The 229,731-nt window shown below is 50.9% G+C and overlaps 5 protein-coding genes and 3 long non-coding RNA genes across 19 annotated transcripts; 3 read left to right on the top strand and 5 right to left on the bottom strand.

The window, feature by feature from the left end:
- Positions 1 to 4,780: 4,780 nt before the first annotated feature.
- LOC105496763 (membrane bound transcription factor peptidase, site 1) lies at positions 4,781 to 69,967 on the top strand. Its single transcript, XM_011767349.2, has 23 exons — positions 4,781 to 4,988; positions 20,077 to 20,563; positions 22,825 to 23,082; positions 26,363 to 26,566; positions 28,272 to 28,382; positions 28,828 to 28,937; positions 30,601 to 30,717; positions 31,520 to 31,587; positions 35,308 to 35,410; positions 37,917 to 38,068; positions 41,136 to 41,297; positions 48,077 to 48,221; positions 51,756 to 51,944; positions 52,493 to 52,665; positions 54,113 to 54,228; positions 54,744 to 54,900; positions 55,980 to 56,104; positions 56,824 to 56,901; positions 59,882 to 60,022; positions 62,568 to 62,699; positions 63,967 to 64,093; positions 67,555 to 67,685; positions 69,083 to 69,967. The coding sequence occupies exons 2-23, from the start codon at positions 20,395 to 20,397 to the stop codon at positions 69,277 to 69,279; spliced, it is 3,165 nt and encodes a 1,054-aa protein (XP_011765651.1). The 5' UTR covers positions 4,781 to 4,988; positions 20,077 to 20,394; the 3' UTR covers positions 69,280 to 69,967.
- On the bottom strand, positions 25,186 to 66,031 carry LOC139359931 (uncharacterized). The gene is made up of 4 exons (XR_011616627.1): positions 65,486 to 66,031; positions 62,979 to 63,112; positions 25,393 to 25,456; positions 25,186 to 25,319 (listed from the first exon to the last, which is right to left on the bottom strand). It is a non-coding gene; the product is annotated as an uncharacterized lncRNA (long non-coding RNA).
- A 1,327-nt stretch (positions 69,968 to 71,294) lies between the features above and the next one.
- On the bottom strand, positions 71,295 to 78,181 carry LOC105496765 (uncharacterized). 2 transcript variants are annotated; one of them, XR_011616625.1, is made up of 4 exons: positions 78,075 to 78,181; positions 77,661 to 77,740; positions 77,389 to 77,517; positions 71,295 to 71,580 (listed from the first exon to the last, which is right to left on the bottom strand). It is a non-coding gene; the product is annotated as an uncharacterized lncRNA (long non-coding RNA). The 2 variants fall into 2 exon arrangements; XR_011616626.1 differs by having other exon boundaries at positions 71,295 to 71,574.
- A 271-nt stretch (positions 78,182 to 78,452) lies between these two features.
- On the top strand, positions 78,453 to 114,233 carry LOC105496766 (solute carrier family 38 member 8). Of its 3 annotated transcripts, none has more exons than XM_011767351.3 (12): positions 78,453 to 78,823; positions 79,560 to 79,633; positions 80,043 to 80,233; positions 85,907 to 86,105; positions 89,367 to 89,508; positions 91,004 to 91,105; positions 93,463 to 93,520; positions 100,867 to 100,981; positions 106,271 to 106,418; positions 106,828 to 107,036; positions 110,504 to 110,555; positions 114,025 to 114,233. In XM_011767351.3, exons 3-12 carry the CDS (start codon positions 80,045 to 80,047, stop codon positions 114,116 to 114,118), a joined length of 1,308 nt encoding a protein of 435 aa, XP_011765653.1. In that variant the 5' UTR covers positions 78,453 to 78,823; positions 79,560 to 79,633; positions 80,043 to 80,044; the 3' UTR covers positions 114,119 to 114,233. The 3 variants fall into 3 exon arrangements, with proteins under 3 accessions (XP_011765653.1, XP_011765654.1, XP_011765655.1); XM_011767352.3 differs by lacking the exon at positions 78,453 to 78,823 and adding an exon at positions 78,830 to 79,085; XM_011767353.3 differs by lacking the exon at positions 78,453 to 78,823 and adding an exon at positions 79,146 to 79,384.
- Positions 114,234 to 121,460: 7,227 nt separating this feature from the next.
- Positions 121,461 to 158,149, bottom strand: LOC105496762 (N-terminal EF-hand calcium binding protein 2). Of its 3 annotated transcripts, none has more exons than XM_071085021.1 (14): positions 157,545 to 157,760; positions 154,231 to 154,255; positions 145,806 to 145,914; positions 143,508 to 143,533; positions 143,246 to 143,343; positions 133,750 to 133,886; positions 129,669 to 129,787; positions 129,399 to 129,478; positions 126,791 to 126,844; positions 125,789 to 125,901; positions 125,361 to 125,438; positions 123,313 to 123,390; positions 122,337 to 122,428; positions 121,461 to 121,915 (listed from the first exon to the last, which is right to left on the bottom strand). In XM_071085021.1, the coding sequence occupies exons 1-14, from the start codon at positions 157,743 to 157,745 to the stop codon at positions 121,887 to 121,889; spliced, it is 1,239 nt and encodes a 412-aa protein (XP_070941122.1). In that variant the 5' UTR covers positions 157,746 to 157,760; the 3' UTR covers positions 121,461 to 121,886. The 3 variants fall into 3 exon arrangements, with proteins under 3 accessions (XP_070941122.1, XP_070941124.1, XP_011765647.1); XM_071085023.1 differs by having other exon boundaries at positions 129,687 to 129,787; XM_011767345.3 differs by lacking the exon at positions 125,361 to 125,438 and having other exon boundaries at positions 157,545 to 158,149.
- Positions 158,150 to 160,056: 1,907 nt separating this feature from the next.
- On the bottom strand, positions 160,057 to 194,445 carry LOC105496761 (oxidative stress induced growth inhibitor 1). Of its 4 annotated transcripts, XM_071085020.1 has the most exons (10): positions 194,347 to 194,435; positions 191,703 to 191,766; positions 190,731 to 190,818; positions 176,002 to 176,105; positions 174,969 to 175,115; positions 168,540 to 168,638; positions 166,901 to 167,037; positions 165,241 to 165,432; positions 164,928 to 165,019; positions 160,057 to 161,322 (listed from the first exon to the last, which is right to left on the bottom strand). In XM_071085020.1, exons 2-10 carry the CDS (start codon positions 191,764 to 191,766, stop codon positions 160,377 to 160,379), a joined length of 1,869 nt encoding a protein of 622 aa, XP_070941121.1. In that variant the 5' UTR covers positions 194,347 to 194,435; the 3' UTR covers positions 160,057 to 160,376. The 4 variants fall into 4 exon arrangements, with proteins under 4 accessions (XP_070941121.1, XP_011765643.1, XP_024653361.1 ...); XM_011767341.3 differs by lacking the exons at positions 174,969 to 175,115; positions 176,002 to 176,105; positions 190,731 to 190,818; positions 191,703 to 191,766 and having other exon boundaries at positions 194,347 to 194,445; XM_024797593.2 differs by lacking the exons at positions 174,969 to 175,115; positions 190,731 to 190,818; positions 191,703 to 191,766; positions 194,347 to 194,435.
- Positions 194,446 to 207,472: 13,027 nt separating this feature from the next.
- LOC105496760 (malonyl-CoA decarboxylase) lies at positions 207,473 to 224,204 on the bottom strand. The gene is made up of 5 exons (XM_011767338.3): positions 223,649 to 224,204; positions 216,277 to 216,389; positions 215,087 to 215,243; positions 211,271 to 211,420; positions 207,473 to 208,710 (listed from the first exon to the last, which is right to left on the bottom strand). The coding sequence occupies exons 1-5, from the start codon at positions 224,174 to 224,176 to the stop codon at positions 208,177 to 208,179; spliced, it is 1,482 nt and encodes a 493-aa protein (XP_011765640.2). The 5' UTR covers positions 224,177 to 224,204; the 3' UTR covers positions 207,473 to 208,176.
- On the top strand, positions 208,606 to 223,598 carry LOC139359930 (uncharacterized). Of its 4 annotated transcripts, none has more exons than XR_011616624.1 (4): positions 208,606 to 208,695; positions 217,420 to 217,649; positions 217,745 to 219,657; positions 221,448 to 223,598. It is a non-coding gene; the product is annotated as an uncharacterized lncRNA (long non-coding RNA). The 4 variants fall into 4 exon arrangements; XR_011616622.1 differs by adding an exon at positions 211,197 to 217,092 and having other exon boundaries at positions 217,745 to 223,598; XR_011616623.1 differs by adding an exon at positions 211,166 to 217,092 and having other exon boundaries at positions 208,618 to 208,695; positions 217,745 to 223,598.
- Positions 224,205 to 229,731: the final 5,527 nt, after the last annotated feature.

Genomic DNA, 229,731 nt, shown 5'->3' with positions numbered 1-229,731 from the left:
GTCTCAGTCTCAGTATTGGCTTATGTGTTATTTTTCTTTTTAAAGATTCATATATGTTTAATGAGTATAAAACCAAGCACAGGACAGTCGTGAATTCAGTAGAAATATTCTGTGTAATTCCTGGCCGGGCGCGGTGGCGCACGCCTGTAATCCCAGCACTTTGTGAAGCTGAGGTGGGCGGATCATGAGGTCAGGAGTTTGAGATCAGCCTGACCAACATGGTGAAACCCCATCTCTACTAAAAATACTAAAATTAGCTGGGCGTGGTGGCACGCCCCTGTAATTCTAGCTGCTCAGGAGGCTGAGGCAGGAAAATCACTTGAACCTGGGAAGCGGAGGTTGCAGTGAACTGAGATCTCCTCGCTACACTCCAGCCTGGGAGACAGAGCAAACCTTTGTCTCAAAAGATAAAAAAAAAAAGACTCTATGTAATTCCTATGGTGAGACTGAAAGGGAAGGGGAGGAGGCTGTAGAACCCACTCTGGAACATGCACAAATAGAACTTCCACAGCAAGCCCCCTGCGAGGGCGATGTGCTCTGTGCAGCCCTGCACAGTGCCACTGTTGAGGGCGGGATAATGGTGCCGCAGGTATGAAGCCAGGTGCTCCCCGGAGGGGTTGGGGGTGGACAGGCTCATGGCCTTCCCGTGGCGTGACATTGACACCCTTCTCCAGTAAGTATTTGCTCGGGTGGTTGTGGAAATACTTAGGGGGGTGACCTCCATCAGTGAGTTGGATGGGAACTCACAATGGGGCAGGACTTGTGTCACCATGCTCTGTGGACAGTAGTTTCCCCTTATCCACAGTTTTGTTTTCTGAGGTTTCAAAACCTGTGGTCAATCAAGGTCCAAAAACATTCAATGGAAAATTCCATAAACAAACAGTTTGTAAGTTTTAAATTGCACACAGTTCTGAGTAGCGTGATGAAATCTCGCAGCATCCCACTCCCTCCTGCCTGGGATGAGAATTCTCCCCATGTCCACAGCTTGCGTTCAGGTAACCCTTATTTTACTTCACAATGTCCCCAAAGCCCAAGAGTAGTGATGCTGGCACTACGGATATGCCGAGAAACTGGAAAGTGCTCTTTTAAGTGAAAAGGTAAAACTTCTCCACTTAATAAGGAAAGAAAAACATTGTATGCTGAAGTTGCTGAGCTCTACAGTAAAACAAGTCTTCTCTCCATGAAATTGGGGAGAAGGAAAAATTCATGGAAGTTTTGCTGTCGCACCTCAAACTGCTGAAGTTCCAGCCATGGTGAGTCCAAGACCATCCACCGGAGGTCTCGGAACATGTCCCCTGGGATAAGGGAGCTCTACCGCACTGCAGGCTGTCACGGTGTTGTCGAAGATAAGGCATGTGTAACACTGTTGTCACACAGCTGATGCCCTAGGCTGTGCTTGTTGGAACAGTTTACCCGCTCACTGACCCAGAAGCTGGGGATGCGGGTGGCATCCTCAGCCTCCTCTTACCTCACCAGCCCGTGCTGTGTAGCTGCTTGCAGCATGTCACCACGGCGGCATTGACCGCCTGTCCCATTCCCTAAGCCACCGGTTCCTCTTTTTCCTGGGGCTGCTCAGGCAGGGGTTCTCCATGCCTTGAGGATCACGAGAAGCTTGCAGTTGCGAGGGTCCAAGCTGCTGGGAGGGATTGAGAACCTCAGTGCGATGGGAGGCAGATGATGGGGAGATGGGCGGGGATGGAGCCAGACGTGAAAAACCCGTTATTCAGAAGCTTCTCAGTGGGGGGCTGTCGGGTTTGTCTGAAGTATCTTCTGGATGAGGGAGGCGGCCGCGGGGTGGCTGTGCTTGGGAACGCTGTATGTATTCTTGACCAGAGGTAGGTCTCTTAGACAAGAGGTTTCAAACGGTGGTTTGCCCACTAACAAGGTGTGTGTGATGTACCCAAGGGACCACACATCCACTTTGAAACGGTGCCCTTTCTTTCCCCGCACCCTGGGAGTTATGGAATCAGGAGTCCCACCCAGGGTCTTCCTCTGCCTCCCGTCATGTTGGACTTTGGTTGCCAGTCCAAATCTTCCCGTTTTCACCTCCAGGTCATCATTCAGGAAGAGGGGGTACAGCTTGAGGTCCTGGTGAATAATCCAGTTTCAGGCAGATGCCGGCAGCCAAGGATAATCTACTGTGGGCAGTAGCACCCTCTCTTTGCGTGCGGGTCCACGAGAGGTCTCAGGTGGCAGAGCTCCAGCACCAGGAGCATGAAGTTGTCCTTGAAAAAGCCACGGACACCTGAGATGTGCTGGTGGACGAGGCCGTAGTGAGTATAGTGAGAGGCTGGAGACGTCTGCAGGGATGTCTCCTCCAGGTGCACATCGAGCAGCAGTGACTCAGGTGCGATCTTGCCTGAAAACACCTCCTCGGTGTTTGCCTCCGAGGTTTTGATGCTCTCGGCAAAGCCATCCTTGCCGAAAGAAAGCAGCCTGCCTGTAGTGCTGCCGGCAGGTTTACTAGGACCTCCAAGATCTCTGCAGAGTGGCTGCGGGGACCCCGGGAGCCAGAACTCCAGGGAGGTTTTCCCAGGGTTGGCTCGTGCCTGTGCCACCAGCTATTATTCTTTAAAATAACATTGCATTTGAATAAAGATTTGCAGATGCTTTATTCTGTGTGTGAAGCACAAGTTGAGGAAGTTATTTTAGAACCAGAGTGGTGGGAATCCACCAGTGGTAGACCAGGATCCTATAGCTCAGGCTGTCTTGGTACTCTCCAAGTAACTTTTCTCTCCCACACCCCAGTCCCCTCAGTGTACAGGCATTCTCCGGAACCGGTGGTGGTGGTATTCTCTCCCCTGCTGTGGGGCCTCACTGTCACATGATTGATATCTGCAATCACTATTCTACCCCAGTTTCCAACAGTAGGGCCATGTATTCAATGGCATAGTGACTGAAGGGCTGTTCAGAGAACCCTGACCAAGATTAATTTACCCAAAGTTGGAACAGAAGGACATAGTCAAGTGTAAGATCAAATGCTTTCTGTGGTGGCAGAAGGGAGTGCCTTTGATAGTTTGCAAATGCAAAGAGAGGCAAGGGTGCTCCAAAAGTTCAGAAAATCGTATGAGATCTGAGTCAGGAAAGGATTCAAGTATCCACCAAGTATTGAGTCATATAGGAGCCGAGTACTTTATGCGTATGCTTTTTGTTTGTTTTTGAGACAAGGTCTTGCTCTGTTGCCCAGGCTGGAGTGCAGTGGTACAATCATGGCTCACTGCAGCCTCGACCTCCTGGGCTCAGGCAATCCTCCCACCTCAGCCTCGCTAGTAGCTGGGACTACAGGTGCACATCACCACTCCTGGCAAAAACAAAACCAAACACAACTGTAGAGACATGTCTCTGTTGCCCAAACTAGTCTCAAACTCCTGGGCTCAAGTGATCCTCCCGCCACAGCCTCCCAAAGTGTTGAGATTACAGGCATAAGCCACTGCGCTAGGCCTTATACCTGTGCTTAATTTAACCCTCATCCTTTAAGGCAGATATTAGTACCCCTATTTTTTAAAAATTTTTTTATTTACTTATTTTTAAGGCAGAGTCTCATTCTGTCGCTCGGGCTGGAGTGCAGTGGTACAATCTCAGCTCACTGCAACCTCCCAGGTTCAAGCAATTCTTCTGCCTCAGCCTCCTGAGTAGCTGGGATTACAGTCGCAAGCTACCACACTCAGCTAAGTTTTTATATTTTTGGTAGAGACGGGGTTTCACCATGTTGACCAGGCTGGTCTCAAACTTCTGACCTCAAGTGATCCGCCTGCCTCGGCCTCCCCAAGTCCTGGGATTACAGGCGTGAGCCACCCCACCTGGCTGGTACCCCATTTTTGGGATGAAGCAGCTGAGGTACAAAGAGGTTAAATAACTTGCTCAAAATTACCAAGTAGAAGCCTGAGGTGGGGTATGGTAATTTGTAATTCTACATGTATCCACTATATTAAGTCAACTGTGTTAAATCACGTTTAAGGAAAATGATGCGCTGTGATCTGTAATACTGGTGCAGTTCAGCATTACTGTGGTGCCGTGTCAAGTTCAAAAAGACAAAAAATCATCTGATCGACCTATGGCGCATCACCGCCCACCAGCAGTACCTGAAGACGCTTTCAGTCCTCTGCTAGTGCCCTTACGGGGCCATTTATATTGAAAACAACCTGTGATCCTAACATCTAAGTCACCCAGACCTCTTTCAGGCGGCAAGCTTTTCAGAGAGTTTAACACATTTATTATTGTTTTTTCAAAAAGGGCAAACACGTGGCGTTACAAAGGTCCTTCCGTTTCGCACGCACCGGTGTCCCGGCAGCGCGCTGCGCGTCGCGAGGCCCAGTCTGTCGTCCTGCGGCGCCGGGGGTCAGGAGGTCGGGCAGGCGGAATTTGGGGTTTCGCGTGTTCCGGACTGCACACTTCGCCATCTTAACCAGCTACCGCCCGGGTTAAGGGGCACCCAGGGCAGGTGCCCAGTCGGGGTTGGGGAGTCCGAACCACCGATGCCTGGACGTGGACCCCTGCAGGGAGGGTCCGCGCCGGAAGCGAGCTCTCCACGGTTCCATGACAGCAGGCCCGGGGGGCAGGGAGCCTGCACCAGGCAGTCTTTCTATATCCGGGCTCCTTTTCCGAGTCTGGGATCCTAGAGCGACTCGCAGCGCAGACAAGGCGTTCCCCAAGCGCGTTGTCGCCGCCTGGCCCCGCGCTGGCCACGCCCCTCCGCTTCCACCCTGCCACAGGTCCCCGGCCGCAAATGTCGCGAGACCATCGTCCATCCTCCCGGCGTGGTCCCGCGGCCCACGGCGTCCAGAGCGCGCACGCAGGCCCGGGAGCGCGGGACACACAGGGCACGCCGGGTGTGTGAGGCTGACGCTGCCAGCTGTGGGCCTCCCTGGCCCGGTCGCCCAGTCTCGCGAGAGTTGGGAGTAAACAGCCCCGAATGGAGTGCCCAGGCGTGTTCGCTGCGGAGGCGCCGTTATCCCGGGCCCGCCGGCCCTGAGCTCCAGGCGGCGCAGGTACGTCAGCCGCTCTCGCGCGCGGCCTCCCCGGACAGCTCCCCTGCCCGCCTGTCTAGCAGCGGCGGCCCACTCGGTCAGCTGTGCCGGCTGCGTCCGAGGCCCCAAGGCGAGGGCTGCGGGGGCCGGGCCGGGGGAGAGGGGCGCGGGGCCTCCGGCGCTTGTTTGGACACAGCGTGCTTGTCCCGCGGCCCTGCGGGGGTGTGCGCGCTCCGGCGGCTTGTTCCGTTGCATGGTTTTCTTTACGTGAAGTGAGCATTCACCGAGTGAAACAATACGCCGTGCTCTGGCCCCGAGCCTGCAAACAGATTGAATTCTAGGTGCGCTTCCGGGGCAGTGCTGGCTTCAGGTTTAAAAGACCTCGAGTCTTTGCCTTATCTCGGTCTGTGCATATTCCGCTGCTGGTTTTTGGAAATGCAGGGATCCTGTTCGGCAAACTCTCAGAACCTGGTTGCCTTTTAAACCTGTAGCATCTTAAAAATCTTGCCTCGCCTTGGCATGGTTGCGCTACCTATGATCGTTGTGGATCGTCAATATTTTTATTAAGATGTTTACCTTTCGTATTGGGTTGTCTGTCTACACAAATTATTAGATTCTAGTCGACACTTCCAAATGACATGGAGTTATTAGATTGTGATTGACACTTCTAAATGACATGGAGTGGAATACGACCTGAGTTGAATTCTGGAGACTCGTCCTTAAGTCTTAACTATGTAGGTAAGCCCTCCTAACTTCAGGGTCTGCGATTGTATATGTAAGAAAAGGAGGGCTTGCAGAAGAGAAGTAATTCCTCTCATTTTTTGTTTTTCAATCTGGAGAATCCGCTATTATTATTTATACTTAGGGGCTTCATTGAAGTAGAATTTACATACCATAAAATCCACCTGTTTTAAGTGTACTATTCAGTGGTTTTTAGTAAATTTACAGCTGCACAGTCACCACCAAATCCACTTTTAGAACATTTCCGTTACCCCAAGACCTCTGATGCCCATTCGTGGTCGATACCCATTTCCAAGCTCCGCCACAGGCAACCTTTCATCTACTTTGACTTTCTAGATTTGCCTTTAATGACTATTTCATATATTCAGATGGAAAGATATGATATGTGGCCTTTTGTGTCAGGCTTCTTTCACTTAGCATGTTTTCACAGTTCATCCATGTTGTAGCATGAATCAGGATTTATTCCTTTTATGACCAAATAATATTCAGTTGTGTGGCTCTACTGCATTTTGTTTAAGCATTTATGCAGAATACTTTTGGCAAATAAAATTTTATTTTATGCTCCAGTGTGTGATGCAGATGACAGCAAAATTGTTGATTGGGGATGGGAGCTGGGACCTGACCCAGACACGTGTCAAACTACTGCACTCCCCAGGCACCCTGTGTAATCAAGAATTGGTCCTTTCTATATAAAAAGGGGAAATTCCAATGCAGAGCTTGCGGAACTTTTGAAGCACCTAGGGATGAAGTGGGAGCTCTTCTAGTCAGGAGGTTAACAAGAACTAGGAAGACTGGGCCGGGTGCAGTGGCTCACACCTGTAATCCCGAACTTTGGGAGGCCGAAGCGGGCGGATCACGAGGTCAGGTGTTCAAGACTGGCCTGGCCAATATGGTGAAACCCCGTCCTTACTGAAAATACAAGAATTAGCTGGGCGCAATGGCAGGCGCCTGTAATCCCAGCTGCTTGGGAGGCTGAGGCAGGAGAATCGCTTGAACCCAGGCGGCAGACGTTGTAGTGAGCCAGGATCACACCACTGCACTCCAGCCTGGGCGACAGAGTGAAACTATGTCTCAAAAAAAAAAGAACTGGGAAGACTGAAGGCTAAGGTGAACTGTGCATTGCTCCCATCAGTACTGCAGAAATCTGCTTGAGGAAACGCCTTATTTATTTATTTATTGAGATAGGGTCTCGTTCTGTCGCCAAGCTGGAGTGCAGTGGCAGATCTCAGCTCATTGCAACTTCTGCCTCCTGGGTTCAAGCGATTCTCCTGCCTCAGCCTCCCAAGTAGCCGGGACTACAGGCGCCTGCCACCACGCCCGGCTCATTTTTGTATTTGTAGTAGAGACGGGGTTTTACCATGTTGGTCAGGCTGGTTTCAGACTCCTTGACCTTGTGATCCGCCAGCGTCGGCCTCCCAAAGTACTGGGATTACAGGCGTGAGCTACCGTGCCCAGTTGAGGAAACGCATTTTAAAGTAAAATAAGGAAGGTAAGAAGTTTGGAGGTGCCTTGTATGTGACCAACTAATACTGAATGACTAAAGTGTGAGACTAAAAGACAAGAGTGACGTGTATGAAATAGTAGGCAGTGAAGACACCACAGACCAAGGTTTCTCACTCTTGACTGTAGTGATACATTGGGATGAAGTTTTTTTGTTTTTAATACAAGACCACCTGATGGATGGAGTGTGCCAGAAGAAATGGTTGCATTGGATGTAAGAATACACCAGAATAAGTAAGAGACGTGATGATGAAAGCAACAGGTTGGCTGGCCACAGTGGCTCATGCCTGTAATCCCAGCGCTTTGGGAGGCCGAGGCAGGTGGATCGTGAGGTCAGGAGATCGAGACCATCCTGGCTAACATGGTGAAATCCCATCTCTACTAAAAATACAAAAAATTACCCGGGCATGGTGGCACACGCCTGTGATTCCAGCTACTTGGGAGGCTGAGGCAGGATAATCGTGTGAACCCGGGAGGCAGAGGTTTCAGTGAGCCAAGATCTCGTCATTGCACTCCACCCTGGTGACATAGCGAGACTCCGTCTCAAAAAAAAGAAGACACCTTTGTTTTACTATAGTTTGGTCTGGCATGACTTAATTGTTAGCCTGTTAAACAGTGGTAATACAGCCAAGTATGTAATTGGTTCTGATGGTGGGAGTTTTTCAGCCGACTTTTAGTTGGACTGGATAGTAACCTTTCGTGGTCTAAACACAGTTCAGTCTCCTTTGGAGCTATTTTAGTAAACTAGTTTATTACAAAGCAAGGCATAGCTGCATAATTAGATGATTATCGGTTGATAAAAGTCATTTTCTCTCACCTGCATTATGTTCTAATTATTTTTAAAGAGATAATTTCAGATATATTTTAGTTATGCCCAGAATTATAATCTGTGTGATATTCCTTTCTTGTGAAAATTGTAAGTGGGAGACTCCAAGAGCTGCACAGAATGCTAGCCACCAGCTGGGCCAGCTGCTTGCCCGGTAATCCATTTCTTCTGCCGAGTCTCCTACACAAATCCTGTTAAGTTGCACAGAATGCTAGCCACCAGCTGAGCCAGTTGCTTGCCCGGTAATACATTTCTTCTGCCGAATCTCCCTTCTACACGAATCCCATTAAGTCCTGTTTTCTGTGTCTATAATTTGAACTGTGTCTTTTTAAGTTAGTGTTTGATGTCAGAAATTTTAAATTTTTCCTGTATTAGAGATGTAATCATTCTCATGAAAAATCGATAGGTATAGAAATACCATCTTTTAAGGTTATGCCTTTGTATGGAAAGATAACCAGGTCTTCTGCATAAAGAATTTATACAAAGTAAATCCAGTTAACATTTAGTGGATCCAGTAACAGCCCTAAGTAGGCTGTCTTAAGTTAAGTGATATTACAAATGATAATAAGCCTTTCAGAATGAACTAGCCAACAAGCTTAGTACTTTCAAAGGCTGTCTTTTCCTTAGGCTGGAAAATAACTTTAGACAGATCTTTGAGAACAATTTGTAGGAGATAGACCCCTTTTAAGCTTTAGTATATGTACAAATAAAATTAAATCTAGCATATATATTTGAATTTTTGTGCCACTGTCTTACCAGAAAGTATGATTTATTCTTTTTTTTTTTTTTTTTTTTTGAGATGGCATGTCACTCTGTCACCCGGGGTGGAGTGCAGTTGCTTGATCTTGGCTCACTGCAACTTCTGCCTCCCAGGTTCAAGCGATTCTCCCAGCCTCAGCCTCCTGAGTAGCTGGGATTACAGGCACACGCCACCACACCCAGCGAATTTTTGTATTTTTAGTAGAGATGGGGTTTCACCATGTTGGCAGGCTGATCTTGAACTCCTGATCTCAGGTGATCCGCCCCCACCGCACACCCCCAGCCTCAGTGTCCTGCAGTGCTGGGGTTACAGCCATGAGCCACCAAGCCTGGCCTGTTCTTTAAAATTTATTTGAAAAGGTTTATTAAAATACTTAAATGATATGTTTTATCTAAGTATAAAAGTAATGTGCTCCCTATAAACATAAATAAAATAAAGCAGAAATTAACTATCTGTAATCATACAGTTGAAAGGTAGAACCACCGTAACCATTTTGGTATGTGGCTTTCAGTGGGTTTTTTTGTTGTCGTCGTTTCCTTTTGAGACAGAGTCTCAGTTGCCCAGGCTGGAATGCAGTGGCTTTATCTCTGCCCACTGCAACCTCCACCTCCTTGGTTCAAGCGATTCTCATGCCTCAGCCTCCCGAGTAGCTGGGATTACAGGCATGTGTCAACATGCTCAGCTAATTTTTTTGTATTTTTAGTAGAGACAGGGTTTGCTATGTTGGCCAAACTGGTCTTGAACTCCCGGCCTCAAGTGATCCGCCTGCCTTGGCCTCCCAAAGTGCTGGGATTACAGGCATGAGCCACCACACCCAGCTGCATTTTTTTTTCTTGCTCATAGACACATTTTAAAATTAAAATGTAAAATAAAATTTGGATTATATGGTACATGAACTGTTTTACTTAACATTTCATTAGCATTTCCCCATATTTCTATTGTAACAAATGACCACAAACAGTGGCCTAGAACAACATGAAATTACTGTCTCACAGTTCTGGATATGAGAAGTCCAGAATCGGTCTCACTGAGCTCAAGTCAAAGTTTCAGCAGGGCTGTCTCCTTCTGAAGGCTCTGTGGAGAGAATCAGTTTCCTTTTGTTTTGGTTTCTATAGGCCACCTGTGTTCCTTGGCTCCTGACTTCTTCCTCAGATTATCTCATCCTCTTGATTGCTTTCTTTCTTTTTTTTCTTTTTTCTTTTTTTTTTTTTTGAGATGGAGTCTCTCTCTGTCGCCCAGGCTGGAATGCAGTGGCACAGTCTTGGCTCACTGCAACCTCTGCCTCCCAGGTTCAAGTGATTCTCCTGCCTCAGCCTCCCAAGTACCTAGGATGACAAGCGCCCACCACCATGCCTAGCTAATTTTTGTATTTTTAATAGAGATGAGGTTTCCCCATGTTGGCCAGGCTGGTCCTGAACGCCTGACCTCAGGTGATCTGCCCACGTCGGCCTCCCACAGTGCTGGGATTACAGGCATGAGCTACTGTGGCCAGCCAACCTGTTGCTTTCATCATCACGTCTCTTACTACCTGTTCTCATCTCCTGCCTCTCTCTTATAGAGACTCTTGTAATGACACCTGGCCCACCTGGATCATCGAGGATACTGTCTCAATGCCTTCATTTAGTCACAGCTGCAAAGTCCCTTTGGCCTATATGCTTTTGTGTATAAAGGAACATTCCCAGGTTCTAGGAATTAGGATGTGGGCATGTTTGTGGGGACCATTGTTGAGCCTACCGCAGGAGGAGCATTTGAAATTGCTGCATGGCATTCTGTGGTGTGCACGAACCATAATTACTTAGTCTCCTTGTTTATGCACATTTAGATGGTCTCCAGCTTTTCCCACTCATACTCTTGCAGTGTATATCCCTGGACATAAAGCCTTATGTGCTTCCAGATTCACACTTCTTGGATTAAATCCCTAGGGGAGATTTTAGAAAAGCAGGCGATCTGCGTCTGACGAGTGCAGCCTCTGGAGCGAGGCTGACCACCTGAGTCCCCAGCCCAGCTGTCCTGCTTGCTGGTGTTGTGGCCCCAGGCAAGTTGCTTTGCTACTCTGGGCTTCAGTTCTTACCTGAAAATGGGGGTAGTAATGGGTTGTTGGGAGGACTAAATGAGTTAATACTTGCAGACTACTTAGAATGTCACCTGCTACATAGTCAATGCTCAGTGAGTGTTAGTTTTTGTTATTTTGGATTTGTTGGACCAAAAGTTTTTAGTGTTCGTTTTTAAGCGTTTAATACATATTTGAAAATTGCCATTCTAAAAGGTTGAGGTTTTTTTTTTTAATATTCACCAGCAACGTATGAGGGTACTTATTTTATTGGATTTGTTGACTTAATAAACATGATTTTTATTCTACAGGGGGTGCCTCATTTTTTCTGTCAAAATATCACTTGATTTGTTGAATGTAAATCATAGAAACACAGGTTAATGTTAGCAGAAATTTACCATGAATCTTATCAGGAATTCTGTCAGTTTCCTAGAATGAGATATACTTTTAATTTCCCTTTAACTAGCTCAGTCCCATCTTTGGATGTCCTTCTACATAACAATTGATGAGTGTAAATCTATCTGACATGGTATGTGGTTTGGTTTTGTAGCAGTGAACAGCACTGACTGAATCCAATATAAGAGGCTTAGGATGCCCCTGTCGCCGCATTTAAAATACCCCCAGGCTCGTGCATCCCTGGCAGGTGAGGCTAAATAAAGAACTTATTTTTTCTGCCTGCTTTGGAAACAGGCTGAACCTAACAGGAAGGCTGCACGAACAGTATGAAACCTTTTTTCTCTGAAGCATTTGCGAGTAAATTGCAGACCTGATACTCCATTATCCCCCGGTATTTTAGTGGGCGTATCTTCCAAGCAAGGACCTTCTTACATAATCACAGCACAGTTGTTAAAATCAGGAAATTAGTTTTGATACATCACTACCATCTGATCCACAGGCAGGCTTATTTGGGTTTTGCCAGTTGTCCCTGAGTGCCGGTTACAGCAGATGGATCCAGTTTGGATTCATGAGTTGCATTGTCTCTGGAGTCTCCTTCAATCTGGGGCAGTAGCTCAGTCATTCTTGCCTTTCATTACCTTGGTGCTTAGGAAAATTCTAGGCCAGTTGATTTTGTAGAATGTCTCTCAATTTGGGTTGGTCTGATGTTTCTCATGATTTGATTTCAGGTTGTGCATCTTTGTCAGGAACCTCCCAGAAGTGATGCAGGCTCTTCTCAGTGCATCTGCTCTTGTAGACCTGGCTCCATTTGTCCCATTGCTGCTTCCTTTGGACAACTTGCTGGAGCCTCTCTGCTGTAAAATGACTTTTCCCCTTTGAAAAGAGAGATTTTGTTGGCAGTAAGGCATTTTGAGATGATGTAAATATCTCATTCTTCTTCAAACTTTATGTCATTGTGGACTCCTGTTTTCCTGTTTTATTCCATGAATTGGGATCTGTTATATTCATTATTTATTGCGATGCTCAGATTGCCCCGGATTTGGTTAGTGGGGGCCCCTCCAGACTGGCTTCCGTGTTCCTTGGACACTTCCCCATCATTCTGTGAGCCTTTCCTCACCGAGTGACACTGTTCCAAACCCGTCTTATTCTTACCCTACCCAACCTGGAACTAGCTCTCTGTCCAAAGAGCCTGGATTCTTTTAGTGGAGAGTGATATTTAGAACCAGTTGCGGGCACTAGGTGGGCTCCTTGCTATTGGGATTTCACTGCTGCCACACGCTTTTGGAGATAGCTAGGAAATGTATGTAGCATGTACACATGCACTTAGATTTCTTTCTTTCTACATCTGTTAGTCTATGTATTGAAAACCTTAAATGCAGACCAGCATTTATCATTTTGTTCTGATACTGAATGGTTCATTTATATTTTTCTCTTTCATGTTTCTAACTTCCTTCTCTGACAGTAAGAAAGCTCCATCCCATCATATGTAAAATATTTATTTGATCAGACAGTTTCACCTTCACTGCTATCACCCCATTGCCTGCGTGGTGCCTTCTTCACTTGCCAGGCTCTGACCCCCTCACCTGGTGCCTCTCCCTTCACATACCTTCCTCACTCTGCTCAGACTCGAAGACCCCGTGGTGGGCTTCTGCCATTCTCCCATGAATTCCTACCTTCTTGTCTTCAGCAGAATTCTTCAGAAAGGGAAGAAGAAAAGGCAGAGTTAGCACTCTTTTTAGAAAGTGCTTTTCTTGGGCTGAGTGCAGTGGCTCAAGCCTATAATCCCAGCACTTCGGGAGGCCGAGGGGGTGGTGGATCACCTGAGGTCAGGTGGGCAACATGGCAAAACCCCGTCTCTACTAAAAGTACAAAAATTAGCTGGGCGTGGTGGCGGGCGCCTGTAATCCCAGCTACTGGGGAGGCTGAGGCAGGAGAATCGCTTGAACCGGGAGACAGAGGTTGCAGTGAGCGGAGATGGCGCCATTGCACTCCAGCCTGGGCAACAAGAGCAAAACTCTGTCTCAAAACAAAACAAAACAAAAAAGCAAGCAGTGAAACTCCATCTAAAAAGAAGAAAAAAGTGCTTTTCCTTAGGTGTGTGTGTCTGTATCTGCCTGTGCATGCTCTGTCTGCCTGTCCTGCTGCTGCTTGCCTGCTTACCTCTCAGTGGTGAGCCTGTCTTGGGAAGTGTGCCCATCGGGTTTGCATTATGTAGTGAGAACCAGGAGGGACCAGTCATCACAGCTGAATAGATGTATTAGACCCTGGAAAGTGCAGTCTGTGCTTGCAAAGCCTCACGGACTTGTCTAGTGAGTCAGTGGGAACAAGATCTCCTTAGGCCCAGGCCAGACATGGTGGCTCACGCCTATAATCCCAACATTCTGAGAGGCTGAGGCAGGAGGATCTCTTGAGCCTGGGAGTTTGAAACCAGCCTGGGCAACATGGTGAGACCCCATTTCTACCAAAAAAAAAAAAAAAAAAGAATTAGCTGGGCATAGTGGTGCTATTGTAGTCCCAGCAACTACTGGGCTGAGGTGAAAGGATCACTTGAGCCTCAAGAGGGTGAGGCTGCAGTGAACCGTGATTGTGCCACTGCCTTCCAGCCTGGGGGACCAAGCGGGACCCTGTCTCAAAAAAAAAAAAAAAGGCCCAGGAGTTCGGGGTTGGTAACAAGCACAGCCTTGGGGACCCCAGTCCCTCTGCCATCATTTACTGGTCTCTTGCCCCCATTTCGGCATTTTTGTTTTCCTTAAAGGAAATTTACATTTTGAAACCACCTTATTCTAGGATTGGGAAACTATAGAAACTTCAGGATCTGTTGCCATATTTTTTGAGCCATAAATCCTTTGAAATAGTGTCTTGTTAGAGCCTGGATTTTAGCTCACCTTTTAGGAACACAAGCAGGTCCACGAGATCCAAACACAGCAAGGGGTGTGTCCTTGTCCCTGTCATTTCCAGCCTCATCATTCATCCCCATGGGATTTTTACACTTGAAGGCACCTTCCTTCTAGCCGCTGGTGATTTGGTAGACTGGAGCAGGTGGGCTGGAGTTGATAGGCTTGGTAAAATGCAGTCTCGCGGCCAGGCTCACCCACTCACTAGTGTGGGCCTTTTCCAGAAGGGACCAGTTACTAAACCAGCGGTCTCTGTCTCTTCAGCTTGCCCACCTTCCTTTTGTAAATTATTTCCCACAGATTTTGGTTTCCTTCTGACTTTCCTGTGTCCTCTGTCTTTTGCCATGTCTGAAAGAAAAGGTACTGGATTGCCTGGGATTCTGCCCTAAGCCATGCCCTAGACCCTGAGGCTCATCCTAAATTGAACATGCTCAGAGCTCAGCTCCTGCTGGTGTCTCCCAAGCCAGCTTCCCTGCTGTCTTCCCCGTCTCAGTTAGGGGCAAGCTCCACTGGTCCAGTCGGGCAACCAGCCTTGGTGTTGCCATGAATCCTCACTTGTGTGCCCCCCACATCTGGTGGACAGCACATCTGTCACTTCTACCTTCATATCTGTAATGTCATTGCCTCTTATCACCTCCCCTGCCCGCCCTGGTCCAAGCCAGCATCTGCTCTCCCTTGGCTTGTTCTCTACAGAAGTCTTCCAGATGCTCCCTGCCTCAGCCTGTGCCCCCTTCCACACCGCAGCCAGAGTGACTGGGCTAAAACGCAAGCCACACGTGCTCAGGACTGCCTCACGCTTTCTCTTCCCATTCAGAATCAGAGCTGAAGTCCTTTCTGGGACCCGCAGGCCCTCCCTGGGCCATCTCCCCCGTTTCCTCAGGTTTCATCTTCGGCTTTCCCTTGCTTCATGCTGGCTTATTTGCCTTTCTTTCCTCACACACACCAGGAATGGTCCTTGCCCCAGGGCCTTTTCACTTGCTTTCCCACTGTCTGGATTCTCTTTCCCCAGACCCTTGGCCTGTTTCCTGCATCCGAAAAGGCCCCTTCTCAGCAGCTGCTGTAGGTAGCACTGTAGCAGAAAGCCAGCTCTCTCCTGACTTGTTGTATTCCTTTTCTTTGTTTTTTCCTACTTATATTATTATTATTATTATTAAGATGAAGTTTTGCTCTTGTTGCCCAGGCTGGAGTGTAGTGGTGTGATCTTGACTCACTGCAATGTCTGCCTCCTGGGTTCAAGTGATTCTCCTGCCTGAGCCTCATGAGTAGCTGGGACTACAGGCGCCTGCCACTACGCACGACTAATTTTTTTGTTTTTGGTACAGATGGGGTTTCACCATGTTGGCCAGGGTGGTCTCGGACTCCTGGCCTCAGGTGATCCACCCGCCTTGGCCTCCCAAAGTGCTAGAATTACAGATGTGACCCACCGTGCCCAGCTGTTTTTTCTCCTTCCCAAATGTAGTTTTTATCACCATCTAAATACCATATGTTTTACTTGTCTTAGTTACGATCTGTCTCCCTGCACTGGAAGGTAAGCTCCATGAGGTCAGAGATTTCTATGGTGTTTTGTTTATTACTCTATCCCTACTCCTAGAACAGTGCCTGGCTTTTAGTAGTTTCTCACTAAGTGAGTTGGATGGGTGAACACAGGAGCTCAGCAATCTCATCCTTTGGCTGTGTTTTATCTCTGTGCTGTTCACTGTCATTGGATGGAAGAGGTCCGCATTTCCAGTTGTTGGCTGGGGTGTACCTGCTTGAGGTCCTCTCCGCCCCCCTCATCTTTCAGCCTCTCCAGACTGACCCCTCTTTGCCTCCCTCCTCAGGCTGGGCGGTGCTGATCCTTGCATGTCTTCCTGTGTTTACAGCGTTGCCATCCTTGGGATGCTCTGCTCCTCCCTCCCTCGCGCCCATCTTTCAGTCCTGCTGAGCTCAGATTCTTCCAGAGCTGCTGCAGTGCCCTCTCCCCAGCAGAAGCCGCCTCTTCACAGTGTGTCAGTTCAGCATCTATGACCCTGGATGCCTGCCTCTCCTTTGGCATTTTCATTTCCTGCATTTTGTTTAGTTGTGTTTGGCTTCCTTAAATTTAACTAGATCACACTTTGAAGGTTGTGCCCCGACGTGCTAATAATCCGTGTTTGTTCTGTAGTACCTGATAGTATCTTAAGTTGGTAAGTACTCTAAAATTGCCTGATCTAATGAATAAGTTAAGGTAAAGTGTCTTATGATAATAATTGCCTTCTCCGTTTTCCAAAAACCCCAAGTTTATTATTATTTTTAATTTGGGGAAGAACTGATTACCTTAGAGGTTTTTTTTCATTTATTATTATTTTTTTTTTTTGAGACAGTCTTGCCGTCACCCAGGCGGGACTGCTGCAGTGGCACAATCTCAGCTCACTGCCGCCTCTGCCTCCTGGGTTCAAACGATTATCCTGCCTCAGCCTCCCCAGTAGTTGGGATTACAGGCATGCACCACAATGCCCAACTAATTTTTTTTTCAGTAGATACAGGGTTTCACCATGTTGGCCAGGCTGGTGTCCAACTCCTGGCCTCAAGTGATCCGCCCGCCTCAGCCTCCCAAAGTGGAATCACACTGGGATTACAGGTGTGAGCCAGCACACCTGGCCTTTTTTTCATTAAAAAACCCCCAAACCCGGCTGGGTGCGGTGGCTCATGCCTGTAATCCCAGCACTTTGAAAGGCCGAGGCAGGTGGATCACGAGGTCAGCAGATCAAGACCATCCTGCCTAACATGGTGAAACCCCGTCTTTACTAAAAATACAAAAAAAAATTAGCCGGGCATGGTGGTGGGCGCCTGTAGTCCCAGCTACTTGGGAGGCTGAGGCAGGAGAATGACGTGAACCCGGGAGGCGGAGCTTGCAGTGAGCCGAGATCGTGCCACTGCACTCCAGCCTGGGTGACTGAGCAAGACTCCATCTCAGAAACAAACAAACAAACAAAAAACCCCTTTCTTTCCATTTCTTTTCTTTTCTTTCTTTCTTTATTATTTTTTTTTTTTTGAGACAGAGTTTCGCTCTTTTTGCCCAGGCTGGAGTGCAATGGCGCGATCTCGGCTCACCGCAACCTCCGCCTCCCGGGTTCAAGCGATTCTCCTGCCTCAGCCTCCCGAGTAGCTGGGATTACAGGCATGTGCCACCACCCCGGCTAATTTTGTATTTTTAGTAGAGACGGGGTTTCTCCATGTTGGTCAGGCTGGTCTTGAACTCCCGACGTCAGGTGATGCACCTGCCTCGGCCTCCCAAAGTGCTGGAATTACAAGCGTGAGCCACCGCGCCTGGCTCCATTTCTTTTAAAGGCAAGTATCTGCCTAAGTTGTAAGAGAACATCAGCCATCTCTTCTGCATGGGCTGTGTTACAAGTTCTTACCTAAGAGTCTTTACCTTTGAGTGAATTATTTTAGAACAGGTTGAATTAAAGTTGATTTAACCCAGTTGGATCTAAGATTTTTCTCACTACTATTACTTACTTATATTTGTGTTATATGGAGCCCACGTGTGTCACAGATTCTTTAGCTTGAGGCAGAAAAGTTTTAAGAGGCTTTTTTGTTTGTTTTTTAAGTGGAGACAGAGTCTCACTGTGTCACCCAGGCTGGAATGTAGTGGTGCACTCTTGGCCCACTGCAACCCTCCAGGCTCAAACGATCTTCCTGAGAAGCTGGGACTATAGATGCGCCACTATGCCTGGCTAATTTTTAATTTTTTTTTTGTAGAGATGGGGTTTCTCCATGTTGCCCAGGCTGGTCTCAAACCCCTGGGCTCAAATGATTATTCCTTCCTTTTTAACAGCAACATCAAAAAACCTGCCTTGAGTGAGGAACCCATTTAATAAATATCTTTTAAATATATATTCATTTACTGTGCTATGAGAACTGTTATTACTGGCTTTTATCTTCTTTGGCCAGTAGTCTTTAATTAAGCTAGATACATGCTTCATGTCATTATTTTCTTTGTACTCCACTGCTGGATGTATCAAGCATAAAGAAACTGAGAAATAGGGGCTTACTCCTGAGTAAACTTCTGTGAAACCTGTTAGGGTGGCTTTCGGTGCCCTCTGCTTTTCTGGTCTTTCTGTTTGGCTCTTTGTTTTTGCTCGTGCAGTTGGCATTCTCGTTGTTCTTGTCAAGGTGGATGTAACTGCTTTAAACTTTCACTCGTCTCAGATAAGTTCCATGTCTCTTAGTTGCCAGTGCCAGTGCCAGAGATAGACTTGTTTTTCAGGATCAGTTGTTAGTACAGTAGTGAGAGTCCCTACTTAGTAAATGTAAAAACATCATTTGGATATTTTAACCCCTCACAGTACTTTTATCAATGTTTTTCTACTTGCAGAAGCACGTGTTGATAGTTCCAGAAGCCAAAAACTCGGAAGCACCAGTTTCTGCCAGAAGAATGAGTTTTACAGCTTGAAGTACCTTTCCTAATAGATGACTAACTCCTTGTCCTTAATGTTTTCTCTTTAAATACAAGTAGTGAGCAGACATGGTGGCTCATGACTGTAATCTCAACACTTTGGGAGGCCAAGGTGGCTGGATCACCTGAGTTTGAGACCAGCCTGGACAAAATGCCGAGACCCCTTCTCTATATTAAAATCCAAAAATTAGCTGGGTGTGGTGATGCATACCTGTAGTCCCAGCTACTCGGGGGGCTGAGGCCGGAGGATTGCTTGAGCCCAGGAAGTTGAGGCTGCAGTAAACTGTGCAGAGATTGCGCCACCCACTCCAGCCTGGGTGTCAGAGTGAGACCCTTCCTCAAAATAAATAAATAAATAAATAAATAAATAAATAAATAAATAAATAAATAAATAGATAAGAATAATAAAATCCTAAGTAACACTGGAAGGCCTGTCTTGCTTCATTTACGCATCCCCCACCCTGCTGGATTATTTATGCCCCAGGTATGGTCTATGCAACTGATTTTTGTGGGTATGTTACAGCCAGCATTGTTCTTTACTATTGCTCTGTTTTCATTGTGAAGAATGGCAGTTTTTCTTACAATTATATGTTTTGGAAGATGTCAGTGCCCATGTGTAATTTAATATTCAAATGACATTTTTCTTTAGCAATAACTTCCCTCACAAACTGTCCTCTCATGTCACTCCAGTAAAGAGATAATCTGGTTTTATAACACATTTAGCGAGTTATATTTTTTTAAGTGTGAGGTTTCACACTTAAAATAGATTTCAAGACAGTAAACTCTTTTATGCTCTTTTCATAGAATTGGTAGAAAATATTTCAAAATCTGTAATGTTAAAGCATAGTGTTTCTTAAAGAAGGTGTTAAATATCACTTATATGGAAATTCCTTTGCTGTTAGGTATTAATGTTACAGCAGAAAGGATGTATACCAAGCTTTTGCCTGAAAACTTCATGAAATTTGTGGGAAGTAAAAGTGCCAACTGGGGAAATGCTCTGGGGATTGAGTTGCAAATGATAGGAAATATAGAATCTGAAACAGAACGAAGGATCATCCTGATTCCTTCTTCTCTTTGACTGCTCGAATGCTCAGGTCCAGTGTGCTTAATATTTTTGGTGTTGTTTTGTTATCCTTAGTTTTTTCCATTTTTCTCATTTATTTTATTGTTTTATTTTTGAAGATGCCTAAAAAAATTTTCCCATGAAAGCAGTGAGTAATAAGTAAATAAACATGAAATAATACGTTTCATGGTTGTATGGCACATTAATTTGTATTAAAACTGGGATATCTCTTTTACTGTCTTATTATTTTAGACATAGGGTCTCACTTTGTTGCTCAGGCTGGACTCAAACTCCTGGGCTCAAATGATCTTCCTACCTCAGCCTCCCAAGTAGCTGATCTACAGGCACCTACCACCTTGCCTGACTGACCCACCTGTTTAAATTATAAATACAACTAAATCATACCTGGCTATGTCAGTTTGCTGCTAATGTCTGTGTGCACTGTTTTTTGTTTCATAGATTGGCTCACAGTGGTTGACTGATCAACCCCATTGGACGTTGGTTCTGTGGTACAAATGGAGTATAGGACTCAGTCATCACGGCCTGAGTGAGAGAAGCCGTATTTCCAAGATGGAGAAGAAGCGGAGAAAGAAATGAAAGCCTCGCTTCAGGCTGAACCACAAAAGGCCATGGGATTTAACTTTTATTTACGTTGGACAAGACTGTAAGATGGCTGATCAGTAATGTTACAGCTTTTAGCCGAAACAAAAATTTACTTCTAATCAAGAAGAAAAAAGTGTGATTTGAACGTATGCAATTTTATGATCATATTCGCTTATGACCATGAAGCTTGTCAACATCTGGCTGCTTCTGCTAGTGGTTTTGCTCTGTGGGAAGAAACATCTGGGCGACAGACTGGAAAAGAAATCTTTTGAAAAGGCCCCATGCCCTGGCTGTTCCCACCTGACTTTGAAGGTGGAATTCTCATCAACAGTTGTGGAATATGGTAATGATGTTGTCTTAAATATTAGGACCTCCCATCCTATTTTTTTCAAGTTTACTTAATATAAAATTAGCTATTGCTGAAGAACATGTTCGTCTTTTCTACAGTCTATTTCTTTTTTTTTTTGGAGACAGAGTTTCACTCTGTCACCCAGGCTGGAGGCAGTGGCATGATCTCTGCTCACTGTGACCTCTGCCTCCTGGGTTGAAGCAATTCTCATGCCTGAGCCTCCCAAGTAGCTGGGATTATAGGTACCTGCCACCGTGCCTGGCTAATATTTTGTTTTGTTTTGTTTTTGAGATGGAGTCTCACTCTGTTGCCCAGGCCGGAGTGCAATGCTGCGATCTCGGTTCATTGCAGCTTCTACCTTCCGGGTTCAAGCAATTCTGCCTCAGCCTCCTGAGCAGCTGGGACTACAGGCACCCACCACAACTCCCAGCTAATTTTTCTATTTTTAGTAGAGATGGGGTTTCACCATCTTGGCCAGGCTGGTCTCGAACTCCTGACCTCATGATCTGCCCACCTTGGCCTACCAGAGTGTTGGGACTACAGGCATGGTGGCTCATGGCATTTTTTTTTTTTTTTTTTTTTTTGTATTTTTAGTAGAGATGGGGTTTCAGCATGTTGGCCAGGCTGGTCTTGAACTCCTGACCTCAAGTGATCACCCTCCTTGGCCTCCCAAAGTGCTGGGATTACAGGCATGAGCCACGATACGTGGTCTTCTGTAGTGAATTTCCAATGGGTTGACTGCACAGCTCATGAATATTAACTTTGCATAAGTTTGTTTTCCCAGTAGAGTAAGCTTATATGATACAAGGAAATTGACATGAATTATTTACCTACACCTTTTTTTTTTTTCCTTTTGGAGACAGAGTTTTGCTCTTGTCACCCAGGCTGGAGTGCAGTGGTGCCATCTCAGCTCATTGCAGCCTTGACCTCCCACGCACAAGTGGTCTCCCACTTCAGCCTCCCAAGTAGCTGGGACTATAGGCACCTGCCACCATGCCCAGCTAATTTTTTTCTTTTTCTTTCTTTCTTTTTTTTTTTTTTTTTGAGATGGAGATTCACTCTTGTTGCCCAGGCTGGAGTGCAGTGGCGCCATCTCAGCTCACCACAACCTCTGCCTCCCGGGTTCAAGCCATTCTCCTGCCTCAGCCTCCTGAGTAGCTGGGATTACAAGCATGCGCCACCACGCCGGGCTAATTTTGTATTTTTAGTAGAGACTGCATTTTTCCATGTTGGTCAGGCGGTCTTGCACTCCTGACCTCAGGTGATCCTCTCGCCTTGGCCTCCCAAAGTGTTGAGATTATAGGCATGAGCCACTGTGCCCGGCCTGCCCAGCTAATTTTTTGTTTCACCATGTTGCCCAGCCTGGTCTTAAACTCCTGAGCTCAAGCAATCCACCCACATTGACCTCCCAGAGTGCTGGGATTACAGGCATGAGCCACTGTGCCCAGCCTACACCTTGATTCTTTGGAACAGGTGCCATTGTAGTTGGTAAGGATGGGGAGCTGGGAGGTGCTGAATGTTTATGTTCTAAAGTTTATGTGAAGAACTAAGCAAACAGTGTCACTTAATCCACTCTGGAATTTTGCTATTGTTTTCATTTTAAGAAACACTAAGTGAGCATTCAGTTCTCTGAATTTTTTTCCTGTTTGAAAAAAAATTATATGCATTTCTTTGTTGTGTATTCAGACTTCTGTAGGTATATGCTTTTTTAAAAATATCACAGGTATCTGGTTTTGAATGATGTATTCTGTGTGGTTAGGTGATTCATACAGATATTTATTTATTGATTGATTTGGGACAGAGTCTTGCTCTGTCACCAGGTAGGGGTGCAGTGGCGTGATCTCAGCTCACTGCAGCCTCTGCCTCCCGGGTTCAAGTGATTCTCCTGTCTTAGCCTCCCAGGATTATGGGCGCCCACCACCACACCCAGCTAATTTTTTGTATTTTTAGTAGAGATGGGGTTTCACTATGTTGGCCAGGCTGGTATCAAACTCCTCACCTCATAATCTGCCCACGTCGGCCTCGCAAAGTACTGGGATTACAGGTGTGAGCCACCGCGCCCAGCCCCACGTAGATGATTTTTACTCAAAGCTCTGCAGACAGCTGTCTAGGCATTTAAACTAGTCTTTGTGTTTTCCTTTCATCTGCTGTGGGCTTTAAGATAATTTTTGTTTTGCCAGATTTAGATACAATGTAGTATATGTTATAATGTATGTGCATAAATTCTTATTTTTGTTTGTGGTGATTGGTTTCAGAATATATTGTGGCTTTCAATGGATACTTTACAGCCAAAGCTAGAAATTCATTTATTTCAAGTGCCCTGAAGAGCAGTGAAGTAGACAATTGGAGAATTATACCTCGAAACAATCCATCCAGTGACTACCCTAGTGATTTTGAGGTGATTCAGATAAAAGAAAAACAGAAAGCAGGGCTGCTGACACTTGAAGATCATCCAAACATCAAACGGGTCACGCCCCAACGGAAAGTCTTCCGTTCCCTCAAGTATGCAGAATGTGAGTATCGTGATTGTAGGCAAATTTCTGTCTCTGCCATTTACTTTGAAAAATCTCAAAGTGCAGAGTACTTGAAAAATAGTACAGTGAGTATCTGTGTCCTTCCATCTAGTTTGCTAATTGTGAACATTTTCCTGGTAGGAATTTTTTAGTTTAGTTTTTTTTTTAGTGCACAGGGTTGGTGGTAGGGGGGTGGAATTATTTTTTAAAAAGAGACCTCGTGCTGTTCTGGTAAAAGAAAATCTGAGGGTTTGCAGTAGTAGATGGTAGTGATCTTTGTTTCTGTTGGAAGTGATTTTCGCCAGCTTCGTCTCAGAGCTTTCAGACTTCAAGGCTGCGGCTGCCTTCTCGTGCTGAAAGACGCATCCTTACGTCTGCTTCTTCCTTGCATTTTGCTTCTTTCAGTGTGTGTGTGTGTGTGTGTGTGTGTGTGTTTTTCTTTTTATTTGTTTATTTTTTCAGGACGGAGTTTCACTCTTGTTGCCCAGGCTGAAGTGCAGTGGCGTGATCTTGGCTCACCGTAGTCTCCACCTCCCGGGTTCAAGCGATTCTCCTGCCTCAGCCTCCCAAGTAGCTGGGATTACAGGCATGGGCCACCACACCCAGCTAATGTATTTTTAGTAGAGATGGGGCTTCTCCATGTTGGTCAGGCTGGTCTTGAACTCCTGACCTCAAGTGATCTGCCATCCTCAGCCTCCCAAAGTGCTGGGATTACAGGCGTGAGCCACTGTGCCCGGCCCCATTTTTTAAGGCACTCTTGCAAAACATGTTTTCCTTGGGTTTCATTTTGTTTTTCTCAAAGCCTCCTGACCAGCAATGGTCATGCATCAGCTGGGTTTATTTAAGTCATGAGCTGTGCACGTGTGAGGATGGAAGGAATTTGGCTTTTCCTTTTCTTCTCCAGGGCTTAGTCCTTCCTACTTCATTACAATTGGGCTTGTCAAGATAGAGTTTAGCCTCAAATAATAAATTGCATATTTATTAAATGATATTTTCCAAAGATATATATTACCAAAGGAAAAGGATTTTTTTTTCCTGTTTATCTTAAATCAGGTTAACAAATTGCTAGTTCTGTTATTGTTTACTATCATTTCTTTCATCAGAAGGAAGAAGAAATTAAAATGTTACTCTTCTTTATCTGTCATATTTTAGGCCTAAGAGCCTCTGAGGTTTTGCTGCATTACACACACACACACACACACACACACACACACACACGAAGAGAAGTTTAATTTTCATAGTAAAACCAGGTGTAAACTTCAGGCATCTGACTTTTTCAGAGCGTTTGCTGCTACTCCAGATGTTATGTATTATTCTCCTTAAAAAGCAGTGACACCTCAGAATAATCCAGGAAGATAAAAGCCAGTCAAACCTGATACAATTAGTCAAATGTATACATTGTGGTATTTTACTTGACTTTATTTAAAGAGCTCTAGAATGCTTTAGGAGACACGGAGTTGCCTAATTTTAGCACAAGAATCCTAGACTCTCTGGAGGTGGGATTCCCTTGGACACCATCTCCACTGCATGTGTCCTGGGTGCCTGACACCCCTGTGAGGGGAAACTTGCCCACGTTGCACGCCCATGCCCCTTGAAGTTAGCTGTGACATTCAGCAGTAGGCGCCTTTTCCATCTTGAAGCTTCAGTTTTTCTCATTCATAAAATGGAGATGATACTCCCTACCTCACGGGGCTCTCATGAAGATAACACGAAGTAATGCATATGAGGAAAGCAGTAGAGTGTTCAGGATGTTGTAAGTAACCAAATGTTAACGATTTCTATGGCTCTTGTTCATAGAAGGTTTTGCTTTATGCTTTATTTTGGGCTGACACCATTCTCACTCTGGATCCTACCCATTTGATTCTATCCCATGGGCCGTAAGACAAAGCCTACCTGTTTTCTACAAGACAATAGTTAAAGATATGATGAAGATAGCTGTCTTTTTGATATTTGAAGATACCCATGGTGTGTCTCTTCTGGCAATTTTTTCTCTCCAAGCTAATCCCCAGTTCCTTCCATAGTTACTCAGATGACATGATTTCAAGTCTGCTCATCATTTTAAGTGTTTTCCTTTGAATGTACTAATTTTTCTCAATTGTTCTAAAGCTGTGAAGCCCTGAACTGAGTATAATACTGGAGGTGTAGTCTGGCCTGTGCAGGGTCGAGCGGAGCAGACCCCTTCCTGGTCTCGGTGTTGCTCTTCAGTCAGCACCTCCAGCACTGTCCTGTGCTGTTGACTGAAAGATCAGACTCAGCATAGGAATTTCAATTAAGAACCATTTCAGCTGGACTGTGCAAATATTTACTTACCAGAATTGACGTGACTGTATATGCTTCCAGGTCCCTGTACTTACATGGGTGTCGCTTGGTAAGGCTGGAATAAAAATGACAATGATTTGCTTTAGAAACAGAACTGTATTAGTATTATAGATTTTCTCTTCTTAAAACTGATTTGAAATATGACTTGTTCATTGTAACATGGTCTTTGAAAGGTAAAGGGAAAACTCTTAGGCCATTTCTGTGGTATTTCCTTTTTCCTCCGGTTTTTAAAAATAAAGAGACTTACAGGTGGTAAAATTCGTCCTTTTTATTTTTATTTACTTATTTTTTTCGTCCTTTTTAGAGTACAGTTTGGCAAGTTTTGGCAAAAGTATACCATCAAATATTCACCAACAAAATCAAGATATGGAATAATTCCATCACCCTTAGAAATTCCCCGTCTCTCACTCCTTTGTAGTTCTTTTGTTTTTTGAAAGGTGAAATTCTAGCAGATAAGAATATTGAGAATATTGAGCAATATATGGTTTTTTAAAGTCCTGTTGATATTTGATGCTCAATGGGATAACATGGCTTTTGCCTACCCCAGAAATCTAGTGAAACGTCTAGTGAAAATAAAACTCCATGAATGCTTAGGGTCATTTTCTTTAACTTCTCCCCTTTCCGGTTCAGTGAGAACAAGTTGCTGATGAAAAATCAGGTTTGTCTTTAGTGTTAGTATCACAGTTAGCTTCTTAAAAGTATTATTATTTAATGTAATCAGTCTTTCTCTGCCTTACATTGGTTAGAAGATTTCAAGTAGAGAACTATTTAGGAATAATATGACAGCTAAATAACATTCTATAATTATAATTGCATTGAGACTGTCCTAGAAAAAGAAGATAATCCCACTTTCCCTCAAACAGAATGGCAAATGGTAATCCTCGCTGTGTTTGGGATAGTTTTGCCTGGTGGGTGTCGTGTTTTGCTCTTCTGTTCTGACCTTCCTCTCCCTTGCCTCTAGCTGACCCCACAGTACCCTGCAATGAAACCCGATGGAGCCAGAAGTGGCAGTCATCACGTCCCTTGCGAAGAGCCAGTCTCTCCCTGGGCTCTGGCTTCTGGCATGCTACGGGAAGGCATTCGAGCAGACGGCTGCTGAGAGCCATCCCGCGCCAGGTTGCCCAGACACTGCAGGCAGACGTGCTCTGGCAGATGGGATATACAGGTGTGTGCTATTACCCAGGGAAGGTGCGGAAAGTCCAGACATCTAAGAATTCCGTGTTCGGGACTGCCTAGTGCGAAAGCCCTGCAGCCTTCCACTTCTAACCTTACTATTTGTTGAGCTGGAAGGTAGCCAAGTACTCCTCGTCTTTGACTCCTGTTATGCCAGGCATCTGTTTCTGTGGCTTTTCTAATTGCCACCATTTGTGTCTTATTTTTGTTACCATTTCTGAGGTTAGAAGAGGCAGACTGTGGAGCACTTCTCTCCTGTTGACACATACACAAACGAGCACAGCACTGCCGGCTGCTGGCACTTCTTGGGGAAAGATGGTCCCTGATCTGGGCAATTCCATGGAAATTAGTTTATCACTTGAATTTGGTGCCCTGAATGCAGAGTGACTAAGTAATTGACTATCAACCTGCTAATGATTTGTTTGGGAACAGAAAGCGGTGTTAATGATCATGTCCTGTGAGATAAAACTCAGAACAATAAGGGTTTTTCCTTTGCTGATTCATCATGACAAAACATTCCTGTTTTATCTAATATGAAGATTTTTACCTTCTAAATGTAAACCAGTTTCACCTGCTCCCAGGAAATCTCGGTTTGCCTAGGTGTCTTTCTGGTATCTCCTTGACTTAGGGACCCTTACCTCTTCTTTGATCTCCTTGGCACCCTGCCCTCCAAAATGTCTGAGATACTTCAACTTTTAATACCTGGTGGACTGGCATTTCATTAAAATGTGTGTCTCCCCATGGTTTTACCTTTTTAGAGTGAGAACTCCTTCACAAAACAAGTTTTCTAATCGTCAGAAATAGTTTTTTATTCCCCCCAAACCAAATGGTTTCTGATTTTGTGTGTGCATTTTTTAAAAGTAGCATTGATTTTTATATTTATCTCAGTTTAATAGATTGTTCAACATAGTACTGATATGTACACAGCCCTTTTGCCAGAAAGACATTACCCTCTTTACACTGGTTAGCTGTTAAGTCATACAGGTATTCTATACTTTTTCTAGATACTTTCTAGAATTTTTGGTCGGACAGGCCAGTTGTATTTCACATTGGTGTTGATGGCTTTGGCCAGTATCTGGAATAGACTTACTATTCTAGAAAAGTGCACGCTGCAGTGATTCTTCTTAGGTGTGATGAGCGCCATGTGGTGTTAGCTGTTCCTCGTGGCAGTGTTTGCTGTTTTATCAATGAGCTGCATGGAGTAAACTGCTGTCCTTGTCAGGAATAAGAATGGTTCCCTCTTTTCCCCTTTTCTGTGTCCTGCTCCTTGGCTGTGTGGTTTGTGAGTGTTTTGCAGGGCCTCTGAGAAGCGGGGGTGGAGACCTGTGATAAACTGCCAGAAGGAGAGTGTTGGTAGGTGCCATCCTGGAGCCTTGAGAAGCCCGCTAGGAGTGGAAGGGGTGGTTCCATCCTGAGTGCTGGTGGCAATTGAGGAGGGTCTAGAAGGATTTTCTGCTTATCCTTAAATCTTATTTGGCGACAGATGATGGCATTGTTCCTGCTGTCCTCTTTGCTTGGCCTTGGCTTAGCCGGCTGACCCTGGGAGCAGCTGGCCTAACTTGTTTGCTCTGAGCAGGCTTTGGCCTTCCACAGGATGTCATTTTCTGTGGGTCCCAGGAAAGAATGTATTTTACAGGCAAAATCCAAAAAGATGATTTCTTCAGACATGATTGTGTTTGCTTTCTTTTCCGAATAAGGTGCTAACGTAAGAGTTGCTGTTTTTGACACTGGGCTGAGCGAGAAGCATCCCCACTTCAAAAATGTGAAGGAGAGAACCAACTGGACCAACGAGCGAACGCTGGACGATGGTGGGTCTCAGTGGCAGTGAGAACGTGGTCATGTGTGGACGTAGGACGTCACTCCCGTCCTCTCTGATTGATTGAGAGTGTGTTTAGTGCATGATTCCACAGTCTGTCCAGCAATTATTCAGACAAGCCCAAGTTGTTACTGTGCCTTTTGTTGCGGCAGAAACTGCTCTGAATACCTCAGAGGATGTCGGGAAGTAGCGCTTCAGGAGAGAGTGGGGATGCCTGTTGCGGGGGCAGCTCCCTGTCCGGAAGAGCCGGGAGGTGGCTAGACCTGGAAGGGGTGCTTGTGCCAGTGATGTCCAAGGGGATCATAGAGTGGCAGCAGAGGCCCTTCTCTCTCCAGCACTTGGAAATGGAAGGCTGTGAAACTCATGGCCTGGAATGTTGCATCCTGGCACTTGCTATCCAGTGTCTTTAATGGGATTGTTTTCTTTATGGACTACAGGGTTGGGCCATGGTACATTCGTGGCAGGTGTGATAGCCAGCATGAGGGAGTGCCAAGGATTTGCCCCAGATGCAGAGCTTCACATTTTCAGGGTCTTTACCAATAATCAGGTAGGTGTTTTGAGGACCCCTGAAACTTGAGGAATTCATACTGAAATGTAAAAAGCAGAATCACTGGACTTTACACACTTGTGTAAAAGGAGTGCACGTCAGTGACGCTGAGCCATTCATACCGCAGCACACGTGCCCAGTTTACTGTTCCTCTGCCTCCTGGGTAGCTCCACCCTTCTCCCACCAACCACTGTGTCAACCTAACTTGAACACTGAAGACCCTACTGAGGCTACTACTTACAACGATTCTTTGATTTCCCTTGTTTCTTCTCTACCTCCAGGCTTCCCCAGACCTCTGTGCCCTGGGTCGGGTGTCTGCATGATAGAATAGAACAGTTGCACATAGAATAAGTGTGTTTGCCTCCCTGATTGGGTTCCTACCACCTTCAGCTGTTTTATTTACCTCTGTGTCCCCACACCTGGCATTGTGTTGGGTAATGTGAGTTTACAAGCCTTATTCCTTCACTCTTCATTTGGAAACTATAGAAAAGGGAGAGGGTCCTAGTATTTGTTTCTTTTTTCATCATTTATTTTTTAAGGTTAATTTTTGAATATTAATGCATAGCTCAGAAATGTCAAAAGGTAACACAGTGAGGCCCCCACCCCTGTCCCTGTCCAGCAGGTTCTTTCCTCACTGGCCCGTGTCTCTTGTGTGATGATGTTCCTTTCTTTTTTTTTTTTTTTTTTTTTTTTGAGACGGAGTCTCGCTGTGTCGCCCAGGCTGGAGTGCAGTGGCCGGATCTCAGCTCACTGCAAGCTCCGCCTCCCGGGTTTACGCCATTCTCCTGCCTCAGCCTCCCGAGTAGCCGGGACTACAGGCGCCCGCCACCTCGCCCGGCTAGTTTTTTGTATTTTTTAGTAGAGACGGGGTTTCACCGTGTTAGCCAGGATGGTCTCGAACTCCTGACCTCGTGATCCGCCCGTCTCGGCCTCCCAAAGTGCTGGGATTACAGGCTTGAGCCACCGCGCCCGGCCTGATGTTCCTTTCTTATACCTCCTTCTAGAATTTCTTTGGTGTATGTAACAAAATATAAATACGTGGTCTTTTAAAAGTCTTTTAAAAACATAATCTTAATCATTGCATTGCTTCTCTTCGTACTGTAACCTTAATTTTATATTTTTAAAAAAGCAACAGCTGAAGGTGATCCACAAAGTAATGGACCTTTTGTAAGGAACGCAGGAGCATTTGAACATCAGAGGACTAATACTATGAAATAACTGTTACCGCTGCCGTTTGTCCTTCAGTCTGTTTAGGAATGAAGAAGGTTAGATAGATAAGTTGAACTATTCCAAAATGCTTAACTTCATAGAAGTGCCTTGGGATGAGTCCTTTTACAGGAGAGGAGAGGGGCAGTTGGAAGCGTGGGTGTTTTCTAGGAAGGCATTCTTTGTGTGGAGAGCTGTGCATTTAACCTGGAGAGACAGGCCACCTGCGGAACACAGCTGTCTCTTCCTGAGGTTCAGCTCCAAGGACTTCGAACTTCTAGGTGTTGTATTTTACTCTCCAGAGCATTATGCATACTCAGGATTTATTTCTGGTTTTAAGTTAAAAAAAAAATTGAGGGAAATACTTTATGATTTTAAGAGCCTTAGAAATAAAAACTGTCCTAGCTCTTTAAGACTTAATTGAAACACTAAGCAGACTGTTTTAATATTTAACTAGGTATCTTACACATCTTGGTTTTTGGACGCCTTCAACTATGCCATCTTAAAGAAGATTGACGTGTTGAACCTCAGCATCGGCGGCCCGGACTTCATGGATCATCCCTTTGTTGACAAGGTTTGTGGAGTCACTGCGCACAGGGTTTGGGTGACAGCTCCTGCTCTTTCGCAGCCCAACTTTGCATCATATCTAGCGTGTTGGTAGCTTTTCATCCAGGTGGTGACAGCTTTGTGAGAACAGATGGCTAATGACGTGCGCTTCAGTGATGTGCATGTCATAAATTGAGTGGGTTAGAGGCCTTAGAGTAGGTGTTTATAAGGAGCACATGGTGCCTTGCTGGTTCTTTTTTTTGTATTTTTTTTTTCTTTGAGATGGAGTTTGATTTTTGTTGGCCAGGCTGGAGTGCAGTAGCGTGGTCTTGGCTCACTGCAACCCGCCTCCCAGGCTCAAGCGGTTCTCCTGTCTCAGCCTCCCAAGTAGCTGGGACTACAGGCGCCTGCCACCATGCCCGGCTAATTTTTGTATTTTTAGTAGAGACGGGGTTTCACCATGTTGGCCAGGCTGGTCTCCAACTCCTGACCTCAGGTGATCCACCCACCTCAGCCTTTCAAAGTGCTGGGATTATAGGCGTGCGCTACCATGCCCTGCCGATTCTTTCTTACCTAAACATGCAATTTGTGTTTTCCTGAAAGTGACTAGAAAGTCAGCATCTGCTCTGTGCGCTGCGTGCTTCTCCGTCCCGGGTGGTATTCTCTAAGCCTGCAAGTTACCAGCACATCCACCTTTATAATGGTTCAGTGCTGCTTTTTTAGAACTGTTTTTTGATGTTGTGTATGGTTGTTTTTGTTTTTGTTTTTGTTTTTGGACAATTATACATTAAGAATGGTATACTTTCATTAAATAAATGCTCATTTTGTAGGTGTGGGAATTAACAGCTAACAACGTAATCATGGTTTCTGCTATTGGCAATGACGGACCTCTTTATGGGTAAGTAGCCCCAGCAGGGATGACCTTGGGGATTTTTTCCCCCTTAAATAACTGAAAAAGTGTTATCTGTTTGTGTATCCACCTATGGTTACCTGTTTATATCTGTCTAAAACTGTGTCTTAAGGATGTTTTCCTCATGTAAAAAAATACTGTAGGATGTATGATGAACACCCAGGTACTCACCACCCACCTCAGCAGTTGTCACCTCAAGGCCAGTCTTCCTTCTATTTATATGTCTTTAAAATTTTGTTACAAATAGTAATTTAGAAGCCTAAAGTTTTTATTCTACTATTTTTTTCCCCAAAAAATCAATCAGAAAAGTGAATCTATTAGAAAGGGATTCTGTAGTGTTGATGAGATCTGTGTGCGAAGCACTGGGGTAAAGAGGCAAACGGAAGAGGTTTCTGCCTATCTCTGAAAGAGCAGGTGCAAGCACAGTGACACTCGTTCGCGGACGAAGTGCTGGCGGGCCTGATGGCAACATGGACAGTGCTTTGGGAATTGATGAGAGGGATCATGTAGGAGGGAGGCAGGGAGGACGGTGTCACAGGGGGGCCTTCGTGCTGAACTTAAGCAGCACGAGATGTGAAACATTTGCCACTGAATCCCAGCCAGTACACTCCAGTCTGGTTCGAGGTCTCAGTTTTCTTTCCACCAGCAGCTTCGTTTTATTCTCTAGATAATATTTATAAGTCATTTCTTGTGCTCAGTTTCTGTAGGATGCTTTATGCAAATCCAGGGTGTAATAGGAGGTGAAGCTATGTGAAGTTCATGTTTGTATATCTCAGAAAACGTGGATATTGGCATTCATAGGATTCTAGCCTGGTAGTTGAGTAAATGATCCTAACCCTCATTAGAGGTCCAGCGTTCTGGATTTTGCTGTGGCATCAGTGATACGTATCAGGAGCCATAGATGCAAGTGGCACGAACATACCCTTGCTGTAGCTCTGCCGTGACAAACTCCAGTTATTAAGTCATCTCGTCAGGTGTTCTTGTCTCCTTTTTAAATATTCGTCCCATTTTTGATGTCCCCACTCATGGCTGGCACTCACCAGTTCAGAGTCACCGGGTGTCAGTGTTTCCTAGCCTGTTTTCCTATCTGAGTCTTTTCCCACCCCAGCTCTTCCAGCATGGACAGGGATGAAAGTAGGTGTGGAAGCAGACAAGTCCGACCTGCCGCTTACAGCTGAGGCACCGTCACTTCTCTGAGCCCCAGCTCCCTCACCTGTCATGGGAGCAGAGAGCAGCCCGCATGGTGCCTGTGAGGCTGAAATCAGACAGTGCGGGGAGGAGAGCACCATGAATGCTGACGATGCTCTGTGAATGACAGCTGCTCTCTTTCTGTTTTGTGTGTATTTCTACCGTTCAAACATATTCTAGCAGTTTTCTAATCAAGAATCTGCAGCGGATTATTATTGCCTAATAGATGAAATCCACATTTTTCTTTTGGTTTTCAAGGTCTTCAGTATTCTGGACTGAATTGCAAACTTTTTCTATAAAGGGTCAGATAATGAATAGTTTAGGCTTTATGGTGTGAAAGCAGCTGTGGGTGATCTATATGTAAATGAACATGACTGTGTTCCAGGAACGCTGTATTTGCAAAAACAGGTGTGGGCTGGTTTGGCCCATGGGCCGTAGTTGGCCAACTCCAGCCAGAATCTCGGTTCACCTTGATCTTCCACTTCCCCACACACACCTTCCTGGAATAAGTGTCCGCCTTCTGTTTCTTTCAGGTCTTCCGCACCCCGTCCCTCTGCCCATCTTCCTGGCCACGCCTGTCTGGATTGTCAGCTCTTTCACATACTATTCTGACTGCTTTCTCACATGCTGGCTGCCGTTCTGAAACCCTGTGGCTTTTGTGGGTGGTTGCACTCGATAGCTTCTTATCAGAGTTGTGAGTTTATAGTGGGTTGGAGGAGCAGAGCCTTGCAAGGAAGGCCCCGTCTCCACCTTGTTTGTACGCTCATGCTGCCTCACACAGACCTGGGCACCTGCTGGCTGTTGCAGTGATGGGACATGGCATATGATCACAGCAGCCCAGCTTGTGGCGGGTGTGGTTTTTTCTGCTCGGGCATCTGGTGGGACTCCTCCCAGGGCTGGTCTGAGGACAGTAACGTGCATACGTCAGCTCCTCTGGGAGCGAGGCACACATTCTCCGGTCCGCTTTGCTGTGGTCTCTTTCTCTGGGTCCTGCGCTCTGTGGTGCTAGCGAGCCTGCAGCCTCAGCTCCCTCTTTTTCAGTACCAGCAATGATTTCTTAATGCCTTCTCTTATTTTTTAAGAGTTTAGGCCGGGCGCGGTGTCTCAAGCCTGTAATCCCAGCACTTTGGGAGGCCGAGACGGGCGGATCACGAGGTCAGGAGATCGAGACCATCCTGGCTGACACAGTGAAACCCCATCTCTACTAAAAAATATAAAAAACTAGCCGGGCGAGGTGGCGGGCGCCTGTAGTCCCAGCTACTCGGGAGGCTGAGGCAGGAGAATGGCGTGAACCTGGGAGGCGGAGCTTGCAGTGAGCCAAGATCACGCCACTGCACTCCAGCCTGGGCGGCAGAGCGAGACTCTGTCTCAAAAAAAAAAAAAAAAAAAAAAAAAAAAGAGTTTAAAGTACACTAAGCATTATAGGGATTGACAGGTAGAGGAGAGTGGAAAGGTGGTATTTTTTTGGTCACCTTCGGTGGGAGTTTCTATCAGTGACTTCTGTACCAACCTCTGCTCCTTGTGTTCCTGGGAATGTGTAAACATCTAGCATCAGTCATCAGAAAATCATTATTGGTTCTTCTGAATGCTGGTAGGATATTGGTGGCCAGTGGGCTGAGAAGGCAGTACCACTTTGTCTCGGTGTGTTGGGAATTGTCAGTTAAAAACACTCTAGAAGGAGAACTTCATGCTGCTATTATCTTGTAAGCCACTTGGAATCAGTTGTAGTTCTTGAGTTGTCAAAGAGTTCATTTTTTTGGTAGTATAGCCATAATAGATAAAGCTTAGCAATGCAGTTTTATAACTGAGTGTCTCATATTTTCAAATAGTTCACCTTTATCTTGACTTTGTGGTTTACACATTTTTGCCATTATTTATTTCACTATAATTTCTTTGCAGATCTAGTGCACTTAAGGTATTGGAGAGATCTAAGGAGCTCAAGATTACAGAGTAATGATAGTCCTTCCACAGTTGCCTAGGAGGAGGGTAGAACACCACCACAGAAGGTCAATTGAAAACTTACCACTTCCTGACCTTGGCAGATGCAAATGTGTGGTTACGGTTTCTTCCCAGAGAAGTGTGTGATTTAGTTGGGGAGTTAAGATGAATGTACTGGGAACAGTTTGAAAGTGATGTGAGAATGTGTCATTAGATGATGAACTGTGATCATGTTAAGTGTTGTGAAGTTCAAGGCAAGTACAGATCCTTAAGGCTTGGATTGCTGGAGGGAAAAAGTGAGCCTTGAGTCTCACTTTTTAGCTCCAGTGTGCCAAGTTGACAGGGAGGAGAAGAAAGGAGGGGCGTTCCAGGTGAGAGGGTGTAATTGGAGCACAATATGAACGTGGCAGGGTCATGCGTTTCACAGGACAGCCGTGAGGAGCTGCACACATTTTCCCGCAGAAGAAGCTCATACAGTCTTAGATTGTTCTGGGAGTATTTGCCCTGGTTTGAATCATCCATTTTAAATTATTTCTCTTGTTTTTCTTCTTTTCTTTTGTCTTTTTTTTTGTCTCAATATAGCACTCTGAATAACCCTGCTGATCAAATGGATGTGATTGGAGTAGGCGGCATTGACTTTGAAGATAACATCGCCCGCTTTTCTTCAAGGGGAATGACTACCTGGGTACACTTTTCTTTGCTAAATAACTGTATTTAGCTGGACAGACTACTGTGGTTAGTGGCACCGGTTGTTCATGAGCCGTGGGGTGTATTTGTAAGTGCACAGACACCCTCACATTCCCGGGTGAATAGCTGGGGCTGTGAGTGCCTGCCCAGCCATGAGGACGAGAGATCTGGCCCCTTCAGCATCTGCCCCTTCACTCTGGCAAGTGCACAGCTGCTGTGATCATTCTAAGTGTGTCTCCCAGTTTCAGTTATTAACTGATTTCTGAGGAACTCATCTTTTTTTTTTTTTTTTTTTTGAGACAGAGTCTCACTCTGTCGCCCAGGCTGGAGTGCAGTGGCCGGATCTCAGCTCACTGCAAGCTCCGCCTGCCAGGTTTACACCATTCTCCTGCCTCAGCCTCCCAAGTAGCTGGGACCACAGGCGCCCGCCACCTCGCCCGGCTAGTTTTTTTGTATTTTTTTAGTAGAGACAAGGTTTCACTGGGTTAGCCAGGATGGTCTCAATCTCCTGACCTCGTGATCCGCCCGTCTCGGCCTCCCAAAGTGCTGGGATTACAGGCTTGAGCCACCGCGCCCGGCCTGAACTCATCTTTAGGTGAATTGGGTTCCTGCCCATTTACCCTATCTAGTAGTGGTAACCGTTTACCCTATCTAGTAGTGGTAACTGTTTACCCTATCTAGTAGTGGTAAGCAGTCCTCCTCAGTGGTAGGTGAGGTGATTTTTTTTTTTTTTTGCTGGGGGCCTTAAGAAGTTGGAGAAGCCATTGAGAACAGCTTAATATCAACTCTGCTAACCCAGAAACAATTGCATTTAGCTGGACAAATTCAAAATAACTGCTACAGTTAATAATTCAGCTGTTCGGGGTTTAATTATGCAGCAAATTCACCCACCTTTACCTGTCAAAGTTTGATGAAAAATTAGATGCTCATGCAGAACAGCAGTTGTGTACCTTTGCCCTCACGGTGGCTGAGGGGAGCACCCGCCCTTCGCTTTCTTCAGGGTCAGAGCATCTCTCGTTGCTTTAACTTCACGTGTCACACTCGGAGGCCTCAGATAAGTCCCTGCAAAGATTCAAGTCCCTGCAAAGATTCCCAACTGCCTGGGAACACTGTGGGCCTCGTCCACACTGCAGCACTTTACGGGATAGCCTTTGTACTGTGCCTTCGAACTGAGCCTTTGTACTGTGACAGTGTCAGCCCCTAGCGTCCCCGCCACTCAGCCTCACCAGGGGTCCCCGCCTCCCACACTCACATGCCTCTTCCTGGAGCTGACGCATTGGCTGGGGACCACTCTCTCATGTGATAGTCTGTCCAGGGCAGGCTGCATGTCCTCCCATCCATGCTCCCTCAGCATGTTCCTTGTGCTGCCAGATACTAGGAAACTGCATCCGCCACTTTGTCCCCAGCTCCCCGTGTAAACGCTCTCACCGAACCATGACGAGATGTCACGTCCATGGCCTTCATCACCAACCAGCTTTTTAATGGCATTTGAGAAGTGTCCCTCCATCATCACAGCTGCAGTGGAGGGTGCCTTCACTCGGTGTCCCAGTGTGTGTGTCCACGGTCCTTGGCCTTCCCTTCAAATTGGTCTCATGTTTTCTGACGGAATATTTCTTGTTTTGCCCCAATTCTTAAGAAGCTTAAGCGAGTACTTATTAAAACCTTATCCCAAGTTAGTCGGGTGGTTATCTTGTTCCTTCTCAATGGTTTCTTATTTCCTCTTCTACAACCATTTGAAACATCCACTCATACCTTGTACTTTTTTCCTTGTAAAGAAACATGTTTGGGTTTTTTTACATTTTAATTTTCTAATTTTTCTAACATATTTCTAAGTTTAACTTATCTAGAGATAAAGCATTTTCCGGTTTCTGGTCTTGGTGATAAGCCAGTGTATGCGCTTTCTAGTCTGGCATGTCAGCAAAATTGAAATACTTATCTTTTAATTGCTTTATGCCTTTGCCGTTGTTCTGGTTGTTATAAAATATATTTTTAAAATGTTACTTTCTACGTTATCATTTAAGCTTATTTTCTGTATTGTAGTGAATTTCTTTGTTTTTTTTTTCTCTTTTGTTGGAGGCGGGGGCTGAGAGGAACAGGATCTCACTCTATTGCCCAGGCTGGAGTGCAGTGGCTCAATCACGGCTCACTGCATCCTTGACCTCCTGGGCTCAGGTGATCCTCCTGAGTAGCCAGGACTACAGGCTTGTGTCACTAGATCTAGCTAATTTTTGGGTTTTTTTGTGGAGATGGGGGTCTTGCTGTGTAGCCCAGGCTGGTCTGGAACTCCTGGGCTCAAGCAGTCCACCTGCCTCGGCCTCCCAAAGTGTTGGGATTACAGGTGTGAGCCCTGCGCCCGGCCTGGAGTGAATTTCAGACTAAAACCAGTGCCTTCCTAAGGTTATGCTGTGTAACCCATATCTCTGTTCTGATTTGATTCACTCATAACTGCATGTGGCTGTACAGCAAAGTATGAGACATAGAAACCAAGCTGCTTTTATTCATAGGAGCTACCAGGAGGCTACGGTCGCGTGAAACCTGACATTGTCACCTATGGTGCTGGTGTGCGGGGTTCCGGCGTGAAAGGGGGGTGCCGGGCCCTCTCAGGAACCAGTGTTGCTTCTCCAGTGGTTGCAGGCGCTGTCACCTTATTAGTGAGGTGAGTGCTGCCCCCCAGAGAACAGTAGCTCCCACGTCAGGACAGGAGCACTCAGTGCCAGCAGAGCAGGAGTTGTGTCTTACTTCTGCCCTGACTTGGGTTTGAGAGCTTAGGCCCTTCACAGCCTTGCTCTGTCTCTCCTCCTTCATCTCTGCAAAGAGTAGGAGTCGCTTCTTTGATAGTTAGATGACTTGAATGTGAACACACTTTATAAGCTCAAGTAAACATAGGCAAAATACCTGTTTCTCTGTTTGTGTTCTGTTTTCTAATATCCCATTTATGTGCTAGAAGTGTGCTTTTTATAGCCAAGCAAGCGTATGTATCAGGCAGGGAACAAAAAGTAAGATATGTCCCTGCCATATATCCTCCATTTCCTTGGGGATTCACTTAAAAAAAAAAAATTGCATATATGTAAGATATTCAACATGATGTTATGGGATACATATAGATAGTAAAAAGGTTACTCTAGTGAAACGAATTCACACATCCATCTTCTCAGTGTTACCCATTTGTTGTTTTTGTGACAGGGACTCACCTTTTAATGTTCTCTGTAGCTAAGGATGTCAAACCCGCCAGGGACTGACAGTCACCACTCCGCTTTGTCTCACTGAATCTCCTGCAGTTGGAGTGGAGCTTAGTGACTGGAACTTAATCTTGCAGATAATGAAACTGGAAGAAAGTTCTCAAAGAGGCTGGGTGCGGTGGCTCACACCTGTAATCCCAGCACTTTGGGAGGCTGAGGGAGCAGGTCACCTGAGGTCAGGAGTTCAAGACCAAACTGATCAATGTCGTGCAACCCCGTCTCTACTAAAAATTACAAAAATTAGCCAGGTGTGGTGGTGGGCGGCTGTAATCCCAGCTACTAGGAGATTGAGGCAGGAAAATTGCTTGAACCCGGGAAGAGGAGGCTGCAGTGAACTGAGATCGCGCCACTGCACTCCAGCCTGTTTGACAGAGCAAGACTCTGTCTCAATCAGCCAATCAATAAATAAAGTTCTCCAAGCGAGTAGACCAGAGTTGATGTTCACATGCTGTCACTTTCTTCGGAGGCCCGTGTTTCCTTACTCTCAGTTATAAAAAGAAGTCTTTGGGGCTGGCATTTATCTTGTCACTGTATCTTCCCCCAAAATAAATTGTACTTCTTCTATTTAGATGAAGTTTTAGTTGAGTGTTGTGATAACACACAAAAACTCTGCATATTTGGAAGTTATTCTATGCTAATTTAAAAATTAATTAATATAGGCTAATAGTATTAAATGTCTTTATATTTTAAATTCTCTTTAAGTAAATTGAATATTGATTTTAGCTTCTAATGCCAGATATTATTTTGTTAGTAATCCTTAATAAAGCTAGATATTGGGCTGGTTGTGGTAGCTCACACCTGTAATACCAGCACTTTGGGAGGCCAAGGCAAGAGGATTGTTTGAGGCTAGTAGTTTGAGACCAGCTGGGGCAATATAGTGAGACCCCATCTCTACCAAAAAAGGGGGTAGATATCTATCTCTTTCCCCTTTTCTCTGTTCTTCCCTTACAGTTTGGAGCCAAATTCTTGAGAATGTTGACGTTGGCCAGACTGGCCTCTGGAGAATAACCGTGTGCTTGCTGGAAACACTGTCTTCTCTTCCAGTTGTTTTCCTCTCTCCAGTGTTACATCAAGTGAGGAACAGAGTGGAGGGAAGGTGGATAGTGGGCTACCTGGCCTGCTTGCACCCTGGTATTTGCCAGGTGGAGAGGACTCAGTTAGGGCTCCTGTTTCTAATTTTGTTGATTCTAGAAACAGAAAATACTGGTTCATTTCTCCTACACGCCATGATTGTTAGCGGGAAGTGAGGGCTCTGCCTTCACCGTTGAGCCCATTAGCTCTCTGCTGTTCAGTAAGCGGGCAGCCGAGGGGTTGTTCCTTTTCCCGGCAGCTTCTTTAAGTACAGATATTTTCAGCAACAAGGAAGCCTTTCAATCTCATCATCCCACTGCAGCAGATAAAAATGCCATTGTGATCATTCAGAAACACCTCTGTATGTGACAGTCGCTCATAATAGAAGCCGAGCAGCAGTGGCGGGCCTCCTGAGCTCCAGCCTGATGATGCTGTGAAAGGCAGTGGAACGCAACCCTTGAATTCACTTTATAGGCAGGAAGAGGAGGAAGATTGTTGACCTGTAGCTTTGAGCAGTTCTTTTATTCTGTCATTAAAAACTAATTCTGCTTCATCTCGTCTTCTTATGTCAGATTTCCCATTTAGAAAACCTGCCTAGACTCCAAGACCAACCACTATCACATACAAATATTTAGGAACTTAGGAGAGTAAGTTTTCCTTTTTTGCATACTGATATTCCCCCCTCAATTTTAGGAATTAAAATTGACTTGTATTTATAGTACATAGATACATAAAAATAGATGTTTTAATGTTAGTATCACCAGGCTGAGTTCCTAGCCAGGTCACACTGTGTGTTAAAGCTTGTTCAGATGCATTCTTATGGTGAAACTGAAGGTGGCCTTAGGTCTGCGTCGTTCTGAAAGGCATCGTCCATCAGGGTGGCTCGTCCCAGACAAGCCTCCCAATTTGGAAACAAAAAGGTGAGGATTGGCTTTGGAGGCAGCGGTCCTCACTCAGACCTGTGCCTCCTGCCAGTCCTGTGTTGTGGCCCCTCCCCAGGATCTGAGTGTGCTCCTCTTCCTCCCAACCAGGCGGTGTCCCATGGCATCTTCTTCCTGTGGCCAGCAGGTTTCCCCTCCCCTGAGGAGTCAGGACGTCCTACACATTTATGCCTTCTGCAACCTATATGGTTGTTCAGTTGAATTATCAGAAACATACGTGCTACTGGTGCATTTAGCATAAATGGCCCTAGCCCATGGGTCCCGTAGAAGGTTGTGGAGCGGTCAGTCCTGGAGCAGGTACAGAAATGAGTGCACTCTCATGCTTTCACACAGGCTGCGCCAGACAAGCACCCGTTAGATATGAAACAAGACTGCAGGCCTCTCGTGTGCACGTTTGTAGGTTAGGTTTCAGTGGTCTGATTTTCATCCGTTTACTGAGAGAAAATGAACAAATGCTTGATTTTTCCTCCAGCACAGTCCAGAAGCGTGAGCTGGTGAATCCTGCCAGTATGAAGCAGGCCCTGATTGCGTCAGCCCGGAGACTCCCCGGGGTCAACATGTTTGAGCAAGGCCACGGCAAGCTCGATCTGCTCAGAGCCTATCAGATCCTCAACAGCTACAAGCCACAGGCAAGGTCAGTGCGCCATCCTGCCAATGGGACTTTCTCTCCTTCACTGGGCTCTGGGCAAATTTTCCCTCTGCACTGATACAAGCCTCGAAACAAAAAATGATGACTAAGCACAGAATTCTCGGGGTGCTCAGAGAGGTTTTTCTGCTGCTTCTACCAGGGTACTGCTGGCAGAACTGGTAGCTACTTTCGACTTACCGATGTTATCTATAATATAAATGGTTAAAAGTAATGATTTCTGAGTGGTTTGGGTTTTTTTTTTTTTTTTTGCTTTTGTTTACTTTTTTAGACTTGAAATAATCTTAGGTTTACAGAAATTTTGCAGAAATAGGAGAGAGTTGTCATAACAAGATTGCCCAGTTTCCCCTGATGCCACTGTTTCAGATCACTGGAGTACAGCTGTTAAAACTAACCTACGAACACTGGCCCTGTGCTGTCATTCACCCGCAGACCACATGCATCTCTCCAGCTCCCATGGTGCTCCCGTCCAGCCTGTGCCCTGCTTTGTTTTCACCCTTTATTTTGAAATGATTTTAGATTTATAGCAAAGTTTCACAAATAGTTCATGAGAACCCCTAAGTCCTTCCCAGCTTTCCCTAACCTTAGTATCTTCCGAAACCTCAGTATGAGCACCAGAGCCTGGATATGAATCTTAGTAGCACTGCTGACCACAGCATGAGCCTCAGAATCTGGAAATGAACCTTGGTGTAGCTCTGCTGACTGACCTGCAGGCTTCATTCAGATTCTACCCATCATCCCACAGGTTCCTTCTCTGGGATCCAGTCCAGAATCCCACGTTAGATTTCATTTTCCTGTCTTCTTAGTTTCCTCTAATCACAGATGGTTCCTCCGTTTTCCTTCATCTTATTACTGGTGGTGTTCATTTTCATCATTTGATTAATGTGGTCTGTCAGTCTGGGTCCTCCAAGAAGCAGACGCCAAGCTAGGATTAGATGTTCAAAAGATTTGTGGGGAGTGAGGGCCTCTGAAGGATAAAGGCAAGGGTGTGAGAATAGGCAAGAACTGCAGTGCTGATCTGACACCGAAAAGTTAGGAGAACTGGGGAGGAGGAGGCTCGCACAGGCCTGAAAAAGTTTTAGCTCATGGGAAATCCTTGAACCAGATTGCCTGTTGGAGGAGTCCTGTGTCCCCCAGGAATGGGCCTGCCCTAGTGCCTGCTCTGTGCTTAGTCATTGGCTGGGAGCAGCCCCAGGGGGGAAGCATGGGCTTGGCACAGACGTGTGAGGACCCGAGGGCAGCAGCTGCAGGTGTCCTCCTGTAGAGGAGACCTGAGCTGCTGGCCCTGTGGGGCCAGAGGTGGCACCTGCCAGATGTCTCCACTGTGCAGCCCCTGTTTCCTTTGTGACTTCTCAGTGTCTTGTGGAGGCGTGTTTTGAGATGGTCTTGTTTCTTCACATACTTCCACTCACTCATGTTAGCATGCCTTGATGGTTCTTGCTTTTGGTGATTACTCCTGAGGACTTTGACACATGATGATTTTCTTTTTCCTTCGTTCCATTTGTATTTATTAATTGGAACTCTGCTGGAAGGAAGAACTGTCCTTTCTCTCCCATTTATTTATTCAGTTCTTTATATCAGTATGGAAGCATAGATATTTATTTTACTCTGTGGATTGTAATAATATCATCATTTAGTTGGTCGTTCAAATTGTCCCAGAGTTGGCTGTTGGGAGCTCTGTCTAGTTGGCTTGTGTGTGTTTTCAGCATGTGTCCAGTCTTTTCTGAGCACTTTCTGTCTTCTTGGCAGCGCAGGATGTCCTGTCATGCACTTCTGTGCTCTAGCCTTGGTATCAGTTCTTTCTCCAAGCAAGTCTTTCCTGATGGCCTGTTCTAATGGTATTGAGACACCAAGACCTGGGCACTCGGGGTGCTCACAGCTGCTGTGCTCACAGTGGTTACTGCACTCTTCAGACAGAGCTGGGCAGTGTATGGACATGTGCACAGACACACACGCCTGCTTCTGTATCTGCCTATCGGTGTATGTACTGGAAACATGAGGAATGCCACCTCCAGGTTCCACCCAGTATCTCAGTGTTCATTCCAGCCTTTCCCTCTCCTTGTTTCTGTTTATTTATTTATTTCTTGTTTACAGAGATGGTCATGTTAAACCTCTGTTTCAGCTCCATTCTCCAACAGTGAGAAGCCTGGCTCTCATTATCCACAATATATTGACTTATTTGCTTAGTCCTAGTATATACATACTGAGCAGCTTTGGAATTGCTAACCCGTGTCTTTGTGAATTTTTTAAATATAGTATTTATGATAGTGCATCATTATCTTTGACCCTACAGAATATAGTTATAATGTTTTCTTCAGTTACTTAGGTTAATTCTTTCCTTGGTGTCTATTTTTAATACAGTTGGACTCATTTATTCATATTTGTATTCCTTTTTAGATTTCCCCCACATCCTGATTGATTAGAACTTATTGGGTGTGTGAAACATTACTGTGGTTCTAAGGATGTGTTAGTTTGTTCTTACATTGCTATAAAAAAAAATACCTGAGACTGTGTAATTTATAAAGAAAAGAGGTTCAACTGGCTCTTGGTTCTGCAGGCTGTACCGGAAGCATAGCGCCAGCACCTGCTTCTGGGGAGGCTTCAGGAAGCTTCCAATCATGGCAGAAGGTGAAGGGGAGCCGGCACATCACATGGCAAGAGAGTGGGGAGGTACCAGACTTTTAAACACCCAGATTTTGCCTGAACTGAGCGAGAACTCAGTTATCACCAAAGGGATGGTGCTAAACCAGCCATGAGGGATCTGCCCCCATGGTCCCGTCACCTCCCACCAGGCCCACCTCCAACATTGGGGATTACAAGTCAGCATGAACCTTGGAGGGGACAAGCATCCAAACCATGTCAGTTCCCATTCGCTCATTATTTCTACCAGGCTTCCACACACGCCTTAGGTAACGATCACATCAGGTTTGGGTTTATCCTTCCCCCCACCCCTGCCACCCCACAAATGAGCACATACATAGAAGGATAGCATCGTTGTGGATATTCTTTTGGATTCTCCTTTTTTCACTTAACGTCTTGGAAATCTCTCCACGTCAGTGCATAGAGATTCTCCTTCTTTTTCACAGTCATATCCTGTGAATGTACAATTGTTTAAGCCATTACTTGTCTACATGTGGGCTTTTAAATTGTTTCCAGTATTTTGTAATTATAAACTTGCAATGAATAACCTCAGGCCTGTGTGTCTTAGTTTTGTTGGAGGTGTTCCTTCGGGGTAAATTCCTAAAAATTTACGCTGCTCAGCATTGAGAGTGTCCAGTAGCTCTCTTAGGTAAGGTGGCACTGCTGGTCCAGGTTGAGAGCGTCTGGTAGCTCTGTTAGGTAAAGTGGCATTGCTGGTCAGCGTTGAGAGCATTGGGTAATTCTGTTAGGCATTGCTTTGTTTCTCTGCGGAAGGGTTGTGCCTGTTTGTATTGTGTGAGCAGTGTGCGTGAGTGCCGGTTTCCCCAGAGCCTCACCGACAGAATGTTCTGTCATACTTGTTACCTTTTACAAATCTGATTGGTAAGGAATAGTATTTCTGTGTTGTTTAATTCGCGTTTCTCTATTTATGAATGAGTTTGAACACCTAAGTCTGTGTTTAAGAGCTATTTTTTTTTTTTTTACCTTTCTTGTGAATTGTCTGTTCATTTCTTTTTCAATGGGGTTTTTGGCCCCTCTTTAGAGTTCTCAATATATTAGGGTTAGTAACCCTCTGTCAGGGATGCATGTTGCAGATTTTTCTGCCACTTTGTCATTGTCTTTTGACTTTAATGTAAGGTGTTTTTGCCATGCAGTTGTTGTTTTTTAATAGTCACATTTGTTACTCTTCTGCTGATGCCTCTAGATTTTGAGTCCTTAGAAAGTCTTTTTCTGCACTGAGGTAGATAAAAGAGAAATGCACCCATGTTTTCTTCTAATACTTGTTTGCTTTCTTTTATTTACTTGAGATTCCTTGATCCATTTGGAGTTTTATTTTTGTGTATTGTTTGGAAGTATGGATCTAATTTTTTCTTTTGCCAAATGGCCACCCATTTGTTAAAGCTCTTGTGATTAAAAAGTTCATCTTTGCCTCAGTGATTTGAGATACTGTCTTTATTACGTATTAAGTTTTCATGTGTATTAGGTCTATCCCTGAGGTTTCCATTCTGTTCCACTGGTCTGTCTGTCCATGTACTGGTACCACACTGTTTTGATTATAAATACTTTGTAGCATGTTTTTAATGTCTGTTAGTGCTAGTTCCTCTTGTATTTTTTTTTTCAGTGTTTTCTTGAGTATTCTTTTTTCTTTCTTTTTTTTTTTGTGGCAGGGTCTTACTCTGTGGCTCAGGCTGGAGTGTAGTTACATGATCTTGCTTCTCTGTAACCTCTGCCCTCTGAGCTCAGGTGATTCTCCCATCTCAGCCTTCCAAGTAGGCGGACTGCAGGTACACACCCCTATGCCTGGCTCATTTTTCTATTTTTAGTAGAGACAGGGTTTCGCCATGTTGCCCAGGCTAGTCTTGAACTCCTAGGCTCAAGCCATCCTCCCGCCTCGGCCTCTCAAAGTGCCCCCAAAGAGATGACACGTGTAAGTCACTGCACCCGGCCCTTCTTGGCTATGCTTACATGTTTGTTTTCTTCATATGAATTTTCATATCAACTTACTTAATTCTATGAGAGAAGCTTGTTGGAGTTTTTGTTGCATCAAATTTTAAATGAACTTAGAAGTAGTATTTTTACAGTGCTGTTATTTTGTCTAAGAGCAAAGGATGTGTTTCCATTTGCTCAAGTCTTGTGTGTCTTCCAGGAGGTTTTACAGTTGTCTTCATATAGGTTTTACACATTTCTTGGTAAGTTTAAGTATTTAATCTTTTTGTTGCTGTTGTAGATGGGGTTTTCTCTTCTTTTATGTTCTCTAACTGGTTGATTTATTTCTATATGTTAATTTTATATCCTGCTACCTAATTGAATTATTGTTTGAGTTAGTTTTATTATTGCGTCTCTCGGGTTTTCCAGGTATACTAACCTGTCATATGGAAATAAAGATAGTTTTACGTCTTCCTTATCGATTCTTAAGGCTTCGTTGATTATTTTCTGTCTAGTTACATGGGCTGGTATCTCTAGCACAGTGTTGAACAACAGTGGAGATAGTGGCTATCCTTTTGTTGTTCCTAATCTTAATGGAAATGCCTCTTGTGTTTCTCCGTTAAGTAAGATGCTGGATTTATCCCTAAGGTGGGGGGGGGGGTGTGTGTGTGTGTATTTTTTTGGGTAGATTATCTGTCTAGTGCTGTTTTTTTTAGTGTTTTCATCAGGACTGTGGATTGAATTTTGTAGGCTTTTTCAGCATCTAGAAAGGTAATCATATGAATACTTTAGACCTATTAGTATATATGGTTTATGATGTTAATGAGTTTCCCATATTACATTTCTGAAATAAATCCCACTGGTTTTGCGGTAATGTTTTCTTAATATGATGTTGAATTCTGTTTGCTAATAATGATTTCTTAGTTAAATCATGTTGAATTAGTAGTTGAATTAAACTGATTACAGAGCACAGTTACCAGCAAAGTTTACAAACACATTTCAGGTAGGACAGATACCTTTGCTGATGCATACAATTGTGGTCACATGGCCAATCCATTCAGATTTTTAAAACTAGGTGGTACCTATTTCCTTTTCTTTTTTTGTGAACCTTAGATTTGTGAAGCTGGTATCTATTTAGATGACTTTGATATTTGTTGATTATAACTGCCTGTGAAAGTCACAGTGTCCCTAAAGATACTCCATTTGGTTTCTTATGTAGCAATTCAGTTGGCTCAGATACATCTTTGTTATTACAAACTAATAAAAAATACTCCTTATACTGTAGTTGCTGTTTGAGAAAGGCTGGCATCTCCTGTAATGAGGTGAAGCAGTTGAGCAGAGCCTCATGCCCACTGCACGTGGGTACAGCTTAAGAAGCAGGATCCACATATGCCTGGTGTTCTCAGGGAGGCCGTCTTGGGTCACGTCTTGCCTGAAACATTTGTCTCTTGCCTGTCTTTTCACCTGTTCGGGCGTAGCTGACACCGCTGCTGCACTAGGAGTGATGTGAACCCAACGCAAACTCAGTTCAGATAAGGGGAAACCATGAAACCAACATAATTGCCAGAGCACTTGTGTCAGCACTTCTGACACAAATTACGTCAGGTTCCCCAGCACCTCTCCCACGCTCGGCGCTTTAGGACTCATGGGACTCAGCCTGTGGTCACACTCCCAGCTAAGATTCATTGTAGTGGCACAGCAAGGACGCACAGCGGCTCTGTAAGGGAAAAAGACACCTCACACGGAGAGAGCCTGGAGAAATCCAGGCACAGCTTCCTAAGCTCTCCCCTCTCTCCTGCCAGGTGGAGTCTCACAGAGCTGGCCCCTTTCCCAGCAGCAGACTGCATTGACATGTGTACATGTTTGTGCCCAGGGAAGCCCTCTAGAGACTCAAGTCCAAGTTTCCATTAGGGCTGGTCACATACTCATTCTCTGCCAGTCACAACTCCCACAGCTCCAGACTTGCAAAAGCAGAGGTGTCCCTGCACATCGCACTATCTGTATAGACAGCACGTTGGCACAGAGGCCTTATCTGTGCAGGAGCATTCCAGAGCCAAGTCCCCAGATGCCAGCCTAGGGCAGCCCTGTAAGCAAGCCCTTCTCAAGCTCCGTCTGCTTTGTTAACTCTTTCTGGTACAGTTGTGTTGCTTCATTGAAGTTTTCTCATATGATCTACTCTAACACTGTATTCTTTATTTCAGTTTGAGCCCCAGCTACATAGATCTGACTGAGTGTCCCTACATGTGGCCCTACTGCTCCCAGCCCATCTACTATGGAGGAATGCCGACAGTTGTTAATGTCACCATCCTCAACGGCATGGGAGTCACAGGAAGAATTGTAGATAAGGTGAAACTTCTCTCTGACTTGGTCTCTGACTTGATGGTGAACTTAGACACAGCCCAGACCTTTAGGCCACAGTTATTTCTGCTGAGAAATAACTCAAAAAAAGGAAAAGTTCTAGGCCGAGGAGAGAGGATCACTTGAGCCCAGGACTTCAAGACCAGCCTGAGCAACAAAGTGAGACCTGTCTCTACAAATAATAAAGAAATTAGCCAGGGATGGTGGCATGTGCCTGTGGTCCCAGATACACAGGAGGCTGAGGTGGGAGGATCACTTGAGTCTAGGAGGTTGAGGCTGCAGTGAGCCAAGATCATGCCATTGCACTCCAGCCTGGGTGACAGAGCAAGACCCTGTCTGGGAAAAAAAAAAAAAAAAAAAGGAACTAGCCCTGTCTAGGGTGCCAGAGCTGTTGGAAGTAGTGATTTGTTATCTCCTAAGTCTGTTACAGAGTAAGTCAGGGCATAAATGAATTAAACCAATTTTGCTTTTTTGCTTTGGCATCTTGACTTTGGCTCCTAAGTCAGCTAATTACATTTGATTTTTCATCTATACAATTTTGCGCCTATAATTAAAGGCCCAGTTGTAGTATTTCATTCTTTTTTTTTGTTGTTTTTTTTTTTTTTGGAGACAGAGTTTCGCTCTTGTTGCCCAGGCTGGAGTGCAATGGCACGATCTCGGCTCACTGCAACCTCCACCTCCCAGGTTCAAGCGATTCTACTGACTCAGCCTCCCAGGTGTCTGGGATTACAGGTGCCTGCCATCACATCTGGCTAATTTTTTGTATTTTTAGTAGAGACGGGGCTTCACCATGTTGGCCAGGCTGGTCTTGAATTCCTGACCTCAGATGATCCACCTACCTCAGCCTCCCAGAGTCTTGGGATTACAGGTGTGAGCCACCGCGCCTGCCAGTATTTTATCCTTTAATGTGTTTGAAAGATAGTCTTTTTTTTAAAATATTTGTAAATTTTTAAAAATCTTAACTGCATAGACATTATCACAATAATTAAAAATAGAGAAAAAGAATAGAAAACTCGCTTCCAGCCTTAGAATACTAACTTGGCCACTGTTTTTTAAATATTCTTTTCCAGCCCTTTTCTGCAATACTTACTTTTTTGTTATCATTGTGCAACTGTCAAAAATTTACAATTTTTTTGGTGGTTCTCATTATATCATAAACATTGAAAAATTCAACTGCCGTGCATGTTGGCTCAAGCCTGTAATCCCAGCACTTTGGGAGGCCGAGGTGGGAGGATCACAAGGTCAAGAGATCGAGACCATCGTGGCAAACATGGTGAAACCCTGTCTCTACTAAAAATACAAAGTTAGCTGGGCATGGTAACACACACCTGTAGTTCCAGCTACTCAGGAGACTGAAGCAGGAGAATCGCTTGAACCCAGTAGGCGGAGGTTGCAGTGAGCCGAGATCATGCCACTGCACTCCAGCCTGGTAACAGAGCAAGAGTCTGTCTCTAAAAAAGAAAAGAAAAGAAAAATTCAACTATGCATGGCACCAGTATACTTCTTAATGGTTGTTTATGTAGAAATAGTAAATTATAATTTGTTTACTATTTTCCTTTGTTTGAACTGTTAAGTAGTTTTCAACTATAAACATTTCACTGAATATTTTTGCATATATGGTTTTCTTTTCTTTTGAATTATGTCTTTAACATAAACTCCCTGGATTTGCTCCCTGAATCAGAGGGTGTGAACAGTCAAGGATGGCTCTTGGCACATCCTACCCAATTCTGTCCAGTAGAGTTATGTCAGCTTAGACTGCTGCCAGTGGGGTTCAGGAGAAGGTGGCTCCACCAGACCTTCACTGGGGGATTTGCCTTTTAAAGTGTTTTTATTCCAGTAGTGTTTTTAAAAATTGAGATAAAATCCACGTACCATGAAATTCACCCTTTTAGGTCATACAGTTCGGTGGGTTTTAGTGTATTCACAAGGTTGTGCCAATATCTCCTTCAGGAACATTTCCTAAAAGAAACCTTAATACCCATTGTCAGCCACTCCTTCCTTCCTCCAGCCCTTGGCAACCAGCCTGCTTTCTGTCTCTGTGGGCTTGCCTGTTCTGGACTTCTCATATCAATGGAATACTAGAGCATCTGTTCTTTTGTGCCCGGCTTCCTTCCCTCAGCTTCAGGTTTTCACGGTGTGTCCACGCCATGGCGCTGTCGGTGCCGTGCTGCTTTCCACGCGGAGTAGTGCTCCACTGGGCGGGTCGGCCACGTGGTGTTTCTCCGTTGCTGGACATGTGGCTGTTCTAGATGGTACATCTTTCAGCTTTCAACTTAGAGGGTGCCTTGTGTAATGGGTGCCTTGTGTAATGTGCACTTCAGTTCTTTGTGGGGTGGATATCTTTGGTGTGTTTACAAATTGTGTTTCCTCTTGTATGAGTTACACGTTCATTTCATTAACCCATTTTTCTCCTGGAATTGGGATTATCTCTATCAACCTAACAAGATCGTCCTGTCGTAGAGAAATTAACCGTTGCTGTGTTTTAAGCAAAATGTTCCTCCAGGTGATGTTCTTTTCCCTTTAATATTACTTATTGTGGTGGGGATTTTTTTTGCTTCTGTAAAAGTTTTACATTTCATGTAGTTGAATTTTTATGTTTTATGATTTCTATTGTTTTACAGATGAGAAACATCCTTCCAGAGATAGAATAAAATTTCAATTTTTTCTAATTTTTATGTATATGATTGTTAAATATTCTTTCATATGTGTTAATTTGGTATGTGTTACAAGAGATGAGCGAAAGTTTTTCACTTGCAAACCAGTGGCCCCAAGAGCATTCTTTAAAAATCCCTTTTCTTCCTCATTATTTGGGACACCGTATCCTACAGATATTTTTCTTTTTCTTACTTTTTTGTTAACACACTGGCTTACTTGGGAAGTAAGTTCTGGCTGTGTGGATCGTGAGGGAAATGAGTAATTTAGATTCATCTGAAATACTGGTTAGTTGCAAGCTCTCATTGGCGTCTCTTCCAGATGGCCTCTGCTCATGCTTCCCTTTCTGCTTTTCTCCCACCTGGAGAGTAGAAGGGTGGTCATCTCGCAGCTGAGCCAGCCCTTCCTCCGGCCACCTGTTTCTAGCTTCAGAATGTGACTCTGGACAGCTGGTATCCCTGTCATGTTACTACTTTCAATTAATGGGATTTTTTAAGCATACAACTAATTGGGAAATAACCTTAAATCTGAGAGTTTTCATCTGTGTAAGTTCTCGCAGCCAGATAAAGTTCTTCATCAAAGAACTTTTGACAAGAGTTCCTCTGTTTTATAGTGGAAAAAAAAAAGTCTCCATAAAATTGGAGGCTGTCAGAAATAGCGGTTTCTAGACTTTTCTAGTGGTATGTTCCAGGCAGTCCATAGGTTACTTTGGTTGTAGTTACTTAGTATCTGTGTATAAATTTTATTTTCCCCTATTTAAAGAAATGTTTTTCAGAACCAGTTTTGGTAAGAATTGAGTTTTTCTGGTTTCCACGTGTTTTCTCTTGGAGGTTTTCACTTCAGCCTTTGCCTCATTTCTTTTTCCTGCAGCCTGACTGGCAGCCCTATTTGCCACAGAACGGAGACAACATTGAAGTCGCCTTCTCCTACTCCTCGGTCTTATGGCCTTGGTCGGGCTACCTGGCCATCTCCATTTCTGTGACCAAGAAAGCGGCTTCCTGGGAAGGCATTGCTCAGGGCCATGTCATGATCACTGTGGCTTCCCCAGCAGAGACAGAGGCAAGGACATGCGGGAAAGTGGCTTGTTTTCTTAGCTGTTGGACATCACCTTTCAGGGAGGGACAGGCCAAATGCCTGGGGTCTCCGTTGGAAGTACAGTTGACAGATAGGCTTAGCCTCGATGGCCACAATTGGTGGTTCCAGGGCCTCCGGAGCTGCTGGAGTTTGAAGAACTAGCTCAATCAGCGAGTGCTAGTGCTTGCCATTCTGTGGCCACACAACAGCAGAGAAGACTGTTTTGTACCAGATTTCAAGCTCCAAAGAAGTGCACCAAAAATATACCTTCTCTAAAAGGAAATGTAGGGTTAATCCTATGCGGCTCTAGTAGTTTTTATTAATAGAATATGCCTTAAATTTTAACTCTTAAACTCTTTAGGTGTTTGAATAGACTTAGTTGTGATACATGAATCTTTTATCAGACATTTGTTATTGGAAATTCTTGTGTTCAAATTTTTTAGGTTAAATTGATAAATATAAATGATGTTTTTAAAGCTGAAAGTTTCGTTCTGGGCAGTGAGGGCATTTCAAGTTTCTTTTTTTTTTTTTAGTCAAAAAATGGTGCAGAACAGACTTCAACAGTAAAGCTCCCCATTAAAGTGAAGATAATTCCCACTCCCCCACGAAGCAAGAGAGTTCTCTGGGATCAGTACCACAACCTCCGCTATCCGCCTGGCTATTTCCCCAGGGATAATTTAAGGATGAAGAATGACCCTTTAGACTGGTAAGCACCCCACAGGATGCACTTTACCTCCCCAGCCTCCGTGGTGGGAGGAGGCACCACTGTTCCCGCAGCTCTTGGAAAGGAGATGTTGCTCAGCTTCTCGTGGAGCCTGGACTCTGGTGATGCTGCGATGTTCAGGCCTTTGCCGTGCTCTTAGGGCAGCCTGACTTCTCTTTTGAAACTTTCACAAGTATGATTGTGTAGTAAAAGCTTGAAGTTCCCTTTAACTGTTCTCTTTTCCTTCCTTCTCCCATTGAGCCAGTCAGCAAATCCGTCAGTCTTACCCTCAGACTACATCCTGGATCATTCCATCCTGGCCTTCTCCCCTCTCCCACCCTAGTCCAGGCCATTGTCATCTCTTGCCTGGACGGCATCAGTAGCTCCTGAATGCCACTGTGTTGCTATTGTTGCCCTAAATTCCACTCCTCTTGTAGCAACCTTGGTAGTCTTTTTAAAACATAGATGCTAACAGTTTGCCTCAAGCTCTCCAGTGACTGCCTATTCTGACTTCCTCACCTAGCCAAGCCCCCTGGTGTGACCCATGCAGCCCTTCAGAATCTGGCACTGCTTCCCCCGCAGTCCTTGTACCTCCTCTCCCTGTGCCTGTTCCCTGCAGGGCAGCTGGGCTGACTTTCTCTTGGCCCATTAGCCAAGCTCATTTCTGCTTTCATGTTTGGACTCAGTTTGAACTCCATGCTGAATGTAGGGGAAGGGGAAGCACTGAAGATGTGACCAGGATAGTTATAGAGTCAGATTTGCCTTTTAAAATAAGAAGTCTCTGGCAGCCAGATTGGAGGAGCTCAGACCAGAGACGGGTAGACAGGAAGTGGTGGGAAGTTCATAGACCAAGGTGAGCCTGTGGGCCTGGAGAAGAGCACCTGGAGTCTGTGCTGCTGAGGAGTAGGTGCTGGGGGGCTGGGAAGTGAGAATGGGGTGACCCCTAGAGGGTGTATACAGTGTCCCATAGGAAAGTGAGCACATTTGGGAGGGATGGGGATGGAAGGTTGACCAGTGGCAGTGATATCAGTTAGCTCTGCCGCTGTCTTAGCACCGTGACCCTGCGTGGCTTGTTCCAACGTCCCTGCTCTCCTGCGGCCATTTGCTCAGCTCTTCTGTCAGACGCAGATGGTTGCCAGCAATTGACATGAATGCCACCGCTACAGCGATGGTCTAGTACACTTTAAACATGTCTTTGGCCATTTCTTCTGTCATTTTGTCTCTTTCATGCACCTGCCAGGCACATAGTTCCTTCTTATCAGCCGTTTCCATGTGTCCAGGTCAGAGCACACAGGTCTCCTAAGCTGAAGCCTATGCCAGTGGGCCAGCCATCCAGGCCTTCTCTGTGGGCCACGGCATGGTGCTCCTGCAGAGGAGGCCCTGTGAACGGATATGCCTTCATTGCCAGTAAAGATTGATCATTTTAATGCTGTGGCCTATTGTTTTTCAGGAATGGTGATCACATCCACACCAATTTCAGGGATATGTACCAGCATCTGAGAAGCATGGGCTACTTTGTGGAGGTCCTCGGGGCCCCCTTCACATGTTTTGATGCCAGTCAGTATGGTAAGTGGCGATGCTGTGCTAGCCAGATGGTCTTTCCGCCCACTGTGGATGTCTGTTAAATGTTTGAGGAGTGAATCCCAGTTTTCAGTGATAGCTACGAAGGGAGTATGCACCGTGGGTTCCACAGCTGGGTGAGCCTGGGGTGAGGCTCTGAAACAGGTGTTGGTGGGTGTGACATTCAGCTGAAATACAAGACAGACTGATTGGAGACAGGGGCATTCGTACTCTTTTTTCTTTTAAGTTAAAAGCAGCTCTGCCTTACATTTTGCTCCTTTTCAAGTGAGTGAAAAATCGTTATCCTGAGCACCACAAATGAAATCAGATCACAGTTAGTCCCTGTGTATTGCTGGACCCTGGTCCTCTACTTTTTATAGCCCCTTTTAAAGTGGGCTATAACCAGACTGTTAGGTGTCAGTAACCTGAGACATGGACCCGGTGACACACTGTGTTTCTGCAGCGGTGGTGTCCTGTCATTCAGAGGTGACAGTTCCCAGCCTTGGTTCTTTGTTCACCAGGCACTTTGCTGATGGTGGACAGTGAGGAGGAGTACTTTCCCGAAGAGATCGCCAAGCTCCGGAGGGACGTGGACAATGGCCTCTCGCTAGTCATCTTCAGTGACTGGTACAACACTTCCGTTATGAGAAAAGTGAAGTTTTATGATGAAAACACAAGGTACTGATGATATGCATTGGTGTTTGTATAAGAAATGTGACTTTTGGTGAATTAAATTCTACCCAGCAAATACTTACGTGATGATTTGACCTGTTGGTGGTCTTTCAGTTAGTACAGACATATTCAGAGAGCTTGATTAGAAAAAAAACCCTTTCAACTGAGTGCAGTGGCTCATGCCTGTAATCCCAGACACTTTGGAAGGCTGAGTTGGGCAGAGCGCTTGAACCTGGGAGGCCAAGGCTGCAGTGAGCTGAGATCAAGCCACTGCACTCCAGCCTGGGTGTCAGAGAGACCCGATCTTAAAGAGGAAAAATAAAACACACAAAAAAGAAAATAGTCCTTTATACGGTAGAGATGTTCTTGAAAGTTGCTCATGTTCTTGAAAGTTGCTCATAAAGTAAGACATTTACTGACCGTGGGTACTATTAATAATATAGAGGGTTGTCTTTCCTTGTTGATCTTATATATGAGATACTTCTACTTTAAATTTCTGTTTAATTCTTCTCCACTCTCACTCTGTTACTGAGTATATATAAACTTAAATGCACCAAAGGAACTGTTACTTAAAGAATATTTCGAGTAAATTAATTATTTTATATTTAATTATTGTATATTTACAATAACTAATTTACTTATATTTATAGTAATTAATTTACTCAAGGGGAAAATGTCCTCCCGTTAATTGGGATCAAGGATTCCCAATGTATTATAAACATAATCACCTTTATGTTTTGAATTGGTTTCTTTAGAATCTGTGACTGAATCTTTCTGTGCTTCTTTCTCCTCTTCCTTCACTGAGCTTTGCTGGGTCTAGGCTAAGCAGTTATCTCTGGTGTGTTTCAGTGAAGTACTGATTTTCATTTCATAAAATAAATTTCGCTTTAATTAATTCTGCACATCAGCAGAAGCATTTACATTTGCAGTTTTACCCAAACCCAGACAGTTGGTTTCCGTTGAAACCTTAGTGTGGAAGGACTGGATTATGGCAGGAGAAATTGAGTTTTGTCATAGAGACTAAATAACTGTGTATGGGGTGTCTTCGTTCCCTGTTCCCTGTGTGTCTGTTACCACTTTCCCAGGCAGTGGTGGATGCCGGATACTGGAGGAGCTAACATCCCAGCTCTGAATGAGCTGCTGTCTGTGTGGAACATGGGGTTCAGCGATGGCCTGTATGAAGGAGAGTTCACGCTGGCCAACCATGACAGTAAGGCTCTGTGTGTTTCCCGAGGGCGTGGTCTTAGATGTGAGAGCAGAAGTTGTACACCTCTGAGGTCTAGGTTTCTTGAGAAAGAAAATGATGATCCCTCAGTGAGTGGAGTCTGTGGAAAGAACTCATCAGTATTTTCAGAAGTACATCTGTGAGACTCTAGTTTTATCCAGATTTTTTTTAATGAAAATATTTTATGTGGCCATTCCTAATTTTAGTGCTACCTGTTAGAGTCTTTATGTAATAGTCCTAAATAGGAGCTACCTCCTAGCTTCCTAATTATTTACAAAGTTCTATTCATGAAGTAACTTTGTGTTTCTCATGTAGGAAGTTTCCCCACAGATAAGGTTTTGGTAGCTGGTTTTGAGAAGAACATCCTGAGCATTCTTATACCCATTCTGCAGGTCTGGGCAGCTTGTTTTGAGCCTTTGACTGCTCTGAATTTTAACATTTATTCAGAAACCTAATATTAATATTTTTCCTTGAATTATAAAATATATTCAGAAACCTGATGTTAGTAGTGTTTTTCACTTGAATTTTGAGGTGATTACTTGTACTTTGTGTGACAAGGCAATAGCAGCTCCTCCCTCAAGATTAAAAACAATTAAAAAAAATACATAGCATCTGAAGAATGTATTTTGGGTAAACGAGTAGCTATTATTTATTAAAGCGTTCGGCGTTCCTGCGTTCCCTTGACTTTGAACGCTCTTTCCTAGTGTATTATGCGTCGGGGTGCAGCATCGCGAAGTTTCCAGAAGATGGCGTCGTGATAACACAGACTTTCAAGGACCAAGGTAAAGGGTGCCATTCATGGGCCTTTTGCTGCTGCTTTCTCTCTCTCCCTTTTCCCCCCCACTTCTCTCTCTGTCTCTCGTCTCTGTCTCTGTTTAATAAAAGCTTTATTGCATATAGTGTACATACCGTAACAGTTGCCCTTTTAAAGTGTACAATTCAGTGGTTTTTAGTGTATTTACAAAATTGTGGAAGCATCACCACTGTCTACTTCCAGAACAATTTTATCACCCGAATAAGAACTCCCATGCCCATTTGATGTTTTGGTTTCTTTTAAAATTTATTGCACTATTACTTGAATGGTACTGACCGCTTTGGGAGGCTGAGGCAGGCGGATCACGAGGTCAGGAGATCAAGACCATCCTGGCTTACACAGTGAAACCCCGTCTCTACTAAAAATACAAAAATTTAGCCGGGTGTGGTGGCACGCACCTGTAGTCCCAGCTACTCAGGAGGCTGAGGCAGGAGAATCACTTGAACCCAGGAGGCAGAGGTTGCAGTGAGCCAAGATCATGCCATTGCACTCTAGCCTGGGCAACAAAGCAAGACTCCGTCTCAAAAAAAAAAAACAAAAAAAAAAAAACAACAAAAAAAAAACCACCTTCAAGGTTACTTGATGAATTTTTTTTTTATCCTTTATGAATTGTTCTGCTTCTGTGATTGCCAGATTACCAAGATTTTAGAAAAATTTTGACCATGTTTTGGAGTTCTGAACTATTTAAAGATAAGAAACATTCATTGTACAGCAGCCTCTCAGAATTCTCTGAAGAGCAGTGTTTGCATGCAGTTTTGCTTCAGCTGTGTACAGGCATCACCCAGGAAGCTCTCCTAGAACTGGTATTCGTGATGCACCCTGTGCTCACCCTGTGCTTAGTGCACCGTGCCCACCTGGTGAGCTGGAGAGCAGTGGGAGTAGCTGCCTCTGCCTTCTGGAAAGCCAGGTGCAGGAGGGTATGGGCAGGTGAGCAGAAGCCACAGTACAGCCTTCCTGTGAGCTATCAGCCCAGAGCTGTCATTTTGAACCACGTGTGTCTGCTCTCACACGTGGGTGCTGGAGCTTTGAGACTGTTAACGTGCCCCAAACAATAGGCTTGTGAAAATGTACAAGATTCATTTTTGTCATGCAAGTTGATACTGTGTATTTCAGAATGAGAGGCCCCCTCCATTTAAAGGTTGCCATTTTCTGTACGTGGAGGTTAAGGATAGTTTTATTAGTTGAAAACGATGAAAAGAGAGGATTTCTCACCTTACTACTTGCAACTGGAATACAGAATTTATTTTTATATTACCTGGAAGGGATTTTTTCCTTTTATCAAAAGCAAGGTTGATCAGTAACTAGATCTGTGTTTCAGAGGGTTATATTTCAACTTTAGGCACATAATGATTGTTTTCACAGTCACTTGGCCACGGGTTAGTGATTCTTTCTAAAAGCATTTCTCGTAGACAGTATCACTTCAGGTCCTAGCTATAAGCAAGGGTTCAAAGCGGTGGTCTCATTGGCTTGTACCCTCCGGAAGATCCTTGTTTTTGGTTGGTGGGTGGGAGAATCAGAAGTAGATTTAAGGATACATGCTTGCTTTTGGTGTTCTACTACAGTGCGAAAATGAAATTTTTTTAAGGGGCATTTTATTCCCGTAAAGACTTTAAATTGAATAATCTTTTGGGTACAAAATAAGAATTTGAAAATAGGAATTTGGGTTATGCCTCATCAGAAAAGACCCTGATGGCAGAAATAAAACTCCCATCAAATACCATAAGGCAAATGGCGGTGAATGTGTTCCAGTTTCTCCTGACTTCTTCCCTCTTCGAAAGAAAAGCATATTTTTTCTTCTACTCAGCTCCTGCTAGGATTCCTGCACAGAGAGCAGGGAATGTCACGTTTCTAGAGCTACAGACATTTCAGAGGTTATCAACACGGAGAATTCTAGATTCTGATGAAGACATACATCATGTTCTAGTGCTGAGGAAAGCAATTGAATTAGGGGCAGAGACTCCTAGATTATCTGGCGGTGCCACTGATGATGCTGCCTGTGGCATTTATACATTTTTGACTTCTTGATTCATTACAAATTTTAAATTATGTCATCTGGGCAAAGATAGGAGGCTGTGCTGTTGGAATATGTGTCTTTGTGAAATTAATGTAACCAATGTCTTAAACCTAAATTAAAAATATGTGGAAATGCTGGGCGCGGTGGCTCAAGCCTGTAATCCCAGCACTTTGGGAGGCCGAGACGGGTGGATCACGAGGTCCGGAGATTGAGACTATCCTGGCTAACACGGTGAAACCCCGTCTCTACTAAAAATACAAAAAAGTAAGCCGGGCGAGGTGGCGGGCGCCTGTAGTCCCAGCTGCTCGGGAGGCTGAGGCAGGAGAATTGCGCGAACCCGGGAGGCGGAGCTTGCAGTGAGCGGAGATCTGGCCACTGCACTCCAGCCTGGGCGACAGAGCGAGACTCTGTCTCAAAAAAAAAAAAAAAAAAAATGTGGAAATACTTTAAAAATTAGTTACATTTGTCCTAGTTTTTCATAATAAAACATGAAATCTGGGTATTAGTATATATTACTGTATTCATAGAGAAACCTGTGTGTTTAGCAAGAGCTGCTGGCTGCCCTTTGTGTAACTGTCTGAAAACATAGGCCTTTCAGGATAATAAGAGGAGACAAAATTTAGTTTTTTTTTTTTTAAGATAGAGGCAGTACCTTTACAATTGTGAATATTATGTACCGCCATGGCAAGTGAAAATGAAAGTGGATAGATATGGAAATACAAAGTGAATTTTGCTAAAACAAATTAATGGCACTTAAGACATTTCTATTCTAAAAGGCTTATTCTTAAGGCTTTTCTGTTCTAAAAATTTGCAATGTCTTAATTGAATATTAGATTTTGTAAATGTGGTTTATTTGTCATGTGGATGAAATCTCAGGCAATAACACTGCTCAGTGGAAACTCTCATGTCTGTTGTTTTTGTTGTGTTGTTTCAGGATTGGAGGTTTTAAAGCAGGAAACAGCAGTTGTTGAAAACGTCCCCATTTTGGGACTTTATCAGATTCCAGCTGAGGGTGGTGGCCGGATTGTACTGTATGGGGACTCCAATTGCTTGGATGACAGTCACCGACAGAAGGGTATGAAAACCGCAAATGGGCTTAGTGACTTCAGCACTCAGATCCTTTCTTCCCTTTGTCTCTGGAAAGGCGCCGTGAGATGCTGGCAGATCAGCCGACATCTGTTCACTTGAGCCAGGCTCAGCTGGAGACGTTGCAGTCACTTTGATTGCTTGGAATATTTTGATAGGTGTCTGAGTCTGCACACATTTAGTAAGCAAAACAAAACTACTTTTTCGGGCCATATTGCCTCTTCTCCATCTTCTCCTTCCTGAGGTCAGTGGAGGAGGGATCCCCGCATTCTGGTGGAGAGCCCCTTTCATTTCCTGACTTCCTTGGGGCCTGCCCCTCCCAGGCTTCCTGCCCCGTGCTGCCTGTACTTTGTGGGCACTGCCATGTGGGGGCGCCCTTCTCTGGTCTGACACATTCTTTTCCTGGAGGGCTGGTTCTTGGCTGTCCTTCCAGACCTGGAATTTGGGCTTCTCTGAGCTTTTATCAGTGAAGAGCTTTTGTTATCTTGAGGCGTGAAGGGAAGGCAAATGGGCACACCAGTCCTCTTCCCTCCGCTCTTTTTCAGTATCTCGATGCATCGTTTAGATCAGGGGGCTTAAGGTTGGGCACAGACTATTTTTCTCATTTTGTAAAGGGGAAAAAGAATGGTAAAAGTGCTCCATAGTAAGCACTTTGGTAAGATGAGGACACCACCAGGACTGAAGGGCAGCCTTCTAACGCACTGGGACCACTGGGGAACTTGGGGCAGAGGGCAGGTGGTGAGTGACAGGAACGAGGCCCTGAGAGCATGCACTGAGAGGTGTGTGTGTGCCCCTCCGTTTCAGGCTGAAGTTGACTACATTCCTGGCATTTATGTAAATCCCTAGACTGGGATGGGTCTTTTTAAAAATCAAAAACGGGCTGGGTGCGGTGGCTCACGGCCATGATCCCAGCACTTTGGTAGGCCGAGGTGAGTGGATCATGAGGTCAGGAGTTTGTGACCAGCCTGGCCAACATGGTGAAACCCCGTCTCTACTAAAAATACAAAAATTAGCCAGGCTAATTTTTTTTTTGTCATCCAAAAAAAAGAAAAACCCCGTCTCTACTAAAAATACAAAAATTGGTGGCATGTGCTTGTAATCCCAGCTACTTAGGAGGCTGAGGCAGGAGAGTTGCTTGAACCCAGGAGATGGAGGTTGCAGTGAGCCAAGATCGCACCACTGCACTCCAGCCTGGGTGACAGAGAAAGACACGGTTTAAATAAAATAAAATAAAAATAAAAAGTGAGGGTTAAAGTCACAGTTAAAGGAGATTAATGTTTTATCTCCACAGAGATTTTAAGACCTGAGATCGCCTGGTAAGAATCTGTATTAAATTTTAAATGCCTGCAAAGATGGTCCTAGGCCTTAAATTTAAAATGGTAGCTTTTTTAATCTTTCAGGGCCATTAAATACTTGACCGGAAGCGCCCTTTAATGAGAGAAGAGGACTTAATGGCATTTTTCTTGCATGGATCTTGTCTAGTCCAGGTTGATGTTAATGGGACTTAAAGGGGCAGACACAGGAGAAACAAGATGGAAACAGAAGCTCCAGGTTTCAATACCGGGTGGCGCTTTCGCGCTCAGAAAGGATCCTTTGTGAACAGAAGCTGTTGCTAGCCCAGTGCCTCGACTCTGAGGTGTCCCCGAAAACAAACTGCCCTTTCTCTGTTGTCGCACTTTCAGTGGTCAGGGCCCTGCCGACTCGAAGCCCAGCTCAAGTGAACAGATGCTCCATGGGTGTTGGGCCTTGCCTCCACGCCCTGGGGTGTCAGTACAGTTCCTTCTCCCCAGGAGAGCCTCTGGGACGCAGCAGGAGCCATGGCTCCCCATTCTCTTCTCCCTGTTGCCCCTGAGCCCCCGCTCTCAGGCCCTTCTTTTCTCAGTGGGTGTCACATGGTCTCACTGTCTCTGAATGAACTCTGTTCTACCCCCATCCATGAGAAGCTGAGTGTGGCACTCAGGCAGTTGGTACAGCCTGGTGGACAGTGGTGCTAACCACTTGGAGCCACGAGGCACTGGGGAGCGGAGCCCTGGTCAGGTCAGGCCTGTGTGTGCCGATCTGGCTGGGCTGGGCCACTGAGAATGCATGTCTTACGAGAATAGGGGAATCTGGAACGTATTGGATTTACTTTGGCCTAAACTCGTGACTTCTGAACTCCCATTTCCCCCTCTTTTGGGGACTACCTTAAAAAAAAAATTCCTTTAGAGATTTCTTTTTAAAAGCTAAATTCCGGGCCATGTGTGGTGGCTCATACCTATAATCCCAGCACTTTGGGAGACTGAGGCAGGAAGATCACTTGAGCCTAGGAGTTTGAGACCAGCCAGACCCATTTCTGCAAAAAATAAAAAATTAGCCAGGCATGGGGTCATGTGCTTGCAGTCTCAGCTACTCGGGAGGCTGAGGCAGGAGGATCACTTGAGCCTAGGAGCTCAAGGCTACAGTGAGCTATGATTGCGCCACTGCACCGGGTGACAGGAGCGTGACTCTGTCTGAGAAAAAAAAAGAATTCCTGAACAGGCTTGTTGACTTCGCAGACTGCTTTTGGCTTCTGGATGCCCTCCTCCAGTACACATCGTATGGGGTGACACCTCCTAGCCTCAGTCACTCTGGGAACCGCCAGCGCCCTCCCAGTGGAGCAGGCTCAGTCACTCCAGAGAGGATGGAAGGTGAGTGGATGGGCAAGATGCCTTGGGGAGGGAATCGGATCCAGCTGAACATGATGCTCCTTCAGCCAGTGGCTGTGCCTGCCAGCAAGTGGGGCCAGTTTGTGTGCACAGCTGAGCAGTTTTCATAATGGCTGCAGGTAGACCAGCACCCAGCAGCTCTAACCCGCCGAGAGGCCATCCTTAGTCCCCAGAGGGACATGATCGAGGGCCCAGTGTGCAGCTGCTTTTCCGCATGCACCCCGCCCCTCACGCCCCTCACGCCCCTCCAAGTGTGTTTACCTCCTTTCACAGGTGAGGACACTGGCTCCTACAGGCCTTCAGGAAGAATCACCGACGTCTAGAGCACTTGCCAGGTCCCAGGCCGCAGGCTGGGATGCTCCCATGGATTACCTCACTGTCCCCTCTCAGTAATCCTGTGAAAATAGATACTATCATTCCCAGTTTCCAGATAAGGAAACGAGAGTTGAGAGAAATTAGATAACTGCCTGAGATCCCCCGGGCGGTATGTGGTGGTGGAGCCTCAACCCGCCTCTGGGGCCTGTGCCGGTGCCATGGGCCCCCTAGCTGCTTGGCACTTAGCGGGGTGGGTATCAGTGCCTGTAAGTCCCTGGTGTGCTGGTCCTTACAGCACTGCCCGTAGAAGGGTCATGTGAACCACAGGTGTCGTTTAATATTTTCCAGGAGCTGCGTTTAAAAAGTAGAAAGAAACACAGATGAAACTATTTTAATAATATACTTGAGCTGAAGACAAGAAGAATATTAGAATTTAAACACGTGATACCTTATTTCAGTTGCTCGATAGCTACATGTGGTTGGCAGCTACAGTGTTCAATGGTGCAGATTGAAGAAATAGAAAGAATTTTGAAAATGCTGAGTTTTTTTTTATTTGGCCAGAGAATTAAATATTTTAGAAGAGAAGGATTTTTTCTGTGAAACTGGTCTGTAGCTTAGATTCTGCAAGTGTAGCCTTGTGTGTGTCAGTGGTGGTCAGCAAAGGTTGACCAGCCAGTGCCGTGCACGCATCTGCCCATCTTCAAGGAAACAGTTCTATTTTCTCACCCACCTTCAGCAATGGAAACACACATTGTCCGGGAGGAACCAATCAGGCGTGGCTCCTGCAGCACGTGGAGGACAGCGTAACAGAGCACAGGGACTCTGTGCTCTGTTGTGGGAAAGCAGACAAACTCATGATAAAGTCCTCTTTTTTCCTTTGCATTTTAATAATAGAGATGATTTTCTTTTTTGTTGATGTTGTTGCTAACCACAGGAAACCATCTTCATCGGTACTCCAAGGTTCTGGAGGCCCATTTGGGGGACCCAAAACCTCGGCCTCTGCCAGCCTGTCCACATTTGTCTTGGGCCAAGCCACAGCCTTTAAACGAGACGGCGCCCAGGTTAGTGTCCGCCTGTGCCCTTCCACTCTTTCTGTGGGGCTTGTGAGTCATTGCTTTTCTTATAGGAGAGAATGGAGTTTTACTGACGTCACTATTGAATTGTCAGATCTTCAAGTTTGTCATTTGTGGTAGTTATTTAGTGAACCCCGTATTGGCCTTTGGAAATAGGCTCTTTGGTGGTATCGTGCATAAAATGTGCTTTGGATAATTAGCATTTTGTTACATTTGGTTAATTCTTTTTTAAAAAGCTGTGATCCAACAGAGTGATTTCTTTTTTTTTTTTTTTTTTTTTGAGACGGAGTCTCGCTCTGTCGCCCAGGCTGGAGTGCAGTGGCCGGATCTCAGCTCACTGCAAGCTCCGCCTCCTGGGTTTATGCCATTCTCCTGCCTCAGCCTCCCGAATAGCTGGGACTACAGGCGCCCGCCACCTCGCCCGGCTAGTTTTTTGTATTTTTTTAGTAGAGACAGGGTTTCACCGTGTTCGCCAGGATGGTCTTGATCTCCTGACCTCGTGATCCGCCCGTCTTGGCCTCCGAAAGTGCTGGGATTACAGGCTTGAGCCACCGTGCCCGGCCCCAGAGTGATTTCATGTGAGCTGGAGCTCTGAGTCCTGCGGCTGGGGAGTTGAGAGCTGCCGGCTGCAGTGTGTTCCCTGTTTGAGACATTGATGATAAGATACAGAGAGTTCCCTTCTTCTGTCATTCCCGGGGGCCGCGGTTGCAGCCTTTCCAAGAAGAGCATGCTTCTGTGTCATTATGTCCTGTGCTGACTGTGACTGGGGGTGAAAGCACCTGCCTCCGATGACAGGCTGTAAACTCTACTGCTGTCACTGCACTCCTGGGTGCAGTGCCGCCCGGTCCCTTCTCCAGCTCACTAACTCGGCTTCTTCATTTGCATTGTTTCCTTTCCGTACCCAGTGTTCGAGGTGGCTCTGCTGTTTCCCCCTACAGCTAAGGCGAGCCAGCTCGGTGTGACTGGTCCTTGTTTTCTCAGATCCCACCCTCTCACTTCTTCTGTGACGTCCCTGGCCTGAGCAGGACAGTATCAGAAGAAAGGGGGAGCTTCTCCTGAGCAAGGGGATGAAGCCAGGGACAGCTGTCAGAGCTGTACCCCTGGCCTGGCAGGCACACCTCCCACCCCATCAAGCGGGAGTCTTGCCCTCCGAGCCTCCCTGGCCACCTGGTACCCGGCCCCTCTCCCCAAGCCCCTCAGGCAGGAGGCTCCCTTCCAGACAGGCCCCCTTTTCCTCCAGTGATGGTATGGGGCCAGGGACAGAGGCCACCCTCCATCCTGTAAGGTGAAGAGGAGGATGCCCATGGGAAGGTGGTGAGGCCGCCTTCCGCCTTTACTGCTCATCATAAACCAAAAGTGCTAAACACACCACGCACTGACCATATGTCTTCATTTCGAATATGCTTAATAGAACACAGGAAAATGGTAGAATCATCACGTTGTTTCATCAGCAGCTTTCTTTCTCAACCTTAATTACTGGGTACTTTTCCATTCCAGTTCACATCTCATCATTTAAAAATTTCTGATAAGTTTCCATTTTTGCATCCTATTTATTTATAACCTTCTATTAGCCTAGCATTCAAACCAGAGTTTATATTCCAGCCATGGTCAGCAATTCATACTCAGTGAACAGTGTTAGCTGAAGTTCCAGAAACCCAGTTATTCTCCACAGTGTTGTTCAGGACTTGAAGCAGATAACAATGTCCTTTCTATCCTTGGCTATCTACCTGTTCACATCAAATAATCCATCACATTCTGGACTGGCTCATCCAGCATGTTGACAATGGACAGCTCCTGGAATTTGATTTTTACAGTCAGTCAGTAATTCCTCCTTCTCAGTACGCCGCTGGGTTTTACATTTATCTTGCTTTTCACATCTTGTTGAAAATTATTTTCAGTCCCCAGAGACCTAGATCGACGCATATTCTGAGATCTGAGACTCTAAAAGAGATCTGAGACCAGGAGACAGCTCCAGATGCCTGTCAGCCCAGTGCCGGGGGCAGGTTCCCGTCTGTGGAGTGGAGAGGCGCTTTGCGTTTCTTTGTCGGGCATCAGGTGCCCATACCTAGGGCAGCTGTGGAAGTGTCAGCGTCCTCCCTGAGAGGAACCCCTGCGCCGGTGGCTCCGCAGTCCTTCCATCAGTATGCTGTAAAGCAGCCACATGGTAATGGGTGTGGACTGTTACCATGACTACTCCACTAGAAAGTGCCATCACCAAAGCATTAGATTCTGGAACAGGATGTCACTGTTAGAATGGAAATATAGCCCGTATATATTCAGCTACAAAGTCGTAAAGCCTAAATGTCATTGATTCCATAACTTAACACTGTCAGTTTAATTTTCAGACTGATTAAACCTGAAGTGTAACATTAAATCCTATGAAATAGGAGGGTTATAATGAGTGCTCACTGGTATTCAGGCAGTTGCCGAGCTGGGAGTATCGAGTGGGAGTCTCCCTCTTTCCTGCCTAAGAAGCCTCTGCTCAGACCAGCCCTTGCCTGCCAGTTTGGCGTTGACTTTCAGCCTAGGTGCTGACAGGACTGGACATCTTTGCTTTCACTTGCCCAGAGTGAGAGAGACAGGCCGACAGTTTCCAAATGACTCAACAACAGAAAAACAGAGAATTTTTCATTGGCAAACTTACTGTATTCTCCCCTCACTGAAGCCAGAGTAGTGTTTTTCCCATCACGCTCTTCGCTCTAGCTCCGGTGTCCTCCCAGGCTCTGTGCCGCTGTTGCCAGCGTATCAACCTCTCTGTGTTCTTTGGGTCTAAGTTGTATTGGCCTGAAGTTTTTCAGATCCCAAAGTTAATAATGATACTGTGCACCAGAGTGCAGAAAGCGCACTCGTTCACTTGATCATCCCCCCACTGCGGGCGCGGCAGATGGGGACCCCGCGTTTCGCTGCTCAGACTCTCCCCACAGTTGCTTCCTTGTATGTTTCCTATTCTCCCTCTAGACAGCGGTTTCTTCAGAGACAAAGATGCTGTCTGGTTCCCGGCACCGGTTTGCCCGCTTCCTTATATGCAGTGGTTGTGGAGTCACCATCGCCTCCGACTGCTCCAGGCCTTAGGGAGAGAACCACGATGGCCCCAGGCTCATGTCCACCCGGCAGGCTTCAGCTTCTCCCACCCACAGGCTCCTTCCAGGGCCTCACCATGAGTGTCCTTCCGAGTTGCTTGGTCATGTTGCCAGCTTTATGCAAAAACAGGCTCATGCTGGTCATATTATAAACTCAGTAGAATCTCATGAACAGGGACTTGATTTTGATCTTTCTCAGGACCTGGAAACGGCCACCACAGTTGCTGTTCAGTGGCATTTAGGTAGACGTGGATGCAAATAGCATTTCACATCTCCCTGTAGATCACTTTCTCTTTCTTGGGTTTTAGTTGAGCTTCCTAGACTAGTACAATGGCTTATTTTTATTTTGTTTTAATCTATTTTCTGAAGTAACCTTTGGAAACATCAGAAGCTACTCTCCATCGACCTGGACAAGGTGGTGTTACCCAACTTTCGATCAAATCGCCCTCAAGTGAGGCCCTTGTCCCCTGGAGAGAGCGGTGCCTGGGACATTCCTGGAGGTGCGTTCTCGGGTGCTTTGTTACTGTGCTCAGTCATCCTGTATTTTGTTCAAGGGAGTCTCTCTCCCTCCCTCCCCCAGGAGGCGGGCCAGACTCTTCCTGTCTCTGCCTTCGTGGGAGCTGTGGTGGCCTTGGCTCTTGGCTTCTTTTGCGGCACAAACCAGCACGACCAAGGGCAGACCTGAGAGATTGAGATTGTTGTTTCCCTTAGAAAATGCTACCTAGATTTTCACATTGGAATTTCTTTTACAACGACCGGGTGATCTACTTAAAGATGTTCAAAGTAACTTGCACGCTCTTTATGAAAGTTCTGCCAGCCACCTATTACGTCCCTCACAGGACGCCTGTCTGCTGGTTTGGGTCCCAGCCAGTGGCAGCAGCCGCCCTGGCTCCCAGCTCTCAGCCCAGAAGGCCCTTCCAGTTCTCTGCCCTGCTCCCCCTGGGAGGGACTTGACTGAGCTGGGGTGGTCTCATCCTGTCTGTCTCTGCGAGGATCCGATAGACTCTGAGGGCAACTCGATAGACTGCCTGGGGCAGGTTCTTCTCCACTACCCAGGGCAGTTGGTACCAGGCCTTTCCAGCAGAACCTGGGCAGGTCTTTTGCTCTAGAGTCCCCTGTACTTTTCCAAAGAGTTTACAGCTACCAAGGGGAGTTTCTCTGGGTTCCAGGAATTGTCCAGAAATGGGATCAGGAAGGGGCACCCTTGTCCGTGCAGTCCAGGCCTGGACACTGCATGGTGGTGGTGGTACCAGGGTCCTGAGGGCCTTGTGCGTAGGTCAGGGGGTGCGCTGAGGGTAAATTCCAGAGCCCTTAGCATTGCCCAGTCAATCGTATTGACATTCTGAACCAGGGGTCTTCTGATGGCCTCTCCTGGTTTTCAGCCACACGTCTCCTCCATGGAGGGCTTTCCCCAAAGGCAGGGCACTGCCAGAGGTGCTGCTTCCGCCACGCCTCCTTTCTTCTCCTCCCACTCAGCTGGAACCACAGGCCCCTCCTTCTCCCCTGGATAGAGACGTGCTCATCTTCCCTTGTTTTTAGGGAAACACAGAGCGCCTCTGGGCCTCCCTTCGGTAGGTTGTGATGGAAGCAGAGCTGGGCCTGATCATCCACCTGTGGGGAGCCCAGGGAGGAGGAGCAGCAGAGAGCCCACTGAGCCCTCTACCCCGTGGGAAGTGGCTTCTCCACGGACTGGGAACATGACTGCCCTTTGCTCTCATCCACTGTTTACTGATGGCCTGGGTTACTTTAGCTAAGGCTTAAAAATGATGCATGCCCTGCAAGCCCAGCTAGTGAAATTAGCTCGCATTTAGTTTCTGATGAATCCAGCTGTCATGGAAAAAGGCTGTCACGGTAGCTCTGTGGCGTTCCTGCCTGTTCACCGTCTGTCCTCTTGCAGGGATCATGCCTGGCCGCTACAACCAGGAGGTGGGCCAGACCATTCCTGTCTTCGCCTTCCTGGGAGCCATGGTGGTCCTGGCCTTCTTTGTGGTACAAATCAACAAGGCCAAGAGCAGGCCGAAGCGGAGGAAGCCCAGGGTGAAGCGCCCGCAGCTCATGCAGCAGGTGCACCCGCCAAAGACCCCTTCGGTGTGACCGGCAGCCTGGCTGACCGTGAGGGCCAGAGAGAGCCTTCACGGACGGCGCTGGTGGGTGAGCTGAGCTGTGGTGGCGGTTTAAAAGGGATCTAGTTTCCAGCTGCAGGTTTGTTAGAGTCTGTTCTACATGGGCCTGCCCCCTGTGATGGGCAGAGCCTCCTGGTACATCGAGAAGAATCCTGTGGGTCCCGTCCCGTCAGGAGGGACTCAGAGGCTCTGCTGCCAGTGAGACTTCCCCCCGGGCAGCTGTGCGCACCAAAGACTCGGGAGAACCTGGAAAGGCTGTCTGGGGTCTTCTGACTGGAGGGGAAGGATGTACTTTCCAAACAAATGATACAACCCTGACCAAGCTAAAATACGCTTGTTAAAGGCTATTTTCTATATTTATTGTTGGGAAAAGTCACTTTAAAGACTTGTGCTATTTGGAAGCAAAACTATTTTTTTTGTCAGTGGAATGCGGTTTTTTTACTATTCCATCATGAGGAACAACATAGATTCCATGATCTTTTTAATGATAGGACAGACTGAGATTTGAAGGAAACGTACACCAATCTGTGAAACATAGACCTTCGCTTTATTTTTGTAAGTATCACCTGCCACCATGTTTTGTAATTTGAGGTCTTGATTTCACCATTGTCGGTGAAGAAAATTTTCAATAAATATGTATTACCCGTCGGAAGCTTAAAGATACTGTGTAACGGACTCTTTCCACTTGTCCCGTTTCTCTTTGATGACAGTCTGGAATGGGTTCTGAATCAACCTGCTAATTTTGTTTTTATTGAGACATAATTCACATAACATTCTCCACTTTGTAGTGTAGAGCTCAGTGGTTTTTGGTGTACTCACAAGGCTGTGCAGTTTCCAGAACATTTCCATCACCCCAGAGAAAACCCCACTCCCATCCCAAGTCACCCCCATTCATCCCCTGCCCCCAGGTCACCGGCAGCCAGGCTGCTCTGTCTGTGGATTGGCCGGTTCTGTACATGTCCTTTCAATGGGATCACACAGTACGGAGTCCTTGGCATCTGACTCTCTTCACTCCGTGTCATGTTTTCAGGGTTCATTGACCAGTGCTGTAGCAGGTATTCAGACTCATTCCTCCTTGTGGCTGAGCAGTGTCCTGTGGGGTGGCTAGACCAGTTGTGTTTCTCTCTTCCTCAGCTGGTGGACATTTGTGTGTTCCCACTTTTTTGGCCGCTGTGAACAGCGCTGCTCTGAGTATTTGTGTATGGGGGTTTGTGCGAACGTAGTTTTTTGTTTTTTTTTTTTTCTGTTGGGAGTGTACCTGGGTATGAAATCCTTTGTGTTTAAGTTTTTGAGGAGCTCCCAAAGCCGCTGCACCATCTTGCATTCCTGCCAGCAGCGTGCGAGAGCTCCACTTTCTCCACATCCTCGTCAGTACCTGCAGTTCCCCGTCTTGTAAAAATGCTGGCCGTCCTCGTGGGTGTGCAGCGCTGTCTCACTGCAGCTTTCACTTGCACTGCCCTCAAGACTAACAGTGTTGAGTGTCTTCTCATGTGTTTATTGCCCATTTGTCTGTCTTCCTTGGAGAAATGTCTGTTCAGAGCCTTTGTCCATATTTTAATTGGGTTGTCTTTTTATTGAATTGTAGGAGTTCTTAGGTGAGTCCCTTATCAGCGATGTAACTTGCAGATACTGTCTCTTGTTCTTTGGCCTTTCACTCTCTTGATGCCATCCTTTGAAATAGAAAAGGTTTTCATCTTGAAGTCCATTTTTTCTGTTTTTTCTTTGGTTGCTTGTGCATTAGGGGTCATATCCGAGAAAGCATTGCCTGATCCCAGACAGCCTGTTAATCTTTGATCCCCACCTGAACAGGGTGTTGTATGCTGACTGGCCGAGCACCAGTCCACACAGCAAAGGCAAGGGTGACTGGGAAGGAGGGCAGAGGCCGTGCAGGGTGCTGCTGAGGTCATGGGCAGAGAACATCCTGGCCCACGCAGGGGAGGAGCCGCCGGGCCGTCTGTCCATTGTGATTCTTTTCGTCCCTGGCAGGTCACGTGCTCACCTTGCGGCTGTCACTGCACTCTGCTGTTGGTGCTTCGGAATCCGAATGTGTTGCTGAGGTCCCGTGAGGCATTCGTTCCTGGCCGAAGGGTGTAGGACCTCACAAGCAGTCCGAGGGCTGCAAGCATCTGGCACTCAGGAGCCCTGCCGTCCTTAGTAGGTGGCTGTGGCTCTGAGCCACTCTCCTTATCCACACAGGGGTCTTCCATGCTGTTGGCTCTGGAGCCTCTCGTCTCACAGGTCTCCACAGGTGCAGGCTGCTCACTGTCTGGTGCTCAGGACCATAAAGGACAGGGTTATGTTAAAGGTTTTGCCTCGAACCAGGAAGTGAGGGCCCTTTCTGTCCAGTTGCCGGAATGATGTCATGAGGAGCTGTGTGCCAGGCATGCTATGCTAGTTATAACACATGTTTTTGTTTCATTCCCCACACACTGTAAGGTGGGCATCACTGGGCCCATCACACAGGTGAAACGGAAGCCTGGAGATCACTCATCACCTTGTCCAGTCATATAACTAGTAGCCAAGGCAGAATTTGAACTGAGGTTGCCCTCAGTTCCAAAACCTGTGTACTTAACCCGTGTTCTCTCCTGCTGGTGTCTGTGTGATGCCCCATGTCTGTCTCTCTCTAAAGGGACAGTGACACACCAACAGGATACCTAGATGCTGGGGGGCCTTGGGACAGAGTCTGAGAGGATTGAGTAAAGGAGCAGGTGAGGGTGAGCCTGGAGAGAATGCCCCCTGGTGGAGAGTTTAGGTAGAAGGGGGATTAGGTCTCCGGGAGGAACCAGATCTATGTGGTCTGCTGAGGTGACTGGGTCTGGCATTCACATGTGCCACCCAACAGAACAGGCCCTGGAGGGACGCCCCCTTGCTGGGGGGCAGCCGTGGGATTCCGGGGTCTGCCTTGGAGGTCCTGGAGAGGATGTCATGGCCCTGGCCCTAGATTCAAGCTGCCTGGGTCCAGTTCAGCCCGGCCACTCCTGCTGTGGGCCCTAGCCAGGGGCCTCCACACCACCGAGTGCTGTGTGTTGGGTGTGTGGTGTTACCCAGGCTGTGTGCTTAGCCGTGTGCCTGACAGCCAGTGCTGATGTCAGCCATTACAGGGACACACGTGCCTGGAGGTTGAGGCCACGTTCTGTCACCTGGGCCCACTCATGTGGTCCTCGGCTGGGCCAACCCCCACTTCGAAAGGATTCCTTTTTGCCCCTGGCGTAGACTCTCATTGTCCGAGTGAACAGCTACATCTTTTTAACAAGCCAGAAAAGGCCAGCTGGCAGTGACTCTGCCTGTAATCCCAACACTGGGTGGCCGAAGCAGGAGGATCACTTGAGGCTAGCCCAGCCAACGTAAGCAAGACTCTGTCTCTACCAAAAAAAAAAACAAAGAACAAAAAAGACCAACCAGCCACAGCCACAGATAGACCTGGGGTTCACAGGGGGCCTGGGGACCCTGAGCGGCGTCAGGTGTCATCCTTCGCCCTGGCTCTCTCTGGAGACTCACGCAGTGGCCCCGACTACAGGAATCTTTAAGATGAGATGCAAATAGTGACTCCCCCTTTGGCCCCCTCCCCTGTACAGGACACTCAAGTCTAGATCTTCCTTTGCACACACACTTGTCCTTTCCGTGCAGAGCATGTCCCACATACGATGGCTCCGAGGAGACCTCCAGGGAATGCCACGCACAGTAGGTGAGCCTGGCCCACAGTGACGGCCCTGGGACCTGCTGAGCCCTCCTCTCTGTGCCTCAGGCCAATGGTTTGTGGACATGATCCCACCCAGGGCTCTCAGATCCATTTTTCAGGAGAAACCCCAGGGCTGGCCTAGGCCTGAGCTCTGAAGCCCTCACTGCCAGGCTGCCTCCCTCCCTGGCGGGGGAGGGTGCTGCCTACTGGAAATAACGCGAGGGTTAACTTAGACTTTGATTTCACAGGACACAAAATACAGAGTCAAGGATATGCAAAAGGTTTGTCTCTCTTTTTATATACAGATCAGATAGACATTTCTAGAGAAATATTGAAATTCTTAATTAAAAACATGGCTGGTGCCACCCCCTTAATTGGATATTAACTCATGGAATATTGGTTTCATTTGCTGGTAACAAGGAGGCATTGCAGGTAAGTGTGCTAGAAATACAGATCCCCGGCCTCACCCCAGCTTGACTAGATCATCTGTTCCTTGGGAAGGGACTAGGAATCTCTTTTAAAAGCTCCCCAGAGCAAACAGCGACTGGAGCTGTGCCCCAACAATCCCTAAGCCTCTGCTCAAGAGAACTGAAACCAAGCTGTTCAAAGACCTCTGTGCGGAAGTTCCCACCTGCACTACTCGAAGTAGCCAGAAGGCGGGGCCAGCACACACGCCCAGCAGTGATGGCCACATGGACAAAGGTGGCCTCTCCATGCCATTGAACACGGCCATAAAAAGAAACGAAGTTGTCACACATGCTCCCAAGTGAGGGAACCCCAAGAACATGCTGAGTAAAAGAAGCCAGACACAGAAGGCCACATCATGTATGATGAAATATCCACAGTAAACAGATTGCACAAAAACAGGAAGTCGATCAGTGGTTGCCAGGAGCTGGGGGAAGGGATGTGCCTTTGGGGCTGTTGAAAATGTTCTGGAATGAAATAGTGGTGATACTGGCACAACATTGTGAGTACTTAAAGCCACTGGACTGCACACTCTAAAATGGTAAGCCCCAGATGGAGTTAAAGTAAATTTTATGTCATGTTAACTCTTAACACACACGCTCCCTCCGCAGGAGATTCTTGTCGACAGGCGGCCCCCTTGGGAGTCCTGGCTTAGAACCTGGAAGAGGTTCTTGTGCCCTTCTGACCCCCAGTGTCAGTGTGGACCCAAGGGGTCAGAACCCCATGGATGAAGACCCTGTGGGCTCAGCCCTGGCACCATGCCCTCCTCCCTGCCCTCTGCCCCCGGCCCGTGTTGGCTGCTGACCGACCCCCGCTGCACCCCCTGTGTTTTCTCCATTGGACACAGTGGCAGGAGGAGAGTGAGCCTGAAGGATTCTTGCTTTCACTCCCACAGTTCACCCCCTGACTGCAGCTCTGGAGACAGGCCCCAGGCGGGGACTGCAGGATGTGACAAGGCCTGTGCCCTGTGACTGTGTCTCCTGAGGGACCTAGCTTCTGCTGCTGAGCCCAGAGGGAGCCCATAGGCCTGTCCTCAGAGCTGCCCAAGGGTCGGAATTCAGGATGCAGAGCCCACCAGCTTGTCCTCTCAGAGCTGCTCAAGGATCGGAATTCAGGATGCGGGTGTGTGTGGGTCCTACGGCCACCTGGACAAACTACCACAAATTCAGTGGCTTAAAACATATTTATGCTCCTACGGTTCCAGAGGTTGGAAGTGCAAATTCAGGCTCACTGGCCTAAAATCAAGGTGTTGGCAGGGCTGCTTCCTTCCTGAAGCCCGGGGTGACAACCCATTTCCCTGCCTTTGCCAGCATCCAGTGGCCCCTCCTCCCTCCTCCAAGCACACCCATGTAGCCTCTGCTGCTGTCTCCACGCCACTCTCTCCTCTCTGACCTCTGGCCCCTCCTGCATCCGTGTTAGAAGGACACTGATTACATACAGAGCCCACCTGGGTAGCCCAGGGTCCCTCCCCACAAGGTCCCCGATCTCATCTGTGATGCCCCTTTTTGCCATGTGGGGTAACATACAGGGCCTGGAGGTTGGGATGAGGACACCTTTGAGGCCATCATTTCACCAACCACAAACGGTTTCTCTATCCCTGTGACATCTTGTCTCCCATCCCAGGACTTTGGGCCTGTGACATCTGTCTCCCATCCCAGGACTTTGGGCCTGTGACATCTGTCTCCCATCCCAGGACTTTGGGTCCCTGGCAATTGCTGCAGGTGGGGTCCCTCTGCCATCTGAGAAGGTAGACGCCAGCTCTGCTCCAACATACTGGGCTTGCTGAGCTGCTTACTAAGCAGCCTTGGCGGGCCAGGCCCGGGGCTGAGAGCTTCGGAGAAAGGAGGGGCTTCAGTTTCGGGGACAGCAGGGTCAGCGGGAGGCCCTAAAAACGGTTTTCTACCCTCACAGCACGGTAGACCCTCCTGAGGGAGGTTCGTAGAAATTCTGACTGCCCATAATCCCAGCACTTTGGGAGGCCGAAGCGGGCAGATCACCTGAAGTCCGGAGTTCGAGACCAGCCTGGCCAACATGGTGAAATCACATCTTTACCAAAAATACAAAAATTAGCTGGGCATGGTGGTGCACATCTGCAATCCCAGCTACTTGGGAGGCTGAGGCAGGGGAATGGCTTGAACCCGGGAGGCAGAGGCTGCAGTGAGTCGAGATCGTGCCACTGCACTCCAGCCCGGGCAACAGAGTGAGACTCTTGTCTCAAAAAAAAAAAAAAAAAAAAAAAAAATTCTGACGCCTAGTGCCACCCCGGGCCAGTTTAATGTGCAGCTCTGCGGGTGTGCCTGGCATCTGGAGTGTGAAAAGTCCCAAGGCAGTTCTTGCATAGCTAAGGTTCAGGATTCTGTTCTAGAAGCTCCGAATTGGGCCTAAGTGAAAACGGAAATTTGGATAATGGAGTATGGCACACACTTCCTTTCCAAGCTCAGCAGCTGCCACGTGCCACTCCCGGGCTGTGCGCACCTTCCACGGGCCCTCCTGACGGCCCCAGAGAGCAGGTGCCTGTGTCCTCCCATTTCGCAGGTGACCCGAGGGAGGCTCAGGCCTGAGACCCCAGAGCCAGGGTGACGATACCATGTGCTGCAGCCGGCTAGCTCCTGAGGCCTGCCCTTATCTGTTCTCTGGAATTTTCTGGGTTTGTTTTTGTTTTGTTTTTTGTTTTTGAGATGGAGTTTCACTCTTGTCGCCCTGCCTAGAGTGCAATGGTACGATCTCGGCTTACTGCAACCTCCACCTCCCAGGTTCAGGTGATTCTCCTGCCTCAGCCTTCTGAGTAGCTGGGATTACAGGTGCCCGCCACCACGCCCAGCTAATATTTGTCGTTTTAGTAGACACAGGAGTTTCGCCATGTTGGCCAGGTTGGCCTTGAACTCCTGATCTCAGGTGATCCGCCTGCCTCTGTGTGAGCCAGAATTTTCTATCAGACATGAGCAGAAAGGTCTGGGAAACTATCAGAGTCCACTTTGTTGTGAAAGTTCCTAAGCCTGTCACCTGACACAGACTCTGAGGGAGGAAGGGAGGGGTCCTCAGGAGCTCCCTTGGTGGGGTGGGTCCCCACACCACAGGGGAGAGAGGCCACCCCGTGCTGGGCTTTCCTGTGCAGGGTGCAGTGTGGGCCACGGCCGGCAGCATCCACACGGGCACCTCTGTGTGGCCTTCTTGTGCTCCTGCTGCACTGGAGCCAGTGTCAGGTCTGGGTGGGCTGGGCCGACTAAGCAGAGGGTGGCCGCCCGCCCGCCGGCCCACCGGCTGCAGATGGGGCCCAGCAGGGAAAGGTCACGCAGCCCTGTGAGGCCGGCAGAGAGTGGATATCAAAGCTCCTCCGAATTAAGAGGTTTTCCCCATTGCCTGGAATTTCACAGCCCAGTGGCCAATTTCTAAGTCATGCACGTTAATGGACCGCTAATGAGGGACCCACCGGCAGGGACAGGGAAGTGTCCCCCCAGCCCCAAGTGGAGATTAAGGACTACAAAGCCCCCAGCCGCCGATGAAGGGCCCTTTATCTCCTTTCTCAGGAGGCTGGATGTGGGGGGAGTGGGACTGACTTGGCCTCTGTGGCAGGCCGGGGAGAGCTGTGTGAATACTCCGTGTGGCCCCCGCCCTCTTGCAGCCTGGGCAGTGCACAGGCCCTGCCTGCAGTGTCACCCGCAGCCCCCGCCTTCCCTGCTGTGTCCAGTGCCATCTCCACACGGTTTAGTGACCCTCCAGCAAGTGAGACACAGAGTTTAAGCCTTTTCCCAGCTCAGCGCTGACGTAGGTCTCTCTCCTAGGGAACCCCAGTCCCCTAGGGCCCTTCCCGGGAGCACTGGCTCATGCACCTGCCACTGGAGTCTCCACTTCCCAGAACATCCTCCCAGCCCTTCACCAATGGTGCACAGACATTCCCTCAGCCCACACACCTCCAGGAAGCTCCTCCAGATTCACCTTCATTCTCGGGTATCATAGTCCAGTCCTTCTCCCATTGGGCTGGGGTGGCTTGTCTCATCGTGAGCTCCCCACGGGACCGTCCTCTTCTCTGGAGGAGCCTTCTCTTTCACCTTTGAGCTCCAGTGCCTGCATACAGTAGGTGCTCAGTCAATCAGTGTTTGTTGAATGACTGATGAGAACTCAGATCTCAGATGTGAGGGGTGTAATGGGCTGGATGGTGGCCCCCAGTAGACATATTTATGCCATGTCCTGGAGCCTGTGACTGTTACCTTATTTGGAAAAAGGGTCTTTGCAGATATAATTAAGGATCTTGACATGGGATCATCTTGGATTATCCGGGTGGGCCTTCCTGAAAAGAGAAGACAGAGGAGAAAGCGTGGGAAGATGATGCTGGCAGAGACGGCAGCGATGCAGTCACAAGCCAGGGAGTGCCTGAGCCCCCAGGAGCTGGAAGAGGCAGGAAGGATCCTCCCTCCATGGCGTCCAGAGGGAGCATGTCCCCATTTATACCTCGACCAGCTTCTGGCCTCCAAGACCGTAACAGAATAACTTTCTGTTGTTCTAAGCCCGAGTCTGTGTTGGCAGCCTCAGGAGCCTAATACAGGGGAACAATCAAATGACGCTCCCTTTCCTTTCTTTTCTGGCGTCTGTGTTTTCATTCATTCATTCTCTCACACACTCACTCATTCAGGCACTGTCAGAATCCTTGTGGGGCCGGCGGCCCTGGGACATTGCAGCCTCTGAAAGGAGCCTGACTCAGGGTGAATCCCAGCCTTGTTGCTTGTCAGCTGTGATGCTGTGAGCCACGTGCTCCACCTGCCTGAGCCCAGTTCCTGCTTGGTGCGGGGTGGGAGTTGGGGGGGAACAGTGGGGACACGTGCTTGGGAATCCACGTGACCTTATCCAGGCCGGGTTCTCAGCAGCACACTTAAGCAGCAGTGGCGTCAGTGCCATCCGGGTCACTGTCCAGCCTCGAACTCCGGGACTGCAATCCCGGCTCCCTTTACTTGTCCCTGCTGAGAAGCCAGCCACCGACTCTGATGGTTGGGCATTCATGGAGCAGCCGTTGTGTGAGCCACAGAGGTTGGAACCTGCCAGCTCATCAGAAGGTGACAGGAGTCAGGGGGTTGAGACCGTTAGAAACCACATGAAAAAGAAGCCTTTGGGGATGATCTGGTGTGGGACAGATAAGGACTGATTAGATGCAGCGGGGGACTCTGGGCATTGAAAATGTTTAACTGAAAGCAGTGCTTCTCAACAAGGGTCCGAACCAGCAGCATTGGAGTCACCTGGGAACCCGTTAGAAAGGCAGGTGCCCCGGCCCCGCCCCCGACCCGGAGCTGCTCAGTCAGAAACACGGGTTGGGGCCTGGTGGTCTGTTTGAACAAGCCCTCCGACGGATTCTGATGCAAACTGGCGTTTAAGAATGCGGGTGAGAAGGAGCCTGGGTTCCGGGAATAAACAGTCAAATTCCAGATCTGACCTGCATGTGCCAGCATTTTCCGGAACGGGGCCGTCTCGGATATTCCGGCCCCTTAGCTAACCACGTATCAGTTTGGAGAGATGTCTCACTACTCAAGCGTGGCCTAGGGACCAGCAGCCGCCGCCGCCTCCAAGCTTTCAACAAGCCCCGTGGGTGACTCGTGTGCATGGGATTAGCTCTCAGGCACACCTGCTGGAGTTGGGCGGAGGAGGTAAAGGAAGCCACGTTGGAGGCAGCACCTGCAGACGGTGGAGCCTGTTCTGCAGCTGAGGAGGCTGGGCTCAGTGCGCTTTTCACACCCCTTCCCTTGGGCTGGGGGCCTCGGAGAGGCAGCTGAGGTTGGAGGTGCTGCAGAAGCTGCCATGAGATCATGGTGCCTGCTCCCCGGCCCCATGTTGCTACTAGCTGAGCTCCCTGTCACCCTCCAGGGCAGCTGAGAAAGCTCCACCCCCGGGGCCGGGCCTGCAGGGGGCTGGAGAAAGGCGGGAGTCTTAAGCCTTCCTTGCTCAGGTCAGAAGTCTCAAAAGCTGCAAATTCTTGGGACCCATGGCCCTGACCACTTGTTGCTGTCCTCCTAGGTGTGGAGGGGCCTGACTCTGACACACACTAGCTGGGGCTCCTTTAATGAATGACTCACCCACCCCTCCAAACTAGAATCTTCCTTCTCCCACCCCTCTGGCCCCAGGAAATGCAGCTGAGCCACCTGGAGTGAGCCTGAGTCCCATCCCCAACAGCCAAGGACTGTCTGGCACCTTAAAGGTTGGATTTGGTGGTCAGGACCAGGGACTGGGGCTCTGTCTGTACAGAAGTTTGGCTGGAAGCAAAGGAGGTGGATGGGAATGTGGGGAGAGAGGATTGATGGGGATGAGGAAGGTTGGGGGTTTGGGAGAAGAGAGAGGGGGGAAGGGGTGAGGTGGTTTTGGGGTCTAGTGGGAGGGCAGGAGTGAGAATAATGTAGGTAGGGAATGGGGGAGAGGAAGGGGGACCAGAAGTCACAGGCAGATGCATGCAGCACCCTTTGGAAAACGGGAGCCGCTGCCAAGGAAGCGGGCGAGAGCGGCTCAGGGAGCTCTCACTGAGTTGGGGAGAGAAATAAGGATACCTAGAACTTAGGGAGGGAAGAAAGCGTGAAGGTCATGCTTTCTCTCCACCGTTCTGCTGCCTCTAGCCATGGAGGGACAGACCCCAGGAAGCAGAGACCTTCCAGAAAAGTCTCACCCTGCCGCGGCCGCTGCCACTCTGTCCTCAATGGGTGCCGTCTTCATCCTCATGAAGTCCGCGCTGGGAGCTGGCCTGCTCAACTTCCCCTGGGCCTTCTCCAAAGCGGGCGGCGTGGTCCCTGCCTTCCTGGTGGAGCTGGTAAGTCCCCGGGAAGTGAGTCCAGGGGACGGGTACGAGGTGGCTTTGGCTTTTCTGGGTGGGGTTCTCTGCATTGCTTCTGCGGAGTTGCGTGTCCTGTAAGCTATAGCTTCGGGGTTTTAACTGCTATCCTGCTCAGCTAATGAGGGGAGAAGATAATCCCACTGTAGCCCTGGGGCGAGAATATCCCCTATGGGCCCCGGTGATGTCTGATACACAGCTCCTGGGATGGAGCTAGAGGCGTCGCAGCTCCGTCTGTGAAGTGGACATTTCACCCGGGAAGGAGGCTCTCTGGGCACCCTGCCTGGTCAGCTGCTCTTTCTTGCCTGCTGGTCTCAGCTCAAAAACTAAAGCTGAGCCAGGCATGGTGGCCCACGCCTGTAATCACAGCCCTTTGGGAGGCCAAGGTGGACGGATCAGCTAAGCTCAGGAGTTCAAGGCTAGGCTGGCCAACATGGTGAAACCCTGTCTCTACTGAAAATAAAAAAATTAGCCGGGTGTGGTGGTGGGCACCTATGATCCAAGCTACTCAGGAGGCCGAGTCAGGAGAATCGCTTGAACTTGGGACGCAGAGGTTGCAGTGAGCTGAGATTGTGCCACTGCACTCCAGCCTGGGCGACAAAGTGAGACTCCATCTCAAACAAAAACAAAGCTGGACTGCTGTGTGCAGATTGAGCCGTTAACTGGTGTGACACCCCCATACTCCCCACGCAGAGCCGGGCCAGCCTTGTTTGGTGTCGGATGTTCGGCTCTTCTGCCTGCCAGGTGCAGAGCCGGGATTCCCTTCTGGGGAAGCGCGGACGCCGCGCTCTTTTTGCTGTGGGAGAGCCACTCATGAGCACAGCTTTATTTTCTAAGATGCTTTTCCCCGTGGCTGATGGAATGAATTGCTACATTTTGTGGTGAGCTCTTTGGCGGGTTTTATCTCACATGTTTTATAGCAGCTGGTGGATAATGGCTGAGTTCCAACTGTGTGCCCTGAGGCTCTTCGTGTCTGGAAACTGCAGTGTCGGGTGTAACCCATGCCACCCCTGGCATTGGCGAGCGCCTGCCCCGTGCCTGGCCTAGGATGGACGAGGCAGTGCGGTCCCTGTCCTCATGGAACTTTGTTCTAACGGGAGGTCAGACAAGATGCATGTCATCAGCTTCAGATGGTGGATCATGCTGGGAGGGTCATGTGTCTCTGGGGATGGGGGGATGATACAACACAGTGTGGTCGGAAGCCTCTCGGAGGAGGTGACCTTTGCACTGAGCCCCATTGGAAATGGTAAGAGCTTCCTGAGGTGCACGTGAGGGGGCGGCACGCCTGTGTTGGGACTAGTGCGTCAGGAAGGCTGCCCTTACGGCAACGAGGGAGAAACCGGATCTCAAGCCACAGAAGGCCCAGGGTGAGGCAGTCGGGGCTTGGGGGTAGGGCCGTGGCCAATCCCTGGGTAGCAGGAATGGCCATGAGCCAGAGAAGGGGGATCCCTGCTCCGTGAGCACCATGCAGGCATCTCCTGCAGATCTTGCTGAAATCAGATGCTGGCCCTGCAGGGCTGGATAGGCCTGAGACCGCGTTTGTGACTTGGCTCTGGGCAAACGGCTGTTTCGTTTTGCTTAGGATGAGCTCGAGATCCCTTCGCTCAGCAGACTTGAGAAGGAAACCCGGACATGAATAAGTGGAAACTCATGGCAGAGTAGAGGAGCCAGGCTGGCTGTTGACAAGCTCCCGCCACTCCAAGTTGTTCCTTCAGCCTCCAGGGCTGCCGGGGAGATGGAGGTGGGCTGGGGTGATGTCACTGAACGACGGAAGATTTGGGGGAGGCTGCTTCCCTCCACTTAGCTTGTGAGGCTTCTGCATGGGGAGCATTTAAACGTGAAGTCAGTGGGCAGAGGTTGGAAGCCTGACTCATTAGGGTTGGAGGTTTAGTGACATTTGATGAAAACAGTCTAGGGCCATACCACCCTGAATGCACCCGATCTCATCTGATCTCACTAAGCAGGGTCAGGCCTGATTCGTACTTAGATGGGAGACATTTGATGAAAATGGACAAACCCCCTCTTGGGACCTATGGAGGGGCTGGGTCTGGCACGGTGGCCGGGGCTCCTTGCAGTTCTGCTGCCCGGAGGCTCAGTCCCTCTTGTGGTGACCGTATCCTCCAGGGATGGCTCACCGTGAGTCTCCCTGCACCCACACCTTCCCCTGCCTCTTTTTTTTTTTTTCTTTTTTTTTTTTTCTTTTTTTTCCTTTCTTTCTTTTTTGATAGTCTCACTCTTGCCCAGGCTGGAGTGCAATGGCGTGATCTCGGCTCCCTGCAACCTCTGCCTCCCAGGTTCAAGCGATTCTCCTGCCTCAGCCTCCCTCCCGGGTAGCTGGGACTATAGGCACATGCTACTACACCCGGCTAGTTTTTTGTGTTTTTAGTAGAGATAGGGTTTCACTGTGTTGGCCAGGATGGTCTCGATCTCCTGACCTCATGTGATCCACCGCCTCGGACTCCCAAAGTGCTGGGATTACAGGCATGAACCACAGCACCCGGCGCCCCTGCCTTTCAACCACAGATGTTTTCTGAGTGTCTGCGTTTGTCAGGTCCTTCTCTGGGGCAAAATAGAAAAAAGGACACTGCCCAGTCTTCACGGAGCTTAGAACCTGGGTGAGAGGGCATTGGAGAAATCCCTCAATATTTTAGAATTGGATGTGTCCGTTTCCTGGGGCTGCTATAACATTACCACAAAAAGGAGGGCTTAGAACACTGGAAATGTATTTTCTCACAGTTCTGGAGGTCAGGAGTCTGACATGAAGGTGTCAGCAGGGCCTCGCTCCCTCCAAAGGCTCTTCCAGCTCCTGGTGGCTCCAGGTGCTCCTTGGCTTTGTGGCCGCATGACTCCAATCTCTGCCTCCTCCTCCTCTGTCTCTACAAGGACACACCTCATTGGGTTGAGGACCCACCAGATCCAAGATGACCTCACCTCAAGATCCTTAATGACATAGGCAGAACGGTTTTTCACTTAGGTTTTCCTTGTGGACATCTGCAAAAACTGTTTCCAATAAGCCACATTCACAGACTCGAGGGATTAGATGTGGAATGCTCGATCACCATGCTTGGCTAATTGTGATCTATTCAGACAATGGCCTGTTAGCAAAAAACAGAAGCAAGCTGCTTGCGCGCACGATACGGATCAATCACACACGCGTGGTGGAGTGGGAGGAGCTGGGAATTACGTAAAGGTGGAAAATACTAGACCGGTGGGGATGGGAAGGAGACAGAAAGGGGACTCGTGGGACCGTCCAGGGTGTGGTGATGTTCTGCCTGTGGGTAGAGGTTTGGCTGGCACATGTGCATTGTACATCTTCCAGCAATACTCTTAAGATTTTGTGCATTTTTGGCCGGGCGCGGTGGCTCAAGCCTGTAATCCCAGCACTTTGGGAGGCCGAGGCGGGCGGATCACAAGGTCAGGAGATCGAGACCACAGTGAAACCCCGTCTCTACTAAAAATACAAAAAAAATAGCCGGGCGCGGTGGCGGGCGCCTGTAGTCCCAGCTACTCAGGAGGCTGAGGCAGGAGAATGGCGGGAACCCGGGAGGCGGAGCTTGCAGTGAGCCGAGATCGCGCCACTGCACTCCAGCCTGGGCGACACAGCGAGACTCCGTCTCAAAAAAAAAAAAAAAAAAAAAAAAAAAAAAGATTTTGTGCATTTTTATATGTAAATTTTCACCCCACAAGAGAAAAGGCCTGTGAACGAACAAACATCAAGCTCTAAGGCTTGGTAGTGACGCCAGAGTATTCCACGGTACGTACACCGGGATCTGCAACTTGCTTCAAAATGCTAATCCATTAAGATGGATGGCCACACAGAGGCATGGGTGGAAGGGGTAGAGAAGTCAAAGCAAGTAGAGCAAGCTGTCATGGGGAAGTCGGGCGGTTGCCCACAGGGGGTGTTCACTGTAACATTCTTGCAACTTTCCTGTACATCTGAATTTTTTTTTTTTTTGAGACAGAGTCTCGCTCTGTCCCCACTCGCAGCTCGGCGCGATCTTGGCTCACTGCAACCTCCGCCTCTCAGCTTCAAGTGATTCTCCTGCCTCAGCCTCCCAAGTAGCTGGAATTACAGGCACGTGCCACCATGCCTGGCTAAGTTTTGTATTTTTAGTAGAGGCGGGGTTTCACCATGTTGGCCAGGCTGGTCTCAAACTCCCAACCTCAGGTGATCCGCCCGCCTTGGCCTCCTGAAGTGCTAAGATCACAGGCATGAGCCATAGCACCTGGCCTGAAAATTTTTTATAATTTTGGAAAAAGATTTTAAAAATACAAAAGGCCGGGCGTGGTGGCTCACACCTGTAATCCCAGCACTTTGGGATGCCAAGGCGGGCGGATCATGAGGTCAGGAGATCGAGACCATCCTGGTTAACACTGTGAAACCCCGTCTCTACTAAAAAATACAAAAAATTAGCCAGGTGTGGTGGTGGGTGCCTGTAGTCCCAGCTACTCAGGAGGCTGAGGCAGGAGAATGGCTTGAACCCAGGAGGCGGAGCTTGCAGTGAGCCGAGATTGTGCCACTGCACTCCAGCCTGGGCGACCGAGTGAGACTCCGTCTCAAAAAATAATAATTAAAAATACAAAAAAAAATTAGCTGGGTATGATGGCATGTCCCAGCTACTCGGGAGACTGAGGCAGAATTGCTTGAACTTGGCAGGCAGAGGTTATAGTGAGCTGAGGTCATGCCATGGCACTCCAGCCTGGGTGACAGCTAGACTCCTCCAAAATAAATAAATAAATTTAAGCTGAGATAGAGGGAACACCATTTCTTTTCTTTTCTTTTCTTTTTTCTTTTTGGTTTTTTAGAGGCAGAGTCTTTCTCTATCCCCCAGGCTGGAGTACAGTGGCACAATTTTGGCTCACTGCAACCTCTGCCTCCCAGATTCAAGCGATTCTGCTGCTTCAGCCTCATGAGTAGCTGGGACTGCAGGCACCACCTGCCACCATGCTCGGCTAATTTTTGTATTTTTAGTAGACAGGATTTCTCCATGTTGGCCAGGCTGGTCTCGAACTCCTGACCTCAGGTGATCCACCCACCTCAGCCTCTGAAAGTGCTGGGATTACAGGCATGAGCCGCTGTGCCCAGCCGGAACACCATTTCTGGAGCACTCATGTGCTGAGCCGAGTGTGTCACAGGCCTTGTTCGTCCTGATGTGTCACAGCAGCCCTGCAAGGGGGCAGTGCTACCCCCCTTTCACAAATGGAAAAGCAGAGGTTGCCAGCCTGCCTCATGCCACACAGCAGGTGAGCGGTGGTTAGAACCTGAGCCCAGCTGTGCCCGCTCCACCTCGTGTTCCAAGCCACCGTGCCTACTGCCTCTCTACCCACAGGCCAGGCAATTTCAGGAGAGTAATTTAAACTCTGGGTTTCTGATGTATCACTTGTCCGACTGGGGCAGGATGGTCTCAGATTCCCAGGTTCACAGCCTAGAGCCAGTGAGGCTGCCAGAATCAGCCTGCTCTGCAGCTCTGATTTCAGGATGGATGGGGGGGGGGGTGGGGGGGCAGTGACACAGCTGGTAGAACGCCTCCCATGCTGGCAGCAGCCCTGGCGTCTGTGGACAAGAAGCCATGTGGAGAGTGTGCCTGAGGGGTGGTTGACTGGGGGTGGGTGGGCTGTGGGCACACCCCAGTTCCAGGTCCTGCTCCGCAGGTCTCCTTGGTCTTCCTGGTCAGCGGGCTGGTCATCCTGGGCTATGCTGCTGCTGTCAGTGGCCAGGCCACCTACCAGGGCGTGGTCAGGGGGCTCTGTGGCCCCGCCATCGGGAAGCTGTGTGAGGCCTGCTTCCTTGTCAACCTGCTTATGATCTCCGTGGCCTTCCTCAGGGTGATCGGGGACCAGCTGGAGAAGCGTAAGTACTTCTGTGGGACTTGGGGTGGCCCAGGGTACTGGACCTCTAATGACCTCTTGGGGTTTCCAGTTGATGAGCAGGACATGGGGCACTGGCCTGGGCCCTGAGGGACAGCAGAGGCTGAAACCACACTCTTGTTCCTAACATGGTGGGGAAGGGAGGCTCAGCATGGATAGTCACCAGTGGGGTGAGAGTCATGGGCACACAAGTGCATGAGAGAGGTTGTGGCTGCAGTTAGGATGTCCAGTGGAGATAAGTCGTTTCACAGATGAGGAAATGGAGCCACCAGTAAGCAGCTCCTTCTGAGAGAGAACCAGTAACACCTTTGACTTTGGGATGACTGTGGCTCTCAGCCCTCAGGCAGACCCGGCCTCTAGTTCCCAACTAAGATTTTCCCTCTAAGCACTGCTTTAGCTGCATCTTACCAACTTTGAGATGTCCTATTTTCATTTTCATTTGACTCATTTCTCACGAATGGAAAATGTAAAATATTTGCTAATTTTCACTGTGGTTTCTTTGACTCATGAGATGTTTAGAGCTGTGGTGTTTAATTGCCACCTGGGGAGTTTTTTCGATTCCTTCATGGTTCCTACCTTAATTCACATCATGGTCAGGGAATCTATCATTTCTGTCTTTTGAGATCCACTGAGACTTGCTCTGTAGTCCAGCACATGGTCTGGCTGTCTTGGAGAACATTTTGTGTGCTCTTCAAAGAATGTGTACTCTGCAGTTGCTGGGCGCAGTGTGCTGGCAATGTCCATTAGGTTAAGGCAGTCAACAGCTGTGTTCAGATCTCCCATAGCAACCATATTAATCTTTAGTTCTGTTCCTAAGAAAAGGATGTTAAAGGATGTTAAAATTGCCAGCTGTAATTGCAGATTAGCCTGTTCTGTCAAACTTCATGCTTCATGGTCTTTGAAACTCTATCCTTTTATTGTTATGAAGTATTCTTTATCTCTGGTATTAAATCTGTCTTCTCTACTATTAACGTAGCCACTCTAGCATCCTTAAGACTAGTGTTTGTATAGAAGTTAGTTCTCTTCTCATTCTTTTACTTAGAATCTAACTGTGACTTGGATTTTTTTTTTGTTTTTTGTTTGTTTGTTTGTTTGTTTTTTAACGTGTTTATAATTCCTTTTTGCAACACCAGCCTGAGAATGGCTTGGGATTTTAAAATACATTTCTTGTAGGCAGCATATGGTAGGGTCTTGCCTTTTTATCCAGCTTGACAGTCTCAGTCTTCTGATTGGAATGTTCAGACTTTTAATTGGAGTGTGATTGTTGATAGGGTGACATTTAGTCTACCATTTTGCCATGTGTGTGTTCTGTGTGTGTTTTGATCCTTGAAGCAAAAGGCCCCTGACTGGGGAGGGGGGTTATTGAGATTGAAGGCTGCTGTGTCTTGGTAAACACTATCTTATACCAAAAAGAAGTGAGATTGGCGTATCTGAACCTCTTAATGGGTAAGTGGGCACAAAAACATTCTGCTCACCAGTGGCAAGTAGAGTTTGTCTGCAGTTTCAACTCCAGTGAACTGGTAGTGTTGCTGTGTTAAGAGGGATTCTGAGCCTCACTGGGAACAGAGGCCCCTGACTAGTCAGAGGGCAGATGAGGATATGGGCCACCCCAGGTCCGGGTGGATTGACTGTGGTGGAGAGAGCATTCTTGTGTATATCTGGTTAGATATTTGAGGATGCGTCTCTGTAGGGAAGGCCAAGCTTCTGAGTGGGAGTGCTAGATAGAGGTTGGAGTGCTTGGGGGAGTCATGGCATGAGGTACAAATGGCCGTGTCTTTGGTGCCAGAGATCTCAAGCATCCAAGAACGCTAGGTTTAGGAAGGAGCTGGTGTAGTCCTGCTGTTGGCCCTGAGGATCCTGGCTATGGGAGGTCCAGATGCAGACAAAAGGGCCTGCCGCATCCCACGCTGCCTAGGTCTAAAACCCGCCCAGGATCTCGGTGCAGTCCTGGGGCGTGTGCATTCCCTTGGCATCTTTGGCTGTCCCACGTGGATGCTGCTGTGACCATCTGCTTGTGGAACCTTCCCCTTCATCATTTTGTACACATGAGCTGTTCTCACATGCATTCATTTTTCACACGGCTCCCCTTGTTGAGTGAGATCAAAGAAGCATATATGACACCTCAGTGCCAATGACCTCCGAAATGAATGAAGACATCTCAAGCTGCTCAGCCTCCCACCTCCAGTGGTTGCAGGGGCCACCTCACCCGCCCAGGTGGTTCCCAGTGGCTCCCACCTCCAGCCACCCTCCCACTCTCCTGTGCTTTCCCCTCCCCCGTCTGTCTTGTCTCCTAGAGGGGTTCCAAATCATTCATCCCACTGTGGCAGAATAAAAATGGCCCCCGATTCTTTGGTATTCTTTCCATGGAGAGGTTAGTGGAGCTTGTGTCCCTTGCCTTTGAATTAGGTGTGCCTGTATGGCTTTGTCCAACAGTGTGTGGTAAATGGGACGCTGCGCCAGTGCTGGGCCTGGCCTTTAAGAGGACAGGCAGCTTCTGCCTCTGTCTCTGGGATCCCTCAGCTGCCAAGGAAGAAGTTGGAGGCACCTGCTAGAAGGCCCATGTGGAGAGACTCCCAGACTTCAGGGAAGGCCCGGTTGTACCCACCAGGCACCAGGTGTTGGGGGGAGCCATCAAGGGCCCTCCAGACCAGCCCCACTGCCAGCCAGAGACCCCCAAACAACCCTAGCCAATCCTATATGGAGAAGGATTGGCCAGCCCGGCCCTGAACTTAATTCTCTACCTACAAGCTATGACTTGTTGTAATAAAGTGGTTCTAAGCCACTGTGTTTGGGGTCATGTGTTTTGCTGCAACCATGGGAACCTGCTATTCTGATGGACAGCAGCCTGGTGCTGCCTGCACAGTGACCAAAACTCTACTTCAGGCCCCCATTTGACCCCAGATACCGTTGAGTTCCTGAGCAAAACAAAAAGAGGCTTTCACTAGAATGTAAGAGGCATGAGGGTAGATGGCTTGTCGGGCCATCGCCGCATCTCGGGCCTTAGAGCAGTGCTGGCTGTGGGAAAGAAGCTCAGTGAATATTTGTTGAATTAATTCATGTGTCAGGTTTTGTTCCTGTGTGGGGCACGTGACCTGTCTCCATCTCACTTGTCATCTGATCCCTGGGCTCCTAGGGCTGACTGAGGGTGGATGTCCAACCCCACTCAGGGTTGAAGGGCCAGGCAGGAGCCAAGAACCCACGGCGTTTGTGCTCTGTGGCTCAGCTCTCCCCGTGTCTCTGGCAGTGTGTGACTCCCTCCTGTCTGGCACCCCGCCCGCCCCGCAGCCGTGGTACACAGACCAGCGCTTCACCCTGCCCCTGCTCTCCGCGCTGGTCATCCTGCCCCTATCCGCCCCACGGGAGATCGCCTTCCAGAAATATACAAGGTAAGGGCTGGGGATGCTGCCCGGTGGGGGCCCCCACCTTGCTGAGTGTTTGTGTCAGGGTTTCTGTCCATCTGGAGTCAGAGGAGCTGGGGGATTGGCCTTCCCATTTGGAGAAGGGGAAAACAATATGAAATTATGCAAGTAAAATGTTTTCCCGATGGAAAATATAGACGAGCCAAAAAAAGAAAATGACCTGTAACAACATCAGTGCTACTCACGGTTTCATTGTTGGACTTTTTGCACATGGGCTCAGAGAGACACCTCCCCACAACACACCCACCCGCACCTACCCGCGCGCCCCCCACCCCGCGCGCGCAACCCCCCCCCCGTGCGCGCACATCCCCTCGCCCGCCCCCCCCGTGCGCACGCCCCCCGCCCCCTCCGCGTGCGCACGCCCCCCGCCCCCTCCGCGTGCGCACGCCCCCCGCCCCCTCCGCGTGCGCACGCCCCCCGGCCCCGCCGCGCGCACGCCCCCCGGCCCCGCCGCGCGCACACGCCCCCCGCCCCCGCCGCGCGCACACGCCCCCCTGCCCCCCTGCCCCCCTGCCCCCACCCGGGCGCACACACCCCCTTGCCCCCCGCCCCCCCCCCGCGTGCACACACCCCCTCGTTTCCACACACACACACACACACACACACACACACACACACGGTTTTCTTTTTGTGGCTAAGGCTCTGTATACTTTTGAAGAAACAAAGCTTGGCAACAGTATCCGTTCCCCTCTGCCGCCTTCCTTTCCCCTGTTGTGTATGAACAATAGACATTGTGTAGAAACAGCAGGCAGCAAACTGGAGCCTCTCCCAGGCCTCTACCCTGCAAGGCTCCCGTCCCACTTGGACCAAGACAGGGGGGCTTGTCCCTTCTGAAGTGTGACCAAGCCTGCTGGCGTCCTGCCTTAGGCGTCAGGCTGAGTGGCTGATTAGCTTTTGTTGGTGGGAAGGAAACAATATTACAGCTGCCATCCCCAAGGGCGCTGGGTGCCATTGAAAATTCTACACATTTGGGCCCGGTGTCACGCCTGTAATTCCAACACTTTGGGAGGCTGAGGTGGGCAGATCACCTGAGCTCAGCAGTTTGAAACTAGCCTGACCAACATGATGAAACTCCATCTCTACTGAAAATACAAAAATTGGCCCGGTGTCATGGTGCGTGCCTGTAGTCCCAGTTATTTGGGAGGCTGAGGCAGGAGAATTGCTTGAACCTGGGAGGCAGAGGTTGCACTGAGCCGAGATTGTGCCACTGCACTCCAGCCTGGGCGACAGGGTGAGACTCTGTCTCAAAACAACAAAAACCTCTATTTGACCCCTGGACCCCAGACCAGCCCTGCCGCACGCACACCCTGTACAGATGAGGACAGGGAGGCAGAGATGGAGAGCTTGGCCAGCACCTCATTGTCAAGGGTGGAGCTGGGATTCAGATCCCGCCGTCTGTTCCCGTGCATTAACCGCACATGTCACCCACTGCGCAGTCCCTCACATGGTCACTGTGTGTTAGCATCCTAGGCACCCTGGCTGCCTGTTACCTGGCCCTGGTCATCACCGTGCAGTACTACCTCTGGCCCCAGGGCCTCGTGCGCGAGTCCCGTCCTTCACTGAGGTAAGTCTGGGGGAACAGCTTCCGGCAGCCTCTGTGGGGAGGCATGGCAGGGGAGTCTTCCAGGGGAGTCTCGGAGGAGGAGCCTCTCGTGGCTCACTGCAGAGCCTGGGCTCCTTGCATGCAGTTCTTTTTGTCTCTGATGCGGTGAAGGCAAGGGAGGGCCACTTTCCTTCTGCTGCAGGGACCTGGCTGTGGCTAGTGATGACCGGGACGGGCCAAGGGATGCAAAACCGCCAAAGGCTGCGGCAGCCAAGGGGTCATAGGCTGTTGCAGACTTGTCCCCACAGCGTGGAGGTACATAACCTGGCAGCCAGCCAGCCGCAAGTGCCGGCGCAGGGGAACAGCGAGGGGGTCGGTGTGGCCAAGCCAGCCAGAGCAAGGGCAGAGAGCGTGGGCGGGGATGTCGTATAGGGATTCAGAGCCACAGGAAGGAGTTTGGTTTTGCTCTGGATGAGTTGGGAGACTTGGCAGCGTTTTGAGTACAGCAGGGATGTGACAGGACCTGTTTTTAAAAATGGTCATTCTGGGCAGGGTGTGGTGGCTCATACTTGTAATCCCAGCACTTTGCGAGGCTGAGGCAGGTGGATCACTTGAGGTCAGGCGTTCAAAATCAACCTTGCCAACATGGTGAAACCTTGTCTCTACTTAAAAATACAAAATTTAGCCGGGTGTGGTGGTGCACACCTGTAATCTCAGCTGCTCAGGAGGCTGAGGCAGGAGAATTGCTTGAACCAGGAGGCAGAGTTTGCAGCGAGCCAAGATCATACCACTGCACTCCAGCCTGGGCAACAGAGCAAGACTCTGTCTCAAAAAAGAAAAAAAAAAAAAAAAAAAAAAAGGGCTGGCTGTTCTATCGTCTTTGGGAACCAGGGGCAGCAGCAGAGACCAAGTAGGAGGCCCCTGCCTAGATCCCAGGTCCCAGACCTGGTGGCTTCAGAGGAGGCCGTGAGGAAGAGTCAGACTCTGGATATGCTTGAGACCAGATTTCCCAGTGGCAGGGCTGGCTCGTGGGTGTGGGACCCCTGCAGTCACCCAGTCCCCATGCTCAGTGTAACCCTCTGCTGTTGCCGTCTTAAAATTCTTAATCATTGTCCAACAAAGGTCCCCACACGTTCCTTTTGCACCTGGCCCTGTGAATTCTGTAGCCAGTGCTGCGGGTGGGTTGGACGGTGAGCAAGAGAGAGAAGAAAAAGTAACTTGGAGCTCTCAGCTTGAACAAGGGGAAGGAGGGAGATGCCGTTTCCTGGATTAGAGAGGACTGAGAAGGGCGGGTCCCTGGGAGCAGCTCAGGCTGGAACGGTCAAGGTGGAGCCGACCTTGAGACATCTAAGAGGGAAGTCAAGCAGCTGGGCAGGTCTGTGTGTCTGAAGTTCGGGGAGAGAGGTCCGGGCTGGCAGGAGAAACGTGGCTGACATTGGCCCAGAGACGGCGTTCAAGACTGTGAGTGCTGAGATCCGTACACTGAGCTGGTGGTACTTTAGCACAGGCAGGTTGGGGGGATGAGGAGGCCCTGGTAAAAACAGGAGGTGGTGAGTTAGGATATGTGAGTGTCCAAGGGCTGCTGTGACAAGTGACCACATACTCGGTGGCTTAAAATAACAGAAATTTCCTTCACTTCTGGTGCCTAGAAATTCAGAATCAAAGTGTGGCCATGCTCCCTCTGAAGGCTCCAGGGGCAGATCTTTCCTGCCTCTTCCCAGTTCTGGGGGCAGTGATCTGTGTTCGTTGGCTGATAGACACATCACTGGGTCTCAGCCTTCATCCTCACACCGTGTTCTGTGTATTTGTTTTCCCTTCCAATCGCGGCGGCAGGCATTGGATTCAGGCCCACCCTAATCCAGCATGACCTCATCTTACTTTCAATAATTACACCTAGAAAACCTGTCAAAGGAAGCTGGTAACCAGGCGGGGATCCCAAGAGGCTGGACCTGGAGGTTCTCCCCATGCAGACCTCTGTCCTCTTAGGTGGCTTGGACGGAGCTCAAACCATCCTTGTGCTATTTGGGATCATTGCGTGGATGCTGTGGGTGCCCCCCCATTACCAAACCGCACTGGGAGCCAGCAGCCTTCAAGAAGGAAGTTGGGAGTTCCTATTGCTGTTTCCCTGCCCGAATTCTGCCCACATGGAAAATGTCATGTTACCAAATGTCAGCAAAGACGTATTTAGAAAGTGCAGCATTTAGCCAGCATCCTTTTCCATTCCCAAAAGCCTGGTCACGGACACAGTCATTAAAAATACAACTTGCAGCCATGCTCTGTTACATTTTCCCAGCATCCTTTAAAATTCACCCTTGTAGCCGCAGGTTGTTCTGGGTGTGACCCTTCTTTAATAAACTCCTGTTCTTGTCTGTTTACAGCCCTGCCTCCTGGACCTCTGTGTTCAGTGTCTTCCCCACCATCTGCTTCGGGTTTCAGGTAATTTGAGCATCTGTGTTGAAGACTGTGGCATTTGCAGAGGCTGTGGGTGAGTCTCTGCTCCCTCAGGAAACCTTGGTTTTCTCTGTTAGGGAGGCGTTTGAGGACTTCTAGGATACACTGGGCTCTCTGCTGCCGACCTGTGGTCTCCAGGCTGTCTTTCGAGACCACGAGAGTGGGTTGGTGTCTGGGTTCAGGGAGGTGGGAATTGCCTTGAACTTGTGAATCCAGCCCCCACTGATGGCCAAAAGCAGCACCATGTTTATTGGGTCTCGGGTAGAGTGTGGGGACCTGAGACCTGTCGCTTCCTCTGCAGAACCCCCACAGGGCTGTAATCAGACCTGAGGCCTGGAGGCCTAGAGCTTTCTACTTAACTCTGGCAGGACAGCTTTACCCAGGTGGACTCTGCCCAGGGCCTTGGGCAGGAAAGATCCTGCCTCCTGAGGGGTACAGGGTAGAGGAGCTGGAAGGTGTATAGGTAGCTGATTAGAGAGGGGGAGGGGACAGGAATACAGAATTTTTAATAGAATATCATGGGAGGGAGGACGAGGCTGTATATGTAGAATCCTGGCAGAGGGGTAGAGTCAGAGGTGTCTGCTCAAGGTGGTAGGGTCTGAAGGGGATCTTGAAGGATATATGGGCAGCAGCCAGGTGACTGGGAGTGCACCCCAGGTAGAGAGGACAGCACAGGTGGGCGCTGAGGTGAGCAGACCCCAGGCACAGCTGGAGAGAGACGTGCAGAGGGCTCTGTGGCACGGTGCTGGGGGAAAGGTGGCCAGGGATGGGGGGACAGCAGGGAGGCGGCGGGCCTGGGCTCAGTCCCCTGCTTCTGGGCTGTCATGGGTACCCCTAGCCCTCCTAGTAGGTGGCAGCAGACACTGTTCTTCCATTGTTTTTTGTTTGTTTTTCTTTTTTGAGTTGTAGTCTCACTCTTGTTGCCCAGGCTGGAGTGCAGTGGATCTCAGCTCACTGCAACCTGTGCCTCCCAGATTCAAGCAATTCTTCTGCCTCAGCCTCCCAAGTAGCTGGAACTACAGGTGTGCGCCACCATGCCCAGCTAATTCTTTTTGGTATTTTTAGTACAGGGGGTTTTCACTATGTTGGTCAGGCTGGTCTCGAACTCCTGACCTCAAGCAATCTGCCCACCTCGGCCTCCCAGAGCGCTAAGATTATAGGCGTGAGCCACCGTGCCTGGCCATGTTGCTTATTTTAGGGAAGATTTACCTCTATCTCCTAAAAACAACCACCTATCCACTGCCTACTACCAGCACCAACAAAACCATTCCAAAGTAAAATCAAGTCCATAGGGAGATGCGTTCAGGGTTTACCACTGGATCTCAGCTTAGTAGCCATTGAGCTCTTCTCTTCCCTTGATCATCAGTGAGCTCTGCTTCTGTTCTTCATCTTGCCTTTTCTTTGAGAACCCTTTTCAGGAAAGAAAAAAATTCTGAAAGATTTCCATTTCTCTTCCGCATAATAAGTCAGCCTGGGGCTTCAGGGCCTCAGCAAGCCACTTCCGTGGATTTCTCACATTGCTTCTTGCATGCCCAATATTTTGAAAGATCTAAAGAACTGATTTTGCTGTCAACTGTTTGTCTGGACTGGGTTTAACAACGCCTCTCTGTGCCCAAGCGCCATATGGTGCAGCAGACCCACACTGGGGCCGCCTCCCCGATGCTGGCAAGTGGTGCCCCTCACCTTTGCCTCCAGCCCTCATCCGATTCTCCTAGCAACCAGGCCTGGGCTGCGTCTCCAGGGACACGAGATGCTGAGATGAAGAGCGGGGAAGGATGAGAATTGAAGGAGTGGGAGTAGGGGCTCAGGGTAGAGGTGGGGGCTGCCAGGATCTGAAGCGGGGGAGAATAAATGTAGGTGAAGGTGCTGGGAAAGGGGGTGAGGCTGAAGAGGGCTGCAGGGAAGGGACGGTCACATACTATCATCAGGAACTCTGACCTGACTCAAACACAGCATCCCCGCCCAAACACATTTGGCAATGGGGCACCCCCGCCCCAGGCCTGTCCAGTCTGTGAGAGGGACTCAGGAGCAGAGGGGTCGTGTCCACCCCCAGCCAGTGCGGCTATGCCAGGATTTCTGGTGGTTTTTTTTTTTTTCTTTTGTGACAGACTCTCGCTCTGTTGCCCAGGCTGGAGTGCAGTGGCACGATCTTGACTCACTGCAACCTCTGCCTCCTGGGTTAAAGCAATTCTCCTGCCTCAGCCTCTTGAGTAGCTGGAACTACAGGCACCTGCCACCATGCCCAGCTAATTTTTGTATTTTTAGTAGAGGTGGGGTTTCACCACATTGGCCAGGCTGGTCTCGATCTCTTGACCTTGTGATCCACCCACCTCAGCCTCCTAAAGTGCTGGGATTACAGGCGTGAACCACTGTGCCCAGCTGGTTTTTGTGGTCTTAAAAAACATTTTTGTTAAGATAGAATGCACATACCATGCCATTCACCTTTCTGAAGTGTACAACGTAATGGATTTTAGTATATTCAGAGCTGTGCCACCATCACAGTCAGTTGAGAACCTTTCTGTTGTTCCCAGAGGAAACCCATCGCCGTCAGTCGCTCTCCATTCTCCACCCCTGCCCGCAGCTTTTGTGCTTCCTGTCTCTCTGGATTTGCCTACGATGGCCCTCTCCTAGGAATGGAATCCCACTGTGGCCTTTAATGACAGGCTTCTCTCCCCACCGTGTTGGTGAGATTCATCCATGTTGTAGCCACCCTATGTGTGGTCAGATAACGTTCCATTGTGTGGATAAGCTGCGCTTTATCCCTGTGTCCTTTGATGGACATCTGGGTGGGGTCCACTTTTTGGCCACTGTGTCGTCTTCCCATCTCCCCATCTCTTTCCATCACCGAGCAATGAGTGTCTGTACATTGCCACCACCTCCTGGGTGCCACCCGCCCTCAGCAGGCCTGCTCTGCTTCCCCTTATAAAACAAGTAGAGGCCAGGCACAGTGGCTCATACCTGTAATCCCAGGACTTTAAGAGGCTGAGGCTGGTGGATCACCTGAGGCCAGGAGTTCAAGACCAGCCTGGCCAACATGGTGAAACCCCATCTGAACAAAAAATACAAAAATTAGCTGGGCATGCTGGCGCGGGCCTGTACTCCCAGCTACTTGGGAGGCTGAATCAGAATCCTTTGAACCCAGGAGACGGAGGTTGCAGTGAGCCAAGATCATGCCACTGCACTCCAGCCTGGGCTACAGAGCAAGACTCTGTCTCAAATAAAAAACAACAAAAAACACCAGTAGAAACCCAACTGGGGAGTCAATGGGGAGAAAAGGAGGCACCCTCCTGCCCGCCAGCCTGTCGGGCACTACTGACTGTCTTCTCCCTTATACTGAACTCAGCTGTGCCCCTATATGCAGAGCTGCCGTTCTGGGACCCCCTACCTTGGGGCACCTGTAGTGCCCTGAAGGCAGAGCCTGCGATGGGGCTGAGGTGCTGGTGCCCCTTTAGGAACAGGAAAGCGGCATCACGGAGGTCCCCATTGTCGGCACTGGGGCTCCAGGCCCACAGGGCTGACCTGAGTGTGTGGGGTGAACCCCACAAGTGCCGTGGAGGTGCAGGAGGCAGAGGGTTGATCCGCAGAGTCCCAGAGGTGTCGAGTCCCCACTGCTGGTGGAGCCCTCCCATAGGTCAGGGAAACCTGGGGGCAGAAAGCAGGGGTGCACGGCACGTGAGGTCAGTGGAAGGGGTGTGCTCAGTAGGGGCTGGAAGCCAGAGGGAGGAGGCCACTGTGCCCTCCTACATCTACAGAATGTGTCCTGGGAGTGGGAGGATGGCTGTGCTGGGCTTGTTTCCTTGGCTTTGCTCACTTGCACCGAGTAGGACTCATGAGTGACAGACAGCGGGGCTGGGTGAAGGGAGGCCTGGTGGCTACTGGGTGGGTTCACGGGATGGGTAGGTGGGTAACCCCTGGAGTGTTCATTCAGCTGGGTGCAGGCTCCGATCCGGGCCCAAGTTCAGAGCCCTGAGCAAGGCATACGTGGTCATTGTTGTTGTGTGGTTGAGAGATGCTGAGCAAACAAAATGAAAAGCCTGCTTATGTGGAAGACACGGGCCGTGTGAGAGAGGAAACCAGCCCACTCGGGAGGACTCCCCGGGAGGGTGCGGAGGAGCTGGCTGGACCAGGAGAAAATCCTGCCAGAGGGACCAGCACAGGCAAAGGCCCTGAGGCAGGGAGGGGAGACCCAGCCAATCTGAGCTCCTTGTATAGGATCCTTGCAGGGTGGGCAGGAGCGAGACCTCGGCATGTTTGGTTTTAACCAGGAGTGAGTGAGTGAGTGGGTGTGATGGTGGGAACCAGCCCTGGGAGCCTGGGAAGAACGCCGAACCCACCAGTGTGTCTGGACGGAGCAGCCTCCCTGCCCGGTGTGTCTGGACGGAGCAACACCTCCCTACCCCTCGTGTCTGGACGGAGCAGCCTCCCTGCCTGGTGTGTCTGGACGGAGCAGCACCTCCCTACCCCTCGTGTCTGGACAGAGCAGAGCCTCCCCGCGCAGCCCTGGCTGTACATCAGTGTTCCCTTGGCTGTTCATGAATCACCAGGGTCCACAACCCACCCAAAGAAATGAATCCACGTGACTCATGGGCTCTTGGCATTGACTGTGTATGTTGTGCCATTAAAAAAAATTATTGCACTGGGCTTGGTGGCTCACGCCTGTAATCCCAGCACTTTGAGAGGCTGAGGTGGGAGGATCACTTGAGGTCAGGAGTATGAGACCAGCCTGGACAACATGGTGAAACCCTGTCTCTACCAAAAATATAAAAACTTAGCTGGGCGTGCCTGTAATCCCAGCTACTCCGGAGGCTGAGGCAGGAGAGTCCTTTGAGGACTCAGGAGGCGGAGGTTGCGGTGAGCCAAGATGGCGCCACTTCATTCCATTCTGGGTGACAGAGTGAGACTCTGCCTCCCAGGCTCCAGCTACTCTCCTGCCTTAGCCTCCCAAATAGCTGGGATTATAGGCGTGTGCCACCACACCTAATTTTTATACTTTTAGTAGAGATGGGATTTCACCTTGTTGGACAGGCTGGTCTCCAACTCCAGACCTCAGGTGATCCACCCGCCTCGGCATCCCAAAGTGCTGAGATTACAGGCATGAGCCACCACTCCCTCCTGCATTTAAAATTCTTATCCCTGTTGGGCATGGTGGCTCACACCTGAAATCTCAGCACTTAGGGAGGCCAAGGCAGGAGAGTTTCTTGAGCTCAGGAGTTTGAGACCAGCCTGGGCAATGCAGTAAGAACCCATCTCTACCAAAAAAAATTATAACCCCAATATGGCATGTCACATATACAGTATGTAGATTCTAAGTAGGTGTGCACCCACGTGACATGGTCAAGCCCCCAGGACCCCCTTCATGACCTTTTCTAGTCAGTAGCACCCACCCTACCCAAACCACCATCCTGCCTTCTAGCACAGGTTCATGTGGGTTGGTTATACCCCCAGGGAACATTTGGCCATGTCTGGAGACATTTTGGGTTGTCACAGCTTGGGGGAGGGGGGCTGCTACTGGCATCTAGTAGGTCCCGGCCAGGGACACTGCACAACATCCCCCTGCCCCAATCATCACACAGGGCGGCTGCTGGAGTTATCCCACACTGGACACCAATCGTGCCAAGGCTGAGAAACCCTGGTGTAGAATCGTTCATCTTGTAACTTGAACTTTGCATCCATTAACGGAAACGTTCTCTGCTGTCTAGCTGCTTTTTCTTGTGAGACAGAGTCTCTGTCTTTCAGGCTGGAGTGCAGTGGCACGATCTTGGCTCACTGCAACCTCTGCCTCCCAGATTCCAGCAATTCACCTGCCTCAGCCTCCCGAGTAGCTGGGATTACAGGTGCTCACCACCATGCCCAGCTTAATTTTTGTACTTTTAGAGATGGAGTTTTGCCATGTTGGCCAGGCTGGTCTCGAACTCCTGACCGCAATTGATCTGCCCCCTTTGGCCTCCCAAAGTGCTGGGATGACAGGTGTGAGCCACCGCGCCCGGCCCCTATCTGGCTTCTTTTGTTCAACGTTCTGTCTGCGAGATTCTTCTGTGTTGAGGTGCACGGTTCTTTGTCAGAGCCATGTCATGCTCTGTGTGTTAGCATCCTGCCACTGATTTCTGCTCTTGGTGGGCATGTGGGTTGTGTCTGTTGGGAATGACGCTCAAAATCTTTTTTTTTTTTTTTTTTTTTTTTTTGAGACAGAGTCTGGCTCTGTCGCCCAGGCTGGAGTGCAGTGGCCGGATCTCAGCTCACTGCAAGCTCCGCCTCCCGGGTTTACGCCATTCTCCTGCCTCAGCCTCCAGAGTAGCTGGGACCACAGGCGCCCGCCACCTCGCCCGGCTAGTTTTTTGTATTTTTTAGTAGACGGGGTTTCACCGTGTTAGCCAGGATGGTCTCGATCTCCTGACCTTGTGATCCGCCCGTCTCAGCCTCCCAAAGTGCTGGGATTACAGACTTGAGCCACCGCGCCCGGCAGACGCTCAAAATCTTAACAAAATTGAACACTCAAAGGATTCTTAGCAAAGTGATTTTACTTCTGTGCAGAGGGGTGCTTTTTCTTGGCCAGTTGCCATGAGAGCACACCTGAACGAAGGGGTACGAGGGCCTTTCTTCCTGACGCAAGTCCTGCCCCTGTACGCTTTTCCCACTGGCTGGGGTTGAGCCGCACAATCTAAACCAGTCTCGGTTGGTTAGACATTGGAACTTTTTTGAGATAAGGTGGGCAGGTAAGGAGGAGAGGGGAAAGGGGAAGGGGTGTTTGTAATGAGCTAGAGAGCTAGTTTTTTTTTTTTAAAGAAAAAGGAATGTGGCCGGGCGCGGTGGCTCACGCCTGTAATCCCAGCACTTTGGGAGGCCGAGGCAGGCGAATCACAAGGTCAGGAGATCGAGACCACGGTGAAACCCTGTCTCTACTAAAAATACAAAAAATGAGCCGGGCGAGCTGGCGGGCGCCTGTAGTCCCAGCTACTCGGGAGGCTGGGGCAGGAGAATGGCATGAACCCGGGAGGCGGAGCTTGCAGTGAGCCAGGATCGCGCCACTGCACTCCAGCTTGGGCGACAGAGCAAGATTCCATCTCAAAAAAAAAAAGAAAAAGGAATGTGAGCTGGTATTGATAACACCTGGTAGTGTGGCGTGTTTGGACATGTAACAAAGGTAGGAAGGAAGAAAAAAAGGGAAAAGGGGTGGGGGTGTACTATGAATTAAAGAATAAAGGATTGATCAGGCTATTTGAAGAGAAACCTCATCCTATCCCACATTTCCCACCTTTTGGATATGAGTGCTTTTTCGCATCTCTGGTTCCGGGGGATGCCAGCATCCTGCTGAGCCGCCCTCTGTCTTGCAGTGTCATGAAGCTGCTGTCTCCATCTACTGTAGCATGCACAAGCGGAGCCTCCCCCACTGGGCCCTGGTCTCCGTGCTGTCCTTGCTGGCCTGCTGCCTCATCTATTCACTGACGGGTAAGGCCCTTCCCAGGCACCCCTGCAGAGGGTGGGGAGTAACAGTGAGAATCTCTCTAGAGAGTTTACCATGTGCTGGGCCCAATACTCCACGTTTTGAGCCCCTGGACTCGTTTAATTCTTAGTGTCCATAGGAAAAGGCCCCATTTCATAGATGAGGAAGCTGAGGCTCAGAGGCCCTCCAGAACTTGTTCAGGGTTTTACAGTTAGATGTGCAAAGCTGAGAACTGAACTCCAGCCTAGCCATCTCCACAGCTCCTGCTCTTACACACCACACCCCAGCCTTGCTGCCTGCTGTTAAAAGGACATTGACTGCTGTCGGTCATGACATTGTAACATCTGGGTGGTGGTTTACAAAACGTTTGTGGGTACAGTGGACTCAGGTGCTCACAAACTGTGTGTGGGAGGCAGAGGGTCTTTAAAGGTGAGGAAAGTGTGGCTCGGAGAGGGGCTGTGACACCCAAGGTCATACAGTGCGTCGGAAGCACAGACCCAGGTCTCTGGCACGGCTGGCTTCTGGTTGGCCCCTTCACTCCAGTCTTTTTTTCATTCACATCGTATCCTCCAATCTAGGAAGCTCTTGGGCTGCAGTGGGTCTGTCAGGCAGCCTTGGACTCCTGTGTGCTATGGTTTGAATATTTATCCTCTTTAAAACTCACGTTGACATTTAATCCCCGATGTGGTAGCGTTGAGAGGTGGGGCCTTCAAGAGGGGATTGGGGCATGAGGCCTCTGCCCTCATGAACAGATTAATCTATTCATGGATTAATGGATTAATAGGTTATCATGGGAGTGGGGCTGGTGGCTTTGTAAGAAGAGGAAGAGAGTCCTGGGCTCACACGCTCAGCCCCCTTGCCATGTGATACCCTGCGTGCCACTTCAGGGCTCTGCAAAGTACCCCCCAGCAAGAAGGCTCTCACCAGATGCAGCCTCTTGATCCTGGACTTCTGATAACTGAGAATCCTGGACTTCTCATATGGAGAAGTACAGACTTCTCCATAACTGTAAAAATATAAAATTCCTTTCTTTATAAATTACTCAGTTTCAGGCATTCGGTTGTAACCAACAAAAAATAGACTAAGACAGAAAATTGGTATAAAGAGTTGATGATTGACTACCTGGAACGTGGAAGTGGCTTTGGAGCTGGGCAATGAGTGTAGGCTGGAAGAATTCGGAGGAGCAGGCTAGAAAAAGGCTAGATTCTGGTGAGGGCTTAGAGGCAAGACTAGGGAACATTTGGAACTTCTTAGATGCTGTAGCTAGTCATGGATAGTAAAGGCTATTCTGAGGAGGTTTCAGACGGAACCAAGGAACAAGGGTTTGGAAGCTGGAGTAAAGGCCAAACCTGTTAGAAACTGGTAAATAACTTGGCTGAACCGTGTCCATGCCCGAGGGCTTTGTGGAAGGCTGAACTTGAACGGGAAGAACTGGCCGGGTGCCGCGGCTCATGCCTGTCATCCCAGCACTTTGGGAGGCCGAGGCAGGTGGATCACTTGAGGTCGGGATTTTGAGATCAGCCTGTCCAACATGGTAAAACCCTATTTCTATTAAAAATACAAAAAATTAGTTGGGCATGGTGGCGGGCACCTGTAATCCCAGCTACTCGGGAAGTTGAGGCAGGAGAATCACTTGAACCTGGGAGGCGGAGGTTGCAGTGAGCCAAGATTGTGCCACTGCACTCCAACCTGGGCAACGAGAAAGAGACTGTCTCCCCCGGCAAAAAAGGACGAACTAGGGTATCTGGCAGAAGAGATATCAAGCAGCAGAGCATTCACGATGCTGCATGGCTATTCTTAGCTGCTCACGTTATGCTGGGACAGGCAAAAAATGACTTGAAGAGGGAACTGATCATCAAAAGAGAAGCAAAGCAGCAAGATCTGGAACTCTTTCAGCCTGGCCGTGTAGAGTGCAGCGCGTGTTCTGGACAGGAAACCAAGGTTATGGCCCTGAGACCTTTTGCTAAGGAGATTAGTCCGGAGAGAAAGGATTATCTAGAGAATGGAAGAAAGACCCTGAAGGCATTTCAGAGACCTTAGAGGCTGCCCCTCCCATCGCAGGCTCAGGGGCCTCCAGGGCAGGATGGTTCTGGGGACAGACCCAGGGTGCCTCCACAGGCTATCCTAGGTGCCCTCATGTCTCTGCTCCCTGGACCCTGGCACAGGGTTCCTCGCTGCACCAGCCTTGGCTCAAGTGGCCCCTGGTCTGACTCGTGCCACAGCCCCAGAGGTATAAGTGGTAAACCTTGGCAGGATCCGTGTGGCACTAATTCTGCAGCCTGGCAGACGGAGCTACAGAAACTTGGCAGCCTCTGCCCAGATTTCAAAAGATGTTGTTCAGGCCAGGTGTGGTGGCTCATGCCTGTAATCCCAGCATTTTGGGAGGCTGACGTGAGAGGACTGCTTGAGGCCAGGAATTCAAGACCAGCCTGGCCAATGTAGTGAGACCCTGTCTCTACAAAACATTTTTTTAAATTAGCAGAACATGGTGGTGTGAGCCTGTAGTTCGAGCTACTCAGGAGGCTGAGGCGGGAGGATCACTTGAGCCCTGGAGGTCAAGGCTGGAATGAGCTGTGATTGTGCCACTGCCCTCCAGCCTGGGTGACAGGGCAAGACCCTGTCTCAAAAAAAAAAAGGATGTTGTGGAAAGCGTAGGAGTCCAGGCAGAGATTTGTCACAGCCGCAGAGCCACTCTACAGAGCCCCCATGAGGGCAGTGCCAAGTGGAAATGCAGGTTGGAGCTACTGCAGAGCATCTCTGCCAGGGCAGTGCCTAGTGGAGTCGTGAGAGTGGGACCGCCGCTGGGGCTACAAACTGCGAAGTTAGCAGCAATGTGCAACGCCTGCCTGCAAAAGCTTCAGGCATCAAGCGCCAGCCCCTGTGAACAGACACGTGGGCTGTACCCGGCAAAGCCGTAGGAGTGGAGTTGCCCCAGTGTGTCCAGGGGGTGGCACGTGGTGTCAAAACAGATGATCCTCCAGCTTGAAGCTTGAGCGTCTGCCCTGCTGGGTTTCAGACTTGCTTGGAGCCTTTACTCCTTGCCTTTGGCCTTGGTCTGTCTGCTGGGATGAGAATGTTTCTTTTGCCTGCACTGCCATTGTGTCTTGGAAGTAGATGGCTTTTGATTGCACAGGCTCGCAGACCAGACACTGGAGTTTGGACCTCTGAGTTGGTGCTGGAGCACATGAAGACTTTGGGGCCATGGGGTTGGAATAACTATAGGGTATTTATCTGTGAGGAGGATATGAGTTTTGGGGACCAGGGGCAGAATGCTGTGGTTTGATTCTTTGTCCCCTCCAAAACTCCTGTTGAAATGTAATTGCCAGTATGGCAGTATCAAGAGGTGAGGCTTTTAAGAAGCTGTGGAGTCATGAGGACGCTGCTCTCATGAACAGATTAATCCATTTGTAGTGAAGGGTTGAAGGACGCGCCATCTGCCAGTATGCCAAACTGGTACGTTGATTATTTCGGGTTGAAAATATCGGAGGCCAGGCATGGTGGCTCATGCTTGTAATCCCAGCACTGTGGGAGGCTGAGGCAGGTGGATCACGAGATCAGGAGATCGAGACCATCCTAGCTGACACAGTGAAACCCCGTGTCTACTAAAAATACAAAAAATTAGCTGGGCGTGGTGACACGTGCCTGTAATCCCGGCTGCTCAGGAGGCTGAGGCAGGAGAATCGCTTGAACGTGGGAGGTGGAGGTTGCAGTGAGTCGAGATTGTGCCACTGCAATCCAGCCTGGATGACAGAGTGAGACTCCATCTTAAAAAAAAAAAAAATTATACACACACACACACACACACACACACACACACACACACACACGAGAAATTGTAGTTTCAGAAAGGGCTAGCTGATTTGACTCTTCCTGCAGGGGTTAAGCCATAAAAATTCCTCTGGGAGGGGCCCCCTCCCCATACCAGGGTGAGGAAATAGTCATCATCACTGGAAGGGGGATTTCTGGCTGCAATGGACCTGAATAAATCCACTTACTGAACTAGCCCTTAGCGTCTGCTAGTTTTATACCCACCCCATATATCTCCTAGTGACTCCCCTAGAAATTCACTGCCCCTGACCAGATCCCCTTTGGCCTGTTATTCCTTGTCAGATTTATTCTTTGTCTAAAAAGTATAAAGTCATCTCATTTTGGCCGCTTCTTCAGACATCACTCTGTTAAGAGCCCATGTACATGGAGAATTAATAAGACCTGTAGGCTTTTCTCCTGTTGATCTGATTGTCTCACTGGTGTCGATTTTAGTTTCTAGGTCCAGCCGAAGAGCCCACATAAGAGGCATGGGGCAGGGGCTTAATGGATTAATGGGTGAATGGACTGATGGGTTATCATGGACATGGCACTGGTGGCTTTATAAGAAGAGGGAATGAGGACTGAGTCAGAGCTCACCCTCCTTGCCGTGCAATGCCCTGTGCCACCTCGGAACTCTGAAGACAGTCCCCATTGGCAAGAAGGCCTTCCCAGTGTGGTCACTCAGTCTTGGACTTCTCAGCCTTCATAACTATAGGAAGTAAATTTCTTTTCTTTATGAGATGCCCAGTTTCAGGTATTCTGTTGTAAGCAACAGAAAATGGACTAAGATACTGTGGTTACTCAGGAAACTTGCTGGGTGACTCCCTCCCCAGCAGAGGAGGTCCCATCAGTCTGTAGTCCATGGGTCAGACTCAGTGATTCAGTGTCACCTCCACATGTTCTCACTGCCAGGGCCATGGGACCTCTCAGAAAGGGCTTGCAGAGAGGTGAAAGGGATGTGGCTGTTAGTCAGAGGCAGATGTCTCAGGACAGGGCAGGCAACCGGGGGTGATGGAAGCAGCATCACTCTGTTGGGGCAAAGGGCCTGGTGCTGTAGTCCTCAGTCCACGAAAACTAGCTGTGTGATTCCAGGCATTCGTTGACGCCCTGGCTCTTGGTTTTCCCCATTTGGAAATGTGTGCACAGCTAGCTGCTTTCTTTAGATGTCGTAGGAGTGAGATGGACAGGGCATGGGAGGTGTGTTTGTATTTTTCAGAGTGTTCTGTGCTTCTAGTCAACACACGTGCTATGGGTAAGCTCTGTGCACCAGCTCTGTGAGCGATTTGAAAGAAGGACAAGTGGCGGATTTGTCTGCAGGAGTTTTGAATCCGTGGAGCAGAGTCATGTATAGGCTTAGGACAGGAAAGCGTTGGGCTATCCCTTCCAAAATCCTAGGTGGTAAAGCCAGGCACTCTCCATCTGTTGGTGGGGGAGGGGACAGCATTTTCCTAATTCACTCTCTGGCTTCCGTCCTTTCCCACCTTCAGGGGTTTATGGCTTCCTGACCTTTGGGACAGAAGTTTCTGCTGACATCTTGATGTCCTACCCAGGCAATGACATGGTCATCATTGTGGCCCGGGTCCTTTTTGCTGTCTCCATCGTAACTGTCTACCCCATCGTGCTCTTCCTGGGGAGGTGAGGCCTGGCTCAGTGGGGGGCACCGTTCAGCATGGTCTGCTGACGTGTGCTGTGATTCAGCATGTGCCAGGTGTGGGTTACATGGCTGTGGGACTCCCATCATCTCCAGTTGTAGAGAGGAGGAAACAGGCACAGAGGATTTAGGTAGATTGCCCAAAGTCACCCCGTGAGTGTGTGTCACAGCCAGGACTGGAACTCGAACCATGTGCTTTATCCCCTGTCCCATGGGCTTCCTGATGGTGGCAGAACCCCTGAGGGTTGGCAAGATCTCCTGGGGAATTAATGCCTGACTGTGGAACAGGAGCCCTGGCGGGGGGGGGGACTCCTGGAGGACTGGGGGAGCAGCTGGCAGGTGGAGGCTGGTGCCCCTGGGATGCCCATTGTCTGTGTTGGGCGTGGCCTCCAGGTCGGTGATGCAGGATTTCTGGAGGAGAAGCTGCTTGCGGGGATGGGGGCCCAGGGCCCTGGCTGACCCCTCAGGGCTGTGGGTCCGGATGCCGCTGACTGTCCTGTGGGTCACCGTGACGCTCGCCATGGTGCTGTTTATGCCCGACCTCAGCGAGATCGTCAGCATCATCGGAGGCATCAGTTCCTTCTTCATCTTCATCTTCCCAGGTGAGGCCCCTGCTTTCCAGGCTTTCTGCCCACTCGTTCTTCCCTGTTCATCTCTGTGGGGACTCCCCGTGTTGGAGGTCAAGGTTCTGGAAGGTGGGAGACGCATACAGGTAGGATTAAGGCCCCATGTAGGTGCCCTGTTTATTGAGCCAGGCACAGGGCTTGGGCTTTACATACCTTCGCTCACTCATTGAACATCTCAATAGCTCCTGATACGCTTTGGCTGTGTTCCCACCCAAGTCTCACCTTGCACTGTGATAATCCACATCTGTCAAGGGCAGGGCAAGGTGGAGATAGTTGAATCAAGGGGGTGGTTCCACCCCTACTGTTCTCGTGGTAGTGAATAAGTCTCATGAGATCCTATGGTTTTATAAATGGGACTTCCCCCACATAAGCTCTCTTGCCTGCCACCATGTAAGACATGACTTTGCTCCTTATTCACCTTTTGCCATGATTGTGAGGCCTCCCAAGCCATGTGGAACTGTGAGTCCATTAAACCTCTTTCCTTTATAAACTACCTAGCCTCTGGCCGGGCACAGTGGCTCACACCTGTAATCCCAGCACTTTGGGAGGCTGAGGCAGGCAGATCACCTGAGGTCAGGAGTTCGAGAGCAGCCTGACCAACATGGAGAAACCCTTTCTCTACTAAAAATACAAAATTAGCCATCCATGGTGGCACATGCCTGTAATCCCAGCTACTTGGGACATTTAGGCAGGAGAATCACTTGAACCCGGGAGGCAGAGGTTGCGGTGAGCCAAGATCGTGCCACTGCACACCAGCCTAGGCAACAAAAGTGAAACTCCATCTCAAAAAACAAAAACAAAAACAAACCATTACCTAGTCCCTGGTAGGTCTTTATTAGCAGCATGCAAGCAGACTAATACAGCTCCTGATGGACATCCTTGACAGAGGAACCTTTATTATCCCACTCCATAGATGGGAAGACCGAGGCCCTGAACCCCCCATGGGGCACAGCTAGTGTGCAGCAGGGCTGAGGGTCAATCATACAGCTCTGTCCGTGCTACTGCTGGTACCTCCTGGTAAAGGATTTTGTTTTATTAAAAAAGAAAATCATATATGTGAAAGTCACGTGGCTCAAGGCACCCTGTGAAGGCTCCCTCCCCTCCTGCCCCCAGGCCCTGGAGGCAAACACTGTTTCTGCGAAGGATGGTTTCTTAGGAAACCTTCCCAAAGTTAGTGTGCGATGGAGAGCTGTTCCAATTCAGAACAGCCCAAGCGTTATCTGAGGGGAAGCCAGCAAGGAGGAGCTGGAGGGATGCTTCTTCCAGAGGAAGAGAGAACACTGTAGTGACCCACTGGAGCCCAGAACAGAGACCCTACATCCACAGTGGGGGCTGTTCCAGGGCCCCACGCACAGCAAATGCTAAGTACACAGTCAAGGGTCCCTCAGTGCGTGTTCCGTGAGTGGACCCTGTGATTCAGCCGTGAGAGGAACCCCGTCAAGGAGACATTGAGCTTGGGGACCCTTAGCCAGATATCCCCAGTACCCTAATGCAGCCCTTATGTCAAACAGACAAGAAGTAGATGCTCATTGGTGAAACTTACAGAAAGCACAGGAGAAGCTCTTAGAGGTTTTCCAAAACTCGAATGAGGGAATGAAATGAAATGAAACATTGTTCAGGGTCCCAGGTAAGTGGGTGGTGACAACTTTGTCAATAGTCCGGAGGTGGGGGATGGAAGAATTGAGGTCCACAGAGAAACCTTGGTTATCAGAGGCCAACTGATGTGTGGAATATGAAAAGCGGGTTCTTAGCAGGTGAGTTAAGATTCAGGGGTTGTCTTTGATATAGTCCCTTGAGAATCTAACTGTACCTGCCCTAGCTCCTGTAAATTGGGGTCTACTGGGATTAAGGGATAAAAACTGCGGAAGTGAAGGGAGGGGAGGAGAACAGCCACCCACTCTGCTCCTGGCTCTGCACGGAGCTCTTAGAGGTGAGGGGTGTGGCCATGTGGCTCCTCCCTCAGGTTCTGGGTGGAGCTTTCAAAGAAATGAGGGGTGTGGCCACGTGGATTCTCCCTTGGGCTTGGGGTGGAGCTTTCAGAGGTGAGGGTGTGGCTACAAAGCTCCTTCCTCGACTCTGGGCAGGACTTTCAGAGGTGAGGGGTGTAGCCATACAACTGCTCCTGCACGCTCTGGACAAAGCTTTCATTGATGGGGGTGTGGCTACACGGCTCCTCCCTCAGTTGTGGGCTGGACTTTCAGAGGTGAGGGCGTGGCTATGCAGCTCCTCACTCAGGCTCTGGGTGAGGCTTTCAGAGGTGAGGGGTGTGGCTGTGTGGCTTCTCCCTCTGGCTTGGGGTGGAGCTTTCAGAGGTGAGGGTGTGGCTACACAGCTCCCCTCGGCTCTGGGCGGGGCTTTCATAGGTGAGGGGTGTGGCCACACGGCTCCTCCCTCAGGCTTTGGAGCTTTCAGAGATGAGGGGTGTGGCCATGCAGTTCCTCCCTCAGCTCTGGGTGGGGCTTTCAGAGGTGAGACTGTGGTCACACAGCCCCTCCCTCAGGCTCTGGGCGGGGCTTTCAGGGCTGAGGGTGTGGCCACACTGCTCCTCACTCCAGCTCCGGGTGGAGCTTCTCAGAGGTGAGGGTGTGGCCACGTGGCTCCTCCGTCACACTGCCTGGTCTGGGCTGCTGGATTAAGTTCTGGTTCTGTGATCAGGTGGCCAGTTGTAGCACTGGCTGTTTCCTGTGCTGGGAAGGACTGCCCAGGACAGGTTTGGGATAAGAGAGGATCCTTTGGGAACCTGAGGTCGAGCTACATGGCCCTGAATCCTAGCAGACCTATTAAAAAAAAAAGAAAAAGAAAAAAAGTTTGGGTGCAGTGGCTCACACCTGTAATCCCAGCAGTTTGAGAGGCTGAGGCAGGAAGATCACGAGGTCGAGGTTGAGACCATCCTGGCCAACATAGTGAAACCCCGTCTCTACTAAAAATACAAATATTAGCTGGGCGTGGTGGCATGTGCCTGTAGTCCCAGCTACTCAGGAGGCTGAGGCATGAGAATCGTTTGAACCCGGGAGGTGGAGGTTGCAGTGGGCTGAGATGGTGCCACTGCACTCCAGCCTGGCGACAGATGTCTCAAAAAAAAAAAAATAATAATAATGGTAGCTGCCAGTTGCTGAGCCCTTCCTGGGCGTCAGGCATGGACTCTCACCATCTCCTCACAGACCCTGCTGTGGAGGGCATGTTGTCAAGGTTGCCTGAAACACGGGGCTCTGGGAAGCCAGTTGTTGCCAGACCTCTGGCTGAGTCACAAGGCATGTTGAGCTGGGACTCCAGCCCCATCCTTACAGTTCCACTGCGTTCCCTCTCCAGGGGGCCTGAGCCAGGGGCACCTGTGGGCAGAGGCCTTGCTGGCCTCCTGGGTCCCTGAGGACTTCTCCTGGGACCTCTTTGTTGCTTTGGGTTTGATAACGAAGAGCTGAGGGTGACCCTGTCTTTTTTTGCAGGTTTGTGCCTCATCTGCGCAATGGGCATCGAGCCTATAGGACCAAGAGTCAAGTAAGTGTCCCTAAGATGAAGTGGCAACCTGGGCGTGCCCCGGATCAGAGTAAGAATGCCTCAGGGGACCCTGGACATCCTATTTCCCATCCTCCGCATCCTGCAGATGAGAAACCTGCAGGCCACAGGAAGAGAGTCTGTGTCCACCCACTATGAGGGCATCTGAGCCAGGACAGGAGCCCAGGCCAGTGATGCCGGGTCCTGCAAGGGCTTTCCCTTGTGCTTTGAGGGTCTGTAGTTGGGATTTCATGTAGATTCCAGCCTCTGGAAGCACCCAGTGGTGCATCTGTACCTTCCTTTGCTACCTGGCTCGGACCCAGGGCAGGATCAGGGTGCAGGCTGAGTTAGAGAGACCCCATGGCCGGCCAGACACCAGAACAACATGTTCTATCACAGCAGTGGGCTGCCGTTCCGAGGCTCCTCTGCTAGGCACTGTGCTAGGTCCTTTTACATATTCACCTCCCCACCATACCCGGATGTCTCCATCCTACAGATGAGGAGGCGGGCCAGGAGGCTAGTGAGGACAGAACTAGGATGCAACTCAGGCCCCTGGCCCCCAGGCCCCGTGCTAACCCACCTGCCTGGCATACAGTGCTGTTGAGACCAAAGAATTTGGATCTTTCCTTTATCTGACAAATATTTATCCCTGAGCGGGCCTGTGGATCAGACACAACTGAGCCTGTCTGCTTTGCCACTGGGCAGCTGAGTCTGACCCACTGAAGAGGATGACGTGCACATGAATGACAGGCTCTTCCTCAGCCGCCCCTGGGGAGCCTGTGGGTCTGGGTGACTCCCTCCCATTCCACAGATGTGGAAACTGAGGCTGAGACAGGTAAAGAGATGAGATATTAGTTTTCTGGGGTCGTTGTAACAAATTACCACAAATTGGGACCTGGTGGGGAGGCTTCAGGCCACAGAAATGATTTTTTTTCCCGGTTCTGGAGCCAGGAGTGTGAAATCAAGGTGTTGGCAGGGCTGGACTCGCTGAAGGCTCCTCAGCTTCCGGTGGCCCCAGGTGCTCCTTGGCCTGTGGCTACATCACTCCAGTCTCTGCCTCTGTCTTTATCTAGCTTTCTCCCTGTGTCTCTGGGTCTCAAATATCCCTCTGCTTTTACTTATTTTATTTTATTTTATTTTTATTTTATTTTATTTTATTTTTTTGAGACGGAGTCTCGCTTTGTCGCCCAGGCTAGAGTGCAGTGGCGGGATCTCAGCTCACTGCAAGCTCCGCCTCCCGGGTTCACGCCATTCTCCTGCCTCAGCCTCCCGAGTAGCTGGGACTACAGGCGCCCGCCAACTCGCCCGGCTAGTTTTTTGTATTTTTTAGTAGAGACGGGGTTTCACTGTGTTAGCCAGGATGGTCTCGATCTCCTGACCTCGTGATCCGCCCGTCTCGGCCTCCCAAAGTGCTGGGATTACAGGCTTGAGCCACCGCGCCCGGCCACTTATTTTATTTTTTGAGACAGAGTCTTGCTCTGTTGCTCAGGCTGGAGTGCAGTGGTGTAATCATGGCTCACTACAGCCTCAACCTCCTGGGCTCAAGCGATCTTCCTGCCTCAGCCTCCCGCAGGAGCTGGGCCCACAGACGCCCACCACCACACCTGGCTGCTTTTCTTTTATAAGGATACCTACTATTGGATTTAGGGTCCACCCTAAATCTAGGTAGCATCTTCTGTCAAGATCTTTCACTTAATTACATCTGCAAAACCCAGTTTCCAGATACGCTCGGCAGCAAAGGTTCCAGGTGGACATGAATTTTGGGGGCCACCCTTCACCCCACCACAGATAATGTTAAATGACAGCAACCGTGAACTTGGGGCCCAGCTGTAGGTCTGTTCCCCTCTAGCCCCCGTCCCTCTAGCCCCATTGAGCCCATGCTTGGTTTTTGCAAAGGAGCAGGCCTGGCCTGGTTTCTTCTGGATTGAGAGCAGTTTTTCTGGATGTTTCTAAACCTGCCTTGGGTTTAGAACTAGCCTCCCAATGTCTGGCAACCCACTAAGCTGCTCATTCCCTGGGGCGCTGTTTGGAGTCTTCGTGCTTTTGTTTTCTCCCTTGATCTGAGCTCACAACAGTTTTTACTGATGAGCTTTCAAGATATTTTTATTGCTAAAACTGCTTTAGGTCCTTCTAATACATCAGCACTGTTCCAGGAGTGCCGCAGCCCACGGGCACATTGGCCTCACAGTGCCAGCACAGATGAATGGATGTTTATGGCGCTGAACAGCCGTGCTGAGATGCTGCTTGGTTAGAAATGTTCCTTCCATGACAGCGCATCTTTCTGGCCTTTGTTAATGGGGCCAGAAATACCTCTGGCGGCCCTGCCATTTTGTGGGAATCTTGTTATCGCTCTGACCTCCTTGTCTACCCCGTCTCTGGTTACATTACGAAGCTCACAAATGTGGCCTCAGTGGCTGCCGGTCCCAGCCACCTCTGCCTCCTGCGTCCTCATCCCCTGCCCCTCTGAGATGGTGTGTGACTTAGAGCTTGCGTCTTCTCCTTCACTTTCATGGGGTTTCATCAGAGGCTGAGGAGCAGAAAGGGAGGAGGGTGGGGGGACTTTCAAAGCAGTGTCTCCCCTCTCTCCATGTCTTTTTCTGTTTTTGAGATGGAGTCTTGCTCTGTCCTCCAGGCTGGAGTGCAGTGATGCAATCTCGGCTCACTGCAACCTCTGCCTCCTGGGTTCAAGCAATTCTCCTGCCTCAGTCTCCCAAGTAGCTGGGAATACAGGTGCCTGCCACCATGCCTGGCTAATTTTTTATTTCTATTTTTAGTAGAGATGGGGTTTCACCATGTTGGCCAGGCTGGTCTTGAACTCATGACTTCAGGTGCATCCGTCCGCCTCAGCCTCCCAAAGTGCTGGGATTATAGGTGGGTGCCACCGTGCCTGGCCCCCATGTCTTTTTATTTGATAAAAAACTGGGGAGAAATGGGTTATGAAATAACAGGTGGGATCGGAGGGCTTTTAAAAATTGCCTGGGGCCGGGAATGGTGGCTCCCACCTGTAATTCCAGCACTCTGGGAAGCCGAGGAGGGCGAATCACTTGAGGTCAGGAGTTTGAGACCAGCCTAGCAAACATGGTGAAACTCCATCTCTACTAAAAATACAAAAATTGGCCCAGTGTCATGGTGCGTGCCTGTAGTCCCAGTTATTTGGGAGGCTGAGGCAGAATTGCTTGAACCCAGGAGGCAGAGGTTGCAGTGAGCTGAGATCGTGCCACTGCGCTCCAGCCTAGGCAACAGAATGAGACTCTACCTCCAAAAAAAAAAAAAAATTGCCTGGGTACTTTGCACTTTGCTTCCCATTGTCTTGGAAGCCCGTCCCTACAGGTAATTGGGAATATTCTGAATTTTTCTTTTTTCCAAATTGATAACCCCGTACTGGGCTTTACATAGTGAATTTTCTGTGTGTGCATGGCTTATTTGTGTAATAATCCAGAAAAGCACTGACATGGGTTTACTGATTTGGCAGGTGCTGCTTGGAGGTCTGGGGAGTGGTCTCTGTGCTGGTTGGCACCTTCATCTTCGGGCAGAGCACGGTGGCAGCGGTCTGGGAGATGTTTTGATGGGCAGCCAGTGCCGGGCAGGAAGGGGCCCTCCGGAGGCTGACCCCACGTGGCTGCTGTGTGCGGCTGGGAGACCGATGTCATTTCTCATCATAAAGATACTGGAGAGACTGATGCCTCTGCCTCCTCGGGCTGCTGGTTGGGCTCTGCTGGTTCGAAGGGTTTCTGGTACAAAGGTGAGGAAAGTTCTTATGGCCACTGTGATAAGTGACTACAACTGCATTCTGGTGGCTTAAAACAACAGACGCGGCCGGGCGCGGTGGCTCACGCCTGTAATCCCAGCACTTTGGGAGGCCGAGGTGGGTGGATCACAAGGTCAAGAGATTGAGACCACCCTAGCTAACACAGTGAAACCCCGTCTCTACTAAAAATACAAAAAATTAGCTGGGCATGGTGGCAGGCGCCTGTAGTCCCAGCTACTCAGGAGGCTGAGGCAGGAGAATGGCATGAACCCAGGAGGTGGAGCTGGCAGTGAGCAGATATCGTGCCACTGCACTCCAGCCTGGGTGACAGAGTGAGACTCCCGTCTCAAAACAAAACAAACAAACAACCAGATGCTTACTGCATCACAGTTCTGGAGGCCAGGAGTCTGAAATCACATGTCATTAGGGCCATAGTCGTCCTGTGGGCTCTAGGGGAGGCTCCCTCCTGTCTCTTCCAGGTTCTAGAGGTGGCCAGCACTCCTTGGCTTGTGGCTGCCTCACTCCAGCCTCTTCTCTTGTCTTCATGTGACTGTCCCCTGTGTATCCTCTGTGACCAAATCCCTCTCTTACAAATATACCCATCATTAAGTGAGCTCCTCCCACCCCCATATGTAGTATGATCTCATCTTACGTTGATTGCATCTTGTATGAATTAGGACCCGCAAAGATGCAATTTCCAAATAAGGTTATGTTCACAGGTTCCAGGGGTTCAGCTTCAACGGATGTTTCTGGGAGATAAGATTCAGCCCATAAAAAGGGAGCTAGGGGCTGAGGCCTACATAATTGGCTTCAGACTGTCAGGACCAAGGGTGTCAGGCGAGGATATTGCACAGGGTTAGGAAGCCCCGAAGGGAGTGGAGGAGGCGTGGCTGGCGATGGTGACGGACTCAAGCGATCTTTTGGCCAGGGTGCAGGAAACGCCCGAATCCTGCCCTTGGCTGTGAGAGGTCCAAGGAGATGTATGCCCGGAACAGGCCATACCACCATGCACTTGGCCCATGCCCCACGGAGGGTGGATGACTCCAAGGAAACTGTGCTTTCCCTCCCACCAGCTGGACCCAAAAAGCCCGGAAGCCAAGTGGACTATTTGCTCCGCAGTTCTCCCTGGTGGCCTCCCCAATTCTGGGACAAGGAGTCATACTGGCAGCAGAGAGCGAGAGGAGACAAGAGGTCTGTTCCAGGACCTGGGTAAAGAAAAGGAGGTAGCTGGGCACAGTGGCTCACACCTATAATCCCAGCACTTTGGGAGGCTGAGGCAGGCAGATCACTTGAGGTCAGGAGCTTGAGAACCAGCCTGGCCAACATGGTGAAACCCCGTCTCTACTAAAAATACAAAAAAATTAGCTGGGCGTGGTAGGGGGCACCTGTAATCCCAGCTATTCAGGAAGCTGAGGCAGCAGAATCATTTGAAGCTGAGAGAGGGAGGTTGCAATGAGCTGAGATTGTGCCACTGCCCTCTAGCCTGGGAGACAGAGTGATATTCTATCTCAACAACAATAATTAAAAAAAAAAAAAAAAAAAAAGGCAATGGAGAGGCAGACAGGGACCCAGCTGCTCCTTTGCGTCCTCCCTGGCACTGACCCTGCACAGGCCCCGCTTGCTAGATTCAATTCAGGCCATGCTTCTCTGCCTTGGGATGTCCTCCTAGAAGCCAGCAGGGCCAGAGTCAGGGGAGGGTGGGACTGACATCTGAGGATGCCTTCCTCAGGGTAGGCAGTAGGCCGGGCCCTTCCTGCTGTCACGTGGTATGATGTACGTGACGGTGCAAGGCTGGTGGTGACTGGTCCATATTTTTTTTCAGCTTGTCCACATGCATGAATTTCAAAATTGAGATAGAAGGTGTATATCATAAAGACTCACTTCTTTAAAGTGTACAATCCAGTGGTTTTTAGTGTGCTCACAGAGCTGTGTAGCTGCCCCACTAATTCTAGTCCATTTTCGTCACCCTCAGAAGAAACTCAGTGCCCATTACCAGTCACCCCCATTTGTCCCTCCCTCCGCTCCCAGCATCCGTGCAGCTGCGCTTAGTCTCTGGATTTGCCTGTTACAGGCACGCTCTCTGAACAGCCTCACATGTACATGGGCCTTTGTGTGTGCCTCCTTGGACCTAGCATAATGTTTCTAGACGTGCCCATTTTACAGGTTAGGCAACTGAGGCTTGGAAAAATCCAGGCTGCGTGTCCTGCAAGGTACAGAGATCGGATCAGAACTCATTTGGGGTTAAATTCTTTTCCTTCCCACTCTACATGCCACGCTGAGGAGACACCAGAGTTGGGGGGCAGGGGGTGGGAATAGGTGCCTGGCCCTGGGGCTCCTGTAGCCTGGCTGCTGGGGGATGGGGGAAGTGTGGCTGCAGGTGTAGACTCTGACCCTGTGGGGGTGTTGGGAGGGTACCCAGAACCCTTCTTCAATGTCTGACCAACCCCACCGTGATCTGTCACACCCTCTATTCAAGGGCCACAGCATCTTCCCAGGCAAGGGCCTTGGGAATTGGAACATGTGCGGGCAGATTGCTCTGTTTTTATTTTTATTTTTTGATGGAGTCTCACTCTGTTGCCAGGCTGGAGTGCAGTGGCGCGATCTCGGTTCACTGCAGTCTCCCCCTCCTGGGTTCAAGCAATTCTCCTGCCTCAGCCTGGGATTATAGGCACCCGCCACCACACTTGGCTAATTTTTGTATTTTTAGTAGAGATGGGGTTTTGCTATGTTGACCAGGCTGGTCTCGAACTCCTGACCTCAGGTGATCTGCCTTCCTCGGCCTCCCAAAGTACTGGGATTACAGGTGTGAGCCACTGTGCCAGGCCTTATTTTTATTTATTTATTTTCTTGCGGGGAGAGGGTGTCACTGTGTTACTCAGGCTACAGTGCAGTGGTGGCACTATCACGGTTCACTGCAGCCTCCAACTCCCAGGCTCAAGCAATCCTCCTGCCTCAGCCTCCTGAGTAGCTGGGACCACCGGCATGTAGCTGGGACCACCATGCCCAGCTAATTTTTGTATATTTTTTTGTAGAGTCAGGGTCTTACTCTGCCGAGGCTGGTCATGAACTCCTGGCCTCAAGCAGTCCTCCCACCTCGGCCTCCCAGAGTGTTGTAATCACAGGCGTGAGCCACTGCACTGAGCCCAGATTGCTGTAATGGAGAATTTATCACCCTGGAGTGAGAGGTGAGGCTGAATAGTCATTCATTTCTTATTTATACCTGTCTGCTTCTGTCAGGCTCTGTGGCCCTGGCCAGGAAGGCTGGGGCTGTGCTAGTACTATTTATGGAGAGTCCTGAGATATCAAAGTGTGGCGGGGTGAGGGTCATGCCATCAAAGAAGACTGTGTGTGAAGTGGCTTTGGAGTTGGACGGTTGGTTTTGAACACTGGCTCTGCCATTTGATCTCTCATAGTCTTGGGAAGTGTGTGAACCTTTTTGCAGAATCAGTTTCCCTACCAGCAAAATGGAGCAGGCTTACTCAGTACGAAGCAGGTCTCTTGTGAGGATTAAAGGCGATGATGGATCCAGAGTAGCTGATGGGATACCTCGCACACAATGGAGACCCAAGCAATGTAGCTTTATTCCCAGAAGACCAAGGTTGTGATTGGCAAGGGGTACCTGAGTTTCCTGGGAGCCAAGGGGAAAAGGGAAGTATGAGGAGGTTGAGGACTCGTCCCAAAGCAGGCAAGCACTTCAGGAGGCAAGGGCACTGCATTCAGTGCTAAGCAGTGATGCTGGGGCTCTTTAAGGGGTAACTGAATGTCATTACTCAGGACAAAGGCTTCTATCTTGATTCTATGACAGGTTGATGTGATCCTCCCATGACTGTGTGCAAATTATCATAATGCAAGGACACACTCATATAATCACAGTGGTAGAAGCTGGGATGTCAGCTTCCAGCCAGATGTCCTCAGGGGCCAGGTGACAGTGTGTAGGGCTTCCAGCACACGGGCTGTGGGGTTGGCAGGTGACTTGACTCTGCCTGCCACTTACCAGCTGTGTGGCCTCGGCAAAGCCTGTTCCTAGGGTGGTGACTGCAGGAAAATCCGTGCCAGCGCTCTCCTCGGCCTCAGCACCCCTCCTCTGGATGTCTTCCAGCCTTCCAGTTCAGACCTCTTTGTCCTTTTCTAACATGAAGCTGTGGACAGCCCCTCCCTCCCAGGATTGCTGAGTCTGAGCTGAGGTCCTTGCAAAGCCCTCTACACAGAGCGTACCCTGTTATAGCACCTGGTCAAGGGTGACAGCTGTGTGTCAGTGGAGAGTCAGAAGTAACAGCTTTGAACATGGCCCGGTGATGCTTCGTAGTGCAAATGCCTTGTGCTCCTGTTCTGAGCATGGTAGGCTGCAGGGGAGACCTTTCCCTTGGTTCAGGGGCCCAGCCCTAGGGCACCGCTGGCCCCAAGCGCCTCAGGAGGAGTTGCCCACCCGCAGATGCCTTCCAGGGACAAGTGGCAGGTTTTGAACCGGGCCTGGTGAGTATGCAGCTCTACTGGCCAAGGACAGGTGGTGAATTGTTTTTGAGAGTGATTTGAGATTCTTAAATATTGAAATGCAACTCACATAGCATAAAACTAACCATCTTAAGGCATAGAATTCAGTGGCCTTTAGTACATTTGCAGTGCTGCGTCACCATCACCTCCATCTAATTCTAGAACATTCCATCCCGAGGAAAGCCCCCTGCCCATCAGCTGTCCCTCCCCTTTTCCTCTCCTCCATCCCAGAGGCAGCCACTCTGTGCTTTCTATCTGGATTTGCTTATTCTGGATGTTTCACATAAGTGGAATATTAGATGCCATCTGTTGTCTCTGCCTGCCTTCACTCAGTGTGGGGTTTTTGAGTCACCGACAGCCCAGTCCTTCACTCCTGTTGATGACTGAATGATAAGCTGTTTGGAGAGACCGCATTTGTTTATGCCTTCATCGGCTGATGAATATTTGGATCGTTAATACCTTGTGGCTATTGTGAATAGTGCCGTTATGAGTACATGGGCCAAGTGAGTGTTTGGATGCCTTTTTCCATTTCAGGTAGAATATATCCCTAGAAGTGGAATTGCTGGGATAGGGTACTTCTATGGGATACAGTACTTTGGTACTTCTATGGGTTACGGTACTTCTATGGGTTATGGTACTTCGCCATTAGCATTTGGAGGAACCTGATTCTGATCTTAATGGGTTAATCTGGAGCCATTCTTCCTCGTGGGTTGATGCTGTGTGGCACAGGGGTTGGGCACAGAACTCTGGGTTTGGATCTGACTTGAGCCAGCTACTTGCCGTGTGACCTCTGGTGAGTTACTTGTCCTCTCCGTCTCCGTCTCCCCACCTGCCAAGAGCAGGACAGCCTAAGGAGCATGGAGGGAGATGGGCCTGCCAAGTGCTTGACTGTGCCAGGCTCTGAAGTGTGAATTAACTGGGAGCTCTTAGAGCTTTTAGGGTTGAAACATGTTCTTGTCACAGCCCATCCCCGGCCACTCAGGTTCTGAGGGCCCCTGAAGGCTTTCAGTGCACTTGGGCTGCAATCAGCAGAGATACCACCCCCCATGGAGGGCTGGGTAGATGTGACATGTGGGAGGGAAACATGCCCAGCTAAAGGAGGTTCCTCAGTTGTACCCCAGAAAGCCTTAGCACTTGATAATGTTCTTCTTAAAATAGCTGAGCTGGTTGGAATGTACCAGCCTGGCGGTGGGTGGGGCAGCAGGAGCCTGTAAGTGGCGCTCTCGTGCACCAGGCAGTGAAGCCCCTGAGCCTTCAAGGGGAGGGGTCTTTCCCCCACTTTACAGGTGAGAAAACAGGCCCTGAGAGGCTGATATAGGGACATTCAGCTTGGAGACACATGGATGGTTCTTGAACCCCCTTTGCTTTTCTTGCAAGCTCATGTTGTGTTTCGCTGGTTTTGCAGCAGCAGGCATCACACCGTGCAAGGAGGTGGCAGGACCCAAGCGGGGGGGACCTGCCCTGGGAGCAGGGGTTTCAAAGCTCCCGGCAACCACAGGGGGCTGGACAGTGTGGGCAGGGACCTCGCTGGGTGGCGACGGTGTTAATAACCACATGTGGCGCTGGCCAGTCCTCCGGGCGCTGCGCAGGAGGTAGAAAAGTGTACATTCTGGGTCCTGTCCCCACCCCAGGGCTCCCACCTGTGCCCCGGCCTGTGATGGTCTTGGCTCTGCCCTGTTTTAGGAGAGAGACCCACTACCCTCTTTTGTCCTTTGAACTTTTGTGTGTGATTCATTTTTTGTTTTTTTTTTTTTGGACAGAGTCCGCTCTGTTGCCTAGGGTGCAATTATGTGATCTCGGCTCACTGCAACCTCCCCCTCCTGGGTTCAAGCGATTCTCTTGCCTCAGTCTCCCAAGTGGCTGGGATTACAGGCGTTGTACCACCATACCTGGTTAATTTTATATTTTTAGTAGAGACGAGGTTTCAGCATGTTGGCCTCGAACTCTTGACCTCAGGTGTTCCAACTGCCTTGGCCTCCCAAAGTGCTGGGATGACAGGTGTGAGCCACTGCACTGGGCCGTGAGTGACTTCTCTCCTGCTAACCAGGACTGAGACATAGGAAGAAGTTACAAAGCTTTCAGAATAAGACTTAAGACGTGACTTGCAGTTCATAGTCGGGCTCTCCTGCATTGTTGAATGGCTGATGCACAGCTGTGCTGGGAGAGACTCGCCCGTCCCTGGAGCATCGTGCCTGGTGAGTGTCTCAGTTGGGCCACACTGCACGGTCTGTGCCAACCATGTGATTTATGGTGGGGGCTTGAGCCACAAGGTGTCAGCTGTGTCTGTGTCACCGAACCCCAGTAAGACTCAGGACTGCATCCCTGGTTGGTGATGCTCTGTCTGTTGAAGCTGGGAGGGTTCAGTGATGTCTGTGTGCCTTTACTGGCAGCCCCTGCCTGGCCCCTGTTCCAGGAGCCTCTTTCTTTGCTGGATTTTGTCTGTCATCCACCTTGACTTTGACAGTTGCGCCCAGTCCTCTGAGTGAATTACTGACCTGAGGGTGGGGGTGGTGCCCTCTGGGCTCCTGAATAGGCATGAGCCTATGTGTCAAAATACCGCATAGAGTGAACACCTCCATTTTATGGTTCAGAAAACGGAGGCTGGGGGCACTTGCAGGGTGCCCAGGCCCCTGCTGTTGTCAACCAGGAACAGACACAGAGCACACAGCTCTTCCCAACCAGGGTTTATTCGGCGCCTGGGCCCAGTGGTGGCGGCCTGGCTAGGTTGGGCACTACAGGGTCCTAACTCCTACCAGGTAGAAGAATGTCACTGAAGAGGGCAGGGCGTGGTGAGTGCGGGTCATGCGTGGCCGTCTGAGGGGTCGGGGAGAGGCCAGGACCAGGAGGTGGGGGTGCTGGCCCCAGGAAGCCGCCCCCTTCAACCACAACCTTGGGCTTCACCAGGACCGGGCAGCACAGAGACTGCTCTGCCTTCCCGTGTGGGGGCAGGGGAGGCCTCCTTCACGGCACAGCAGGGAAACAGCGTGTGGAGGACGGGTTGAAAACAGCCTCCGCACCAGTTTCTAGAACACAGGGGATGTCCTTCACAAGCAGAAGGGGCCAGGGGTGGGCTCCTCCGCGGGCCGCTGGGAGGCTCAGTCCCGTCCCACCGTGCACCAAACAGCTAGAAGGACAGAGACAGGTTAGAGGGAAGGAGTGCGAATGTGGGCAGCTGTGTAGCTGGTGGGGGCCGTCTTGAAGTGCAGGTGGGGAGATGGCTTTGAGTCCTTATGTGACCCACAGGTGCTTGCTGGTCACCCAGGAGCAAACCACACACCTGGGAAGGGAAATTCAGTCTGGCTGGAAGTAGCGGGCTGTGGAAGGGGTGCTCTGGTGCAAGCTCCGGCCGGCATGCCTGGATGTGGGGCCACCTCAGGGCTGGCTCTGAGCCTGGAGCTCTCCTCTCCCCTAGGACCCTCCCTGCACACCTGGCATTGGGGTCAGGAGCTTGCAGGCAAGTCCCTGGGAGAGGCGGGGCGGCTTCTAGGCTCTTGCCTGGCTCTCCAATCAAGTGGCCACTGCAGTTCCAGGCCTTCGCCCCCTACCTGGCACCGAGATCCTGGAGAGGGCCTCAGGCTGGCTCAGTGTGTCCACCTTGACGTGCCGGAATGCCTTACACACGGGACTTTGCAGGTGCCTGCGATCCAGGGACATGTGTTAGGGGCACCACGAGTGGAGCTTGGCATGTGGATCCCCTGTTAATCCTAGCTCTGCCCAAAATGGGGAGCTTGTAAATAAGCCCGGGGGGGGGGGGTCTTTGGACTCCAAGCCTTTGTGGGAAGGTGAGGGGGTACCTGGGGAGGCTGACTCTGGGGTAGGCACTGAGCCTTACATGGGCAGCGGGATCCCCCTACTCAGTGCACAGAGCATCTACCTCCTGTTTTACCCTAGGAGGAGGAGTGGGGCCATCCTCTGCCTGGGACAGATGACAACACAGCAGCTGTGAAGGGTTTTAGTCCCTCAATTTTATGAGTCACCGAAGTACGGACAGGGAGGGGACACCCTCACTTCTCATGACAGCCCCTGTTCCCACAGGGGTCCTGAGTTTCTCTGCAAACTGTGAGTGTTTACCCAGGAAGCAGGATATCGGGGCATGAGCTACCCCCAGGCCCTGCTTCCTGCCTGTGGGGTCTGGCGCATCAGAAATTAGGCTCCGCCCAGAGTGGGGAACAACCTGTCCCAGATGTGCTTGGAGCAGACGACAAAGGCCTAAAGCCCATCAGAGCTGATGATACCATCCCCCATCTCCCTCTGTCCTGCCAGGTACTCAGCTGGGGGGAGGTTAAGCCCTGGAACAACTGATTACAGGGGGACGGAGGTACCTTCTAGGTGAGGCCTCAGCTCTACAGGGTGGTAAAGAAGGCAGTGCCTTGGCCCACAGGGGTATTCCAGGAGGACAAGGTGCTCTACAGGGAAAGTGGTGGGGGGTCTCTCTACCCCCCAGGAGCTCCTGGCTCCAGGAAGCCAGCCCCCACACCTCCCTGTGTCCCCCTCACCTGCTATGGAGACCCAGTGTCTCACCTCTTCCATGCCTCCTCCGTCTCCCAGAACTCATAGATGACAAAGGTGAAGCCATCCGAGAGCCTCACGGCAGTGATGCTGCAACAGGAGATAGGCAGGGAGGCTGGGGTTCAACCGTGGCCACCCTAGTCCTGTAACCCACCCCTATACACAACCGCTGCCTTCAACCTTTCTGGTCCTCCAGCGAGACTCAACAGGGTGCCCCCACCACCTGGAATAAGGCCTGGTTTCTTATAGTGGCCAATAGCTATTTGTCAATGACATGTAGATTTTCTTTTGAGACAGGGTCTCACTCTGTTGCCCAGGCTGGAGTGCAGTGGCACAATCACTTCAGCCTCCCACGTAGCTGGGACTATAGGTGTGCACCACTTGGCCTGGCTAATTCAAAAAATGTCCTAGTAGAGCTGGGGTCTTGCTATGGTCCCCACGCTGGTCTTGAACGCCTGGGCTCAGGCAGTCCTCTCGCCTTGGCTTCCCAAACTGCTGGGATTACAAACTTCAGCCACTGTGCCCAGCTGAAATGTCATGTTAAAATCTTCACCTTTATTTAAACAAAACCAGGTGGCTGCGTGTGATGGTTCACACCTGTAATCCCAGAACTTGGGAAGTCTTGAGGGGCCGAGGCAGGTGGATTACTTGAGGCCAGAAATTCAAGACCAGCCTAGCCAAAATGGCAAAACCTGGTCTCTTAAAAAAAAAAGTTGCCAGGCCTGGTGCCATAGGCCTGTAATCCCAGCTACGCAGGAGGCTGAGGCTTGAGACTCACTTGAACCTGGTGGGTAGAGGCTGCAGTGAGCTGAGCTTCCACCACTACACTCCTGCCTGGGCAACAAAGCAAGATTTGGTCTCAAAAACAAAAAATATATATATACATATAAACCCTATCTTTAAATTATCAAAGCATCTTCCTCCTAATTGTCATCTTATTTAATCCTTGCAACAACCCCACTGCACTGTACCTGACCGAAGGAGGCTGCGGGAGGGGGGCATTCACAGAGGAAGGGGCTGCAAGCAAGTCCCCCTTCACTCTTTGGGACCCAGAGGACAGCACTCACCTCATTTTAAAGGCGCAGATAGTCTATGCCGCTTCGGGCTTCTCTCTGCAAGTGCACTACAATGAGGAAGCCCCAAGTGACCATAAAAGGGGGGGGGGCAAGAGCAGGGGATGAGGGGCAACAGTGCTCAGCCTGGCGGGAGGGGGACAGACACACCGCTGTGCAGCGTTAGGTACACTGTGCCTGGCAAGTGCAGTCCCGCCTGGCTCCTCAAGCTGGCCGTCTCCAGTTCAACAAACAGCACTGTCTTCTACTGAGGCTCCGAAACCAGAGCCTCTATATCCACCTTGCCTCCTCTCCACAGCCTATCGGGGTGGCCCTACTTCACTCTGGGGCCTCCCACTTCATGTAACAGAGAAAAGATCAAGTCTGGCCCCTGCTCCTATACAGTCTGTCCTGCTGGATGGGAGTGGGTCCTGCCCACCACCCTGGCTACTTACTCAAGCGTGGCCCCTGATGGCCACCTTGGGTCTCCACAACAGCCGCACTCCTGCCCAGGCTGCTCCTCCCCTAGTGCTACAGGTCAGGCCTCAGTGCACAGGGGGCCCCGGAAGACCCCGTGCAGGATCTGGCCTGCCTGGTTCACAGCCATGCCCCCAGGCAACAGGGCGAATGAATGTGTGCCCTGGGGATGGAAGAAAGCCCTGGAAAGGGAGGGAGTTGGGCAGAGCCTTGGTGTAGAAATGAAGGGCAGGGGAAACACCTGGGCCTCATGCTCTTTAAGGGCTACTACCAGCAAGAACAAATGGCTGTTGTCTTCTGTGGACCCCTCCACTGTGGCCATGGCCTAGCTTTACCAAGGAGCTACATAATCCTGGGGGGATGAACGGGAATTTGAGGGTGAGGCCCCTTGCCCCGCCTTAGACATCTCAGCACAGACCCACAGGGAGGAGGGAGAGAATGGCCGCTACGTTTCCATCTACGTTTCCCCCACATCCGTGGGGAAGGGGAGAGGGGCGGCTACATTTTTTGGGCATTTCCCTTCAGCCTCACCGACTCGACTCTCCTTTCCTTTCTCGGTTGTTAACTGAGCACACACTACATTCTGGGCCTGGTGTTAAGCAGCAACTCCTGCAGGAGCAACAGCTAAGGCTGACTGAGCACACGTGGCACACCAGGCCCGGCCAGAGCCCTTCACACTTGAGATTCACACACTTGATTGTATATGAATCATGATCACCCCAACAAGGAGTCCTGTGGGTGGCCCCCCCCCCTTTTACAGATGAATGAGCTGAGGACAGGGAGATGAAGGCACCTGCCACGTTTGCATGACCTGAACCCAGTTCTTATTCACCCAGCTATGTGTCTCCCTGGGGTGCGATTTGTACTTAGGGGTAAGCCTAGTCCCGCGCTGTTCCTCCACTGCCAGGCAGAGCTCCCTGCCACCATCCCTCCCACTCACGCTTCAGCAGCTCACTCACTGGAAGCAGCTCCTCGCTCCGGCAGTCCCCCGCAGATACGGGCGCAGGGAGTCCAGAAACTCGCTGAGTTGCTCGGGGCACACGGCCATCTCCTGCCGGACCAGCTGCAGGTGCTGCCGGGCCACAGCAGGAGTCAGTGTGGGGCTCCATGCCAGAACTTCTCCCTAAAGACCCCATCCGGCGTCCATGACCTCCCTCCCTTGGTCTAAATAAACCTCCCCGACTTTTCATTGTATAATGAAAAGTATAAGAAAGGACTAGAACCTCAAGAGCCCAGTGCAGAGGTAGCCCCCACAAACGGGGAAAACGGACGAGTTGTTTACCCAGTCCCCACCCATGTCCACAGCTGCCTCCAAGGTCTCCAGGGCCCAGAGACACAGCACATCCACTGACAAGAAAAACTTAGTTGATGGACTCAGCATTTTCACATGACTGTCCGGCTGACCACTTCGCTCTAGGCCAAACTTTTTTTGGATCAAAGTCCAGGAGCCTCTGGGCCAGGTATGGTGGCTCACACCTATAATCTCAGTACTTTGGGAGGCCGAGGTGGGCGGATCACAAGGTCAGGAGTTTGAGACCAGCCTGGCCAACATGGTGAAACCTTATCTCTACTAAAAATGCAAAAAATTAGTTGGGCATGGGGGCGGGCACCTGTAATCCCAGCTACTCAGGAGGCTGAGGCAGGAGAATCGCTTGAACCCGGGAGGTGGAGGTTGCAGTGAGCTGAGATCGCACCACTGCACTCCAGCCTGGGCAATAGAACGAGACTCAGTCTCAAAAAAAAAAAAAAAAAATCCAGGGAGCCTCAAGAAATACCCCCAGAGTCAGTGGGGTGGCTCCTGGGCCAGGGCAGGGTCTGGGGGCCAAGTACTGGGGCCACATCTCCCCTCATGGTGGTCCCAGGCAGGGAGAGGAGGGTCGGGGCATTGAGCCACTTGGATCCTGGCAGTCCTGGTATGGGCACGGATGTGGTCCCAGGAGAGAGGTGGGAAGGGGACTCACCATGTTGGTGCCATCTTCATCTGAGAGGCGCTGCTGCAGGTCGAACCACAGTGCCTGAAACAATCCAGCACACAGTGATGCTAGACCCAGAGCCCCACTCCGCCCCAGGTGCCAGGAGCTCTGGGATCCCTGGGGCTGTTGGGAGCTCCTAAGGGCTGGGCCCTGTTACACAGGGCTGGAAGACCAACCCTAGGAAGTGGCAGAGACTCCCTCTGGCCCTGGCATCTAGGGGCAATGGGAGGCAGAGAGGCCCAGGTGATTCACTACAGAGGGCATAAGGGGGGCCCAGAACATGTTGCTGGGGCAAGGACAGCTTGGGAGAGGCAGCACTGGGGAATCCAGAGGCCTGAGTCCAAGATGCTGGGGTTTGCCACGATGATGAGCAACAGCCCTTAGATTCCCTATAACTTACAGTTCACCCCAATCATAACCCCCAGCGCCTCAGGGATCTAATGGGGTGACCTGTTCTCTCTGGCCTAGATGGTTTACAAATACACATTCAATCTTCCAGACTCCCCAGGGTAGGTGCTACCCCACTGTAAGTTTCAGTCTCCAGGAACCACATCTGCTCTGTTCACCCATGCCTGGTGCCTACCCAGGGCCAAGCCCTCACAGATGATCCCCAGTCACTCTGTCACAGCAGACAACCCCGGCTCTGAAGGCACGAAAGCCGTGTAAGTGTCAGAGCGTGGGTCTGAACCCAGCGTCTCTACCTGACGCTGACGCACAGGATCCTGCTGCTGCTTCCTTTAGCTTGGGCAGCCCACTAACCACCACCTCTGTGGCTGTCTCCGTCCATCCTCCATGAGGACAGACCGTCTGTGGGAGTCACACAGGGCACAGGTAAAGAACACCGGTTAATAAGGAAAACAGCAGCAGGTGGCTGAGTCTGTGCAGTCACCACCATGATGTTCTAAATGTTTGAGCAAGGGGCCCTGTAGTAGCTGATCCTGGCAGGTGTACTGCCTTCTCCGGGTCACACAGCATGAACACGCCTTGGCAAGTGATGAAGGTGTGCCTGGCAAGAACAGGTCTGTTTCCATGGCTTTACAAGCATCCGTGAGGGGTCCTGCAGGGCTGGGGCTGGAAGAGCCATAGGAGGAGGAGGAGAGGCACTATGGCCCCCATATCTGCCCCATTCTTCTCCTAGCCAGCCGCCCCTAGGGCCTCCATCCTTGACAGCCCAGGTTGGCCGGTGAAGGGCGGGGCCTGAAGCCAGGCCTGGATTGGCCCCTGCTGACTGCCCGGGCCAATTAGAGACTGGGGAGGAGGACCTGGTCCCACCCCGTCTCCAGGACGCCCAGGTACTCCGTGGTTACCAGCCAGCCTGGTTGTTAGGGCGACCGGGCTCTAAAAATAAACTTCAAAGAGTCTCCCTCCTGAGGCGACAGCTGAGTTGTTATGACAACCAGGCCACAGGGTCCCCTCCGAGCCGCTCCCGCAGCCCAGCCGACTTCAACAAGAGGGTAACTCCACCTCAGCCTCATCCCTGCAGGAGGAAGTTTGAGCTTCCTCCCTCCGACTTCGTTCCACGTCAGCCTCTGCCTCTCTCCGTGTGGGGGGGCCCCTTGTTCCTGCCCCCATGAATTCCTCAGAACCCCCAAACTAAAAGTAGCAATACCTTTTACAAAGGGTGTAAAAAAAAAATACCGAAAAATAGGAGAAACATAAAACCACTTCAATCCCAGGGTTCTGGGAGCTCAGTCACCTTGGCTGCTGTGGGTATACGGGTGTGGTGTGTGCATGTGGATAGGCTTGGGTAACAGAATACCTCATAATAATTGCTAACATTGCTCATATTCAATGCAAACTACGGCACCGGGCCCTGTGCTGAACCACTGAGACACCACTTTGGTTCATCCTAATGACACCCCTGTGAGGGAGGGATCCCATTCTCCAGGGTATTTTCTTGATCATCAGAGGAGGAATCTAAGCCTCAGAGATGACAAGTCCCTGGCCCAGGGCTCCACAGCTATGAAGCGGCACAACCAGAATTCTGACTGATCCCTGAGCCCATCTGTCCGTAGTCCCTAAGACAAACTTTTCTCTCCACCAAATGGTCATATCATGAGCACTCTATCCCGAGTCATGAGACATTCTCTGAAAGTGTCTTCTGTAAGGGCTGTGCCATTTTCTATCACCCGTGGATGTCCCATATCACACTTAATACATGTGCTACTGCTGGTCACTTCCTTCCTTGTTTTGAATCTCTCCCGAATCATCCCGTCTCTCTCTCGTCCTGGGGCTGCCTCTTGGCCAATACCTGCTCCAGCCATTTCAGAGCAAAGTCTCCTTGAAACTAGGGCCTTGCAACACGGGACCCTGCTGACCACCCTCTGCTCCTGGAGCTGTTCCTGCTGCCTGCCGGCCCACGCAACCCTCCAACACTCCCTTTCCCAGGAGCCCCTCCTTGGGCCTGAACAACACACGCATCCCCCGGGGTTTCATCCTTAGCTTTCTCCTCGGCACCCACGCCCCACGGACGGATGTCTTTTCCATGGTTCCCTGGCCCCTCTGCAGCCCAGACTTTTGTCCTGAACTCCAGCCCTAACTCTGCACTCCTTCAGGGCTTGGAAGGAGCAGAGATGGGGGTCACGCCAGGGCTTACTTTGCTCTCCAGCCTCCCAATCAGCTCTGCCAAGCGGCTGATCTGCGCTTCCAGACCCTCTTCCTTTGCATCCTCAGTGGCTGTGGAAGAGAAAGAGACACACAGACTTCAGTGGGGGGCAGGGCAAGGGCTTTGGGGGGAAGCTGAAACACCCAGCCCTTCCAGGGGCATCAAACTGACCCCTCATCTCCCCAGTCCCCGTCAGAGGACTCTCAGAACTCCTAGGGACCTCCAGCCGCTACCCCCACCAGGGCCCCTGCTTTCTCTCACCAGATGGAAGGCCCTTGCCTTGTTCCACGGCCATGAGCTTGTGGTTGGGGGCAGAGGCGCGAGTGGGGCTTCCATACCAGGTCTGTGCCACACCGTGGCTCGGTTTGCTGTGGTTCTGTCTGCAGTTTGAATGGAAAACACACAGACTATGACGGCAGCTTCAGGGCCCTGACCATTTCTAGCAGCTTCAACAGGCATTTATTAAGCACCGACAGTGGGCTCACACATGCACAGAATTTGCATCATGGCCTTTGTTTTGACAGAGGAGGAAGTGAGGTTCGTAAAGCAGGTGACTCAGCCAGGGCCACGCAGCTAGCTGGGCGGAGCTGGGATTTGAATTCAGCTCCATTCTAGGACCCCACGGCCCAGGCCTTTTGCCCCAAGAGATTCATTTCCAGGGTGAGACTGAGCCAGGCGCCCACCCCCACCCTAACAGCTCGAAGCTTTCGGGCACCTGTAGAGCCCAAGCTGTGGCGTGACCAAGTCCCCCTCCCTCATAAGCCAATTTAATGTCTGCTGCCCTCTGGGGTGGTGGACCTGGTTTCAAGACTCCCTCCAACACATACACATAAAAGCGAGACCTAAAGAGACAGTGGGGATGTAACACGACAAAAGCTGTCATCCTGACCTGGGCCTGGCCCCATCTCCTGGCCCTGGACACCCCTACTCCTGTGCACACTGATGTGCACACACCCCTGTGCCATGACAGGCACAGCTAGCCAGAGGCAGAGAGACACACACGCACACTGCTCACCTTGCGTTGTGCCCAGCCCATAGTAGTGACTCAAAAAATGCTCAGTGAATGACCAAATCCTCCCGTGCAAAAGGATGCTGAAAAGCTCCCGGCAGACATACAGAAACACAGACACTCCCCCCAAAAGACACACACAGTGCCCTGTGCACGGCCCCCACACTCCCTTGGTGTCTGTGCACCACGGTCTTGGTGCATTCTGGAATTTGACTCTTGTGAACCTTGCGCACTCAGCCAGGCTCTCCCCCATGCCGAGGGAGCAAACTCAATTCCTGCCTTGGGAGGGGAGAGGCTGGCAGAGTCTTTGTGGTGTCAATCATGGCTTCTTTATAAACCAGCAGGAAATTAAATGTGTCCCTCAGACCATGACAGGTTGCTCAGGGCTCCTGGGCGGTGGGGTCTGAGCCAGTAGCCTGTGCTAGGGGCGACATCCTGGGAGACTGTCCCGGGGCTGGGAAACAGGACAGTCCTCAGGGACACACAGCCTAGAGCCAAACTAGCTGAGATTTGGGGAAGTTCAAGGGAGGCACGTGTGGAACGAGGCATCACGACAAGCTGCCCCTCCGACCACATCCCCAAGTAAGGTCCCACCGTGGGGGCAGGTGGACGGAACTGCTGACACGTGACGGACCTGGCCTAGTGCGGAAAGTCAGCTCTGAAAACCGTGCAACAATACTATCTGTTCTGTGGCAGGATCAAAACAGCAAGTTTTCATCAAGATAGGAACAGGAAAACCAAGGAAATCTAAGTGTCAGCTTTCATAGTGATGGCTGCTAATTCGAGGGAACCCAAGAATCACGAGACTGACCACACATGCAGAGTTCTGGCCTCCGGTCCCAGGGATTCTGGCCAGTGGGTATGGCCAGGAGCCTGGGAATCTGTGTTTTAATTTTCCCAGATGATTCAGCAGCAAATGCTCAGAGCAAACTCATCTGGAAACAGTATCTCAGAGCGACATTCACAATCATATCTGATCAGGACCAGCTCTTCACCCACGAAGAAACACACAACCAAACTCCTGTCCCCAGCAAACCAACATCCTGGACCTCACGTGCCTCTGCCTGGGAAATTGAAGGCTCAATCGAGCTTGGGTGCCGACACCTGGCTATTGCCCTCATCTGTTTGCATTTTCTCTTTTTCTTCTCTGTGCCAAGCACATGAGCTGCTCTGGGAAGAACTGGGCAAAGAGGGGTTTGTCTCAACTCAGAACAGCAAATGGAGGTGGGGTGTGCTCGTGGTCCCCAGGGAGCTGGGACTGCTGAGCCAAGAGAATGCCACTTCTCTCTAAATACCAGGTCACAGCCCTAACACAGCATCTACCACCTGGGAGGGGACCCCAGATGCATTCCCATGGTTCCAAGCATACAAACAAGGCCTAACACAAGACCAAATATTGTGAGAAAACCACCTGCTTTCACGTCTCTTTCGGTCCTCCTGAGAAAGTCTCAACTTGCTACTACTGTCTTCAACACCTCTCTCTGATTTCCCAGTCTCTGGTTTTTTTTTTTTTTTTTTTTTTTGAGACGGAGTCTCGTTATGTCGCCCAGGGTGGAGTGCAGTGGCCGGATCTCAGCTCACTGCAAGCTCTGCCTCCCGGGTTTTTACGCCATTCTCCTGCCTCAGCCTCCCGAGTAGCCGGGACTACAGGCGCCCACCACCTCGCCCGGCTAGTTTTTTGTATTTTTTAGTAGAGACGGGGGTTTCACCGTGTTAGCCAGGATGGTCTCGAACTCCTGACCTCGTGATCCGCCCGTCTCGGCCTCCCAAAGTGCTGGGATTACAGGCTTCAGCCACCGCGTCCGGCCCCAGTCTCTGTTTTTAACAGAGAGGTGGCAAGTCTCAGGATTCAAGCTGGATGGTAAGCAATGATGGGTGCTTGTTTTTTCAGTTACTTCACTTACAGCATGTGGTGCTGAGAGTGCAGTTATAATCATATGCCATTTCCTAAACTGAACTCTAATTTTCAAAAGTGGGCTGGGGTGCAGCAGCTCCTGCCTATAATCTGAGCCCTTTGGGAGGCTGACACAGCAGGATTGCTGAGACCAGGAGTTTGAGAACAGCCTGGCCAACATAGCAAGACCCCATCTCTACAAAAAATAAAATAAAAAAATAGCTGGGTGTGGTGGGAATACGTGTCTGTAGCCCCAGCTCCTTGGGAGGCTGAGGTGGGAGAATTGCTTGAACCTGAGTTGGAGATTGCAGTGAGCCACAATGGTGTCATTGTACTCCAGCCTGGGGGACACAGCGAGATCCTGTGTCGAAAAATAAAATAAGGCTGGGCTCCATGGCTCAAGCCGGCAATCCCAGCACTTGGAGGCCGAGGTGGGTGGATCACCTGGGGTCAGGAGTTCAAGACCAGCCTGACCAACATGGTGAAACCCCATCTCTACTAAAAATACAAAAATAAACTGGGCGTGTGACAGCGGGCACCTGTAATCCCAGCTACTAGGGAGGCTGAGGCAGGAGAATCGCTTGAACCTGGGAGGCAGAGGTTGCAGCGAGCTGAGATCACACCACTGCGCTCCAGCCTGGGTAACAGAGCAATACTCGGTCTCAAAAAAAAGAAAAGAAAAGAAAAGAAAGAGAAAGAGAAAAAGAAGACAGACAGAAAGAAAGAAAGAAAGAAAAGAAAAGAAAAAGAAAGAGAAAGAGAGAGAGAGAGAGAGAGACAGAGAAAATAGGCTGGGTGCAGTGGCTCACGCCTGTAATCCCAGCACTTTGGGAGGCTGAGGCAGGTGGATCACGTGAGGCCAGGAGTTCAAGAGCAGACTGGCCAACATGACAAAACCCCGTCTCTACTAAAAATACAAAAATCAGCCAGGCATGGTGTTGCACACCTGCAGTCCCAGCTACTCAGGAGGCTGAGGCATGCGAATTGCTTGAACCTGGGGAGGGAGAGGTTGTAGTGAGCCAAGATCACGCCACTGCACTCCTGGGTGACAGAGCAAGACTCTGTCTAAAATTAAAAAAATTTAAAAATAAAATGTGGGCCAAACCACAGAACAGTTCTGCATAAACAGTAAGTAGTATGTGGATGCGGCAAAACAAATTAGAGTCTGGGAAACGGTGTCTTCACTATATTAATAAATACGTGCACCAGGCATTCTCCTGAGCATTTACTATCTCATTCAGTCCTTGCAATGGCTGAGGTTTCAGGCATATTATCGTGCCTATATTACACAGCGGAGCACTGAAGGCACAGAGAGCTGTGGCAACTTGCCCAAGGTCACCCAACTCTTAGGTACACAGACACCCCCACCAAGTAGCAGGTGGGCACGTGCGTGAGCACGGCATACCCCCATGGGACCCTGCAGGGTCTCAGAGACTCACCGGAGCTGGCTGGTCTGTTCCTCGATGGCCTCCACTGCACTCTCCACGGAGCTCAGCAGTGACTGGATCTGATTGGCCGTCTCCTTCAGGAGGAAGCGGGTCACGAACTGGTCCACATTGCTCCCGCCCTCATAAACCTGTAGAGGGAAGGGAAGGGGCACTGAGGGGAAACGGGTAGGAGGGAAATTTGAGGTGGGGTCTAGCACAGGAGTCGGGGGGAAGCTAGTGCTGGTGAATTTGCTTTGCAAAGGGAAGGGAGGACCCCATGGCCTCCTGGGGTCCAGTCTTAGAGGCTGGAGTGTGTCCAATGCAGAGGCTAGAGGTTTAGAGACCAAATTTGAACCCTGGCTTCACCACTTACTAGCTCTGTGACCTCCCCGAGTATAATGGGGTCACTGAATTATCTATCTTACAAGGTTCTAGTAAAGATTAAATGGCGACATGTGTATAAAATGCTCTGCACAGGGCCTGCCACACAGCAAAGACTCAATCAACAGTAGGTGCTACAGTAAAGATGATGGTGATGGTGGCAGTGATAGCGACTGGTGGTTTTGTTGTTGCTGTGACAAGGATAATCATGAGGCAAGAAGAATCCACAACCTTCCCACCCTCCTTGCTCCTCCAAGGAGGATTCCTAGGGCTTCTGGATCTCCAGGCTGCTACTAAGGAAAACGACAAAATGGAATCAAAAGCCGCTCAAGGGAGGAAAGTGCCCAGGGCTTAGTGATCAAAAGGAGGCGGCCAGAGAGGACCCTGGGGGGAATCAGAGAGGGGGTCTTAGCAGATGCTGCGACCAGAACTCTGGGGAAAAGATGAAAAAGAGTTTTCTCCAAGTTTTGCTCTGTGGTGTGGAATAGAATTTCCACCTCTGTCCTGAGACTCTGCAAGGACATTTCTCAAGCTTTTGGATCCAGTGGAGATGCTTTGGGTTGCAAAGGCTTTACAGCAGAAGGGAGAAGGCTCTGCTTATCCATGTCGCTCAAGGACAAGATGATGAAGATGATGCTGTGGTGGGGGATCCTGGGTCTCCCAAACCCTGACCTGCTCTCCTGGCCTCCTCTGCCAAGACCCCGCCCTTCCCAAGCCACCTGCCCCAGGCGCCTTGGATTTCTGCCCAGTCCCTGGCAAGGCAAGGAAAAACACGGCTCTCAAGGAAGGCAAATTAAACCATCCATCACTCTGACTGGGAATTAATTAGCAATAATTGCACAATGGGAAACACGGCTGAGAGACAGACTGAGAAACAGAGGAGGAGGAGGAGGGGCACACAAGAAGACAGCTAAGGCACGGTGGAGGTGGACAAACCCCCCGAGCTGACGGCTGGACCAGGGCCTGCTGGGGACAGACCCTGAGAGAGTACATGGCCAAAAGTACGTCAGGTTCTTACAGCCTGGCAGGTTCCGGCAGCCTGATACATGGCAATGACCGAAACCACACATGATCCAGCAAGCAACAGACTCCAGACACGTGAATGGCCAAAAATGGACATAAAGGCATAGCTTGGTAAAATATTTAAACATAAAGAAAAAGGCTGCTAGAAGTGATCAAGCAGAAAAATGGGCTGAAGTGTGTGTTAAAAGCACCCAGACCAATGACTGAAGATGTGTCAGGGATCAGTGTTACCAGTTAGCTGAATTCCAAAGAAGACAAGTTATTTTCCAAGGAGTAAAAAAATGAAGCTTTTCCTGATTCCTCCTCCACCACAATTGAAAAGCAGCCTACATTCCCCAATGTAAAGATACAATCCCAGATTTGACATGGGGGTACAGGTGCCTATTTGTTACATGAGTATATTACATCATGGTGAGGGGACTGAGCTGCCTCAGACAAGAGACCAGCTCCACAGGCTCCATAGGGAAAGTCTCAGATGGAGAAATTTTGCATCCAGTGGACAAGTTACTCATTGGTAGGACAACTGGGAGATCTCCAGAAACCTGCAAATTTCTGAAATTTTACTAGATGAGCACCTTTTCTGCAAACAATGCTTAAGAATTTGTCCTAAGTCATCTGGGCTTCAATGAAAGTTCTTCATGTGGGGAAGTTGTGAAAAGAAGTAACAGCGATCACTCAAATTAAACATTCAGGTTACACAAGTTAGGAAATAAAAACATTGACCACTAATGGTTTAATTTCAACTATATTGGATTTAGTCAATAAAGTATAGGGAAAAAAAGCCTAAAATCTTAAAAATTATTTTTATTCCCAAAGGGAAGAGAAAGTGTTTATTAGCTAAGTATAAAAATAGGATTAAGAATGTTAATAATGTATTTTTGTAAAGTGAAAACTAGGAATTCTACACTCCAAATCATAATCCATGATATAAACAGGGCAGAGCACCAAAAGGTAAAATGTAAAAGACATGAAGAAAGCATTAAAAAAGGGAAGAATAAAACACAACAGTCAGACCAAATAAAACAATCATAATGAAAAAGGCAGCCCGAATTCCCTTATATAAAGACACAGTCCTAGATCTGATTAAACAAGGTCCATCGGAAGCGCACCTAAACCAAAACAGCACAAAGGACTTATAAAGAAAAGCCTGTGTCAAGATTCAGTAACCACCTGTGACTGAATGAACAGGATAAGGTGCAATATCACTGTCAAGTTAGAATTTAAATGAGAAAGTATTGCCCAAGAAAGGTAGGAATATAATGATAAAAGGCATAAGTTATAACAAGGACATGCCATTATTAAATCTTCATGTACTGACACAGGATATAGCTATGGGGACTTCAATGCTTACAGCCATCTAATCAAACCATTTTGCTATATGTCAAGTGCCATAAACTGCTCAGATTTTTTAACCCAGTAATTCCCCAACTCTGATAAATTATCCTCAAGAAATAGTGCAAAATATGGACAACTATGTTTCCCACAAGGTATTCATAACAGCAAAAACTTGGAAATAATCTAATATACCTAACAGAAGAAGAAAAATAAGTACATTAAAATATTTAAAATGATGCTTTTGAACAGTTTTAATAACATGGGGAAAATGTTAAAATATTAGGTAAAAGAGCAGGAAATATATTTTTGTACACAGATTATAAATTTAAGAAATACACATAAAAAATGCTAAAGGTAATAAACTAAAATGTTACCAGTGGTTAGGGATAGTGGGAATTAGAAGGAATTTGAATTTTCTTTATACTTTACTCCCTAAATTTTGCATATCAACTACATACCATTTATATGTAACAAAAATACTGTAACAAGTCTATATGCATCAAACAACATGGCTAAAAATATAGAAAGGAAAACCATTAGAAACACAAAGATTTAACGACAAAACACAATTTAGTATGAGAAATTAGCTAACCCCTGTCCCACAGGACAGAAACATTAGATAATAATAAATAAGGATGCAAAGGGCACTGTTAGAAAGAATAGTGAAAGTCTTTGAAATGGGCAAAAACAACTCTTGGGTTTCTTGTTTTTCTAAGTTCACTATTTTTTCTAGTTTATCTAAGTCTTTCCTTATTCAGGAGCTACTTTGTTTTGTTTTCCAAAACTGATTTATTTGAAAGATGGATTTGAGAACTTGTTAAAGGAGGGAAGCAGAGGACAGAAAGTTGGGTTTTATGTTTTATGAGTTTTATTTCAGATTCAGAGGGTACATGTGCCTGTTTGTTACACGGGTACGTCATGGTGGGGGTGGAGTTTATAGTGTACCCATCACCCACAAATTGAACATTGTACCTACGAGGTAATGTTTCCTTTTTTTTTTTGTTTGAGACGGAGTCTTGCTCTGTCGCCCAGGCTGGAGTGCAGTGGCCGGATCTCAGCTCACTGCAAGCTCCGCCTCCTGGGTTTACGCCATTCTCCTGCCTCAGCCTCCCGAGTAGCTGGGACTACAGGCGCCCGCCACCTCGCCCGGCTAGTTTTTTTGTATTTTTAGGAGAGACAGGGTTTCACCGTGTTAGCCAGGATGGTCTCGATCTCCTGACCTCGTGATCCGCCCGTCTCGGCCTCCCAAAGTGCTGGGATTACAGGCTTGAGCCACCGCGCCCGGCCGAAGATAATGTTTCAACCCTCACCCCACTCCTACCCTCCCTGGAGCAACTTTTACAACTCTGTGGACACAGACCATTTATAATAATTCAAAGAGTTCTCTTCCGGCTGGGCATGGTGGCTTATGCCTGTAATCCCAGCATTTTCAGAGGCCAAGGTGGGAGAGGATTGCCTGAGCCCAGGAGTTTGAGACTAGTCTAAGCAACATAGGGAAATCCTGTCGCTACCAAAAAAAAAAAAAAAAAAAAAGAAAGAAAAAAATTAGCCGGGAGTGGTGACACCCACCTGTGGTCCCAGCTACCTGGAAGGCTGAGGTGGGAGGATCGCTTGGGTCTGGGAGGTTGAGGCTGCAGCAAGTAATGACTGTGCCACCGTACTCCAGCCTCGGCAACACAAGACCACATCTTAAAAAAAAAAAAAAATTCTCTTCCACAGAAATGCCCAGGAATTTTGTCTGGCACTCTCCACAGGGCAATTGGTTGCTGCCCTGGGATAGTGACCAGTCATGCATTTATTCACCAATTGATTTCGGAACTGCTATTTACCTAATATATTAGTGCACAAGTTCTTTCAATTCTCTTTTGAGCCAGTTCCAACATCTTACTGATTCTCACATTGAGTTAAAGAAAATCTTTGGGCCAGGCGCAGTGGCTGGTGCCTGTAATCCCAGCACTTTGGGAGGCCGAGGCAGGTGGAACACCTGAGGTCAGGAGTTCGAGACCAGCCTGGCCAACAGGGTGAAAACCCGTCTCTACTAAAAACACAAAAATTAGCCGGGCGTGGTGGTGCATGCCTGTAATCCCAGCTACTCGGGAGGCCGAGGTACAAGAATCACTTGAACCCGGGAAGCGGAGGTTGCATTGAGCTGAGATCAAGCCATTGTACTCTGGCCTGGTCAACAAGAGAGAAACTCTGTATCAAAAAAAAAAAAAAAAAAAAGAAGAAAAAGAAAAAATATTTGATGTGCGCATTTTAATACTTGCAGAAGAGACATAATTTTACCTTTAAAAAATTGTCTCTTAGCAGCACATATTTCATAACAAAGAAAGGATAGCTATTTTCAAATCTGATAATTCTGCAAGCACAATCCACACCATCTCAAGCATTCATGAGATAGTTATAAAAACAAACACAAATGTAATGGAAAAATCTCAGTACATTTAAAAAATAGAGTGGAAACCTCACTGGTCATTCAGTTTTGTCTTAACACAATGAACTGAAAAATAAATGAGAACATAACAGGCTGCTCAAAGAATAGAGAGGGTGAAAATACTACACATTAACATCTATGATTGCTATGGGAACATCAAAAGTAATTTTTTTTTTTTTTTTTTGAGACGGAGATTCACTCTTGTTGCCCAGGCTGCAGTGCAGTGGTGCAGTCTCGGCTCACTGCAACCTCTACCTCCCGGGTTCAAGCGATTCTCCTGCCTCAGCCTCCCGAGTAGCTGGGATTACAGGCTCCTGCCACTATGCCCAGCTAATTTTTGTATTTTTAGTAGAGACGGGGTTTCACCATTTTGGCCAGGATGGTCTTGATCTCCTGACCTCGTGATCCACCTGCCTCGGCCTCCCAAACTGCTGGGATTACAGGTGTGAGCCACTGTGCCCGGCCATTATTTATTTATTTATTTGAGACAGAGATTTGTTCTTGTTGTCCAGGCTGGAGTACAATGGCGCAGACTCCACTCACTGCAACCTCCACCTTCCGGGTTCAAGTGATTCTCCTGCCTCAGGCTCCTAAGTAGCTGGTATTACAGGTGCCTGACACCACGCCCAGCTAATTTTTGTATTTTTAGTAGAGACGGGGTTTCACCATGTTGGCCAGGCTGGTCTCGAACTCCTGACCTCAGGTGATCTGCCTGTCCCGGCCTCCCAAAGTGCTGGGATAACAGGTGTGAGCCACTGCACCCAGCCCCCATCAAAAGTAAATTTTTAAAATTTCAAACATTATCAAAAAAAGCAAGCATTCCATTTCACATACGAAAAAGAACAGCAAAAACAACAAACCTAAAGTTTTAAGAGGGAGGAAATAATAATGATAGGAACTATAAATAAATGAGAAAACATGTCATGAAATTTAAATAAATGTGCCAGGAGCTTGATATTTCAAACAGCTAATTAAAACAGGCAAAACTGTCAAATAGAAAGTTTTAAAATGTAGAAAAATAGGAGACACTTAGGATGTGAGCTATAGCAGCAAATTTTATTTTTTTATTTTTGAGAGATAGGGTTTCTCTTGTCACCCAGGCTGGGGTACAGTGGCATGCTGTGCCTCATTGCAGCCTCGACCTCCCAGGCTCCAGAGATCCTCCCACCTCAGCCTCCCAAGTAGGTGGGAACTACAGGCGCATGCCACCATGCTTGGCTAATTTTGTTTTGTTTCGTTTTGTTTTTGGTAGAAACGAGGTCCCACTATGTTGCCCAGGGTGGTCTTGAACTTCCGGGCTAAAGTGATCCTTCCGCCTCAGCCTCCCAAAGTGCTGGAATAACAGGTGTGAGCCACCGTGAGGGGCAGCAGATCTTTTATTGAACTTAATCTGCATTAAGTGGCTGCTTGGGTCAAACAATGTTTTAGATTTTTAAAAATAATCGTAAAAACATTCCATGTAGGACTGATGGTAGAAACAACTATGCCCAGGGCAGTTTTGTTCAAAAATATACTGCAATGGAAAAGTGAAGAAGTTGACTAAAGTAAGGATGACATTAAAATAACTATGAAGATAATCCCCTCCCCTTGTTTAACACCGAGACCCAGGAGTTATGGATAAATTCTATTTTTATGTAGAAAAATGATTCTATGTTAGAGAAGCTGATTCATACACAGAGCACATCCAAAACCACCTCACCAAATGATTTCCAAGCTGTCATCCAATCTCCATTCCCAATGGAGACAGAGACCAAATTCTTGGCTCATGACAAGGACTCAGTAATGTGATAAAAGAATAATGTACCAATTAGGGCTTATCACAGGGAGCTAAGGATTGTTCAATATGAAACAATCTAAAAATAGCATCCACCCCATCAATAGCTTAGGGGAAAAAATCATATGATCATTTAAAAATACCAAAAGGCATTTGAAAACATTCACTACCACCCTCCTAAGACAAAATGGAACAAAGGGAATGCAAAAATATTTCTCCAACACGCTGATGAGGATTCTAAAGTAAGACCCGGTATTAATATGATAATCAGCAGAGAAGTACTAGAGATGCACTCGAAAATCAGGAGCCAAACAAGCGTGCCTGGCCAGTCCCCACCACGATGTTTTAGAACATGGGGGGAAATGCCACAGGATAGACAGGGAAGCAAGAGGGGCACGTGTTACAATGCAGAGACAACGGCACTCTTAATAACTGAGGCTACGGCTTGACGAACGCAAACAGCACATACAAGAAAAGCACTGAAAACAACAAACGACAAGCTGCATTTCTATAAACAAAAACCAGTGAGGAACTACGCAAGCACAAGAAATGCCAATCACATCACACCTGGAATCCCAGCAGGTGTGGGAGGCCAAGGCAGCAGATCCCCTGAGGTCAGGAGTTTGAGACCAGCCTGGCCAACATGTTGATGAAACCCCATCTCTACTAAAACTACAAAAATTACCCAGGAGTGGTGGCGGGCGCCTGTAGTCCCAGCTACTCAGAAGGCTAAGGCAGGAGAATCAAACCCAGGAGGCACAGGATGCAATGAGCTGACATTGCATCACTGCACTCCAGCCTGGGCAACAGAGTGAGACTCTGTCTCAAAAAAAAAAAAAACAAAAAAACAAAAAGGAAAAAAAAGAAATGCCAATCATGGATGCAACAACCTATCATCACCACGACTGCCAAAAAAAACCAAAGACCACCCCTGACATCATACGCATATGATTTCCGAGAGCAAGATCTCTAAAACCGGTCTAACTTGTATCGGTAGACACTGATGGAGAACTCTGTTATGTTCCTGAAAAGTCTGACTAAAGACTAAGATGCAACCATGGATGTTATGAACGCCTCACAGCATGGCTAGGTCATGGGCCCTTCTAAGGTGAGAAAACCCAGGCTCAAGGAGGTGATTTCCATTTCCCAGGGTCACCCATGAGCATATGGTGACCTCACACCGCCTGTTTGGAGCAGAGCTGGGGTTGCCACCCTTGTCTGGGTGACTCAGAAGCCTGGGATCTTTCCATGCTACCTTCTAATCCACCGCCTACACCTTGATACTCTGGGATATCAAACGATATTCTACAAAGATTAATAATTGGAGGGAGCAGGTCTTACATGGTATTAAAATATACTCTAAAATGGCAAGACTCAAAACAGCATGATACTGGGACAGAAATGGAAATGTGGAATCGTGGAGGTTCCGAATGAAGCCCAGCTATTTTTAGATATATGGCAAAACAGAGACTCTCTAATACATGGCAGGAAGTAACTGAGAAGCATGGGAAAATCACAAAGAATGGGTTTTAACGTCTGGCTGAGCATACAGTAGGAACCTATTGATACAAACCAGCAGGTGCCTTTGCTCTGTGCTCTATCCTGTATGCTCAATAGCTCAGAAGCCTTACTTTGCTCAATCTCTGAAGGATTTCATAATTCATAAGATGGATGTCTCCATTTCACAGATGGAGAAACTGAGGCTCAGAAAGGGAAATGACCAGCTGAGATCCTTCAGCCAGGTCTGGCTGGTTTTATCAGCTAAGTTCCCCGGCCTCAACTGGCAGACAGGGCTGGGCTTTTCTGGGCTCCCAAAACTCAGGGTGATGGTGGCTGCTGCCTTGAGCACCTGTGTGTCCCTCATCCTTGCATGCTCCCGGTTCCCTCACCGTGGGCCTGGACTGGTGTGCCCAATGGCTGCCCTCTGCTCCTGGTTGACTGACTCTCTAGTTGCCTCCTGGGTGTGCCTGGAATGTCATGCTGCACTCCCATGCCTCCTGTCAGGCCCCTGACTCAGTTTCCCCTCTCATCCCAGCCAGCAGCTATGGCTGTCTGGCTGTGACTCTGTTGAGTTCGCCTTTGTGAGCCTCTGTTTCCATAGCTGTGAGATGGGGAGATGATAGTAACCACTCATAGGGTTGCTGTGAGGATTAAACCAGGTACTGAGCATCGAGAACCTGATATGGGGCCGGGTTCAGATGCATGAACTACCCCCACCCCACCCCCATCCCCAGTCTTGTAAGCCCGACCTAGAGGGTACGACACCTGTCTGGGGACCCCTTAAGGGCATAGGGTGATTGCAGCCACCTTTTCTAAGACCCCAGCCCAGGATCAGGTCTGACTCTGGGAAAATGCCTCCTGCTCCCAACCAGAGCCATTCACCATGCCATTCCATTCTCTTCCCAGTTTATCTCAGCTGCTAGGAAGAGGCCCAGGCCAAGCCCACCCCTGAGATAGGCCTCCCTGGCACCTGTCTTCAAAAATCCAGGCATCCTTAGGCAAGGGTGGAACTGAAGCAGCACTGGAGCCCTGGACCCCCGGGGCCACCTACACCCACTGACCTTCTTGGTATAGCCCATGGCCTTCAGGACAGAGTGATTCAAGGTCTCCAGGGAGGCCAGGACATCCTCATAGTCACCCATGTGGTCCACAAAGTAATCTGGGGAAGGAAAGGCAAAGGTCAGTGATCACAGGTCCTGCCCCTCCCACTCAGCACTCCTGCCCCTCCCACCTGCGCTAACCCCAGCCTCCCCTGCCTCAGGACCTTCTCCTCCAGCCCCATCCTGGCACCCCCATCTTGGTCCCAGAATAGCCAGCACCTACCACACAGCTCCTTGGTGTCTACGTGGCTGCAGAGACAGACAGAGACAGACAGAGACAGAAAGGGGGTTAGCAGGCCTGACCCTGCACAGCCTGCGAAAACACACATCCCGCCTGCTCCTTGCAGCCTGTGTGCTGGCCCCACAAGCCCCGCCTTACAGATGAGGGTGCAGCAGGTAGGTGACACCCCCACCCCTGAAGGCCCACGTCTGTCTGACCCCTGACACCACCCACCCTTCTGTTTTCTCTGAGTCTGCTGACCCCATCATGAATAAATGACACCAAGGGTAGGGCCAAGCCAGGGGCCGGGAACAGGGTAAAGGGACAGAGAGTGGGGACCCGTTACTGTGACGGGCTGTCAACAAAGCTCTCACCTGACCCACTGACCCACCCCCCGGCGACCCTGCCTGCTGGGTCCTGGAGTCCTTGGGGGTGTGGCAGAGCCCTTCTTGTTCTGGTCCCAGCCCCTGGGTCCCACATCCCCATTCCTGCAGCCTGGAGAAGGGTCCTGTCCTTTCCTGGGGGAGCGGGCTGAGCATGAGCCTATCCCATGGCAGTGAAGGAGGATACACCAGCCCCAAGATCAGGGCTGCAGTGCTGGAAACCATGGTGGTTCTGCAGCTTAGGAGCAGATTTGATAAGCTGGGGCCCTCTGGGACTGGCTAGAGATGGTCTAGATAAGGAGCAACTGCCAAGTCAATGTGCAAGGGACCCAGTACAGTGGTGGCCCTTTCTGGGACCAGGTCCCTCCTCGTGCTCAGTGGAGCCCAGGCTCAGCAAGGCGCATCTGGACAGAAGGCTTCTGTGGCCCCGTGAGTCTGCACTCGGAGGCTTTGCATGTTCTGTCAGGAGGTGCCTCCAACCTCCATCTCATACTCAGAGTTCTGGCAAGTCCTGCAGAAAGCGACCCTGTCATTCTGCTTTAATTCGTGTTTCACAAATCTTTTTGTTAATACACTGTTTTGGGCACAAAGTCTATTTAGCATCCCCAGGAGCTAATGTTTGTGGCTCACACCTTAGGGAATGTTGAGGAGATTAATCCTCAAAGTCTTTCAGAGCTTTGACCTTCCATAACCACGAGTCCTCCCTGCACCCCCATCCACCCACACACTCTCACGATTCGACTCTCAAACCAGTGCCTCCTCCTCCCTCCACCTCCGCCCCCTCCTGTACCCTGCTGGCCCTAACACAAAAGGCCCTGAAAGAGAAGGTCTAAATCAATGGGCACCTGCCTGGCCCCTTCAAAGCACCCCAGGAAGCTGCAGTAACAGCTCAGAAATCTCCATCTGGCTCCAAAGAGTTCTCCATTCTGCAGTCTGCAGCCTGAAGCCATTTCTTTAAAGTGGCCTTTCCCAGAGGATGGTGTATGCTCCACTTACCACATCCTGGTGCCCAGCCAGTGCCCCCCAGGACACTCTCAGCCCCAGCCTCTGGTCCAAGCCACCATTGTACTCTGCCCCTTGCACACTGGTTTTGTGGTAGCTCCTTGTCCAGACCATCTCTAGCCAGTCTCAGAGAACCTCAACTTACCAAATGTGCCCTAAGCAGCCCTCCAGACACTTGGGTCCTCATCACGCAAGTAGGCCTGAGAAATGAGACCAGGTGGGGCTCTGATCCCTCCTGAAGGTGGGGTTGAGGAGAGGGCTCAGACCTCATCCTGTCTGTGGAACCCCAAGAAAAGGGCAAAATTGGAGGTGAGGTTGGGAAGGATCAAGGGTAAGTCTGAGTAGAATCTGCATTTCCCACTCGATTTAGAGATGGGGTGGAGCCAGAGTTTTTGACTGATTCTGAGATGCAGGTTAGGGTTACGACTGAGTTGGAGAACAGGTTTAATACGGTATAATGGTAGATGTAGTGTTGAGTCAGGATTCGTGTTTGGTTTAACACAGGAGTCAGTGTTAGGGCGAGGTTCAACTTCACAGTTAATGCTGGAACTAGGAGGATGCACAGGCACTGGGGCTAAGGTCAGAACCAGCTGCTGGCTGAAGATGGCAGAAAGATGAAGTCATTGCCAACTTCCCATTTTCATAATCCCATGTCCACTGTGCAAAACCGGGAGTCTCTCCTTAGTTGGCCATGTGCACTCAAAAGAGACACACTTGCAATAGTAGCCAATGCAATATGAATCTGCACATGCCCCAATCACCCCAGCCGGTGAAGAGCTGACTCCTGGATTAGCAAATTTGGGGATTTTCAGTTCTCCTGCCTCTTACAGGGGACTAGGAATGGAGACTAGATGAAAAGACGCCTCCACCATGGCCCACACATGCCCCCGCTCTGCCAACCAGGACTGAGGCTCACTTGGTGTTGTCAGAATCAATAGTGTGAAAGAGATCCTCGAGTTCTTTCTCACTGAGGACACCATCTGCAAAGAAGAGCTGGAATTCCTCCAAGGACAGCTTCCCATCATCTGCAAGGAAGCAGGGAAAAGAGCTGGTGTCTGCAGAGATAAGGCTGGTGGGGCCAGTGCATGCATGGCCCCCAAATCCGGGCAATACCCTGACTGACAGAGGAATATGGCCCTGACTGCTCAGATAATCCCTGCCCTTCCAGCTAACTCCCAAACTAAAAGACAAATTCCATTTTAGATAATCCCTACCCACCCAGCTAATTCCCACACTAACCAGTAAACTCCAGTACACAGAGAATCACTGCCTCATCCAGCGAATTCCCAGACCAATGCCTGTTTACACATAATCCTCAAACCAACAATAATGCAATAGCTAGCTTTCTTGGGCTCACCATGCACTCAACAGTTTCTATGCATTCAACAAATACAGAGTACCTGCCCCTGCCAGGGAATTTTCTCTCATTAATTTACATGGCCACCTGGAGGCAGGTGCTATATAAGATAACCCAATGTGAGCAACTTGCCCCATGTCACACCATTGGTATGAAGTGGATCCAAAGCCCAGCAGCTGGATGAGCCACCACTCCGTAGCTTCCAAACGCCAAGTGGTCTCCCCACATCCCCATCCCCAACCCAGCCCCTAAGCCCTGACTCTCTCAGCACTGTTCTTAGAGTACAGAACAACCCTTTCTTCTCTGCCCCATCTATGTGGCAAACTTCAGGTCCTTCTCTGAGGCAGCATGAGATGCCTGCCAATGGCTGGCATGAGGTTCTCACTGTTACCTCCTCTCCCAGGCCACAGATGCAGCCATCTAGATGTCAAGCCATACGGGAAGGAGGTGCCAGGTCTGGAGGTGCCAATGCTCTGGCCAGAGGCTGTGCTTCTGAGGTGGAGTTCCACAGAGGGGTGTCCACAGCTGATGCATGCCACCTGTCCTGCCCATCGTGTCACCTTCTCCCCTTACTCGCAGTTGCTCTGGGGACACTTTTGGCCCCACCAGGAAGGTCTTGTGGGTTTGGATCAGATTGGGCCACCAGGGGAGGTGGCTTGAGCAGAACATCAGGGACTCTGGAAGGCGGTCCCCAAGCTTCCACCCTCAGCTCCTTCCACCTGGACAGACCTGCTGAGCAAATGCCAGCAAGCTCATCCCCCACCTGCCCTGCAGCCACCCCCTCCTCAAGGATCTGTTCCTCCTTAACAGAAACTATGTGAGGGGCATGGAGGTCAGGGAGAATAGGGAGCCCACGACGGTTCCTGGCCCCCAGCCTCTCTACATACACCCCTCGCATTACTTCCAGAGGATCTGCATTCAAAGCTAGGTGCTTAGGACAAGGGCCCTGCGAGTCCACATGGCACCTTCCTGTGGATTAGAAAAAGACACTCCTTTCTCTGCTGAGAGGATGAGACCAGTGTCGGCGCACGTGTTGAAAGTGGATTGTAGCCTGGATTTGAAACCCTCCACTTCCTCAGGTGCGTGCCCTTGTGCAGCGCACAACCTGCCTAATCTGACGTGGCAGACCTACTTGGGTTCAGAATGAGTCATTCTTAAACTTTAAAGGCTCTAGTACTTCTGTCTGTGCTCCCAGCAGCTCTGCTGGAGCTCAACACAGGATGAGAGCATAAGCTCAGGAGAGGGGGGCCTTCAGATCTTACCATGGTTTCATGCCACCACTTTTCTCTTTAACCCCATAGGGCATAAAGTATCAGAGGCTGGTAAAGAACATGAACATGTGTGCGCGGGGGGCTAGGGCCAACATCCCAAGATGCCCCAACATCGCAGCACAGATTTCAAAATTACAGTGGGAAGAATTTGACTTTCAAAGGAAACGCCAACAAAACCCCAGTGCAATCACACATGCACAAACCAAAGACCCAAAACCTAACAACAAAAAGTCCACAGGCAGCCATGAGATAAGTGAAACCGAAGTTGTGGCTTTCTGTGTTCTGTGACAGAGAACGCCTTCCAAGTGTCTTCGGCAAGACTGAAGCTAAAACCCAGGAATCACAGCATGGAGTCAAGCCACACGTGGAGTTCTTTCCACATGCTCACTCCTTTAGTCTTCATAACAAGACACAGGTAGTACTATCACTTCCGTTTTAGAGAGAGGTAAATGGAGGCACGGAGCCATTAGGGTACTTGCCTAGGTCCTACAGCTGAAGCTTGAACCCAGGCCATCTGGCTCCCAAGTCCAGGCTCTCAACCTAATCCAGGGGTAGGATCTTGTGGCGAGATCGCCACCTACCCAGCAGGGGGTGGGTGCTGGCTTAGGCACCCCCACTTTGGGTGAGGGGTAGTCACCATGGGCATAACAGGAAGGTCATAGTGAGCCCCAACCCCAGTCTCCCTCTGGCTGCCTCATCTCCCCATGTGCCTGTCGAGGTACCTTGGTCCCCCTCTGCACAGGGAGAGCAGGCAGACAGAGGCCAGCAAGGTGCCCCATCACAAAGCTTTCCGCCTTCCCTGAACGCCTGACCACCGGCCTAATGAATCCGCTAATGAGGAAAAAACATGGCCTACGCAGGCCCCCAGTCCAATTAGACAGGCCAAGCGGGTCAGCGCCGACACTTCTGCCAGAGACCCCAAGCGGGCCTTTTGCAGGTGTCTCTGCTAATTAGCACGAACTCAGCATCTCCATGACCTTTCAAATGCCAAGAGCCTGTCAGTGGCCATGTCCCTGGAGGGAATGCTGTCTGGCACTCAGCCCTCTGCCACCCTCTGGGTTTATGTCCCAGGATGCCAGTCAAGCCCCTCATGCTAACCTTCCCATAGGGACTAGGCATCTGGTGTCCATCTCAGCCAAACAAGTCTCTGTCACAGGAGCCACCTTGATAGGCCAGCCCTGAGCCTTTGCTCCTGTAATCTCTAAGGCCTAAGAGCAGCCTAGGGGCTCCTTTGAGTTTGCACCCCCATCCCCCACTCCTCTGAGGCATCCCTTCCATCCTTCTTGTGGACACCTGAGGCAGGGCTAGCATCAGTGTTGAGTAGTCCGGTGTGTGCTTGTGTGCCTATCTGCCTCCACACCTGCACCCCCTGCACACCTGTTCCCATCCCTGCACCCACACCTCCCTGCACACCTGTTCTCATCCCTGCACCCACTCCCCGCACGCCTGTTCCCATCCCTGCACCCACACCTCCCACACCTGTTCCCATCCCTGCACCCACACCTCCCTGCACACCTATTCCCATCCCTGCACCCACACCTCCCACATCTGTTCCCATCCCTGCACCCACACCTCCCACACCTGTTCCCATCCCTTCACCCACACCTCCCTGCACACCTATTCCCATCCCTGCACCCACACCTCCCACACCTGTTCCCATCCCTGCACCCACACCTCCCACACCTGTTCCCATCCCTGCACCCACACCTCCCTGCACACCTATTCCCATCCCTGCACCCACACCTCCCTGCACAGCTGTTCCCATCCCTGCACCCACACCCCCCTACACACCTGTTCCCATCCCTTCACCCACACCCCCCCGCACACCTGTTCCCATCCCTTCACCCACAGCCCCCTGCACACCTGTTCCCATCCCTGCACCCACACCTCCCGCATACCTGTTCCCATCCCTGCACCCACACCTCCCGCACACCTGTTCCCATCCCTGCACCCACACCTCCCGCACGCCTGTTCCCATCCCTGCACCCACACCTCCCGCACGCCTGTTCCCATCCCTGCACGCATGCGCCCTGCACACCTGTCCTCACTCCTGCACCCACACCCCCCTGCACACCTGTCCTCACTCCTGCACCCACACCTCCCTGCACACCTGTTCCCATCCCTGCACCCACACCTCCCTGCACACCTGTTCCCATCCCTGCACCCACACCTCCCTGCACACCTGTTCCCATCCCTGCATCCACACCTCCCTGCACACCTGTTCCCATCCCTGCACCCACACCTCCCTGCACACCTGTTCCCATCCCTGCACCCACACCTCCCTGCACACCTGTTCCCATCCCTTCACCCACAGCCCCTGCACACCTGTTCCCATCCCTGCACCCACACCCCCCTGCATACCTGTTCCCATCCCTTCACCCACAGCCCCCTGCACACCTGTTCCCATCCCTGTATCCACACCTCCCACACCTGTTCCCATCCCTGCACCCACCCCCCCGCACGCCTGTTCCCATCCCTGCACCCACACCTCCCTGCATGCCTGTTCCCATCCCTTCACCCACACCTCCCGCACGCCTGTTCCCATCCCTGCACCCACACCTCCCGCACGCCTGTTCCCATCCCTGCACCCACACCTCCCGCACGCCTGTTCCCATCCCTGCACCCACACCCCCCCACACACCTGTTCCCATCCCTTCACCCACACCCCCCCGCACACCTGTTCCCATCCCTTCACCCACACCCCCCTGCACACCTGTTCCCATCCCTGTATCCACACCTCCCTGCACACCTGTTCCCATCCCTTCACCCACAGCCCCTGCACACCTGTTCCCATCCCTGCATCCACACCTCCCTGCACACCTGTTCCCATCCCTGCACCCACACCTCCCTGCACACCTGTTCCCATCCCTGCACCCACACCTCCCTGCACACCTGTTCCCATCCCTGCACCCACACCTCCCTGCACACCTGTTCCCATCCCTGCACCCACAGCCCCTGCACACCTGTTCCCATCCCTTCACCCACACCCCCCTGCACACCTGTTCCCATCCCTGCACCCACACCCCCCTGCACACCTGTTCCCATCCCTGTATCCACACCTCCCTGCACACCTGTTCCCATCCCTGCACCCACAGCCCCTGCACACCTGTTCCCATCCCTGCACCCACACCTCCCTGCACACCTGTTCCCATCCCTGCACCCACACCTCCCGCACGCCTGTTCCCATCCCTGCACCCACAGCCCCTGCACACCTGTTCCCATCCCTTCACCCACACCCCCCTGCACACCTGTTCCCATCCCTGCACCCACAGCCCCTGCACACCTGTTCCCATCCCTGTATCCACACCTCCCTGCACACCTGTTCCCATCCCTGCACCCACACCCCCCTGCACACCTGTTCCCATCCCTGCACCCACACCTCCCGCACACCTGTTCCCATCCCTGTATCCACACCCCCCTGCACACCTGTTCCCATCCCTGCACCCACAGCCCCCTGCACACCTGTTCCCATCCCTTCACCCACACCTCCCACACCTCTTCCCATCCCTGCATCCACAGCCCCCTGCATGCCTGTTCTCATCCCTGCACCCACACCTCCCTGCACACTTGCTCTCATCCCTGGACCCAAACTTCCCTGCATGCCTGGTCTCATCCCTGCACCCACACCTCCTTGACACCTATTCGCACCCCTACATTCATTCTTCTTTCCCCAGCCATCCTATTCCCACACACCACTCCCCTATCTATACCCACACCAAGTCCCATCCCCACTCCTACATGCTTTAAGCTGCTGCGTTGAATCAGAACCTGCCTGCACCGCTGCCCCCCGACCATGTGAAGACTATCACGTGCTGTCTCCGAGCCTTGTTTTTGTCATCTTGAAGGAGGGTGGGGGTTGATACTTCTTGTCTCAGTAGGATCACCATGAAGATTAAAGGAAAAAGCGCATTCAAGTCCTGGTGCATAATAGATGTTCGGTGACTGCTGGTAGCCTCCACCAGACCAAACTCCCTGCTGAGCACAGAGGAATCAAACCCCTCCGGACAAGCCACTCCCGCGGACTCCCATTTCCAAGGCATTTGAGGCAGAGCAGCTGGGAGTTAACTGACATCTTCAGTCAGCCCAGACAGGAGAGCAGCTCTACCCTCAGCCAGCCCTCCGAGGTGGGTGCTGTCATCATCGTTCCCATTTACAGATGAGGAAACTGAGGCTGGGGAGTTTGGTGACTTGCCGCGGCTGAGCCAGGACTTGAGCCTAGGCAGTCAGGCTCCGGGACCTGGGAAGCTCTTGCTGGAACCCGCATCTGACACCCACATTCACCCTGGTGACAGCCCCCAATGGTCACATCGTGGCTGGGAAGATGTAAGCCCTAAGAAGGAACAGGCTTGGCCTTTGGGGGCCTGCAGTAATGAAACTCAGGGTCCCACAGCTGTGCTCAGGGGGACACATGACCTCTGACGGGGGGAGCCTGCAGCAAGGACAGAACCCCATCTGTGCTCGAGGGGGCCAGGCACCACCCGCCCATGTGTATACACTGCAATGGCTCCTGCAGATCCGCACACAGGAAGACACACACACGCAAACTGCACACTCGGGATGTACAGCCATAGTAGAGGCCCACACCTGCTCTGCATACAAACTACACACACACGCAAAAACTGCTCACATACTCGGGATGTACAGCCGTGGCTAGAGGCCCACACATGCTCTGCACACAAACTCACACACACACAGACACACACACAAACTGCACACACACTAGGGATATACAGCCGTGGCTAGAGGCCCACACATGCTCTGCACACAAACTACACACACACACACAAACTGCACACACACTAGGGATATACAGCCGTGGCTAGAGGCCCACACCTGCTCTGCACACAAACTACACACACACACACACACACAAACTGGGGATGTACAGCTGTGACTAGAGGCCCACACATGCTCTGCACACAAACTACACACACACACACACACACACACACTGGGGATTTACAGCTGTGGCTAGAGGCCCACACATGCTCTGCACACAAACTACACACACACACAAACTGCACACACACTCAGGATATACAGCCGTGGCTAGAGGCCCACACTGGACACACGCATTGCCAACAGCTGCACGCTGCTGAGTCACCGAGATACGCACAGCTACGCTCTCACCAACAAACACGTCCACCAAGTCTACAGACATTTACTGAGGACCTACTGTGTGCTGGGTATTGGGCCCAGGACAAGGTACAAACCCAAATTCCTGCCTCTCAACCTGCTGGAGGAGCCAGACCAGCACACAGGCAATGACGCTGAGGGTTCCAGTGACCCCATCTCAGGGACAGCCTCCCGTTTCCCCTGGCTCATCTCCAAGGCTTTTCAGGCCATGGTGCTACGGCTGTTTTTCCAGAGCCACTTCATCTCCCTACGTCCCTCTTATTTCCTCCTCTCCTCCATGGGGAATCACTGCTGATGGTCCTTCTTCCCCAGAAGCCTGGGAGTGGTCACCATCACCCCCAGGGATGCAGGAGGCCAGGATGGGAGACTTATCGGAACTGATTCCAGCCCAGGCCTGTGCACTGCCCTTCCACCCCCACCCAAGGCCTCCAACTCAACCCTGCAACCGCCCTGGGTGGGAGCCGTCAACAGGAACTCCCAGGGATGAGGCGGGTGCTGGAGACCCAGGCCAGAGCTGCCATCCTCAACTCCAGCTTGTGCAGGAGAGGAACCGGAGCCAGAGGTGTTGAGGACCAAGGGCCCCGGGGCAGGTCACAGGGTCTCTGTTGCCTGCTCTTCCCCTGGCACAGGCTTGGTACTTGATGTGGATTTTCTCAATGAATGAACACACCAGGAGCACTCAATTCTCTTTAAACACATTTGTCACCTACACCCCCTTTCTGGCTTTTCCCCAAAACCCAGGGAAAGAGGCAGGGCAAGTGTTACTGCCCCACTTTACCCGCGGGAAAACCAAGGCCCACAGAGGGAATGTGTCTTGGTGAAAGTCCACGGTGAGTTGCGTTGCACCTGTATTTTTAAGAAGGTGTGGTGCTTTGTGTTAGCTGAGGCTCAGCTGGGCCTTCCTAACCGTGCTTATTCTCAAGGCCTGGGCTCCTTCTCCAAGTGGAGCCCTTCCAAGGAGTCGGGAGAAGTGGAGTGCTATGAATTCCGTGGCCACAAGATGCTGCTCACCGTTTTGAAGAGGCTGATAAGGGGAAAAGGGCCCGGGTCTGCAGGAGAGCCTCCACTTCTTTCATGCAGCTGGGCAACCCTGGGGCAAATTGCTTAACCTCTCTAGGTCGCTATGGTGTCAACAGAGGCAAGAGCACTGACTGCTCAGGTTGCTACAAAGAAGTGCACCAAGGTTTGTAAAGGGCCTAGCGTGAAGTTGGGGGCTTCCTTTAAAGGAGGGTTTCTGAGCCCTGGCCTGGGCTCCTCTGGTCCAACCCAGCTAGGAAAAGGCCTAAAGTACACCCAGCACTTACCACAGCCAGCCATTGTTCTTGGCATCACAGACATGACTCATTGAGCCCTCGAGTGGAGGTGTCCCTGCTAAGTAGGCCCTACTAGGATTCCCATTTTACAGATGGGGAGACTGAGGCACAGAGCAGCAGCAGGATTTGGCCTTCTAACTTCAGACCCCTGCGCTCCAAGCCTTTAGGCTCAAGGTTGCACATGTCTCCTATCCCTGATCCTTTCCCCATGAAGCACAAGGACAGAAGGAGCGGGGCGGCAGACTGCCTGGAAGGGAAACTCACCATTTTTGTCCGCACGGCGGAAAATCTGCAGAAAAGAGAGGCCGAGTCAGCCCTGGGCCAGGGAGAGGCAAGCCCTTCCGGCGGCCTCTGACCGGATACTGGGATCCTTCTCTTCTCCTAGGAGCAGCTTAGGGTCTTGGGAAGCTGAGCCCCTCTTCCCTCTCCCCATCCCTGGGCTGGGATCCAGGGCCAACGGGAGAGGGATGTTGCAGGCAGAGGCCTTCGCCTTGCCCATGCGGAAGCGGCTGCCGGTACCACCAGCCTGCCCCCAGCCATGCTGACAGACACACGCAGGCCTACGGCCATCCCTGCAGGTGTACATCCACAGTCATCAGTCCACACGGCTTCAACCACCGCCAAACGCTCAGCTGCATACAACCACACTCCGAATCAGTGTCCCAGGGAGCGCCGCAACCTTTACCACTGCAGTCCTTCCAGAACCCCTGGTGTTTCCAGGGAGGTTGGGATAAGTCCGACGGAGGTGTTTGCAAGGCCTGGTGACAATGCCAGCCACAGGCAGGACTGTGTTAATTTTGGGGTGCAGGAGGAGAAACAGGACGCCAAGAGCTCGGAAAAGCAGCCACAGACGAGGTTCTGGCTGCATTAGGCAGGGATGGGTGAAGGGCAGCTCCAAGGCTGGCCTGAACCTACAGACCAGGTGCCTCCTCTTCCTGCCTTTCCAGTGACATCCAAATCCCTGGGCTAGAGCTGCTCCCCTTCCCTCAAGGTCTGGCTGGCAGTGCCGCTTGCCAGGCTGAGGCTCGAAGGCAGCTTTCCGCCCATTCCAACACCATCACCTGGAGAGCTTTCAAAACCTCCTCAGCCCAGGCCACACCCCAGGGTGACTGAATCAGCTGTTGTGAGGCCCGCTCTGATTTCAGCATATTTAAAGCTTCCCAGGCACAATGTTGACACCTGTGTGCTAAGACCTTGCTATTCACAGGAGCTCTTCGGGGGTCCTGCAGGCGCTTGTTTGCAATGCAGGACGTCCCACCTACTCTGCACTGTAGTGGAGTCAGACCTTTCACCGTAACCAGATCCTAAGGGGACTGATTCACTAGCACTTTTTATTTGTTATTTTTGGAGATGGGGTCTCGCTCTGCTGCCCAGGCTGGAGTGCAGTGATGCGATCTTGGCTCACTGCAACCTCTGCCTCCCAGGTTCAAGCAATTCTCCTGTCTCAGCCTCTCGAGTAGCTGGTACTACAGGCACCTGCCACAATGCCTGGCTAATTTTTGTATTTTTTAGTGGAGACGGGGTTTCACTTTGTTGGTCAGGCTGTCTCGAACCCCTCACCTCAGGTGACTCACCCGCCTCGGCCTCCCAAAGTGCTGGGATTACAGGCACGAGCCACGGTGCCTGGCCCACCAGCACTTTAAAGCCTGAGAAGGATCCCAGGGTCTGGGGTGGTCCCCACCCCAATCTCACTGGCTTGTTGTAGCAAGGAGGGTGCGGAGACCCAGGGAGGGGCAGCAACATGTGCACATTTCCCTACACCAGGGAGGCCTGCTGAGGCCAGGTCAGCCATGGAGGAGGAGGTAATACTCACTCTGACCCTTCCATCCTCTGTCCTCGCCTTAGGGTAAAGGACAGATGCCCTCCACCCCCATCCCTCCAAGCAACGAGACAGGGGCACCCTCGGTCATTTCCAGGCACCTGGGCGGTGAGACTGAAGCACGGGAGGGCCTCTCAAACATCACCCCTCCTCCTGGCTGAACCTCAGACCCCCAGGCCCTCCTCAAAGATCCAGCCTGGGCACCCTGCAGCCCTGTTCCTGACTGGGCAAGGTTCCTCAAAGCTGGGGCCCTATCTGGGTGTCCCAGATCCCCCTTGAGGCCAGGCACCAGGCAGGTGCCGACTCTGGGCAGGAATGCTGAACACATGAGTGACATGGCAGGGCTGACACCTGGTAATGTCAGCCAGCTCCAGGAGTCTGCAGGAGCACCCCTCGCCCCGCCCCTGCTCATCACTCCATTTGGCTGGTGAGGAGATGGAGGCTCAGAGCCCCCACCCTCACTGGGCAGGGCTTCCGTGCAGGGCAGCCTGGGCCTGCAGGGCTCTGCCTAGGACTTTCAATGGGAGCTCTGTGGGGGTCCTCCTGAGACGGGGTGGGGGGTGTGTGTGTGGCTGCACAGGTGTTTCTCTGGCTGTGTGCGAGTGTGTGTGTGTGCCTGTGAGTGTGGCACTCTAGAGCTTCCCCTGCTGTGTCCAGCACCCCCCCGCCCCGAGTCCAGACCCTGCCAAGGGTTCCAGGAGCAGGAAAGAGGAGAGAGGAAGGGAAGGAGCCCCCCCCGACTCACAGGGATCTGCTGTACACGCGTGTACACACATTCACACACACCCACCACTCTCCCAGAAATCCACCACACAGGCAGAGGCAGCCCCCAGCGCCATCCCAGAAGGACCCTCGCTGAAACACGCAGTCCACACCCCCAGAAGCCCCCTCCACCTCCTCCTAGTGCTCTCTGCCGAGAGAAGTCCTCCTCCTCCAAGCCGCTCCCTCCCGGGTGGGGTGGGCGGGAGGGTGGGGTGGGCTTCCCAGAGGTGGGTGGTTTGCGTCCCAGGGGAGTTAGGAGGGGTGGTGAGGGGTGAGTCTGGTCCATGAAGAGGACCCAGCTCTCGCTAGGGTAGAGGGGTGTGGGGAAGGGAACAGAAGACAGGAGAGGGCTTGGAATGGAAGGGGGCGGGGTGGGGAAGACCAGAGAGGTACTGGCTCAGGGCTGATGGGCGATGGCTCTGGCTCTACGGAAAGGAGACGAGAAGACAGAAGGTGGGGAGGGAGCTTCACTTTTAAAGTGGCAGTAGCTGGGGCGAAGGGTCTTTGGGCGTGAGATGAGCAGGGGCTCAGGGTCTAGAGTGAAGAGAGGTGGGCTAGAGGTAGGGGTTGTTGGGGGCCTCTGAAAAGTATCGCTCCGGACAGGAGCCGGGATGGAGAGGAGGAGGGGGCTGGAGGCGGCGAGGGAGGAGGAGGGGGCTGGAGGCGGCGAGGGACTCCGGTCCCGCGGGGTAAAGGGTGGGGGGTTGGCTTGGACAAAACTAGGGGGACAGTGGCCGGGTCCGGGGGCTCACGGGTCCTCACGGTGGGCAGGCAGGGACTCGGAGAAGTGCGGGCGGAGGGGCGGAGGGGGTCTCCCGGCCCAGGGAGACAACTGGGTTGGAGACCGGCCTGGACGTGGCGGGGCTGGGGGCTCCCGCTCTGGCACGCAAAGGGGCTGGGGGTCTCCTGCCCGGGTAGGGGGGGCCTCGCGAGTCGCGGCGTCGGGGTCCGCCCGAGGGGCGGATGGGGCTCCGGGTCCCGGCCGGCGCGTACTCACGTCCAGGATGACGGCGGTGCCCCCGCGCGGCGAGGCTGGGCCGGGGTCCGCGGGGACGGCGGGGGCCAGCGGCTCCCGGGGCTCGCCCATCCTGGCGCCCACCCAGCGCAGCAGCCCGCCCAGCGCCCGGCCCTGCTGCGGTGGCTCCCGGAGCAGCCTGTGCGCGCCGGCCCTGCACAGGCGCGCCGCCCGCTCGCACATCGCGCCGCGCCCGCCGCCGCCGCCCGGAAGCCCGCCGACCCCCGCCCGGCCGCGGCCCGCCCCCGCGCGACCCCCTCCCCGCGCCGGCCGCGCTGCCCCGCCCTCTCTCCCGCTGCCCCCGCGGCCGCGGACACCGCGGGGACTGGCCAGCGCCGGGGGGCGGGCCGGCCGGACCCCGAGACACGTGCCCGCTCCCCGCCGCCCCCACCCCCGGCGGCCGGGCGCGGGGCCTGAGGACTGCCCGCCGGGGCTAGGGGCGCGGGCGCAGCCACAGATGGGGCTACCCAGAGGCGCGGGGTAGGTGGGGCCTGGGGGCGGGGCGGCGCCCCTGGGGTCTGCTCCCCAAAAGTCTCCTGCTGTCCCCGCTTCTAAAGTCCCCCCTCCCACTCGCGGCGCGCTGCAGGGGCCGGAGCGCGGATGTCCAGCCAGCCCGGAGCGCCCTCTGCCGGCTCCAGCCCCAGGGAGCGGCGCCCACGCACCGCGGGCCCTGTCACACCCGAGAGCGCCCACCCTTACCTCCCGCGGGCGTGGACGACCCTTCAGGCCGCCCCTTTCGTTACACAACGCCCAGAACCAGTCTTCACCCCAGAACATCTTCCTTTTACACTCCATCCACCCATCCATCTATCCACCCACCCACCCGTCCGTCCATCCATCCATCCATCCGCCCTCCTACCTATCCATCAATCCATCTATCCATCCATCCACCCACCCACTGGCCCATCCATTCATCCATCCATCCACCCACCCACCATCCTCCCATCCATCCATCCATCCATCCACCCACCCACCCATCCATCCATCCGCCCTCCTACCTGTCCATCAATCCATCTATCCATCCATCCACCCACCCACCCGCCCATCCATTCATCCATCCATCCACCCACCCACCATCCTCCCATCCATCCATCCATCCATCCATCCATCCATCCATCCATCCATCCATCCATCCATCCATCCATCCATCTGCCCGCCTGCCCATCTGTCCATCCACCCACCCACCCACCCTCCCATCCATTCATCCATCCATCCACCCACCATCCTCCCATCCATCCATCCATCCATCCATCTGCCCGCCTGCCCATCTGTCTGTCCATCCACCCACCCACCCACCCTCCCATCCATTCATCCATCCATCCACCCACCATCCTCCCATCCATCCATCCATCCATCCTCCCTCCCATCCATCCACCCACCCACCCTCCCTCCCTCCCATCCACCTACCCATCATCCTCCCATCCATCCAACCATTCTCCCATCTATCCATCCATCCACCCATTCATTTAAAAGATGAATTAAGGAGAACCCACTAGGTGCCAGGCAGGTGCCCAAGTGCTGAGTTCCAGCAATGGGCAAAACAGATGGTGTACTTGGCCTCCTGGAGCTCCTGGAGCTTACATCCAAGTGGGCAGAGCCAAACACTGAAATGATTCCACAAATAAATGAACAATTAAAACTGAACTGCTGGCAGGGTGTGGTGGCTCATGCCTGTAATACCAGCACTTTGGAGAGCCAAAGAGGGCGGATCACTTGAGGTCAGGAGTTCAAGACCAGCCTGGCCAACATGGTGAAACCCCTGTCTATTAAAAATAAAATAACTAGCTGGGTGAGGTGACAGGCACCTGTAATCCCAGTTACTTGGGAGGCTGAGGCAGGAGAATCGTTTGAACTCAGAAGCAGAGGTTGTAGTGAACCAAGCACCACTGCACTCCAGCCTGGACAACAAAATGAGACTCTGTCTCAAAAAAATAGAAAAATAAAAACTGAACTGCTATGAAAAGGTAGCACCTTGGACCATGAGAGGAGTCTTTGCTGCGATGGCAGTGGAGGGATTTGTGTCAGAAGAGGCTTCCTAGAGGAAGTGATTCTTACCCTGAGAGACCCCAAGGAAGAGGAATTAAAGAAAGGCGGGAAACTGTCCTGGGCTGGGGACCCTCTGTGCAAAGGCCCTGCGGCAGGCAGGGACCTGGCCAGCAGGAGGGACTGAAAGGAAGCCACGTGGCAGAACAGAGAGGAGAGGGGACAGACTGCGGGGGGGGGGGGGGCAGAACTGCAGTGCCCTCCGGGACACCACTCCCTGCACACACCCGCCACTGCCACCCCCAGGCTGTAGTACAGCTGCCCGCTCAACTGCTCCCACACTTGGGGCACCATCCTTTGTACCCCAAGGCCCCAGTCATGGACCTCATCCAGGACCACATGCCCCAGGACTCCTCCTCCCCCAATCGCCTTCCCTCCCTTCCCCCGAGCCCAGTGCAGGGTCCCGGGAACACAGCTCCTTCCCTGAGCACAGAGTCCTCAGACGCATGAGTGCAGGTGGGCACTGGCTTTATTTGGGACCTGCTTCTGGAAGGCGCAGGCCTGCAGGTCTCCTGCTGGGTGCTCAGCTGGTCCTGGTGATCCCAGCTCACACCAGCAGCTTTACCCCCAAATCCTAGGTCTAGGCCGACCCTGGCCTGCGGCCACTGTTACCACCTCAGACACTGGGATCCCTACTCCTCTTGACCCCAAAGGTCAGCTATGTGGGCTGACGCCCCTCCCTGGGGCATCTTTGGACGGACCCTACATCCAGCAGAGATGTGGTCATCTTTGTCCTCTCAGGGCCTGGGAGCCAGCAGGTCTGGCCGGGTGTTAGGGTGGCTTCCTGGTCTCCTTCCTTAGCAGGGAGCTGGCCACAGCCAGGGCTCCCCCCTGCACAAACCTCACGAAGTTGTCCCCGGCCAGCGGCCCCATGGCGTACAGGCCCTCCTGGCGGGTGCTCTGGTAGGTGAAGGGGTCCACGTCAATGGGGTTCCTCTTGGTGCTCAGTGGCTGGTCAGGGTCCACTGCAAAGTCAGCCCCTGCCCCAGGCAGGAAGGAGAGGTCGGGGTGGGAGCCGATGAGGACCAGCACCAGGGAGACCTCAAACACCTTCTCGACACCCTTGAGGTCCTGGAACACGGCCTGGCAGTCTTCCTTGAAGCACAGCAGCCGGTGCCCGGGGAGGCTGCGGTAACCCTCGTAGGGGCTGGGCGACAGGATGGACTGCTCCCGCATCATCTGATGCACCTTGTGGTACTCAGGGTACAGCATCTTGGGCAGCTGGTTGAACACCAGGCCAGGGTCGTCCACGGCCCGGCGGAAGGCATGGATCACGGGGATGTTGTAGTGGCGGGCGTAGAGGACTGCATCAGCCGCTGACAGCCCCGCGCCAATGATGAGGACAGGGTCCGAGGCTGGGGTCAGCGCACCCACCCTTGTGGCCGCCTCCAGAGCGGACAGCTCATGGTGGATGAAGGGCAGGGCCTCCCCGGGGATGCCCAGCCGGGCTGGGCTGTCGAACGTGCCTGTGGCGAGGACCACGTTGCGGGCCCACAGTGAGAAGGGCTGCCGGCCCTGGTCCCTGCTCAGGAAGCCGCTCACCTGGAAGAGGGGGCTGGAGTCCTGGGCCCCACAGCTGTTGGGATTGGGGGTCCCCCACTCCACGGCTGTGACTACAGCACCGGACACAAAGTTATGCCCCAGACCCTTCTTGACCACGTAGTCCCTGTAGTAGTGGGCAATGTCCCCAGCCGTGGCCCGGCTGTTGCGAAGGCCTCTGTTGGGGAGGATGCAGGAGGCCAGAGTCAGACACTGTTAAGGGTTGGGGGGCTGGGTGGGATGGGAGAGGTCCAGGGCGGTATCAGGCCCTGGAGCTGGACTAGGCTGTAGCTGTAGGACTGGGCCAGGTAATTCAACCTCTCCAAGCCTCAGTCTCCTCTTCTGTAAAATGGAGCTAACAAGGGTACCTCCCTCAGGAGAGGTAGTATAGGGTAGTGTAGGGTGGTGTAGGGCGGGGTTCAGAGTGCAGCCTCCAGAGCCACACTGCCTGGGCTCGAATCCTGACTCTGCCATCAGGGAGCTGTGTCTGTTTCCCCAGTTTGCAAAATGAGGAAGATGTTGGTGGCAGGACCTATTTCGTGAGGTTGTGGAGAGGATTTGGTGAGCCGATAAAAACAAAGGGCTTAGGATGGGCCACCATGATTGTCACCTCAAAGGATTAAATATGGTATGATTCCGTTTTTATATAGTTCAGAAACAGGCAGAACTCATCTATGGAGTTGGACATCAAGAGAGGGGTTACCTCCGGGGATGGGGAAGGGGGTCCTGGTCGGAAAGGGCATGGGGGCTTCTGGGAAGAAGGTCGGTTTCTTGATTCTCTGTGCTTACCTTGAGAAATTTCATCAACCGGTACTCACAGGAGTTACGTACTTTTCTATATGTAGCTAATTTTTTAAATTTTATTTTATTATTATTTTTTGAGACAGAGTCTCACTCTGCTGCCCAGGCTGGAGTGCCGTGGCGTGATCTCAGCTTACTTCGGCCCCCGCTTCCTGGGCTCAAGCGATTCTCATGCCTGTGCCTCCTGAGTAGCTGGGACTACAGGCATGCAGCGCCAAGCCTGGCTAATTTTTGTATTTTTATTAGAGATAGGGTATTGCCGTGTTGGCCAGGATGGTCTCGAACTCTTGACCTCAAGTGATCCACCGGCCTCGGCTTCCCAAAGTGCTGGGATTACAGGCTCGCACCACTGCACCCGGCCCATATGTAGTCAATTTAAAAGTTGATTTAAAGACTCCCACGTGAGGCACTCGCCATCATTCCCAGCCCGCACAGCAGCAGTAGGTATTTTATTATTGTTGTTGTTGTTTTAATTGTCACTCTTTCCAGGGGCAGTGACTGCAGGCCCATTCTTGTGGGGGTTGAATGACAGGCTTTGGCATCATCCTAGCACCTTCCTGTATCTCACTGTGTGACCTTAGATGAGTTAATTTACCCAGCTTGTGGGCTCATGGTTCAGGATGAACTCCCTTAGGGGAGAATCCTGTGCCACCTGCTGTCTGGCTACATGTAGCAGGAGCTGACAATGGACCTCCAAGGCCGTGCCAGTCAACCCAGCGCAGCTCGTCTGTGACCCTGGAATTTATCTCTGTGGGCCGCCATTCTCCTTTTCTCAGTTTTTGTAAAGGTTGTGATACAGAACGGTCCCAAGAGCATGTTCTGTGCGGAGTTATTTATAATAATGACACAATGGAAAGAATGAACGCTCCAGGGCTGGCAGGGGCTGGGTAACCTTGGCAGCGCCGTGAGGGCAGGAGGTGTGTCTGCGGTGGTTTTGTGCTCTGATGTCTAAGCCCAAGGCCTGGCACATAATAAGCATTTGGTGATTTGCCGGACTGGGGATGCTCACCCGCCTTTGGGAATATTGTGAGGCCACGTAAAAGGATGGTTTTGAACGCTGTGACATCGCCACATGAAATGCTTGGGATAGAATGTGAAAACGCAAAAGTAGGCTATAAAAGGCTGTGCTTACATGTGAAATGCAAGTTTCTGGCTGCCTACTAACACGTAGCTACACAAACCTGGGTGTCTTCCTGCCAAACATGCAGAAGAGTCTTTGCATCAAAGAGACAGTGAGGCCTGGAGGGGGACGCCTGGCGTGCCTGCCGCTGGGGACACAAGCCGGGTCACAGCCCTGGGGGCAGAGGAAGCCGGGCTTCCCAAAAGGCAGACGGCACCCGGGCATCTGCGCTGGGGCAGCTTCTCACTTGGGTGGACACACCTGGGAGGAGCAGGGGCTGGAACTCCTTTATTCAGTGATTGAAACTGTGAGAGGAAAACCAATCTTGGGCCCATGAATCACTAAGTTAAAGGAAAAGTCAAGCGGACAACTGCTTAGGGCAAAGCTGCCTCCCATCCTCCTCAAAGTCTTCCCTCTGCTCACTGAGATAAATGCACATCTGATTGCCTGCTTCGGAAAGGCTCATCAGAAACTCAAGAATGCAACTGTTTGTCCCTCACTTGTCGGAGACCTGGAAACCCCCTTCCTGCTGGAGTTGTCCCGCCTCTGGACGGAACCAATGTCCATCTTACATATATTGATTGATGTCTCAAGTCTCCCTAATGTACACAGCCAGGCTGTGCCCCGACCACCTTGGGCACATGTTATCAGGACCTCCTGAGGCTGTGTCATGGTCATGCATCCTCAACCTTGGCAATTAAACTTCCCAAATTGAGACCTGTCTCAGATATTCAGGGTTCACAAACCATTTCTCTAGGGTGGCCATGATGGGGCAGGAAGCCAGATGGGGAGAAAATACCCCAGCAGTGAAAGGGTGGGGAGAAGTGTGCGTTTCGGGTGAGCTGTTTTCCTTCTCCATTTCCAATAATCTGCATGACCTTAGGTGAGTTAGTTTACCCAACTTGTGGGCTCATGGTTAAGGATGAAACTCACCTGTAGCAAAAGCATTCAAAAAAAGAAGAAAAAAGAAAGTCATCCTGTGAGCTGACCCAGAAAGATGGTTCTAGGCCAGGCTCAGAATAGACCGAGGGGCTGAAGGGAGACCACGGACTGGGGGACCTGTGCCAGAGGCATGGGGCAGGGCGTGAGGGTCAGGGGCCAGCTGTTACCCCCTCCGTAGGGGCTGGGGCACTCCGGGGAGGCCCAGTTGGGGGCCATGTGACAGGATGGTCTGCTGCTTGCACGGGACAGGGGGTCATCAGGGGAGCCCAGCTCTGTTGCTCAGCTCCACTCATGTGGGCTGGACAAGTCCTTTCCCTATCTGAGCCTCAGTTTCCCCCTCTGGAAGAAGAGGAAGACAGACCAGATGCACTCTGAAACCCCTGTACCTCTGACTCCTGGGCTCAGTGTGGGGGGCCTGTGAAAGGAAAATAAATCTTGGGGCCCCCCAAATCACGAAGCTAAAGGGAAAAGTCAAGCTGAGAACTGCTGAGGGTCAACCTGCCTCCCCTTCTATTCAGTCACCCCTCTGCTCACAGAGATAGATGCATATCTGATCGCCTCATTTGGAGATGCTCATCAGAGCCTCAAAAGGATGCAACTGTTTATCTCTCACCTACCTGTGACCTGGAAGCCCCTCCCCGCTTCCTGCCTTTGCTTCAAGTTGGCCCACCTTTCCAGACCGAACCAGTGTACTTCTTACAAATATTGATTCACGTCTCATGTCTCCCTAAAGTGTTTAAAACCAAGCTGTGCCCGATCACCTTGGCTACACGTCCTTAGGACTTCCTGAGGCTGTGTAATGGGCGTGTCCTCAACCTTGGCAAAATAAACTTTCTAAAGTAACTGAGACCTGTCTCAGATTTTCTGGGTTCACAGGCCCAACCTTCCGTGTCCCCCAAGGCGTCCTGGGGCAGCCTCACCTTCGCTTCTTCTGCATCCAGTCCTTGACCTCCAGGTCCGGGAGCCCCATCCACTGGCCTTGGCTCAGGGTCACCATGGAGCCTTCGATGGACTGCAGGAAAAGGAACGCTTTGGTCCAGGCCTCTGCTAACCTGAACCCATTTGGGGCTAGAGGGCATGGGAGGCCTTGGTTGGGGCTGGGTGGAGGGAGGAGGGAGAGGCAGGGTTGTGGGGTGGAGAATGAGGAAAGGGAGATGCCAGAGTCCCAGCTCCAAGTGGGGAGAATGAGGGAGAGAGCCCCCGCCACAAGGCATGCCCTCGCTGCCCACTTACGTGCCAGGCTCCCCCGGGGAGGTTTCGGCCCAGGACCACATGGGGGATGGCGTGCTCCTCCTGGTGCTTCCAGGTGAGGACCGACTTCATGTTTCCCCCAAAGTCTGTGTCCGGGCGCAGAAGGGCATCAAAGAGCAGGGCCACGGGGCTTTGGGATCGGCCTTCGAGGCCTTCAGACAGGTAGTCCAGGTCCTGGAGTGGGGCACAGGTCAGAGGGGCTGCTGGAGGAGAGCGGGGTCGTCTTCCCAGAGTCTCAGGCTGGGCAGGAATGTGGGGACTGGGGCTGGGCCGTTTCCGTGGCACTGGAGGGTCTCAGAGAGATACGCACACTGGGGGCAGTTTGAAGCTCTCATTTTGAGGGCTTTCCAGGAGGCCAAGGGCCCCAGAGTACAGAGCAAATGGGCAAGCTTAGATGAGACTGGGGCGATTGCCTGAGCCTACATCCCTACCCTAATATCAGCGTGGTCAGATCAGCTGGGGAGGTGCTGCCTCTTTGTTTTTGTTTTGTTTTGTTTTTGAGACGGAGTCTCGCTCTGTCGCCCAGGCTGGAGTGCAGTGGCGCGATCTTGGCTCACTGAAGCGCCGCCTCCTGGGTTCACGCCATTCTCCTGCCTCAGCCTCCTGAGTAGCTGGGACTACAGGCGCCCGTCACCGTGCCTGGCTAATTTTTTGTATTTTTAGTAGAGACAGGGTTTCACCGTGGTCTCGATCTCCTGACGTCGTGATCCGCCCGCCTCAGCCTCCCAATGTGCTGGGATTACAGGCGTGAGCCACCGCGCCCGGCCGGCGGTGCTGCCTCTTAACAGTAGATAATGCAGGCGGGTTCTGACAAGTCCTGCAGCCATCCATCATTTACCTGTTTAATTTTGCCAAGCCCAGTGTGTCCCTGTTTTACTGGAGTGGGGACATTTTTCTCTGTATGTTATACTGAGGAACTAGTATTCTATGGAGAGCATTTTGAAAAATACTGATCCAGATCAAATGGTCAAGACCTATTTCCTCATCCCCAACTTGGGCGGGAGGGGAACAGGAGGATGTATGCTGCCTGACGAGGGAGGTCAACAAGGGGAGGGCATGGAGGGGCACAGTGGAAAACAAGGGTATGGAGGGAGGATATGCAAACCCTTGTGGGCAGGAGGTAGTGGGACTGAAATATCTGTGGCAGAGTTCCTCAACCTTGGCCCCACTGACATTTGAGCCAGATCGTTCTTTGTAGCTAGAACAAAGTCATCCAAATGTCAGTGGGGCCAAGGTTGAGAAACTCCACCGCAGATATTTCAGTTCCACCACCCTCGCTGTCCTGTGCAGTGTTGGACGTTTGCCAGCATCCCTGGCCTCCACCCTGCTAGATTTGGTAGTACCGCCACCCTGCCATGACAACCCAAATTGTCGCCAGACATTGCCCGGTGCCCCCAAGGAGAAAAATCGTCCCCTCCTTGAGAACCAGGGGTCTAGGGCATAGTGAGTCCTAGACCATGTGGCATTTGTGGGTCTCTGATTTCTCTTTCATGATCTCCGTGGCTGACTTTGTGGACTCTTGAATTCTGTGTTTGGTCTTGTTTCCAGCAAACACACACTTTTGTTTTTCCCTGGGAAAGCTGCGGTAGTTTTCCAAGGGCGGGTGTGTCCTCCCCAGAGCTCCGGCCCCAGGCTGACCCACCTGGTCCAGGATGGAGACCCCCGGGGCCTCGGTGAGCTTCCTCTGCAGCAGGGGGTGTGGGTGGACAGCATCTGGCTTCACATAGGGTGTGTAGCCGGAGAGCAGGTACGACAGGCAGATACCAGAGGGGCCGTTACCTGGGGAGAGAGGGTGGAGGTTAAAGGGGGTGGCCTTTTCAGGTGGGAGACACTACTGTGGAACGCTTTGATCTAGATGTGGCACATTCATTCATTTATCCTTCATTCATAAAAATAAAATATTGATTAAGCCCTTAGCCTGTGCCAGACACTATGCCTAATGATAATTTAAAAAAGAAGGAATGGACAACTACTGAGAGCTTCTTCTGTGCCAGGAATTGTACTGAGAGCTTTCGCAATAGCCTCACAATAGCTTCAGTGAGGTAAGTGCTACTCTTTTCCTCCTTTTATCCTTGAGGAAATGTGTACAGAGAGGTTAAGTAACTTGCCCGTGGTCACACGGCTGGAAGGTAGATGAGCTGGGATTAAAACCCAGACAGAGGGAACCTCTGACAACATGACTGAGATTCTGAGATTGCTAACAACTAGGTCAGATGGATGAGGGAATGTAGCACAGACTGCTACGTGGCCTGGGGGCGAGCTTGAGTGGTGGGTGCTCGTGGGCGCTCAGGGGTGCCGGGCCACCTGTTGGGTCTGCTGCTTGCATGTCTGAAGAACTGCGCCACCATCTGTGGTGCTTCCTGGGCAATTCACCAGGCACAGCCCTGTGATAGCGCTTCTCTTTTTATCTGTCCTTTCCCCTCTCCTTATCTCGTCTGATTCAGAATATTACTCATATGTAGGATACCAGGAGGAACCATAAGAAATCACAGGCACCCATCTGTTTTTGCCTTACAGAAATGACCATCTCACGTGGCTCAACTGGACGCCTGCATACTGGGGGGTCATCTGTCGCCATTTTTGCAGACAGAGGACAGGAATTATAAGCAGCTGCTGTGTGTCCTCTCGTGTGGGCACCTAGCACAGTGCTGGGCACAGGGTAGTCATGGGACCACTGTGGGCTCAGGACCAGGCCTCCCTGCCCCACGCTGGGTTGCCTCCAGCTGATGGGTGTGTTCTAGAGCCCTGGGTTCTCGGAGGTGTAAAAGGGAATGATAGTTTATAAACGGCTAAGCCTAGCACTGGCCACATAGTAAACGCTCAATGGCTTAAAGACCACTGTAAAGAGGCCAGGCCTGGGCCAAGCATGGTGGTTCACACCTATAATCCCAGCACTTTGGGAGGCTGAGGCAGGCAGATCACTTGAGGTCAGGAGTTCGAGACCAGCCTGGCTGACATGGCGAAACCCCGTCTCTACTAAAAATGCAAAAGTTAGCTGGGCGTGGTAGCGAGTGCCTGTAATCCCAGCTACTCGGGAGGCTGAGGCAGGAGAATGGCTTGAGCTCGGGAGGCGGAGGTTGCAGTGAGCCAAGATCGCACCACTGCACTCCAGCCTGGGTGACAGAGTGAGACTTTGTCTCAAAACAAAAACAAACAAACAAAAAAACCCTCTGAAATACAAAAAAGAGGCCAGGCCTGGACTTGCCCAGTTCCTGCCCTCAGACCTGGGGGGTACCCGGAAGGCTCGGTGGAGCCCCTCCCCGGCTGCCGCTGACACTCACCCACGATGATGACTGGGAGGGGCTCTGAGCTGCTGGCGCCGAGGTGGTCCTTTCTGGAGGAGCTCATGGCTGGTGGGGGGCTTGGGGCTGGCGGTGGACCTGGAGCGGGGGAGAGGGGAAGGAAGAGCCCGTTTGGGTGAGGCCTGGGTGTCCACACAGCCACTTCACCTTTCAGCTAGGGTGGCCTCCTGTGGCCCCTAGGGTCTTGTCCGGGGTCCCTGTGAGGCATATCTGATGGGACTCCCTTCTTGCTCCCACACAGCCTCTGCTCCGAACAGCCCGTCTGCCCCACCCCTCCCCAGTCATGCAGGACGTGACCTTCCCTCCTCTGGCCTGGTTGCCCCAGGCAGCCACTGTCCCTCTGAGCCTCACTCTACTCTCCCATCTCACTGGAGCAGCAACAGTCCCCGAAGCTCATTATCTGTCTTCCCGAGAGGCCGTTCCTGGCCAACCCAGGAACAAGCCCTGCCAGGCCCTTCTGTGGGCCACAGCCCTCGAGTCCCAGTGTGGCCTGGTGGACTTTGGAATTGTCACCCAGCCCTGGTAAGTTGCTCCCTATCCCATTCCTGGGCCTCTCTGGGTCTCAGTTTCCTCATCTGTAAAATGGAAGCAGTGGGTCCCTACCTCCTAGGATGGTTGAGGGATGCAGTGGGCTCACAGATGGGAAGCACCTGCCTGGAGCGAATTTACCATGGGGAAAGGGCCAGCGCTGTGGCCTGCCCCAGGGGCTGGGCTGGACTTGGGGAAATGGAAGCAGTGGCCAGGTTTGGGGACGTGCCGGTGAACCTGCCATCTCTGGGGCAGCTGCGCCCTCTGCTGGCCCCAGGCCCAAATCGCTCAAAGGGACTCAGGTGCTGGTCCTAGAGCTGCCAGTGCCCAGAGGGGCATCAGACCCACCTTCTCCCCTACACCAGCTCGCAGAGGACACTAGCCTCACCCGAGGGCCACACGCTGCCAACACCTTTGTGGGCGCAGGGTTGGTGAGCATTTGGCACTTACTCTGTACCAGGTATTTGACATGCTTTTTCTCATATCCGCCTCACACTGACCCTGTGCAGTCCTGGCCGTGTTAATGTCCCATTCCACAGATGTGTGAATGGGGCTCAGAGAGGTCGCACAAGCTTCTCAGTGTCGTGCAGCTGGCTTTGAAACCCAGGGCTCACTGGTGCCAAGGCCCTGCCAGTGCCACCACCCACGCCATTCGGCCTGTCCCCCATGGAGATCCAGGTGCCACACTCACAGGGGAAAGACTGAGTGGGAGGGCACTGGGCTTGGACCATCCAGAGTGGCCAGGGGTGGGCCCAGGGTCACCTGCCTCCAGAATTCTTCCAGAGAAAGTGGGAATCTGGATTTCTATGCGAATTATCTGCTTTGAAGAAGTGCGCAATGAATGAAAGCACAGTTTTGGAAGATCCTTAACAGGCCAGCCAAACACAGCTGAGACCAGTGTGTGGCCTCTGATGTGCGCAGGGTGACAGAAACACCATCGTCCACCTCCAGGCAGGCTCCGAGGAGATGGATGAGAGACTGCCATACAGATGGGCCACTGAGAGGACCCGAGTGTTGCCCCCGCAGTGACAACAACTGACCTTCTCACAGCACTCTACAGTGGGAAGGAGGTTGCATCTAAGCAGTAGCATCCAGCCCACTCAGCAGCCTTGACAGGTGAGCCCTGTCACCTCCGTCTTGCAGGTGAGGAGAAGGAGGCTCCGAGGGTGAGGATGAGCCCAGCAGGGAAGGGGTCTGTCAGGGACCCCTGTGTTGGTGCTCTCTGCTCCCCTGAGCGCAGCCTTCCTTGCCTCCGCTGGGGCGGGGGCCAGGGACAGCTTCCGTGTCCTGTCTAGGCAAGCCCGTATGCCCAGCACCCAAGACCTCCTCCTCCCTTTCCGGAGAGAAGGAAGGTGACATCCTGCGGTCGCCAGGGACCACATGGCCTCTCCCTGCCCGGTTCCCTGCAAGGCCCCAGGATGCCTGCCTGGGGAGGGGATTTCAGGGTGACGCCGCCACCAATTATAATAATAATAGTCACAAGAACAACAAAGGCAGCATGTGGCTGACATTTCCATACTTCTGTGGAGTGGGCTGCGTGCCAGGCATGATCTCAACACTTAATACACATTAACAAATTGAATCCTTATTTAATCGGGTTGTTGTAAGTACTCTGAGGGCCAGAGAGTTTCTCACGGCCCTTTACAGTCTGCAAGGTGGCTGAACCAGCTTTCACAGGCTGGGCTGGATCGGAGCCCAGGTCGCCCTGCTCCAGAGCCTTCTCTGTGCCCCGAGGGCTGTGACAGCTCCTGCTGAGACCCCTCTGCCGGCTGGAATGTGCAGTGTCCGTTCCAGGGTCCCCCACTGCTCTGTCACAGCGCTAGTGGCAGGCGGGGAGGCAGAGGGACAGCTGATGACCTGGTGTTCTGGCCGGGAAGGGATCATTTCTCATTGACCCTGAGCGCTGGGTATACCCAGAGGCCTTGGAGAATAGGACTGCGGGTCCCGGAGAGCTTTCTCTGGCTCGCTCCTGGTACCTTTCTCTGGCTTGCTCCTGGTACTCTCGAATGGCTCCGAGCCCCTCAGTCCTCATCATGGTCCACGGGAACAGCAGCCACGGTGGAGCATGGGACCTCCTGGTAAGGGGCTTCCCCACATTACCTCCTTTGATCCTCCTAGCAACCCACTTTGCAGATGAGGAGACTGAGGCTTGGAGAGGTGAAGCCATGCCCTGAGGCTATCGAGCCGGTGGGCGATGGAACCAATATTTGATCCCCGTGGGCTGACCCCCCGGACACCCCAACCCCTTCCCCAAACGGGTGAGCCAACGTGCTCCATCTGCCCCAGTGCACCCACCCTGGGCCATGCGATTCTCCCACCACCCTGAGAAACACACTTGCAGGAGCCCCTGTTGGCCAGTGAGGAATCTGAACTGGCTGCCCCTTACCACCCTCTGCAGGCAGCAGAGGGCACTGATTTACCGCCAGGGCTTTGGGGCTCCAAGTCCAGGGCTCCCTCCTGAGACTGTCCTCAGGCACCTGAACAGAAGCTTCTGGATGCCACATACGTGAGGTCACCACCCAGGGGCTGGACCTGAGAAGTCACTTCCTGCGCAGAGTGACCCACGACGCCCCAAAGTCCCAAGCAGCTTGACGCTGTCACCCATTACCTCAGACAAGTATGCTGCCAACTTACAAAAGAGCGTCCAAAGTTTCATTTCAGTTCTTTTTGTGCTTTTCAGTTTTATGGGGTTGGAAGAGTCAATTTTTAATGTTATCTTTTTAACTCCCTTTGATTGAAGACGGCAGTAGATGGAAAGAAGTTAACATTAAAAATTGATGTTTCAAATTTCACAAAGGCAAATATGATAAAAGAAATGAACACAGTTGCACCTTCGACTGATATTTCTTTCAAGTGTGCAGCATTTGTACTTCTGAGGTTGTTAAAGCTGCAAACGGCTCTGAGACTCTGGGACACCTGTATGTCTGCATTTCTTTGGCACCTCTAGTGGCCATTTACTCATTTGCCTTTGAAGACACCCTAAGAGGTGGGCTTTCTCATCCCCATTGTGCAGAGGAAGAAACGGCCTTCAGGAGGAGTGGGCGCCTTGCCTCAGGTCACCTAGGAGTGTCCAAGACCATGGCCATGTGACAAATCTTAGTTCTGCCAAGTCCCCTCCAGTAAAACAGCTGATTACAGGGAGACCAAGAAAGTGACATGAAGCCCTGGGGGGCTAAAGTGTGAGGAGGTGGTCTGTCCACGCAAGCGGCACTTGCTGTTTATCACAGATGAGCCCTCACCCCAGTGCCGCACACCTGGAGCCCAGGATCTCCTGCAGCTCCCCAGCCTCCCAGGGGCCACCCTCCCGACCCACCGCACTCTTGAGCCTCCTGAGAGAAGCTAAGTCGCTGGGACCTCCGGGGCTTGGGGGCTGTTCATGGGCACCCATGGCTCTGTCCCTCCTGAGCAGGAGAAGCAGAAACCGGGAGGGCACCCAGCCTGGCTGCCGACAGAGTGGTCGTAGAACAGCGGGCGGCACACCCGGCTGGCCACACCCCTCTTTCCTGCTAGGAACGGCGGTTACATGGGCCAGGGTATGCTGGGACTGTGGCCGCTTCAGCTGCTTGGCTGAGGGTGCCAGGGACACAGCTGAGGATCTGGGAGGAACCTGGGGTAGGGGAGAATCCTGCCGGGCTCCAGAGAACCCAGGGGAGGGCCTCCACTCAGGACCGCCCGGGATCACTGCCTGGCGCCAGGGCTCTGCAGACCCTCCAGTCCAGCTGGGCCTGCCACTGGTGCCTGGGATGTGCCTGATTCCCTGCCCCGGAGCCTGGCCCCGGACACTCACCTGACAGGCAGTGGTGCGGGAGCCCGGCGAGCCTGGCCAAGTTGTGCTCTAGGAGGGTCAGGGGATCACAGATCACAGAGTCCCCCGTGAGATCGGGACACCCATTACCCCGTGGGGATCCAAGAGGCTCTGAGAGGCCAGAGGGAAGTGAGGGTATTTCACAGGGAGGGAGGAGGCGGCGCAGGCAGTGGGCGGGGCCAGGAAAATCACTTTCATAAGCGTGAGTCAGCAGGGACCCGTGATGAATGAACTTGCACACTGGGCGGGTGTCACGCTGCCTGCCTCATGGCCAGCCTTAAAGGGCCCCTGCTGGGCAGCATGCCAGGGGGCCTAGGGTGGCGCTCCCTCCCAGCCACCTCCCCCCAGCCAGACCCCCATCCCCAGGGCTCAGTCTCTGGAGGAGGAACCAGTAACCTCTGAATGAGCCAGCCTGGCCTTTCCCACAAGGAGGAGGAGATGGCTTTGTCTGGCGCACAAAGTAAACCCGTCCAGTTCCCTCATTCCACCTGGATTCTACTGCACCCTCCAGCCCCCAAAAGCCCTCTGGCACCAGCCTGCCTGGGCTGAGAATCCAGCTTTGCCATTTCTTGGCTGCAGGGCTCTGGCAAGCTGCTTAGGGCCCACACCTCAGTGTTCTCATCTGAAAACTGGGGCAAGTCACAGATTGTCTCTGCCAGAGTGGCTGTGAGGGTTTAAATGACATCTTTCTGGGCTGCCATGCTTAGAACTTGAAGCCTGCTCCCTGGCTCTTCTCTCCTGTTTTGTGTGGGTAGCACTGCACACCCCACACCTTGCTGTTTCCTAATTATTATTATTATTATTTGAGATGGAGTTTAGCTCTTGTTTCCCAGGCTGGGGTGCAATGGCGCGATCTCGGTTCACTGCAACCTACACCTCCCGGGCTCAAGCAATTCCCCTGCCTCAGCCTCCTGAGTAGCTGAGATTACAGGCGTGCGCCACCATGCCCGGTGATTTTATATTTTTAGTAGAGATAGGGTTTCACCATGTTGGCAAGGCTGGTCTGGAATCCCGACCTCAGATGATCTGCCTGCCTCAGCCTTCCAAAGTGCTGGGATTACAGGCGAGATGCCGCACCCGGCCTGTTTCTGAATTATTTTATTGTCTCTCTTCCCAAACCAGAACGTGAGCTCTGTGTGGGCAGGAAGGCGTATTCGCGACTGCTCTACCCAGCGTCTAGAATAGCACTTAGCACACATAGGTGCCCAATATCGCTTAAACAGAAGGGAGGCACGGAGGGAAGCAGGGAGGGAGGGAGGGGAGAGGGAAGTAGGGAGGGAGGGAGGGGGGAGGGAAGTAGGGAGGGATGGAGGGAAGGAGGGAGGAAGGCAGGGAGGGAGGAGGGAGGAAAGTAGGGAGGGACGGAGGGAAGGAGGGAGGAAGGAGGGAGGGAGGAAAGTAGGGAGGGAGGTGGGCAGAAAGGAGGGAGGAAGGCAGGGAGGGAGGGAAGGAGGGAGGGAGGGAAAGGGAGGAAGGCAGGGAGGGAGGGAGGGAAGTAGGGAGGGAGGAGGGAGGAAAGTAGGGAGGGAAGTAGGGAGGGAGGAGGGCAGGAAGGAGGGAGGAAGGCAGGGAGGGAGGGAAGGAGGGAGGGAGGGAAAGAGGGAGGAAGGCAGGGAGGGAGGGAGGGAGGAAGCTGACACGGTGCACACATAGACCTCAGTGTACATTTGCTGTTATTTTCAGTGTTGATGTTGTTGTAGACCTCATCCTCCCATCTGCCACCTTGGAGGGGTGGGGGATGGGGGGTGCACCTTTGAGTGCAAACTTTAAGAGGAAACCAAAACCAATAAACAAAATAGTATTTTGAGGCAATTAAAAAAATCTAAATTAATGCAAAAAAGCCAGGATAAACCCAGACAGCTTCCAGAGCAGTGCCTTGGGGCTGATGCAAAAGGAGAACCAGGACTTCCGATGCTGTGTTTCTAATAAAAGTTTGATCTTTTTTTCATTCTGGATTTTTTTTCATGAATTTTGATTTGTAAGAACACTGCATATACACAGTATGTATTCTGGTGATGGGGGTGCTTTGGCCCCGCTAAAATTTTGTGCCTGAGGTGATGCCTCACCCTCCTCACCCTCGTCGTGGACCGGGTGGCCACAGCCCTGCCCTGGAGTCACGTACAGCCTGGAAACCGCAGCCCAGGGCCCCGGAGCATCTGCCGGCAGGGCTGGGGCTGGGTCCTGGTGAAAAACACTTCTGATGAGGTGAGAGTAGCAGGAACCTACAGAGGGGAGGGAGGGAGGGGGGGAGGGAGGGGGGAGGGAGGCGGGGGAGAGAGAGAGAAAATGAGAATGTTGTGCATGTGTGCACATGTGCTCATGTGTGCATGTGTGTGTGTACCTGTGTGCCAGTGCTGGCACTAAGGGAGGGCCTGATGGCTGGGGGTAAGGGTTTAGGGGGCAGAATGAGAAGCTGGGGTGAAAAAGCTTAGGGAAGAGGTTAGACACAGTTGGGGCCACGTGCACAGAGGGCCAGGAGGGCTGGGGAGAGAGCCAGGACTGAGCTGGGTCTCTCCTTCCCCTCTTCTGCTTCCCTGGGTGACCTGTGCCCAGGACCCTGTGATCGGAGAGCCCAGAGTTTGGTTTAATGCTCTGCTGCCACTGCCTTAAAATTCTTAATTTTGAACATGAATGTCCTGAATTTCCATTTAGTACTAGGACCCAAAATCTCATGATGCGTCCAGCCTGGGGCTGTACCCTGCATGAGGCTGGGTAGGTGGGAGCTGTCTGTGGGTTCAGCCCTGGCGGGCTGGGTAGGCTTTGACAAGGCATAGTCCCCTCAGCCTCAGTTTTAACCAAGGGAAATTGGCCCTGGTATTCCTTTCCTCCTGGGGCCCTCAGCAGCAGTGTCGCACAGGGTGGTGGGGGGGTGGCGGGGGGAGCAGGAAGCCCCTTGCTCTGAGCCTTGGCTCCTGTCCAGTGTCTAGCCCCACCACAGGTGTGCTGTGTGACCAGGGGTGGGAAGCCTCCCTCTCTGGGCTTCTGTTCCAGCTGTAGCCTTGTGATGAACAATCTCTCACACTTTGAATGTGCAGCTCCAACACACCAGGACCTAGACAGGGGTTTTGAACATGAGGGCAGGGAGCGGGGCCGCTGCGGCCGACGTACCTCTTGTCTGCACTGCATATTTCCCCGGCAGGAGCCTCTCGGTCTCCACTTCCCCATCCCACGGTGCCCAGTCTGCAGCTTCCAAGAGATTTTGGGTGTGTAAACTGAGGCAGAGAGAGACATGCACCCAGGATCAGAGACCCCCCCCCCCCACCCTGGAGTGTACAACTCCTTAAGGCTGGGGCTGGAGAAGGCCTGAGGCTGCGGGTCTGGAGGGGAGACCCGGGAAGGAGGTGGGCTTCCCCGGACCCCGTCTCGTCTCCTGGGCTTGGCCTGGCCCTTCCTCCAAACCTGTCCTGCCCCTGCTGACCCTGACCTTGTTCTAGAATTTGAAAATTTGCTGATATGGAGAACTGTGGGGCGGGACGTGGACTTTCCTCCCTGCCGTCTTGTTTACCTGTTAGGTGATTATTGGAAACAGAATTGCTGAGTTGCTCCTGGAAAGTTTGACTAAGACAAAGACAGACACTGTTAAAGGCAGGCAAAAGGGCAATGGTTAGAAGGGCCACGGGGAGGGGAGGAGCCAAATGGGTCTTTGCAGGCTGACTTGAGGGGGCTGTCTTGGGGGCCAGTGGGTGCCCTGGTTCCCCTGGATCGGCCTTGTGCTTTGAGGCCATGAGTTCAAGTGGCTACTGAGAGCTTGCCACGTGATCCTCCAAATTCAGGTGTGCCCACAGGACGGTTTCCAGAGACAGCAAAAGAAAATAGAGGTTCCAGGGAAATTTGAAATTCAGATAAATAAGAAACAAACTTTTAGTATAGCTTCAATATTGCACGTGACATACTTATACTAAAAGTTTATTTCTTATTTACCTGAAAATTCAAATTTCCCTGGCAGCCTGTGTTTTATTTGTCAATTCTAGTTGTAAATGTAAAATACATACCAGAATTCAAAGAATTAGTACCAAAAAGGTAAAATATCTCATTCATAATTTTAATATGGATTACATGTTGCAACGAAAATAAGGAAAATATTTGACATACTGGGCTAGATAGAATGTATTATTAAAATTAGGCTGGGTGCGGTAGCTCACTCCTGTAATCCCAGCACGTTGGAAGGCTGAGGCGGCCGATCACCTGAGGTCAGGAGTTCGAGACCAGTCTGGCCAATATGATGAAACCCCGTCTCTACTAAAAATACAAAAATTAGCCAGGCGTGGTGGCAGTCACCTGTAATCCCAGCTACTCGGGGAAGCTGAGGCAGGAGAATTGCTTGAACCCAGGAAGCCGAGGTTGCAGTGAGCTAAGACTGAGCTACTGTACTTCAGCCTGGGCGACAGAGCGAGACTCCATCTTAAAAAAAAAAAAAAGAGGCCGGGCGCGGTGGCTCACGCCTGTAATCCCAGCACTTTGGGAGGCCGAGGTGGGCGGATCACAAGGTCAGGAGATCGAGACCATCCTGGCTAACACGGTGAAACCCCGTCTCTACTAAAAAGTACAAAAAAACTAGCTGGGCGAGGTGGCGGGCGCCTGTAGTCCCAGCTACTTGGGAGGCTGAGCCAGGAGAATGGCGGGAACCCGGGAGGCGGAGCTTGCAGCGAGCCGAGATCATGCCACTACACTCCAGCCTGGGTGACAGAGTGAGACTCCGTCTCAAAAAAAAAAAAAAGAATATATTATTAAAATGAATTTCACTCATCTCTTTTTATTTTAACCTGGCTACTGGGATGTTGGAGGACACACATGGCTCTCGTTGGGTCTTTGTTGGACACTACTGGTGTGGACCTCGGCACTGTTGCTAACAAGAGCTGGGACATTCCAGGGTTCCTCACTGAAAGCCCCACTCTGTCCCAGGAACCCCCAGGCCTGGGTAAACCAGGACAGTTGGTCACCCTGCAGTGCCGCAAGTGCCCAGGTGGACAGTGTGGCCAGTAGAGGTGCTGTCCTTCTGAGCCTCAGTTTCCCCATCTGTGTACTGCTCCTGCCAACGTGGAGTGGTGGGGTGGTGGCAGTGGATCCGTGCAGGCTGAAGGAAGGGGCCTGGCACTGGGGAGCCCCTGGTGCTGGATGGTAGGCCCCTCCCCAGGCCTCCCCGGCCCCCATGCAGGCTGCCCAAGAGCTGAGGAGCCAGGGGAGGAGCGGGTAGGGGTGGCCTCAGGGTGCATCCCTGGTGGTCCTGGTATCGAAATGGATCCCCTGTGCCCCTATTGGAAAACCAGCATTCCTCTCTGCCTAAGAAATCCCAGAGCCATTCAAAGGGGCCTCTCTTGACTCCTCCTCATCCCTTCCCACCTCTGTTTTTTGCCTTCCTCTTCCTCAACCAGTGGCTCCCGCAGCTCTACCACTGCTGGGCACCTGCAGGCATTGGGCACTGTGAACAGAGGGTTCTTCAGGCACAGCCGAGGCTCAGAGAGGCCGATCTCAAGCCTGAGGCCACACAACGTGAGTGGCAGAGCTGAGGCTCGAACCCAGCTGCAGAGTTGGGCACCTCCAGGAAAAGACAGAGCAAAGGAATGAAGGAGGCCTCCTTCTTGCCTCAGGTGCAAAGGCACGGGTCCAGAAACTCGGCCACGTTCACCACGCCACGGCCCACAGGTCCTGCTCATGTCCACGGCCGCCCACACTGTAGGTGCATTTCTTGGACCCATGCTTTAGACCTGCACACCAGTCCAGCGAGGAGGGCACAGTGCTATGATTCTCCCCACACTACAGGTGAGGAAACGGAGGCCCTGAGTGTAAGGTGTGGCCCAAGTCATGGTCAGTGGCAGAGCTAGGGCTGTCACCCAGTCCTGCCCAGAGCGGTGGCATGAAGAGATCAGGCCATTCTAGCTCATGAAACAGCTAATATTTGTTTGGTGCCACAAGGTGTACAGAGCCTTTTCACCCACACTGTGTCATCGATTCTCCCAGAGCACACAGATGGGCAGATATTTACAATATGGATTTCAGTTTACAGAGGAAGAAAGCCGGAGGAGCCTTCCCAAGGCCACAGGAAATGGAGTGGGGTAAAGGGATTGAGACTTCAGGCTGTCTGGAGGCCAAGCCACGGAGGGCACGGGTGTGAGCTGCCGGTGCCCTGCTCAGGGGAGACAGCCTCAGCCAGCTCCCGGGGGGTGGGGGCGCGGGGCCACTGTTACCCCCGGGGGAAGAGGGCGCCACAGCTGAGGACTCAGGGCCCAGGGAATGGGGTGGAGGGAGGTCAGGAGCCATAGGAGGAGGGTGGGGAAGGGTGGCCGCACAGGGGTGAGGCTGGGGAGGCTCCTGTGTCTTCAGGCAGCCACATCCTGTCTTCCCCGATTCCTCCCTCTTTTTCCTAAAACCCAAGAGCGAGTCTCGGCAGGAGAGTGAATGTGCCTGCCCCAGAGTTCAAGCGGCCAGGCGGTCCAGCCCAGCTGTGTAAAAGCCCTCCACTTTGGCGTCAGACAAGCTGGGACTGGGCTCCGTCGCTGTTGGCTGTGTGACTCCAGGCCTGTGGCTGAACTTCTCAGCGTTTCCATTTCTGTGTGTGAGATGGGGAGAGCGGCACCTGCCTTCTGGCGGAACCTCCGTCTCTGCTGCACACTGCGGATTGGCTGGGGAGATTTTAAAATACACTGATGCCCAGGTCCCGGCCCAGAGAGGTCTGACATCCCTGGGCTGGAGTGTGGCTGGACATGGGGAGTTTTGTCCCCGGCGATGGCCTGGGCTGAGAGCCTCTGTCCCTGCGGCCCTTGGAGGATGAGCTGAGATGCAGCCTAGAAATTGCCTGGCCTGTGGAAGTGCTGCATACATCACTCCCCCCTCCACCCGGCAGCCCATCTGTTGTGTAAAATACATTCACTGCCCCGTTGAAGGAACAGCCACAGGTTCTAAAGGAAACGCTCATCTTCAGAAGAGCCAGGCCAGCAGGATGGCAGGGGCCCGCTGGTGACCCTGGTATGGGGGTGGCTCATGGGAAGCCCAAAGGGCTACTGAATCGGCCACCTGGAAGAGAGAACCCCATCGGCACCTTGCTCATTCACCGTGTGCAGGATAAGCCCTTCCCTGACTCAGTTCCCATAGCACCAACTTTGAACTCAATGGACTTTGAACTCAATAGACTTTGAACTTGGTGTTTCCCCTTGGGTGTTTCATGTCACTCATCCTAAGCATGGCCATACTCTGAGCCCCAAATTACAATCTTCTTTTTGTATTATTATTTTTTTAGTAGAGATGGAGTTTCACCATGTTGGCCAGGCTGGTCTGGAACTCCTGACCTCAAGTGCCACCACAGCCTCCCAAAGTTTTGGAATTACAGGTGTGAGCCACCACACCGGGCCCAAATTATAATCTTAAAGTAAAAAGTCCCAAGGGAAAAACGCCCAAGCGAGAAATGGTTACAACAGACAAGGAGACATTAATTGCAGCACTAACATTAATATTAATAGTGAAAAACTGGGAACAACTTCGGTGTCCAACTATGAGAACCATTCAGCAAACACTGGCAAATGCCCAGAGAGGAATATGATACAGCCTTAAGAAACAGAGTTAGAGAACCAGGCGGCAGAGTAGCAACAAGATAAGCAGATGATGAGACCGGGCTGATGCCGTGTCAGACGTGTAGGCCACTGGGCAGGAGCTGGAAAGGGATCAGGAAGAAAGAAAGAAGCTAGACTGATTGCTGGGGCCAAGGAATTTTATGTGAGTTTTTAAAATGCTAATTTCCATTATATTTGTATAATGAACAATAATCATAAGGAAAGGCAATTCGGTGGGACAAGGACCCTCTGTGTTTTGCTGAGTTTACTCGGTATATCACAGATGGCTAGCACAGGGCCCAGGGCATAATAGTAGCTCCATAAATATTAATTGAATGAATGAATGAATCCTGTTGCTTTCAGACTTTGCTGATAGACTTTCTTTTTTCGAGATGGAGTCTCGCTCTGTCACCCAGGCTGGAGTGCAGTGGTGTGATCTCTGCTCACTGCAACCTCTGCCTCCCAGGTTCAAGCGATTCTCCTGCCTCAGCCTCCCAAGTAACTGGGATTACAGGCATGCCCCACCATGCCTGGCTAATTTTTGTAGTTTTAGTAGAGATGGGGTTTCACCATGATGGCCAGCTGGTCTCGAACTCCTGACCCCAGGTGATCTGCCCGCCTCGGCCTCCCAAAGTGCTGGGATTACAGGCGTGAGCCACCACACCAGGCCAACTCTTAAAACATTTTTCAGCAGGAGTGGCTCCTCTTGGCTTTATACTGCTCGCATATGGATTGACATATACTTACTTTTTATTTTTTTGAGACAATCTTGCTCTGTCACCCAGGCTGGAGTGCAGCGGCGCGATCTTGGCTCACTGAAACCCCTGCCTCCTGGGTTCAAGCTATTCTTGTGCCTTAGCCTCTTGAGTAGCTGGGATTACAGGCATGTGCCACCATGCCTGGCTCAGTTTTGTATTTTTAGTAGAGATGGGGTTTCACCATGTTGCTCACGCTGGTGATCTCAAACTCCTGGACTCAAGTGATTCGCTTGCCTCAGCCTCCCAAAGTGCTGGGATTACAGGAGTGAGCCTGTCAATATGTTTACATTTTTGATGATAATTTTGAATTGGTGAAAGGTAGAGACAGAGCCCTGTGGCTCACCCTTAGAGATGCTTTCTCCAGTGGACACAGCTCTGTTACTGGAAGAGGGCTGAATGGAAAAGGTCCTGTCCATGCAGTCAGGAACTCTGGGTTGCGTCTCAGCTCTGGAACTTCCCAGGGTGTTCTTGGGCAAGTTGCTTCTCTTCTCTGAGCCTCAATCTCCTCATCTATACAATAGGAATAGTAATGCCTGTTCTCCAAGGTGACTTGTTGCCTGACACCTCCTAGCTCCTCAGTAAATGGGGGGTACCCCCCACCTCTGTCCACCAAACCCTGTGGGTGTTAATCGTCCAGCTCTCTGCAGCCACTGGCTTTCCTGTCATGCAGCCTGCATTTCCCAACAACTGTCCTCCAGGGCAGTCATTCTCCAAGTGTGGGTCCCTGGCCAGCAGCGTCAGCAGCACCAGCAGCACCTGGAAATGCATCAGAAATGCAGATTCTCAGGCTCACCCGAGACCCAGTAGATCAGAAGTTCTGGGTGTGGGCCTGGCAGTCTGCGCTTTCACACGCCTTCTGGGTGGTCCTGATGCTTGCTTGAGTTTGAGAGCTGCTACTGCAGGACAGGATGAGAAACTCCACCAGGAGCCTCTCTGCCTACACCCTCCTTGGGAGCAGTCCATAGGCACAGCGAGAATGACAGGCATGTGGCATGGCCCTCTCAGGAAATCCAGGGTAGAGCCTCTGGGTGACAGCTTCTCCATTCCTACAGGCTCCTAACCCACAAGCCTGTGCTAGAATTCTGCCTGGAAGGGCTGTCAGTCCCCACGGCGGGGGTTCTTGCACATGCCTCCCTCGTTCCGCAGGAAACTGGAGCCCCACCTGCATGTCCCTGCCCTTAAGGGCCCTGACGGTTTCCTGTGACCCAGAAGTGACAGTGGCTCTAAGGGCGAGTGCCCGGGTCCCCTGCACACCAGGAGGTCACTTTGCAGCATGAGGAGGTCTGCAGACTCCAGTCCCTTGCCCAGACTTCCATTCCTTCCTAACGAGTGTGTGACCGTTCCAGCACGAGTCCCTGGCCCTCGACTGAGAGGTCACTGCCCCTCTGGAAGGGGAAGGACCATCACTTTCGTTTTCCCCACAGCTGCTTTAAACCAAACCAAACCAAACAAACCCCGTGTGCTGCTCTTATCAGACTCCACAAACACTCTAGGCCTTGATTTCTGGCACAGGTAGGGTCAGTGACATAACTGAGAGTCATGTGAGCCATGCCCCTCCCCAGCCACAGGGCCAGCCCAGCCTGTGAGCACTCTGCCCCTTTCTTTCTTGTTGTTGTTGTGATGGAGTCTTGCTCTGTCGCCCAGGCTGCAGTACAATGGCACAATCTTGGCTCACTGCAACCTCCGCATCCCGGGTTCAAGCGATTCTCCTGCCTCAGCCTCCCAAGTAACTGGGATTACAGGTGTACGCCACCATGCCCAGCTACTGTTTTCAGCCTCCCAAGTAACTGGGATTACAGGTGTACGCCACCATGCCCAGCAAATGTTTTTATTTTTAGTAGAGACAGGGTTTCACCATGTTGGCCAGGCTGTTCTTGAACTCCTGACCTTGTGATCCGCCCACCTCGGCCTCCCAAAGTGCTGGGATTATAGGCATGAGCTGCCATGCCCAGTCAACTCTGCACCTTTCTCTGCAGAGGAGCCATAGCGCCGGACCTCCTGGCATTCCGGGGAGTTTCCTGGCCTTTGGGCTCCTGTCACTAGGCAAAGCAGGATTCCAGAGTCCTGTCCTTTTCTACCAAGGTCCTGCACACCCCCGGAATCTGACATACTACAAATGAGACCCTGCCCTGCAGGGGTTCCTGCTGTCCCCAGGCCCACCCCAGACTGACGGCCCAGCACTGACAGGCCCCTGCAGGGACTGACCTGGGAGGACCTCCCCACCTGGTTTCTCTGCTCTGTCCTTCCAGGGCGTGGGCTGGCCCGTGGCCTGCCGCCCCCCACCTGCACTGCTCTGCTCTGCTTGGAGGCCCTTCTTTGCTTTACCCTGGTCTGGGCAACACTCTCTAGATTTGTCTCTAGTTTTCCACTGTCCAGAGAAGCGGCGGGAATGCAGCTTGCATCTCCGCAGCCCTGCTGTGGGCGGTGCTTGTACCAGGAACTTTGTAAGCGCACTCCTGGCTAGGAGGTTCTGAGGCTCCTGCTCTGAAAACCAGACCAGATGAGCCAAAAAGTGATTCCAGGCCAGGCATGGTGGGTCACACCTGTAGTCCCAGCACTTTGGGAGGCTAAGGCAGATGGATCACTTGAGGTCAGGAGTTGGGAGACCAGCCTGGCCAACATGGTGAAATCTCATCTCTACTAAAAATAGAAAAAATTAGCCGGGTGTAGTGATGTGTGCGTGTGATCCCAGTTGCTTGGGAGGCTAAGGCGGGAGAATAGTTTGAACTCAGGAGGTGGAGATCACACCACTGCACTCCAGGCTGGGTGAGACCCAGTATTGCGTGCGGGCGGGGCAGGGGGGCGGCAAAAAAAAAGGCATTCCAGCCGGGTGCGGTGGCTCATGCCTCATGCCTGTAATCCCTGCACTTTGGGAGGCTGAGGCGGGTGGATCATGAGGTCAGGAGTTCAAGATCAGCCTGACCAATATGGTGAAACCCTGTCTCTACTAAAAATATAAAATTAGCTGGGCGTGGTGGCGCGTGCCTGTAATCCCAGCTACTCAGGAGGCTGAGGCAGGAGAATCACTTGATCCCGGGAGGTAGAGGCTGCAGTGAGCCGACATCGTGCCATTGCACTCCAGCCCGGGCGACACAGTGAGACTCCCTTTCACAAAAAAAAAAAAAAAAAAAAAAAAAGGCACTCCTGCCCGTGTGTCCATGTCATATGGCCCAGGCTGGTCTCAAACTCCTGGGCTCAGGTGATCCTCCCGCTTTGGCCTCCCGTGCTGGGATTACAAGCGTGAGCCACCGGGCCCGGCTCAGCAGTCAACCCCTTTTCTGACTTCTGTCCCATACGTCAGTTTTGCCTGCTCTCAATGTTGGCATAGATGGAACCGCACAGGACGTTCTCTCTTGTGCCTGGCTTCTGTGGCTCAACATTGCGTCTCTGCTGGTCCCCACACTGACGTGCAGACCAGCGGTTCCCCCTTCTCACCGCTGAGCGGGTCCGCTGTCTGAACAGCCTGCAGCTGTTTCTCGGGGATGGAGGCTCACTGTTACCAGCTTGCTCTGGGGCCATTCCCGTGGGAGTCTTTGTGTGCCATCTGTTTGCATTCGGGCATTTGAGTGAAGACCGAGAAGCGGCACTGCTGGGCCACAGGGAAGGTGAGGGTGATGTGTATTAGAAACTGCACCCACTTTTCCAGAGGGCTGCCCCCACTGCACCAGGGTTTCCATGGCAGCCTTTCAGCATCCTACCCCCTGCTCCCTCCTATCAAGCGAGTTTTCTACCTGCAAAGCAGGCCACACCCCTCCCTTGCTTACAGCGCTTTGATGACTGCCCTGCCTTCAGAGGAAAAGTTTAGATTCTGCTGAGCCACAGACCTCCTACCCCCCAGCCCTGCGGGTCTCCCCACCCTGGACCTCATGTTCCGGCCGTATTAAAAGCCCACTCTCCTCTGAGCACACACCATTTCTGTCCTTTCTGCCTGGCGCACAGGTCCCTCCCTCGCCCTCCTGGGGAGAGCCTCCTTGTCTTCTAAGACGTCTAAAACATCTTCTCAACCTGCTAACTCCTCCGAGGCCCTGACTAGCATCCTCTGGCCGCCTCCACCTGCCTCCTCGAAGCCACCTTGGTTCGGGCTGTCTGAGCACACTGGGTTTGCGTTGTACAAACTGTCTGAGCGCACTGAGGATGCTGTACAGTCAGGGCAGGGTGGTGACTTTCTCCTCCCTAGCTGTGTCAACAGAGCCCAGCAGGACAAGGAGGCCTCAGTAAATCTGCACTCAAGCTGTGAAACCGAGTGTGGGTGGGCGCAGGCTGAGGGATGAGTTCCACACTGAAGGGGGCGGCAGGGTGAATCTCTGTAGATGCCTGTTCCTGTGACCATCACCCAGGACAAGACGGGGAGTACGCCCAGCCTCCTGGAAGGCTTCCTTGGGGCCCCTCAGTTTTTTTTTTTTTTTTTTGAGATGGAGTCTCGCTCTGTCGCCCAGGCTGGAGTGCAGTGCCGCGATCTTGGCTCACTGCAAGCTCTGCCTCCCGGGTTCACGCCATTCTCCTGCCTCAGCCTCCCGAGTAGCTGGGACTACAGGTGCCCGCCACCACAGCCCGGTAATTTTTTGTATTTTTAGTAGACAGTGATAGACAGGATGGTCTCAATCTCTTGACCTTGTGATCCACCCGCCTCAGCCTCCCAAAGTGCTGGGATTACAGGCGTGAGCCACTGCACCCGGCCTGGGACCCCTCGGTTTTTTGACCCCTTTCTGCTTTTTGTCCCCATAGATTAGTTATGCCTGTTCTGGAACTTGACATAAATGGAATCGCACAGAATGCCCTCTCTTGCATCTGGCTTCTTTTGATGTCGTGTCTCTGAGATTCAGCCACACTCCTGCTTTGAGAGGCAAATTCCTCTGCCTTGACATGTGGCATCTTCCTTAGCCTGGACGTGACTGTTTTTCTCCCTAGACTTCTCTTCCGATTTCCTGTCTCCTTCCTCTGCTGGGGTGGGGCTTGGTCTGTAAGTTCCTGGTTTCTGAGTAGACAAGGCCTCTTCTTCTTGTTCTTGGCAAATTATCCTTGAAATTCAGGACATTTGAATTTGAATATCCTTGAAATACATGGGCCATGGTACTACCTCGGCACCTCACAGAGGATTCCCAGGCAGGTTGCCCAGGGCTCCCCACGTCTGGTGCCCTCTTTGCAAACACCTGGCCTTTCATTCAAGGCAAACTCTGGTCCACGCATGCCACCTAGATCCACGAGGAGGAGGCTGGGCCCCTCCTCCATGCCTGCTGGTGTGGTAACACAGCCAGCCACTTTGTATTTTTCAGAGGAGGGGAGTATTACGGTTTAGTCTACACACAGCAGTGAATTCTGAAAGTGGGGTGCCAGGCCAGCAGCACCTGGGGATTTTGAAATCCAAGTTCGTGGGCACCCTTCATCCTTCTGACTCACAGAATCAGAAACACTGGTCTGACTCCGGGGATAAACAATCATGTTTTTTTTTTCTTCGAGATGGAATTTTGCTCTTGTTGTCCAGGCTGGAGTGCAATGGCATGATCTCGGCTTACCGCAACCTCTGCCTCCTGGGTTCAAGTGATTCTCCTGCCTCAGCCTCCTGAGTAGCTGGGATTACAGGCATGCACCACCACACCCAGCTAATTTTGTACTTTTAGTAGAGATACAGTTTCTCCCTGTTGGTCAAGCTGGTCTTGAACTCCCGACCTCAGGTGATCCGCCTACGTCGGCCTCCCAAAGTGCTGGGATTGCAGGCCTGAGCCACTGTGCCTGGTTGCAACCATGTTCTTAACCTCCCCCCCGAACCCAGGGGTTCTGATGTATACTCAAGTGTAAGAGCTCCTGACTCCTGGCCCAGGAATGTGTTGGAGATAAATCAATCAAAATGGAGCATCGCTTTCGTTAAGTAGAAGTATGTTATCACTATTCCAAAAAATTAAAAAGAGGTTCTAGTACATGGGGCTGACATGGTCTATTACATAAGCAGGGCACCAGAGCCTCCTAGGTGGTCACCCAGCTCCCAGGTGGTCACCTGGCTCAGTGCTGGCATGCAGGTCTGCCTTACACGGAGGAACATGGTGACCCGGGTGCGTGTCTCCCTGAGAGCAGGTGTGGGCAGGATGATCATTTTCCATTGGCTTCCCCCATCCATTCTCTACCTCCTCTGTCCTGCTCTGAGCTCCAGGAGGCTGAGCCTCAGGCTCTGCACCCTTAGGCGCTCTGGCCCGCTGGCTTCTGGTTGGGTTTGATCAATGGGAGGCTGTGGCAGAGTCCAGAGCGGGAGAGGAGTGGGTGATCAGGGCAGTGTTGTGTTGTCAAATGTTTAACAACCAGTCTTGGGGCTGGCTCACACCTGTAATCCCAGCACTTTGGGAAGCTGAGGTGGGCAGATCACGAGGTCAGGAGTTCGAGACCAGCCTGGTCAACATGGTGAAACCCTGTCTCTGCTAAAAATACAAAAATTAGCCAGGTGTGGTGGCGGGCGCCTGTAATCCCAGCTACTCAGGAAGCTGAGGCAGGAGAATCACTTGAACACAGGAGGTGGAGTTTGCAGTGAGCCGAGATCGTGCCATTGCACTCCAGCCTGGGTGACAGAGTGAGACTCCATGTCAAGAAAAAAACAAACAAACAAAAAAACCAAAAAAACCCCACCAGCCTTGTGGGGCACTGTGGAAAGCACTGTTTGGCAGTGTGCCAATATCTGTGGTGTGAACACCCCCACCATGATCAATTTCACGTTACCAGTGTAATATTTCTGAACAGTGGAGTTGGAAGGAGATGCACAGCTTTGCACTCTGTAGCACTAGTGCTCCCTGAAACACACTTTGGGAACCATGGTTAGCAGCTGGCATAAATACCGACCATCACCCTTAAAGGCCTGGGGACCAGGGACTTAAGGAGTTAGGGATGGTGGTTGGAGCTCAGAGGACTAGGAGGCCATGGGACACCAGCACCTCCATCTTTCGGCTCTGGCTACCCACTGTAATCACCTGAGACCATCTCCAGAGATGATAATACTGGATTTTTTAAATTCTCAAATGATTGCATTGTATAGGCTGGGGAGAACCACTGCCTTATAGCTAGGATCAGTGGGAGAGGCAAGAGGATGACGATCTTTCTATATTGCAATCTTGGGTCACATTAATAAGGGCACAGTCTACAGAATGTGGGAGGTGATGGTCCTGCTTGATTTGTCATTGATCGATGATACCAGGTTCTGAGCCCCACAGCTTAATGGAAACACCAAGTTGGAAAATGTTCAGAACAGAGAAACCAGTACAGTGAGGAGACTCAAAACTTGGTCTTGAGGGGCTCAAACTAGGCCTGTCCTCTACAGAACTCCACAGATAGCGGCCATTCTGGGAAGCACGGGAACCAGTTCAGGGCTTGCCATCTGCCACACCGGCCCTAAGCTCTGTCAGTTGAGGGCTCACCTTTGAAGCCACTCTGGTGTTTCTGCCTTCCCACCGAGGAACAGGAGGGATTTCCTGAGGGTGGAAATGGCAGATGCAGGGTGGGGAGAGCCCAAGATGAGGGGGACCTAGGGTAGGGCAACAAGGATTCACTTGGGTGATGAGGCAGTCAATGATTCTCCAGGGTCATGCGGGAAGACCAGCTAATCTCAGGCACGATTCGATGAGCTCATGAATATTTAAGAAACAGGATGGAAAGGAGAAGGGTCAGATGACAGTGCGGGCCATGCTGGTAGTTCTGCCCAAGAACGCACACCCTGTGCCGGAGGTCAGGTCTGCCAAAGCTGGGACCGTGCTGTCCTCATTCTCTGTTGCATCCCTGGCCCAGACGGCACTCACAGCATGCTCAGTACAGCTGCATTCAATGAATGAATGAGCAGGAAAGCGAGACGGGGTCCCGATGCGGAGGGAAGATGGGCCACCAGGGCTGGCCTTTGTGAAGAGGGGGCTTTTCCACTGAGGCCTGAGGAGTGGGTGGGGAGCCAGCCACGGGAAGAGCACTCCAGGAGGAAAGAAGAGCACAGGCGGAGGCCCGGGGACTGGCAGGGCCCTGTGGGTCTGAGGTCAGCAGTAGGGCCCGGGGGCGTGGAGCTCTGGCGGTGAAGACGGTGATAGCGGAGACGGGGACAGAGGGTTGACCCCACAGGGCCGAGAGACAGTGGAGTCAGGAACTAGCCTCAGGGGCTGCTTCCCGGCTGTGTGGCCCGGGCCAGCGACTTAACCACTCTGGGTCTCAGTTTCCTCAGGGCAAAATCGAGAGGAAGACAGCAGCCATCTCTTGGGATTGAGAATGACGGGTGGCACTGGGAATGGTGCCTGGCACTCAGTAACCTCTGCAGCAATGGTCGCTGCCATTGTTATTGTGATTAGCAGCGAAGGAGCTGGGGAGACAGAGCTGGGCCTGGACGCTGGGTCAGCCGGCCTGGGTTTGGGGTCTTTTCCCCGACTAGGAAGAGTCTGCAGCTGGCAGAGGTCCAGGGTTTCTGGGTGCTGCCCAGGCCCCTAACTGAGAGCTGTGTCTCTGACACTTCCACGTCCTGGAAGGAGGGCTTAGTGGGCCTGCCCGTCCCTACAGGCTGGGTGCCCTGGCAGGCATGCTGCCTCCTGCTCTGGGTGGCAAGGAGCAGGGAAGTGGGCGGAGCGACGACGGGGTTGGGAGTCTTGCTGGGCTGTGAGGGCAGTGGGGCTGTGTCCCAGGTGCTTAGGGACACGGTGTCCCTCTGTGTGAGCCACTCAGCTGTGGGTGGGCCGGGGGGCTGGGTCCCACCTGGGTGGGTGGGTGAGGCCCTGCCTGCAGGCTCAGCAGAAGAAAGGGGCCTCTGGGTAAAGGGTGAACCCGGGGCAGGACATGCCCAGCCACCTCCTCTCTCTGGGAACTCGCACTTCTCCCCGCCTGGGCGCCAAAGCTGGCACTGCCCACGCCTCCTTCCTTCCCTCCCCAGCCCCGCTCTCTTGCTTCAGTGGCTCAGGCTGAACCCTGAGTCAACCTTGCCCCCTCTTTCGTTCACAGCCCAATCCCTTAGCAAACCCACCACCTCCACCTGCAAATAGATTCGGATTCTGACCCCTGGGCCCCTCCCTGTGACCCTGGGTTGCTGCAGAGCCTCCCAGTTGAACGGTGCCCCCACCGCACCCTCCACACAGCGGCCGGGACACCCACACCTGAACAGCGCCTTCTGCTGACCACCCCAGATATCGACAAGTCACTGCTGAGCTGCGTCCCGTGTCCCCGTCTCCATCTCCCTGGGCTCCTCCCTGCTCCTGATTCACTCTTACCCCAGGGCCTTTGGACTTGCTGTTCTCTGTGCCTGGAACACTGCTCCCTCAGACGTCCACATGACACTGCCTCAGTGAGTTCAGGTCTGTGCTCCAGCGTCTCCTCAACCAGGCCAGCGCTCCCTGCATGAAACTGGAACTCCCTCCCCCTCACGCACCTGCATTTTTCTACACAGCCTCATTGGCACTTTAGGTGCTACACACTTCCTTGATCATTTGTCTGAATCCCCACCTTGGGATGCAGGTTCCCAGAGGGCAGGGTGTCCTCTGCTCTCTTCCCTGGTGTATCTCAACTGCCTGGCACATAGTAGGTGCTCCCTACGTACCCTTGCTTGAATTGGGCCGACATGCATTCCTTAAGCAAGAGACGAACAGGGTCACGGTCTCCTCCCTCTGGGCCTGGCCTTTCTGTCCCTGGAGACACAACACCAGAAGGCTCAGCCCTTGCAGGACACCTTTAAGCTCCTGGATCCCCAGGAGTGGCTGCTGGCTTTCCCTTTGCAGAGGCCACAACGAGCCCTGAACTGATGGCCAGCAGGCCAGAGGTAGCTTCTTGCTGGCCAGGGAATTGGGGCAGGACACATGTTATTTGTTCATCCGGCACGGGGCTAACTCTGGGGGGGCAAATGCCGGGGTCCGTCAGACAGAGGCGCTTACAGGCGGAGGAGGGGAGCAAGCGGGAGGCGAATGCCACACCCATGGTGCATGCTGCTGGGCGGGCTGAGAAGATTCCCCCCAACCCAGTCTAGGAGGCTTAGAGACTTTCTGCAGGAGTAAGATTAAGGACCAAAGACCTTAGCCAGGAAAGCTGGGCCCAGCGATGTCCCCCAGCAGGGAAAGAAGCCGAGGCCGACACAGGAGGGGACGGGGCTCTGTGGGGTTCAGTGCCAAGGCTGAGCTTTGGGGTATGCGGGGCAGAGATGGAGGCTGCTGTCACCTGAGGGGGCTGGGGCTGGGAGGAAGAGCAGGGCAGGAGCAGGCTCTCATGGGGGTTGCAGAAAGGCCACCATTGGCTGCTGGGAGAAGGACCTGTTGCTGCAAAGGTCGGGCCAGAGGCGAGGGTGGTGACGAGGGTGCAGACAATCAGATGGATTTGCGAGCTTGGTTCAAAAGCCACAATCTGGGCTTCAGGATTCTCATCCATAAATAAGGGGGCTGGTCTGGGTTCTCTCCAAGGGACTTTACGTCTTGAAGATCTGGGTGTTTATTCTTCCAACCCCCTCCGCTCCCAAAGGAACATGAAGTGGCGTGGGAGTGGGGAGTGTGTCATCCACTGTCGGTAAGAGCAGGAAGCTTACCCAAGTGAACAACCACAACAGAAACCCTGCATGGCTCCAAGTCGCTGCTGTGACGCCATCGCATCTGAGGGGAGAGGAGACGGGATGTTGAGGACCAAATGGTGGCTTCCCAGTGACGTGTCCAGAATCTGTAAATGCGACCTTGATTGGAAAAGGGGTCTCTGCAGAAGTCATTCAGTTAGGAATCTTCGAATGACATTATCTTGGATTTAGGGTGGGCCCCATATCCAATGACAAGCGTCCATGTATGAAAGGGGGAGATCTGAGGACCCAGGGAAGAAGGCCATGAGACCACAGAGGCAGCGGTTAGAACCAAGGGACGCCTGGAGCCCCCTGAAGCTGGAAGAGCCAATGAAGATCCTTCCCGGAAGCTCCAGAGGGCGGGTTTCCTGCTGATGCCTTGAAGTTTGACTTCTGGCCTCCGGAACGATGAGAGGGTACGTTTCTGTTGCTTTAAGCCACTTAGTTTGTGGTCACTGGTGATGTCAGGTACAGGAAACTCATTCAGGAGGAATTGCAGGGGGATTAGATGCTGACAGAAGGATTGTTGAGGAGTCTGTGGAGGATCATCTCTCCCTCAAGTTTCAGGTCTGGGCTCCAGCACAGCTGGGGGCCCTGCAGGGGTGGCGGAGGCGCATCGGAGACAAGGGGCAGGCACAGGACAGGGGCAGGCACAGGGCAGGGGCTGGGGGGGGTCGCTCGGCGCCTCTTCCCTCCCCAAGCTGGGCACCTGCGGCTGCCCTGGCGGAACATTCTGGGCCTCGCGTTTGCCAGAAGCGAAGTTTCACAAAATGAAGGGAAGAAGGGGGGCGGTGTGGCTGTACTTGACCTCATCTGCCCTTGGCTGTAACCTTGGAGATGTTTAAAATGGGAAAGAGATGGCACGGGAGGAGAGTGACACTGCTCACACAGGGCGAGCGTGCGCCGAGGCCATGCTGCTCCTACAGAAGGCGCAGGGAACGGTGGCCCAAGTGCAGAGGGTCTGGCATACGGTGGAGCGTGGGGACCATTTCTGGAGCACTCATCGCCCCCACCCCACCAGCAGAGCTCAGCATCTTTCCTGTGTTACACCACGGGGCGTCTCAGCCTCCCCATGAGGAAGCTGCTGTTCCGGGCATTTTACAGATGAGGAAACTGAGGCAAAACAGCCTTCCCAAGGTCATCCTGCCAGGAAGTGGTAGGGCTGGGGTCAGAGCAGCTGAGCCTCCTGAGGTGAGGTCAGAACGGCTGAGGCCCTAGGTGCCTCCAACTAACAGGCTCTGTGGCCTTTGTGTATGCAAGGGACCAGGTGTCCCTCCAGGGAGGGGCCTGTCCAACTTCAAACCTGGCTGGACCTACCGTGCCAATAAGGTCTCAGCATGGGTTCCCACACTCAGAGCTGAGGGTTCCCCAGTGCCTGCCGCCGCAGGAAGGACCAGCACAGGTTTGGGGGTTCCTCCTGGGCAAAGACTCCAAAACCAAGTGTGAGTCTGGAGCACGGGGAGCCAGGGCTGAGGGGCTGGGAAGCAGGGCTGGAGCGCCCTGATGGGGATGGCAGCGCACTGAGGCCCTGGACCCCCAGTCTGTGGCCTCTGCTGGTGGAGCTGGGATCACAGGCCTGGGTGGGTCCCCTGACCAGGGACTCCACTTGTGGTCTGGGGTTGGGAACTGGGTGTCCCAGTCCCAGTGTTGTCCAAAGCTTCCCAGGTGGTTCTCATGGGCAGCCATGGGTTGTAGCGGAACAGTCTGGAGAGGTCTAGGTTCAAACTGCAGCCCTGCCCTTCCCTGTGGGATCCGGATCTGGGAGGCCGTTCTCGCTCAGCCCTGAATGGAGCTCGCTGGACAGAGAAGGGGATGGTCTTGAACATTTGGGAACCGAAAGCCCAGTGAGGCCGCAGCATCTGCCATTCTGTAGTGGGAGAGACTGGGGGTGGCCATGGGCGTCCTTGGAGGGCCTGTAGTTCATTCTCTGAGTCACACCCTGTGGGGCACACAGAGTCCCCTGGGCAAGCTCGTTCACAGATGAGACTCAAGGTCAGAAAACCGAATGCTAGGCCTCTGCCAGGGACCCAAGCCTTCCCCCAGTTGAGTGCCACCCACAGCCAGGCGAGAATGACAGGATGTAGACGCAAAGAGGTACACGGGGCAGACCTGCTCTGGCCGTCCGCTCTCCCCCATCCACCAGGATGAAGGGGCCAGGCCCCAGCATGGCAGTAGGTGGGGAATCAACGAGCGGCTGGTGACCAGAGGACAGCGCCCAAGCCTGGCTGAGACAGGCATGAGTGGCGGTCGGTTCCGGGGCCTGATGACAAGGTTGATGTCTATCGAGCACGTTCTGCACACGGGGCAAGTGCCAGGGTCTCCCTCGGAGGGGCTCACTTCACCTCCCAGGATCCCTGTGAGGAAGGCACCCAAGTAGCCCATTTTACTGCCAGAGAGATTGCAGCTCACAAGTAATGACACTGCCCCTAGATCACATGACAGGTAAGCAACGGCACCGGGTTCCCACCCAGGCAACCTGCGCCCGAGTCTACAAGCTGAACTTCCTTACTCCAGGGCCACCTCCTGGGAGCCCCTCCTCCTGTCTGGCCCGACCAGGCCCCCCCAGTACACCCCACCCACTCCTGGAGCAGCCCGTGCCCCTCCTGCTCCAGGCCCTCCTTACCTGACGATGAAGGGGCCGGGTGCGACAGAGGTGACCAGTTGGCCGGGGAGGAGTGGACACAGTGGGGCTGGCCCTCCCCCAGGGGACCCCCCCCAACGTGGTAACAGGGGAGCTGGGGGAAAAGAGGCCAGGCTGAGCCATTTGTCGCATCACAAAGTCCTGCCCTGGGCTTGCTGGGGTGCCCGGTCAGTGGTGGGCAGCCTCAGGGTGGCTCTGTCAGAGGGCCCAGCCGGCCCCGCTCCCATCCTCTGCCACAGCTCCTCTGGAGCACCTGCAGCCTCGGTGGTGGCACCTGGAAAAGGGCCACATTTTGCCAAGGTGTGCCTAAGGGGCAGGTTGGGTTGCTGTGATGACGGGTACACAGGGCCCTGCACACAGTAGGTATACAGTAAACACCTGCTGAAGGATGTGCCTTTCCCACGGTCACACGCACGCAGGTGCTGACGCAGGGCTCAAACCCAGACCCACTTCGGGGCCCACCTGGTGCCCTCCTCCCAGGCGGCCCTGCCGGCTATGAGGGCGTGGGAGCCCTGGGGATGGAGGTTTGTACCAACCTCGGTGCCCACCCGGTGCCTCCTCCCGGGCGTCCCTGCTGGCTGTGAGGGTGTGGGGGCCCTGGGGACGGAGGTCTCCACTTGTCCAGCCTCCATCCCACTCCCCGGGAGGAAATTCTCCGCGGAACTCCCTGCTGGGCTGACACTCCTCCACCGCTCGATACACCTAGAATCGGGCCAGGGCTTGGTCAGCTCGGAGCCTTCCTCCACGGGAATGAGGCTCAGGAGGCTGCTGGCCTTGGGGGGACTCTGGGCGGGATCCCCCTTGAGGACTGAGACCCCCTCACCACCACGTTTCTGCCCACTATTCATTGTCTGCCCGTGGTTATTCTCCTAAGAGCTACCCTTGCAGGGGCAGCTGCTGCGAGGGAGGGGAAAGCAGCTCTGTCCCTCCACCGCTTGCCCTTGGCAGCCATCTCCACCCGGCGCCGCTTCTGCACCCCCAGGGATGCCGCCTATCCTCCTCAGGCGGGCACCAGCACTTTGCCCCAGATCCCAGTGAACAGCACAGCGGCTTAAGGACAGCACAGATCCTAGGAAGACAAGGTGGATGACATCAGAAACGTTCAGAAGGTCGTCCGTGCCAGCTGTGGGAACGGCCCCAGGGCCCAGGCCTGTGGGCACCCGGGCCTCTCTGGGAGGCAGCCTTTGCAGATCAGAAGGAGCAAGTGTCCTTCTGGGTTGATGTGGGCTTTCTGGTCAGAGCTGCAAAAGGAGCCACAAATCACAGCTCATTCCAAGAGCTGCCTGGAGGCAGTGGCACCGTCACCACTGCAGGCAGCCACCGAGAGCCGACCTGAGAATGCACATGAGGGCCAGGGAGGAGGCGGCTCGGCCTGCAGCGTCAGCAGTGCAGTTCGGCAGGGCCTGCTAGTCGTCGTGCTCAAGTTTCAAACTGTTTACCAAACGACCACAGAAGCATTTTAATAACAAACATCTCACTTGAAGGCCAATATGAAAAATTTTACATAAAAAGTTAATTTTACTGGTTTACATTGTTTTTATACATTAAAATGGATACATTTACTTATTTTTTTGAGACAGGGTCTCACGCTGTCACCCAGGTTGGAGTGCAGTGGTGTGAACATAGCTCACTGCAGCCTTGACCACCGGGACCCAAGCAATCCTCCCACTTCAGCCTCCCAAGCAGCTGGGACTACAGGTGCTCACTGCCACATCTGGCTAATATTATTTTTATTTTTTGTAGAGATGGGGGTCTCATTATGTTGCCCAGGCTCTCCAGCTCCTGGGCTCAAGGAATCCTCCTGCTTTGGCTTCTCAAAGTGCTGGGATTAAGGCATGAACGGCCATGCCCAGCCAAAATGGATACATTTACTTATTGTAAATTTAGTAATGGCCACACGGCTCATAAGTGACAATGCCAGCTCAGGGCCCATCTCTGGGTTCTAATAAAATATTTTCTAGCCTCTGTCCTGTGTAACAATACAGTTGAAAAAAACTGGGTACAGCTGTGTTTTTATGTGCCTAAAGGTCAGCAAGATGTCAGAGATGACTGCGCGTCATATGGATGCGCTGGCACCATCTGGATGGGTAACTGAATGCAGTCGACTGTGATTCATAAATTACACCTGCTCCATGGGAAGCTGGACTTTGTCAGGCAAGAGGCTCCTGGACTCCTGCTATCAGAGAGCAAGGACCAGACAACTCAATGACTGCACCTCTTCTCTCACCTCAGCTCTCCCACCCCTCAGACCCTGCCTTGGCTACAGTACAATGTCTGTCTCTGTTGGTGATGCACAACCTACCTGCCTTCACGCATTTAGACACAGTGGCCTTTGTTTCAATGTTGTCAAGCGGGAGACCCAGACAACGTTTCTTCGAGGCTTGGGCAGTGGTTGTGTGAGAGTGGACGCTAAGTCCAGGCCAGCACTGAGTGCTGTATTTCAGGGACACAGGAACCCGTCCTGTGTGTGGGTCTGTGACACGTAAGGGCCTCTCAAGTGTGGGGTCCGTGGCAGGTGCCCTCCTGCCTGGGTCTAAGGCCAGTGCCGATTACTGTTGTGAAAGCCTCACATTCATTTCAGAAGAGGTTTGGCAATCGACTGCTTTACCATTGGGTGGTGCCTTCATGATCCTGAGGTCGTGGGTAAAAATCTCCACTTTCAACCACAAAGCTGCTTTGAGGATTGCAACACTTGGGCAGCAGAGGTTTGTGTCCGCTGCTGGTTTCTAAGCCAGCGTGTGTCTGTGCTTGCACCGGAATGAACGGGAACTCTGATTCACAAAGATAAAAAGCTGCAAATTACAAGAGTTTCAGACTGTTCTCTGTGTGTGTGCTCCAACTCACAGATTTTGGGAGAAGCCTGGGTATGCTGAGGGCTTACAGAGTCGAGATGACCTCATACCACACGGTGACAGGTTGGTGGTTCCAACGTGCTAATATCTGATGCATCACATTTGTGAATCGGCCACTTCCAGTGCAGTTACAAATGAGATTTTAAGTGAAAGCTTAATAAGTAAAGTATTTCGGAGCTCTGGAAGGCCTGCAGGATTTGGCTGGTCCCCAACGCCCCTGTGCCAAGCAGAGGCCATGTTCTGCTGGGGTACCCCAACTCCTGGTCACGTAGGGAAGCTCCTCCTCCCAGGACGCCAAGCTCTGGCTTCCACCTGCACGTAGCTTCTCCCTCTGGTCCCAGTGCTTACCACTGGTTGCCCAGGGTGTGAGATGTGTGATAACCTGGTGGCTCCTGGACGAAGCAATAACCTCATTTAAGTCTTTTCCAATTCTTGCTCCTTCACAAGTCTTTTGAGGACTTTCTGAGTCCTCAAAGAGAAAGTCTGTTTGGTTCTTAATATATGTTTAAAAAACCTTAACATTTATTAATCCTCCCACGCCCAATTTTTTTTTGAGAGAGAAAGCAACTATATCTAACTGAAGTTTAATTTTTTTTTTTTGAGACGGAGTCTCGCTCTGTCGCCCGGGCTGGAGTGCAGTGGCCGGATCTCTGCTCACTGCAAGCTCCGCCTCCCGGGTTTACACCATTCTTCTGCCTCAGCCTCCCAAGTAGCTGGGACTACAGGCGCCCGCCACCTCGCCTGGCTAGTTTTTTTTTTTTTTTGTAGTTTTTTAAAGTAGAGATGGGGTTTCACCATGTTAGCCAGGATGGTCTCGATCTCCTGACCTCGTGATCCGCCCGTCTCGGCCTCCCAAAGTGCTGGGATTACAGGCTTGAGCCACCGCGCCCGGCCGCTGTTTTGTTTTTGTATTACTTTTTACTTTCAACTTCTACTTCATGAAAACAATCCAGCTTTTATTGATGGGAGTGATATTAAAAAATTGTGACAGTGGTCAGCAAATGACTGGTGTTTGGGACCCATGGCCTCTAGATTTAGCGGGGTTTGGATTTGTGATCTGGGCTCCGGGCTTGAAGCAGAAAGTCATGTCCTCAGTCAGCCTGAGTTGCGACCCATGTGAAGTGGCTGGAGGGGGCCCTCTGGGACATTTGCAAATGATCACGCCCCTGCTCTACCGCAAACGACGACTGGGCAAGGAGGACTGACCACGGGGCTGGGCAAGGAGGAGCTGACCACAGGAGGCTCGGACTGGGAGCCGGAAGAGCCCCGGGGAAGCTTCGGCGAAGAAAGCAGGAAGAGCAGCTGGTTGGGGCAGCCCCAAATGCCTGCTCTGGTTCTGAGTATCGTTACTGAATCCCCGCAAGGGAGCAGTGAGCGGCTGTGCAGGCTCTGAGTGCAGGTTTAACATCTGGCTTGGTTTGCTACCTGTGAGGATTTTTTTTTTTTTTTTTTTTGAGACGTAGTCTCGCTCTGTCGCCAGGCTGAAGTGCAGTGGCGCCATCTCCGCTAACTGCAAGCTCCGCCTCCCGGATTCAAGAGATTCACCTGTTAGGATTGTTAACATTCAGCGCTCAAGTGCAGAGTCGAGGAGGCTGGAGGGGCGCAACACCGCCATCTCGCGGCGACTGGGTGCACAGCGCCTGTGAGGACCCAGACTGGGATCCACCTGTCCCAGAGAATCATTTTCAGCATCAAAGCGCATCCCTGCGCTGTCCGTAAAGAGCTTGCCATGCGGCACGTACCGCGCAGGACTCCAGACCTGCCTTATCTTTTGAGATCCCCATAGCCCCTGAAGGAAGGGACCACTAATATCAACATTCACAGGACGGAATCGGAGGTGTCCTTGTGTTCACAGCCGGGCAGCCCACCCAGCTCGAGGAGGGCCTTGGGGAACGCTGTCTAGCTCGCGAGAGGTGGCAGTGGTTTCCCGAGAAGGGCAGCCGCGTGTGGCTTCACCGTTCCCTTTTGTGTTTAAAGGGAATTTCCCTGGATGGATTAGGTGTCGTGGCAGCAGTGTGAGAACAGAAGTGCCCAAGCCCGTCCCCTGGGCCAGCCCCTTCAGCTCTCTGGGCCTCAGTGTCTTCACCTGTCAAACGGGGACAGCGACACTCCTTCCCAGTGCAGGGTGGGGTCCGAGTGAGTTAGGGCAAGCCAGCATTCAGTGCAGGGCAGCTGGGGTCTGACTCCTGGGGGAGTTGGGCTTGGAGAAAGTGAGATCTCGTGGGCTCTGGGAAGGAGGGCCTGTGCCCTGTTCCCACACAGCACCCCCAGCGGCAGGGCTCCTTAGGGAGGCCAGGCCAGGGCCAGGCATGGCCAGAAAGACCCTGCCTTTAAGGTGCTGTGGAGCTCTGGGCAAGGAGTGTACCCAAGTAACCAGCGTGGCCCAAGGCCAGGGGTCCCCTCTGCAAGTGTCAGATTGGAGGGGGCCCTGATGATCTTGCAGACCCTGCAGCCACCTTGGGCCAGAAGTCAAGCAGGGCTCTTGCCCTCAGAGAGCTTCTAGTCTAGTGGAGATACACCCATGAAACTGCCTTGCTGAGAAGCTACCAGGAAGGAGAGGCCCCAGAGAGGACAGCAAATAATGGGGGAATGTGACCTGGTCAGGCCATCAGGGAAAGCTTCCTGAGGAGAGGATGATGGATGAAATTTGGAGGCAGAGTGGGCATTGCCTGGGAGGCAGGGAGGGGAAAGCATTTCAGGAGAAGGGAGCAGCATGCACCAGGCAGGAAGGAGGGAGGACAAGGAGTCCCAAACTGAGGGAGGAGAGTGCTAGGAGGGCCTGGAAAAGTATAGAGGGGAGGGTCAGGCCACAGCAGGCTTGGGAGGTCATGGAGGGGGCTGTGTGTGAGAGGGAGGGTGATAGGGATGGCGGAAGGGAGGAAAGGAGAGGAGAGATGGAACCTGATTTGCATTTCACAATGACAGCTCTGCCTGCTGGGGTGGAGAAGGATCTGGAAGGGTGTGGCGTAGGCAGATGGGCAGAGCAGCTGCGAGGTTAGTTATTGCACGTGATCAGGAAGGAGACTTTGTAACCTGGGCCAGGGAAATGAAGGGAACAAGGCCAGTGATCCGTGCAGGGGCCCAGGAAGGGGTGGGAGGTGGGGGTGAGGGGAGCCCCAGGGATGGCACTCAGGCTTCTGTGTTACACAGTCGGACGGCTGGAGGTGGCCTCGCCAGGAAGGCACAGCTGGAGAAGGCCAGGTTTTGGAGGGAGGGCATCTGCATTCAGCCTTGGCCGTGCTGAGCCTGAGCTGCTGCTGAGCTATCCAGGGGAAACACACAGGTATGGGGTGTCTGCGTCACCAGTGAGGGGACCGTGCAAGTAACTGTCCTAACTGAACACTTCAGAGTGAAGAGCAGCTCTGTTAACAATGATGCCACAACAGTGCCCTAGACAGGTCCTGTCCCCGGCAAACAGGGGCACTGGTGCCCTTGCTATTGGTAGTTAGGAGACGGCAGAGACATAGATGAGGGTGAGATCCTTAGAGAAGGAGTGGACTCCAGGAAGCCGAGAGGAATGGCTGACCAAGAGTGGCGGAGGACAGGTGGGGACGGCCAAGAGGGTGTGCATCTGTGCCAGTGCTGGGAGCATTTGGGAAGTGCAGAGTGGCCCACGGTGGCCCCTGGCCATTGCTGAGGGGGCACCTGGCTGGATGTACCCCCTAGGAGGTCACTGAAGGCCTCGGTGAGAGCTGGCAAGGAGAGGTGGCATCGTGAGTCACACTGGGGTGGAGACTGAAATGGCCAGTTCTCTCTGGAGCAGCGCTGCTTAAATAAAAATGGTTTCTGGCATCTTTGAAGGCAGCTCTCTGGTCTCCTGCCCTCCTGCAAAAGCTCTCAAGGAGGCAGTAACTCATGTTCAGGGGGTGCTGTCTGAGCAGCAGGAGTGAGGGCTGCCTTTCCTCAGTGAACCAAAAATATTTGCCGCGCCTCTCCTATGTGCCAGGCGATGCAGACAGATTTATGGCAACAGACTTGAGAGAACAGGCCGGGGGTTCAAGCCTCTGTCACAGACGCACAGGAGCTTCAGAAGCAAGCTCTCTTGCTGGGTGGGATGCGGCCCACTCCATCTCCCCTGTTCTAGGAACTGCCTGGGCCACTCATCTCCCCTTATCAACATGAAGAGGGGACACCAGTTGTTCCACTCAACTGCCCCGGAGAGATACGTGCTCTGGCTGCTCTCCCCACAGGGCCAGATCCCTATCTCCAAACCGGGCCAACCATCATTCCCGCCACGGCCCGGGCTGAGTCTGGGGTCATGAGAGGAGGCTGTCTCCGTGGCGGTGGAGCTGTGCACAGCCTGCTTCCGGCAGGAGAGCCAGGTCCGGGTTCCTGTCTTCCCATGGTCTGGCTGCTCCTCGCTGGCCGGGATTTTATGCTTTGGTGGGAGCTCAGCTTCCGTCCCTGGCAGCCGAGGGCTCGGACCGACATGGCCAGCACTGTGCATGCTCAGGTTTTAGAGAAGGCACCCCAGCCTGGGGTGGTCTTCCACAGACCCCCACCCCCGTGCCAGAATGTCAGCACCCTAACACGCCCTGTCCTCAGTCTCTCCGGCCAGCCAGGCTACCTTTTTGACCTATTCCCCTCCAGGCTTGCCAAAACCTGGGGCCCACTCTGTTCTACCCACTGCTGGCCTTCTCCTCTCTGGGCCTTCGTGTGGGTCTCCCCACGTATGGTCAGGAAGTGGACCAGCGGGGTGGAAGGAGAGCTGGACGGTGGTCGGGCCTCGGTTTGAGTCCTAGCTCTGCCCTCACCAGCTGCTCAGCCCTCTCCCAGCTCACCGCCTCATCTCTAAGTGAGAAACACTCGCTCCAGCTTCAGGGTTGGACGTGGTGATCCTCTAGGGAAGGAGGGAGGCTGGGACCAGGAACGTGTACAGAGAATGCCTGGCCCAGAACAGAGAACCTCGTTTCTCTCTCCCTTCCTCAATGATCAAGAACTAGCCGGGAGGGAAACGCAAATGCAGTTTGGAAATGCCCAGAGCAGAGAATCTCGTTTCTCTCTCCCTTCCTCAATGATCAAGAACTAGCCGGGAGGGAAACGCACATGCAATCTGGAAATAAACCAAACAAAGGCGAGAAAGAGATCTAGGGTGATCTCTTGTCAAGTCTGCTAAACCGCAAAGGAAGCAGACTTCCTGTGGTGAAATCATTGGCAGCTTTTGTTTCTAATAGATCGAAATGGACTTCGTATTTCAGTAAGTGCCTCAGAATTCAACTGGAAACCACAGAGGTGTTTGCTCGATTTAAATCTTCAGTATACCTCATGTTTAATTTCAAACAGAGCTCAGAATAAGCAAATGCCTGCACAAAGCCCTGAGATTCCCCCATTTCTGAGGTCACACGGAATGGACGGGGAGGAGGGAAGCCCTCTTGGGAGCGACTCTTGGTCGTTCCTGACCTGGAGGTCAGTGAAGGTCAAACCCTCAGAGGGCTAGAGGGGTAGAAAGAGAAAGAGAGACAGAGAGGCCTCAGAGTGACCACAGCGAGTTCAGATTGTGAGGCCCTGCAGAGCCAGTCTAGAGCTAACCGGGTGGCCTGGGCTCTCCCTGAGGACTACGACAGGGGTGCTCAGCCATCAGGGGTCGGGAGGCCCCCAAGCCTCTGTGCAATGCAGTGTACAGAGAAGCCATTCCCACCTCCCCCGGGAACGAAGGATCCACTTAGTCACCTCTTAGAAACTGAGTAGAAGCCAGAAAACCAGCAAATACTCAAATATCCAAATAAGGCTGAAAGATCCCAGAACCCGCATTCAGGCGAGCATGATGGTGGCGCCCAAGTCCAGATGTAGAAACGCCTGTCATGACAGGGACGGGTCTGCTTCCCAGCGCAGGCATCAGTTAACTGCTTTATATACATCGTCTCCTTTGAGCCTCTCAGCAGGCTGTGGGGTCGGTACTATGGTTACTGCCACTTAAAGATGGGGAAACTGAGGCAAAGCAAGGGTAGGTGGCTTGCCCTGGGCCACCCGGCTGGAAGCGGTGGGGCCAGGATTTGAACTGGGCACTGGCTGGAACCAAAGTCTACAGCTTCCTCCATTGTGCCTCAAACTGCATTTCAGAAGAAAAAGGAGCCCATGAACAGGTCAGAGCAGGTGCACCCCAACTCCAGTGCACCCTTCAAGTCTGAACCCTAGCAGGGTGCAGGGTTGGGCCTCTTGTGAAACCCTGTGGTTGGGATGGAAGGAGCTGGGGAGCACCTGACCCACAGATGACAGGGCTCCAGTAGATAAGGAGAGCTGGAACTTAAGCCTGGGATGGGGGGGAACGGAGCAAGGCAGCCCCTGAGATGGGATGGGACCTGGGCTCCAGAAACATAGGTTGGGCCTCAGACTGAGACAGGGAGCTCTCAGGGGAGCAGGCTCTGTGGCAGGGGTGAGGTTGTGACTTCAGCCTTGAACTTGGGACACAGTGGAAAGTACTCATGACAATTTATTGTGCACCTACTGTGAGCCCAACACTGCTGGACGCTTTCCAGAGGAAGACACTGTCGTCAGAGTGGTTGCCCAGGGTTCCTGAGAGCAAGTGGGACAGAAACCAGGTCTGTGAGACTGAGCCCCTGCCCTCTTGGCACTGTGTTCCTCTTTTGATGATGTCACCTGGGCACTGAGAGCACTTTCCTGTAGGATGTAGTTCAGAACACTAGGACCTAGTGAGTAGCCTTTTATCACCCTCAGACCCGGCTGCTGTCTGCTTTTGTTCTGCACTGCCACTGTGTGAAAGACGACATAGGGAAGACTGGGTGGTCAGATCATCCCTCAGGAAAAGTGAGGAGCTAGAAGCCACCTGACTTCCCAGAGGTTCTACAGTAAGAGTGAGAGGTAAACAGATGATGAGAGGTTTGTAACACCCATGAAGTGAGGGGAATTTTGGTTCAGTGCAGTATCATAGAGGGACCACAGGCTCTTTCTGCTTATGATGGGGACTGAGGCATGGAGAAGGGATGTTAATACATCCATCCACCCATCCTAACATCCTCCGCCATCAATTCATCTGCCCACCCATCCATCCATCTTCCATCATCCATCCTCTTCCTTCCATATACCCTCCACCATCCATCCATCCATCCATCCATCCATCCATCCATCCATCCATCCATCCATCCTATCCTTTCCACCTACCCTCTACCCTCCATCCATCCATTCATCTTCCTTCCATTAACACTCTGCCCTCCACCATCCATCCATCCATCCATCCATCCATCCATCCATCCACCCACCCACCCACCCACCCGTCTTCCATTCACCCAGCCATCTATTCATCCATCCATCTTCCTTCCTTCTATCCACCCTCTACCATCCATCCATCATTCCATCCAACCATCTTCCTTCCATCCATCTATTCATCCATCCATCTTCCTTCCATTAAAACTCTGCCCTGGCTGGGCACAGTGGCTCAAGCCTGTAATCCCAGCACTTTGGGAGGCTGAGATGGGCGGATCACAAGGTCAGGAGATGGAGACCATCCTGGCTAACACGGTGAAACCCCGTCTCTACTAAAAAATACAAAAAAACTAGCCGGGCGAGGTGGCGGGCGCCTGTAGTCCCAGCTACTCGGGAGGCTACGGCAGGAGAATGGCATAAACGCGGGAGGTGGAGCTTGCAGTGAGCCGAGATCCGGCCACTGCACTCCAGTCTGGGCAACAGAGTGAGACTCTGTCTCAAAACAAAAACAAAACAAACAAAAAAAACCCACTTTACCCTCCACCATCCATCCATCCACCTTCCTTCCATCCTTCCATCCACCCAGCCATCTATTCATATATCCATCTTCCTTCTATCCACCCTCCACCATCCATCCATCCACTCATCTTCCTTCCTTCCATTAATGCTCCACTATTAATGTCTGTCCGTCCGTCCATCTGTCCATCCATCCATCCATCCATCCATCCATCCATCCATCCATCTTCCTTTCATCCATCCATCCATCCATCCATCCATCCATCCATCCATCTTCCTTTCATCCATCCATCCAATCTTCACTGAGGACCTGCTAAATGTGAAGCATTATAAGAAGTACCAAGATAAAGTCTGGTAAAAACAGAAAACCACTGATGACTGTGGAAGCTGGGTGATAGGTCTGTAGCTTTGTTATACAATTTCTCCCTGCTTTTACATATGTTTGAAATTTTCCATAAGAGGTTAAAGAGATGAGGTGTGAAAGGTGGGAACTAGGAGTTGCAGTCTTGGACACGCCTGCCACACAGAGGCAGTGGATGTGCAGCTCTTCCTGGGCTCCCCGAAGGCAGTGATCTTGGAGCCTGGGAGGCCCGGGCAGAACACAGCCACCCGGAGAGGCCTTGCAGATTCGAGGGCAGGAGGGAGGAAGGGGAAAGGGAAGGGGGAGAGAATGAGAATGAACCTCAGGCCTGAGAACAGGTATGGGCTGGGGGTCTTCCTGGGTGTCTCCCAGCTCTGCCCGTTAGACAAGGCTCTCTGACACAGAACATTCTGGCTGCCTTTGGGTCTGTCAACTGTTCACAGGCAGCAGCCTCAACCTGGTGAGATGAGCTGCTAGCTGCCCAAAAATGTTTTGAGGAACTGGTGCCTAGCCTCACGTGAGCTGGCGGAGATCTGTTTTTATCCCAAACAGAATGGGTTCTATGAATGGCTGTGGGGGGCCAGGGAGCTCCCTGCAATTGCAAAAGCAAAACAAAACAAAACTGTGCACAGGGTGTGTGCTCTGTGCACTAGGTTCTCCTGTGCACCGCGTGTGTTCCGTGCATGGCGGGTGTTCTGTGCACTGCGTGTGTCCTGCTGTGTACTGTGTGCTCTCCTATGGACTCTGTGTGTTCTGTGCAGTGTGTGTTCTCCTGTGCAGTGTGTTCTGTGCAGTGTGTGTGTTCTGTGCAGTGTGTGTGTTCTGTGCAGTGTGTGTGTTCTGTGCAGTGTGTGTTCTCCTGTGCAGTGTGTTCTGTGCACTGTGTGTGTTCTGTGCAGTGTTCTCCTGTGCAGTGTTTTCCTGTACACTGTGTGTGTTCTCCTGTGTGCTATGTGTGCATGTTCTTCTGTGCACTGTGTGTGCATGTTCTTCTGTGCACTCTGTATGTGTTCTCCTGTGCACTCTGTATGTGTTCTCCTGTGCACTGCATATGTGTTCTCCTGTGGCAAGGCCCACCTGGCTTTCACCAGAATTTCAGTGATCTGTAACTCACAAACAGTTAAGAAACTGTGCCTTAGTGATAAATAAAACCCAGGGGCGGGGGTCACATTTGGCCTAAAGAGTAACGTGATGTGATGAGCGGCCTTGCTGGAGGGAGGGCTCCTTGGCCACAATAGTGAAATGGATTTGAACACTATTCCGAGACCCACCTCAGGAGTGCTAGTTCCTAGTGACTTGGGGATGACTGACATCTACAAACTCCTCTGGTGAGCCAAAGTCTCCTCGGATGTCACCTGAGCCCGTCCTCCCAGCAGCCTGTGTGGCAGGAATTCCTATCACCCCCTCTCCACACAAGAGAGAACCAGACAGCACAGGTGAGGGACACAGCCGGGAAGGGTGCCACCGGATCTGAAAGGCTGCCAGAGTGATCCGGAACGGGTGATCCTAGCTTTTTAGGCCAAAAGCTAAGCAAAGACGGTAAGGCCCAGGAGGTTTCCGCAGGCCTGAGGGTCTGGGGATGCTTGTGGTAAAGAACTCTGCCCGCAGGAAGGGCCGGCAGGCTGCCAAGATTGCAGTGATTGGCTTGCAAGCCACTCTGGTGCTTTCAGAATCAGCCCGGAGAACAAGAGGCATGAGACAGCTTCCACCATCCCACCGTCTGTCATGAGGCAACATGCCGTACGCAGAAGACAGAGAAGGGGCCTGGCACCAGTCTGGGAGACGAAAGGCAAGGAAGGCGAGGGATCTGTCTGCCAATCCGAGGACAGGGCAAATGCGGACACGCGCACACAGACACACAAATATGTGTGAGCACATGCAGACGTGCCCTGATACACACAGAGATGCTGGTGCACATGCACACAGATGTGCCCTGATACAGACGCTCGTGCACACACAGACGTGCCCTGATACACAGACGCTCGTGCACATGCACTCACACGTGCACTGATAGACACTTGTGCACACGCACACAGATGTGCCCTGATACACACACACACACAAACACACTCGCCTTCCTCCCACAAGCACAGTGATTGCCCCTTCCTTCATCTTTGTTCTCGTCCCACACCCCCCAGACTCCTTCATCCCAAACTCCCCACAGGCTGGCTGGCTGATTCCAGCCTTCCCAGGTCTCTAATCTTAAAGATGACCACCATTACATAACCAGATGTTTAATGCTTTACAGAACAAACATGTTCTATACTGTGAAGTTCATTATGAACCTGAATCCCTGATCTTTAAAGCCTATCATTCAACTTATGCCTCAAGCAGCAGCATTTTTGTGTTCCACGATTTAACTTACTACACACATGTTGTGCAAAGTCACAAACCTTTGCATACATTTATGAGCTTCAGAATTTAACTGGGAAGTGTAGCACAGTCCTTTATCCCTTTGCATTGCATGGTGAGAAATGGCTAAAGCAACCATCGCCGCATTCTGTTTTGTGAGCGCAAAGGAACACCTACTCTTATCTGGGCCACTCGCCCTGGTCCTTAGGAGGATGCCGGATCCCCCTGGGACGATAATGGCAGAGGCTGCACAGCTTCCTGAAGATGTAAGTACCACAGCACCAGCCCCGGGCAGGGAGCCAGGTCAAGGGCAACGAGAAGTCTTCTGGAGACAGCACAGCAACCCACCTATCTGTGTGCACCCGCACCCACAACCGTCTTGCACTGGGCGCGTCTCGCCCAAGGCAAGGGAAGCTGAGGCCTGGCCTCACAGCGTGGCCTGGCTGTGGGCCAAGAACACAGTGAACTTTGGCTTTGCTTGGAAAACTCCTTCAGATATAGAACTCCCGGCCCCTCCTGAAAACGATCATTTTCTTAGCTGGGGCCCTGTGCTTTAGGAAAGGTTTACTGTCAGAGCTTGCTGTTCTTCTGAAACTGGGCCACTAGGCTGAGCACCTGCTCAGAGGCTTTGATGTTCTTGGAGCTGAGGTAGGAGGTGCTGTTGGGGCCCGTCTCCTCCAGGAAGTAGCGGTAGTTGGCCATGAGGCCGCAGGAGCCGGTGATGCCTTTGAGGCTCACATCCGCCATCCAGTTGATGCGCCACAGCACCGCCCCATTCTGCAGGTGGAAGTTGGCCACGGGGTTCAGCGCGTAGCCGCGGTGCTTCTCTCCATACAGGTACCAGGCGCACAGCCTCATGAGCGGAGTCTGCAGCGCCCGCACCAGGGTCTCCGACTGCACCCACTCGCTGCTGCCGAGGAGGAGCTTGAGGGTCTCGTTAGTGGGGCCACCTGTGATCTCCGAGATTTCCTTACACTCCGAATCTGTGAAGAGTTCATTCCTCCCGTGATCCTTCACTTGCGAGTTCAGAAGCCCCAGAAGCCATTTGGTGAATCCAGGTATAGGTGACAGACTCGAAAACACTCCAAGGTGAGGAAACTCTCGCTGTAAAGCATGGTTGGGGTGGAAGGGAAGGCGGAGAAAACACACAAATTCAGCAGGTACACTACCAACAGATGAGCACCTCTCAACCTACGGCTCATATGCTGCTGTGTAGTGGTCACAGTGACATTTGGTACATGTTATTTATCTTCTTTCAAGGAACTGTTGTTTTTTATTTCTTAGAGTCAGGGTCTTGCTCTATTGCCCTGGCTGGAGTGCAGTGGCGTCATCATGGCTCACTGCAGCCTCCATCTCCCGAGTCCAAGCCATCTCCTGCCTCGGCCTGCTGAGTAGCTGGGACCACAGGCACGCGCCACCAGGCCCAGCAGGAAATATTTATCAGGAACCTGATGTGTGCCAGACCCTGGAGGCATCCTGACTCCCCGAGGCAGGGCGTCTCCGTCTCCACATCCCTTCTCATGTCGGCAAAACCGAGACTAGAGTGCTCGGGGACTTGCCTAAAACCAGACAGCTGGCCAGTGGGGAGTGGGGCTTGGTGCACCGCAGCTACTCACTGCAGACCTTGTCTTTCTCGTACACTGTGCTCCTCCCATGGCCACCTGTCAGGCCCCAGAAGCTGCTCTGTTGCTGGGCACACGAGTGGCCAGGGACTGATGAGTGAGCGACGAGCTGCCCAGCCACACCACAGTGGGTGCAGAACGGGGTAGAGGAGGAGGAGGGGGACGCTGCAGGTATCTCTCCATATCACATGACACGGTTCAATCGTTATTGTTCCAACTAGGTAGAGATCTCATGATCATTTCCAACAACCCACTACTTTCGGATTATAAACCTAATACATGCTCACTATAGCTTTTTTTAAAAAAAATTAATGACAGAAGAAAATAAAACCATCATACTCCACTACATTGAGAAAACTACTCTCAATAGTCTGCTAAAGCAAACTCCTGGTGTTTCCTGATGTGATTTTTGTATGGGTGAGACACATTTTATATTTTGCATTATGAATTTATATCGTGAGCATTTTCTCATTATCATTTAAAATTCAAAAACACAGAATTTTAACCACAGAGTAATATGAAAAGAGAAGACTATTAGGATTTTCCTCACCATGTTCCTCTCATTGGGCATTCGTGGTAGCTCTCGGATTTTTTGCCTTTTATTATTATTTTTTTTTGAGACAGTCTTGCTCCCAGGCTGGAGTGCAATGGTGCAATGTTGGCTCACTGCAACCTCCGCCTCCTGGGTTCAAGTGATTTTCCTGCCTCAGCCTCCCGAGTAGCTGGGACTACAGGCATGCGCCACCATGCCTAATTTTTGTACTTTTAGTAGAGACGGGGTTTTACCACATTGGCCAGGCTGGTCTCGAACTCCTGACCCCAAGTGATCCGCCTGCCTCAGCTGGGATTGCAGGCGTGAGCCACTGAGCCCACCTGTGTTTGCTTTTGTAAACCCTGACGAGCGCCTCCATGCAGAGAGGCCATTCGTTCCCTTCTAGACCCCCTTTGAGAACTTCTAGGCAGCTGCCCAGGGGCAGGTAACTGGCACCCTCAGGACAGCGGCTGGGCTAAGGCCTAACTCCCCTGAATCCTGGGATATGCTCCTCCTCTTCCTGCCTTCCTTACCCTGCTACATTTCCCCACCCCACCCTGCTCATCACCACCCTCAGCGAAGACAGAGGAACGAGGAAACTGGGAAGGAGCTGTGGCTTATTGTTACCCGGGGGGAAACATGGCGGCGTGGTAATGAAGCCCATATGCAGCTGAATCCTGAGGGCTTCAATTTGAAACTGATTATGAATTTACTAGGAGCGTGTAAACGTTCCCACTCCACACTGTCGTCCTCGAAGGGCTCTGCTGCAGCCAACTGCAGCCCCCAACGCAGAGAACACCCTGCTCAGAGCCACTCACTAGCAAACATCTAGCTACTGCACCTAATCATTAGATTCTACTCATTGGAATTTATCCAAGCCCCTGATGAGGTTGGTGGTTTTTGAAAGCCTAGGCCCAGAGTGAACATCAATATTTCTGATGTAGGATGGTGCATGTGTTTTTCACAGGGCAGCCAAGAAAGGGGAGTTAGATCAAAACGAAGCTGATGCATTTACCTTCGAGCTGTCTGGTCTCACCTCAGCACTCCCTCACAGGCCATGAGAAGGCCCATGCTAACAGCATGTCACGTGTCAGAGGCCCTGAGAGTGTGGGCAGGGGCAGGGGGGAGGACAGGCATGGCAGGATGACCATCAGCTATGCCATCTGGCTGGGACACTTCAGAGTGACACTTACACCAGGACGACACATGAAATCAAGAGTATCCTGGGCAGGTCAGAATGAGGTCGCCCTAGAGAGCTGATGACCTCAGAACACAAGTGCATCTTGCAGGAGGCTGGGCCGGAGGCCTCTCTCAGCATCATTCTCATCTCTCTGGGAGACTCATGGCTCCTAGGAGTTGCTGAGGGGCCTCTGGCACTTCTTCTACTCCCTGATGCTCCCTTTAGCTTCTGTCTTCATCCATGTCCTTCGTGGCAGCTGACACCCCACGAGTTCACGGACCTGACCACACGGAAGCCAAGCGTGACCGGGGCTCCCTGCGCGGCGCTTACCTGCAACTCCTTGACGACTCGCTTTATGAGGAATGTTCCCAGCTCCACCCCTTGGAGTCCCTGCTGGGTCAAACTGATGGAATAAAAGATCGCAGCAGCAATTCTGTTCTTCTCTTCCGTTTCTGATGGAGGACATTCCTTCACGATTGCCTGGAAAACACCAACGATGGTCCTAAGGTTGGCCTGGCCACTCTGCAGCCCACATGGCAACCCTGTCGCTGGGACCAGAAGACAATTCTCAGAGCACTGGAAGAGCTGGAAGAGACCTCGGCTCCCCGACTGGGGTGTAGGCTATGGAGCCTAAAAGCTGCCCTGTTTCGAAAACTCTCTGGAGGAGGCAACTCCACAGCTTCCCTGGGGGTCCTCGGTGCTGCATCGTTTCTACCATTTTGAAATTTTCATGCAAACTTTGCTGAAGAGCAATGGATGTCCCTTTCTGTCTCTTTTAGGCCTCTGTGCAAACAAAAACTTGCTCCGTAACTCTCCTGCCAACACTCAGCGGTAACACACGGATCCTCGAGACCAAACAGCTCCAGTTCCTTCGGCTTCTCCTAAAGGGCTGATGTTTCCCACCACTGAATTGCTTTTCTTCCTTTTCTCTGAACCCTAGGTTTTTCAAATTGCTCAAGAGGCCATATGCAGTCCTATATACTTTTCTTTTAGGAAATATACCTTTGTTTGACTTTCTCATGTACCTTTTGGGTTTCATGCCATCTTTGTTTTTCCTAAACAGTAACACAGACGTCCCGGCGAGGCATTCTAAGAAACGAGCTAGACTAGGAAGTCGCTTAGCTGAAATCTGAGTTTACTGCCTCTCATTCTGATGGCAGCGTTTTCTAATCCCTAATACTCAGAAGCATAATCCTTAATACTCCAAAGCTCACTGGATAACAGTGGAATAGCAGGGGGCTACTTTTTCATTTGCTTTGAAGCAGGTTACACCAGCTTACTTTTGAAGAACCCATGTAAACTATTTTAACTTCTACCAGCTACCTTCGATTCTGGAAGTGGGAGTGTTTAGCTTAGACCACATAGATGAGGTCTGGTAGTCAGTCCAGGAACTTTCTGAAACAGTGTATGGAATGTGTGAGTCTATGCATATCTGTCCTGAGGAAAACGCCCTCAGTGTTTTTCCCTTCAGATTCTTAATAGGGTCAGTGACTCTTACAAAGTGAAGAAACACTGCTGTGAGGAAATGGGGAGAGCTCATGACAAGAAGGACACATCCTCTAAGGACCGAGAGGGGCCCGCTGTCCCGCACCGTGCTCTATGGAAGAGCTCTGTGGTTCACAGAACAGAACTCCCTTCACATCACTCCCAGGCTTATCTCCTCTCTTTTTTTTTTTTTTTTTTTTTGAGACGGAGTCTTGCTCTGTCGCCCTGGCTGGAGTACAGCAGCACGATCTCGGCTCACTGCAACCTCTGCCTACTGACAAGCGATTCTCGTTTGTGCCTCAGACACCCAAGTAGCTGGGACTACAGGCGCACACCACTACACCGGCTAATTTTTGTATTTTTAGTAGAGACGGGGTTTCACTATGTTGGCCAGGCTGGTCTGGAACTCCTGACCTCAGGTGATCCGGCTGCCTTGGCCTCCTGGAGTGCTGGGATTCCAGGCCTGAGCCGCCATGCCCGGTTCTCCTTTGTTTTTTAAGAAGTCTGTAAGTTATCTTGTGATTCCTTATGCAAAAATCCCAGCAATCTTTTTTTAAAGTTTTCAAAATAAAAACAAAACTTTCTTCAGTTATACGAGTGAGGTATATGTAATGTCAAAGAGGCAAAAAGAATTGTAAGGCAAAGTGAATAAAACAAAAAGAGGCGAAAAAAAAAAAAAAACCATGCATGAAGAAAAAATAACAAATTACTCCAAAATCTAATCCCCATGCCTGTTGCTGCTGCCCTTTTGATGAACACCTTTCCAGGCTGTCTCAGAGGCTCTCGGTATGCACACAAATGTACACAGGACTGCGCACCCATACACATTCTCACGTGCCCAAATGCATATGCTCAATTTACACATAAGGAAGGCATCTCCCCTCAGAGTCAGGACGTGAGCTGGGTCTGAATTCCAGTTCCACCCTTACTTGCTCTATGATCATAGGTAAGTTACAGATGTTCCCCTAAGCCTCAGTTTTCTCATAGTAATACCTAAATCAGCCAGGCGCAGTGGCTCACGCCTATAATCCCAGCACTTTCGGAGGCCAAGGACGGCAGATCACCTGAGGTCAGGAGTTCGAGACCAGCCTGGCCAACATGGTGAAACCCTGTCTCTGCTAAAAATACAAAAACATTAGTCAGGCATGGTGGCACATGCCTGTAATCCCAGCTACTCAGGAGGCTAAGGCAGGAGAATCGCTTGTACCTGGGAGGCAGAGGTTGCAGTGAGCCGAGATAGCACCATTGCACTCCAGCCTGGGCAAGAAGAGAGAAACTCTGTTTAAAACAAACAAACAAACAAACAAAAAACACCTAAATCACAGGATGCTCTGAACAGTAACACACAAAATGTGCTTCACAGACTGACAAGCACAGAGCATATACTCAACAGATTTTATTAATATTATTCATAAGACCACACCACACACAAGCTACTGTGTAAACCTGAACTTCTACTCGACAATAGGTCAAGGCTGGTTTTCCATGTCAAAATATAAACCCACATCAATATTTAAACACATGTACAGATATCCGATGTACGTGAGGCCGCGCCATGTGTCTACACCGCCCTCCTGGAGCCCATTCTCTCCTGATGGGCCCTCGGATATCATCTCCAGCCTTTCAAACTGTCAGCAATGCTGCAAGAACAGCCATCTGACTCTCAGGGCTGAGAATCTCCCCAGGAGAAGTTCCTAAGAGTGGACTTTTTAGGCCAGGAGGAATGCACATTCTGAATTTTCATCCATGTTGCCAAACTGCCCTCAGAGAAGTCAGAATGGCCCCTAGTCGCACCAACAGGACGTTGGAGTGTGACTCTTCTACACACAAACATTGTAAGGGAATGCGTTTCTCCTTGGTGATCAGGAACGTCTGCTCATATGCCCTACTCAACTTCTCTAACTTCTCAGCGGGACACCTGCTTAGGGCACTCACCTTGTGATGGGCCATCATCCACTTAGCTTCCTAACAGGCCCTCCTGTCCTCCTGGCCTAAGCAAACCTGCGCTGCCCCAGGGGTCTCATGCTCCCTGCCACCTGTCTTTAGCACTCCCATTTCCAGACCCTGCAATGTGGTCCCTGGTTCTTCTGCCCCTGTGGGCCTGCAGGAGCATTTCAGACATTGTTGCCAAACTCATCCAGGAGCAGAGCAGCTTGCCACAGGACGGGGCTATCAACCCCAAGTCCCATAACCTCCACTCGCCGGGGAGTGTCCTGGGCCCACATCAGGCATGAGAGATGTGTCTCTTTCAATTTTCTAATCAAGTATCTTTCAAAACTCCCCACAGGCACTTAACAAAAGCTGTAAAGGTGAACCATGTATGAACCAGGTATCCCGTCTCTTCTCCCTTCACAATTATTTTCTGCCTCACAAACACGTTCTGTGATAGACTTTAACTGTATCTCAACCTAAGATCAATGCAGTCAGATGAATGCTCTCCTTGCTCCATAACTGTCTTCCCGCTACACTTCTACACTCTACACCTACAAATCTGGAGATTTTATGTAACCAATTAAAAAGCCCAGAACCATTTATTTGAAAAGAAAAAAAAAAAAAAAGAGGATAAAATCAAGTAAAAACAAAACAAAACAAAACAAAAACACGAGGGGCTCTGTGCTCTGTGGGGTGCCTATCTTGTCCCTGATTGACCATCGCAGGTACCTGGATGTTGCTGGAGATGTCACCAGTCAGTGCCACATGCAAAACGACCAGGGGCTCCCCAGGAGTTGAACAGTGAGAAAAGAAGTAACATCTTCTGTAGGGCCCAACGCGGCGCTTCATGTCCATCCAGTTTTTTACAGGATGCACAGCCTCAGCCCTGGGGCGAAATTTATAAAGAGATAAGACAAATGCATAATTCACAACTTAAGTAATGGTTGCTGACTCCTATTCATACTATTCATCTAAGTCAAACAAGTTCTTTAAATAGAGCTTTAATGGACTCTTCTGGAAGAGTCAAGGAAAGTCATTTTCATGAGAAACAGCACCCACTGAGAGGAACTACAGTGAATGACCATTTTACACACAAAACGGTGCTCCAATTTTAACCCCAGTTTTAAGAGGAGTTTGTGAGGCTCCGGGGAAGGATTCATGCAGATTTTCAGGTGAAACCTAATCAAATGCTTGGTGTCGAACACTGTGTCTTCTCTTTCCTCGGGATCTCCGTGAAGCCCTGTCAGCGCTGCAAACACGGGGCTCATCTGGTGTCTTCTAGCAACCTCACCCCACTGCTATTTTGTTTTCAGCACGTGAAATGGCAGCAGGCACTGTCAGTCCTTTGAATTGGTTACATTTCAAATAGGACACTTTTCAAACCTTGGATTCCATGGGACAACTTGTAATGTGAAGACACCTACGTGCAAAGAGTCCCGGGTTGTGAGGCCACCATGACATGCTAGCCTGTGTGATACTGGGTCCTGGAGGTAACGCATGATATAGCTTGTTTAGAGATTTTAACCCAGGGAAAAATCTTAACCACCAGGTGGGCCAAATGCTGTTTTGATTACGAATGCATATGCTTGGTCCAGTGAGTTTCTGCAACTCTGATCATGGGGTCTTGGGAAGAGAGAAAATGGGCGTGTTTGCTTTAAATAAGAGGACATAAATAAGAACCCACGCAGGTCCCTGACACACGCATCGGTTTCTCTCGGTGCCCCTTCCTCTTCCTCCATGATCTTAGTATCATGTGTGGTGACGGCCGCAGCATTTGCAAATACTGTGTTTGGATTTTATTAGACTTGAAATAAACTGTACATGTGAATGAAGATAGATTGGCTTTTAGCCAATATAAAACATACATAAATATACATGAAACATATATGTACAAAGCAAATGAAAACCTTAATACTTACTCACTAATTTTCTGAAGCACTTCACACGGTGAATGCCAGGTGACCCGTTCTAGGTTCAGGAACCCGGAGGAAAACCATTCTGAGAGCATTCCTTTCAGCACGCCATTCATTTCCTGAAAAGAAGATAAAGCCCAGGCCTTCAATGGGCAACAGATCAAGCCCATCTCTGTGTTGTGGCCAGCACAGGGAATGAAAATGCTCAAGCAGACAACTGCGCAAGACGATTCTCCAAACAGCTTTTCCCGAGATTCCTCTGTGAGACTCTTATCTCAAACCGAGTCAGGCTTTCATTCAACACTCTATTTAGACTTAACTACTTCAGTCCGTAAGACCCCTGAATGGAAACAATTCAATTTGAACTAAGTTGCGTAAATCAAATAATATGTTCCAAGGTGTTCACCATAGTGAGGATACTAATTATATCGAATTAACATAACAACGAAAGATGCTCTGTAAGGGAAAACTAAGACAGCAAGGGTGTCAGCAGCACTATCCTCATCCTCTTGGGAACCTTCTTTGATACGTCAAAACATTACTCCTACGTTTCCTAAAAAAAACAAGTACTTGGTCCAGGAGCCCTATTTTATCAACTGAGAGATGTACATTTTCATATTTTAACATCTCTCAAGTCAGGATGCAGCTTTTGAATGACGGCGGGTCACAGTCTAATTGGCAGCATTATTTTTTTTGAGAGATGGGGTCTCACTCTGTCACCCAGGCTGCAGTGCAATGGCATGAACACAGCTCACTACAGCCTTGACCTCCTGGGCTCACGTGATCCTCCTGTCTCAGCCCTCCAAGTAGCTGGGACTACAGGTGAGTTCCACACGCCCGGGTAAATTTTTTTTGTATTCTTTTGTAGAAATGGGGTTTTGCCATATTGCCCGGGCTGATCTCGAGCTCCCGAGGTCAGGCAATCCACCTGCCTCGGCCTCTCAAAGTGCTGGGATTACAGGCACGAGCCACTGCGCCTCGCCATAACTGGCAGCATTTTAAATCTACCTTAGAGGGACATAATAGTATATGTGGCAACCAATGCATTTCAGAGGTGATGAAATTATCTTAATTTTGCTTCAATTATTTATACCTTTATTATCTCTTATCTACTTCCAAAAATGATGTGAATTGACTCGACCACCCAAGATATATTTGCACTGAAGCTTTTCCAGCAAGACCAGAACAGAAGGCCCTGAGCAGGAGCAGCGTCGTCTCGGTGTCGCCTGCACAGCCACAGCTTGTTGTTCTCCAATGGCTGTATCCTTTTCTTCCAAATTAACAGAAGCCTCGCTTTTCAGCTAGGGACACAGCTGTCCAGAATAAAGACTGCCCTGTGGCTGGGGGTAGCCATGTGACAGAGTTCTGGCCAATGAGGGGTAAGCAGAGGTCTCCTGCAGCCACTTTGGGGAACTTGGAAAGACAGCAGGAGCAAGCCCTTGGCCCATCTTTCTCTTTGTCCTTTCCACTGCAGACTGGAAGGCGGTGTGATGGCTGGCACTGGAGCAGCCATCTTGGGCTGCTTTGGAGATGAAGGTTTTTCTGGGCAGAGCGACAAGATTCAAGTCTGGATCCACCAAGAGCACCAAAGAGCAGAATCAGCTCTGGGCTGCCGACCTCCAGACTTTCACACGAGAGACAAACTTCTGTCATATTCAAATCACTGCTATTTTGGGTCTTTGTTACTCATAAATTATGTATCAACAGATCCACTGAACATTATTGTTAAATAACAGTAAACATCTCAGGACATCTGATAAAAGAATGACCTTCTGAATCTCTCTATAAGGGTCATGAAGAACACAATGGGCAACACCTATAAAGAGTGGCTTTATAACAGCTATTTTCTTTTCTTTTCTTTTTTTTTTTTTTTTTTAAGAGACGGAGTCTTGCTCTGTCACCCAGGCTGGAGTGCAGTGGTGCAATCTCAGCCCACTGCAACCTCTGTCTCCCAGGTTCAAGTGATTCTCCTGCCTCAGCTTCCAAATTTTATAAAATCATTTTACTTTTTAATTCCTGCTAAAGGGTGAAAGGACTCAGCACTTTGTCACCTGGGGAAGACTTGCAGGTTTTGGAATGGTGGCTCAGAGACGTTTTCGGAAGGAGGTGAGATCTCCCTTTACATGTTTAAGCACTAGGGCATGAAGGAGGCCACAAATTTGTTCTGTGTGACCCCATGGGGACTGGGAAAGTAAATCTAGACCGACTGGTGTAAGTGATGGACAGTCAGACATGGACTCAATTTAGTGTAAAGAGGAACTTTTGAATAGCGGGAGCTGTCCACAGAAGTCATCCTGGGAGACGGTGACCCTCAGCACAAGCACAGGTGGACAGAACTCAGCAGAGCTGTTTGAAAACAGACTTAAGCATTGGATAGGTGGCTGAACCAGACGATCTCTGCAATTCCTTTTAACTTTACATTCCATCACTGAATCTCCTTTACTTGGTTGTAAACTCCATAAAGGCAGGGTCCACTTCTGATTCATTTCTACGGTTCGCAAAGCGTTTACCAATAGATTGATATCAAATGAGAAAGATGGAAAAATGGAACGAACGGTGATTAGTACGTAGCGGGAGGGGAGGATGAGAGAGACTGTTTGCTAGGTGTCACGGAATGGCCCTTTATAAAACTGTATTTTCTGCATTTGACTACAGCGGCTCTTAATCTTCCTGGGATCCTCTCACACTCTTGAGTATGTGTTAAAAACCACAGGCCCTGTCCCCAGAACATTGCAAACACATTAATAAAATTGGGCACCTGTTTTCCTGGGGTTCATGGACTCCTCTGATACTTACCTATGGACTATCCCAGGGGCCAGAGGACTTCTGTACCCCAGGTTAGGAACAGATGAGCTGAGCTCTGTGTAAGAGGTACCGGCATCTCTCTTACATTCATGATAGGAAAAAAGCTGAAAATACCTAGTTTTACTATCAGTTCAATATTAATTATGAAAGAAATGGTTTGGCTGATGAAAGCTCCTCCCCTACAAATCTCTTCATTCTATTTTGGGCTCCTGACAGCTACAAAATGTGACACTGGGACACGAGAACTGGGAATCTGGGCTAAAGGTCAGAAGTCTCCGTTGCTCAGTTCTAACACCGGCAGCAGCTGCTCAGGCACGCCGCGAGGTTGCCGGGATACAAACACCACCAGGGAAAGAAGCCTCCGCGACTGTGCGTGCATTAATTCAGCCACCATTTATCACCAATACAAGACTGAGAAACACAACTGCTGGGAATATCCTGGCGATGCTAAGGGTAGCGACAGTTCTCAGTGTATTCTGCTGGAGTGCTTCTTATTTTTTTTTTTTCAGAGGCAGGTCTTGCTATGTTGGCCAGGCTGAACTCCCGTGCTCAGCTGAACCTCGCAAGTAGCAGGGACTACAGGTGCGTGCCACTGCATCCAGCTCTGTGTATTCTGTATTGTTAATTCCATTGACTTGTATGACACTGTTTAGACCAGCCAACTTTTCCTTTTAAAAGATAAAATGGTTCCCTCTCTTTTGAAGCTCTATCAAGATCTGCTTATTTTGGTATGGAAGAAAAGTCACCTTCCCTTGCCCAGAAGCCCTGGGTTGGGGAAGGGAGTGGAAAGCCATGGATGAGGGTAGCACTGCAGAGGCTGAGAAACTTGGGGACAATTCCCACTCACATAAGCTTCCACTCCGCAGGTGTACACTTTATACTATGGATATACTTTCCTATCTCAAAATAAGTACCATTTAGCACAGCTAAGCACAGAATTTACTAGACCCAACAAAGAGTACTCTATTAACTAAAAGGCAGAGGATACACAAGGGTCTAGCATGGCCGGGTGGCTGTGGCAGTGGGAACCAGGTCCCTCTCTAGTGTCTGTGCCTCTGTTAAGGTTTGAACACCTCTCATTCCACCGAGGTCCAAACTGCCCATCAGGAACCCTTTCCACGAATTAAAGGCCAACCTCCCTTGAGTGCCCACAAACTGCTGAACCATGCTCAGACCTTCCCCTCTACTGGGGATTCGACTCGGTTTCACTGGGATTTCACCTCCAAGAAACTGAAGTCATCAACCAACTGGGCCTCTGGAGAAAAACAAAAAGCCTATAAACCACCACTCCCTAGACACATCACATCCTCATTCCCACACCTACCACACAACCACAGGGACACACATACCTACAAACTCCTCCACGTTTTGTGGCCACAAATCCAGGCACGGTAACAAACCTCCAAACTCACTTAGACCAGAGGAAAAGAACATTTTAAAAAGAAAGCACACAGCCGGGCACAGTGGTTCACACTTGTAATTCCAGCACTTTGGAAGGCCAAGACGGGCAGATCATCTGAGGTCAGGAGTTCGAGACCAGCCTGGCCAACATAGCAAAACTCCGTCTCTACTAAAAATACAAAAATTAGCCAGTAGTGTTGGCAAGTGCCTGTAATCCCAGCTACTCGGGAGACTGAGGTGGGAGAATAACTTGAACCCAGGAGGCGGAAGTTGAAGTGAGCCGAGATTGTGCTGCTGCACTACAGCCTGGGCAACAGAGCAAGACTCTGTCTCAAAAAAAAAAAAAAAAATCAGATAAAAAAATAGATCACATAGGTTACAATATCAGATTCCAGTTGACAGTTTATATGTACAGAAAAATGTAACTCTATTCTCAGACTGATTTAAATGTTTAAATGACAGGGATTTAAAAAAAATTACACTTGGGCTCACACCGATCTATAATCCCAGCACTTGGGACTGGAGGATTGCTTGCTTGAGGCCAGAAGTTCAAGACCAGCCTGGGAAACACAACAAGATCCCATCTCTAAAAAAAAAACATAAACAACAAAACAAAAACCCATCTATATATATACACACACACACACACACACACACACACACACATACACATACATATATATGTGTATATATGAGAAAACTACGCAGAGCAAGGGAAGGGGAAGGGAATTAACAGGTTCGGCTACTAACAGTTATATGCACTGAATGTAAGGTTGGGGTTTCTAGGTAAAGAAATGGAAGGGGCACAATAAAGCAATCACAAAAAGGCTCCTGCAGCCATTATGTCCTAACCATATGCAGAGGCAAAGATCAGGCTGCCATTATTCATTCTGTTTGATATCTCTGGTCCACAGGACTTCTGGCCTAATATTACAGTATGCAATGTATTTTTTTTCCCCTTATGTATATAGACAGCCTTGGTCAAAAAGCAAGGAAATGTGTGAATGTCTGAGGACTCAGCAGCCTCTGTATTTCCCAGGGGCCAGCTCCTTTCTTTCAACAGTCAAGTCTGGATGTGAGTGTGTTCAGTCGTGTTCCTTCCCAACGATGTGACAACCAAGAGTTTTCCTGAGTGGGGAAGAACAAAAGGATGTATTCCACAACATCTCACAGAACCAGGGAATTCAGAATTGGACCGGATGTGAGAAATCAACGAGGGACAAAGCTGGCCAGTGTCTGATAGGAGGACCCTCCCAGCTGGGAAGAAACCTTTCCAGCCCTTCGTGGCTTCCTTCCAGGCTCAAAAATCTACGACAGAGTGTGGGGCAGTCTCACCTCCACATAAATGCTGAATGATTAGTGTGTCAAGTATGTCTCATGCCAGGGCACCCAGGAATCTATTGCAATGACTCATTCATCACTCTGCTATGCAAGAAATTTAAGATAAGTTTCCCAGTTTTCGAGGAGCTGATCACTTACTTGGGGGGATGATATATTGCCAAGTACTATGTGCAAGTGTGGATCAGAAAAGCTCAGCTATTCAGACCGGGCTTGAGACCAGAACATGACGATTCAACACGGTAAGAATTCTTGAGTGATTTCATGTCATGCAATTAGCAACTGTGGGCTTTCTGTCTGAGAATCTTATGGCCAAAGATGCCTGGCCCTCAGTAACAGCACTGTAAATTAACCAGCTATCATGGGGAATCAAATCATGGCCACTGTTGTCACTCTTGACATTAATCCCATACTTAATTATGCCCGATTTTATGCATCTAAGTAGCCAAAAAAGGTAAGAAAGTTTCTAATAAACATCTGATTAACTCACACAGTAAGACAGTGATACAGCATAGGGCAAAGAACCCTGGATTTGGGTGGGTGATCAGCAAGAGTTTTTTGCTCTGAATTTAAGGACAAGTCACACAACCTGAGCATCTTCTCCTTTACTGTAAAAGGGATACGTGTTATCACCCACGTAAGACTGAAGGAATGAAAATGAAACTATTAAACCAGTATTAGAGTTCTTAAATGGGTCAGGTCATAACCACTCAATCGTTCAATTTTTTTTTTTTTTAACTCCAACTGTACATAACAAACTTCTGAATGTCCAAAACTTCCTGAAACATTTACATCATTTTTCATTAATTAAAAGGGCAGGTTAAGCCTGGGCAAAATGGTGAAACGCACCCTCTACAAAAAAATAACAAAAAGCCGGGCATGTGGCCTGCGCCTGTAGTTCCAGCTACTCAGGAGGCTGAAGTGGGAAGACTGCTTGAGCCTGGGGAAGTCGAGGCTGCAGTGAGCCGTGAAAGCACCACTGTACTCCAGCCTAGGGAACAGAGTGAGACCCTATCTCAAAAAAAAAAAAAAAAAAAGAAAAGAAAAGAAAAAAAAGGGCGGGGGGGCAGGCTAGTGTTTCGCCGTATTTAATACTAACAATATAAAAGGACAGTATATGCTTTAGGCCTTCTTTCGGGTCATAATCATTTAAATCTCAAAGTCTGTATCTGCATCTAACACGAATGAACTGTGCTAATGCCTGATTACCTCAAGTCAACTCAGAATCATCACAGTAAGTACCGAACTCAGGGTGTTAAATGTCCTCCCAAAAGTCACGGAGCACAGAGAAGGCCAGAAGCCATAGAGACTCCGGAGTGGTGCTGGTGGTGACCTTGAGTCCTATTTACCTTTGTGTATTTCACAGGACTTCTCAGGACAATGTCTCACACATAGCGGGTGCCCAATTAACCTCTGAAACACTATTCAGGGTCTCAGAAGGCTGCCTGATGCTCAGCCTGATGCTCAAGTTCAGGTATACCATATAGATGAAACACTTTAATCAGCTACAACAATTAAAAAAGAGACTGTAGAGCACACACTAATCAGGTACGGGAGGTGACAGTTACCTTCAAGGCCACCAAATGCTGAGTATTTAGTAAACACTATACAAGTGAGGACTTCAAGGACAGACTGGAGGGAGGCGGGGGTGTGCTCTGACGAGGCCAGGACTCAGCGTGGGAAGGGGAGAGTTGGTGAGCTGTAACTGCGGGCGAAGTGAGCGTGGTTTCAGGCAGGGAAGGTGGGGTGTGTGGGGCTTGGAGGGGGCAAATGAGGACTACTCGAGGAGGGCGGCCAGTCCGCGCTGCCGGGGGGTCGAGTGCAGGCCCCTTACCCGGACGTCCGGCCCCTCCACCAGCTTGAGGGCCTGAGCCTCGAGCAGGTCGGCCCGCAGCTGCACCAGGAAGCGCACGCCGCCGTCCAGCTTGCTGATGTGGTGGAAGAGGCCGCGGTAGCGCGGCACCAGCGCGTAGCGCAGCCGGTCCTCGGCCTGCAGCAGCACCGCCGCCTCCCGCTGCTGCTGGCGCAGCTGGAGCACGCCGGCGCTCTGCTCCGCCACCTGGCCGTGGTCCACGCCGAAGCCCCGCGCCAGGCGGCCCAGCAGCTCGGCCCGCTCGGCTGTCTCGGCCAGCCCGCCGTAGAAGCTCACGAAGTCCGCGCACTGACCCTCGGCGGGCGCCGGTGTTTTCTCGCGCAGCTCGTAGGCCGGTGTCGGCGGCACCGCGCGGCGCAGCAGCTCGTCCATGGCCCGCTCCAGGGCGCCAGTCGCCTGCCCGCTAGCCAGCCGGGGCCCGGGCGGCCGCGGGGTAAACCGCAGCGGGAGGAGACGCCTGGCCGTCAAGCCTGGCCCGAGGCCTCGCATGGTGCCGAAAACAGCTGCCGAAGGGGAGCGCAGCCGCCGCTGCCGCGCTTCCGGCTTCCGGCTTCCGGCGCACGCTGGCCCCATTGGCCGAGGCCGGGGGCCGGGATGGGTAGGCGGCCAATTGGAGGGCGGGGCGGCGGGGCGAGGCGGCGGGGGCGGAGCGGCTCTGGCGGAGGCCCTAGGCCAAGTGTGGCTAAAGGTTACCGGCCCGCGGCTGGGGTGCTTCGGTGCCTCCTCCGGCTCAGCTGGCGGCTTGTCCTCTGGTCCTAACACCTGGCCGCCTAAAGGCACCGGCCCAGCCCCTCCTCTCTTCCCCGACCGCACTGCACAAGTGCCGCCTCCTCTCTAGATCTGAGCGCCTCCAGCCTCCAGGTGCATCAGAGTCACCTGGGAACTCCTGTACTCGAGGATTCCTGGGCTCTGAAATCAGAATCCTGGAGATTCAGATTCAGTGTCTGGCAGGAGCCAAAGAATCTGCGTGCTTAAAGGTGTTTGTGGCAATCCTGTAGCCTTTGTTTGACCCCTGCCTAGGCACTCAGCATTCGCGTCAGGGTCTTCTTACACAGATGACTCCCAGAGCCACAGAGGTTGGAGGGGTGTGTGTGTGTGAAGAGAGAGAGAATATGTCTATATGTAGGCATGTATATACACATACGTATGCATATACACATACATATGTACGTAAGAGAGACAGAGACAGAGAGACTGATGGAAAGCCATGCCCTTGAGCAAATGCCAGGATGACACAGAGTTTTCTTTGAAATAGTTTTCAGATAATTGCAATTACCAAGAGAGATTTATTTTGTCCTCTAGAAAGTTAGGCCTGAACTCTATTTCTCCCTCCTTCCCCAATCCATTACAATTTGTAGACGAGAATGTCACATACCAACCATGTCTCCCACATGCAAAATTGCCGGAGGCATTATGAAACAGTGGGATTTTGTTCCACTCAGATGGAAATATAGCATCTTTGGTTGGAGGGTGAGGGAGCCATGTACTTGGTTGACTACATCTAGGTGCTAGGATTTCTATAGGTAGAACCCTCTGGTGCAGGTCTTGCAGGATGAAGACACCGGGAGGTAGTTCTGTATGAGGACAGCTTTTGCTAGGTGTGTCTCATCTTATGGGCCACGAAGAAACTATGTTTGGCTCATTCTGCCAAGACACACACACACAAAACAATCTGAAGGCCTAGTGGTGGCTTTTGAGCACACATCTCCGTTCCTCTTTTCTAAGAAGTGGTGAAACCATATTGCCAGCTGGCTAAGGGAGTTGGTCTGGTCAAAACTCTGGTGTTTGTTTTCCTTGTTGAGTGAGCTCTTGTCTATCATAGGATACTGCTGCCTTGCTTTAGGAATCTTGTCTTGAAAGCTTGACTTTGCTTAAGCATTTGCTAAGTGTCGTACCCCCACAACCCTGTTTCTTTCTCAACTTTCCCAGTGCCTTCCTTTTAATGTAATTTCTGGCTTCTGTTTTTTTTTTCTCTGTGTTTATACTTGTTTTTCTCTAGGTGTCAACAGCCATCTTCTGCTTTTTCCCCACTCAGGTCCTTATTTCAAAAGACTGCTCTAATCCAAAAATGAAATTAAGAAAACAGTTCTATTTACAAGAACATCTAAAAGGGTAAAAGAAATGTGTTTAACCAAGGAAGTGTGAGACTGGTAGATGGAAAACCATAGAACAGTATTGAAGGAAATTAAACAAGACCTGAACAAATGGAATGGTCCATGCATGGTTCATGGACTGGAAGATGTACTATTGTTAATATAGCTAATATGGTTTGGATCTGTGTCCCAACCAAATCTCACGTTTGATTGTAAGCCCAGTGTTGGAAGTGGGGCCTGGTAAGAAGTGACTGGATCATAGGGGTAGAGCTCTCATAAATGGGTTAGCACCATCCCCCCTTGGTACTGTATAGTGAGTTTTCAGGAGATCCGGTTGTTTAAAAGTGTGCATCACCACCCCCTCTCTTTCTCCTGCTCTGGCCATGTGAAGCTCCTCACTTCCCCTTTGCCTTCCACCATGAATGGAAGCCTCCTAAGGCCTCCCCAGAAGCAGAAACCACTATGTCTCCTGTACAACTTGTGGAACCATGATCCAATTAAAGCTCTTTTCTTTCTGAATTACCCAGTCTCAAGTATTTCTTTACAGCAGCGTGAGAACAGATTAATACAATGGCAATACTCCCCAAATTAACCTACAGATCTAATACAATCCCTATTAAAATTTTTCAACTGCCCTTTTTTTTTTTTTTTTTTGCAGAAATAGAAAAACGTATTCTAATATTTATATAGAAATGCTGGGGGCCCTGAGTGGCCAAAACAATCTTTAAAAAGAAGAACAAACTTACTACAAAGCCACAGTAATCAAAATAATGTGGTACTGGCAGAAAGATAAAACACAAAAATCAATAGAATAAAACTGAACATCCAGAAATAAACCCATACATCTATGGTCAATTGATTTTTTTTTTTTTTTTTTTTTTTTTGAGACAGAGGCTCACTCGGTCACTCAGGCTGGAGTGCAATGGCATGGTCTTGGCTCACTGCAACCTCCTCCTCCCGGGTTCAAGTGATTCTCCTGCCTCAGCCTCCTGAGTAGCTGGGACTACAGGTGCGTGCCACCACACCCAGCTAATTTTTGTATTTTTAGGAGAGACAGGGTTTCACTATGTTGGCTAGGCTGGTCTTGAACTCCTAACCTTGTGATCTGCCTGCCTTGGCCTCCCAAAGTGCTGGGATTACAGGCGTGAGCCACTGTGCCGGCTTGGTCAATTGATTTTTGACAAAGGTTTTAAGACCATTCAGTGGGTAAAAGAGAGTCTTTTCAACAAATGGGATGGGGACAACTAGACATCTACAAGCAAAATAACAAACATAGACCCCTACTTACCTCACAGCATATATAAGAATTAACTCAAAATGGATCAAAGACCTAAATGTAACAGCTAAGACTATAAAATCCTTAGAAGGGAAAATAGGTGTAAATCTTCATGACTTTGCAATATGATTATTTCTTAAATATGACATCACAAGCGCAAACAACAAAAGAAAAACAGATAACTTGGACCTCATCAAAATGAGAAACTTTTATGCATTGAAGGACACCATCAATAAAGTAAAAAGATGAGCGACAGAGTGGGAGAAATATTTGCAAATCATATATCTGATAAGGGTCTGTATCTGGATTATATAAAGAATTCTGGCCAGGTGTGGTGGCTCACGCCTGTAATCCCAGAACTTTGGTAGGCTGAGGCAGGTGAATCACGAGGTCAGGAGATCGAGACCATCCTGGCTAACATGGTGAAACCCCATCTCCACTAAAAATACGAAAAATTAGCCAGGCGCGGTGACTCACGGCTGTTATCTCAGCAGTTTGGGAGGCCAAGGTGGGCAGATCACGAAGTCAGGAGTTGAAGACCAGCCCGGCCAAGATGGTGAAATCCCGTCTTTACTAAAAATACAAAAATTAGCCGGGCGTGGTGGCAGGTGCCTGTGATTCCAGGTACTCAGGAGGCTGAGGCAGAGAATTACTTGAACCCGGGAGGTGGAGGTTGCAGTGAGCTGAGATTGTGCCACTGCACTCCAGTCTGGGCAACAGAGCGAGACTCTATCTCAAAAGAAAACAAACAAACAAAACAAAACAGAACTACCTCAGAGGCATTAGCATTTCTCTACCAGTTTCAAAGACTCAGTAGAGAGAATCTGATTGGTTCAGTTTGGATCAGGGCTAGACTGGGATACAGGGTAGCGTGGAGCCCTCAGAGGTGTTAGGGATTTAGCCTTTTGGGTGGGGACACAGTGTTCAGATAAGAAGGGTGTGGGCTAGGCAGTTGTCCCAAAAGATGTCTACTTTAAGTATAAAAAAAAATTAGGCTGGGTGCAGTGGCTCACGTCTAAAATCCCAGCACTTTGGGAGGCTGAGATGGGTGGATCACCTGAGGAGTTTGAGACCAGCCTGGCCAATATGGTGAAACTCCATCTCTACTAAAAATACAAAAAATTAGCTGGGCGTGGTGGCGCAAGCCTGTAATCCCAGCTACTCGGGAGGCTGAGGCAGGAGAATCACTTGACCCTGGGAGGTGAAGGCTAGAGTGAGCCCAGATTGCACTATTGCACTCCAGCCTGGGGAACAAGAGTGAAACTCTGCCTCAAAAAAAAATAAAAAATAAAAATAAAAATAAATAATAAATAAAAATAAAGAACATCTTGGAAAAAAGAAAAAATAAATAATCACCCATAATCCTAGCATCTTAATCACTAGAGCTTTTATTTCTGCAAATCCTTTCAGTATTTGTCCACAGGCCAACATATTTTTTAGAGTTGTAATCACTGTGTTTGTGCTGTTGATTTTGGTTTTTTTCACTTGCCATCATGTTACAAACACTTCCCACGTTTCTAAATCACCTTCATAATTATCCTTTTTAATGGCTGCATAACATTCAATTGAGTGTATGTACCATAATTGTTGTAATCACTTTCCCATTTCTGGATATTTACATAATTTCTAATTATTTTTTTTGCTATTATATATATACATCTCGTACTGTAGGAAATACTTTCGTGCATACTAATGTTTTTTTCTTTACTTGAATTGCCCACATTACTTAAAAAGACCAAATAGGATAAAATTTCCCATGAAATGTCAAGCTAACCAAGCAGCCTAGAAAGAAGAGAGACTCATAAACTCACCGGGGATCGGAAATGCAGCCACAATTCCAGGAGACCCCCTTCCCACCAGGGAAGCCCCTATTCTCTCACCCCTGCTGTTTCGGCCTCTTTCCCTCACCGACAGTGCACTGACATTGTCTGCAGTATGAATGTGCTGCTGTAGATTTCTATTTTCATTGGTGTGGTATCTGGGTTGGTTTGCCTATGCTGTTGCAATGCTACTATGAACATCCATGGACATGACTCCTGGTCCTGAGGCACATGTGTAACGGTCTTTCTAGACCAGTTTCTCAACCTTGACGTGATATTTGGGGTTGGATCCTTCTTTGTTATGGGGGCTGTCTGTGCATTGTGGATGCTCAGCAGCACTTCTGACCTTGACCCTCTAGAAGCCAGGAGGAGTTCCTGGTAAGAAGACATGTATCAAACATGTCTTCCTGCTATTGAGAATCGCTGCTCTGGACTAATGCCCCTCCTGCTATTAAGAATCACTGCTCTGGATAATGGTTTTCAAACCTTGCTACACTTTAGAATCACATGAGGAGATAAAAAAAATTTTTCACTAGCCTGGGCAACATGGCAAAACCCCATCTCTACAAAAAATACAAACATTAGCCAGGTGCGATTGTACACGCCTAGGGAGGCTGAGGTGGGAGGATCACTTGAGTCCAGGGAGAGTGAGGCTGCAGTGAGCTGAGATTATGCCACTGCACTCCAGCTTGAGTGACAGAGTGAGACTCTGTCTCAAGAAAATTAAAAAAAATTAGGCCCAGCACAGTGGCTCATACCTGTAATCCCAGCACTTTGGGAGGCTAAGGTGGGTGGATCATTTGAAGCCAGGATCATTTGAGGCCAACCTGGCCAACATGGTGAAACCCTGTCTCC

The sequence above is a fragment of the Macaca nemestrina genome, chromosome 18 (genome assembly GCF_043159975.1).
Source record: "Macaca nemestrina isolate mMacNem1 chromosome 18, mMacNem.hap1, whole genome shotgun sequence".
Taxonomy (NCBI): Eukaryota; Metazoa; Chordata; class Mammalia; order Primates; family Cercopithecidae; genus Macaca; species Macaca nemestrina.
This window is presented reverse-complemented; position numbering and strand designations above follow the sequence as displayed.

What these genes read in the sequence shown, in the direction of transcription:
- LOC105496761 (XM_071085020.1), bottom strand. Translation starts at nt 191,766, where the DNA reads ATGCGATGGCGTCACAGCAGCGACTTGGAGCCATGCAGGGTTTCTGTT. An exon ending in TGTTGTGGTTGTTCACTTGG is followed by an intron (nt 190,819 to 191,702) that starts GTAAGCTTCCTG and finishes TTGTGTCTCCAG; the next exon opens with GGACAGAAAGGCCAGGCCCA. An exon ending in GGGTCTCCATCCTGGACCAG is followed by an intron (nt 165,433 to 166,900) that starts GTGGGTCAGCCT and finishes GCCCCACTCCAG; the next exon opens with GACCTGGACTACCTGTCTGA.
- LOC105496763 (XM_011767349.2), top strand. Translation starts at nt 20,395, where the DNA reads ATGACCATGAAGCTTGTCAACATCTGGCTGCTTCTGCTAGTGGTTTTG. An exon ending in CAGGAAGAATTGTAGATAAG is followed by an intron (nt 48,222 to 51,755) that starts GTGAAACTTCTC and finishes TTTTTCCTGCAG; the next exon opens with CCTGACTGGCAGCCCTATTT. An exon ending in CTTCCCCAGCAGAGACAGAG is followed by an intron (nt 51,945 to 52,492) that starts GCAAGGACATGC and finishes TTTTTTTTTTAG; the next exon opens with TCAAAAAATGGTGCAGAACA.
- LOC105496766 (XM_011767351.3), top strand. Translation starts at nt 80,045, where the DNA reads ATGGAGGGACAGACCCCAGGAAGCAGAGACCTTCCAGAAAAGTCTCAC. An exon ending in CGGGGACCAGCTGGAGAAGC is followed by an intron (nt 86,106 to 89,366) that starts GTAAGTACTTCT and finishes TGTCTCTGGCAG; the next exon opens with TGTGTGACTCCCTCCTGTCT. An exon ending in GAGTCCCGTCCTTCACTGAG is followed by an intron (nt 91,106 to 93,462) that starts GTAAGTCTGGGG and finishes GTCTGTTTACAG; the next exon opens with CCCTGCCTCCTGGACCTCTG.
- LOC105496760 (XM_011767338.3), bottom strand. Translation starts at nt 224,176, where the DNA reads ATGCGAGGCCTCGGGCCAGGCTTGACGGCCAGGCGTCTCCTCCCGCTG. An exon ending in TGGAGGGGCCGGACGTCCGG is followed by an intron (nt 216,390 to 223,648) that starts GTAAGGGGCCTG and finishes TCTTCTTTTCAG; the next exon opens with GAAATGAATGGCGTGCTGAA. An exon ending in ACATCTCCAGCAACATCCAG is followed by an intron (nt 211,421 to 215,086) that starts GTACCTGCGATG and finishes GGTGTTTTCCAG; the next exon opens with GCAATCGTGAAGGAATGTCC.
- LOC105496762 (XM_071085021.1), bottom strand. Translation starts at nt 157,745, where the DNA reads ATGTGCGAGCGGGCGGCGCGCCTGTGCAGGGCCGGCGCGCACAGGCTG. An exon ending in GCACCGCCGTCATCCTGGAC is followed by an intron (nt 154,256 to 157,544) that starts GTGAGTACGCGC and finishes TCTTTTCTGCAG; the next exon opens with ATTTTCCGCCGTGCGGACAA. An exon ending in GGAGCGAGGAGCTGCTTCCA is followed by an intron (nt 125,439 to 125,788) that starts GTGAGTGAGCTG and finishes TTGCTCCTGCAG; the next exon opens with GAGTTGCTGCTTAACACCAG.